The 231,638-nt window shown below is 43.5% G+C and overlaps 4 protein-coding genes across 4 annotated transcripts; 2 read left to right on the forward strand and 2 right to left on the reverse strand.

The window, feature by feature from the left end:
- Window positions 1-9,181: 9,181 nt before the first annotated feature.
- LOC124039800 (plexin domain-containing protein 2-like) lies at window positions 9,182-194,075 on the forward strand. Its single transcript, XM_046356188.1, has 14 exons — window positions 9,182-9,702; window positions 81,019-81,269; window positions 116,671-116,817; window positions 118,686-118,755; window positions 143,690-143,812; window positions 149,972-150,090; window positions 151,701-151,800; window positions 163,041-163,136; window positions 163,690-163,771; window positions 170,140-170,200; window positions 170,571-170,727; window positions 176,596-176,634; window positions 187,455-187,618; window positions 189,663-194,075. Exons 1-14 carry the CDS (start codon window positions 9,603-9,605, stop codon window positions 189,780-189,782), a joined length of 1,629 nt encoding a protein of 542 aa, XP_046212144.1. The 5' UTR covers window positions 9,182-9,602; the 3' UTR covers window positions 189,783-194,075.
- A 15,053-nt stretch (window positions 194,076-209,128) lies between these two features.
- Window positions 209,129-213,685, reverse strand: LOC124039801 (GTPase IMAP family member 6). Its single transcript, XM_046356189.1, has 3 exons — window positions 213,529-213,685; window positions 212,144-212,899; window positions 209,129-211,735 (listed from the first exon to the last, which is right to left on the reverse strand). The coding sequence occupies exons 1-3, from the start codon at window positions 213,557-213,559 to the stop codon at window positions 211,722-211,724; spliced, it is 801 nt and encodes a 266-aa protein (XP_046212145.1). The 5' UTR covers window positions 213,560-213,685; the 3' UTR covers window positions 209,129-211,721.
- Window positions 213,686-214,790: 1,105 nt separating this feature from the next.
- On the reverse strand, window positions 214,791-217,633 carry chmp4c (charged multivesicular body protein 4C). The gene is given in 6 exon segments (XM_046355094.1): window positions 214,791-215,910; window positions 216,011-216,118; window positions 216,121-216,133; window positions 216,325-216,433; window positions 216,682-216,859; window positions 217,205-217,633. Coding segments are annotated over 6 exon segments (705 nt in total). The 5' UTR covers window positions 217,443-217,633; the 3' UTR covers window positions 214,791-215,851.
- An 870-nt stretch (window positions 217,634-218,503) lies between these two features.
- zfand1 (zinc finger, AN1-type domain 1) lies at window positions 218,504-228,297 on the forward strand. The gene is made up of 8 exons (XM_046356190.1): window positions 218,504-218,608; window positions 219,194-219,236; window positions 219,423-219,462; window positions 219,659-219,786; window positions 224,140-224,231; window positions 224,515-224,636; window positions 227,422-227,577; window positions 228,025-228,297. The coding sequence occupies exons 1-8, from the start codon at window positions 218,554-218,556 to the stop codon at window positions 228,199-228,201; spliced, it is 813 nt and encodes a 270-aa protein (XP_046212146.1). The 5' UTR covers window positions 218,504-218,553; the 3' UTR covers window positions 228,202-228,297.
- The last annotated feature ends 3,341 nt before the right edge of the window (window positions 228,298-231,638 follow it).

A 231,638-nucleotide genomic window follows, 5' to 3' on the forward strand; every position in this document is an offset into this window, starting at 1 on the left:
TCTGTAATGCGTCTGTATCTCTGTAATGCGTCTGTATCTCTGTAATGCGTCTGTATCTCTGTAATGCGTCTGTATCTCTGTAATGCGTCTGTATCTCTGTAATGCGTCTGTATCTCTGTAATGCGACTGTATCTCTGTAATGTGTCTGTATCTCTGTAATGTGTCTGTCTGTATCTGTATCTCTGTAATGTGTCTGTATCTCTGTAATGTGTCTGTATCTCTGTAATGCGTCTGTATCTCTGTAATGTGTCTGTATCTCTGTAATGTGTCTGTATCTCTGTAATGCGTCTGTATCTCTGTAATGCGTCTGTATCTCTGTAATGTGTCTGTATCTCTGTAATGCGTCTGTATCTCTGTAATGCGTCTGTATCTCTGTAATGCGACTGTATCTCTGTAATGCGTCTGTATCTCTGTAATGCGTCTATCTCTGTAATGCGTCTGTATATACGTAATTGTATATGTATTTATGTTTAAAAAAATAGGGACTTCAATGGAAATAAGCCCCCGACTTTATTGTGAAGTCTTTGTACTCTATATATGTATTTTGTTTACTGACAAATAAAATCAATCAATCCAAAATGTGCAGAGGCCATTTGATGGATGGAAAGAGACATCTGTTACAAAACACTAACAAGTTTAATGACATTCGGAGATTGTCAAGCCAAGCATTCGCTACTGGGTAAGCCTACAAAGTAGGGAGGGGTGTGTTTTCTGTTTGTGGAGTTTGACATAGTCTATTTATTGTGGCGTTGAAAACGCAAACCATGATATTGAAGTGCCCGAAGTCGGTATGTTTTGTTTATTGGTGGCATGGTGCATTGGCACAGAAACCTGTTGGCGGACAATTCGTACAATTCATATATTTTACATAATTATTAATATGGCATAAAAATGTTGAAAGTCTGAATTCACCCTCATCATCTACAGCCGGCTCTGATCGTAGTGTAATGAAACGGATAGGGAGAGTGAGCTCGTCCGTGGTGGTCAGCGAACCCTCAACCTTCTGGCCTGTAGCCCTGCCGTTGCATCTACTGTGCCGCAAAGTCGATAGCAACGTTAATATACGCATGGTTTTTGTATTTGTATTTATTAAGGATCCCCATTAGCTGAGGTCCGGGCAAAATGAAGGCAGTTAAATACATTTAAAAATATGGCATGACATTACAGTGGTTGCTCAACTAAAAAATGTGTGATTATGCTGCGGGACTGAGAGGTCATTTTGGGGTTTAGTACGGTACCCTGCGTCACTACTTCATTGCTACAGACCAGCGCAAGGGGGAGTTAAGAACACTGATTATGCTTTTCGGTCCCAAGGCGCTACTGTGTCTCTAAAAATACACTTATTTTTTGTTACTACTCGTCAGTATTACTTACTAAAACTGTTGTTATACTAAGGTTTTCATTCTGAGAGAAACTTAGACCACAATCAGGGTGTACATCCATAACACTTTTCACAATACATTACGTGTGTTCCCTCAAGCCACGACTCTACTGCAACATATTTACAGTACAGAATCCATATGTACGTGTGCCTAGAGTGTGTGTTAGCATGTGTATAAATAAGGGCTCTACAGTTATTTATATTTGTGGTCGTAAACATTATTTTCACTTAATTCCATGAATGGGGAGGGTTTACAATTTATTTTACAGTACAAGGAGAGGTTTGTGAAAATATTTTTTTATTGTTGAGGAAGGGGGTGCATTGAGTTGTTTACGGGGAAGTTTTCAGACCCTTTCCCTTTTTCCACATTTTGTTACCACATTTTGTTACGTTCCAGCCTTATTCTAAAATGTATAAATTAAATTAAATATTAAAAACAGAAATGCCTTATTTAAATAAGTATTCAGACCTTTTGCTATGAGACTCGAAATGCAGCTCAGGTGCTTCCTGTTTCCATTGATCATCCTTGAGATGTTTTTACAACTTGATTGGAGTCATGATTGAACATGATTTGGAAAGGCACAAACCTGTCAATATAAGGTCCCACAGTTGACAGTGCATGTCAGAGCAAAAACCAAGCCATGAGGTTGAAGGAATTGTCCGTAGAGCTCTGAGACAGGATTGTGTTGAGGCACAGATCTGGGAAAGGGTACCAAAACAGTTCTGCAGCATTGATGGTCCCCAAGAACACAGTGGCCTCCATCATTCTTAAAATGGGAGAAGTTTGGAACCAAGACTATTGCTAGAGCAATCGAGGGAGAAGTGCCTTGGTCAGGGGTGACCAAGAACCCGATGGTCAGTCTGACAGAGCTCTGGAGTTCCTCTGTGGAGATGGACAACCATCTCTGCAGCACTCCACCAATCAGGCCTTTATGGTAGAGTGGCCAGACGGAAGCCACTCTTCACTAAAAGGCACATGACAGCCCGCTTGGACATTTCCAAAAGGCACCTAAAGGACTCTCAGACCATAAGAAACAAGATTCTCTGGTCTGATGAAACCAAGATTGAACTCTTTGGCCTGAATGCCAAGCGTCACGTCTGGAGGAAACCTGGCAACATCCCTATGGTGAAGCATGGTGGAGGCAACATCATGCTGTGGGAATGTTTTTCATCGGCAGGGACTGGGAGATTAGTCAGGATCGAGGGAAAGATGAACCGAGCAAAGTACATGGAGATCCTTGATGAAAACCTGCTCCAGAGTGCTCAGAACCTCAGACTGGGTCGAAGGGACTCAAGCATTTCGCTACACTCGCAATAACATCTGCTAAATATGTGTATGTGACCAATATATATATTTTTTTGAGGTTCACCTTCCAATCGAACAACGATCCTAAGCACACAGCCAAGACAATGCAGGAGTGACTTCGGGACAAGTATCTGAATGTCCTTGAGTAGTGGCCCAGCCAGAGCCTGGACTTGAACCCAATCAAACATCTCTGGAGAGATCTGAAAATAACTGATAAGTGATACTCCTATTCCAACCTGACAGAGCTTGAGAGGATCTGCAGAGAAGAATGGGAGAAACTCCTCAAATACAGGTGTGCCAAGACTGTAGTGTCATACCCAAAGAAGACTCGAGGCTGTAATCGCTGCCAAAGGTACTTCAACAAAGTACTGAGTAAAGGGTCTGAATACTGATATAAATTAGATATATCCGTTTTTTATTTTTAATATATTTACAAAAATGTAATTATGGGGCATTGTGTATCAGTGGAGGCTGGTGACTTGAAATATTGAGGAGGATGGGAGACGCGCGGAAACGCACGGAGACGTCAACGTGTGTTTCAGAAATCGTCTTAATTATTTTAACCTAAAGCATGTAATAAAGACATTTATAGTACAATATTATGAGGAATGGGAATGAGAGGGCTACTTACACTGTTTTGGGAAGGGATCACAGCAGTGATTGAATGAGGGTATGAGGCATGAGTTGAAATGTTCAGATGCTTGACTTCAGAGCAGGACAGGATTTGACTGGGAAGACAAAAGACAATAACACAACACACTACACAGTTAGACAACAGAGCTAAGAATGTGTTAGTCCAAGCAAGGAGTAAAATCATTGATGTGTAATGATGTGATTGAGTTTGTGTATGTGATTGACTCTACATACAGTAATGAGAGAAAATTGATAATGGTTCTCACAGTGCTTGGAGAGGAAACATTCAATGTGCCAGTGGATGAGCGGGAACATGAGACGTTTCTTCAGTTCATGTCAGGAGAGAGTTGACAACGGTAGTGGAGAGGACTGGTCATCACCTCTTGATCAGGGAACAGGAGGGAGACTTAGCTGGAAATACAAATAGCAGATACATTCCATTACAGCTGTGCCCTCGTAGGTTTGAACAACAAGTGTGCCCATGAAGTCAAACACAGTCTACGCATCTCACTCACTTGACACATCAAAGTAGCCCAAGAAACGTTCCTGAATAACGCCCTGATCATCCACATGCCTGACGATAACTAACAACTGCAAGCAGACCGGTGGCATCAAGCGGCCCAGAGTGGTGGGGCAATTTGTTCCCCCTGGGGCCAGGAGTTTTTTCCTTATCTGTTACCCTCACCAGGAAAACTCCAGAGTCACATGGTTTTTAGAAAACTGGAAAAATCTCCTGGCCTGGGGGAGGAGGGGGGTGAAAACCCTGTACAAACTGCAGCAACCTAATACTTGTTCTATGCATTATGTTTCGACTAGATTAGGAAGGGGACTTCCTCTACCCAGACACAGAGACAACAAATGATAAGCAATATAACTGACAGGGCTGAGCTTTCTTTATGAATGTTTGCATCATGCAGACCTATATAACTGTAGGCCTTTAAAAAAATGTTACTCACATCTGTCAGCACAATTGTGTTGATTAATTAATTCCAGTTAATCATTTTGGATTGAAAACGTGTAGGCAGCCTAGCCAGCCCAATTTGGAATATAAACCAACTTTGATTACGTTCACATGTTCTCCTGACACACAAATGGACTATAAATACATGACGTTACCAACTAGTTACCCTGACAATAGGCTGTATGCATCTGCTCTTAATAGTAGCCTACAGTTGATCAGACTGAAACATTGTCTTGTATTCATCCCATACAGCATGTCAAATCTCTCATTTTTAAGGTGTAGCTTAGGCTGCTGCAACATTTATGTAGTGAGGTTTTGCTTGTGTCTGTCCGGAGTCATCATGTGTTATCATCATTGGTGAATAATTACAGGAGGAAAGTGGAAATCCTACTTGAGCGTTCGCCCCCCAAAAAATGCGCTGCATCAACCTCTCTCTTTAATCTAACTTTTAATGGATGATGCGATGGAAGCTATCAAATCATTCGGAATTGATTTCGACATCCCAGAATAGACCGTAGAAAGTTCCATATGTTCAGCAAGTAAAGCATCGTAACGTGCAATTACCGCTTCAAGCTCCTTGTAGTTGCACTTGTTAGCGGAAGTTTCCCTCTCGTCATGTCCTCTAAAAGCCAATTCTTGCATGCCCAAAAATGCGGTGGTGTTGATAAACCGCTTGAAGACATCCCTGTTCCTTCTTACTCTCTCATTGTGTTTCGTAGTTTGAATAAGCAGACTTTCGTCATGATCGATGCAGCTTTTTCCCAGAAGCTTGAATCTGATGTGGGCATTTACATGCCCCCTGCTTTTGTTTTGCCGTTTAGCTGAACGATTGATGTTCTTCAGGTCACTGTACCCCCCAAGGCTCAGATTTGATCAAAAGCAGACAAGGCCAGAAATACGGGCGGCTTGATGAAAGGCTTCCTGTTAACCAGCTATAATTTTGATACCAATTGGTATTGAACACCCTCACCTTTTCATCCTTCTTCATGAAACTGATATCAGGCAGCGGTCGACCTTTGGTTTTAATTTGTTCCTTTTCCGTGTACGCCAGAGAATGAAAGTGTTCTTAACACAAACTCACTCATAATGCTCTGCGGCACAACCCTAATACAACGCACTAGGTCCGTTCTCTGATCCTAATCCTATGATTGGGTGGACAACATGTCAGTTCATACTGAAAAAGATTTGATTGGTTGAAGGGGGTACTCCGGAAGTGGTCATAATTACTATGTAGGTCTATGGAAGGTGGTGAGACCTACGAGCCTCCTAGGTTTGTATTGAAGTCAATGTACCCAGAGGAGGACAGAAGCTAGCTGTCCTTCGGCTACACCATGGTGCTACCCCAGAAAGTGCTGTTGAAAGTAGTATACCTTCATTGCAAAACAGTGTGTTTTAATAAATTATTTGGTGACATATTAATATATTTAGTATTGTTTTATTTAACAAGGATAACTTTTTCAATGTTTCATTATTTTTATTTTTTTATGACATTTCACTGAGGAGGATGGTCCTCCCCTTCCTCTTCTGAGGAGCCTCCAATATTGGGTGTAGATTGATGAGGAAAAAAACAATTGAATCAATTTTAGAATAAGCCTGTAACATAACAAAATGTGTAACAGTCAAGGGGTCTGAATACTTTCCGAATGCACTGTATGAATTTCAAAACTGTGAGAGAGAGGATCTGAAAGCAACCTGGTCAGGACCTCTGAGGCGACCTCATAGTCTGATGGTAAAAACATTGTCACACAGAAGTGAAAGAAATTCCCCTCAACAACATCCTCAAAACCGTTTCCTCAGATCCCCATTTCAAGTCCGGGCTGCACTCGAGCAATAGTTTGAGCCCTGCTCAAGGCAGAACAGAAAGCACTATGTATAACACATTACAAAACAAGTCAGACACAAGGAAAGAGCCCATACCAAGGTGTACCCATTGTCTCACAAAGCATGGCAAGGTACATTTCTCAAAGCCAAAGTGAGATTCATGCACCACTTCCCTCAGCTCCGGGACACTTAGCTGTCACAGACACTTACAGAACCTGGCACAGATCATGAGCTCCATTCACTTAATGCAGCGTTATGCCTTCCAGAGATAAATCCCATGAGCACTGCTACACTTGCTTTGTTGGCAGCCACTCAGTCTGTGTATACCTGGTGAGCAGCACAGTTAGATGTGGGAGTGACTGTTAGCCTATTCGTGGGTGCTTTTATATATATATATATAAAAATTGGATTTGACCAAAAAGTGGAAAAGATAATAATAATATATTGTTTCTAATGATGTCAACTTTATTTCTCAACTCCTAATATTTAGCTAATTACACTCACTGGAGTATCTGACACAGGCTTTGATTTAAAAAAATATATATAATAAAGATTTTGAAAAACAATATTAAAAAAATAATTAAAGAGAAACAATAAAACAACAGTAACAAGGCTATATACAGGGGATACCGGTACAGAGTCAATGAGCAGGTTAGTAGAGGTAATTGAGGTGATATGTACACTATCGTTCAAAAGTTTGGGGTCACTTAGAAATGTCCTTGTTTTTGAAGGTTTTTTTTTTGTCCATTAAAACAACATCAAATTGATCAGAAATACAGTGTAGACATTGTTAATGTTGGAAATTACTATTGTAGCTGGAAATGACAGATTTTTTATGGAATATCTACATAGGTGTACAGAGGCCATTATCAGCAACCATCACTTCTGTGTTCCAAAGGCAGGTTGTGTTAGCTAATCCAAGTTTATCATTTTAAAAGGCTACTTTATCATTAGAAATCCCTTTTGTAATTATGTTAACACACCTGAAACGGTTGTTCTGAGATTTATATTAGTTTAGTATCTGGAGCGTCAGCATTTGTGGGTTCGATTACAGGCTCAAAATGGCTAGAAACAGATAACTTTCTTCTGAAACTCGTCAGTCTATCCTTGTTCTGAGAAATGAAGGCTATTTCATGCGAGAAATGGCCAAGAAACTGAAGATCTCGTACAACGCTGTGTACTACTCCCTTCACAGAACAGCGCAAACTGGCTCTAACCAGAATAGAAAGAGGAGTGGGAGGCCCTGGTGCACAACTGAGCAAGAGGACAAGTACATTAGAGTGTCTAGTTTGAGAAACAGACGCCTCACAAGTCCTCAACTGGCAGCTTCATTAAATAGTACCCGCAAAACACAACTCTCAACGTCAACAGTGAAGAGGCGACTCCGGGATGCTGGCCTTCTAGGCAGAGTTCCTCTGTCCAGTGTCTGTTCTTTTGCCCATCTTAATAATTTATTTTTATTGGCCAGTCTGACATATGGCTTTTTCTTTGCAACTTTGTCTAGAAGTCCAGTTTCCAGCTGTGCTAACATAATTGCAAAAGGGTTTTCTAATGATCCTTGACACCAAGTAAATTGAAGCTCTCAACCTGCTCCATTTCATATCCGTCGATGAGAATGGGGGCATGCACGAACCTCTTTTTCCTGTGGTCCACGATCATCTCCGTTGTCTTGATCACGTTGAGGGAGATGTTGCTATCATGGCACCACGCAGCCAGGTTTCTGACCTCCTCCCTATTGGGGAGGAGGTCAAAATAATTAAAAACTACACACCAAATCTATTCATTTTAAAATGATTAGTTCTCCTTGCCATTATCATTCACCTGATGATAAGACAATACATTATAATGTATTATGGGGGTCCCTGGGTCATCATTTTGCCTGAGAGGGGGTCCCTCTGCAAGAAAAGGCTGAAGACCTCTGCTATACAACAAGAAAATATAAAATATTCCACTTTACAACTGTGGCCAAATGACTGATATGCAGAGCTTTGAAAGGGTGTGAGGGGGAATCATGACCTGCCTAAATGACCCCTTTATGACCAGAAAATGAGTTGTTCATCATCAAGCTTTTCCATAACTGCGGTAGCCTTAACTGCGGTAGCCTACAGTCGCACAGCCCTCTGAATTCCCTTGGGGGAAATGTCTTAATTGGAAATATTCTGTGGTCCAACTTGTTTTTCCTGAACAGCGGAGCCAAGTACACGGGGAGAAAAAGACGGTGAGTTCTAAGACATGGAGCGCTGTCATTTTAGACCAAACGGAGCCGGCAAAGGCACCAAACAGGACTTTCCAACCCTGCTGGCAGACACACGTTACTGTAATAATGGTTGCCAGTTATTTAAAAGGTGAAACGACAAAACTCCTCAGGAGGAATACAACCTTGTCCATTGATCACAGCACAACTCCTGCTGAGATTGAAACAAGTCCTGCTGAGACTAAGGGTTGTCTTAATATGAACACGTATTAAGTCTACATCGTATGGTGATCTGTATTGCTACCTTGAAATAGTAGCTAAGTGTTATTCAATTATTTTATTATGTTTTATTGGAAGATAATGATAACGCCTACAGTCCCTATTTTTCCTGACCTTCTTGTGGAAATTGGCCAGTCGTTCCCCAAAAGAGGGCGCCATTACCGTCCAATCAGGCGCTAAGAAGGTCCTACTTGTATCACCCATCAGCAGAGGGACGCATGGTTGGCTATATCTTGACTGTAATGACAAAATATTTTCACACAAGACTCGTGCAAATAATAAATGCATACTAGTATTTTTAGGAAAAGACAGAAATATTAGACAATTCAATATCAGACATTAGCATAGGTCATTAGGAGCGCGCAAAGTGAGCGCGCAAGCACAAGCAGTTTATGACCGATAAGTATAGCGTGTTTTCAACAGATTGTATGGTTGATTGTTTAAAAAAAAGTTTAATGAAAGAAACTGCCTTAGAGTGTGATATGTCCCTGTTGTGTGTCACAAAAAGGGCCATTACTATGCAGTTATTGGTGGATACCATATTCCAGAATAGAGAATACGCGCATCAACTGCGAGTCTGGCACGGCATTGTTGTGGGACTGGTGGTTTGCACTGACTGTCAAAAGCAAAACACTATATTGGTGGTGGTGAATTGGTGTGACGAGGGAGCGGGGGCAGCTCACCGTCCTCTCTGAGAACGCAACTCACATTACACCTCCTCTTTCCCGGGTAGGAATGAGACCTATGTTTGCGGAGCTGGGATGACCTCAATATTTTGAACCGTGTTGCTTGTTTTAGTGGTGGCTAGGGTCCTCTCTCACACACAAACAAAACACCACACATCATCTTTGCCGTTTGTAAACCAGCGAACAGCGCAGACAGGTTTTTCTCTGCAAAAGGCTGTCTTGCAGACTACACTCGAGAAGAGTTACGGAGTGGAGTCTACGTTTTGGACCCCCTACGACTTTGGTGTATAGAAAACACATTCTAAAAAGAGGAGCAGTGCAATCAGTCGTGAATCTCGGATATGTCGGGGGTGAAAATATTCAACCTTGTTGTTGGAGTTGTTTTAGTTTTGCAGTCTCTTGGAAATGCGTTTCAAGTGCCTGGAGGGGACCTGACAAACGGTAAGACCTCACACTACCTAATATTTGCACCATGAAGACCTCTCCATATTTGGAGAGACAATGATAAAATAAAACACTATGCATAATGTCCTGTCGAGAAACGTTTACATTGCTTTATTTATTATTGCCAAGTGCGTTGTGGTGTAATATGGTTCAATATGGTGCCATTTTTTTCACTATAGCTCTAATGGTGTACAACAATGAAACGAGGTTATTTGTAGACGCATTTACTCTATATTTTACTGTCTTTAAGATTGCCAGAAAATGTTTTGTATGGTAAAGACCAACTTATATGATAACCTAGACTATATAGTTTTGATTAATGCTGTGATATTGCGATTTACAAAAAAATCTAACCATCAGCATCCACGACCACCAGAAATGATGTCCATCTTTTTTTATCACGTTGTAAATGGGTTATAAAGATTTGTGTGGTTGATGAGATTCGTGGTGTGCGTCCGTGTGTGTGTGTGCTGCGCGCGTCCGCGTTTGAAGACTGCTGTTATTGAATGTGTGCAAGCTATTGTCCTCTGCTATTTTTATTTCAGTGATCGATCCAGCTGTTATATAGGCTATGTCAGAGACTTTAATCGTCTTACTATAAAAATGAGCACAGCACAGCCTATGTCCCAACGTGCTGTCATACTTATTTATATAATAGTATATTGTAAGAAGTGTTGAACGTGTTTTATTTCGTCTCGATTTTCATGATCACATTTGATGTTTTAAATGTATTAGATGTGATTCATGAAGGGCTCGATGAATATAGCCATCTAGGGTAGGATTTTTGAAAATCAAATAAAAACGTTTTGCATTGTGGTATCCTATAAAAATCCAACAACCTGCAGTCTTTGGCCCAACTATCATGTTCACAAAATCCTTCAATAAATGATTGTCTCCATGATAGGAAAGAGCAATAGGGTTTTGGCAGTGGTGCACCCCTCGAACCATCTGAGTTTAAGTGACTGGAGTGCACTTTAAGACTGGTCCCAGATAAGACCAGGCCCTGGCAGTGGTAGTGCTGTCTGGGGGGGACTGGCCTTTCCTCTTGTGCTTCTCCATTGTTCCTCAAACAAGGTGGGAGATCAATGGCATCAGATTTCCATTACACAAAGTAATCAGCCTTTTTATTATTTCTATTACAGCATATTGGATGACTGTCATTCGTATTCCATCCACCCAGTTCAATGTAAAAGCGATAGGTTTAGGCTACTACATGATATTCAAATTTTCCCTATACCCATCATGAGGTTGCTACAACCTAGCCAATGAATGAATGTTTGCAACGATAGTGCACACAGGTTGAGAGAAAAAATTGAGGTTACAGACAGTGACACATTCAATGCCGCCTTGCACACTCTTGCCATCTAGCTGATATAGGTTGTAATCATTAGTCCAACAGTTGCAAACAAGAGTTTCTATTGGACAAATTCAGGTATGTTCATTCCCGTTTTGTTCCATTTGCTTCCGTTTAAGAAATGTTTTTCAACAGAATCGGTGGAATTAATACACCCTTGATCACGTGTAAACACAGTTCACTTTCATAGCAACCACGTTCTATTCCTTCTTGCATCTATGCACTCTCCTCCTCTCACCTTGTCCCTTTGCTTCTGGACTTCAATGCACATCACATCAGCTGTATGTGACCAGGTGAAGAAACCTTTCCAAGCCAAAACATATCATAACCGCCACACATAGCCTACATCGTTGTCACCATATTAGCTAAAGTAACGTTATAGTCAACATAGCTAATATAACTAATACGTTAGTAAACCTGCTACAATCATGCAGTAACGTTACAGTTTACAGTGAGTAAGCAATTACACCAGTGGGCCCAGGTGGCAATAAATTAGTAAAACCAAAAGCTTACCATGACTTGGAAGAGTTCCAGTATTGTGTTGGATAGTCATATCCAGCTAGCTAACATAGCATCCCTCTGTTTGAGCAGGTTGTTTGAGTAGGCTAAACTAGCTAACTGCATTTGCTAGCTAAGTAAGTGATCCTGAAATTGAAAAAAAAATGACAATCTCTTTCGACCTCTATTTCTCTCTTGCTTCTCCTTCATTTTGGAGGAAATTAATTTGTTCAAAACTGCTCTTTCTCTCTCTTTCAGTTAACTACTCACCACATTTGCACTGCAGTGCTAGCAAGCTGTAGCTTATTATTTCAGTACTAGATTAATTTCGTCCTCTTGAAGTTGTTAATTACTGTGTAAGTCTATGGAAGGAGTTGAGAACCACGAGCCTCCTAGGCTTTGTATTTAATTCAATGTACCCAGAGGAGGACAGAAGCTAGCTGTCCTCCAGCTACAACATGGTGCTACCATACAGATTGCTGTTGAGGCTACTGTAGACCTTCATTGCAAAATAGTGTGTTTTAATCAATTATTTGGTGACGTGAGTATATTTTTTTTATCTAAAAAAGTATAACCTTTTGAATGTTTTACACATTTTATTTTCATGAAATTCACTGAGGAGGATGGTCCTCCACTTCTTCCTCTGAGGAGCCTCCACTGCAAGTCATTGAATTACCTACTCCTTAATATTTGTTGTCTAAAAAAAGATATATATATTGCTCAAAACATTTTATCCTTTAGCGTGTGGTCTCAAACCCAAACCCTAGGCAACACAGGGGAAAAGGGGCTGATTTCAATGATTGACTTGGCATAGAGGAACTATGTCAATACTTTATCCACTTGAATAAAATACAAAATAGCTAGCAAGACGGAGATCACAGGGGTCATTTTTAATGAGTGAACTTCGCAAGTGGCTAGTTTACACCAACTACCTTACCTAAAACCACTGCAAAGGTTTTGCCTGCACACTTGTTTTGAATCATGACGTTCTGCCTCGTGATTTGTTCGCAGAATTCTTTTTTTTCTCATTGACGAAGTTCCCGTATCCCAAAAGAGTCGCAGAGTTGCCTAGGGTTGGGGTTTCAAGACTATCTAGTGTGTGTACTTTACTATATTTATACTTGGGATATCATTTGACAGTAAAAGTTCAAACCTCACTGGAGGACGTCTGTTGTGGAGTGTAGAGAGATAAGATGTGCGGGTATTTAAGCTTTATGGGAGAGTTGCTCTTTCCTCTGAGTTTACCTAGAACAACCTGTACCAGTCTGTCAGTCTCCACTTCCAATGTTCAACAACCACACCACAATCAATAACCATAATTTAGAGTAACAAGTATTGTGATTCCTGAAGGAGATGCAAATCTTTAAATTGAGTGAGGAAACTTGATAATCCACACTCTCCAGCATGGGTTCTAGTGGACACGGTCATACTGTCCACCAGGGCCCTAGTGGGTGAGTCCACCTAGGGAAGACTACAATCTCCATAGGCCTCTAGTGGATGTATAGAAAAGGTGGACTGTAATCAGGGTTTGACTGGTGCAGAGTTCAAAGTGCCACCATGGCTCATTGATAAGATGCAGATGAAATGAGGTCAGGAGATGAAGCAGGAATCCATAGGGGAGTTTATTGCACAGACATATGAGCACATGGGGAAGGGTTGCAGGATAACGTTGTAGTTTAACTAGAGAAATTCAGGAGGGAGATAAACACATGTTAACACACAAGCATGACTGACAAGTGCAACAGGGATAAATAACAAATGGATCTTACTATACATGGACTGACAGGAAATGAAAAGGATCTTAATATGAACATTTATACATGTTCTTCAAGAATGGAAAGTACTCACTTGTCAGTCACACACCACATGGGAAGGAAAACATAAGCTGGCTGCCCCATGTATTCACCAGGAATAAGGAAGAATGGAGCGAAAAAACTGTTGCTAATTAAATAGTCAATGGTGCTAATGAACAATGGAGACAGGTGAAGGCAGTGGCAAGGGAGGTGCGGGAAAACCAGAGGTGTGTTGAATTTGCTTGAACGTTTGCCACTTTGTGGAACGGTTTGTACTAAACAACACGTTTCTCCGAAAATGTTACTGTACGTTCCCGAACAGATTCGGAGGTACTTTTGCTCCCATTTTGGTGAGTGTGGCGAGGTGTGGCTTGAAGCAATGAGTGATGTATTTCAAGGGCAGTAGCCATGCTGACAGCGTTCCCCAACCCACAACACAATCCCTCCCCCATTTTCAAACTGGTCGTGTAGTACGGCATCGTTTCCGTTCATTTCAACACAGCCCATGAGCCTTTGTAACAGGGAAGACTCCAATCTCCACAGGGCTCTAGTGGTTGAGTGCACACTCTCAAGTTCACTTATTCAGAAGCATGCAACTGCGGAACCTTATGCCAACACTGGTTCTGTTTACAGACATGCTCCTGTTTCCCAGAGACTATTAATTGCTGTCAGGGGAATTTCATCACACATCGGATAGTGGTTCGAGAAATGTATGGTTCCTGACAGTGACAGTAAACTAAAGCCGCCTCTGTGTGTCTGTGGGCATTTCTGGAGAGCTCTTCTGAATGTGTCTTTATTTGAGAGAGAAAAACTACTATTAGTATGTGATTGTTTGAAATGTACGTGCACACACACGCATGCACACGCACAGCTTTGTTTTCGTGAAATTTCGGTGTAAAAATGTTTGACCATTCAAAATCATATTTTCCCTAACCGCTAAAATGTAACCCTTAACCTAACCCTAACCCCAAAAACCCTAACCCTAAACCCAACCTTAACCCTAAACCTAACCCTAACCCTAACCCTAACCCTAACCCTAACCCTAACCTTTACCCAAAACACTAAACCTAACCCTTAAGCTTAAAATTGCATTTGAACAAATTCAGGACCTGAAAAAAGTTATTGCTTTCCTACCTTATCATGACATTCGGGTGAAATGTTAGGACATTGTGGTCCTAATAATGTAGGAAAACAAGTACTCACACACACACACACGCACACACACACACACACACACACACACACACACACACACGCACGCACACACGCACGCACGCACGCACGCACGCACGCATGCACGCACACACGCAAGCACGCACGCGCACACACAATAGATATTGTCAGGTACTTTGTCTTGGTACATGGAGCCAATCAATCTCCTTGGTCAGTCAGTGTTGCAGGTGGATCATCTGATATTAGATCCTTGTTAGAATAATCAGGAGCTCACGTTCTATCTAGAGAACTCAGGATCTGGGCCTTTCAGAGATAAGGCGTGGATTAAAGTGTCACCCTGAGGTTATAGAATCAAATAATTACCACGCCATCGATTCCAACCACTACCCGTTTTTCCTCGAATGCAGCAAAGTTTTCTAACCTCATCAACAGTTACTAGCAAACACATGGAAAGGGATCTATCTGTCAACCTCTAAAAGGCTGGGAGAAATTCACAACTTCAGAGATCTTTCCAGGTGCTTCTCTCTCTCCCTCTGTTCTATATAGGGCGTTATTTTTAGAGTAGCTATCCAGTGAGGTGCATCCCGTGTCAGAGCATTGACTGACCATATTTTACATTGTATGGCAGGGGATTTCAACTGGGGATCTGTAGCCCCCTAGGGGTCCGCTGAGTTACTGCAGGGAGTCCGCCAAAAATATCGCTAGCAACAACAGAATAAACTAATGTTGAATTACATACCTACGCTAGAAAAAAGATGTCAACTTTATTTTTCAGCTACACACCTTGGAGCCAATTACACTCACTGGAATATCTAACATAGGCTTTGAAAAAGCACGCGTGAATAGGCTACCAGTGCGGCATGTGCCTATGGCTGCTTGTAAGCATTCTACACTTGGACATACAGTGCCTTGCAAAAGTATTCATCCCCTTTGGCGTTTTTCCTATTTTGTTACATTACAACCTGTAATTTAAATGGATTATTATTTGGATTTCATGTAATGGACATACACACAATAGTCCAAATTGGTGAAGGTAATTGAAAAAAATGGCAAAGTGTGTGTGCGTATGTATTCACCCCCTTTGCTACGAAGCCCCTAAATAAGATCTGGTGCAACCAATTACCTTCAGAAGTCACATAATTAGTTAAATAAAGTCCACCTGTGTGCAATCTAAGTGTCACATGATCTTTCACATGATCTCAGTATATACACACCTGTTCTGAATGGCCCCAGAGTCTGCAACACCACTAAGCAAGGGGCACCACCAAGCAAGCGGCACCATGAATACCAAGGAGCTCTCCAAACAGGTCAGGGACAAAGATGTGGAGAAGTACCGATCAGGGTTGGGTTATAAAAAAATATCTGAAACTTTGAACATCTCACGGAGCACAATTAAAACCATTATAAAAAAAATGGAAAGAATATGGCATCACAACAAACCTGCCAAGAGAGGGCTGCCCACCAAAACTCACAGACCAGGCAAGGAGGGAATTAATCAGAGGCAACAAAGAGACCAAAGATAACCCTGAAGGAGCTACAAAGCTTCACAGTGGAGATTGGAGTATCTGTCCATAGGACCACTTTAAGCTGTACAATCCACAGAGCTGGGCTTTATGGAAGAGTGGCCAGAAAAAAAGCCATTGCTTAAAGAAAAAAATAAGGAAACGCGTTTGGTGTTTGCCAAAAGGCATGTGGGAGACTCTCCAAACATATGGAAGAAGGTACTCACATGAGACAAAAATGTAGCTTTTTGGCCATCAAGGAAAACGCTATGTCTGGCGCAAACCCAACACCTCTCATCACCCCGAGAACAACATCCCCACAGTGAAGCATGGTGGTGGCAGCATCATGCTGTGGTGATGTTTTCATCGACAGGGACTGGGAAACTGGTCAGGATTGAAGGAATGATGGATGGCACTAAGTACAGGGAGATTCTTGAGGGAAACCTGTTTCAGTCTATCAGAGATTTGAGACTGGGACTAAGGTTCACGATCCAGCAGTGACCCTAAGCATACTGCTAAAGCAACACTCGAGTGGTTTAAGGGGAAACATTTAAATGTCTTGGAATGGCCTAGTCAAAGCCCAGACCTCAATCCAGTTGAGAATCTGTGGTATGATTTAAGATTGCTGTACACCAGTGGACCCCATCCAACTTGAAGGAGCTGGAGCAGTTTTGCCTTGAAAAGTGGGCAAAAATGTCAGTATATATATAGGCCAAGCTTATAGAGACACATCCCAAGAAACTTGCAGCTGTAATTGCTGCAAAAGGTGGCTCTACAAAGTATTGACATTGGGGGGGGTGAATATTTATGCACGCTCAAGTTTTCTATTTTTTGTTTTATTTCTTGTGTGTTTCACAATAAAGCATATTTTGCATCTTGAAAGTGGTAGGCATGTTGTGTAAATCAAATGATACAACCCCCCCCAAAACATCTATTTTAATTCCAGGTCGTAAGGCAACAAAAATGCCAAGAGGATGAATACTTTCGCAAGCCACTGTAAATTTTTGCTAACACATGGCTAACCATCATTTAACCAGCTAACCTGTCATGCAGGTGAAAGAGGACCCAAAAGCGACTTGGCGAAAACAGAGTCTTTAATCCAGAAAAGTGAATACAAACAAAAAAAAACACAACTTTCACTCGAAATGACGAGGACCAACTGGAGACTCGATCTTGAACAGCAGGTGAACAGCAGGTTGCCTCGGGAAGGCACTCGAACCAGACAGACTCAGACACCTGCTCACCACGCAGCATCTGAGGAAAACACGACACGACAGGGCGATACACAATCACAGCACGGTGAATTCTAAACAAGGAACCGACAGGACAGGAACGGAACACAAAGGAAGAAATAGGGACTCTAATCAGGGGAAAGGATCGGGAACAGGTGTGGGAAGATTAAATGATTGATTAGGGGAATAGGAACAGCTGGGAGCAGGAACAAAACGATAGAGAGAAGAGAGAGTTCGAGAGAGTGAGAGAGGGAGGGGAGAGAGAGGATAGAAAGAGGGAAAGAACCTAATAAGACCAGCAGAGGGAAACGAATAGAATGGGAAGCACAGGGACAAGACAAGATAATAAATGACAAAACATGACAGTACCCCCACTCACCGAGCGCCTCCTGGCGCACTCGAGGAGGAATCCTGGCGGCAACGGAGGAAATCATCGATGAGTGAACGGTCCAGCACGTCCCAGACGGAACCCAACTCCTCTCCTCAGGACCGTAACCCTCCCAATCCACTAAGTATTGGTGACCCCGTCCCAGAACGCATGTCCATGATCTTATGTACCTTGTAAATAGGTGCGCTCTCGACAAGGACGGGAGGGGGGAGAAGACCCCATGGGTGCTTAAGAAAGGGCTTTGACACAGGAGACATGGAAGACAGGATGGACGCGACGAAGATGTCGCGGAAGAAGCAGTCGCACAGCGGCAGGATTGATCAACCTGGGAGACACGGAACGGACCAATGAACCGCGGGTCAATTCTACGAGAAGCTGTCGTAAGAGGAAGGTTGCGAGTGGAAAGCCACACTCTCTGGCCGCAACAATACCTTGGACTCTTTAATCCTGCGTTGAGGACTCTCAAGTCTGTGCCCTGTAACGATTGTGCAGACCTCACCCTCCTCCAGGTGCGCTCAAACGTTGGACAAACGCTGGAGCGGAGGGCTCTGGACTGGCAAGCTGGGATGAGAATAGAGGAGGCTGGTAACCCAGACTACTCTGAAATGGAGATAACCCGGTTCAGACGAAGGAAGCGAATTGTGAGCGTATTCTGCCCAGGGAGCTGTTCTGCCCAAGACGCTAGGGTTTCTGAAAGAAAGGCTGCGTCTATGCATCAATGTCTGATTGGCCCTCTCTGCTTGACCGTTAGACTGGGGATGAAACCCGGAAGAGAGACTGACGGACGCACCAAACAAACGACAGAACTCCCTCCAAAACTGTGACGTGAATTGCGGGCCTCTGTCTGAAACGGCGTTTCTAACGGGAGGCCATGAATTCTGAATACATTCTCATAATGATTTGTGCCGTCTCCTTAGCGGAAGGAAGTTTAGCGAGGGAATGAAATGTGCTTACTTAGAGAACCTATCGACAACCGTAAGAATCACAGTCTTCCCCGCAGACAAAGGCAGACCGGTAATGAAGTCTAGGGCGATGTGAGACCATGGTCGAGAAGGAATGGGGAAGGTCTGATAAGACCGGCAGGAGGAGAGTTACCCGACTTAGTCTGCGCGCAGTCCGAACAAGCAGCCACGAAACGGCGCGTCACGCTCCTGAGTCGGCCACCAAAACGCTGGCGAATAGACGCAAAGTGCCTCGAACACCGGGATGACCAGCTAACTTGGCAGAGTGAGCCCACTGAAGAACAGCCAGACGAGTGGAAACAGGAACGAAAAGGAGGTTACTAGGACAAGTGCGCGGCGACGCAGTGTGCGTGAGTGCAGCTTAACCTGTCTTTCAATTCCCCAGACTGTTAACCCGACAACACGCCCATAAGGAAGAATCCCCTCGGGATCAGTAGAAGCCACAGAAGAACTAAACAGACGGGATAAGGCATCAGGCTTGGTGTTCTTGCTACCCGGACGGTAAGAAATCACAAACTCGAAACGAGCAAAAACAACGCCCTCGAGCTTGACGGGCATTAAGTCGTTTGGCAGAACGGATGTACTCAAGGTTCTTATGGTCTGTCCAAACGACAAAGGACCGCCCCCTCATCCACTGTCGCCATTCGCCTAGGGCTCGGATGGCGAAGTTCAACCCACATCATAGTTGGCTCAGATGGCGACAGGCGATGAGAAAAATAAGCGCAAGGATGAACCTTAGAGACTGGAAGCGCTGGGATAGAATGGCTCCCACGCCTACCTCTGAAGCGTCAACCTCGACAATGAATTGTCTAGTGACGTCAGGAGTAACGAGGATAGGAGCGGACGTAAACGTTCTTTTAGAAGATCAAAAGCTCCCTGGGCGGAACCGGACCACTTAAAACACGTCTTGACAGAAGTAATCAGCTGTGAGAGGGGCAGCAACTTGTGTTTATTAGATAAACGCCGATAGAAATTAAGAAACCTAAAAAGCGCTGCAACTCGACACGTGACCTTGGAACGGGCCAATCACTGACAGCTTGGACCTTAGCGGAATCCATCTGAATGCCTTCATTGGAAATAAACTGGAACTGAAAAGTAACGGAGGAGACATGAAAAGAGCACTTCTCAGCCTTTACGTAGAGACAATTCTCTAAAAGGCGCTGTAGAACACGTTCGTGCTGAACATGAATCTCGAACGGAGAAAAAATCAGGATATCGTCAAGATAGACAAAAACAAAGATGTTCAGCATGTCTCTCAGAACATCATTAACTAATGCCTGAAAAACAGCTGGCGCATTGGCGAGACCAAACGGCAGAACCCGGTACTCAAAATGCCCTAACGGAGTGTTAAACGCCTTTTCCACTCGTCCCCCTCTCTGATGCGCACGAGATGGTAAGCGTTACGAAGGTCCAACTTTAAAGGGCTCCCTGCAGAATCTCGAAGGCTGATGACATAAATGTGTTTCGGATAAGGATTTTAACCGTTATGTCATTCAGCCTCGATAATCCACGCAGGGCAGATGTACCGTCCTTCTTCTTAACAAAAAGAACCCCGCCCCGGCCGGAGAGGAAGAAGGCACTATGGTACCGGCGTCAAGAGACACAGACAAATAATCCTCGAGAGCCTTACGTTCGGGAGCCGACAGAGAGTAAAGTCTACCCCGAGGAGGAGTGGTCCCCGGAAGGAGATCAATACTACAATCATACGACCGGTGAGGAGGAAGGGAGTTGGCTCGGGACCGACTGAAGACCGTGCGCAGATCATGATATTCCTCCGGCACTCCTGTCAAATCGCCAGGTTCCTCCTGAGAAGTAGGGACAGAAGAAACGGGAGGGATGGCAGACATTAAACACTTCACATGACAAGAAACGTTCCAGGATAGGATAGAATTACTAGACCAATTAATAGAAGGATTATGACATACTAGCCAGGGATGACCCAAAACAACAGGTGTAAACGGTGAACGAAAAATCAAAAAAGAAATAGTCTCACTGTGGTTACCAGATACTGTGAGGGTTAACGGTAGTGTCTCAAATCTGATACTGGGAAGATGACTACCATCTAAAGGCGAACATGGGCGTAGGCTTCTCTAACTCTCTGAAAGGAATGTCATGTTTCCGAACCCATGCTTCGTCCATGAAACAACCCTCAGCCCCAGAGTCTATCAAGGCACTACATGTAGCACCCGAACCGGTCCAGCGTAGATGGACCGACAAAGTAGTACAGGATTTAGATGGAGAGACTTGAGTAGTTGCGCTCACCTGTAGCCCTCCGCTTACAGATGAGCTCTGGCTTTACTGGACATGAATTAACAAAATGTCCAGCAACTCCGCAATAGAGGCACAGGCGGTTGGTGATCCTCCGTTCCCTCTCCTTAGTCGAGATGCGAATCCCTCCCAACTGCATGGGCTCAGTCTCTGAGCCAGAGGAGGGAGATGGTTGCGATGCGGAGCAGGGAAACACCGTTGATGCGAGCTCTCTTCCACGAGCCCAAAAGTGACGAAGATCTACCCGTCGTTCTATGCGGATGGCGAGAGCAATCAAAGAGTCCACATCTGAAGGAACCTCCCGGGAGAGAATCTCATCCTTAACCACTGCGTGGAGTCCCTCCAGAAAACGAGCGAGCAGCGCCGGCTCGTTCCACTCACTAGAGGCAGCAAAGGTGCGAAACTCAATAGAATAATCCGTTATGGACCGTTCACCTTGGCATAAGGAAGCCAGGGCCCTAGAAGCCTCCCTACCAAAAACTGAACGGTCAAAAACCCGAATCATCTCCTCTTTAAAGTTCTGGAACTTGTTAGAGCAATCAGCCCTTGCCTCCCAGATAGCTGTGCCCCATTCTCGAGCCCGGCCAGTAAGGAGTGAAATGACGTAAGCAACCCGAGCTCTCTCTCTAGAGTATGTGTTGGGTTGGAGAGAGAACACAATCTCACACTGCGTGAGAAAGGAGCGGCACTCAGTGGGCTGCCCGGAGTAGCAAGGTGGGTTATTAACCCTAGGTTCTGGAGGCTCGGCAGGCCAGGAAGTAACAGGTGGCACGAGACGTTGACTCTGGAACTGTCCAGAGAGGTCGGAAACCTGAGCGGCCAGGTTCTCCACGGCATGGCGAGCAGCAGACAATTCCTGCTCGTGTCTGCCGAGCATGGCTCCTTGGATCTCGACGGCAGTGTAACGAGCGTCTGAAGTCGCTGGGTCCATTCCTTGGTCGGTTCCTTCTGTCATGCAGGTGAAAGAGGACCCAAAAGCGACTTGGCGAAAACAGAGTCTTTAATCCAGAAAAGTGAATACAAACAAAAAAAAACACAACTTTCACTCGAAATGACGAGGACCAACTGGAGACTCGATCTTGAACAGCAGGTGAACAGCAGGTTGCCTCGGGAAGGCACTCGAACCAGACAGACTCAGACACCTGCTCACCACGCAGCATCTGAGGAAAACACGACACGACAGGGCGATACACAATCACAGCACGGTGAATTCTAAACAAGGAACCGACAGGACAGGAACGGAACACAAAGGAAGAAATAGGGACTCTAATCAGGGGAAAGGATCGGGAACAGGTGTGGGAAGATTAAATGATTGATTAGGGGGAATAGGAACAGCTGGGAGCAGGAACGGAACGATAGAGAGAAGAGAGAGCGAGAGAGTGAGAGAGGGAGGGGGAGAGAGAGGGATAGAAAGAGGGAAAGAACCTAATAAGACCAGCAGAGGGAAACGAATAGAATGGGAAGCACAGGGACAAGACAAGATAATAAATGACAAAACATGACATAACCAGCTGCTATTAGCGATAATGTGTTTGAAATAACCTTTCTAGCCAGTGCTGCGTTCACGTGCTTGTCGAAACCTGGACACTGCCGAATTGCTAACTGGTTGAACGTGGCACGTGTATAACTTCAACCAGTCGGAGATGTCATGGTTTCCTAGTTCCGACCAGCAATTGAACACGGCATAGGAGGCTATATTAGAGTTTACACTTTCAATTATAATGTGGGGAGGTCAAAATAATTCAAAACATTCTACCAAATCTATTCATTTTAGAATGTTGATAACTTCTCTTAAGGCTTTCCAATCTGAAGTTCACTGGTATCTGGGACCTTGTTGTGTACAAATCACGTGGAGACTTACTCACACACTCTGGTTCTGTCATTTCATTAGCCAGCATCCACAGCAGCAGAGGACAGGGAAGATAAACACATTTTATTGGCTACAGCCACATACGCACAGCCACACACACACATCACACACACGTGCACACACGCATGCACACACACACACACACACACACACACACACACACACACACACACACACACACACACACACACACACACACACACACACACACACACACACACACACACACACACACACACACACACACACACACACACTTCCTCTCATAGTTATCAGTGAGAGGAGCTGTGGCTTACATCTGGACGGCATTAGATGACCCCATGGGCTTAACACATTTCTTTGAAACATTCCCACTCATCCTCATAGCCATGTGATGTGATGCCTGTGGGGATGCCAGTGGCACGCTCACACTGATCAAAACAGAAGGTATGATTTTGGGGTTAATTCTCACTCTGGTTCCCTCTCAGAGAGAGATAGTGTAGGCCACTTCAGTGTGTGCTGCTCGCTAACTATGTGGTCTGATTTAAATGCCTGCGTTGAGGACTGTCAATGTGCTAAGATTGTGGTTGTTTGTGGAATGCCATGTGGAAGGGGAGTGCTCTGTTGTATGGGATTCAGGGACAGTGCTGTTCAGTGCTGCTTTGTGCTATGCAGAGTTGAATGGGTTCTCAGTTAGCGAGTGACTTAACCATGACAGGCAGTTATCCACGACACTAGTTCTGGGGCCCCTGCTTCTCATCCATCATAGTGCCACAGGCTGCCTCCGTTCTCACACACACACACACTGATACACACACTGACACACACTGACACAGACACACACAGATACAAGCCACACTTGTACACACTCAGACACAGAGTTGATGCAGTGGTTTCTTAGCAGCGCTACACATAACCTTCAAAAATCCAATACAGTTTTGACCTTCACGGCTAATACAGTCCATCAAACTTCTCTGGCAAGGTGTCTTCGGTGTCTTACTGGCAAAACTGGTCACAAAAGAGCTCTTTCTGTCCGCTCTGAAAGAAAATGATGTTGAGTCTGAAAGAGGAGAAGTGCGGGAAGTTTATAAGCTTTCTCGGAAGGAATTTCTCTCTCTTTCTCTCTCTGTCTCTCACTGCACATTCTCTATCTGGTCACAATGAACCAGGATGAGTGCCAAATGGCATCATATTCCCTATGCAGTGCACTACTTTTAACCAGGGCCAATAGGGCTGTTTGGGCAATTTGTGACTCAAGTCCAGTCTCTTTATTGGCTCTCTGAAGCTTCCATGAATGGACGGACGGGGGTGTGGTGGTTGGAGCCGAGGAATGGCTGTTGTGGGTCATTGTCTTTCTTTGCTCTATATATGGTGTCAAGCCCGTTATGCCACACAGGACCTCGAACGGTGCGGTCCCATACTGCAACAGGGCAACACCAGGCTCTCGCATTGGTCACACCTCGGACCCCTGTCATCTCGGGTCCACCCCTTCTCTCCGCGAAGAACCCCTCTGGATGTAGGGGGGTAGGGGACATAGGGTAGATCTTTAAGGGTGGAGCCAGAGAGAGAGAGGGGTGAGAGGTGCTCAATAGGTACAGAGACAAAGTAAAGAAGGCAGTGGTTAATGAAACCCAGTGCAGATAAGCTGCTATTTATGTACAGGAATTGTCTTTCGTGCCGTTTCCAGTCTCTTTCATGTCCGTCGCTGCCCTTTGTCTCACACAGTCATTTTCTTAGCCTTTTCTTAGAATTACAGTAATCACTCTCAGTGGGGCATGTTTTGTGCTTTAATCTTGTGTTTATTAGATAAATGTAAGCACTTAAGACTGGATTGGGTTGATTAGGCCCCCTATAAAATGTTGAGAAAGCAGGAATTGGTGGATTGAAGGATTGGTGTTGGCTATAAGTGACTTTTATTGAATAAACTGGATCTGAATGGGCTTAACTGAGTGCTCTCTCTGTTAATAGAACTGAATGGTTAGAATTCAATTCGCCATGCATGATAAACCTTTTGATAAACAGCCCAGCAGGAAAGGCTTATCATAGTCTATGACATCTGATCTCAGACCAGCCACCGAAACAGAGATGAATCCACAGGTAGAGCCTTATCTGTCGCCTGGCTGTCCCAGCAGCTGTACGATGCTTCCTTTGGCTCAGCTGGATAATCTTAACAAGAAAGATAAATGTGTTTCTGAGATGGAAGGATTTTCACCAGGCTTCATTCGCATGCAGGGCAGATGTGAGTGTGGGATGACAAAGGAGGAGAGGAGATTTGGGGAGAGTGCACTCCTTACCTCTCCCTATATTCTGCTTTCTTTCCTGAGCATGCAAGGGTACTAGTGTAGAGGGGTGATAGTGTGGAGTGAGTTAGGGATGGTAGTATGCAAGACCACATGGTAATAGGGCATGGGTTATAAAGGGAAGTATGTTGCACCTGTATAGTCTGTTCCGCATTACAAAGGCCATACTCAATCATGTACGGTTGCATATTGTCCTCAGCGATCAACAAAATCATGGGAAGTAGCTGAGCTCTCAAATACCTCACAGCTGCTGGAAATGGCCATTTCATAGAGGCAGTACGTGAACACATCAGTCGTCCTGTCGGAGGAAAGAATTTTTGGGAAAAACATATTTTGAACCTATATTAATGAAGCGTTAGGAGCAACGTTGGATACGTTTCCTTGGTCCTACAGTCATTACATTGTCCGAGTTCATAAAGGGGAGCGGGTAGTTCTTCAGACAGTGATACAGCGTTGCTTTGACCTTAGCTAAAGCAACATCTAAAAAGCAGCCAGCCAGTCACAGAGAGATTAAGGAGCATGGCTCTGAAACATGATACACTTCAGCAAGTATAACACATATCCCTGAGTTAAACAAAGAGTCAGCTCAGCAGACTACTGGTTCTTACAAGAGCAGAGAGAGAGCAGCTTGCTGCCTCAGAGGAACTGTCTGCCTGTGTAACGGTAATATCAGCCTGTGTTGTCTACTTTGTATACTCCGTATTAGTGGTCCCAGGTGGGTAGCGTCAGTTAGCACGCCGCCTCAATGAGGTAATGCATACAAAACGTATACTCACTCACGTATATTCATGGCTGTTAGTTGCTTTGGATAAAAGCGTTTGCCTGATGGCATACTATACAGTACCAGTCAAAAGTTTGGACACAAACTCATTCAAGGGTTTTTCTTTATTTTTACTATTTTATACATTGTAGAATAATAGTGAAGACATCACAACTATGAAACTACAACACATATGAAATCATGTAGTAACTAAACAAATTAGAGATGCTTCAAAGTAGCCACCCTTTGCCTTGATGACAGCTTTGCACACTCTTGGCATTCTCTCAACCAGAGGTAGTCACCTGGAATGCATTTCAATTAACAGGTGTTAATTGAAATTTCTTGGAAGTTCTTGAAATTTTCTTCAAGTGCAGTCGTAAAAACCATCAATCGCTATGATGAAACTGGCTCTTGAGGAACGCCATAAGTTCATTAGAGTTAACTGCACCTCAGATTGCAGTCCAAATAAATGCTTCACAGAGTTCAAGTAACAGACACGTCTCAACTTCAAGTGTTCAGAGGAGACTGCGTGAATCAGGCCTTCATGGTCGAATTGCTACAAAGAAACCACTACTGAAGGACACCAAGAAGGAGAAGAGACTTGCTTGGGCCAAGAAACAAGAGCAGTGAAAATCTGTCCTGTGGTCTGATGAGTCCAAATTTGAGATATTTGTTTCCAACCACCATGTCTTTGTGAAACGCAGAATAGGTTAACGAATCATCTCTGCATGTGTGGTTCCCACTGTGAAGCATGGAGGAGCATGGCTAAAACAGCATGGCTATCACAGCATTCTGTAGCGATACGCCTCCAATCTGATTTGCGTTCAGTGGGACTCTCATTTGTTTATCAGGACAATGACTCAACACATCTCCAGGCTGTGTAAGTGCTATTTGACCAAGAAGGAGAATGATGGAGTGCTGCATCAGATCACCTGGCCTCCACAATCACCTGACCTCAACCATTGAGATGGTTTGGGATGAGTTGGACCGCAGAGTGAAGGAAAACAGACAACAATTGCGCAGCATATGTGGCAACACCTTCAAGACGGTTGGAAAAGCATTCCAGGTGAAGCTGGTTGAGAGAATGCCAAGAGTGTGCAAAGCTGTCATCGAGGCAAAGGGTGGCTACTGAAGAATTAACAATCTAAAACATATTTTGACGTGTTTAACACTTTTTCTGGTTACTACATGATTCCATATGTGTTATCTCATAGTTGTGATGTCTTCACTATTATTCTACAATGTCGAAAATAGTTAGAATAAAGAAAAACCCTGGAATGAGTAGGTGTGTCCAAACTTTTGACTGGTACTGTCAATTTATCTTTTTATTAATGTCGTGGAACATAGATGTTTGTTTGTGACGGACCCCGTGGAGAGGGAAACCGAGAACGTCCTGTTAAGTGTGTGTCTGTGTATGTGTGTGTGTGTATCTGTCTGTTTGTCTGTCTTTTCTCTCTCACTTTGTGTATATGTGCGTTTCTGTATGTGCATATGTACACCACTCTCTCTCTCTCCTTCGATTTTGTGTGTGTTGAGTGTTGACAGTTGTACACCACTCTCTCTCTCTCCATCTATTTTGTGTGTGTTGAGTGTTGACAGTTGTACACCACTCTCTCTCTCCATCTATTTTGTGTGTGTTGAGTGTTGACAGTTGTACACCACTCTCTCTCTCCATCTCCCTCTCCCGTGCTCCGTTTTGTGTGTGTGTGTGTGTTGTGTTGACAGTTATATACCTCTCTGTCTCTGTCTCTGTATTTCTCTCTTTCTCTCTCTCTTAATTCAATTCAGTTCCATTCAAAGGGGCTTTATTGGCATGGGAAACATGTGTTTACATTTCGAAAGCAAGTGACTCTGTCTCTCTCTAACTCTCTCTCTCTCTTTGTGTGTTTGGTGTGTGTGTTGAGTGTTGATAGTCATGGGAGAGTGTGGAGTATTGAATAACCCCTCTGGGTGTTTCATGAAGGAGGGCCAGGGCCTTCAGGGGCCTTTCAGTGTGCCCAGGCATGCTGAACGGAACACAAAGGGCCAGGGAAGGACCATCTCACCACGGCATGTCAGCAGGCTTCATTTCCCCAGCCCAGCGGGAGCAGTGGCTCCCCTTTGTACCAGACCAAGCTGTGTCACTATCTGGGGATAACAACATGCTGCTATACATGTCTTTGTAGCATGTGTGTGTGTGTGTGCGTGCGTGCGTGCGTGCGTGTAAGAGACAGAGTATTTAGGAGTGTGTCTGGTGTTGTCATTCTTTCAAAGTTTTATTTTCCTCTCTCTCTCTTCTTTTCTCCAGCACTTAATAGTGATTTCTGTAAAGTTCAACAGAAACCTCTCTCCTGATCCACTGCCAACTGTATCCTGATCTGTTATTTGAGTTTTCATATCAAACTCGGAATGATAATCATCAGTTATTTTCATATCTCATTTATTTTATTTTCTTCCTTTGCTGTAATATGACATGAAACCTGCCAGGAATAATAATTCAGTGTAAAGGTAGAAAGGTTTCCAACAAAGTTCCAAGGGTATTCAGCTTGCCAGCTTCTCACTTAGAGTTGTTCTACTGTTGATGCTGCTCTGTACTCAGCAATATTAGTGGTAAAGATGTTTTGAACTGTCTGCAAGTCCAAGCAGAACTATGGGATTGCTCCGTTCTGAGAGCAACAACACCAGTCGTTGTTTCTGTGCCTGGAAAGAGGCTGTGTTGCTGGCCAAATGTCTCTCCCTCTCCCAAACAAACTCATCCTTACAACCAGCAAACATGCCATGTGGCAATAACAGTCAATGAAGTGTCTTGGGTTAAAAGAAAATCATTCACACTACCACAAGTACATTTTGGGGTCAGAAATGGGGAGGACAGATGCTGAAATCAAAGTCATGTTTTTGTGAACTACCACCTCTTGTCAGCAAATGGGTAAATATTGTCTCTCTCTATAACTTTTAAGACATTTTCCTTACGGATAACAAGGACGATTCCCACAGTCAGTTAGCTTTGAGATGATATTTCATTGTCATATGGGTGTTTACTGTATGGGTGTTATTTTGGTCGTCGTCACATTCTCCATTCACAGAGATGGGCTCCTCTTCGTGTAATTTGTGTTAAATTGATTTGATGGAGTACTGGATGCAGGAGAAAATAAATGAGCTCCGATTTTAGTGTCTGCCTGCCTCCGGGGGAGAACTGAGAAAGTGTGTCGCCTATCGTGCGTGTGGGAAAGCAAGAGGAAAACGTTTGTTTGGTCATTTGTTTGTGCATACTGTATACTGCGGGCTAAACGCCTAGAGGGATTACGAGCGCAGCTCTGCTTGTAGTGGCTCCAAAGTTAGGCTTGGAGTTTTCCCTAGTCACAGGGCTAGAAAAAAACTCCTGTGCCTAAAAGTGTGATAGTTTCACCGGTGATCTACTTAGTGGTTGCTGTTTTGGTGTAGGCCAGCAGATCAGGAGATACGAAGGGACTCTGAGGAGCTGCCTGGAAAGGGAGGATCCTGGTTCAAGGACTCTCCCATCAGCCAACAGTGTTTGTTTGAGCGAATGCTCGCTGCCTGGCGCTTCTGACCTGTCCTGATGTTTCCCAGCTGTTGGGACCCTGCCCCTGTCTAAATGGGTCCCAAATGGCACCCTAGTCCCTATACTACTTTGGACCATGGCCCATAGGGAATGGGATGCCATTTGGGACACGGGCTGTCGGCAGAGAACTCATCCCTCCCTCCCCACAATCCACAGGATGCGTGTTTCTCTTGGACTCTCACTCAAACCAAATATCTACTCTGGGATTCTTACTTAGCCTCATGATCATTAACCTAATGATTAGAAAGATTTACACAATGTAGAGGAGTGATCAACCTCTGGCGGACATTATGACACCATGGCAAAAAAAAGAAAGATTAAGCAAAAAAAACTTCCCTGGGAGTCTTCGTTAACACGATGACTGTGATTGTTTACCTGAGTCGCATTCGAAAAAGGAAAATGACCGTTTCTTATTATACAAGTTCAGAGCTGCATTGCACCTGCATGTGCCGATAGAAAGTATTGAGTCACCGTCAGTCTATTTCAAGCACCTCTTTGTCTCACTAATCACACACGCTCATAGGATAATTCTGCTGCAATTTCAGTAGCCTTCCTCTCTTCTCTTGGGTGTGCGAGAGAAAATATGCTTCTGCGTGGTGCCAATGAAATAGCCTATAGGCTATATGCATGGGCAGAGAAGCATACACAGTTGTCTTTCAGTGTTAATTAACTTCCTAAATATTATAGGCAATAGTTTAGGCTCCGACATCGACTGGAAATAAATATTGATAACACGTTTATTTTTTCTCTGCCTGAAATTGGTCCCGTTCCCAAAGTTGTGCAAGATTATTTCGAAACGGTTGTCTTCTCTGTTTTGAAGGCAATTTGCATTATCTTGCGCATTAAAAACACCTCTGTTGAAATATTCATAAACTCTAATAGCCTAATCCTTGATGATTTATGTTCAGTATCCTATCTTTCTTCTCTTTTCCTGGGCGTGCGAGATCAAGTGCGCCTGTATGTGTCGTGTCAATTAAATAGCCTGTAGACAAGGCTATATGGGCGGAGAAACACTGTGCAGTTGTCTTTAGACTCTGACATTGACTGGACGTGAATATATTTTACTCTGCTTGCAAAACGTCCTGCTCCTAAAAATTATACAAAAAGTAGCTCAAGTCAGATAAGTGTCCACTCTCCTCCTATTTCCTGGCCCAACTCCACTCTGTTTCAAACTGTCTACCCTATTGGCAGATGTAGGCCAATAATATCAATGGCCTAACATAATGGGTAAGAACAATTCTGGGACCGGGGCTGCAAAGTAAACTACACATCTAAAATAACATTGCGGGACTGCGGTTGGGTTCGGGACCAGTTCCGATGGGTGTCGGACAGCCTGGTGCAGGTCTACAATTTTGTTTATGGTGTCCTTTGACAGCTCTTTGGTCTTGGCCATAGTGGAGTTTGGAGTGTGACTGTTTGAGGTTGTGGACAGGTGTCTTTTAAAGTTCAAACAGGTGCCATTAATACAGGTAACGAGTAGAGGACAGAGGAGCCTCTTAAAGAAGAAGTTACAGGTCTGTGTGAGCCAGAAATCTTGCTTGTTTGTAGGTGACCAAATACTTATTTTCAACATAATTTGCAAATAAATTCATAAACAAATCCTACAATGTGATTTTCTGGATTTTTTCCCCCTCATTTTGTCTGTCATAGTTGAAGTGTACCTATGGTGAAAACTACAGGCCTCTCTCATCTTTTTAAGTGGAGAACTTGCACAATTGGTGGCTGACTAAATACTTTTTTGCCCAACTGTATACGACCCGGATAAACCATGCATAGGGAGGGCTGATTAAGATGTATGACAAGGATGGGAATCAACAACAGGAGTTTCTGGTAAAGGCTGTGTGGTTGCTGCCAAGTGCTCTCAGGCTCACGCCTCTTCTTACTGGCTGCCTGGGAGGCTTCCTGGAGCTCAACTCCGACACAGAGCCTTATTTTTAGGCTTTGTACTGTAAAGGTAGGTGTGTGCATGTGACTGGTAGTGACTGGCAGGAAGCTCTGCCCAGGTAACCGGAGACTTTCTCAGTGAGGCCTGTGTTAATCCTGTGGAATGCCCCGTGGCGTTTCTCAGAGTTAATTGTGTTCTGTGGAGAGATCATTTGTCCCCATTGGCACCCTACTTCCTTCTTAGTACTGTACTTTTGACCAGAGCCCATAAGGTGCCATTTGGGACGTAGATTGGGTGCCATTTGGGATGCAAATTTGTACAGTCTGAGTTGAACAAACAACTCCCCTCTTGAGCCATAGGTGTGGTAGAGTTTACACATGACTCAGAGGTCCACACTATTTCAATTGCACAGGAACACTAAATCAAAGTTTGTGGTGGAGTGAAGACATTTCATAATGAATTGGCTGGTCTGAATGAGAAACATTGGTTGTAAAAACATTGGTTGTTTTTCCTCGCAGCTAGCACCTTTATTTGCCTCGGGTTTTTGAAGTTTTCAGCAATTGCCTTGAGCATGTGCTGTTGAATATTGGAAGGAGAATGTTCAAAGGCCGCTTTTGTGGTTTCCCTTTGCTTACGTTTATTTAACCAGGTAAAAGGAGCTGAATAGTATGCCTGGGTCTGTAGAGCTGTTCAAGGTTAGTGTATTTTCTAAGCAAGATACAGTTGAAGTCGGAAGTTCACAATTCCTGACATTTAATCCTAGTAAAAATGTCTTGTTTTTAGGCCAGTTATTTTTAGGCCAGTTAGGATCACCACTTTATTTGAAGAATGTGAAATGTCAGAATAAGAGTAGAGAGAATGATTTGTTTCATTCATCACATTACCAGTGGGTCAGACGTTTACATACACTCAATTAGTATTTGGTAGCATTGCCTTTAAATTGTTTAACTTGGGGTCAAACGTTTCGGGTAGCATTCCACAAGATTCCCACAATAAGTTGGGTGAATTTTGGCTCATTCCTCCTGACAGAGCTGGTGTAATTGAGTCAGGTTTGTAGGCCTCCTTGCTCGCACACGCTTTTTCAGTTCTGCCCACACATTTTCTATAAGATTGAGGTCAGGGCTTTGTGATGGCCACTCCAATACCTTGACTTTGTTGTCCTTAAGCCATTTTTCCACAACTTTGGAAGTATGCTTAGGGTCATTGTCCATTTGGAAGACCCATTTGCGACCAAGCTTTAACTTTCTGAATGATGTCTTGAGATGTTGCTCCAATATATCCACATAATTTTCCTACCTCATGATGCCATCTATTTTGTGAACTGCACCAGTACCTCCTGCAGCAAAGCACCCCCACAAATCGATGCTGTCACCCATGTGCTTCACAGTTGGGATGGTGTCCTTCGGCTTGCAAGCTCCCCCTTTTTCTTCCATGACGATGGTCATTATGGCCAACAGTTCTATTTTTGTTTTATCAGACCAGAGGACATTTCTCCAAAATGTACGATCTTTGTCCCCATGTGCAGTTGCAAACCGCAGTCTGGCTTTTTTATGGTGATTTTGGAGCAGTGGCTTCTTCCTTGCTGAGCGGTCTTTCAGGTTATGTCGATATATGACTCGTTTTACTGTGGATATAGATACTTTTGTACCTGTTTCCTCCAGCATCTTCACAAGGTCTTTTGCTGTTGTTCTGGGATTGATTTGCACTTTTCGCACCAAAGTACACACCAAAGTACGTTCATCTCTAGGAGACAGAATGTGTTTCCTTCCTGAGCAGTATGATGGATGCATGGTCCCATGGTGTTATACTTGCGTACTATTGTTTGTACAGATGAACGTGGTACCTTCAGGCATTTGGAGATTGCTCCAATGATAAACCAGACTTGTGGAGGTCTACAATTTTGTCTCTGAGGTCTTGGCTGATTTATGTCAAGCAAAGAGGCACTGAGTTTCAACTTAGTGTATGTAAACTTCTGACCCACTGGAATTGTGATACAGTGAATTATAAGTTAAATAATCTGTCTGTAAACAATTGTTGGAAAAATGACTTGCACAAAGTAGATGTCCTAACCGACTTGCCAAACCTATAGTTTGTTAACAAGACATTTGTGGAGTGGTTGGAAAACAAGTTTTAATGACTCCAACCGAAGTGTATGTAAACTTCCGACTTCAACTGTAAATGAAGAGGAGGTCACAGGACTAACCCTGTGTGCTAGGTCTTCATATGCACAGTGCACAACATGGGGAATCGGGTCCCATTTGTGACACACACTATGTGTCAGTTGTAATGTCCCTCTGGTCTTGTGTATATTTCAAGTGGTTTTGATGAGTGGGAAGTTCTCAGGTGGTGGTGAGCCACACTAATCTCATCAACAATACTCCTAATTGACTCTGATTAACTGTCTTTTGTTCTACTTGGACCCCGGATGACACTAATTGCGATAGAGAGCAAATTAATCCTGGCAGATTAATTACGAATTCATTAGTCATGCCATTACACACCAGTAATTGATGCGCCCTCCTCCAATGAAGGGGCCACGACAGGTTGTAGACGTGACGTCACTCAACCATCAGTGCTGACTGGTCCGTGGGCGGTGAAGGGAAGGAAGCATGGCTGGTGGGCGGAGATATCGGGAGGACAGGCTCACTGTAAAGGCTGGAACGGAGTACATGGAAACGGCATCAAACACAAAGATGTGCTCTCCTTGTTCTTGATACCGTTTCCTTCGATCTGTAATCTTTTCCAGCCATTATTATTAGCCGTCGTCCCTCCCTCATCCACACCAGCCTCTATGATCTATGGGGACAGAGGATGACTCGTCTCTTAAAACATCCAATTCCTGCTGAGCCTAGGGGGGTGTCTGGATGGAGATATTGATGAAGTGTCAGCCTGACTCTCTCCCTCTTGGGTCCTTTCCCTTCTGACAGCACTGCCGGGCAAAGTAGACGAAGGTGCCAATGCAATGTGCATTATCACGGCTCTGGCGTTGTGAGCTGCTAACCAAACTCCGTCTCGGCGCCTTTTATTAATGCAATAAATTAAGGTTTGTGGGGGATTTAATCCAAGATCTGTCGGTCTCTCAATTTATCCTCTGTTTAAATCTTTTTGGCCCTAGCTTTGTTGGGCTGCCAGTAGGCCTATCAGAGGCGCCGGTCAAACATCAAGTGTCCAATCCAAAGAACTGTCTGCTCCTTGATGCATGCTGTACAAGTCTTTTCTATTGACTTTGTGCTGAATATATCGACCAACTGATGAGGAGAAACAACATACATTTCTTGTTTGGCATTCTTTTTTGCCTTTCCCAGTAAGGGAAGTGTATGTTTTCTAAGCAAATGAGTGATTCTTGGAGAACAACAAAATCCCCACTGTAGATGCTATTTCCATTTTTCTGGATGAGATGTCCGCATGCAGAGAAGTCATTTTCCTGGCAACATTTTCCTCTGCGAGTTGTTTTGGAGATGAGCCCAAACAGAGCCTGGAGAGAAATACAGATGCCGAGGGAACGACTGTTTTATTGTCTGCACATTATTTCTGGAAGTAATTAGGATTCAACAAACTAAATGGATGGATGAACACACAGAGCTTATTAAAAGGTCAGTCTCCCTCACTCGGATGGCATTGACTGACTCTCTGTGTGTGTGTGTGTTTCTGTGTGTGAGAGAGAGCGAAAGATAGCGAGAGAGAATATTGAGCAGTCACTCTACACAGAGACATCCACAGCTGCCAAATATTGACGATGTTTCTCCTAACAGGTAAACTGATGGCACAGATGAGTTATTAGGGGATAATTCTTGAGAGAGCGATAGAAAGAGATGGATAAAGATGAGGGGGAGAAGACAGATGGTGAATGAAAGAGAGAAGAGAGCGAGAGAGAAAGAGAGAGAGAGAGAGAGAGAGAGAGAGAGAGAGAGAGAGAGAGAGAGAGAGAGAGAGAGAGAGAGAGAGAAAGAGAGAGAAAGAGAGAGAGAGAGAGAGAGAGAGAGAGAGAGAGAGAGAGAGAGAGAGAGAGAGAGAGAGACAGAAAGTATTTTCCTACTAGCACTGACTGCTGATAACTACTTTGAGGGAAAATGTATGTGTGGTATGAGGTTGTCTTACCCAGCTATCTTAAGATGAATGTTCCAATTACAGTCGCTCTGCATAAGAGCATCTGCTAACTGACAAAAATGTATGTATTATTTATTTAGTAGTATTTTCCTATATGCACTGCTGCTAACTATACTGAACAAAAATATACAACGCAACATGCAGCAATTTCAAAGAGTTTAGTGAGTTACAGGAAATCAGTCAATTGAAATACATTAATTAGGCCCTAATTTATGGATTTCACATGACTGGGAATACAGATGAGCAACTGTTGGATCAGAAAACCAGTCAGTATCTGGTGTGACCACCATTTGTCTCATGCAGCGTGACACATCTCCTTCGCATGGAGTTGATCAGGCTGTTGGTCCTTGCGAAATGGGCTATGCATTATCATGCTGAATCATGAGGTGAAGGTGGCAGATGAATGGCACAACAATGGGCCCCAGCAATGGATCTTTTCATGGTATCTCTGTGCATTCAAATTGCCATCGATAAAATGCAACTCCCCCGCCACCAGTGGGCACTCTGTTCACAATGTTGACATCAGCAAACCGCTCGCACACACAACGTCATACACGTGGTCTGCGGTTGTGAGGCCAGTTGGATGTACTGCCAAATTCTCTAAAACAACGTTGGAGGTGGCTTATGGTAGAGAAATGAACATTACATTCTCTGCCAACAGCTCTGGTGGACATACCTGCAGTCAGCATGCCAATCGCACGCTCCCTCAACTTGAGACATCTGTAGCATTGTGTTGTGTGACAAAACTGCACATTTTAGCGTGGCCTTTTATTGTTCACAGCACAAGGTGTACCTGTGTAATGATCATGCTGTTTAATCAGCTTCTTGATATTCCACACCTGTCGGGGGAATGGATTATGTTGGTAAAGGAGAAATGTTCACTAACAGGGATGTAAACAAATGTGTGCACAAACTTTGAGAGAAATACGTTTCTTCTGCATGTGGATCACTTCTGGGATCTTTTATTTCAGCTCATGAAACATGGGACCAACATGTTGGTCCCATGTTGCGTTCATATTTTTGTTATTGAAGGTTGTCTCACCCAGCTATCTTAAGAAGAATGCTCTAATTGAAGTCGCTCTGGATAAGTGTCTGCTAAATAACTCAAATGTAAATTTACATAAAAGGAACCAATTGGGAGATAGTGCTGTGATAATGATTCTCTCCCCCAATCGGTTTTCCTGTCTGTCCTCGACTGTGTCCAAAATGGCACCCTACAGTGCATTCGGAAAGTATTCAGACCCTTTTCTCCACATTTTGTTACGTTACAGCCTTATTCTAAAATGTATTCAATTGTTTGTTTTATCATCAATCTACACACAATACTCCATAATGACAGAGCAAAAAAAGGTTTTTGGAAATGTTTCCAAATGTATAAAAAATGTACTGAAATATTACATTTACATAAGTATTCAGACCTTTTACTGAGTACTTTGTTGATGCACCTTTGGCAACGATTACAGCCTCAATTCTTTTTGGCTATGACACTACAAGCTTGGCACACCTGTATTTGAGAAGTGTATCCTATTCTTCCCTTCAGATCCTCTCAAGCTCTGTCAGGTTGGATGGGGAGCGTCGCTGCACAGCTATTTTCAGGTCTCTCCAGAGATGTTCGATCGGGTTCAAGTCCGGGCTCTGGGCTCTCCCAGTCCCTGCCGCTGAAAAACATCCCCACAGCATGATGCTGCCACCACCATGCTTCACTGTAGGGATGGTGCCAGGTTTCCTCCAAACATGACGCTTGGCATTGAGGCCAAAGAGTTCAATCCTGGTTTCATCAGACCAGAAAATATTTTCTCATGATCTGAGAGTCCTTTAGGGGCCTTTTGGCAAACTCGAAGCAGGCTGTCATGATTTTTACAGAGGAGTGGCGTCCTTCTGACCACTACCATAAAGGCCTAATTTTTTTCTGGAATGTTCTCCCGTCTCCACAGAGGAGCTCTGTCAGAGTGACCATCGGGTTCTAGGTCAACTCCCCGACCAAGGCCCTTTCTACCCTGATTGCTCTGGGAAGACTCTTCTCCCATTTTAAGAATGATGGAGGCCACTGTGTTCTTGGGAACCTTCAAAGCTGCAGAAATGTTTTGGTACCCTTCGGACAATTCCTTCGACCTCATGGCTTCACTTTTGCTCTGACATGCATTGTCAACTGTGGAACCTTCTATACACAGGGTGTGTGCCTTTCCAAATCATGTCCAATCAATTTCATTTACTACTCCAATCAAGTTGTAGAAAAATCTCACGGATGATCAATGGAAACAGGATGCACTTGAGCTCAATTTTTGAGTCTCATAGCAACGGGTCTGAATACAGTTGCAACTATTTCTAAACCTGTTTTGTTTTGTCATTATTGGGTATTGGGTAGATTGATGAGGAAAAACATTTTTTTAAATACATTTTAGAATAAGGCTGTAATGGATTTTTTGCTGTTGAAATAGTAAAGGGGTCTGAATACTTTCCGAAGGCGCTGTATATTCCCTATATGGTGCACTACTTTTGACCACTATGTCAGGAATAGGGTGCCATTTGGGATGGGGCCCTCAGTAATATATGACCTTGTGACACCTCTGATTCCATCTGTATGATCATAGATGAGGGGGCCATTGTGTCACTGTTAGAGTTCTGCTTTGCACATACAAAATGAACCATTCTGCAACAGTCACTTGATATCCTTATATCAGTATTTCCATATAGAGACAAGCGTCGTATTAGTGCACACATGTTTCTCAACGGAAAATGAAAACAAGCATTTCTTATTGGACACATTCAGGTAGTCCCTCATTTCGGCCCAACTGCTTCCATTTAGTTTGTAGTGAAAACGATCAAGTTCAACCATGGATATAAATCAACTTCCCTCAGCCCTCACATCTGCAGTGAAACCCATGGGGTGCCCAGCCAGCCTTAGAATCATTCCTCCACAGACCAGAGTGTACGCAGTTCCGTTCCTTGGCTCTCCACTCTGTCTGAATGTGATTAGTTAGCCCTAGTTCTGTTTCCCCAGTTTCCTGCCTTAACGTCCAGGTGTCACATGTGATTAGAAGGAAGCTCTTAATGATTGGCCAATCTTGCTGTTTTCTCTGGACCGACTGGGCCAATGCGATATGTGTGTGGTTGGTCGAGTGGATGGCTGGCTGGGGATATGAGTGTGGTTGGTTGGGTGGATGGCTGGCTGGCTGGCTGGCTGGGGATGTGTGTGTGGTTGGTTGGGTGGATGGATGGCTGGCTGGCTGGGCATTTGAGTGTGGTTGGTTGGGTGGATGGCTGGCTGGCTGGGGATGCGTGTGTGGTTTGGTGGATGGCTGGCTGGCTGGCTGGCTGGGGATACGTGTGTGGTTGGGTGGATGGCTGGCTGGCTGGGGGATGTGAGTGTGGTTGGTTGGGTGGATGGCTGGCTGGGGGATGTGAGTGTGGTTGGTTGGGTGGATGGATGGATGGATGGCTGGCTGGCTGGCTGGCTGGCTGGCTGGCTGGCTGGCTGGCTGGGGGATGTGAGTGTGGTTGGTTGGGTGGATGGCTGGCTGGTTGGCTGGCTGGGGATGTGAGTGCAGTTGGCTCAATCAATCAGTTTCTCACCTCATATCACAACTCTCCATTTAGCCTTCCAGACAACTGTGGAGTAAGAAAGACAGACCTTGAGACAACTAAATCACCCATTTTCAGTCAGAGTAGGGTTGCAAAATCCTGTTAACTTTCCCAAAATGCCCAGTTTGAAGATTCCCATAATCACAAGGGAATGAGCAGGAAATCTATCCATCAACCAGGATTTTAGGAAAACCTGGAGATTTTGGGAAAATTCCTGGAATTATTTAACCCTGTTGTGGAGTCCATCTATAGGAGAATGGATCAGTATTCGAGCATGCAGGTGTCATAGTGTGTACAGGTTTGTCACCGGAGCTGGCTAAGGGGCTTTTATTGGATATTATTCACTGTGTTAGACACAGTGTTGTGCGTGACTCGGCAAGTGTTCCGGAGATTTGCACGCCGTAAAACACTGCTCTACTGCTCTCCTTCAGTGTCTGGCAGAAACAGACTGGCCACAGGGCAGTTTGGGCAATATCCAGATGGGCTGGTCTATCTTTAGCCCAGTGGGCTTGTCTTCTTTGATGGTTTGCGCAGAATTGTAATTAGTTAGCTAAAATGGGCCGGTATGTTAGAAATGCCCTGGTAGATTTCTGTTCCCAATCTGTCCCTGGTTTCTGTGTGACAGTGTTAATTTGGCAGCTATTTTATGTTTAGTTTCAGTCTTAGTTTTAGTGTTAAAATACCTTTTAGTCTTAGTCACCTTTTTAAATCATTACATTTCATTCATTGTTGAAATGGAACAGTCATCTCGGTCATGTTGTCAACAAGGCATCAATCGTTCAGAAACGTACAACATCTCTTTTGCATAAAATACTCTGTTTGAATTTTCAAACTGGTTTTCATTGGGAAAGCAGATAAAGGCTTTTTATTAAAAGCAATTACTCTTGAATGTGAAAACACAGAATCCTACTCATTACTACACATGCTTAATCTACGTCACTTTTGAGTGGCAGGTAGTCTAGCGGTTAGAGCATTGGGCCAGTAACAGAAAGGTCATTGGTTTGAATATCTGAGCTGACAAGGTGAAAAATCTTTATTGATTCATTTTTTTCAAATACAATCAATGTTCACCCGGGGCATTAATGGAACGCCTCATTTCTACGTTCATAGGGGCCGGGTCAAATACTAACCAATATTGAAATGTATAAATTATCAGCCATCGGAGCTTGGACAAAAACATGACAGCAGAAGATTTACATAAACATTGCAGGCATAGAACACAATCTAACAATTAGTAGATTTAAAGGGGAAATCTGGGATTCTAGTCCTTTATGGATTTTAAGGTAAATCATTTGTGTTGTTCTCTAATGGTCATGAACATGTTGTATGTTTGGAGATGAAGTGACCAAAGAATGTTTTTTTTCCTGCTGTAACCACAAGGCTCGGGGTTTAGGGTCAGCCGAACCCATAAAGGGTCATCCTTCACAGTATTTCCTAGTAAGTGCACTAATTTTGACCAGGCTCTGGTTAAAACAAATTTAAGTGATATGTGTATATGTGTGTCACATGATTTGTTAAAACGTGTTCATGAATAGATTTTTTGTTTTACGTGTGATTTTTTTTTCAAGTTAGATAATATAAAGCTTTTTTTCAGTGCAGTTTATTTAACCGTCTTATTACATCTCAAATGGCACCCTATCCATATATAGTGCACTACTTTTGACCAGAGCCCTGTCAAAAGAAGTGCACTCTATAGGGAATAGGGTGATATTTGGGACGCCAGATGTATGTACACACACTTTGAGGTAATGCAAGGCTTTTTGTGTGCAGAGCCATAAAGCAACATGTGATAGCTGGAAGTAGATAGCAGGGAGAGTAGGGTCAGCCATTCCGTCTGTTACTGCCTCCCTGTTACAGTTATGACCTGATCTGGTGGTTTTAGATCATTGCAGGGTTGCTGTGACCCCTGTCTCTGGTGTTTGTTCCCAGCTAGCACATAACGTTCTGAGAACCATATGCTTCTTAGAGCTTGGTGAGAGCCATGTTTTTCTGTGGTTATTTTGCATAAAACCTTCCCAAAACTTTCTGGGAATGGTGCATGATAGTTTCTTAGCTTTGAAACAAAAAAAATATTGGTATTTCATTCCTTTAACAGAGGGTTTCCTAAAAGATCAAACATTGTTACATTTAACAGTTCTCCAACTGTTTTGACATTGGGAATGTTCTCAAATATTTTGAAGAACATTAAGAAATATTGTTCTTCTTTGGGAATTTCGGTCCTTCAGCATAATGTTTCCTCATGGTTCTGATTTTAAATTAATGTTCTCAAATTGTTCTGAGTACATTGAGAAACAACGTTCTTCTGTGTACTTCCATAGAACGTTCCACACAAGTTCCCATGTGGTTCTATTTAATGTCATATTTGTACCATTCTTGGAACATAAAAAAAATGATGTGACTTAACCTTTTCTCAGGGACCATCAAACAGGTGTGATCATTCTACAGTAGTCCCAATCAAACCGGTGTGATTAGAACGCTTATTTAGAACGGCCAGTTTCGAATGATGCAACAGTCAGCATTTGAGCTGGCCACACTCTTTTTTTCAGAAACATTTTGGACAAACACAGTCCTCACAAAGTTGTCCAGAATGTGAGCAGTTTATTTTTGGATGCAATGTTCAGACATTCACAGAAGTATCTGCAGCATAACACAATCATCCAAACCGGAAAAAAATGTAGGCTACATTTGTCCTAGCGCTAACTGAGGAAAGATTGACCCAACACAAGCGGTTATATCTTTATAACTCTCGGCTGACAAACTGCAATATGAATGAGCTAATAGCAATTACTATTTATAATTCATCACAATACGGGTGAGCTCACCGTTGATCGAAATAATTGAGTAAAACTTTCTAGAAATCGAAAGTAATCGACGATGGGTAGTTTCTGCGCACCCCCACAGAAACCAAAGATAAGAGAAGACAAGATGAGTTTGGTCTGTTTATAGTATGCATGTTGAAGGGGGTGTGTCATCTACCATCGTTCACATCCCACCATTCACTTCTGGAAGTTCTCAAAAAAATGAGCGAACCCTTACTCACCTCATTTTGTTATAACATCTTTAGTCCGACAGACGATTACGTGACCCCCAGAATGCATTGTCAACAAACATGGCTCCACACACAGCTGGAATTAGCTTAGCTCATCTTAATCAGTACAACCTTCAAACAAGTATTTTATACACATAATATATGCCCATTACAATCTATGCAAGAATCAGAATGCATGATTTGTCACTAGAACTTGAGAACGTGAGTAAAACAGTAAATATATCAATAATTACCACACAAAACATTTTCTGATAGTGATTTATTGATACAAGTGGCACGTGCCGGCAGTTAATCACGTAAACTCTCACTCCCACTCTGAGCCATTCAGTGTTGTTTATTTATGTATGTAGCTAGTGAGATAAGCTGTAGCATTAGCAATGTCTTTCAAATGGAGACAAATCACAAATGCGGAAATTCTGGAGATTTTTTAAAATTCTGACAAGTCTGAGATTCTGACCGTGAGGAGCTGCCCCCTAACCTTGTAGCCATTGAGAACCCTGAATCTGAGGACCACTTGTCCACTGACAAAGTCCCAGGTCCCTTTGAAGATGCTGGTGGTGATGGAGGTAGACTGACAGTGGATGAAAAACAGGAGTTCTGTGGTAGCTGGAAGGCCGCCAGCCATTTCACCCCTCCTGGCCTTGCTGTTTGCTTTGATGAGTCCCAGTCTGGAGTGCAAAGCCCCTTGCCTTTTCCCTCTGAGGCAGAGTGCTTCAAGATGTTTCTGAGAGAGGAGTTGGTGGGAGACATAGTAGAGGAGACCAATCGCTATGCCTTGGAGCTACAGGAGAAGAGAGAAACTCGCTAAATGGGTGACAACCACAATTAGTGAAATGTATACCTTGCTGGTGACAGTCCTTCTCATGGGGATAGTAAAGAAGAACTCCCTAAGAGAATACTGGAGCAGAGATCCTATGTTTGCAACTCCCTTCTTTGCCACCCTCTTTTCCCAAGACCATTTCCTAGTTCTGCTGCGATGCCTGCATTTCGTCAACAGTGCTTCTGCCATCCTACAAATGTACAAATGTTCTTACCAGCCTGACATCAGAATTTGGTCGGGTCTTTGTGCCATACAAGGACCTATGCATTGATGAGTCCCTGATGTTATGGAAAGGTAGGCTGGCGTTCCGTCAATATATTCCCTCCAAAAGGCACAGGTTTGGAGTGAAGTTCTTTATCATGTGTGACGTGAAGACATGATTTGTCCAGGATATTATAGTTTACACACTGACATCCAACATTATGAGGGGCTTGGGGTGTCCGGGTCCGTGGTGATGACCATGCTGGCTCCTCATCTCGGCAAGGGACACTCTTTGTATGTCGACAGTTGTTACAGCAGTCCCACACTCCTCCAGCATCTGCTCTCCAACAGCACAGGTGCCTGTGGCACAGTCAGGTCAAACAGGAAGGGGATGACGGCATTCAGATGCAGGAAGTTGCAGAGAGGGGAGGTGGAGTTGAAGGAGAACGGTCAACAGCTGGCAGTATAGTGGCATGACAAACGAGACATCCGTGTCCTCTCCGCTGTCCAAACAGCAACCATGTCGGCCACAGGGAAGGTGGACCACCTGACGGGAGAGAGAAACAAACCAGACAGAGAAACATTAAACCAGACTGCGTGCTTGACAATAACCTCAAAATGAGGGCGGTGGATAAGGCGGACATGATAAACAACTTTGTGGAATGCACTCAGAAAACGAAGTGGTATAACAAGATATTTTTTCCATCTGATCGACACTGATCCCCGTAATGGCCACATAGTTCACCGCCAACTAACAGGTTAAATGATTACTGACATTTTTTTTTTTTTGTAATTGGACATACAGTTCACACAAACTATTATAACGTAAAAAGGCACTTACTTTGAGAGAAACACAGCCTGGATTCGAACCAGGGTGTCTGTAGTGACGCCTCTAGCACCGAGACACTGTGCCTTAGACAGCTGAACCACTAGGGAGTCATAAAGCCAGGGGAGCTTCAAAATACAACACAAGCTACTACTTTTCTGACGCAATTAGCATTGTTTACAGGGCTAATGGGAGAATGTAGCTAGCTACATCAGCTCGATTGAATATAACACCATAAAGGTTATGAAATGAGTAACGTTACCTCGCGTGTCCGCCGTTATAAGGAATATGCACAAATATATTATGCTCCATACATAGTGTGCGACAGTTGAAACGACATAACACGACATACAGAAACTATTATAACGCAATATGGCACTTACTTTGATATAAACGCACACATTTCCAAAGTTATTATTGGTAACGAAAACAACAATTACTGCGATGCGGGCAACAGGCAGAAAATGTGAACACATGTGTGCAGAACCTGTTCTGATGGGAGATGCGCAAATGTCTGCAGGCTTGAACTGCACGAACAATTGGGAATTGCTTGGGGAATTTTGTCCGGGTCAGAAATGTCAAAAAATATATATTTTACTAAAGTAAAAAAGGACTACATTTATGTGAATGAATGAGGAGGTGGAACACACCTCAATTCAAACTGTTCTTGAAAATGATCCACAGCGATTAAATGTACTGTTGCGTAACAATCGCATTGTAAATGGAGAGAATATTCACCCTGGGGGTGACCATTAGAGATATTTGGAACTCACGCATGAAAAGATTAAGCGATGTTCTCAGAACATTCAGAGATGTCTGTTCTTGGCAATATTCTGGGAATGTTCAAAGAAATGTAATTGTACACATTAACATCAATAAGCTCTAAATTCCATTCTCAGAACATGAAGAAAATGTTCCATTAAAAAAAAACCACAACTTTAGTCACGGTCAGAGAACATTTATTTAAAAACATATGCATTCCGTTCTCTGCAACAACAAAACTCTCTATCATCTATCTTGTTGAGGGTGTTGGCCGCGCCCACTAATTAGCCACACCTGATCTTAATGTTTCCTTTGAAATGATGTCTGTTTGAATTGACTGCAATGAACAGCTTTGAATGTGTAAAAAAAAACATAGCATGCTAGCTCCATCCTGGTGGCACAGTGGACTAATTTAGTGGATAGAGAATAGAAGATCATAGGTTCTGATACCATGTTACAATAAAAATGCAATTAGTTTGCATGATTAATGCCTAAGGAATTTAATTTCCATGTGTCCTATCTGTGCTTGAATTTATTTTTATTTTTAATGAATGCAAAATAAGCTAGCAGTGTTATTAAAAGCAGGGGTGCATCTTTGGTTTCAAATGTGGAGGGTGCCATATATTGTTTTATCCAGTCCGATAAACACTCCAAAACAGCCTACCCGACCGCTCAGAGGTGTCCGCATGGTCCTAAAGCACATGGCACATTTTGTATCACATTCCAATTATAAAACTTGCCGGGACGAAAATGCAATTTCAGAATGTCCCCAGTGAAAGTTGCACCCCTGATTAAAATTCTTATTTAAGAATGTTATTTAAAAACCTACAAATAACCTATTATTTCCATTCTGGGAGTGTTAAAACCTTACAGAAAATAACCAGGTTTTCATAGAACCTCCCTGCAACCAATTTTTTTTGTCTTCCCCAGAACAGGCTAAATGTTTACACACACACACTGGATAAGTCTCCCTGGTCAAGCAGCCAAAGACCGCCTTTGTTGGAATCTCACCAATCTGTTGACAAACTGTGAGAGAATGCCACATCCCGCTGAGTCCAAAATTGCAGCCAGTTCGTCACTCTCCAAACAAAACTGAACACGGTCAATAAGAAAGCAGCAATGCCGTCCCGGGAACTTTACAGTTGGAGACGCTAGTTAACGAATGAACATTATGTGCTTTAGGAAAACAGTCGAGAACAGGTTAGATAGGAACATGTAAAAGTACCTTTGTTTATTCACTGCATTGATAAAACAGGAAAATCTAATATAATAAGCAGATGCTTTTATCCAATGCTACTTACAGCTATACATTTCCCCAGCAAGAATCAAAGCCACAGTCCTGGTGTTGCCAGTGCCATGCTCTACCAACTGAGCGACACAGGACCATACTCAATCATACTGACACATCACTGTGCTTCCCTCCACTGTGAAACAGCGGAAATGGGCCCTGTCCATATTTGCATTGTCGATCGAATAACACATAGATTTTCTCAAGTCCTGACTCGTTGACTCGGTTAATTAAACTGAAACGTAAAGCTCTGCTGTTTTCACCATTGCTAATTAATGTCCCAAACACAGAAATATATATTTCCAGTTTCACATTGTTAAATTAAACAAGACGTTGAGCATGCTTCGAACTGACATCAAGACTCAAGCGAGCAGAACAAGTATGAGACAGACAGACAGACAGACAGACAGACAGACAGACAGACAGACAGACAGACAGACAGACAGACAGACAGACAGACAGACAGACAGACAGACAGACAGACAGACAGACAGACAGACAGACAGACAGACAGACAGACAGACAGACAGACAGACAGACAGACAGACAGACAGACAGACAGACAGACAGACAGACAGACAGACAGACAGACAGAAGACAAGACAGACAGACAGACAGACAGACAGACAGACAGACAGACAGACAGACAGACAGACAGACAGACAGACAGACAGACAGACAGACAGACAGACAGACAGACAGACAGACAGACAGACAGACAGACAGACAGACAGACAGACAGACAGACAGACAGACAGACAGACAGACAGACAGACAGACAGACAGACAGACAGACAGACAGACAGACAGACAGACAGACAGACAGACAGACAGACAGACAGACAGACAGACAGACAGACAGACAGACAGACAGACAGACAGACAGACAGACAGACAGACAGACAGACAGACAGACAGACAGACAGACAGACAGACAGACAGACAGACAGACAGACAGACAGACAGACAGACAGACAGACAGACAGACAGACAGACAGACAGACAGACACAGACAGACAGACAGACAATCACTCCAGCAGCTTAACAAAAGGCCCACTATACCCTCTGTTAGGCAGCTGTGTGGGGCTGGACTGTGGGGCTGTAACTCTCAGGTGAGGCCATCCTGGGGATACAGGCTGGGACTTGCTAGCTACTTCAGCTCAGAGAGACAAATACAGCAGCAGCCACAAAGAGCACAGCTGTAGAGAGGGGCCAGTGGAGGCTGCTGAGGGGAGAACGGCTCATAATAATGCCCGGAACGGAGCAAATGGAATGGAATCAAACACCTGGAAACCATGTCTTTGATGTATTTGATAACGTTCCACTGATTCCACTCCAGCCATTACCACGAGCCTGTTCTCCCCAGTTAAGGTGCCACCAACCTCCTGTGGTATATGCATGATGTGCACAAGGGCAAGGGGGGACATGATACACGTCAGAGATGTGCTAACAGTCTTATCGGGCTTATCGAAACCTGAGTACTAAAGCCGCGTTGACATGTGTTTGTTTATTTTCTCCCCATTGTGAAGTTATGTCAACACAGCAGTTAAAATTAGCCAGCTCACCATGTGTTGTTAGTATTGATCCGTCTAATAAGAGTATTGATCCAATTCAAACCTATATTTGACCCCTGGAGAGGATGTGTTGGAGGCTTTCGCACACTACAAGACTGATGGCACCATTCGTCCTCCGCCGGAGCGCAGTCTACTGCGTTGATGGAATCTTTAATAGAAATAGATAGTCAGGCGAACAAATATTGCCGGGGAGGCTTTTGAATCTGCGAGGCTAGAATGCAAATGGGGTTGTAATTCTTCCTCTGCCAGAATATCCTCGCTCTCGCCTTCTCTTCTATGTTTCATTCCGCTCTCCAAGAAAAGGTAAGCGCTCTGATTAGAGAGGGATGTGGAAACTAGAAAGATGGATGTTCCTTGGCACCCACACAACAACCCCCCCCCCCCCCAGGCCTGATGGGAATAATGTGTGTGCCAGGCTCTCTTCCATCGGCTCCACTGCCCTGGCTCTGCCCGTTCTGGGCTCCATTGATCAAACTCACAGGCCTCTCGGACACAGCCGTGGCTGCCAGCCTCAACCAGCCAGGAGAGAAGAGGAGGGAAGGAAAGGTAGTGGTACCACTTACAGGAGCTACTAGAATAACCCTTCCCATCTCCTCTACTCTGGCCTTGCACAACTACAGCATGGCGGAAGGGAGACATTGAGAGGTAAATGCATACAGACAACACCAGAGGAAGACTGGAGTATATGAATAAAACGTCACAAAATTGAGAATATTATAGTAGCAACAGCAGTGCTGTTTGCAGACAAAATCCCTGACATTCTCCCCTTTCCAAAATTGTAAAACAGACTGCGAAACGGAACATTTTGGGGAAAAACAGTGACAATTAAACATAACCTCCCTCTTGTGGTGGTGTATAGCAAATAAGGCACAGAATCCAGCCCAATATATCACTGCAGACGCTCAATATAAATGGCCACCAGTAGGTTCTGATGAAAAAGGGAGAAAATCAATCGGAGGTGTGAGGGAAGCCACAGGGGAGATAAAACTTGGGACTGGGCTGTATGGCAGTATCTTGCAGCAAGCAAGAGAAAGATACCTGAAGCTTCAAACACCAGCCAGGAAGAGATGGAGAGAAGGAGAGAGCTACCTGAAGCCCCAGGGGATTTTACAGGCTTCTCCTCTAGCCTGCCTTCCTCTCGGTCTCTGGGGAGAAAGCAGATGAGCTTTTTCGTCATGAATCTTGTTTTGGAGGCAGCTCTGCAGGATTTTAAACCTAACCCTAACTTTAACCCTAACCTTAACCACACTGCTAACCTTATTGCCTAACCCTAAGCTTAAATGAAGACCAAAAGGCCTATTTTTGTTTCAATATAGGCAATTATTTGACTTTGGAGCTGGCCCATATAGAAAAAATCTTTCAGTTCTGCCTCAAGGACAAGACTCCTCCCAATAAACGTCAACCTGTAAAGAGAACAAGGAGAGATAGAGAGATAGAGAGAGACAGCCGTGGACGGCTTTACAGACCGCAAATATCAGTCGGAAACAGAGAAAAGCTGTAGAAATGGTCTTTGCTCCTTCTACACCTTCTGTAAGGCAGCCAGGACTGATATGTAGGCTGGGTCTCAAATGGCACCCTAATCGCTACATTTGTTATTAACCCTATATACTCTGCTGCTACAACTATTATTATTATTATTGTTATTATTATTTATCCTGCTGCCTAGTCAATTTGAACCCTGCCTACTTCTACATATCTACCTCTGCTACCACTGTATCGTTGCACATTATGTTATTGGTACTGACCTTGTATATAGCGTAAATCCACGTGTGTTTTACTCTCGTTTGTTTTTATTTATATATATCTTGACCTGGTATTGATTCCGTGCTCTTTGAAATCATATTCTGGAAGTCCTATTTTCTTACCTTTTGATATTGAATACTGCATTGTTGAGGAAGAGCGTGTGAGTAAGCCTTTCGCTGGGCTGTTTACACCTGTTGTATCCTGTGCAAGCGACAAATAAACTCTGCTTTGATAATCCCAATGTAGTGCACTAATTTTGAGCAGAGCCCATATAGGGAATATGGTGCCATTTGTGAACTGCACAATCCTTCTTTATAAAGAGACCAATAGGGGAAGGGTAGCCAATCAAAGGATAGTCCTTCTCTGTCAGTCTTTTGTGTCGATATAGCAACTCAGATGCTTCCTTAGATTGGTAGCTATTCCAAAGTAACTTCTCAAAGTAGCTGCCTTCAAAACAGAAGGACAAATGAAAAGTATGTTATGATTTATCAACTGATTATTGAATTAGCATACCATTATAGGCTGGCAAGGAACGCAACTACTGTCGGAGACTCAATCTTTCGATTTACAAAAATGGACACAAGTTGGGCAATAATTAAATGTTAGTTCACACAGATTTCCTATCAAGTCAAACAAATGTTATTTTTTCCTGCAAACATTTACATTTCAGTTCCTCCTGGTTATTGCCTTGAATTTTAGCCCATAAACAAGAAGGAAAATTAATAAGGGAAGCAGTTCAGGGTTCTTTGCGGCATGAGACAACGGCATAATACACCCACACTTGTGAGAAAGAGCCAACATAACAGTACTGAGTATTCAAACAGCACGTGTCATCCTCAAGAGCAAGAATAGACACATAGATGCATCCACAGACATTTCATTTGCGTCAAAGAGGAAATTGAGAATGTTTCATTTAATGTTACACATCCATCCTGCAGCAAACTCTGGTAATTGGTGTTTCTCTAAGAAGCGGAGGAACAGGTCTTTTTAAACCTGTTACCTGTCAACTCAAAGACACGTGAGAAATCAGAGCTGCTGGGAGGAAAGTGGAACAGAAGCCATAGAGTTGGATAAAAGGGTCATCTTTGCAACTTTGCTATAATGGCCTCTTCAAGGGTATTATATCTATTGTGCCCTCTATCCAACTCTATGGTCAGGAGCACACCTATTGACCAACAGTAGCGACTTTGTGACCGCATGGGCAGCACCATTGAGGGCTATGAGCATTTTCCGGGCTCTATTCAATCAGATCCGCTTTAGCCAACATCCGCATAGCGGTTGTTTTGGCCATGTCGGAGGAGCTCCTGGCACTATAGCTAAAGTGGACATTGCCATTGGCTGCACGGAGTCGTATTAACAGAAATCCCATGCAGCCTTGTTTACAAGTTAATCTACAACTTAATTAGGATGGTAGAAGTCCTCATTATTTAGTTTTCTATATACAGGAAGTATTAATATCCCTAGACTTTTTCCACATTTTGTTGTGTTACAGCCTGAATTTAAAACATATTACATTGAGATTTTGTGTCACTGATCCACGAACAGTACCCCACAATGTCAAAGTCAAATTTTGTTTTTAGAAATTTAGAAATTAATAAAAAATGTAAAGCTGAAATGTCTTGTTTCAATAATTATTCAACCCCTTTGTCATGGCAAGAGCCTAAATACATACAGGAGTAACAATGTGTTTAACAAGTCACAGAATAAGTTGCAGGGACTCACTATGTGTGTAATAGTGGTTAACATATATATATTTTAATGATTACCCCTTCTATTTACCCCACACATACAATTATCCGTAAGGTCCCTAAGTAGAGTAGTGCATTTCACACAGATTAAACCACAAAGACCAGGGAGTTTTTCCGATGACTCGTAAAGAAGGGCACCTATTGGTAGATGTGTAAAGATAAATGTAGCAGATACGGAACACCCCTTTGAGCATGGTAAAGTTATTAATTACACCCAGTCACTACAAAGATACAGGCGTCCTTCCTAACTCAGTTGTCAAAGAGGAAGGAAACTGCTCAGTGAATACACCACCAGACCAATAGTGATTGTAAAAACGTTTAATGGCTGTGATAGGAGATAACTGAGGACGGATCAGCAACAATGAAAAGAAGGACGTCGGTACAGAATCAAAAATATTCCAAAGCTTGCATCCTGTTTGCAAATAAGGCACAAAAGTAATTGACTTTTTTTCCCAAAGAAAATACTTTTTTTGTCCTGAAAACAAAGCATTATATTTGGGGCAAATCCAAGACAACACATCACTGAGTACCATTCTTCATATTTTCAAGCATGGTGGTGGCTGCATCATGTTATGGATATGCTCGTCATTGACAAGGACAATGGAGTTTTTCTTTAGGATAAAAAGAAACGGAATAGAGTTAAGCACAGGCATAATCCCAGAGGAAAACCTGGTTCAGTCTGCTTTCCACCAGACATTGGGAGACGAATTCACCTTTCAGCAGGACAATAACCTAAAACTCAAGACCAAATATACGCTGGAGTTGCTTACCAAGATGCCATTGAATGTTACTGAGTTGCAAAGTGACAGTTTTGACTTAAATTGGCTTGAAAATCTATGGCACAACATGAAAATGGCTGTCTAGCAATGATCAACAAACAACTTGACAGAACTTGAATAGTTTAAAAAAGAGTAATGGGCAAATATTGTACAATCCAGGTTAAAGCTCTCAGAGACTTACCAAGAAAGACGGCTGTAATCGCTGCAAAGATGATTCTAACATGTATTGACTCAGGGGGTTGAATACTTATCTAATCAAAATACTGCATATTAGTGTTTTATTTTTCATTAATTGTTAAAAAATGATCTCTTCCACTTTGACATTACAGAGTATTTTGTGTAGATCATTGAAAAAAAATACATTTTAATCTCAATTTGTACTGCAGGGTGTGAATACTTTTTGAAGGCACTGTAGCGTACAATTTCTCGTTCTGAACTCCCAACACGAGTGGGGCGAGTATGGCTTGATTGACGCAAAAGCAGCTGCTCACCGATTTGAAGGCTCCAACGCAGTTCCACCTCCGACCCACCAAAACATCCGGTAAGCGGGTATCTGTTATCGCCGGTTAGCGATTGATCTGATTGAATCTAGGCCTAAAGTAGTCAATCTCTTCATCTTCTACTTCAATAAATTATTATATTTGTTGTGCCCTCTATCCAACTCTATGGCCGGAAGAAAACCTCTGCACGGTAATAGCAGGTGAGGGCACATGACCAGACTTGGGTTGTATAGATTACATGGTCTATCACCTTTTAAAGGGAGTGTGGCTGTGAGTCTGTCTGTCACCGCGGTTTCCTGTGTCTTCTCCTAACAACTTTGTGGGCTCAGGAAGTGTGTCATGCTGAACTCATTGACACACCTGCAGTGTTCCCATTTTCTAGCCTGCTATATGAGTATCCCACCAAACATGTACAACTCCACTGTTAACCATTGGGATAAATACTATATGGTGTCTCAAATGTCACCACACAGTATATAGAGAACAGGGTGCCATTTAAATCGCAGCCTATATCTAAATACTGTCTCCACCATTCCTAATGTAAATCTATACTCATGGTCACCTAAGATCCTATAAGCACACAGTCCCTCCCTAGTGAATGACAGCTGCTGCCATCTCCCCAGAGCTGGTTGGGCATCAGTGGCTGCGTCTCAAATGGCATGAAAGTAGTGCATTATATAGGGAATAGGGTGCCATTTGAGACGCAGATAGTGTTTCCACAATGGACCACTCTTCATTTAATCGACTGTGTCATTCAGGCTATGACAGAAATGAGTGTCTCTCAGAGACTGTGTGTCTGGTGTGCTTATCAGTGTGTGTGTGTATTTTTTTTTGTTTCTGTGTGTGTGTGTGTGGGTGTGTGCTGTTGGGTGCCTGTGTGGGCCTGGGGTGTGTGTGTGTGTGTGTGTGTGTGTGTGTGTATTTTTTTTTGTTTCTGTGTGTGTCAGTGTGGGCGTGTGCTGTTGGGTGCCTGTGTGGGCCTGGGGTAACAGTTGCACACACACACACACACACACACACACACACACACACACACACAGCCTAATTTGTCATTAAAGCCTATTAGTGTGTTGTTATTATTAACTTGACTCCAATTATTCAGTTGAGTTGGCTCCAAGTTGAAATTCATTTTGGCTTTGAAATGTAATGTAATATTATTCAACGAAAAACACATTTACACCATTAATGAGAGAAAGGCTGCATGAATTAACACTTAACAAACAAGTCTGTGTCCTAAATGGCACCTTATTCCCGATATATAGTGCACTACTTTTGACAATGGACCATTGACGCCTGGTGAAAAGCAGTGCACTATACAGGGAATATGGTGCCATTTGGGATGCAGCGAAGGCTCCGCAGGGCTTGTGAAAGAACAACTTGGACAGAAAATGACTCACAAAAACATTTTTATCTGCGGGAGAGGAGGAGAGAAGCAGAAGAGAGAGCGAGAGAGACAGTGAGACATCCCAACAAAACTTCAGTGTGTTTAAAGCTCAGGGTGCGTGACAACCAAATAGTGTGGTGAGAGAGAGAGATACTTTTGACCTTGTCTTTCTTTAAATGCCACATTCTCATTTCATTAAAACCCCCCCCTCCCTTAAAAAACAAATATCCCCTGTACTGCATACCCGACGCTACAAAACACCACACATCACAACAACCAAAACCTCAGCCCCCCCCCAACACATCATATCTCCTGAAACATCTCCACACTTTTTATAATTTTATAGAACTCAAATTCCACCCTAAGGCGCGCAGAGACCATCCCATCCCATTGCAGTGTGAACAGACAGCAACACAGAGTTACACATGGAGTAAACAATAAACAAGTCAATAACACAGTAGAAAAAAAAGAATGTTTTGTGAGTCTATATACATTGTGTGCAAAAGGCATGAGGTAGGCAAATAATTACAATTTAGCAGATTAACACTGGAGTGATAAATGATCAGATGGTCATGTGCACGGAACACTGGTGTGCAAAATTGCAGAAAAGTAAATAAATAAAACAGTATGGGGATGAGATAGGTAAATTGGGTGGGCTGCAGCGATCGGTTAGCTGCTCCGATAGCAGATGTTTAAAGTTGGTGAGGGAGATAAAAGTTTCAAACTTCAACGGTTTTTGCAATTCGTTCCAGTCACAGGCAGCAGAGAACTGGAAGGAAAGGCGGCCAGATGAGGTGTTGGCTTTAGGGATGATCAGTGAGATACACCTGCTGGAGTGCGTGCTACGGGTGGGTGTTGCCATCGTGACCAGTGAACTGAGATAAAGCAGAGCTTTACCTAGCATGGACTTGTAGATGACCTGGAGCCAGTGGGTCTGGCGACGAATATGTAGCGAGGGCCAGCCGACTAGAGCATACAGGTCGCAGTGGTGGGTGGTATAAGGTGCTTTAATAACAAAGCGGATGGCACTGTGATAGACTGCATCCAGTTTGCTGAGTAGAGTATTGGAAACCATTTTGTAGATGACATCGTCGAAGTCGAGGATCGCTTTGTTGTGAAATAGAAAGCCGATTTGAGATTTGATTTTGGATTGGAGATGTTTGATATGAGTCTGGAAGGAGAGTTTACAGTCTAGCCAGACACCTAGGTACTTATAGATGTCCACATATTCTAGGTCGGAACCATTCAGGGTGGTGATGATAGTCGGGCGTGCGGGTGCAGGCAGCGAACAGTTGAAAAGCATGCATTTGGTTTTACTAGCGTTTAAGAGCAGTTGGAGGCCACGGAAGGAGTGTTGTATGGCATTCGTTTGGAGGTTAGATTGCATAGTGTCCAAGGAAGGGCCAGAAGTATACAGAATGCGTAGAGGTGGATCAGGGAATCGCCCGCAGCAAGAGCAACATCATTGATATATACAGAGAAAAGAGTCGGCCCGAGAATTGAACCCTGTGGCACCCCCATAGAGACTGCCAGAGGACCGGACAACATGCCCTCCGATTTGACACACTGAACTCTGTCTGCAAAGTAGTTGGAGAACCAGGCAAGGCAGTCATTAGAAAAACCGAGGCTACTGAGTCTGCCGATAAGAATATGGTTGAGTCGAAAGCCTTGGCCAGGTCGATGAAGACGGCTGCACAGTACTGTCTTTTATCGATGGCGGTTATGATATCGTTTAGTACCTATAGCATGGCTGAGGTGCACCCGTGCCCGGCTCGGAAACCAGATTGCACAGCGGAGAAGGTACGGTGGGATTCAAGATGGTCAGTGACCTGTTTGTTGACTTGGCTTTCGAAGACCTTAGATGGGCAGGATGGATATAGGTTTGTAACAGTTATGGTCCAGGGTGTCTCCCCCTTTGAAGAGGGGCATGATCGCGGCAGCTTTCCAGTCCTTGGGGATCTCAGGGGTTGCGACAATGGCAGCGGATAGAAGGTCCAGATTGTCAAGCCCAGCTGATTTGTACAGGTCCAGGTTTTGCAGCTCTTTCAGAACATCTGCTATCTGGATTTGGGTAAAGGAGAAGCTGGGGAGGCTTGTGGAAGTTGCTGCGGGGGGGTGGAGCTGTTGGTCGAGGTTGGAGTAGCCAGGAGGAAGGCATGACCAGACGTTGAGAAATGCTTGTTGAAGTTTTCGATTATCATGGATTTATAGGTGGTGACCGTGTTACCTAGCCTCAGTGCAGTGGGCAGCTAGGAGGAGGTGCTCTTGTTCTCCATGGACTTTACAGTGTCTCAGAACCTTTTGGAGTTGGAGCTACAGGGTGCAAATTTCTGCTTGAAAAAGCTGGCCTTTGCTTTCTGACTGACTGCGTGTATTGGTTCCTGACTTCCCTGAACAGTTGCATATCGCAGGGACTATTCGATGCTATTGCAGTCCGCCACAGAATGTTTTTGTGCTGGTCAAGGGCAGTCAGGTCTGGAGTGAATCAGGGGCTAGTTCTTAGTTCTGCATTTTTTGAACGGAGCATGCTTATCTAAGATGGTGAGGTAGTTACTTTTAAAGAATGACCAGGCATCCTCAACTGACGGGATGAGGTCAATATCCTTCCAGGATACCCGGGCCAGGTCGATTAGAAAGGCGTGCTCGCAGAAGTGTTTTAGGGAGCGTTTGACAGTGATTAGGGGTGGTTGTTTGACTGCAGACCCGTAGCGGATACAGGCAATGAGGCAGTGATCGCTGAGATCCTGATTGAAGACAGCGGAGGTGTATTTGGAGGGCCAGTTAGTCAGGATAACGTCTATGAGGGTGCCCTTGTTTACAGATTTAGGGTTGTACCTGGTGGGTTCCTTGATGATTTAGCTTAGATTGTAGGACTGCCGGGGTGTTAAGCATATCCCAGTTTAGGTCACCTAACAGAACAAACTCTGAAGCTAGATGGGGGGCGATCAATTCACAAATGGTGTCCATAGCACAGCTGGGAGCTGAGGGGGGTCGGTAGCAGGTGGCAACAGTGAGAGACTTATTTCTGGAGAGATTCATTTTTTAAATTAGAAGTTCGAACTGTTTGTGTATGGACCTGGAAAGTATGACATTACTTTGCAGGCTATATCTGCAATAGACTGCAACTCCTCCCACTTTGGCAGTTCTATCTTGACAGAAAATGTTAGAGTTGGGTATGGAAATCTCAGAATTTATGGTGACCTTCCTAAGCCAGGATTCAGACACAGCAAGGACATCAGGGTTGGCAGAGTCTGCTAAAGCAGTGAGTAAAACAAACTTAGGGAGGAGGCTTCTAATGTTGCCATGCATGAAACCAAGGCTTTTTCGATCACAGAAGTCAACAAATGAGGGTGCCATGCATGAAACCATTTACATTTAAGGCAGACGCTTTATCCAGAGCGACTTACAAATTGATTCACAGAATCCAGTGGAATCAACAAATGATCTAAATCTTAAAGGGTGCCTGGGGACATGTCTCCGGAGGGCTCTGTCCTGGCGTTGAGGGAGTTTGTTCGACCATTGGGGGCCACATCACCTGAGCGGGAGCTGGTGGTAGGGAGGCAGAGGCCAGGGTGGATGAACGCAGTGCCCTTGTTTGGGTGTAGAATGGAGGTACTGAGGTGCGTTCCCCTCACAGCTCCGTAGGCAAGCACCATGGTCTTGTAGGCTATCAAAACTGGTGGACAGAGGAGGAGTAGAATGACCGGATGGTCGTTGGGGAAAAAGAATAAAAGGAGCAGATTTCTGGGAGTGGTAGAATATATTCAGGGCATAATGCGCAGACAGGGGTATGGTGGGGTGCGGGTACAGCGGAGGTAAGCCCAGGCACTGGGTGATGATAAGAGAGGTTGTATCTCTGGACATGCTGGTTGTAATGGGTGAGGTCACCGCATGTGTGAGAGGTGGGACAAAGGAGGTATCAGAGGTATGAAGAGTGGAACTAAGTGGTCCATTGTAAACTAAAACAATGATAACTAACAACAGTATAAAGGCATATTGACATTTGAGAGAGAAATACAGTAAGGCATAAAGTAATCAATGGTGTTGATTGGGAGAGCTAGCTAAAACAACAGGTGAGACAACAGCAGCTAATCAGCTATTTTATTTTATTTTATTTTAACTTTATTTAACCAGGCAAGTCAGATAAGAACAAATTCTTATTTTCAATGACGGCCTAGGAACAGTGGGTAAACTGCTTGTTCAGGGGTAGAACGACAGATTTGTACCTTGTCGGCTCGGGGGTTTGAACTCACAAGCTTCTGGTTACTAGTCCAACGCTCTAACCACTAGGCTACCCTGCCACCCCAGCTAACACAACAACCGCAGGTAAAATGTCGATGACTAGGCAGAGAGGGTCAGATTAACTACACACAGAGCCTGAGTTCGCGGCTGGGGCCGACAGATAAAAAAATAAATAAACAGAATGGAGTACCGTGATTAATGGACAGTTCAGTAGGCATCAGCTATGTAGCCAAGTGATCATAGTGTCCAGGGGGCAGCAGTAGATAGAACAGGGGAGCCCCACTACGCTAGCGACACAGCATTTAAAGTTAGTAGCGTCTGCTCCGACGGAGGCCGGATGAAGGCACAGCGGATGGAGTATTCGTCGGCAGACCAGTCGTGGTGGTGCGGCGGGGCACCGTGTCGACAGAGAATCCAAGCCACATGGCGAAAGAGTTATTGTGGAATTTAGTTTGCTGGCCGGGAGATGTGCCTGGCTCATGGCTAACTGGTGCTAGCTTCGTGGCAGTGGCGTTAGCCACTATATCCAATCGATAGCAGCGGTGATCCGGTGCCAAGGTCCAGAGTTTACAGCAAGGATTCGGTGGAGTTTTGGGCTCTAGCCGTGTATGAGTGGGGTTCAGGTGAACAGCTGAGTAGGCCCGAGAGGCGGGCCTCAGGGAATAGCTTCGGTACTAGGTGCCACGATGAGTGAAAGCTAGCTGTGAGCTAGCTAGCTGCAAGCTGTGAGCTAGCTAGCTAGCTGCAAGCTAGCCGTGAAGATCAGAAGTAGTGGTCCAGGGATTACGGCGTTGTTGTGGAGACACAGTCCGATATTGGTAGACAAGCGATATTTGTAGACAGGCGAGTATTATCCAGGCTAAAAACAGGGCTGGTATCTGTGCAGAAGGTAAAAGCCGCTAGCAGTGGCTAACAATAACTAAATAGTTTGTAGTTAATTAGCTGGTTACCTTCTGGAGATTCTTGAATGTGTTCTAAAATTGAAAATAATAGCGATTCCGTATCACATTGGGTGAGGCAGGTTACCGGAATGTATAATCGAATAAAAAAATTGAGAAGAGATTGAAAATAAATTGAAATGTATATACAAAAAATACGAAAAAATACAAAAGTACACGAGAGGACAAAACAAACACGTCTTCACTGCTACGCCATCTTGGATATAATACTTCACTCGAGGTCCCCCAATATTCTCCTAGCCTCTGAGGATGAGAGAGCTGTATACTGTTGACAAAAAAGACACATTTGGACTTTCCCCACATCCCACCATTGACTTAGAGACTCATACTCCTCTCTTTGCTGCCCGGATCTTTCCCAAATAGTCTGGAAACCTGAGCAAAAAGTGGCATCTTGTAAGAGCTTTACATTAAACTTCCAATAGGATGCCTGCCGAGGCCCTGGTGGAATAGACAGTCGAGCCATGGCTATTTGGTGATCCGAAAAACCCACCGGCAAGAATGGTAGCGCCCAACAGCCTATTGCTCTGATTTTGGACATGTAAAAACAATCAAGTCAGGCTGCACTCACCTTAGCCCCAAAGACCTTCACCCATGTATACTGTCTTGTGTCAGGATGTCTCGTTCTCCAAACATCCACTAGGTCGAACTGATTTAATGATGTCCCTTAACATTTCCACTGAGCTTGAATGAGGCTCCTCCCCATTTCTGTCTTTCACAAAATCCATTGTACAGTTCAAGTCCCTGCCGACCACCAGCGTCTCCTCATGCGCTACCTCTGAGAGTTTCTGTCTAAGACACCCAAATAGAAGCCCCCTCTCTCTTTCCCTGTTAGGCACATACACATTTATAAAGACAAAGCCCATATTGTTCATTTCTGCTTCTACTACAAGCAATCTACCCCTACACACCTCTTTTGAGGAGCACATTTTTATAGACAGATCCGGTACAAAAAGGACTGCAACCCCTGCGTAAAAATTTGTCCCATGGCTCAACACACTTGCCCCTTTCCACCAGAGTCCCCAATTGACTTCATTCACAACATCACGATGAGTCTCCTGCAGAAACAACACCTGTACTTTTATTTTATTTTACATGTTCACCAAACATACTTCTCTTTCCTACATCTCTGGCGCCATTTATATTAAGTGAGCCTACCAGAACAGTCTCCATCAGAAGTGAGAGAAAAGCCAGCAAAGAAAGAGACCAATAACAAAGCTCAAAAAGCCCCCGTGTCAGAAAAAAACAATGAATCTAAACAGCGTCTGAAGGTAGACCTTTTTGCACGGTTGTGACCCACTTTCTCAACCTAAACCGTTTCCTGGGTGAGAGGACACTATGCCCCTCATTTTTCATAACGTGTTGTATTGATCTTACAAACTTTCCCAGATCACAAAAAAAGCCTCAAGATTATATTTTTCCCCTTAGTCTCATTCAGGAACCTTGACAGTTCCCTCACCGTGTACTTTGACCCCTCTGCTTGAGTGGCTGTCAGCTCTGGACCCATTGAGGAGGAGTCTGGGAAAAGGCCTCATCATCCTCTTCCTCAGACTCACCTTCCTCCTCCTCATCTCCATCCTGAACCTGCCCTTTCTCTCTAGTTGGGGCCTCCCCCCGAACACCAGGCAAAGGTTCCTTGGTGCCTTTGACCACACCAGCCTCTCCCCTCCCACCTCTTTTCTTCTCCCCCTTTTTTCTCTTCCGCTTGACACCCTCCTCCACCCCCCCCCACCCCCAGTCGCTTACAATTCCCTACTATACTGTCCTCATCAACTTGCATATCCTGACTAGACCATCCTCATTTACACCACCATCCATGACATGACTAGACCCAGCCTCATCTACACCACCATCTGTAGCATGACTAGGCCCAGCCTCAGCTACACCACCATCTGTAGCCTGACTAGGCCCAGCCTCATCTATACCACCATCCATAGCATGCCAAGGCCCATCCTTAGCTGCCCCACCATCTCTAGCCTGACTAGGCCTAGCCTCATCTACACTACCATCCATGGCAGCCTCTGCTGCCTACATCTCATGGCCCCCTGCATGACCCCCCCTTGACCTCACTAGAGCTTGTACCCTCACATTGTCTATGGCCTTTATGTGGGCATGAAAGCTCTTATGCCCCAAATCTCCACACTCAAAGCACCTTAGACATTGTTATTCAGAAACATGAATACTTGATTCCGGAATGAAACATGCTTAACGGCATCTGCCTGAAAACCTGCCGACAGTACAAAAACCACGCTTTCAAACTTACCAATCCGACTTAGTTCTTTCCGGATTTGATCAGCCGTAATAACGGAGGCAAATTAGCGATTACCACTCTAATCGAAGGACTCGACTGGAGAAATCAGCACCAACACATTCTTTACAAATATTCCGCTAGCTATCAACCTACCCACCAAATTCATTCTTTCTATGAACACAATCACAGCTTTGTTCATTCTAGATGCAGAATGTATAAATTCACCTCCTACCTGTTCGCCGACGGCGAGCAGAACCTCTTCCACCTTAATTCCATTCTCAGGAACACAATCCATGCCGTAACGACAGCGTCTCCTCCGCCCTAGGCTGCGAAGCCATCGTGCACACTACACCTTCCAAACCCCAGGAAACTAACACTCTGTTCACTTCCTCCCTAACTTAAAAATAAGAACAGCGGGCACCGCTAAATTAACAGTGTGTTTAACCCTCCACCAAATAATTTTTTTAAAGGAAACACCAAGAAAGAAATTCAAGATAACCTCCTCTCAACTACACACAGCCTCTCAACTACCAAACACTCCCAGCATGCACTAAGACACACAGCCTCTCAACTACCAAACACTCCCAGCATGCACTAAGAGAGAGAGGTGTAAGACAGGAAGGCAGGGACAACATCTTGCTGACAAACAGGAGAATGGCTACATTACAAGCTCCAGATAAGAATCACATAATCTCCACAGAATCTCTTTTAAGGCTGCCTGTAAACCCCAGCCTATCCTCTCCAACACGGCAGCGAGGTGAGTGTATTCCCCAATACACTCTCCTATGCTTACTAGTGCGGGCGAGACTATCGTATCATCAGCAGTGGTGTAAAGAACTTAAGTATAAATACTTTAAAGTAGTTCTTAACTTCTTGCGTCGAGCCATCCCGGATCCGGTATCGTGACTACAGCCTCAAGCTCATTACCATAATGCAATGTTAACTATTCATGATAGTCGCAAATGAAATGAAATTAATCTATTTGCTCTCAAGCTTAGCCTTTCGTTAACAACACTGTCATCTCAAATTTTCAAAATATGCTTCTCAACCATTGCAAAACAAGCATTTGTGTAACAGTATTGATTGCTAGCGTAGCATTTAGTGTTAGCATTCAGCAGGCAACATTTTCACAAAAACCAGAAAAGGATTCAAATAAAATAATTTACCTTTGAAGAACTTCAGATGTTTTCAATGAGGAGACTCTCAGTTCGATAGCAAATGTTCAGTTTTTACAAAAAATATTATTTGTGTTGACAAATCGGTCCGTTTTCTGCGTCACGTTTAGCTACGAAAAAAACCTGTATCTAGGATTGTGTAAATCTATCCGCAAGCTCATTAGCATAACACAACATTAACTATTCATGAAAAACGCAAATGAAATGAAATGAATCTATTTGCTCTCAAGCTTAGCCTTTTGTTAACAACACTGTCATCTCAGATTTTCAAAATATGCTTTTGAACCATAGCTAAACAAGCATTTGTGTAACAGTATTGATAGCCTAGCATAGGATTTATGCCTGGCTTTCAGCATGCAACATTTTCACAAAAAAACAGAAAAGGATTCAAATAAAATAATTTACCTTTGAAGAACTTCAGATGTTTTCAATGAGGAGACTCAGTTAGATAGTAAATGTTCCGTTTTTACAAAAAATATTATTTGTGTTGACAAATCGGTCCGTTTTCTTCATCACGTTTGGGTAAGGAAAAAAACGAAAATTAAGTCATTAAAACGCTAACTTTTTTCCAAATTAACTCCATAATATCGACAGAAACATGGCAAACCGATGTTTAAAATCAATCCACAAGGTGTTTTTCACATATCTATCGATGATAAAATCCTTCGTGGCAGTTGACTTTCTCTTCTGAAAAAAATGGAATGCGCATGAACCTACAGATTACGCAATAATATCGACACAGGACACCGGGCGGGACACCAGGTAAATGTAGTCTCTTATGGTCAATCTTCCAATGATATGCCTACAAACACGTCACAATGCTGCAGACACCTTGGAGAAACGACACAAAGGGCAGGCTCATTCCTGGTGCATTGACAGCCATATAAGGAGACATTGGAACACAGCGCCTTCAGAATCTGGGGCATTTCCTGTATGAAACTTCATCTTGGTTTCGCCTGTAGCATTAGTTCTGGGACAGTCACAGATAATATCTTTGCAGTTTTGGAAATGTCAGAGTTTTGTCTTTCCAAGGCTGTCAATTCCATGCATAGTCGAGCATCTTTTCGTGACAAAATATTGCGCTTAAAACAGGCACGTCTTTTTATCCAATAATGACATAGCGCCCCCATAGGTTGAAGAGGTAAGTAGTTTTTGGGGGTATCTGTACTTCACTATTTACATTACCGTTCAAAAGTTTGGAATCACATAGAAATGTCCATTTAGAATAACATCAAATTGATCAGAAATACAGTGTAGACATTGTTAACGTTGTAAATGACTATTGTAGCTGGAAACGGCAGATTTTCTAATGGAATATCTACATAGGCGTACAGAGGCCCATTATCAGCAACAGTCACCCCAGTGTTCCAATGGCACATTGTGTTAGCTAATCCAAGTTTATCATTTTAAAAGGCTAATTGATCATTAGAAAACTCTTTTGCAATTATGTCAGCACAGCTGAAAACTGTTGTTCTGATTTTAAAGAAGCAATATAACTGGCCTTCTTTAGACTAGTTGAGTATCTGGAGCATCAGCATTTGTGGGTTTGATTACAGGCTCAAAAGGGCTAGAAACAAAGCATTTTCTTCTGAAACTCGAAATTATTGTTCTGAGGAAAGGTTAATCCATGCGAGCAATTGCCAAGAAACTGAAGATCTCGTGCAATGCTGTGTACTACTCCCTTCACAGAACAGCGCAAACTGGCACTAACCAGAATATAAATAGTAGTGGGAGGCCCCTGTGCACAACTGAGCAAGAGGATAAGTACATTAGAGTGTCCAGTTTGAGTAACAGATGTCTCACAAGTCCTCAACTGGCAGCTTCACTAAATAGTACCCGCAAAACACCAGTCTCAATTTCAACAGTGAAGAGGCGACTCCGGGATGCTAGCCTTCTAGGCAGAGTATTAAAGAAAAAGCCATATCTCTGACTGGCCAATAACAAGAAAATAATAAGATGGGCAAAGATGGGCAAACACAGACACTGGACAGCGGAACTCTGCCTAGAAGGCCAGCATCCCGGAGTCGCCTCTTCACTGTTGACGTTGAGACTAGTGTTTTGCGGGTAACTACTTAATGAAGCTGCCAGTTGAGGACTTGTGAGGTGTCTGTTTCTCAAAATAAAAAATACAATTCATTCCATTCTGCACCCCCAAGAACCCCCCCAATGCACCAACAACAAGAGAATGAAAAGGAAAAGGCAGAAGAAAACAGCAAACAACAATGCAAAATAAAACAAATTAGAATAATACATTTAAAACAATGGACAGCAATGCCAACTGTATATGTTTGTGTGCATGTCTGGCACCATTACATGTATGTGTGTGTTCTTGTATGTGTTTATTTGAATGAGAGTGTGCGTATATGCTTGTGTACAAACACCTGCACAGCATCAGGCAAACCGTCATTTGTTGTATAAACACGGCCACTTAGTGTCATTCAAATGTACTTTTTTATTATGTTTTATGACTTTCTAAAAAAAAAAAAAAGGTTTTTACTTTTATCTTTGACCATCATTCTATCTCCCACACAGCAACTCCACTCCCACTTGTCTCCAATTCCACATACCAACCCTCAGCCCATCCCATTTATCTCTGCTGGCCACAACACATATCTTTCAACTATGCTATGATGTTTAACGTACAATTTCAATCTATCTTGGCAAGGCACTGTATATATATATCATCTAAACAATTGTGCATTTCATGTACTGTACCTATGTTTCAGACGTCAGGGTAAGGTCCAGATGCAGACAGTTTGAATAACAGACATTCATTTATAAAACAGGGGCAGGAAAGCGACAGGTCAAGGGCAGGCGGAGATCGATAGTCCAGGGCAGAGTCCGTAAGGTACAGAGTGGCAGGCAGGTTCAGGGTCAGGGCAGGCAGAGGTCAGTAATCCAGGGCAGTAGCAAGATACAGAACAGCATGCAGGCTCAGGGTCATGGCAGGCAGAATGATCAAAACCAGGATGACTAGAAAACAGGCCCTCAAGAAAATGAAAAACACGCTGGTATGCTTGACGAGATAAGACGAACTGGCAACAGGCAGAGAACACAGGTATAAATGCACAGGGGATAATGGGGGCGTGGAGATGAGCACAAAGACAGGTGAAACAGATCATGGTGTGATACTATCTTCTCTCCAAGAGCCTAAATTAAGACCTATTAGTGAACATTTTGCCAGTTCTCGGAACACATTTTTAGTTTTACTATGGTTCCGTGAATGTAAATTATAGGTTATTTTGAGGTTTTTGAATAACGTCCTTAAAAATGTCACTGCATATTTTAATAAGACTATTAATAAAAACACTAGCTTATTTTGGATGAACTTTTTTGAACTCCAAGCACAGATAGGACATTCATTTGCTTAGGCATTAATCACGCAAACATGAGTCCACCTGGTGGAAATGTTTTGCTGAAGTATTGAAATTCCCACAGGAGAACGTTGTTCATTAACGTTCTCTGAACTATTCGAGAACCAGTTGGAGAACGTTCCAAGAACTTGACCAAAAATGTAATTAAATGCAACCATGTTCAAACGTTTAGGAAACGTTCTGCTAAAGTAATGAAATACCAAGAAAAATAACGTTATTTTGTCAAGTTCCTTAAATGTGCTGAGAATGTTCCAAAGCCAAGCAACTATCCTGCACCATTCCCAGATTGTTGTGGGAAGGTGGTATGCAAAAGAATCAGAGGACAACACTTTCACCAAGCTCTAGAAACATAGGATTCTTAGAACATTATGTGCTAGCTGGGAGAGGTCTGTGACAGACAAGGTCATAATATCATGTCAATCACCCTGCAATCTGTTTTAGCGCCGGCATCTAGCGAGACGGACGTGGTGTCAGGGGAGCCGAGGCCCCCTTTATTACCTGCCTTTCAGCGGGATTGTGCTCTCATATCAGGCTCCATGTGTCGCCTGTCATGTCCAGGCAGGGGCCTGTCACTGTGAATCTGCCATAGGACACACACACACACACACACTGGGCCTGGGGAGAAGAGGTGGTGAGAGGGGTGTAAGGGGCTGTGTCATCGGCCCTGTGACATCAGCTCCACTGATTTAGCACCTGGTGGTACATACATTAAAATATAGCTAGTCATAACCCAGCTAGCACATTTGGTTCCTTGGAAGTTGTGGGAACGTATGTTTTTGGTTTCACATCGGTTGTGGGAACTTATCTCATCACCTCAAATGATCAAAATACTGTCTCAACTTAATGAAACAGATTATGAGGATTTCATTAATAGAATTGTGACCAGGCTTCTGTGTGAAAATTAAACAGATCACCCACGTGCACCAAGAGAGAAAAACCTATCAAAAGAATCAATTAGTATTGACTGGGAAAAGGGAAGAGACAACCCTGAATAAATGTTGTGGGATTTAAGAGGCAAAATCCTTGCTTGATCCAGGATATTCCCCTAGCTGTAAGCTTGGTATTAGCTGGCTTTCTGTGTCTGTCTGTCACTCTGAGTTAGCTACTGAGAGCTCCACGGCTTAGATGGAAGCTGTCTAATTAAGGCAGCTCAACCCAAGGTTTGTATATTCTATAATGCTGCTTTGTGATGGTGTTACAACCCATCAGGAATGAACGGCAGAGAATGCAAATATGGCTACATTTTGGGGGGGTTTGAGACTCTTTTTTACACATAACGATTGTAAATCTATATTTTCAGGAAAATGAACTGCCCTTCACTTGTATGGTGGATGGACCCTGCAGCTATTTAGCAGGCGTCTTGTATATCTCATTGACTTCTGAGGGTCTTTGGTAGGGACAGATAGAGGCTCTCTGATGCTGATGGATTAACAGCCAGACTGAAGACAGGCCCAAGGCCCTCACTGTGCCTCTTTACCCCCTCAGAGAGAGAGAAACCACTGGCAATACACACAGAGTCAATCAATCACCAGATACACAGACATGCGCTCACACATTTGCACACACACACGCACAAACACACACACAAACAAATATAGATAGACTTAGTTAAAGGGTCTCTGGCACAAGAAAGGTCCCCCTATACACACTGTTTGGCTGAAGACACTCCTCTTAAGAGATTGCCATTAAATTGACGGCAGTGTATTTAGACCAAAGCACCAACCTTGATCGATGTGATTGAAATGACCCTAATTTCCTTGAGAGAGAGAGAATGTTGTTAATGACCAAACAACAAACCAATGTTCATTTTCATTCCCAAAAAGTGGAGTTAACATTAAATCAAACTATTTTTTTATAGACATATTTTTTTTACCCCTTTGTCATGGTATCCAATTGGTAGTTACAGTCTTGTCCCATCGCTGCAACTCCCATACGGACTCAGGAGAGGCGAAGATCGAGAGCCGTGCGTCCTCCGAAACACAACCCAACCAAGCCGCACTGCTTCTTGACACAACGCCCACTTAACCCGGAAGCCAGCCGCACCAATGTGTCGCAGAAAACACCGTACACCTGGCGAACGTGTCAGCGTGCACTGCACCCGGCCCGCCACAGGAGTTGCTAGTTTGCGATGGGACAAGGACATCCCTGCCGGCCAAAACTTCCCCTAACACAGACGATGCTGGGCCAATTGTGCGCCGCCCCCTGGGTCTCCCGGTCGCGGCCGGGCTGCGACACAGCCTGGACTCAAACCAGGATCTCTAGTGGCACAGCTAGCAATGCAATGCAGTGTGTTAGACCACTGCGCCACTCGGGAGGCCTAAATCAAGCTCAATGGTCTCCTGACTCTGGATGGTAATCAAAAGGGTGAGCTAATGATCCTGTTCCAAATCCTGTACTGTAGATACGTGGGAACTGAGTCCATCTCTGGTTCTCAGGTAGACAGAATCTGTCCCTACCTGCTCTCTTACTGTAATGATCCTTGTCTTAGTTACCATAACTTCTCACAGTGATGGGAAAGTCTGAGAAGTAGAAGAAATATTGTACAGGTGCGCGCGCACACACACACACACACACACACACACACATTGGTTTCACTATCCAAGTGGGGACCAAAAAATGTATTCCCATTCAAAATCCTATTTTACCTAACCCTTAACCTGACCGTCACCATAACCCTAACCTTAACCCCAATTCCTCAGCACTTTATCAATAATTGTCTTCCTCCTGTTGAACTGTTATGGGCGACCCCTCTGAGCTCTCGGCCTTTCATGTTCTCCCTTCCTCTCCAGACTGGTCGAATGTACAATATAGGAACAGGGCAGAAAGTTGCAAAAGGCCCGTGCAACCCAAGGTTTAATACCGGCATAAACAGAAACCCTCTTAAACGTAACCCCTCACTTTAAACCTAACCCCTAAGCCTAAAATAGGATTTTTCATTTTGGGGACCTACGATTTTTCTTGTTTCACTATGCATATGAGGACTTTTGCTACCCAAAAAGATAGTATAGTTAGACCACACACACACACGAACGTAGACTTTTGTGAAAGCTTAGGGGATGAAGGGACTAGTATTGAAGTGAAGTGGCGTGTCTGAGTGGAGCTCAGGGCTTTTTGCACGTCCTAACCTAGTCCATTCACTGCCACCACAGCTCGGACTTTAAATATAGGTGTTAGCAGAGACGTACGAGGGAGCAATATATGAGCAGAGAAGAGTGGGAAAAGAGATTGAGGTTGCTCAGATGAGAGTGCTTTAATCATGTGAAACGTGTTAAATATTCCAAGACAATGTTTCTCATGCTTTTTCTGCAGTGAATAACAAACATACTCTTATACATACACTAGGAGCAAAACACACACACACATACACCCTCACACAGCACTCTGTCCTGTACGCTATCACTCAATCTAGCGAAATATGACCCACTCCATGGCTGGCAGACCAGAATGTGGAATTCCACATGTCCTCTGTCACTCACACCATACAGTAATATTAGGCAGTAATTCACTTTCCTTTGTGGTTCTCTTCCCTCTTTCTCTCTCTCTCTTTCCTTATCTTTCTCTCTCTCTTTCCCCCTCCATGTCTTCTCTGTGTGTGTTGTGTGTGTTTGTTTGTTACAGTAAGTACAGCGTGTTCTGTACAATGCATAAGCTGACCAGTCTTTGAGTAAAGAGAACCACTGACTATATCATGAAAGCCACAGTGGTAAGGGCAGACTCACTGGTGATTCGAGTTTGTGTTTGTGACCGTGTGTTTGGGGTTTGTGATCCTGTATTTGGGGTTTGTGACCCTGTGATTGAGGTTTGTAACCCTGTGATTGAGGTTTGTGACTGTATTTGTGACTAGGGGCCTTTGCTCTGGAAACTCCAAGTAATTACCAAGTTTCACATACTCTCCATAAAGGATTCTGGTGATAAACTGAATGGATTCGTCTTTAAAGTAAGGCCATCTTTCAATGACTGCATTATTGATCTGTTCCTACCCTTGTTGAATATGGATCTGTAAGGTGTATACACGAGTGAGAGAAATCTGCTTCAGATGTCACAAATTGAAAGAGATTTCATTTGGAGCTCGAGCTAAACCAGAATGTTACCCTTCACACACACACACACACACACACACACACACACACACACACACACACACACACACACACACACACACTCTGACAGACCTCGTCAATGGATCAGTTTCCCCGAGCACTGTGGAACAGAGTGTGAACGCAACATTAGTCTTGAGCTAATTAATCTCCCCCAGCTCTCGCGTGAATGTAATTAACGCTTTGGATGGGTGCAGATTGGTGTTATTATTTATGGCCCATTTTTCTCGCCTCTCCCTTCCGCTCGGCCTGTGGCATACACTTTCATTACGACAGACCCGACCATGTTACAAGGCTATTGGGAGTACTTTGTTCCACTTTAATATGTTTTATATGGTCTGCATAATCGAATGTCACTCTTGACACATGCTGCATGTTGGCCATGACAGTATTCTGTTCCTACCCTGTTTGAATATAAATCTGTCGTGCATGTTCCTGAGTGAACTAGGTTGCATTAGGTTAAGTCCCAAATGGCAACCTATTTCCTATGTTGTGCACTGCTTTTGACCAGGGTCCGGAAGGGGGCCTTGGATGACTTTGTGCTGTGGATTTCTGTGCTGTGGAGTTCTGCATTTTGCCGTGACCCCCCTGGATAATGTGATACAGTATTGGACACATTGTCCATTCCGGAAGTCTCTTTGCGTCCTATTTGCAGTCTCACCCCGTGGCTCAGCAGATGCTTGTAATGCGGAGACTTCATCTCGAAAGATGGGACTAATTGTTGACAAAAACAACCATGTCTGCAGCAATCGTGTGGGCATGACATAGTCAGACAGGATGACAGGATGTGCCAAGCGGTGACTGTCATAGAGATGATTTGCATGCAGGTTGAGAGTGTTTTATCCATTGTCTACCCTACTTGAACAGCACAGGGATCACTTCAGCCAGTGTGTGTGTGTGCCGTTGTGCTTTAATGTGCGTGTGGGTTTCATAGATTTCAAAAGAAGAACAGGTAGCCAGCCCACCACTCTACACTCTGGGTGTTTGGTGGAACCAACTGCTGTCTTGCAGGCGTTGGGTCACTTAGTTGGGTTGTTTTCTCTTAAAATAAAGATGGCTTTTTGATGCTGGGTGCTAGGTTATTGGTGGTGGGTTATTGGGATATGCCCCAGTGGGTCAGACCAGATGACTGGAAGCATAGTTTAGTAGGGGCATGGCTTTCAGATAGTTATTTTTAGCAACGCATTAGAGTAAATGTCATTCCTCTTCATCTTGTATCGTTATCACATGTTAAGGTTGAACATTGACATTTTTGAACATTCAATGACTCTTACATATTTGTATAAATTCCCTAAAAGCCTATGTAAATCCTGTTGTTGGGATACAAGAAGGCGGTATACCTTATTATAATATGTAATATATAATCTTAATATTATAGAGGAATGTGTAAAAAGAAATAAGGACAACTTGAATTTGCTGTACATAAACTTGCTGTATGGGATTACATTTACTCTCATGGGTGGCCAATAAGATCTATCTGAAAACCACACCCCCAGTAAGCCACGCCTCCTGAAAATAACCTAAGGATTACATTAAAAAAGACAGAGCTGCGAGGTCAACCCAGCATGAGAGTAGAAAATACCCAACTGATGGTTAAATTAACCCATGTTTGGGTAATCCCAACAACCCAACTTGTTATTCATGCAACCCAATTGGCAGTGTCAAAATAACCAAGCGTGTGTTCTGTCCAATATTTCCCCAGTGCTGGGTTACCAAATAACCCAAACAGGGTTGTTTTTAACCCAACATTTCTTAGAGTGTAAATGATGACTGTAGCGTGGTCACTAGGAATGCATCCCAAAAGGCACCCTAGTCCCTATATAGTCCACTACTATTTCCGATTCCTTATGGGCCCTGGTCAAACGTAGTTCACTAAATAGGGGATAAGGTATCATTTGGGACTTCGTGAGAATGCATCTCTTTTCAGTGTCCCAGCAGCACTGAACAGGTGCTGTTTGTCCTCGGAGGACTACTAATCTGTCCATGTCAGCTCTATGGGGTAAAAACAAGTCTATGTTTTAGGGTAGAAAAGAGTGAAGGGACATGTTGGAACAGGTAGAGAACACAGCACGCGTTCTTCTGTATAATTACGATGTCTGAAGGGAGTGTGCATGGCTCCCATGTCTGGTCCAACTGTGTTATTGTTAATGTTCCTCTTTTGTCTCCACACTTTTGTGGAACAGACAAATCATAGGTGTCTACAGCACAAAACAATTATCCTCTCAGAACTAAACTATGACTAAAATGAACTATAATCAACAGTTAAACGCTGCAATCACTTTCTGCACAAAAAGATGAGTTCTAACTGATTAAATGAATTGAGAGTTGATTGTGAAGAGTGTTATCAGAGAGAGTGCAGAGGACGTCTGTGAAGGAGCAGTGACAGTCCCGGTCCTTCATATTTGATGTGAGATCAGGCCTAGAGAGGGACAGCCATCTTCACCAAAACTCTAGTAACTCATCGGTCAGATCTTCCCTCTGCCTTGGCTTATCTGTCCACAGCCTCTGTTTCGATTGAACGTGGCTGCTAAATATCCTCCTGGAAGGTTTGTCTTTGAATGAGTCCCATATTGCACCCTATTCCCTATATAGGGCACGACATATTAAGGTAATAAGGTGCTATTTTGGACGCACACTATGTTTTCCCTCAGTTTTCTTCTCTCGTTGTTTCCCTCTCCCTGTGTATGTGCATCCATGCCCCTGCCCTTGCACTTGGGTGACCCTGTACGTCCTCACGTGAGAGGTTCTGCTCTGACTTGTGTGAGAGCATCAGGTCTCCTCTGTCTGTCTGCCAGCCCATCTGGCCAATGTCAAACATACCCCATGGGAATATCTGGGACAAGGAGAGTTCAAGTTCTCTTTTGACAGAGCCATTTTCGCAGTTTGCCTCTGTCATTGATTGACAGAAAATATGAGTCGTGTACATTTTTCCTTCCCCCTCACACCACCTCACTCTTTAAAAAAAAGAAAACCTCCAAATAGTTACCCAGTGCTTTTATCTTCTATATAATGATGTAGCTTTATCTAGTATTCGTTTGATTTCTACCCAGTAGAAGCAGAGTTTCTATACTACATGCTGCCCTGTTATTTCTGATGTGCTTTATGGATTTTCCCCCCCTGTAGTATAGTGTTGATCTTGTGAATCAATATTGTGGACGAGCGACAGTAGACCGACCAATGTTGAGAGTTAGACTTCAGAACCCAAACTCATAGAGGAATATTTCCAACCCTTCTGTCACTCCCTTCTCCCTCATCACGTATCCCCTCTCAGTTAGACAGAAAAGCTTGGTCCTTATCTTTTTTGGGTTATTTTCTCCATCTTTCTCTCTCGCCCTCGTTCCCCTCTCTCTCACTCCCTCATCGAGGGACAACCTCACTGTTTTTTGTCTTCTTCGAGAGATCAATTAAGATTAATAAATCAAGTAGGTTTTTGAAAACTCAAGCATGTGAACCAGCTCCACTCACCCGCTCACCCGTTGTGCTCAGAAATGTTAAAGAGGAACAAAGGGGGGGAGAGAAAGGTATGAATGTCGTTTGCAGTGCCATTTACTTTTTACATCATCATCTTTTCTGACATTTCTGGCTCAAGGCTGAAGTTATTTGCTGACCTTTCCAAGGCTCCCAGCTGTGTCTGTGGATGATGACAGAGTGCTCCTGCCAACACCACTCACTGAATGATCACTAATGAGGGGAACCCGCCGGCACGATTGCAGAAATAATTGTCATTTTACTCCCATTGAATGGGATTCATACTAATTGAAGCCTCCTTATTTCACATTGTGTACCTCCAATTACGTGGGTGTTCCCCTTCTGTGGTTTTATTCAGCCTCACGTCATAAAGGAGGCTACATACATGTCCAGGGTTTGTGTGCATACCCGAGGGCCCCAGTTGGTCCCAGGGAGATATCTTCATGTGCTTGGGGACGAGGTGTACTGGATGTACCTAAAAACTCAGTGAAGTTTCATTTTGACTTCATTTCACCAGGAAAATAGCTGTGGGGGATTCCAGGGGGAGACTCCCTTGGGTTTTCTTGACCTCAATGGGACATCCTGGTAACCTGGTCAAGCAGATTGACTGCTGTGTTCACAAGAACAGGCTAACTTCCTGGTGAAATAAAGTCAAAATGATACGTCACTGAGGTACATCCACTACATCCCCAGAAGGTTATTTATGACCTCAGTGTCTTATATGATCTCTATGGCTTTTGATCATTATTTATACATGTCAACTCCAGAACAACCACTTGACCCCCCAGTCTCTCGGCCCTGCCTCATTAAGGTGGCTATACAGTGGCTTGTGAAAGTATTCACCCCCCTTGGCATTTTTCCTATTTTGTGGCCTTACAACCTGGAATTAAAATGAATTTCTGGGAGGGGGGGGGTTGTATAATTTGACTTACACAACCTGCCGACCATTTTGAAGATGCAATTTGTTTTTTTGTGAAACAAACAAGAGATAAGACAAAAAAACGGAAAACTTGAACGTGCATAACTATTCAACCCCCAAAGCCAATACTTTGTAGAGCCACCTTTTGCAAAAATTACAGCTGCAAGTCTCTTGGGGTATGTCTCTTTAAGCTTGGCACATCTAGCCACTGGGATGTTTGCCCATTCTTCAAGGCAAAACTGCTCCAGCTCCTTCAAGTTGGATGGGTTCTGCTGGCGTACATCAATCTTTAAGTCATACCACAGATTCTCAATTGGATTGAGGTCTGGGCTTTGACTAGGCCATTCCAAGACATTTATATGTTTGCCCTTAAACCACTCAACTATTGCGTTAGCGGTATGCTTAGGGTCATGGTCCTGCTGGAACGTGAACCTCCGTCACAGTCTAAAATCTCTGAAAGACTAAAACAGATTTCCTTCAAGAATTTCCCTGTATTAAGCGCCATCCATCATTCCTTCAATTCTGACCAGCTTCCCCGTCTCTGCCGATGAAAACATCCCCACAGCATGATGCTGCCACCACCATGCTTCACTGTGAGGATGATGTTTTGGGGTCATGAGAGGTGTTGGGTTTGCGCCAGACATAGTATTTTCCTTGAAGGCCAAAAAGCTCAATTTTCGTCTCATCTGAACAGAGCACCTTCTTCCATATGTTTGGGGAGTCTCCCACATGCCTTTTGGCGAACACCAAACGTGGTTGCATATTTTTTCTTTAAGCAATGGCTTTTTTTCTGGCCACTCTTCCATAAAGGCCAGCTCTGTGGAGTGTACAGTTTAAATCTTTTTTTTTTTTTCCTTTATTTTACTAGGCAAGTCAGTTAAGAACAAATTCTTATTTTCAATGATGGCCTAGGAACAGTGGGTTAACTGCCTGCTCAAGGGCAGAACGACAGTTTTTTTCACCTTGTCAGGTTGGGGATTTGAACTTGCAACCTTTTGGTTACTGGTCCAATGCTCTAACCACTAGGCTACCCTGCCGCCCCAAAGTGGTCTTATGGATAGAGTATCTGTCCATTGGACCACTTAATTTTTTTATAACCACACCCTGATCTGTACTTCTCCACAACTTTGTCCCTGACCTGTTTGGAGAGCTCCTTGCTCTTCATGGTGCCGCTTGCTTGGTGGTGCCCCTTGCTTAGTGGTGTTGCAGACTCTGGGGCCTTTCAGAACAGGTGTATATATACTGAGAGCTTGTGACAGATCATGTGACACTTAGATTGCACACAGGTGGACTTTAACTAATTATGTGACTTCTGAAGGTAATTGGTTGCACCAGATCTTATTTAGGGGCTTCATAGCAAAGGGGGTGAATACATATGCATGCACCACTGCCGTTTTAATTTTTTTAATACTATTTTGAAACCAGTAATTTTTTTATTTCCCTTCACCAGTTTTTACTATTTTGTGTATGTCCCTTCCGTGAAATCCAAATAAAAATCTATTTAAATTACAGGTTGTAATGCAACAAAATAGGAAAAATGCCAATTGGGAAGAATACTTTTGCAAGGCACTGTATGTCCAGGGTTTCTGTGCATACCTGAGGGCCTCAGTTTATCTCTATGTGCTTGGCAAGGGCTTCTGCTACATTGATGGAGCTGCTTTCAAGGTGGAAAAGAGTGCTCTGACACCCTCAAAATGAGACAGTCAGAGCCAAAAAGAGTCCCTCCAACATGTACGCATGGGGACCAAACAATTGATTCCCATTCAAAATCCTATTTTCCCTAACCCCAAGTCCTAAACTTAGCCCTAACTCCTAACCCTAATTGTAACCCTACACTTAACCCCAAAGCCTATAATTTTCCTTGTGGGCAACACACACACACACACACACACACACACACACACACACACACACACACACACACACACACACACACACACACACACACACACACACGAAGAGAATGAAAAGAAGGGTTGCACCAAGATTTCATGATCTCCTAAATGTCCTTGAAAGCGTTAGGTGAAACCGAATTACAGTTCTCCTGGCGTTTGTGGATTAGTCGTGTTGACAGGCGTGAGTCGGGCGAACAGAGTCAGTCTTGAGAGTCACAGCAAAGGTTTGCAGGGCATTCAGGGGGAGTAAAAGAGGAACAGAGGGGGAAGAGTTTCTCTCACACAAAGCTGAAGGAACTCACACATCCATGTAGAAGCCTCGGCCTACTACGAACTTATTCGGGGTGTTCCTCAGGGGTCTGTACTTTCCCCTCTAAAATGACTAACACAGACCATTGAGTCTCTCCTTGACAATGAGAGAGTTCACTGGCCCTGAACCAGTTGGGAGAAGTATAAACCATTACAGAGAGAGTGATCAACAGACTTCAGTGCAGGTGTTTTTTATTCCCGGTGATTCAGAGAAAGATATTCCATGAAAAGCAAAGCACATGTTAAGGGTCTCTATTTTCCAGTCATGGTGTGTTCCGAATTATTCTCTTTTGCCAACTTTCCACCATATGTATTGAAGTTTCTAACAAAGATCCTTTGGAGGGTGAAAGACAATGTATGTGGTCCTGGAATGTTTTCTGAAGGTTCCCCTTGGATTGAAATATACAGTGTTTTTTGACAGGGCATCTTGCAGGCATACATTTACTCGGTGTGGGGGAATGTGTGCTTGGCTACACGGGCAGTGTTAGACACCTAAGAACAACAACATTGATATCTGAATAGTAATTAGCAGCATGCTACATACTCCAAACAGACATAGTTGCCTAGACTTCATAATGAGAAGATCTCACTGGGGGGTGGTGGTGAGAGGGGCCTCAACGATTCTGTTTGGGAGTCTGTCTGCGTCAGTCAACTGTGTTATGTTTTAGCCTTGTGATCAGCATCCAAATGTGTTTAATTAAAGAACTTCTGGAAATATTTGTCCAAACTTTATTGATAGACTTTTAGAATGACCTTTGGTTGAAAAGGATAAAGATTAGCTGTTGCAGAGAAAGTGTGGTCTCCTGATAGAGAGTATGGTTTCATAAGTGTGGTCTAGTGATTCACATTATTTAGCAGACACGCAATTTGGATTAAGTGCCTTGCTCAAGGTCACATGGACAGTTTGTCAGCTTGGTGATTCAAACCAGCAACCTTTTTGTTAATGCGCCCAACGCTCTTTAACCGCTAGGCTACCTGCCGCCACTGATGAAAGGCATTGTCTGTGATGTCAATATATACAGATTATTTAAGTCAGTAGTACATTAAGAGTACAGCACATTGGACTCTGTGAAGTGTCATCAGCATTAACTTTAGAATTATTGCAGTTCTTCCTGCAAGTGTGTGTGTGTGTGTGTGTGTGTGTGTGTGTGTGTGTGTGTGTGTGTGTGTGTGTGTGTGTGTGTGTGTGTGTGTGTGTGTGTGTGTGTGTGTGTGTGTGTGTGTGTGTGTGTGTGTGTGTGTGTGTGTGTGTGTGTGTGTGTGTGTGTGTGTGTGTGTGAGAGTTAGTTAGTTAGTCTCCCTGGTCTTATCCGTGCAGCAGCTGGTCTCTGAGCTGTTTACTTTGCGGATGCTCATTACAGAGTGAAACTGTCAGCCTCCACTTTGGGCGCATTAGCATGTTAAGCCTCTCCACTCCACTCTCACCTCCCTAGTCATGCTCTCATGGTGAACACTTCTGGTCTATCTGGGGCCCAGAGAGAGAGAGCGGAGGACGGAGGGGAGGGAGGATGAGGCGAGAGAGTGTGGGGGGGAGCCGTTTGTAGTTTGTTTTTACAACTAACCTCATTAGTATAGCTGGAATGACATTAACGGTCAGGCAGGCAGGCTTTCAACTAATGTCAGTTTGTGTATGAGTCTGGGGGAAAAATGTAAGTGGGAATGTGATTAAAAGGATAAACCTGTGCCAGGCAGGCTCTAGGACACACTGTCTGAAGTGATGATCTGCCTGGTGTCACGAGTGTGTGTTTTTGCATGCATTTGTGTGTGCGTTAGAGGTCTTTGCGGATCCACCTGTACCCGTATACCTGAGACCTGATCCGGATAATGTCACGGATGTGGGTTGGATCTGATATGATTGTCACGGGTCTCGAGTACAGTATGTGTCATTTTAACTGACTTGTCCCTAAGGGCTAGTGCATTTCTGTGCGCGACTCCTGCAGTAGAGAAAGAGAGAGAAAAATTGTATAATAATAGGCTACAACAACCAAGAGCCAACAGATAGGCAGGCTGCAACTTAATTTTCTGAATGGAGATGTTATTTGTAACTGTAAGATCAGAAAGTGCATGCACTGCAGCCTCAGTTAGTCTAGGTAGCTAACATTAGCTAGCTTAACTAGGTTCTTGTCCCGGTTTGATGCAGACAAGCAGTCCAAGACAGGTACTACGGAATCATATTTGATGATAAATGACCTAGCCATGGCAGCTATTAGACTATTAGGCTTGCTTGCTGTCTCTCCTCTCTCTCTCCCTGCCTCCTCCCTGCTCCCCATGTCACTCGCTCACAGTATGGTCCCTCCCCTCTGCTCCCCATGTCACTCGCTCACAGTATGGTCCTTCCCTCCTCCCTGCTCCACATGTCACTCGCTCACAGTATGGTCCCTCCCTCCTCCCTGCTCCCCATGTCACTCGCTCACAGTATGGTCCCTCGCTCCCCTCTGCTCCCCATGTCACTCGCTCACAGTATGGTCCTTCCCTCCTCCCTGCTCCCCATGTCACTCACTCACAGTATGGTCCCTCGCTCCCCTCTGCTCCCCATGTCACTCGCTCACAGTATGGTCCCTCCATCCTCCCTCCTCCCCATGTCACTTGCTCACAGTATGGTCCCTCCCTCCTCCCCATGTCACTTGCTCACAGTATGGTCCCTCCCTCCTCCCCATGTCACTTGCTCACAGTATGGTCCCTCCCTCCTCCCTATGTCACTTGCTCACAGAATGGTCCCTCCCTCCTCCCTCCTCCCCATGTCACTTGCTCACAGTATGGTCCCTCCCTCCTCCCTCCTCCCCATGTCACTTGCTCACAGTATGGTCCCTCCCTCCTCCCCATGTCACTTGCTCACAGTATGGTCCCTCCCTCCTCCCTCATCCCCATGTCACTTGCTCACAGTATGGTCCCTCCCTCCTCCCCATGTCACTTGCTCACAGTATGGTCCCTCCCTCCTCCCCATGTCACTTGCTCACAGTATGGTCCCTCCCTCCTCCCCATGTCACTTGCTCACAGTATGGTCCCTCCCTCCTCCCTATGTCACTTGCTCACAGTATGGTCCCTCCCTCCTCCCCATGTCACTTGCTCACAGTATGGTCCCTCCCTCCTCCCCATGTCACTTGCTCAAAGTATGGTCCCTCCCTCCTCACCATGTCACTTGCTCACAGTATGGTCCCTCCCTCCTCCCTCCTCCCCATGTCACTTGCTCACAGTATGGTCCCTCCCTCCTCCCCATGTCACTTGCTCACAGTATGGTCCCTCCCTCCTCCCCATGTCACTTGCTCACAGTATGGTCCCTCCCTCCTCCCTCCTCCCCATGTCACTTGCTCACAGTATGGTCCCTCCCTCCTCCCCATGTCACTTGCTCACAGTATGGTCCCTCCCTCCTCCCCATGTCACTTGCTCACAGTATGGTTCCTCCCTCCTCCCCATGTCACTTGCTCACAGTATGGTCCCTCCCTCCTCCCCATGTCACTTGCTCACAGTATGGTCCCTCCCTCCTCCCCATGTCACTTGCTCACAGTATGGTCCCTCCCTCCTCCCCATGTCACTTGCTCACAGTATGGTCCCTCCCTCCTCCCCATGTCACTTGCTCACAGTATGGTCCCTCCCTCCTCCCCATGTCACTTGCTCACAGTATGGTTCCTCCCCTGCCTGCTTGAGCAGAACCGCTCTCCCTCTTCTCACACTGTATCAGCTCCGGTTAATAAAGTAGCTAAAAAACATATTTTTCACGGCTTTCCTCCCTCAGGTTGGATCGGACTGGGTCTGGATCCAAACAGGTTTATACAGAACGGGTCTAGTTGTCCTCAGGTCCGTTCGGAATGGGTCTCTATATTATTTGTATTTATTTATTTATGCATTTTGGGTCTAGGTGGGAAAGCCCCAGGTCCATTTTAGGACGGGTCCAACTATTTGGGTGTGTGTGTGTGTGTGTGTGTGTGTGTGTGTGTGTGTGTGTGTGTGTGTGTGTGTGTGTGTGTGTGTGTGTGTGTGTGTGTGTGTGTGTGTGTGTGTGTGTGTGTGTGTGTGTGTGTGTGTGTGTCTGTGTCTGTGTCTGTGTCTGTGTCTGTGTCTGTGTCCTGTCCTCACTGTGACCTGATCAGAGTTTATCCTGGTCAGCTCACATGGCCAGGAAAAACTCTTGGCCCTAGGTAGGCTAGGTATGACTATGGGCCACTGGTATGTCTTAAATTTGCTGGGTCACTGCCTCAATGCTATTCTGCATGTGTTTCATCCAAAGTAGTATAATTTCTCCCTAAAGCAATGAAGAATAGTCCACTGAGACAGTGATTTATGAGAGTGGCAGAAGATTAATGACCAGACCAGAGTTTTGGCTCCACCACTGGACCACTGCCTTTTTGACCATAAAAATATTATTGTTCTATGTAATTATGCTGCTAGGATCCACTGATGTACAATATAGCCCGTTTCTCATGTCAGTTTAACTACTTAAAATGGTCAGTAGTTGAGAATGTCTTGGCTTACAAATTATATTGAGGAGAGAACAGAATTATTGAGCTAATAAAGGAGTTATATTGTGATCACCTTTTACATTTTTGAGGAAAGGAAAATATTGGTATGATAAAAAATGACTCATGACTTTTAAATGGATCTATTTCTAAATCATAACATGTTTACATTATTGCTTTATTTCTCTTAGAATAAAGTGTACCTATGTCACTGCAACTAAAAACAGCCTAGTCCTCCTATACTGTACCGCTTTTACTCATCTCCCCTCTTTATCTGTGCTCCCCAGGGGTCTCCTACTCCTACCTGCAGGGGCAGCCGCTGGCTGAGGAGGACGTGGCAGTGGATGTGAAGTTGTACAGTCACCGGTGGAGGAGGTGGCTGTCCCCAGAACAACCACATAACATGGACAATAACAGGGCCAGCCAGGACCAGGATCAGCAGGACCAAGACCAGAGTCAAGACCAGCCTGAGGGGAACTTCCCAGGCCTGCTCTCAGCAGAGGACAGCCAGGACACTGACAACAGCTCCCAGATAGAGGTACAGTTACACCAACAGTGTTTCCCCTACCATTACTCAGCAGGATACAAAGGAGGGATCCACGTCTTACCTCTGTTGCCCACTGTAAAAAAAAGAGGGGAAAAAAAGTGGTTTGATATTTGCAGTGGTGAAAAAAGTACTCAATTGTCATACTTGAGTAAAAGTACAGATACCTTAATAGAAAATAACTCAAGTAAAAGTGAAAGACACCCAGTGAAATATTACTTGAGTAAAAGTTTCAAAGTACTTGGTTTAAAACATACTTGGGTATCAAAAGTAAATGGAATTGCTAAAATTAGGTATCTAATGTAAAAGGATAAACCATTTCAAATTCCTTATATTAAGCAAACCAGGCAGATTTTTTTTTTATACACTCAGACATAATTTACAAATGAAGCATTTGTGTTTAGTGAGCCCGTCAGATCAGAGGCAGTAGGGAAACCAGGGATGTTCTCTTAAAGTGTGTGAATTGGACCATTTTCTAGTCCTGCTAAGCATTCAAAATGTAACGAATACTTTTGGGTGTCAGGGAAAATGTATAAAAAATTAAAGTACATTATTTTCTTTAGGAGTGTAGTGAAGAAAGAGTACAGATACCCCCAAAAAACTACTTAAGTAGTACTTTAAAGTATTTTAAATTAAGTACTTTACACCACTGGATATTTGTAGCACCAAACCTGTTTACCATGAACTAGTGCGTGTTGGTAATTTTTTTCTGGGTAAGACCTATTATTGGATTCCTGGATTCCTGTCATTGTTGTTGAGCTCCTCATACTTTCCTTTATTTGCTGAAGAGCGGAGGCTTACCAGAACTCTGTTACTTCAGGGGGCTTGGTGTTCCGCCAAGGAGAAACTATTTAGGGGAAACACTTGGACCCACAGAGTGAACACCCCAGATAACCCTCTGAGACAGGGAGGGAGAATGTCTGGATTTACCTGTGAGGTCTCTATTAGAATATGAACAGAGCCTAAACTGCATTAGTTCCTCGATCCTCTTTAATCTACAACTACAGTAGTCCAACAAATATTCCTGGGCAACTCTCTGAGGAGAAAAAGCAGACAACACGAGAACAGAGTGATTAGATGATAATGAAAAACAGGACGAGGGGACCTTTTGGCGGGATGAATACTTAATATCAAATTAAAGCTCAGCACACCCCTAGGTAGTCATTTATCATAACCTGCTGTGTGTGGACTGAGGGTGAGTCACCTTAAAGTACCCCAGAAAGAGACCAGAATAACAGGTTATTAAAACCTCTCTGGGATATGTGGGACGGTAGCGTCTCACTTGGCCAAAAGCCAAAGAAAATGCAGAGCGCCAAATTCAACTAAATTCCTATAAAAATCAAACTTTCATGAAATCACACATGTAAGATACTAAATTAAAGTTACACGTGTTGTGAATCCAGCCAACATGTCAGATTTCAAAAGGCTTTTAAGGGGAAGCAAACGATGCTATTATCTGAGGATAGCACCTCCATAAACAAAAGAGAGGAAACATTTCAACCCTGCAGGCGCAACACAAAATGCAGAAATAAAAATATAAATCATGACTTTCCTTTGACGAGCTTCTTCTGTTGGCATTCCAATATGTTCCAGAACATCACAAATGGTCCTTTTGTTCGATTAATTCCGTCCATATATATTTAAAATGTCCATTTATTTGGAGCGTTTGATCCAGAAAAACACCGGTTCCAACTTGCGCAACATGACTACAAAATATCTCAAAAGTTACCTGTAAACTTTGCCAAAACATTTCAAACTACATTTGTAATACAAAAAAGTAAATAATCGATAAAATTGAAGCCGGGATGATCTGTGTTCAATACAGGAAGAAAACAAACTGAAGCATGCTTTCTGCTCTATCAAACAGTACACATGAAGTGACCCTCGTTCAAGATGGCCGTACTTCTTCATTACACAAAGTAATAACCTCAACCAATTTCTAAAGACTGGTGACATCCAGTGGAAGCGGTAGGAACTGGAAGTCCCTTAGAAATCTGTATTCCCAATGAAAACCCACTGAAAAGAGGGTGACCTCAAAAAAACAATCTGAATGGTTTGTCCTCGGGGTTTCGCCTGCTACATAACTTCTGTTACACTCACAGACATGATTCAAACAGTTTTAGAAACCTCAGAGTGTTTTCTATCCAAATCTACTAACAATATGCATATCTTATGTTCTGGGAATGAGTAGCAGGCAGTTGAATTTGGGCATGCTACATAATTATGTTTTTTCATATCTTTTTAAGTACATAATGCAGAAATGTGCTGTTTTCTCAGAGACACTGGTATGATGCTAGACATAATGATTATGAGGTTGAAAAGTGGTTGTATTCCCCCTTAACTTTGACCTCCTTCTCGACAGTCACAAGGCAATAGACCAGCCAGAGATTAATTTCTGGCTCTTGGTCTGTGTGTCACTGTGTCCCTTTGTAAATGAAAGGCAAGGACCCAGGTCCCTTGTTATTGTGCCTACTAGCCGAGCTCACAGTTGCAGCCTAGCGCTCAGGCATTTAGTCATAACGATGGAGGCGGTGAGTCTGGTCCAGACTGATCATTAAGTCTCTTTGTGACTTCAATCATCTCAGGTCTGCAGCCCGAGTGGCGCTCTGTGTGATAACAGAAGACATTTTGATCTTCACCCAAACACACACACACACACTCACGCACACATACAAACACATGTGTGCTAACACACACATGCACAAACATACACACCATGTGCGCCCACACACACACCACCAGGCGCGTAACTTGCGGAGGGGACAGGGGGTCATTACCCCCTCAATATTAGAAACAGGTCAAGTTTACTCTGAAGAGCCAGGCAACTACTGTCTTTATGTGCCTTTTCACCACAGTGCTACTCAGTTCCTCATAATGATTGGATACCACTGCCGCTAAATACGCTTTTGTTTGTGCCTGGTCCCCACTCCCCAGAGGCAACCGGCCCATGGGCTGTAAGATGAACGGAGCAATGCGCAATTTCTTCTTTTCGCATGCACTATGCGCTCTCTCTTCCTCTTTGTGGTGTTTGCTGAGGAGAGGTAGCTATATTCACAGCACCCCAATGTGTAAATGTTTGGAATATTTTAAACGAGTGAAATGTCATGAACATTTCATAATTGTATTGCTATGTTGTTATGTAACTAGCGTACTACTGGTGATGAGATATTGTGTAAAAATAGTTTTATACCAAGTGATGCAATGCTAGTTTGGCTAGGCTAACGTTAGCCTACCTAGCACCAATGCTAGCACCGTATCTAGATATTTCCCTTTTCAACTACAGTTTCAGATGAGCAGCACTCATTGAGTCAGTGTTCACCCTAGTGAAAAAGTAGCTAGTGCCCTTAATGGAGGTGCACAACAACACCAAAGAGTAGAAAAGTGCAGGACAAAATATTTTTGGGCCGTTACAGAGGACTGTAAGTAAAGGAATGAATGGCTACATAGCTAGCTAACTACACTGTAAATTTCATAATAGACTGGTACTATGTAATCAGACAGCTAGCTATAACTGTACATATTGCCAGGTAAGAAAATAATGTAGCTAATAAAAGCACCATTGAATTCATAAGCTAACCCCATCATTGTTAAGGTCAGCCATTTTTGTCATATGATAATGGCAGGGTTGAAAGACAGATAATGGAGAGAGTGAGAGAGCACACCACCCATGTTGAGGCAGGGAGAGGACGAACAGGTCATCAAGTGAGAATTTAAGTTAAAAAGCACTATCAGTTCAACTGATCATCTTTGCAGACTGTAGCTAGCCCAAGTACTATAACAAAACAGTTGTTGCCTACATTCTGATTTAATTTGGGTGTCATGGCAAGGGTTAGAGACAGTCAGTGGAAAGAGCGAGAGAGAGAGAACACTGCCCATGTTGAGGAAGATAGAGGACGAACAGGTCATCAGGTGAGAATTTGGAATGTAGTAGTGAGGAAACAATGGTGAAGTCGGAAGTTTACATACACCTTAGCCAAATACATTTCAACCTAGTTTTTCACAATTCCTGACATTTAATCCTAGTAAAAAATTCCCTGTTTTAGGTCAGTTAGGATCACCACTGTATTTTAAGAATGTGAAATGTCAGAATAATAATAGGGAGAATGATTTATTTCAGCTTTTATTTCTTTCATCACATTCAAATTGGGTCAGAAGTTTACACACACTCAATTAGTATTTGGTAGCATTGCCTTTAAATTGTTTAACTTGGGTCAAACATTTTGGGTAGTCTTCCACAAGCTTCCCACAATTTTGTCCCATTCCTCCTGACAGAGCTGGTGTAACTGAGTCAGGTTTGTAGGCCTCCTTGCTCATACACGCTTTTTCAGTTCTGCCCACAAATTTTCTATAGGATTGAGGTCAGGGCTTTGTGGTGGTCACTCCAATACCTTGACTTTGCTGTCCAGAAGCCATTTTGCCACAACTTTGCAAGTTTGCTTAGGGTCAATGTCCATTTGAAAGACCCATTTGCGACCAAGATTTAACTTCCTGACTGATGTCTTGAGATGTTTCATCAATATATGCACGTAATTTTCCTATCTCATGATGCCACCTATTTTGTGAAGTGCACCAGTCCCTCCTGCAGCAAAGCACCCCCACAACATGATGCTGCCACCCCCATGCTTCATGGTTGGGATGGTGTTCTTCTGCTTGCAAGCCTCCCCCTTTTTCCTCCAAACATAACGATGGTCATTATGGCCAAACAGTTCTATTTTTCTTTCATCAGACCAGAGGACGTTTCTCCAACAAGTACAATCTTTATCCCCATGTGCAGCTGCAAACCGTAGTCTGGCTTTTTTATGACGGTTTTGGAGCAGTGGCTTCTTCCTTGCTGAGCGTCCTTTCAGGCTATATCGATACTACTCGTTTTACTGTGGATATAGATACTTTTACACCTGTTTCCTCCAGCATCTTCACAAAATGATTTGCTGTTGTTCTGAGATTGATTTGCACTTTTTGTACCAAAGTACGTTCATCTCTAGGAGACAGAACGCGTCTCCTTCCTGAGCGACATGACGGCTGTGTGGTTCCATGGTGTTTTTACTTGCGTGCTATTGTTTGTAAAGATGAACGTGGTACCTTCAGGCTTTTGAAAATTGCTCACAAGGATGAAACAGACTTGTAGAGGGCTACAATATTTTTTCTGAGGTCTTGGCTGATTTATTTTATTATTATTATTATTATTTTTATTTTTTACCCGTTTTCTCCCCAATTTCGTGGTATCCAAACTTTTGACCCACTGGAATTGTGATACAGTGAATTGTAAGTGAAATAATCTGTCTGTAAACAATTGTTGGAAAAATAACTTGTGTCATGTACAAAGTAGATGTTGTAACTGACTATAGTTTGATGGAACCTCTTTGGGCTGCAATCCCATTAACGGGATGATATGACAACAGCCAGTGAAAGTGCAGGGCGCCAAATTAAAAACAACAGAAATATCATAATTAATATTCCTCAACATACATGTGTATTTTATACCGTTTTAAAGATAATCTTGTTGTTAATCCCACCACAGTGTCTGATTTCAAATATGCTTTTCAGCGAAAGCACCACAAACGATTATGTTAGGTCACCACCAAGCCACAGAAAAAACACAGACATTTTTCCAGCCAAAGATAGGAGTCACAAAAAGCACAAATAGAGATAAAATTCATCACTAACCTTTGATGATCTTCATCAGATGACACTCATCGGACTTCATGTTACACAATACATGTATGTTTTGTTTGATAAAGTTCATATTTATATTTAAAAAATCTGAGTTTACATTGGCGCGTTACATTCACTAGTTCCAATAACATCCAGTGATTTTGCATAGACACATCGATTCAACAGAAATACTTATCATAAATGTAGATGATAATACAGGTTATACACATGGAATTATAGATATACCTCTCTGTAATGCAACAGCTGTGTCAGATTTCCCAAAAACTTTACGGAAAAAGCAAACCATGCAATAATCTGAGACGGCGCTCAGAACAATAGTCAAATTAGCCGCCATGTTGGAGTCAACAGAAACCAGAAATTACATGATAAATATTCCCTTACCTTTGATTATTTTAATCAGAAAGCACTCCCAGGAATCCCAGGTCCACAATAAATGCTTGATTTGTTCGATAATGTCCGTTATTTATGTCCGAATTAGCTACTTTTGTTAGCGTGTTTGGTACACCTATCCAAACACGGGTGCTGGTCGACCATATCTTCGAACAAAAACTTCAAAAAGTTATATTACAGGTCGAAGAAACATTACAAACTAAGTACAGAATCAATCATTAGGATGTTGTTATCATAAATCTTCAATAAAGTTTCCAACCGGAGAATTCCTTTGTGTCTTGAGGAATGGAACGCAGTGTCGTGTCTTTGGCTATGCCGGATTAAGTGATATGACATGCTATTCTATAAAATAATTTATCCGTCATTAATATTACCTGATTGGGCTAATCATGTAAATGTAATTAACTAGTGAGTCAGGCACCACAAAATAATATTTATAGAGGTGTTATCTTCCAAATAAACTCTTAAAGACCTAGTAATATTTTACATCAATAGCAGTCAACATTAGTCATCATCTTAATTCAGTCTCATCTGAAAGTTGTAAATTCTTGGTTATCTGCACGAACCCTGGCTAACAAGTTGAACCAGCAATACAAAATTGGGTTTAATTATTTATTTACTAAATACCTAACTAATCACACAGAATTACACATACACATAATTAAATCATAACTTGATTACAAATGACGTCATAAAGGAAAACGTCCCTAGCGGGCGGAACAGATATGACAGCTTGTTACACAAAAGAAAAGGGGCTGGGTGAAAGTGAAAGAGCGGGAAGACTGAGAAACAAAGGGTGAACCTGTGCTACCGTAAATACAGTATCTTATGCATTCTAAATTACCGCCCATTTGGAAAAGGAAAATGCAATAAATATTTACTCTGAGCTGCGCTTCGGTAGGTTGGTGGTAGATGGAAGGCCGTGTTGCCCAACTGAGTCCTTTGTCCCTTTAAGAATGTCTCTGCTGGTAAATTGAATACGTTGTCGTAACGTCGTTGTGTGGTAGTACGGGATACTCTGTCTGTTCCTTCCTAACCTTCGTTTGCAGCGGCTGTTGCCAACTCACTTCTGTAGTGAATAAGAGTTCAAAGTTCATACCATTCGCAACCAAAGCTCACGCTGATGTTGGCTTCGTTCTGTAGTTATTATCTGAACCATTCTGACATCGGATCGTCGTCCTCGGAACTGATAGTTACATTGTCGTCAAGGGCTTATATAGGAAGGGAGAGGAGAGTGTGTTTGAAAACTTTTATAGCCCATGTCCCTTCACAGGGGCGGGCCACTGATTTGAGCAGAGCCCTATCTTATGAAAACCCACATCTCACATTTTAGAAGCTAAAATCACATTTCATCCCATCACGAATGATTTCATATTCAAACATTTAAATTGAACAACAATTCCATGTGAATCCGATAACTCTGATGTGTAGACTTTCCACTATAGAGTTTATGTAATCTGATCATTGATGAGAACATCTCAGATGACAACCGAACTGACATCATATTCATTAAGTACCAACGCATATTTTCCATTGGTCGGATTACCAGAATATAGTTAAATTCCCCCCAACTTCTGATGTTCCCAGAATCTCTATGTTAACCAAGGGTTTTGAAAATGTAAGATCAGTAGGGTAGAGAGAGGAAAAGGGGGGAAAGAGGTATTTATGACTGTCATAAACCTACCCTCCAGGCCAACGTCATGACAGCAGGAAGATATCATGTGGTATGCGCGTGACCGGGAAATGGCTGACTGCCAGTAGTCTGACTCATTCCCCTCTTATTCAGTCCCACAACACAGTAGAAGCCTCATTCAAATTTCTATAGATGGTTGACATCTAGTGGAATCTTCATTCATAGCCCAATGGGATTTCAATAGGGAATGGGTTGAAAATATACCAACCTCAGATTTCTCACTTCCTGTTTGGATTTCTTCCGCCATATGAGTTCTGTTATACTCACATACATCATTCAAACAGTTTTAGAATCTTCAGAGTGTTTTCTATCCAATACTAATAATCATGTGCATAAATTAGAAACTGAGACTGAGGAGCAGGCTGTTTACTATGGGCACCTTTCATCCAAGCTACTCAATAGTGCCCCTGCAGCCATAAGACGTTAATTAACAAGAGATTTGTGGAGTGGTTGAAAAACAAGTTTTAATGACTTTGACCTAAGTGTTTGTAAGCTTCCAACTTCAACTGAAAGTGTGGTCCTAAAACATGCCTTGTAAATGTATTATTGTTTAAGTTTAAATAGAATGACCCTTCGATTTTGGCAATAGAAAGTAAGACCATGTTTATAGTTATCATTTGCGTAACATAGTTTATTTGACCCCCCCTCCTCCTTAAAAAATGTGTCAGCCAGACAGTCACTCACAAAGTATACCACCAATCGCTGTCCATGGTGCTGAAATTGCAACATGTGTATGCGGCTGCATCTCTTGAATCGATTAAAGGATTTCTATGGACCCAGGGCATAGCTTTTCTTCAGCTTATGGATAAATGTTTACTGGTAGGCCTATTTGGTCATAATTTTCTCCGGTTAAGCCTAACATTTCACAAAGCTATACACGGTGTCTCATTGCTGGCATTTTTAGACTACTGGCTGGTAGCAATAATGTAATTCGTTTTTCAGTAATTACAGTTGGAAATTCAAATATTGCAGAATGTCAAATACATTTTCGATACAACAGAATACTAGCCAGCTACCAATAGATGTTTTAGAATATACAGCTGTCCTCGTTGCCCTGTATTCATTCCCTGTATTCACTCATCACAATATTGGTTTTGAACGTTATTTTTGGACTGATGCATTCTACTCAATAAATCATCAATGAGTGCTGATGAAGATTTAATCAAAAGTGCATTACAGTGGCTTGGAAATACAATGACATTCAAAATTAAGCAAGTAATTATTAGGAAAACCTTTTGTCATCATTTTGATGTCACCAGATTGACTTTTAGATGCAGTATAAAGTTAGCTAGCTAGCTAAGATTGAGTGGAGGCCAATGGATTTTAGCTAGCTAATGTTAGCAATGCTAGCTATCGTAGACAAACTAATGACAACATTGCCTTCTGTCTAAAGTCAATTTGACCACATGATAATGCTGGCAAAGTTATTTGCTACTAAATATTTGCCTACTTTAGCAATGTCATCATATTTCCAGGCACTATAGTGTAATTTAGATGAAACAGTAGTTAGCCTAGTTCCAGAATGACTGGGCTTATCACCCCATTAGGGCACCACTACGGCACTGTTGGTAGCGGGCTGCTTGAGACCATTCATAACAATGACATGACCGAGTGACGGAGGTGCAGTACCCCCCTCCCAAGGTGCGGACTCCGAACGCACAACCTAAACCTATAGGGGAGGGTCTGGGTGGGAATCTGTCCGGGGTGGCGGCTCTGGCGCTGGACGTGGACCCCACTCCACAATTATCTTAGTCCCCCTCCTTAGCGTCCCTTGAGTGGCGACCCTCGCCGCTAACCTTGGCCTATGAACCCTAACAACGAGCCCCACTGGACTGAGGGGCAGCTCCGGACTGAGGGGCAGCTCGGGACTGAGGTAGCTCAGGACTGAGAGGAAGCTCAGGACTGAGAGGAAGCTCAGGCAGGTTGATGAATCTAGCAGATCCTGGCTGGCTGGTGGTTATGGCAGATCCTGGCTGACTGGTGGTTCCGGCAGATCCTGGCTGACTGGTGGTTCCGGCAGATCCTGGCTGACTGGCGGTTCCGGCAGATCCTGGCTGACTGGCGGTTCCGGCAGATCCTGGCTGACTGGCAGATCCTGGCTGACTGGCGGTTCTGGCAGATCCTGGCTGACTGGCGGCACTGGCGGCTCCTGGCTGACTGGCGGCTCCTTGCAGACTGGCGGCACTGGTGGCGCTGGGCAGACTGGTGGCACTGGCGGCGCTGGGCAGACTGGCGGCACTGGCGGCGCTGGGCAGACTGGCGGCACTCGCGGAGCTGGGCAGACTGGCGGCACTGGCGGCGCTGGGCAGACGGGTGGCTCAGGCGGCACTGGAGAGGAAGGCTCTGGCAGTGCTGGACAGAGACGCTTTGGCACCTCTGGACTGAGGGGCTCTGGCGCCTCTGGACTGAGGGGCTCTGGCGCCTCTGGACTGAGGGGCTCTGGCGCCTCTGGACTGAGGGGCTCTGGCGCCTCTGGACTGAGGGGCTCTGGCGCCTCTGGACTGAGGGGCTCTGGCGCCTCTGGACTGAGGGGCGGAATCTCTGGTAGCGCCGGACAGGCGGGAGCACCTGTGTTGATGGGACGGAGAGACAGCCTGGTGCGGGGTGCCGGCACTGGTGGTACCGGGTTGGGGACACACACCTCAGGGCGAATGCCTTGCATACTACGCCAAATCAACTGCTCTCTCTCTTCACACTCCCCCAATTCTATTAACACCTCCTCGAATGTCTCCTCATCTCCCATCCGTTCACTCTCCTCCATTCTGTCCAATAACTCCTCGACCCTCTCAGACTCCGATAGCTCCGATAACATCCATGGCTCCTTACGGTAAACAGGGGGAGTTGGCTCAGGTCTGGCTCCTGACTCTGCCACACTCTCCCTGTGCCACCCCCAAAGACATTTTTGGGGGTGCCTTTCGGGCTTCCAGCCGCTCTGCTGTGCTAGCTCCTCATAATGCCGCCTCTCTGCTTTCGCTGCCTCCAGCTCGGCTTTGGGGCGGCAATATTCCCCTGGCTCTGCCCAGGGCCCTTTCCCGTCAAGGATCTCCTCACAAGTCCATTCTTCCAAATAGTGCAGCCTCTCCCACTGCTGCTGCTGCTGCTGTTGCTCCTGCTTCTCCTGCTGCTGCTTTTGCTGCTGCTGCTGTTGCTCCTGCTGCACCTGTCGCTTCTCCTGCTGCTGCTGTTGCTGCTGCCTCTGTTTACCACACCGCTTGGTCCTTGGTTGGTGGGTGATTCTCTAACGGTTTTCTTGACTTGTAGGAGAGGCGGACCAAAATGCAGTGTGGTTTCTATTCATGGTTCTTTAATAAAGCACTTCACATGAACAAACTAACAAAACAATAAACGTGAAAACCCAAAACAGCCGTATCTGGTGCAAACACAGAGACAGGAACAATCACCCACAAAACCCAACACCAAACAGGCTACCTAAATATGGTTCCCAATCAGAGACAATGACTAACACCTGCCTCTGATTGAGAACAATATCAGGCCAGACATAGAAATAGACAAACAAGACATCCAACATAGAATAACAAACATAGACTGCCAACCCCAACTCACGCCCTGACCATACTAAATAATGACAAAACAAAGGAAATAAAGGTCAGAACGTGACACCTTATACTTTCAATCAGTTAAATGTTTTATTTTTCAAGACCTGGGGCACTTTTTCAGTCACATTCCTGAAGTGACATGCCTGAAGAAAAAAACACTAGTACATATGGGGTAAAAAAAATGAATGAATTACTTTTTGGAGGCTTAAAATGATTTATTACATAAAAAATAATAGACATCGATGACAGGCGCATGGGCCCCCAAAGCTCCTGGGGGCCTCCCCACCTTACGCGGTCTTCGGGGGTGTCTGGTACACCAGTGGTTGTCCTGTTAATCATAAGATGCTAAATACATCATGGGGGGTGATTTCTGTATTTTGAAAGTTACAAAATACAGCAATCTTGAAAACCTGATTGCTGACAAGCAAAACATTTTGGGACTAAAGGTCATCTCAGTTAAACCACAATTTCTTTCAGGTGTGGTACAAAGTGTGGGGATGAACTAACATTAAACCCATTGGGTGCAATGCAATCAGGATTTGATATTGATTGTGTGACCAATTCCTCGTTCATTGTGACGAATAGCAAACCGCTGAACCAGTCAGTACATGTTGTCCTTAATCATGGCTTGGGAGTTGGGAAAGCTTGGCAGCCATGTGTTTGTTGTGGTGTTGTGTTGAGGGGTGATATTGCTGGAGCATTGTGAATGTGGTGCGGGATGTTTGTCCCAATGATGCCATGTTAAATTCCACATGGCTTTATCAAAGACTAGGGCACCTCCATCAGTACTAAGCAGCAGCATGTCAACAGACAGACACAAGTCTCAGTATTACTCTGTGCTTAATTTGTGAATTGGGAGGTGCCGGAACAAAAAGTGAGTGTGAGAGGGGGGGGGGGAAATCTGGGGAGCTCTGATAATAAAGCATTGCATGCATATCATCACATTTGTGTCGTGGCATAGAGCAGAAGAGTCACTTACAGAAGTTGCCCAAATGGGGCCTTTTTATAAACCCATTTCATAGAATTCTATGTCATTTTCCATGACTTAAGACATTGGCATAATCTTTTTTGATGCCTCGTTCAAAACAACTGGGAACTCTGGGGGAAAAAATGAGCTCCGACTGTTTTGAATCCAACTCGGAATCCCAAGTGGGGAACTCTTGCCTCTTTCGAGAGCTCCGACTTTTGAACCTGAAGATCACTGACGTCATGATTCGACCTTGTTCTTTCCCCCAGAGTTCCCAGTTGTCTTGAAAGCACCATAATACCGCACAAATCATTGAAATGACAGGCTACTTTGACACCAGACAAACTGAGAATCTGAGATCAAATGAAAACGACCTTGTCTTGAATCCCATCAATAGTCTAGGGCCCTAGGTGTGGGGAGACACATATATACTACAATATGAGGAGTAAATTATAGTCCTCAAATTGACAACGATGCATAGCTCACTAGCTGGTGATGGCCTATGTGCCTGTGCCAAAAGCCTGTCTCACTATTGTTTTATTTTGTTCATCAATATTTGGAAGTTGATCAAATATTTCGTTAACCGACAGCTGGCAGATTAGAGTCTTTTCAGCAGGAGCCATTTGCTTTCCACCCTGTGTTTTCCCGCGATTGTAGGCTGTTTAAAATATTGTGGAAGGCCAGTTTTTGTCTGCGTGCTGTTTGCTCACTGACATATTTTCCGCGTTCCCGACTGTAGGCTATGGGGCAGCAGCGTAGCCTAGTGGTTAGAGCATTGGACTAGTAAACGGAAGGTTGCGAGTTCAAACCCCTGAGCTGTCGTTCTGCCCCTGAACAGGCAGTTAACCCACTGTTCCCAGGCCGTCATTGAAATTAAGAATATGTTCTTAACTGACTTGCCTGGTTAAATAAAGGTAAAATAAAAAACAATGCCTAGTTATTGGGCTACACTCCACAGCTAGGCTATTTTAAAAACAAGCTATTTATCCTTTGTGGCAAAAATGTTTGGCGTTCTCATGGTGTATTAGGCTCTCCTGAATGATTTCCTTACTTTCTGAACAGAGAGCAGTTATTCTATAACTTTGGTAAGTGTATTTCAATTCATTAGGCGTGCGGCAGCATCTCCAGAACCCTATGATTCTATAAGGAAATACATGACGACGTGCAATGCTAGAGATATGAGAGTTGCAGGCTCATGTCTATCAGAGGGAGAGTGATAATAAAAAGTGAATCTCATTCTGTAGTAGATAGGGGGGGGGCAGGAGAATTAACGAAGAGGCAACTCGAATGAACTTAGATCACATTCAAATTTTTACAGTGCAAAAAGTTAACATTATTTTTCATTCCAAGAGAGGTATCGGATCTGGCCAAATACGTTCAGCAACCAAACAGTCCAAACGGATCTGGCTCCAATTAAACACTGAATGTAATACAATTTACTGGATGTTGGATTATGTCTTAGTGCTACAAGAGGGTTCTGGAGATGCTGCCGCACGCCTAATGAATTGAAATACACTTACCAAAGTTATAGAATAACTGCCCCTTTACTTTATTTCAACATATAAACTTCTTCCACTACCAAGATTACCCTTTCTAGTTCTATACTGTCAGAGTTTCCCCTAGATTCATTTAGCAACTGCCACTCCAAAAAATACGATTACAAATATAGAATAATAATTATATGGATGGTTAAACGTTTTCAGTGACAGAATCGCACTCTAAACTCTAAATTCCCTCAGGCAGACCAGTGCTGGGCAGAAGGAAGGAGGAAAGGTATCAGCAGCCTCTTATTAGTCTGGGGAGGTGAATATAAAAAGACTAGCCTTTGTCCTGAAGACATTGATGCATATTGGAAGGGGGAGGTGGGGCAAAGGGATGACGGTGGTGCAGGCAGCTTGACAAGGGAAATGACGGGGCATCGGTGCTAATAGCCACCGCCGACACACACAACGCAATAGCAATTTAGAGGCGCCCCTCTTGGCCTCGGAGACACAATTCTACACATTTTGCCATAGGGCAGAGAGAATGTTACCATTTTAAAAGGAATTCCCTGCAAATCTATATACAGTGGGGAGAACAAGTATTTGATACACTGCCGATTTTGCAGGTTTTCCTACTTACAAAGCATGTAGAGGTCTGTAATTGTTTTAATCATAGGTACACTTCAACTGTGAGAGACGGAATCTAAAACAAAAATCCAGAAAATCACATGGTATGATTTTTAAGTAATTAACTTTATTGCATGACATAAGTATTTGATCACCTACCAACCAGTAAGAATTCCGGCTCTCACAGACCTGTTTTTCTTTAAGAAGCACTCCTTTTCTCCACTCATTACCTGTATTAACTGCACCTGTTTGAACTCTGTATAAAAGACATCTGTCCACACACTCAATCAAACAGACTCCAACCTCTCCACAATGGCCAAGACCAGAGAGCTGTGTAAGGACATCAGGGATATTATTGTAGACCTGCACAAGGCTAGGATGGGCTACAGGATAATAGGCAAGCAGCTTGGTGAGAAGGCAACAACTGTTGGCGCAATTATTAGAATATGGAAGAAGTTCAAGATGACGGTCAATCACCCCCTCGGTCTGGGGCTCCATGCAAGATCTCACCTCATGGGGCATCAATGATCATAAGGGAGGTGAGGGATCAGCCCAGAACTACACGGCAGGACCTGATCAATGACCTGAAGAGAGCTGGGACCACAGTCTCAAAGAAAACCATTAGTAACACACTACGCCGTCATGGATTAAAATCCTGCAGCGCACGCAAGGTCCCCCTGCTCAAGCAAGCGCATGTCCAGGCCCGTCTGACGTTTGCCAATGACCATCTGGATGATCCAGAGGAGGAATGGGAGAAGGTAGTGTGTTCTGATGAGACAAAAGTAGAGCTTTTTAGTCTAAACTCCACTCGCTGTGTTTGGAGGAAGAAGAAGGATGAGTACAACCCCAAGAACACCATCCTAACCGCGAAGCATGGAGGTGGAAACATCATTCTTTGGGGATGCTTTTCTGCAAAGGGGACAGGACGACTGCACCGTATTGAGGGGAGGATGGATGGGGCCATGTATCACAAGATCTTGTCCAACAACCTCCTTCCCTCAGTAAGAGCATTGAAGATGGGTCGTGGCTGGGTCTTCCAGCATGACAACGACCCGAAACACACAGCCAGGGCAACTAAGGAGTGGCTCCGTAAGAAGCATCTCAAGGTCCTAGAGTGGCCTAGCCAGACCTGAACCCAATAGAAAATCTTTGGAGAGAGCTGAAAGTGCGTATTGCCCAGCGACAGCCCCGAAACCGGAAGGATCTGGAGAAGGTCTGTATGGAGGAGTAGGACAAAATCCCTGCTGTAGTGTGTGCAAACCTGGTCTAGAACTACAGGAAACGTATGATCTCTGTAATTGCAAAGAAAGGTTTCTGTACCAAATATTAAGTTCTGCTTTTCTGATGTATCAAATACTTCTGTCATGCAATAAAATGCAAATTATTTACTTATTAATTACTTAAAATCATACAATGTGATTTTCTGGATTATTGTTTTAGATTCCATCTCTCACAGTTGAAGTGTACCTATGATAAAAATGACAGACCTCAACATGCTTTGTAAGTAGGAAAACCTGCAAAATCGGAGGGGTATCAAATACTTGTTCTCCCCACTGGATATATACATTGCCTTGCGAAAGTATTCGGCCCCCTTGAACTTTGCGACCTTTTGCCACATTTCAGGCTTCAAACATAAAGATGTAAAACTGTATTTTTTTGTGAAGAATCAACAACAAGTGGGACACAATCATGAAGTGGAACGACATTTATTGGATATTTCAAACTTTTTTAACAAATCAAAAACTGAAAAATTGGGCGTGCAAAATTATTCAGCCCCCTTAAGTTAATACTTTGTAGAGCCACCTTTTGCTGCGATTACAGCTGTAAGTCGCTTGGGGTATGTCTCTATCAGTTTTGCACATCGAGAGACTGACATTTTTTCCCATTCCTCCTTGCAAAACAGCTCGATTCTCAGTGAGGTTGGATGGAGAGCATTTGTGAACAGCAGTTTTCAGTTCTTTCCACAGATTCTCGATTGGATTCAGGTCTGGACTTTGACTTGGCCATTCTAACACCTGGATATGTTTATTTTTGAACCATTCCATTGTAGATTTTGCTTTATGTTTTGGATCATTGTCTTGTTGGAAGACAAATCTCCGTCCCAGTCTCAGGTCTTTTGCAGACTCCATCAGGTTTTCTTCCAGAATGGTCCTGTATTTGGCTCCATCCATCTTCCCATCAATTTTAACCATCTTCCCTGTCCCTGCTGAAGAAAAGCAGGCCCAAACCATGATGCTGCCACCACCATGTTTGACAGTGGGGACGATGTGTTCAGGGTGATGAGCTGTGTTGCTTTTACGCCAAACATAACGTTTTGCATTGTTGCCAAAAAGTTCAATTTTGGTTTCATCTGACCAGAGCACCTTCTTCCACATGTTTGGTGTGTCTCCCAGGTGGCTTGTGGCAAACTTTAAACGACACTTTTTATGGATATCTTTAAGAAATGGCTTTTTTCTTGCCACTCTTCCATAAAGGCCAGATTTGTGCAATATACGACTGATTGTTGTCCTATGGACAGAGTGTCCCACCTCAGCTGTAGATCTCTGCAGTTCATCCAGAGTGATCATGGGCCTCTTGGCTGCATCTCTGATCAGTCTTCTCCTTGTATGAGCTGAAAGTTTAGAGGGACGGCCAGGTCTTGGTAGATTTGCAGTGGTCTGATACGCCTTCCATTTCAATATTATCACTTGCACAGTGCTCCTTGGGATGTTTAAAGCTTGGGAAATATTTTTGTATCCAAATCCGGCTTTAAACTTCTTCACAACAGTATCTCGGACCTGCCTGGTGTGTTCCTTGTTCTTCATGATGCTCTCTGCGCTTTTAACGGACCTCTGAGACTATCACAGTGCAGGTGCATTTATACGGAGACTTGATTACACACAGGTGGATTGTATTTATCATCATTAGTCATTTAGGTCAACATTGGATCATTCAGAGATCCTCACTGAACTTCTGGAGAGAGTTTGCTGCACTGAAAGTAAAGGGGCTGAATAATTTTTGCACGCCCAATTTTTCAGTTTTTGATTTGTTAAAAAGTTTGAAATATCCAATAAATGTCGTTCCACTTCATGATTGTGTCCCACTTGTTGTTGATTCTTCACAAAAAAATACAGTTTTATATCTTTATGTTTGAAGCCTGAAATGTGGCAAAAGGTCGCAAAGTTCAAGGGGGCCGAATACTTTCGCAAGGCACTGTATTTTAGCTTTAGAGATAATTTCCAGCAATTATTCTACACATTTTGCCATGGGGCTGAGAGAAAATGTGCAGTTTTAAAGCTAATTTCCTGAAATTCTACACATTTTTCCATGGCTTATGTCGTGTTCTTATGCCGTCTGAGTGACTCAAATATTATAACAAAATCCCTGGTTGCCCCACGCTATGGCATTTTAGGGTCTCCCTGACTGTGTGGTTTTTTATTTAGGTGATTGTTAGTTTTTAAAGATATTTTTATGTCTGGTTTTAGTCATTTTAAGTTTAAACTGAAAACGTTTCACCATCCCTACAATTGTTTTTATGATCTGGAGAGGCGGCAACGACACAGGCCAAACACTGACAGTATAGAACTAGAATTAGAAAGCATCATTTTTGGGATGAAGACAGGAGTGCTTGCTTTGGCTGTCCAAAGTATTTTATGAAAGTGGAAAAAGTTTATACGTTTAAATAAACTAAAGGAGTCGGGGCACTAAAGACATAATCCAACATCGAGTAAGTGGTATTATATTTATACTGAGACTAGTCCGTGTGTCTGTTTGTTGACATGCTGCTGCTTAGTACTGATGAGATGATCCAGTCTTTGATAAAGCCATGTGGAATTTAACATGGTGTCATCACGACATTCATCCCGCACCACATTCACCTCATTAACAACTCTACAGCAATATCAACAGTCAACACAACACCACAACAAAATAACTGAGAATGTATTTCAGGATAATTTGTGAACTACTTATTGCATTTAATTATTTATTTATAAATCTTTTTTGAATTTTCAAGTATAACTTATTTCAATGGAATGCTGTCTTGCATACAGTCGGTTTCTTACACTAAGAAATGTGTCACTGAAATTAAGTGTTAAGTTTATCTCTAGCATTCTTCTTTGTTTGTGCACCCAAACTTCCTGATGAGCAAGGTTGAGGGTCAATCCAATTTAAATTCAGTCAATTCCAAAAACAAATTGCATTCCAATTGCAATTATCCTCAATGCTTCTCTGAGAAATGTGGAATTGGAATTTCAGTTTACTTCCTGAATTGACTGAATTGAAAAATGGAATTGATTGACTTCAACCCTGCTGAGCAGTTCATGCTGTAGGCGTGACAACATCTATGCATTCGTTTTTGTTCAACGGAGAAGAATATATTAACGAGAGTAAGCTTTCTTGGTTTTTGTTGATGCTTATATTCAAATGCAGTGGGGTTTAAGAAAAATCAATCTTACAAGAGAGGTTTGAATGTATAAAGATGCTACCAAATTGGTTTCAACCAAATGTAAACTGTCATTGATTTTTAGACGATGCAAAATAGTTAGCCTATTATTCAAATGTTTCTAGGATTATTTTCATGGATGTCAACAGCCATGTTGCCTAGTCTGAATTGACTGTAAATAAATCAAGGATTGTAAATCTGCTCACTGAAGTGTTCATGTTTTTACCAAGGTTTTACCTAGACTCTTTTATGTTGGCTGCTGGGGGAATTGCTGCTAATTGATGTGCTTCTACACCTGCATTGTTTGCTGTTTGGGGTTTTAGGCTGGGTTTCTGTACAGCACTTTGAGATATCAGCTGATGTAAGAAGGGCTATATAAATAACTTTGATTTGATGTCTGTCCAGCCAGGGTCATATTAATTCATGCACATCATAGCAACAAATTCTTTGAGGGGGAAAACGAGCATTTCTTTTTGGAGGAATTCATTTAGGGGGCCCTCCCCAGTTTTGCTTGCTTTCTGAACACGACCCTGGTCTGTGCTGTCTGTCTGATTGCTCAGGAGTATCCCAGGGGAGCGAAGCATTATTACATTCTTCATTTCTGTTTAGTTGGGAGTAGAGAGAGCGGGAAAATAATTGACTCAGCTCTGAACATTTCAATTGTTTCATTTGATTTCCATCAAATATTCAGTTGCAGAACAATGCTTTAGTAGGACCCTTTCACAGTACCTTTATTAAAAGATTACCTGGGAGAGCTGCTTTTCTAAATGTATATATATCTTACTTCACTATATGACATTACCAGGAAATAGCTTCAATCGTGCGGATTTGTGCCAGTACAACCAGATAGTTGACTGCAGTGCTCGGCACTGTTATTGCTCTCCAAACTGAACTTTTGATCTCAGCCGGTGCCGTCTGCCTTGATCTTAGCCTGCCTCTCTCACTGTCCCACCTGGAGGGTGTCTATCTGCCAGGGCTGAGGCTGAGATTAACATCATACTTCCCTCTACTGTGGTTTCTAGCCTAGCAGTGATAGCACATTTTTGCTATCAGCCTCCAATACAGCTCTCGTCTCAAGCACTGGAAGCCTATATCTTGAGAGGAGGCAGGTTGCCAATATCTTTTTAGTTGTATTGTTTGGGACAGTCTCATGAAGTTCAGACAGGAGCAAGTCTATGTGTCAGCCTAAAAGCTGCAAGCTGAGAAGGCTCCTAACCACATGTTTATCTGGTGCACAGAGAGACCTGCAACCACAGAACACTAGAGCTCTTCAATAACAACACACCTCTGTATGTGTGTGGGTGTAGACCCAAGGTTAGGTAAATTTGATGGGGGTAGGGGCCACAAAAAATGTAAACTCATCAGGGGCCGTAGTGGCTCGTGGGTCTGTGTACCTACATCCATACCCACACATGCAGTTAGAGCCGGCTCTAGCCTTTTGGGGGCCCTAAGCAATACCATTATTTTTTATTGTGGCCCTCCTTTTGACAAAGAAGAGACCATTTCAGTTTTCGATTTAATTTCCTGCAATTCTACACATTTTGCCATGGGGCATAGAGAAAATATTGTAGTTTTAAAGCATGTTTGCTGCAATTCTACACATTTTGCCATGGGGCATAAAGAAAATATTGTAGTTTTAAAGCATGTTTGCTGCAATTCTACACATTTTGCCATGCATGGGGTGGAGAGAAGATTTAGCAATTGTATAACTCATTTCATGAAATTCTACTAATTTTGTCATAGGGTGGAGACAAATATTTGCAGTTTTTAAATATGAAATCTGATTATCAATTTGGGCTGTCGGTAATTCAACCATGATTACTACAGGTTTAGATAGCTGGTCACTAGAATAACTTACTAATCCAAATTTGACTGACATGGCCGCCAGTTGCCCATGCCTGATGTAGACCATAGACCATAGACCATAGAGGCTGCTTTCAAGAGAACACCTCCTTGTCACATTCTCTTGAGCTATAAAGCTATAAAACAGTACAATTGTCCTCCCATCTAGGGGTTGTGCCAGGCGGCAATGCAATTCAAATTGCAAATCTCACTCCAAGCTTTCTTCAACAGTTGGCATTTTACAGGCTCATAAGTCTGCCTTCGGTGGCAACAGCTTGAGTTCATTGTTAAAACAAGAAAACAAAAGTTTCAAAACGCAAGCGTGACTTTTCTATCCATGTGTTTCACGAATTCATGTTTACTGTTGTGCTATTTTGTTACTCCTGTTTGCGTCGCACCTGGATGACGTGTTCAAAGCACCAATACTGGGTTGTTAGGGAGCAGGTGCAGCACACCTCAGCTCCATGCAATGCAATGCTGTCGGATTTCACCACACGCTCCACTAATGCTGCTCCAATGGGCAGGGGATGATGCAGAGTGATAAATAATGTGAGCGACACACACGAGTATTGCTTTCTTTGTAAAGCGCTGAAGTGTGCGTGTTAGTGTGTGTAGGTTTTTTGTGCGTATGTTCGTGCCAGTGTGCATACCTACGTGTGTGTGTGAATGTGTGTGTGCATGGTAGGAGGGATAGAGGGACACATAGAGTAGGGAGAGAGCCATTAAAAGGTATGAGATGACAGATGTTTGTTTTTCTACTGTATTGTTTGTATTCAGTAACACTGGTGTGATTGACGCTCCAGTGTGACAGTATGCCTATTTACCCAATTAAACCAGCAAACTCTCTCTCTTTCTCTCTCTGTAGTCTGAGCTAAGTGATTAAACCCACAGGTAAATGTCGGGCCTGGAAATAGTTTTCTAACCTCTTATGTTTGTTTACAGGAAGTGCTAGGAACAATCTCATTGCACCACAATACATCTGTTTGGCAGAATCTCTTAAGAGATGACAGAGACATTTTGAAATGAAAAACATTGGCATAAAGATACTCAGGCGTCACCATAACGCAATGTTGATGCAGTAGCTTGAATAAATGACTCATACATGAAATTGAAAAGTGAAATTGGAAATGGTTGGGTTCACGGAATGCCACTCATACAGCAAACTGTATGTGGGTTTATTATTTGTCTGTTTAATGGCATTCACGGGGGGAAACTAGTATGACAACAGCCAGCTGGCCCCCTCTCACCTCCAAGGAGTTCCTCCCCGCCTTCCTGCTCTTCCTCCTCTCCAAAGACGGGCGGAAATAGCCAACACATCCTGTGCTGATTAGTAGGAAACATATCAAGGGTCTAGCGGTTCTCGTTTTTCTTTGTTTTATAACCCCCAAGACTAATCTGCTGAGTAAGCCTGACTGGCTGCTACAGCGTGCTTGTTTTCTTAACAAGCTTTGTCTGCACCCGCGGCTCCCAAATGCGAGGAGAAAAACAAACGCCTTTGGTAATGTGTGTTTTAAGGTCGACCAATTAATACAAAGCAATATCCCATCTGCTGTGCCTAGCTTCAATTAAGAGGTTTATTATGTATTAATCCCACCAGGGCTACGTATACCCAGAACACGCTCTATTCTATTCTACACTCTGTTATACAGTATCTGACATTTTTGTCAAAAATGAGTGGTTTTTATCTGCAATCCAATCACAAACCTAAGCAATTATGGACGGACCAATCAGAACACGTTTTTGCCATCTCCCTCTAAGTATCATCTAGACTAGTCTAGCCAGCAAAAGTGTCACGCAAGCAAAAAAACACTGTCAGAAATCTTCAAGTAAGGGACGTTGTCACATCGTTGATCTGTGATGACAGTAATTTGTCTGATGACCATAATACATTTATTTATGTATTTGATGATGTGTTCGGACTCTATCCTGGTAAATAAAAAAATCTAAAAATGATTTATGTATTCAGATATTTAATTCAAATTTGCGCAGATATAACCTTACAGTCCCAATGTCATGACTCTAGTATTACAGCATGGGACGTGTTGAGGCCCACACATCTTCCACATTACTGTCCCCCAAGGGGAATAATATGATGTGTTTATTCTTACTATAAGTTGTTATGTTTGTTTAATCTATGTAGTGTTTGTCTCACAGCTTTTTGACTAGCCCAACACGCACGCGCACACACAAACAGGTACACACACACACACACACACACAGAATCAAAAACACAAGCACACACACGTGAGAGAGAACATGCACGCACACATGTACACAAATTAATGTGTGCACTCACACACACCGCAATGTTCAGATTATCAGAGGAAGCACAAAGCACAGTGTGTCCTACTCATCAGTCTGATAGAGGTCAGTTGAAAGCCTCCTCTCCCTCCCCAAGCAAGTAAACAATTGAGCAACTTCCAAAGTTGCTGAATATTATCAGTTTTCAACCCACAATAACAAAGTGGAGATTCAGCACATTTGCAGACTAAGACGTTATCTTTGTTTGGCATGATGCCTGCTGACTTGTCATTTGGGGAGAGCGGTATCTTTGTAAATAACATTTCACCTGTCTTTAGTACAAAGAATCTACTTAATGTAAGTCCCAAATGGCACCCTATTCCCTAGATATTGCACTACTGTTGAGCAGGGCCCATAGGGAATATGGAACTATTTGGGACTTATCCCATCTGTTTCCCAACTTGGCTTTGTTGAATTGGCCTTACTAAAATGCCATGCAAGCTTTTTAGTTATTAGATAGAACTATTGTTTTGTAACTGAATGTTTTTTTCTATTACATTTACATTTACATTTAAGTCATTTAGCAGACGCTCTTATCCAGAGCGACTTACAAATTGGTGCATTCACTTTATGACATCGAGTGGAACAGTCACTTTACAATAGTGCATCTAAATCTTAAAGGGGGGGGGGGGGGTGAGAAGGATTACTTATCCTATCCTAGGTATTCCTTAAAGAGGTGGGGTTTCAGGTGTCTCCGGAAGGTGGTGATTGACTCCGCTGTCCTGGCGTCGTGAGGGAGTTTGTTCCACCATTGGGGGGGCCAGAGCAGCGAACAGTTTTGACTGGGCTGAGCGGGAACTGTACTTCCTCAGTGGTAGGGAGGCGAGCAGGCCAGAGGTGGATGAACGCAGTGCCCTTGTTTGGGTGTAGGGCCTGATCAGAGCCTGGAGGTACTGAGGTGCCGTTCCCCTCACAGCTCCGTAGGCAAGCACCATGGTCTTGTAGCGGATGCGAGCTTCAAGTGGAAGCCAGTGGAGAGAGCGGAGGAGCGGGGTGACGTGAGAGAACTTGGGAAGGTTGAACACCAGATGGGCTGCGGCGTTCTGGATGAGTTGTAGGGGTTTAATGGCACAGGCAGGGAGCCCAGCCAACAGTGAGTTGCAGTAATCCAGACGGGAGATGACAAGTGCCTGGATTAGGACCTGCGCCGCTTCCTGTGTGAGGCAGGGTCGTACTCTGCGGATGTTGTAGAGCATGAACCTACAGGAACGGGCCACCGCCTTGATGTTAGTTGAGAACGACAGGGTGTTGTCCAGGATCACGCCAAGGTTCTTAGCGCTCTGGGAGGAGGACACAATGGAGTTGTCAACCGTGATGGCAAGATCATGGAACGGGCAGTCCTTCCCCAGGAGGAAGAGCAGCTCCGTCTTGCCGAGGTTCAGCTTGAGGTAGTGATCCGTCATCCACACTGATATGTCTGCCAGACATGCAGAGATGTGATTCGCCACCTGGTCATCAGAAGGGGGAAAGGAGAAGATTAATTGTGTGTCGTCTGCATAGCAATGATAGGAGAGACCATGTGAGGTTATGACAGAGCCAAGTGACTTGGTGTATAGCGAGAATAGGAGAGGGCCTAGAACAGAGCCCTGGGGGACACCAGTGGTGAGAGCGCGTGGTGAGGAGACAGATTCTCGCCACGCCACCTGGTAGGAGTGACCTGTCAGGTAGGACGCAATCCAAGCGTGGGCCGCGCCGGAGATGCCCAACTCGGAGAGGGTGGAGAGGAGGATCTGATGGTTCACAGTATCGAAGGCAGCCGATAGGTCTAGAAGGATGAGAGCAGAGGAGAGAGAGTTAGCTTTAGCAGTGCGGAGTGCCTCCGTGATACAGAGAAGAGCAGTCTCAGTTGAATGACTAGTCTTGAAACCTGACTGATTTGGATCAAGAAGGTCATTCAGAGAGAGATAGCGGGAGAGCTGGCCAAGGACGGCACGTTCAAGAGTTTTGGAGAGAAAAGAAAGAAGGGATACTGGTCTGTAGTTGTTGACATCGGAGGGATCGAGTGTAGGTTTTTTCAGAAGGGTGCAACTCTCGCTCTCTTGAAGACGGAAGGGACGTAGCCAGCGGTCAGGGATGAGTTGATGAGCGAGGTGAGGTAAGGGAGAAGGTCTCCGGAAATGGTCTGGAGAAGAGAAGAGGGGATAGGGTCAAGCGGGCAGGTTGTTGGGCGGCCAGCCGTCACAAGACGCAAGATTTCATCTGGAGAGAGAGGGGAGAAAGAGGTCGGAGCACAGGGTAGGGCAGTGTGAGCAGAACCAGCGGTGTCGTTTGACTTAGCAAACGAGGATCGGATGTCGTCGACCTTCTTTTCAAAATGGTTGACGAAGTCATCTGCAGAGAGGGAGGAGGGGGGAGGAGGATTCAGGAGGGAGGAGAAGGTGGCAAAGAGCTTCCTAGGGTTAGAGGCAGATGCTTGGAATTTAGAGTGGTATAAAGTGGCTTTAGCAGCAGAGACAGAGGAGGAAAATGTAGAGAGGAGGGAGTGAAAGGATGCCAGGTCCGCAGGGAGGCGGCGAGTTTTCCTCCATTTCCGCTCGGCTGTCCGGAGCCCTGTTCTGTGAGCTCGCAATGAGTCATCGAGCCACGGAGCGGGAGGGGAGGACCGAGCCGGCCTGGAGGATAGGGGACATAGAGAGTCAAAGGATGCAGAAAGGGAGGAGAGGAGGGTTGAGGAGGCAGAATCAGGAGATAGGTTGGAGAAGGTTTGAGCAGAGGGAAGAGATGATAGGATGGAAGAGGAGAGAGTAGCGGGGGAGAGAGAGCGAAGGTTGGGACGGCGCGATACCATCCGAGTAGGGGCAGTGTTGGATGAGAGCGAGAGGGAAAAGGATACAAGGTAGTGGTCGGAGACTTGGAGGGGAGTTGCAATGAGGTTAGTGGAAGAACAGCATCTAGTAAAGATGAGGTCGAGCGTATTGCCTGCCTTGTGAGTAGGGGGGGAAGGTGAGAGGGTGAGGTCAAAAGAGGAGAGGAGTGGAAAGAAGGAGGCAGAGAGGAAGGAGTCAAAGGTAGACGTGGGGAGGTTAAAGTCTCCCAGAACTGTGAGAGGTGAGCCGTCCTCAGGAAAGGAGCTTATCAAGGCATCAAGCTCATTGATGAACTCTCCGAGGGAACCTGGAGGGCGATAAATGATAAGGATGTTAAGCTTGAAAGGGCTGGTAACTGTGACAGCATGGCATTCAAAGGAGGCGATAGACAGATGGGTAAGGGGAGAAAGAGAGAATGACCACTTGGGAGAGATGAGGATCGCGGTGCCACCACCCCGTTGACCAGAAGCTCTCGGGGTGTGCGAGAACACGTGGGCGGACGAAGAGAGAGCAGTAGGAGTAGCAGTGTTGTCTGTGGTGATCCATGTTTCCGTCAGTGCCAAGAAGTCGAGGGACTGGAGGGAGGCATAGGCTGAGATGAACTCTGCCTTGTTGGCCGCAGATCGGCAGTTCCAGAGGCTACCGGAGACCTGGAACTCCACGTGGGTCGTGCGCGCTGGGATCACCAGATTAGGGTGGCCGCGGCCACGCGGTGTGGAGCGTTTGTATGGTCTGTGCAGAGAGGAGAGAACAGGGATAGACAGACACATAGTTGACAGGATACAGAAGAGGCTACGCTAATGCAAAGGAGATTGGAATGACAAGTGGACTACACGTCTCGAATGTTCAGAAAGTTAAGCTTACGTAGCAAGAATCTTATTGACTAAAATGACTATATACTGTATATATAGTCCTTTCGGAAAGTACTCAGACCACTTCACTTTTTCCACATTTTGTTCTGTTCCACCTTATTCTAAAATTAATTAAATCGTTTTTTCCCCTCATCAATTCTTTATTTATTTCACCTTTATTTAAAACCTCTTGAAGCTAGGGGGCACTAATTTTATGTTTGGAAAAATAACGTTTCCAAAGTAAACAGCCTATTTCTCAGGACCAGATCCTAGAATATGCATATAATTGACAGCGTAGGATAGAAAACACTCTAAAGTTTCCAAAACTGTAAAAACATTGTCTGTGAGTATAACAGAACTGATTTTGCAGGCGAAACCCCTGTGTTTCTATGCATCCCTATTGCCCATTGAAAGGGATATCAACCAGATTCCCTTTTCTATGGCTTCCCTAAGGTCAACAGCCTTTAGACATAGTTTCAGGCTTTTATTTTGAAAAATGAGCGTGAACGACCACATTGCGTAAGTGGACAGGTGGGTGGCTATGAAACAGGTGTGGGAAGACTAAATGATTGATTAGGGGAATAGGAACAGCTGGGAAAACTCAGGGTGATTTGTGCGCAAAAGAGAGAGGCGGCCATTGTTACTCCCGGTCCTAGTGAAAAGCCAACTGTCCCGGTTGATATATTATCGAATAGATATTTGAAAAACACCTTGAGGATTGATTATAAAAAACATTTGACATTTTTCTGCGTACATTATGGATATAATTTGGAATTTGTGTCTGGGTTGTCGTGACCGCTCTTTCCGGTGGATTCCTGGGCATAACGCACCAAACTACCGGAGGTATTTGGATATAAAAAATATCTTTATGGAACAAAAGGAAAATTTGTTGTCTAACTGGGAGTCTCGTGAGTGAAAACATCCGAAGATCATCAAAGGTAAACGATTAATTTGATTGCTTTTCTGATTTTCGTGTCCAAGTTACCTGATGCTAGGTGTGCTTATTGTTTTGTTATGCTATCGATAAACTTACACAAACTCTTGTATTGTTATCGCTGTAAAGCATAATTTCAAAATCTGAGACGACAGGGTGATTAACAAAAGGCTAAGCTGTGTTTCGCTATATTTCACTTGTGATTTCATGAATATGAATATTTTCTAGTAATATTATTTGACTGGTGCGCTATGCTATTCAGCGTTGCTGATGACAAATATACCGGATCCGGGATGGGTGGTTCTAAGGCAGGTAAGCTAGTTGAGAACAAGTTCTCATTTACAACTGCGACCTGGCCAAGATAAAGCAAAGCAGTTTGACACATACAACAACACAGAGTTACAGATGGAATAAACTGTCACGCCCTGACCTTAGAGAGCTTTTTATGTCTCTATTTTGGTTTGGTCTGGGTGTGATTTGGGGTGGGCATTCTATGTACTTTTTTCTATGTTTTGTATTTCTTTGTTTTGGCCAGGTATGGTTCTCAATCGGGGACAGCTGACTATCGTTGTCTCTGATTGGGAACCATACTTAGGTAGCTTTTTACAACCTGTGTTTTGTGGGTGTTTTGTGGGTAGTTGTTTTCTGTTTAGTATACTGCACCTGACAGGACTGTTTCGGGTGAATGAGGACCCAAAAGCGACTTGGCGAAAACAGAGTCTTTAATCCAGTAAAGTAAAAAAAATACAATCAAATAAAACAATTTCCACTCGTAATGACGAGAACCGACTGAGACTTGATCTTGAACTGCAGGTTGCCTCGGGAAGGCACTTGAACTTAGCAGACTCAGACACCTCGTTTATTCACTTTGTTATTTTGTTCTAGTGTTCAGTTTAATAAAATCATGAACACTTACCACGCTGCGCTTTGGTCCGATTCTTCCTCATCAGACGACACACCATAAACAAACATACAGTAGAAGAAAAGCTACACACAATACCCCAAAATGGCAAAGCAAAATTTAGAAAATTCTGTGAACATTTGAAAAAACAATATCACATTTACATACTGTAAGTATTCAGTCCCTTACTCAGTACTTTGTTGAAGCACCTTTGGCAGCGATTACAGCTGTCACGCCCTGACCTTAGTTATCTTTGTTTTCTTTATTATTTTGGTTACGTCAGGGTGTGACAAGGGGTGGTTTGTTGTGTTTTTGTCCTGTCTAGGGCTTTTGTATGTCTATGTATTAGTTGCCTGTGTCTCCACTTATTCTATATAGCTTCACGTTCGTTTTGTTGTTTTTGTAAGTTTGTTGAAGTGTTCGTTTCATTACAATAGAAGATGTATTCACATCACGCTGCGCCTTGGTCTCATCGCTATAAACAAATGTGACAACAGCCTTGATTCTTCTTGGGTATGTTGGAAGATGAACCTTCCCCCAGTCTGAGGTCCTGAGTGCTCTGGAGCAGGTTTTCAACAAGGATCTCTCTGTACTTTGCTCCATTCATCTTTCCCTCAATCCTTACTAGCCTCCCAGTCCCTGTCGCTGAAAAACATCCCCACAGCATAATGCTGCCACCACCATGCTTCCCCGTAGGGATGATGCCAGGTTTTATCCAGACGTGACGTTTGGCATTCAGGCCAATGAGTTCAATCTTGGTTTCATCAGACCAGAGAATCTTGTTTCTCATAGTCTGAGAGTCTTCAAGTGTCTCTTGGCAAACTCCAAGTGAGCTGTCGTGCCTTTTACTGAGGAGTGGCTTCTGTCTGGCCACTCTACCATAAGCCCTGATTGGCGGTGTGCTGCAGAGATGGTTGACCTTCTGGAAGGTTCTCCCATCTCCAAATAGGAATTCAGTAGCTCTGTCAGAGTAACCATTGGGTTCTTGGTCACCTCCCTGACCAAGGCCCTTCACCTCCGATTTCTCTGTTTAGCCGGGCGGCCAGCTCCAGGAAGAGTCTTGGTGGTTCCAAACCTCTTCCAGTTAAAAATGATGGAGGCCACAGTGTTCTTGGGGACCTTCAATGTTGCAGAAATGTTTTGGTACCCTTCCCAAGATCTGTGCCTCGACACAATGTCTCCGAGCTCTACGGACAATTCCTTCGACCTCAGGGCTAGTTTTTTGCTCTAACATGAAATAAAATTGTATTAGTCACATGCGCCGAATAAAACAGGTGTAGACCTTGCAGTGAAATGCTTGCTTACGAGCCCCTAACCAACAATGCAGTTTCAAATAAATATGAATTAGAATAAGAAATAAAAGTAACAAATAATTAAAGAGCAGCAATAATATACAGGGAGGTCCCGGTATATAGTCAATGTATGGGGGCACCGGTTAGTTGAGGTAATATGTACATGTAGATAGAGATATTAAAGTGACTATGCATAGATAACAACAACAGAGAGTAGCAGCTATGTAAAAGAGAAGGGGGGCAACGCAAATAGTCTGGGTGGCGGTTTGAGTAGATGTTTAGGAGTCTTATGGCTTGGGTGTAGAAGCTGTTTAGAAGCTTCTTGGACCTAGACTTGCCGTGCGGTAGCAGAGAAAACAGTCCATGACTAGGGTGGCTGAAGTCTTTGACAATTTTTCGGGCCTTCCCCTGACACCGCCTGGTATAGAGGTCCTGGATGGCAGGAAGCTTGGCCCCAGCAATGTACTGGGCCGTATGCACTATCCTCTGTAGTGCCTTGCGGTTGATGTGAGCCATGACCAGCCTTTCAAAGCACTTCATGGCTACAGACGTGAGTGCTACGGGTCGTTAGTCATTTAGGCAGGTTACCTTAATGTTCTTGGGCACAGGGACTATGGTGGTCTGCTTGAAACATGTTGGTATTAGACTCGGACAGGGAGAGGTTGAAAATGTCAGTGAAGACACTTGCAAGTTGGTCAGCGCATGCACACAGTACACATCCTGGTGATCCATCTGCTCCTGCGGCCTTGTGAATGTTGACCTGTTTAAAGGTCTTACATTGACTGCGGGGAGCGTGATGTGAGTCTTCAGGAACAGGTGGTTGTCTCATGCATGTTTCAGTGTTATTTACCTCAAAGCGAGCATAGAAGTAGTTTAGCTTGTCTGGTAGCCTCACGTCACTGCGCAGCTCTCGGCTGTGCTTCCCTTTGTAGTCTGTAATGGTTTGCAAGCCCTGCCACATCCGACGAGCATCAGAGACAGGGTAGTACGATTCAATCTTAGTCCTGTATTGACGCTTTACCTGTTTGATGGTTCATTGGAGGGCATAGCGGGATTTCTTATAAGCTTCCGGGTTAGAGTCCCGCTCCTTGAAGGCGGCAGCTCTAGCCTTTAGCTCAGTGTGGATGTTGCCTGTAATCCATGGCTTCTGGTTGGGGTATGTACGTGCGGTCACTGTGGGGACGGCGTCATCGGTAGACTTATTGATGAAGCCAATGACTGCTGTGGTGTACACCTCAATGCAATCATAGGAATCCCGGAACAGATTCCAGTCTATGCCAGCAAAACAGTCCTGTAGCTTAACATCTGCTGCATCTGACCACGTTTTTATTCATCGAGTCACTGGTGCTTCCTGCTTTAATTTTAGCTTGTAAGCAGGAATCAGGAGGTTAGATTTATGGTCAGATTTGTCAAATGGAGAGCTTTGTATGCGTCTCTGTGTGCGGAGTAAAGGTGGTCCAGAGTTTTTCCCCCTCTGGTTGCACATTTAACATGCTGATAGAAATGTGGTAATATGGATTTAGGTTTCCCTGCATTAAAGTCTCTGGGCACTACGAGCTCCACCTATGGGTGAGCGTTTTCCGGTTTGCTTATGGTGGAATACAGCTACTTCAATCAGTCTTGGTGCCAGCATCAGTCTGTGGTGGTATATACAGTGGGGAGAACAAGTATTTGATACACTGAACCCAATAGAAAATCTTTGGAGGGAGCTGAAAGTCCGTATTGCCCAGCGACAGCCTCGAAACCTGAACGATCTGGAGGAGGTCTGTATGGAGGAGAAATCCCTGCTGCAGTGTGTGCAAACCTGGTCAAGAACTACAGGAAACGTATGATCTCTGTAATTGCAAACAAAGGTTTCTGTACCAAATATTAAGTTCTGCTTTTCTGATGTATCAAATACTTATGTTATGCAATAAAATACAAATTAATTACTTAAAAATCATACAATGTGATTTTCTGGATTTTTTGTTTTAGATTCCGTCTCTCACAGTTTAAGTGTACCTATGATAAAAATGACAGACCTCTACATGCTTTGTAAGTAGGAAAACCTGCAAAATCAGAGGGGTATCAAATACTTGTTCTCCCCACTGTAGACAGCTATGAAAAATACAGATGAAAACTCTCTAGGTAGATCGTGTGATCTACAGCTTATCATGAGATACTCTCCCTCAGATGAGCAAAACCTCGAGACTTCCTTAGATATCGTGCACCAGCTGTTATTTATAAAAATACATAGTCTGGCGCCCCTTGTCTTACTAGACATATCTGTTCTATCTTACCAATACAGGATATAGCCAGCCAGCTGTATGTTGATCATTTCGTCATTCAGCCACGACTCCATGAAGCATAAGATATTCCAGTTTTGAATGTCCCGTTGGTAGTTTAATCTTCCGCGTAGGTCATCGAGTTTATTTTCCAAAGATTGCACATTTGCTAGCAGAATGGAAGGAAGTGGGGGTTTATTCGATCGCCTATGAATTCCTCAGAAGGCAGCCCGTCCTTTGGCCCCTTATTCTCTGCCTTCTCTTCACGCAAATGACAGGGATCTGGGCCTGTTCCCGGGAAAGCGGTATATCATTTACGTCGGGCTCGTCAGACTCGCTAAAGGGAAAAAATGATTCTGCCAGTTTGTGGTGCGTAATCACAGTTCTGATGTCCAGAAGTTATTTTCGGTCATAAGAAACGGCAGCAGCAACATTATGTACAAAATAAGTTACAAACAATGCAAAAAAAAAAAAAAAATGTTCGAAATAGGTAAAACATCAGCCTTGTTCCCCAGCGCCATGCACTTTCAACTGTGGGTCTTTATATAGACAGGTATGTGCCTTTCCATATCATGTCCAATCAATTGAAGTTACCACGGGTGGATTCTAATAAAGTTGTAGAAACTGGATGATCAATGGAAACAGGATGTACCTGAGCTCAATTTTGAGTCTCATACTTAATTTTTATACATTTTCTTCATATTATATTATACATGTCTTGAATCAGGTTTAACACTCCTATTTGTATTAGTGCGTTACAAGATGCCCAGATCAGAGAGAAGATGTCCCATTAAAAAAACATTCTACCAGCTGTTAGTTGTTGTCCCAAATGGCACCCAGTCCCATATATAATGCACTACTTTTAACCAGAGCCCTATGGGCCCTCGTCAAATGTATTGCCCTATGTAGATAATAGGTGCCATTTGGGACGCAGGCAGAGATAGGGGTGCAGCTCAGGGCGTTCGGCTTACTCCATACAGGAAACAGTAAAAGGAGTCGTGTGGCATCCACATTGCTCGTAAAAGCCCTCATGAATGTGTCTGCTAAAAAACATGACCGGGCCCTTTTGCACTCCATTAGCCTATAAGCCAGGCTTTTACGAGCGCAGGATGTCATGCTTTCTGGCTTTCTTAATTTGATTAGCAGCCATTATGACCACTTCAGATGCTGACTGGGCCCAAATGGAACACATGAAGAAGAATGATGAAGCATGCATAAGCCTACAGTACTGATAAGATTGTGCCTGATGGCTGACGTTTTACATGCTCCTAACCAACTGTGCTATTTGTTAGTTTTTTTGTGTTGTTTGTAAATTATTCTTAAACCTATTTTGTACATAATGTTGCTGCTACCATCGCTTATGACCAAAAATAACTTCATTTGTGTGAAGAAAAGACAGAGGACAAGAAGAGGGCACAACAAAACCTTTTCCCCCTCAGGAGACTGAAAAGATTTGGATTGGGTCCCCAGATCCTCAAAAAGTTCTACAGCTACACCATCGAGAGCATCCTGACAGGTTGCATCACCGCCTGGCATGCCAACTGCTCGGCATCTGACCGTAGGCGACACAGAGGATAGTGCGTACGGCCCAGTACATCACTGGGGCCAAGCTTCCTGCCATCCAGGACCAAATAATAGGCGTGTCAGAGGAAAGCCCATAAAATTGTCAGAGATTCCAGTCACTCAAGTCATAGGCTGTTTTTTAAACTGTATTTTATTTTTATTTCACCTTTATTTAATCAGGTAGGCCAGTTGAGAACAAGTTCTCATTTACAACTGCGACTTGGCCAAGGTATAGCAAAGCAGTGCGACAAAAACAACAGCTTTGAGCATCGCTGAGGTGCACCCCTGACTAGCTCGGAAACCAGATTGCATCGTGGAGAAGGTACGGTGGGACTCGAAATGTTCGGTGATCTGTTTGTTAACTTGGCTTTCGAAGAATTTAGAAAGTCAGGGCAGGATGGATATATGTCTGTAACAGTTTGGGTCTAGAGTGTCTCCCCCTGCAAGGGGAACTGCTACTTCAAGGTCTCAGAGCAAGTGACGTCACCGATTGAAACGCCATATAGCGCGTACCACCACTAACTAAGCTAGCCATTTCACATCCGTTACATATATATGAAGAAAAATATATACACATGAGACAAGACAAATAGACGTCCTACTGCTACGCCATCTTGGATATGCCAACGCTCTCTATGCGACCGCACGGCAAGTGGTACCGGCGCTCCAAGTCTAGGACCAAAAGCTCCTTAACCCCCAATCCATAAAACTGCTGAACATTTATTTTTTACTTTAATTTATTTGGTACATAAACTCTTCTTGTAACGGCGTTCTTCATTTGTAGAAAGAGAGTCGGACCGAAATGCAGCGTGGTGGTTACTCATGTCTTTAATAAACGAGGAGCGCTACATGAAATAACTTAATACAAAAGCTTAACAACAAACGGAACGTGAAAACCTAAATACAGCGTATCTGGTGAAACTACACAGAGACAGGAACACTCACCCACGAAATACAAAGTGAAACCCAGGCTACCTAAATACGGTTCCCCATCAGAGACAACAAGAATCACCTGACTCTGATTGAGAACCGCCTCAGGCAGCCAAGCCTATACTAGACACACCCCTAATCAACCACAATCCAAATGCCTACAAAAACCCCAATACGACAATACAATAACCCCATGTTACACCCTGGCCTGAACAAATAATTAAAGAAAACACAAAATACCAAGACCAAGGCGTGACACTTCTTGAACTGCACTGTTGGTTAAGGGCTTGTAAGTAAGCATTTCACGGTGAGGTCTACACTTGTTGTCTTTGTGTGTGTACTCAAATCATATGTCAAAACACACGTACACTGTTTTCTTAACACCTGTCATCAACATTTTTCAAGTATATTATACAATGGATATCAAAACAGTTCTACAGGTTTAACTCAATTACTATGAATGGTAGTCATATATTTAACTGTAACTGCTATCATTTCAGACTAGTCTTCCATGCTTTCGCAGTTCATTTTGAAGCCAGGGGATTATTTATCTTGAGAGACAGAGAGATGTTTCTGTCTGGCTAGAAAACGTCCCACGTAAAGCTGACTCAATGTACATGAAGGAGCAGAGGCTCTATTTTAGTAAGTCATTCGCAGCACAGGGTTTCATCCACTCTCATTCAATACTTTCACTCCCTGCCTAACAACGTTTTGATGGCCTTTCATAAATCTTAAGCTACGAACCACAGCTCTCGTCTTAGTATATTAATATCGACAAATGGTCACTTATTGAATCAATGCTTTTATTTCATTCCAATATAGGATCATCTATAGGCTGTCTGTAACGGGACACTCCAAATAAAGTGGAACTAACCAGTGTTTTGTTTTGTGTCCAATAGGAGGACACAGATCACAACTACTACACATCAAAGACCTACGGCCCCACGGACCCCATGAGCAAGGACTTGTGGGTAAACGTTGACCAGATGGACAAGGAGAAGGTGAAGATCCATGGCATTTTGTCCAACACTCACAGGCAAGCTGCGGTAAGACAACCTTCCTCTCAGATTCTGATTATGTGGAAAAATGGAGATACCTGGAATGACTTGGGATGATTTGATATGAAATAGACTCATAATGACTTTCAACTGGACAGACTCTGCAGCAGTAGGGTGAAGTTTCTGTAGACAATGATCTTGGGTCAGTGATCTTGAGCCAACTAATGGTTAAGGTTAGGATTGGGGAAGGGGAAGCTGATCCTAGATCTGCAACTAGGGAAAAATTAACTCCCTCTGCTTTGGGCTTTGTATCAGGTCCTTGTACAGTCAGGAGACCAAGAACCGGGTGGCATGAAGGAGAGAGGAGGGAAGGAGGGAGGATGGGGGTAAACAATGAAACAATGTCCCGTCCACAATGAGTAAAGACACAAAATGGAGTGGTGCATTGTGTATTCTCCCCTTCAGTCACTGGATGATGGATTAAGCCATACAAACTGGGGCAAGGCTTCCCTTTTAATTGGAGAGTGTTTTGGAGAGTGCAGCTTTTCTTATTCTTCCATAGTGAATGAACCGAGCAAGTGGTATTGGGAAGTTTTCTCAGCGTATGTCCCAAATGGCACCCTATTCCCTACATAGTGCACTACTTTTGACCTCTGGGCCCTGGTCAAAAGTAATGCACTACATAGGGAAAAGGGCGTCATTTGCGACGTACGCTTAGACTGTGTCCAGAGAATCAATAAGTTGGATGCTGGACATGAATACCCAGAGTGAATGGTCATTGAAGCAGGAGAGAAGAGGAGAGGGAGAGAAACAGACCACACTGAGCGCGACATCACATCAGACACAAGTCATTTGACCTGGGGATAGTAGTGCCAGCCAGCCCAGCCGGCCGTACCAAACCTCATTCAGCCAAACTGACAGAGACCTTCGCTGAGCAGGGGATACGCAGAGGATGCATCCCTTTGCACACTATTTCCTATGTAGCGCTCTTTGACCAGAGTAGCGCACTATATAGGATAGGATGCCGTTTGGGACACCACCCCCAGAGATTACCATAAGGAGACTTGTGGGCCAGCAATGTGACTTCCGTGTTCGACAACGTGTCTTAGAAGGAGGAGAATGAAGTCTCACTGTTAGCAGTGTTGATTTCTGGCACCGCGTTGTGCCAGCCCCAGTGTGTTGGAATACCCACAGAACATAATCAGCCAATGGAATCGTAAAACAAGCGAATTCATCCAAATAAAGTGTAGGAGCTAAGCTGTTGAACGCCTGTGTTTAGTCATGGTAATTGACTGTGGTTGGCCGCAGCATTAGTCCCCCTGGCCTAATCCTGGATTATGTTGCCATGTTTACCATGGAGTTATCCACCCTCTTCCCTATATACAGTCCTATGGGCCCTGGACAAAAGTAGTGAATCAATAGAAATATATGAATATAATATAAATATACTGTCGTCAGCTCATTAAGTTTTTTAAAACTTGTTATCGAACTCATTTTTCAGTAATTGGTCGGGAACATTTTGGTACTAATCTTGTTTTGCACATAAATGAGTGTGCACATTGTGTTTCACTCTGTGAGCTCATCGAAAAATGCATGTTCTTTTATGTTCAAGCTCTAGGAAGGGTGTGTAAAAAAATTTTTTTAAATGTATGAACTCAGAAATGTTTTGTTTTCATAACCACAGCATTGTATTTTATCCTGGGAGATGTATACTTGCTTAGAAACAAATCATAACGTGGCTTGTGGTAAAATGAATAGTCAGCTACCCCAAGAACTGAGAAAGGTTGAGCAGAAGAATGTTCTTTCTCTGTCTGAGACTGAAGTTTTATCCCAATGTCTTTTTCAGTCTTATCTTATGTCTTTTTGGAGCTCTCTTTCTGACCCGGGTCTTGTGTTTTTTTTCCCCCTTCGTGCAGAGAGTCAATCTATCCTTCGATTTCCCCTTTTATGGACATTTTCTGCGTGATCTCACCGTGGCAACTGGTGGTAAGTGAACAACCTCTTCCTGAGTTAATGTTGTCGTGATTGAGGGAGATCGAATGAATGCTATAGCAAAAGTGAAATGGTGTATGTCGGTGCATGTTTATTTATTTATTTTAAATGTTATTTCACCTTTATTTAACCAGGTAGGCTAGTTGAGAACAAGTTCTCATTTGCAACTGCGACCTGGCCACGATAAAGCATAGCAATTCGATACATACAACAACACAGAGCTACGCATGGAATAAACAAAACATAGTCAATAATAGCCAGTGGGTTTGGCGATGAGTATGAAGGAGTGATATAATAACCCATTGATATACATGTGCTTGACTTTTATTTGGTAGCAGTCTGAATTATCATTGCAATTCTACATGGCATATTATAAACTGGGTGGCTCGAGCCCTGAATGATGATTGCTTGAAAGCCGTGGTATATCAGACCTTGGTAACCAGTTTATAATAGCAATAAGGCACCTCGGGGTTTGTGGTATATAACCAATATACCACGGCTAAGGTCTGTGTCCACTCCACATTGCGTTTTGCTTAAGAACAGCCCTTAGCTGTGTTATATTGGCCATATACCGCACCCCCCCCCTGGCCTCATTGCTTAATTATACAGCCATTGCTTTATTGCTCCAGGGTTTAGAAGAGTTTGTAATAAGGTTAGAGAAATCATTGCTGGTGTACAGAAGCATTTAGTGTGTGTGTGTGTGCGTGGGTGCATGCATGTGTGTACATGTTCTCTTTCGCGTGTGTGTGCTTGTGTTTTTGATTGTACCTGTGTGTGTGTGTGTGTGTGTGTGTGTGTGTGTGTGTGTGTGTGTGTGTGTGTGTGTGTGTGTGTGTGTGTGTGTGTGTGTGTGTGTGTGTGTGTGTGTGTGTGTGTGTGTGTGTGTGTGTGTGTGTGTGTGTGTGTGTGTGTGTGTGTGTGTGTGTGTGTGTGTGTGTGTGTGTGTGTGTGTGTGTGTGTGTGTGTGTGTGATTGATATCTGAATGCTGAGAAGTGTAAAGGGTCAAACAGAAGGTTATTTATCTCGTCTCGTCACAGTCTGTCGACTGCCAGGCCAGCCAAACAAATTGAGCTTTGAAAACTCTCATCTGGCACAGACCGCAGTACAAAACCACTAACAGCCCTCAGCACAAGTCTTCCAGGCAGCCAGTTAGAATGGTACAAAACCACTTACAACACTCAGCACCAGTGGCCAGTCTGCTAGACCTGGAGAAAACCACCACCGCTCCCAGTACCCAACACTCAGCAATACCACCCAGTCCTGGAATATGTCCCAAGTGGCTCCCTATTCCCTACATTATGCACTACTTTAGACCAGGGCTCTGGTCAAACGTAGTGCACTGTATAGGAAATAGGGTGCCATTTGGGATGCTGATTGTGTTGGAGAGAGAACCAGACCAGAATATGGATTTGAAAAAGGACCTGCACTGCCAAGTGCTGGAATAATAATCCATTGATATCCATGTGAAAAAGGAGTGATATAATAATCCATTAATATACATGTGAAATAGGAGTGATATAATAATCCATTAATATACATGTGAAATAGGAGTGATATAATAATCCATTAATATACATGTGAAATAGGAGTGATATAATAATCCATTAATATACATGTGAAATAGGAGTGATATAATAACCCATTGATATACAGTACATGTGAAATAGGAGTGATATAATAATCCATTAATATACATGTGAAATAGGAGTGATATAATAATCCATTAATATACATGTGAAATAGGAGTGATATAATAACCCATTGATATACAGTACATGTGAAATAGGAGTGATATAATAATCCATTAATATACATGTGAAATAGGAGTGATATAATAACCCATTGATATACAGTACATGTGAAATAGGAGTGATATAATAATCCATTAATATACATGAGAAATAGGAGTGATATAATAACCCATTAATATACATGTGAAATAGGAGTGATATAATAACCCATTGATATACAGTACATGTGAAATAGGAGTGATATAATAATCCATTAATATACATGTGAAATAGGAGTGATATAATAACCCATTAATATACATGTGAAATAGGAGTGATATAATAACCCATTAATATACATGTGAAATAGGAGTGATATAATAACCCATTGATATACAGTACATGTGAAATAGGAGTGATATAATAACCCATTAATATACATGTGAAATAGGAGTGATATAATAACCCATTAATATACATGTGAAATAGGAGTGATATAATAACCCATTAATATACATGTGAAATAGGAGTGATATAATAACCCATTGATATACAGTACATGTGAAATAGGAGTGATATAATAACCCATTAATATACATGTGAAATAGGAGTGATATAATAACCCATTGATATACAGTACATGTGAAATAGGAGTGATATAATAACCCATTGATATACAGTACATGTGAAATAGGAGTGATATAATAACCCATTAATATACATGTGAAATAGGAGTGATATAATAATCCATTAATATACATGTGAAATAGGAGTGATATAATAACCCATTAATATACATGTGAAATAGGAGTGATATAATAACCCATTAATATACATGTGAAATAGGAGTGATATAATAACCCATTGATATACAGTACATGTGAAATAGGAGTGATATAATAACCCATTAATATACAGTACATGTGAAATAGGAGTGATATAATAACCCATTGATATACAGTACATGTGAAATAGGAGTGATATAATAACCCATTAATATACATGTGAAATAGGAGTGATATAATAATCCATTAATATACATGTGAAATAGGAGTGATATAATAACCCATTAATATACATGTGAAATAGGAGTGATATAATAACCCATTAATATACATGTGAAATAGGAGTGATATAATAACCCATTGATATACAGTACATGTGAAATAGGAGTGATATAATAATCCATTAATATACATGTGAAATAGGAGTGATATAATAACCCATTAATATACATGTGAAATAGGAGTGATATAATAATCCATTGATATACAGTACATGTGAAATAGGAGTGATATAATAACCCATTAATATACAGTACATGTGAAATAGGAGTGATATAATAACCCATTGATATACAGTACATGTGAAATAGGAGTGATATAATAACCCATTAATATACATGTGAAATAGGAGTGATATAATAACCCATTAATATACATGTGAAATAGGAGTGATATAATAACCCATTAATATACATGTGAAATAGGAGTGATATAATAACCCATTAATATACATGTGAAATAGGAGTGATATAATAACCCATTAATATACATGTGAAATAGGAGTGATATAATAATCCATTAATATACATGTGAAATAGGAGTGATATAATAACCCATTGATATACAGTACATGTGAAATAGGAGTGATATAATAATCCATTAATATACATGTGAAATAGGAGTGATATAATAACCCATTAATATACATGTGAAATAGGAGTGATATAATAACCCATTGATATACAGTACATGTGAAATAGGAGTGATATAATAATCCATTAATATACATGTGAAATAGGAGTGATATAATAACCCATTAATATACATGTGAAATAGGAGTGATATAATAACCCATTAATATACATGTGAAATAGGAGTGATATAATAACCCATTGATATACAGTACATGTGAAATAGGAGTGATATAATAACCCATTGATATACAGTACATGTGAAATAGGAGTGATATAATAACCCATTAATATACATGTGAAATAGGAGTGATATAATAATCCATTAATATACATGTGAAATAGGAGTGATATAATAACCCATTAATATACATGTGAAATAGGAGTGATATAATAACCCATTAATATACATGTGAAATAGGAGTGATATAATAACCCATTGATATACAGTACATGTGAAATAGGAGTGATATAATAACCCATTAATATACAGTACATGTGAAATAGGAGTGATATAATAACCCATTGATATACAGTACATGTGAAATAGGAGTGATATAATAACCCATTAATATACATGTGAAATAGGAGTGATATAATAATCCATTAATATACATGTGAAATAGGAGTGATATAATAACCCATTAATATACATGTGAAATAGGAGTGATATAATAACCCATTAATATACATGTGAAATAGGAGTGATATAATAACCCATTGATATACAGTACATGTGAAATAGGAGTGATATAATAATCCATTAATATACATGTGAAATAGGAGTGATATAATAACCCATTAATATACATGTGAAATAGGAGTGATATAATAATCCATTGATATACAGTACATGTGAAATAGGAGTGATATAATAACCCATTAATATACAGTACATGTGAAATAGGAGTGATATAATAACCCATTGATATACAGTACATGTGAAATAGGAGTGATATAATAACCCATTGATATACAGTACATGTGAAATAGGAGTGATATAATAACCCATTAATATACATGTGAAATAGGAGTGATATAATAACCCATTAATATACATGTGAAATAGGAGTGATATAATAACCCATTAATATACATGTAAAATAGGAGTGATATAATAACCCATTAATATACATGTGAAATAGGAGTGATATAATAACCCATTAATATACATGTGAAATAGGAGTGATATAATAACCCATTGATATACAGTACATGTGAAATAGGAGTGATATAATAATCCATTAATATACATGTGAAATAGGAGTGATATAATAACCCATTAATATACATGTGAAATAGGAGTGATATAATAAATCAAATCAAATCAAAATCAAATCAAATTTTATTTGTCACATACACATGGTTAGCAGATGTTAATGCGAGTGTAGCGAAATGCTTGTGCTTCTAGTTCCGACAATGCAGTGATAACCAACAAGTAATCTAACTAACAATTCCAAAACTACTGTCTTATACACAGTGTAAGGGGATAAGGAACATGTACATAAGGATATATGAATGAGTGATGGTACAGAGCAGCATACAGTAGATGGTATCGAGTACAGTATATACATATGAGATGAGTGTGTAGACAAAGTAAACAAAGTGGCATAGTTAAAGTGGCTAGTGATACATGTGTTACATAAGGATGCAGTCGATGTTGTAGAGTACAGTATATACATATGCATATGAGATGAATAATGTAGGGTAAGTAACATTATATAAGGTAGCATTGTTTAAAGTGGCTAGTGATATATTTACATCATTTCCATCAATTCCCATTATTAAAATGGCTGGAGTTGGGTCAGTGTCAATGACAGTGTGTTGGCAGCAGCCACTCAATGTTAGTGGTGGCTATTTAACAGTCTGATGGCCTTGAGATAGAAGCTGTTTTTCAGTCTCTCGGTCCCAGCTTTGATGCACCTGTACTGACCTCGCCTTCTGGATGATAGCGGGGTGAACAGGCAGTGGTTCGGGTGGTTGATGTCCTTGATGATCTTTATGGCCTTCCTGTAACAACGGGTGGTGTAGGTGTCCTGGAGGGCAGGTAGTTTGCCCCCGGTGATGCGTTGTGCAGTCCTCACTACCCTCTGGAGAGCCTTACGGTTGAGGGCGGAGCAGTTGCCGTACCAGGCGGTGATACAGCCCGTCAGGATGCTCTCGATTGTGCATCTGTAGAAGTTTGTGAGTGCTTTTGGTGACAAGCCGAATTTCTTCAGCCTCCTGAGGTTGAATAGGCGCTGCTGCGCCTTCTTCACGACGCTGTCAGTGTGAGTGGACCAATTCAGTTTGTCTGTGATGTGTATGCCGAGGAACTTAAAACTAGCTACCCTCTCCACTACTGTTCCATCGATGTGGATAGGGGGTGTTCCCTCTGCTGTTTCCTGAAGTCCACAATCATCTCCTTAGTTTTGTTGACGTTGAGTGTGAGGTTATTTTCCTGACACCACACTCCAAGGGCCCTCACCTCCTCCCTGTAGGCCGTCTCGTCGTTGTTGGTAATCAAGCCTACCACTGTTGTGTCGTCCGCAAACTTGATGATTGAGTTGGAGGCGTGCGTGGCCACGCAGTCGTGGGTGAACAGGGAGTACAGGAGAGGGCTCAGAACGCACCCTTGTGGGGCCCCGTGTTGAGGATCAGCGGGGAGGAGATGTTGTTGCCTACCCTCACCACCTGGGGGCGGCCCGTCAGGAAGTCCAGTACCCAGTTGCACAGGGCGGGGTCGAGACCCAGGGTCTCGAGCTTGATGACGAGCTTGGAGGGTACTATGGTGTTGAATGCCGAGCTGTAGTCGATGAACAGCATTCTCACATAGGTATTCCTCTTGTCCAGGTGGGTTAGGGCAGTGTGCAGTGTGGTTGAGATTGCATCGTCTGTGGACCTATTTGGGCGGTAAGCAAATTGGAGTGGGTCTAGGGTGTCAGGTAGGGTGGAGGTGATATGGTCCTTGACTAGTCTCTCAAAGCACTTCATGATGACGGAAGTGAGTGCTACGGGGCGGTAGTCGTTTAGCTCAGTTACCTTAGCTTTCTTGGGAACAGGAACAATGGTGGCCCTCTTGAAGCATGTGGGAACAGCAGACTGGTATAGGGATTGATTGAATATGTCCGTAAACACACCGGCCAGCTGGTCTGCGCATGCTCGGAGGGCGCGGCTGGGGATGCCATCTGGGCCTGCAGCCTTGCGAGGGTTAACACGTTTAAATGTCTTACTCACCTCGGCTGCAGTGAAGGAGAGACTGCATGTTTCCGTTGCAGGCCGTGTCAGTGGCACTGTATTGTCCTCAAAGCGGGCAAAAAAGTTATTTAGTCTGCCTGGGAGCAAGACATCCTGGTCCGTGACTGGGCTGGATTTCATCTTGTAGTCCGTGATTGACTGTAGACCCTGCCACATGCCTCTTGTGTCTGAGCCATTGAATTGAGATTCCACTTTGTCTCTGTACTGACGCTTAGCTTGTTTGATAGCCTTACGGAGGGAATAGCTGCACTGTTTGTATTCAGTCATGTTGCCAGACACCTTGCCCTGATTAAAAGCAGTGGTTCGCGCTTTCAGTTTCACGCGAATGCTGCCATCGATCCACGGTTTCTGGTTAGGGAATGTTTTTATCGTTGCTATGGGAACGACATCTTCGACGCACGTTCTAATGAACTCGCACACCGAATCAGCGTATTCGTCAATATTCCCATCTGACGCAATACGAAACATGTCCCAGTCCACGTGATGGAAGCAGTCTTGGAGTGTGGAGTCAGCTTGGTCTGACCAGCGTTGGACAGACCTCAGCGTGGGAGCCTCTTGTTTTAATTTCTGTCTGTAGGCAGGGATCAGCAAAATGGAGTCGTGGTCAGCTTTTCCGAAAGGGGGCGGGGCAGGGCCTTATATGCGTCGCGGAAGTTAGAGTAACAATGATCCAAGGTTTTACCACCCCTGGTTGCGCAATCGATATGCTGATAAAATTTAGGGAGTCTTGTTTTCAGATTGGCTTTGTTAAAATCCCCAGCTACAATGAATGCAGCCTCCGGATAAATGTTTTCCAGTTTGCAAAGAGTTAAATAAAGTTCGTTCAGAGCCATCGATGTGTCTGCTTGGGGGGAATATATACGGCTGTGATTATAATCGAAGAGAATTCTCTTGGAAGATAATGCGGTCTACATTTGATTGTGAGGAATTCTAAATCAGGTGAACAGAAGGATTTGAGTTCCTGTATGTTTTCTTCATCACACCATGTCCCGTTAGTCATGAGGCATACGCCCCTCCACTCTTCTTACCAGAGAGATGTTTGTTTCTGTCGGCGCGATGCGTGGAGAAACCCGTTGGCTGCACCGCCCTGGATAGCGTTTTCCCAGTAAGCCATGTCTCCGTAAAGCAGAGAACGTTGCAGTCTCTGATGTCCCTCTGGAATGCCACCCTTGCTCGGATTTAATCAACCTTGTTGTCGAGAGACTGGACATTGGCAAGAAGAATACTGGGAAGTGGTGCGCGATGTGCCCTTTTCCGGAGTCTGACCAGAACACCGCCGCGTTTCCCTCTTTTTCGGAGTCGTTTCCTTGGGTCGCTGCATGCGATCCATTCCGTTGTCCTGTTTGTAAGGCAGAACACAGGATCCGCGTCGCGGAAAACATATTCTTGGTCGTACTGATGCTGAGTTGACGCTGATCTTATATTCAGTAGTTCTTCTCGACTGTATGTAATGAAACCTAAGATGACCTGGGGTACTAATGTAAGAAATAACACGTAAAAAAACAAAAAACTGCATAGTTTCCTAGGAACGCGAAGCGAGGCGGCCATCTCAGTCGGCGCCGGAAGTCTGATATACAGTACATGTGAAATAGGAGTGATATAATAATCCATTAATATACATGTGAAATAGGAGTGATATAATAACCCATTAATATACATGTGAAATAGGAGTGATATAATAACCCATTAATATACATGTGAAATAGGAGTGATATAATAACCCATTGATATACAGTACATGTGAAATAGGAGTGATATAATAACCCATTAATATACATGTGAAATAGGAGTGATATAATAACCCATTAATATACATGTGAAATAGGAGTGATATAATAACCCATTAATATACATGTGAAATAGGAGTGATATAATAACCCATTGATATACAGTACATGTGAAATAGGAGTGATATAATAGCCCATTAATATACATGTGAAATAGGAGTGATATAATAATCCATTAATATACATGTGAAATAGGAGTGATATAATAACCCATTAATATACATGTGAAATAGGAGTGATATAATAACCCATTAATATACATGTGAAATAGGAGTGATATAATAACCCATTGATATACAGTACATGTGAAATAGGAGTGATATAATAACCCATTAATATACAGTACATGTGAAATAGGAGTGATATAATAACCCATTGATATACAGTACATGTGAAATAGGAGTGATATAATAACCCATTAATATACATGTGAAATAGGAGTGATATAATAATCCATTAATATACATGTGAAATAGGAGTGATATAATAACCCATTAATATACATGTGAAATAGGAGTGATATAATAACCCATTAATATACATGTGAAATAGGAGTGATATAATAACCCATTGATATACAGTACATGTGAAATAGGAGTGATATAATAATCCATTAATATACATGTGAAATAGGAGTGATATAATAACCCATTAATATACATGTGAAATAGGAGTGATATAATAACCCATTGATATACAGTACATGTGAAATAGGAGTGATATAATAACCCATTAATATACATGTGAAATAGGAGTGATATAATAACCCATTGATATACAGTACATGTGAAATAGGAGTGATATAATAGCCCATTAATATACATGTGAAATAGGAGTGATATAATAACCCATTAATATACATGTGAAATAGGAGTGATATAATAACCCATTAATATACATGTGAAATAGGAGTGATATAATAACCCATTGATATACAGTACATGTGAAATAGGAGTGATATAATAACCCATTAATATACAGTACATGTGAAATAGGAGTGATATAATAACCCATTGATATACAGTACATGTGAAATAGGAGTGATATAATAACCCATTAATATACATGTGAAATAGGAGTGATATAATAATCCATTAATATACATGTGAAATAGGAGTGATATAATAACCCATTAATATACATGTGAAATAGGAGTGATATAATAACCCATTAATATACATGTGAAATAGGAGTGATATAATAACCCATTGATATACAGTACATGTGAAATAGGAGTGATATAATAATCCATTAATATACATGTGAAATAGGAGTGATATAATAACCCATTAATATACATGTGAAATAGGAGTGATATAATAACCCATTGATATACAGTACATGTGAAATAGGAGTGATATAATAACCCATTAATATACAGTACATGTGAAATAGGAGTGATATAATAACCCATTGATATACAGTACATGTGAAATAGGAGTGATATAATAACCCATTAATATACATGTGAAATAGGAGTGATATAATAACCCATTAATATACATGTGAAATGGGAGTGATATAATAACCCATTAATATACATGTGAAATAGGAGTGATATAATAACCCATTAATATACATGTGAAATAGGAGTGATATAATAACCCATTAATATACATGTGAAATAGGAGTGATATAATAACCCATTGATATACAGTACATGTGAAATAGGAGTGATATAATAATCCATTAATATACATGTGAAATAGGAGTGATTTAATAACCCATTAATATACATGTGAAATAGGAGTGATATAATAACCCATTGATATACAGTACATGTGAAATAGGAGTGATATAATAACCCATTAATATACAGTACATGTGAAATAGGAGTGATATAATAACCCATTGATATACAGTACATGTGAAATAGGAGTGAATAATAACCCATTAATATACATGTGAAATAGGAGTGATATAATAACCCATTGATATACAGTACATGTGAAATAGGAGTGATATAATAACCCATTAATATACATGTGAAATAGGAGTGATATAATAACCCATTAATATACATGTGAAATAGGAGTGATATAATAACCCATTAATATACATGTGAAATAGGAGTGATATAATAACCCATTAATATACATGTGAAATAGGAGTGATATAATAATCCATTAATATACATGTGAAATAGGAGTGATATAATAACCCATTAATATACATGTGAAATAGGAGTGATATGACAGTATGAATATCAAGAAGAAAATAATACAATTATGACAACGCTTCCTGCTTTCTGTATCTGTGGGTGTGGGGTGTGTTTGTTTGTGTAATGGACCAGAGCAAGTCAGACACGTTACAAAAGAGGCGAGTGTGTTAGTAAATGTTCCAACAGCACTAGGGAGGTGAAGGAGGGGGAAGGGGAGGTGAAGGAAGGAGGAGGAGAAGAAAGGAGGGGAAGGGAGGAGGAGGAGGAGGAGTTTTTTCCACCGAGACTGAGGGTGAAACCACAACGTCTTCAGTGGCTATTATCACATCAAGGAGTCATGCTTAAACCGTACCCAACTATTCCAGCAATGTATGCTGACATTAGACTGTAATCATAATGGAAGAAAATAAATCACAATCACCATTATCATCATGCGAATATATATTTTTCCTGATTTCTTAAAGACTATTACTGGACAAGGTGAATGTTCTTCCCTAGCTATAGTATATCCCACTACCTCAGAGCTATCCTGTAAAGCATGGAGCTTCCAGAACAGTGTTGCAGTCATGAGAGAAGAATAGTGGTGTGTCCCAAATGGAACCCTGTTCCCAACATAGTGCACTACTTTTGACCAGAGCCCATAGGATTCTGGTCAAAAGTAGTGCACCATATAGGGAATAGGTTGCCATTTGGTATGCTGGAAAATGCTGTTAGCAGCTAGCAGCCACCCCACAGTAGATAACGAGTCCCTGCATTTCTCCAGAGAGACACGGAGTGATGGAGAAGAGGGGAGTAGGAACGGCTATCAGCTCACCGCAGGCTCCAGGACTCTGCCTGGAGCCTGTAAATCCCTGTTCACACACCTCCATTTCAGTGTCTTACCCCTCCCTTCATCCCTCTATCATCCTCTTTACCTCCCTCCCTCCCCCCTTCCTCTCCTCCCCCTCCCAACTCATGTATCCATTTAGCTGGCCGTTCCACGCCTCCAGCTCTACCCTGCTCCAACCTTCCGTTCCTCCATTGGAGTTGTGTTACCCTCCTGTGAGCTCGAGAGACAGTTTGGGATGGTGTGGGTCTAAGGCTGGACACATATGGCCCTGCATGTAACCAGGAAGGGGATGGGACAGGAACAGTATTAAGCCATATTAGGACAGCCACAGTCTGAGCAGTAGTCCTATTATGGACACCGCACATCAACTGAGTGTACAAAACATTATGAACACCTCCATGACAGACCATCCAGGTGAAAGCTATGATCCCTTATTGATGTCACTTGTTAAATCCACTTTCAGTCAGTGTAGATGAAGGGGAGGAGACGGGTTAAAGAGTCCTTGTGAAGCCTTGAGACAATTGAGACATGGATTGTGCATGTGTGCCATTCAGAGGATGAATGGGCAAGACAAGATATTTAAGGGCCTTTGAATGGGGTATGGTAGTAGGTGCCCGGGCACAACGGTTTGGGGCAGGGGCTGCAGGGTTTCCTGTGTGTATCAAGAATGATCCACCACCCAAAGGACATCCAGCAAACTAGACCTAACTGTGGTGAAGCATTGGAGTACACATGAGCCAGCATCCCTGTGGAACGCTTTCGACACTTCGTAGAATCCATGCCCCGACGAGTTGAGAGCTTTTCTGTGGGGAAATTAGGAAGGCGTTCTGAATGCTTTGCACACTCAGTGTGTAGAGTTGAGTTGAGACGTGTCTCAGCCACACTGAGGATAGGGGTCAACACAGAGGTCAGGCACGTTTACAGACAAGTCACATAGCACATGATCAAACGAAGTGGTGTCCTGACGTGGTGTTTCTTCAACACTTAGAGATGGATCACCTAATAACAGAAGTCACACAAGAAGTGTTGTTGTGACGTGAAGTGTTGTTAGTGCTGCTGGAGCCAAATGTAGAGAAGTGTCTAGAGGGTAGGAGGTTGTAGCGCTAGAGACCGGTCTTATCGGTCCCAAGCGGCACCCTATTCCCTACCTGGTCAGAAGTAGTGCACTATACAATAGAGTGCCATTTGGGACACAGGGTGGGGATCTGTGATCTGATCCCTCTGTAACCCCAGCTGTCATAGACAGTCAGGGTAGAAACCCAGCAGTATGATGTCTTTACTGGCCCAGAACTGGCCCCCTGTCAAAACCCTGAAACACACACACACACACACACACACACACACACACACACACACACACACACACACACACACACACACACACACACACACACACACACACACACGTCACCCTCAGCTCCAGATTCCACCATACACACATGCATTGGGTTCAGCGGCTCTGTTTTTCTCCAGGCACGCTATGGTTGTAGGCTTTGGATGCATCCCAAATAGCATCCTATTCCCTTTTTAGTGATGGGCCCTGGTCAAAAATAATGCACTATAAAGGGAATAGTTTGCCATTTGGGACACATACTTTGTTTTAAGGGAGGATAACCACCGGGCTGACGTCTGTGCACTCCTAGAACAAGAGGTAGGGTTCTTCAGTTGGTGGTTCCCCATAGTAATGGTTCTACCAATAACCCTTATATCATCTAAATCAAATCAAATCCAATTTTATTTGTCACATGCGCCGAATACAACAGGTATAGTGTAACGGCTTTCTTCCTGGGAAGGAGAGGCGGACCAAAACGCTGCGTGGTTAGGGTTAAACATCTTTAATAAAGACGAAAACACTACAAATGTACAAAACAATAAATGTGAAACAGTCCTGTGTGGTGAAACAAACACAGACACGGAAATAACCACCCACAAATCCCAACACAAAACAGGCTACCTAAATATGGTTCCCAATCAGAGACAATGACTAACACCTGCCACTGATTGAGAACCATATCAGGCCAAACATAGAAATCGACAAACCAGACACACAACATAGAATGCCCACCCATCTCACGTCCTGACCAACACTAAAACAAGGAAAACACACAAGAACTATGGTCAGAGCGTGACATATAGTAGACCTTACCGTGAAATGCTTACTTACAAGCCCTTGACCAACAATGCAGTTCAAGAAATAGTTAAGAAAATATTTACTTAAAAAACTAAAGAAAAAAAAGACCAAAAAAAATCTATAAGTAAGACAAAAAAATGACATAACAATAACAAGGCTACATACAGGGGGTACCGGTATTAGTAAAGTGACTAAGCATAGATAATAAACAGCGAGTAGCAGCAGTGTAAAAACAATCCAAAGGTTCTTCCTTAAACCCTCTATGAATGGTTCTACTGAGAACCCTTTTACCTTTGAAAGGTTCCTCCTAGAATCCTCTATGAACGCTTCCACCAACCTTATTATTAGCCTTTCAAATGAAACTCTGACAATACATGACATACACTACCTACCGTTCTAGAGTTTTAGAACACCTACTCATTCAAGGGTTTTTCTTTATCTTCACTACTATTCTACAACGTAGAAAATAGTCCAAACAAAGAAAAAACTTTGAAGGAGTAGGTGTATATGATAAGGCCTTTCTTTGAGAGCTTAGTTATACCCTCGGTCAGTGTTGTTAGGAAACTCCTGGTTTACATTCCACATCAGGCCTGCAAGTCACATTATGCTTGGCTTGCAAAGTGATGTGTGATGCATAATCGGAATCCAGCCAGTGTGAGGATATTCAACGATTGGAACTTTTAATCACCTGGAACGTGCGTTGAGAACGACTGCCAAGGTGGGGAAGATTCATTAATGAGACTGCCTTAATCATCTAAAGAGGAACAACCATTGCAGTAACAGGTGCAATAAATCCAAGGAACAGATTGGATTATGTTAGAAACATGTATGTTATTTATATTTGAGTAGCATACGATTAATTAATCAATCAATGTACATGCAAAAACACAGATATTAAATAGATGCAATTGTGAAAATGAACCTACTATAGAGCATTCTGGGAAATATGACAATGATGGGTGTGGTTTTGATTGTGTCATTTTGACTCTGTGTAGAGTAAAACTATCACACTTGACTTTGGTTATTAATACCAACAGACAACACTGGGGTTCTTGTACACCACTGAGTATTAAGTTAATATAACTCCTGAATCAACACTAAAAATTAAAATCAAGACAGAAATCATGGCAAAGATATCAACTTATATCAGCCAGAAGAGGACTGGCCACCCCTCATAGCCTGGTTCCTCTCTAGGTTTATTCCTAGGTTTTGGCCTTTCTAGGGATTTCTTTCCTAGCCACCGTGCTTCTACACCTGCATTGCTTGCTGTTTGGGGTTTTAGGCTGGGTTTCTGTACAGCACTTTGAGATATCAGCTGATGTACGAAGGGCTATATAAATCAATTTGATTTGATTTGAACTGTGTTAGTACTGTTATTTGAAATGATTAAGGGAATACCAGATACTGTACATGCACAAATGTTCCCATATAGGTACAGTTTAAGACATTCCCACGCCTATATTTTACTTTACTTTACTCAAACTCTGAGGTAAACACTAATGCTCAGGCACTATTTCAAATAAATAAAAAATTACAATTAAAAAATGTATTTAGATTCAGAAGGGTTCTATGTAGAACCCGTCTTGCCTTCCAAAGAATCTTCGAGGAACCCTACTTCCTAATACTGTTCTTAGGATGTTAAAGGTTCTAGGTAGAACCATTTTCCTTACAAATAACTTTTGTCTTCCAAAAAGTGTTCTTCAGATGAAAACAGTTAGAAACCTATCCCTCTGCAAGGAACCATTTTAGAACCATTTTTCCTAAGTGTGGAATGCAGTGGAATAATATATAATAATATAATATATGCCATTTAGCAGACGCTTTTATCCAAAGCGACTTACAGTCATGTGTGCATACATTCTACGTATGGGTGGTCCCGGGGATCGAACCCACTACCCTGGCGTTACAAGCGCCATGCCCTACCAACTGAGGAATAACAAGCCAGCCAATAAACACACACACACACACACACACGCAACCTATATCTTCTAGCCACCTATATGGGAACATTTGTGCATGTACAGGCACTTTCACACTGACAGGCAAACAGATCAAGTAGAGAGAGGAGACAGACACGGGGAGGAAGCCGAGAGACACAAGGTGGTCACTCAGTATGGAGACAGCAGTTTGTCCAGTTGTTTCTCCTCTCTTCCTATGCTAATAAAGGCTTTCTCTATGTGTGTGCCTCTAGTGTCTGATAAGCCTCAGTCATTATGATTACACAGACAAAATGAGGGCAGCCTCTCCCTTAATTGAAGAGATGTTTTTCTCGGCCTCTGTTTGTGAGATAAGGTAATGGCCAGACACGCAGCAGACGCTCAAGGCGAATACGGAGAGGTGTGTGTGTGTGTGTGTGTGTGTGTGTGTGTGTGTGTGTGTGTGTGTGTGTGTGTGTGTGTGTGTGTGTGTGTGTGTGTGTGTGTGTGTGTGTGTGTGTGTGTGTGTGTGTGTGTGTGTGTGTGTGTGTGTGTGTGTGTGTGTGTGTGTGTGTGTGTGTGTGTGTGTGTGTGTGTGTGTGTGTGTGTGTCTGTGCGCGCACGCAGGCGTGTCTTCCTCCTATGCTGGCTGCTCCTATGAAGTCTCTCCAGAACTTAACAAAGGCTCAGTATGGAAAAACAATTGGGTTGTTTGGACAGAATGTTTAATAAAGTAGAGTGCTTGGTCAAGACGTTCTGGTAATGCCCATTCGTGTTTTTTTCCTCTACATACAGAACAGTACTCCCTGATACCAGAACACGTAAACAGAGGTGGAACTAGAAATGGAACAAAATCTCTTATCCCTCTCACTATCTGTCTCCGTCTCTGTTTCTCTCTCCCTCTCTTGCTCACCAGCTCCATCCCCCACACACTCACCCCTTTTCCTCTCTCTCTCTCTCTCTCTCTACCTCTCTACCTCTCTACCTCTCTACCTCTCTCTCCTCTCTACCTCTCTACCTCTCTCTCTCTCTACCTCTCTCTCTCTCTACCTCTCTCTCTCTCTACCTCTCTCTCTCTCTACCTCTCTCTCTCTACCTCTCTCTCTACCTCTCTCTCTACCTCTCTAGCTCTCTCTAGCTCTCTCTACCTCTACCTCTCTCTCTACCTCTCTCTCTAGCTCTCTCTCTACCTCTCTAGCTCTCTCTCTACCTCTACCTCTCTCTCTACCTCTCTCTCTAGCTCTCTCTCTAGCTCTCTAGCTCTCTCTACCTCTCTACCTCTCTCTACCTCTCTCTACCTCTCTCCCTCTCTCTACCTCTCTACCTCTCTCTCCCTCTCTCTACCTCTCTCTCCCTCTCTCTACATCTCTCTCTCGCTCTCAACACACTGTGGAGTATGAGGAGAAAGGCTTTTCCTAAAAATCTATTGCAAACACAAAAACATTAAACCGACAGCCTGGGGAAAATACGACAGTCTCGCATCGCAATACACTTAAGAGCAGACACCCAGAGAGAGAGAGCCATTCAATAGAGCAGGCAGTCAAATTCATTATGGCCGTCACTTTAAGGACGGTTGGGGAACTGGACAGTGGGAGTAGAGGAGTAAGAACAGCAGGGAATGAGAGAAAGAGAAAAAGGGGTGAGTGTGTGGGGGATGGAGCTGGTGAGCAAGAGAGGGGGAGAGAGAGAGAGAGGAAAAGGGGTGAGTGTGTGGGGGATGGAGCTGGTGAGAGAAGAGAGAGAGAGAGAGAGAGAGAGAGAGAGAGAGGAGAGAGAGAGAGAGAGAGAGAGAGAGAGAGAGAGAGGAGAGAGAGAGAGAGAGAGAGAGAGAGAGAGAGAGAGAGAGAGAGAGAGAGAGAGAGAGAGAGAGAGAGAGAGAGAGAGAGAGAGAGAGAGAGAGAGAGAGAGAGAGAGAGAGAGAGAGAGAGAGAGAGAGAGAGAGAGAGAGAGAGAGAGAGAGAGAGAGAGAGAGAGAGAGAGAGAGAGAGAGAGAGAGAGAGAGAGGTTTGGTCTTTCTTTATTGAAACATTCTTAATTCATTTAAAACTCACCCCCCACTCCTAAAATAAATAACAAACAAAAAATAAAATAAATAAATAAATAAAAATACACAAAAACCCTCTCCTACAACCGTATATCCAAAACATCTTCCCCAGCAATACAGACAGCCCCCCCAACACACCATATCTCCTCAAACATCTCCACACATTTGATCATTTTATAGAACTCAAACTCAACCCTAAGGCGCGCAGACACCATCCCATGAAACAGTAGTAAAGGGTCTGTTATCCCCCACCTTTGACCCTGTTCCTCCTTGTTAGCCAAATAGCTAACTTTGCCTGAGCAAACAGAAAATTCAACAAAACACATTTTTCTTTCTCCTTACTCGAATACCTGTATCCCATTATAAACATCCCAACAGCAAAAACCACCCCCAACCTGTCACACAGACATTCCAACAGAGACATTAATGGCATTAACCTGGTGCACACAGAAAACACATGAATTACAGTTTCTTTCATTTGACAGAAAGGACACCCCTGCCCAATTCCCGGATCAACCCGTGCCAACCAGCTGTTAGTGGCCAGGGCTCCATGAAGAACCCTCCACTGGAGGTCCCCTGACCTCTTTGGTACTGGGGGTTTGTAGAGCCCCCTCCATCTAAAACCCACCATACTCTCCGCCCCACATACCCCCTGCCACTGATGTGCCTTCACTCCTGTTAGGCTTCTAATGCTCCTCACCTTAACGCAGAGGTTGTAGAGGGCTTTACCTCCCACCCCCTCAAACTCCCCAGGCTCGGAGTGTTAAAATCTAACAAGTCCTCCAGACCCCCTTGCCAGTCTCCAGTCTCTGCCGTCACCTGCAGTGGCGGGAACATTGGTGGCCCCTCTCCCTTTGGCCTCTCAAACACCCCCCTTACCGGCTCAGACAGTGCCTCCTGGACCTCCTCCAGGAATCTCTCCAGCAGCCTAAGAGACGTTATTCCTGTTTGTTGCGCCAAGACCTCCGGGGTTTTCCACCCCTCCTCTCCCAGCAGTCTCAGGTCACCCAGCCTTTGTAAACCCCCTGCCATCAGTTGCCTCTGCAGGGTGGCCGACTGAACCGATCTCAAAGGGATGGCTGGGTTGTGGAAGATGGGCTCCTCCCACACCCACTGCCCAGGCTCCACACCCCCTTCTCGTGTGGGCCTTAGCAGCTGCCAGGCCCTCAGCACCGCAGAGTAAAACTCTGAGAGACCTGCTGTACTCAGCCTCTCCAGCTTCATGAGGAACAGCTGCCGGTCCAACCCTAATCCGCCAGCTCTCCTCAGCAGCGCGCATGCTGGTTCCCTCCAGCCAACATCAGTGTGGTACAGCAGTCTCTGCACCGCCTTTAGTCGGAAAGCAGCCATCCTGCTCTCCAGTTCCACCAGGCCCTGTCCTCCTTCGTGGACGGTCATGTACAAAACTGCTGCCTTCAGCCAGTGATGTCCCGACCAAAAAAAGTCCACCAGCTTGCGTTGCAGGTCTGCAAGCAGACCAGCGGGGGGGTTGAGGACAGCCAGTTTATGCCACAAGGAAGATGCCACCAGGTTGTTGATTATCAGCACCCTCCCTCTATATGACACTTGGGACAGGAGCCACCTCCACCTGGCCAGTCTTGACACCACTGCCTGTGTCAGCCCCTCCCAGTTCTTGCTGACCCACCTCTCCGAGCCCAGGTACACCCCCAACACTTTAAGCCCTTCACAACCCCACTGCAAACCCCTGGAAGCAGAGGAGGAGCCCTATCCCCCATGCCCCACATAACAGAGCTTTGCTCTTTCCCCAGTTTACCTTAGCTGATGAAGCTCCCTCATACACCTTCAGACTGGTCTCTAGTTCCTGCATATCTTGCCCATCCCTGACCATCACAGAAACATCATCTGCATATGCTGAGACTGCAATTCCTGTCACCACATCCATGCCTGTCCAGCACACTCCCCGCAGTCTCCTGCGTAGCAGTCCTAAAAAAGGCTCAATGGCTAGTGTGTACAGCTGCCCAGATAGAGGGCATCCTTGTCTAATGCCCCGTCTCACCCAGACTGGCCTACTGAGCCCCCTCCCACCTTAACCATACATGACGCCCCAGCATACAACAGCTTCACACAGGTCACAAAACTCTTCCCAAACCCAAACACAGACATCACATTAAACAGATACTCATGATCCACTCTATCAAAAGCCTTCTCTTGATCTAAAGAGACCAGTCCAAAGTTCACATTAGAACCTCTCGACAAGTCCAACATGTCCCTAATCAAGAACAAGTTGTCCGTGATTGAGCGTCCCGGTACACAATATGTCTGGTCCTTGTGTATTATAGAGTCCAGATGGGACTTCAGTCTGTTAGAGAGGACCTTGGCAAAAATCGTGTAGTCCGCACAGAGTAATGCCACAGGCCTCCAGTTCTTAAGTTCACACAAGTCCCCTTTTTTGGGCAAGAGAGTCAGAGCCGCCCGACGGCAGCTCATCGGCAACTCTCCTACCCCGACGCATTCTTGCAACACGCAAAAGAAATCCTGTCCAATTGTTCCCCAGAATTTTTTGTAAAATTCCACTGGAAGTCCATCAACCCCGGGTGCACGACCGGGGACATCTGGGTTACTGCCTCTGCCAGTTCATGTGACAACAGAGGAATGTCCATTTCATCCCTCTGTGCCCGAGAGAGCTTAGGGAGTCCTGCGAACAAGACCTGAGCACACATAGGATCACACATTTCTGCCCTATACAATTCAGTATAAAACTCCACAGTCCGCTCCCGCATCTCCCCCACCACAGAGGTCACCCGCCCATCAGACAGCCGTAGACAATGCATACCCTTGGCTTCACTGCTCTGTCTTTCCAAACCAAAGAAGAAGGAGCTGGGAGCATCCATCTCCTTGAGCATGGAGAACCTAGCTCTTACAAGTGCTCCCTTTGCTTTAACCTGGAAAAAACTGCCCAGGTCCCTACGTAATTCGGCTAAGTTAGCCTGGAGGCCTACATTGCCTTGCCCCACCATCTCTACCTCCATCTCACTAATACACCGCTCTAGTTCCCCCAATACTCTCCTAGCCTCTGAGGATGAGAGAGCTGTGTACTGTTGACAGAAAAGCCGAATTTGCACTTTCCCCACATCCCACCACTGACTCAGAGACTCATACTCCTCTCTTCGCTGCCCCCATCTTTCCCAAAAAGTCTGGAAACCTGAGCAAAAAGTGGCATCTTGTAAGAGCTTTACATTGAACTTCCAATAAGATGCCTGCCGGGCCCTGGTGAAATAGACAGCCGAGCCATGGTTATGTGGTGATCCGAAAACCCCACTGGGAGAATGGTAGCACCCAGAAGCCTATTGCTCTGATTCCTGGACATGTAAAAACGATCAAGTCGAGCTGCACTCACCCTAGCCCCAAAAACCTTCACCCACGTATACTGTCTTGTGTTTGGATGTTTAGTTCTCCAAACATCCACTAGGTCAAACTGATTAAAGATGTCCCTTAACACTCCCACTGACACTGAATGAGGCTCTTCCCCATTTCTGTCTTTTGTAAAATCCATTGTACAGTTCCAGTCACCTCCGATCACCAGCGTCTCCTCAGGCGCTACTTGTGAGAGTTCCTGTCTAAGACTCCCAAATAGAACCCCTCTTTCTCTCCCTGTGTTAGGCGATTACACATTTATAAAGACAAAACACATGTTGTTAATTTCTGCTTTAACAACAAGCAACCTACCCCTACACACCTCCTTTGAGGAGCAAATTTTTACAGCCAGACCCGGTGCAAAAAGGACTGCCACCCCTGCACTAAGATTTGTCCCATGGCTCAACACACTTGCCCCTTTCCACCAGAGCCCCCAATCAACTTCATTCACCACATCACTATGCGTCTCCTGCAGAAACAACACCTGTACTTGTTTATGTTTTACATATTCACTCAACACACTCCTCTTTCCCGCATCTCTGGCGCCATTTATATTGAGCGAGCCTACCCGAAGAGTCTCCATAAGAAGTGGGAGAAAAGCCAGCAGAGAAATAGACCAATAGCAAAGCTCAAAAAGCCCCAGTGTCAGTAAGAAATTAAACATTTAAACAGTGTCTGAAGGTAAACCTTTACGCACTGTTGTGACCCACTTCCTCAACCTAAACCGTTTCTTGGGTGAGAGGACACCATGCCCCTCATTTCTCATAGCATGTTGTACTGATCTTACAAACTTTCTAGGATCAGGAAAAAAAGCCTCAAGATTAACTTTTTTCCCCTTAGTCTCATTCAGGAACCTTGTCAGTTCTCTCAATGTGTACTTAGACCCCTCTGGTTGACTGGCTGTCAGCTCCGGGCCAATTGAAGAGGAGTCTGAAAAAAATACCTCCTCATCCTCTTCCTCAGACTCACTTTCCTCCTCTTCTCTATCTCCCACCCTGACCACCTGCCCTTTCCCTCTGGTTAGGGCCTCACCCACAGCAACAGGCAACATTTCCATGGTGCCTTTGTCCACACCCTTTTTCTTTTTCCTCTTGACACCCTCTCCCCCCCTAGTCTCTTACACTTCCCCACTATACTCTCCTCATCCACTAGAATAAACTGACTAGACGCAATATCATCTGCACCACCCTCCATAGCATGACTAGGGCCAGCCTCAGCTACAACACCCTCCATAGCATGACTAGGGCCAGCCTCAGCTACAACACCCTCCATAGCATGACTAGGGCCAGCCTCAGCTACAACACCCTCCATAGCATGACTAGGCCCAGCCTCAGCTACCCCACCATCTCTAGCCTGACTAGACCCAGCCTCTGCTTCTCCACCATCTCTAGACTGACTAGGCCCAGCCTCATCTACACCACCATCTCTAGACTGACTAGGCCCAGCCTCTGCTGTCTGCATCTCCTTACCCCCTGCATTTTGACCTCGATTTCCCCCCCTTGCGCTCGTACCCTCCCCTTGTCTATGGCCTTTATGTGGGCACGCAAAGCTCTTGTGCCCCAAATCCCCACATTCAAAACACCGTAGACTATTTGTGCTGGCAAAACCTGCATAGAGCCCCTCCCCATGCCTCACTTTAAAATGCACATTTAGCTGTTGCTCATTATTGTTCAGAAACATAAACACTTGCCTCCTGAATGAAACAACGTGCTTAACGGCATCTGCCTGAAAACCTGCTGACAGTACACGGAAACCGCTAGCAAACTTACCAAAACGACTCAGCTCTTTCCTAATTTGATCATCCGTAATAAACGGAGGCAAATTTGCCACTACAACTCTTGTTGAAGGGGTAGAGAGAGGTGAAATTGACACCAACACATCCCTTACAAATATTCCGCTAGCAATTAGCCTACCGACCAAATTAGCCCTTTTCATGAACACAACCACAGCCTTGTTCATTCTAGAAGCAGAATGTATAAACTCAGCTCCTACCTGTTCACCGACCGCGAGCAGAACCTCCTCCACCTTAACTCCGTTCTCAGGAACACACCTGAATCCATGCTGCATCGACAGCGTCTCCTGCGCGCTAGGCTGAGAAGCCATTGCGCACACTAGACCTTGCAACCCCCCGGAACGTTACTCTGTCCTCTTCCACCCTAACTTTGAAATAAAAAGCTTTGGATACCGCTAAAAACAAATATTGCATTAACCCTCCACCATAGAAAATAACATGTAAAGAAAATAATAGAATCAAGAAAGTTAGTTAGGATAGAGCTTTCCACACCAAACACTCAAACTCCAAAAAACACCCAGCATGCACAGAGAGAGAGAGAGAGAGAGAGAGAGAGAGAGAGAGAGAGAGAGAGAGAGAGAGAGAGAGAGAGAGAGAGAGAGAGAGAGAGAGAGAGAGAGAGAGAGAGAGAGAGAGAGAGAGAGAGAGAGAGAGAGAGAGAGAGAGAGAGAGAGAGAGAGAGAGAGAGAGAGAGAGAGAGAGAGAGAGAGAGAGAGAGAGAGAGAGAGAGAGAGAGAGAGAGAGAGAGAGAGAGAGAGAGAGAGAGAGAGAGAGAGAGAGAGAGAGAGAGAGAGAGAGAGAGAGAGAGAGAGAGAGAGAGAGGCCCCAAACCTCCACCCTCTTATCTCTTGTTACAGTTTTTCTCAATTGCTAAAACACTAAAACCCATTGGCTGAACAAAGTTCTCAGTTGCCTGGACTCATTTAGCTAATTATGCAGTCTGTTGACAATACCTTACTGTAGTCACTCAACTCCCCCTCCTCCTTCTATCCTCCCATTCTCCTGTATCTCCACAGCTCTGTGCTCTGCTGACTGCACTGGGTGGGGGCACACATATGCGTACAAACACACACACACATCTGGATGGGGGCTGCACTTGACTGTGCGGCCCTTAAGGACAGGATTGATTTCTCACTGGGAGGGGCCGTGTTCTTGGCCTCTGTCGTAATGTGTTGTTTTCTTTCCAGCCCGTCTGCTGTTGGTGAAGACATATGGTGACACGAACTGGCAGTGAAATGGCTGCAGCTATGAGTGACCTTTTGAAGAACACTGTTTAGGTCCCCCCCTTCCAATTTATTTTTCTCGCTTTTTCTTGCTGAACAAATGTTTCAGCCAGATGCGTTCATCCGAAGCAACGTATGGGTGGTCACAGGAATCAAACACACCGTGCTCTACCAACTGAGCAACAAAGGACAACTTTTTTTCGATTGATGTCCTCTCTGATAGAGCTGTATTTAGACGATGCGAGTAAACACACACACACACAGGCAAACACACACACACCCACACACACACAGGCACACACACACACACACACTGTGGAAAAGCTGAGTGAGAAAGCAGCAGGCGTACCTTTTCGCCAGCCTTCTAACTGTCTCTAATGGCTGAAGAAGAAACAGTCCTCTGTGACTAACCTGTCATACAAACACCACCTTGTTGTGCGACTGAACTGAGTGGAAGCCCTTAACAAAGTCCTTATTGTCACTGACTGTGTGTGCGTGCGTGCGTGTGTGCGTGCGTGCCTGCGTGTCCGGTTTGAGACTGTCAGGCAGAGAGGGAAGCTTCGCCAGGGAACATGACTGAGAAACTCCATTATATGATGAGTGGAATTTACTCCGCCAAATCAGCATTTCCTCTGTGAAGCCCTTCAGGTTTTATTGTATGTAATATAATTAGCTAATTAATCAGCAGGACCAAGCAGCTGATGCAGGTGGGGGGGTTAGGAGGCCAGTGGCTGGGGGGGGTCAGCGGGGATATGATGGACCATTTTTGTAAACGTGTGGAAAGATGAACAGACATGCATCCTGACTTGCTGAAGTTCAGTGGTTTATTGGACTGCACCTGGCCCGAAAGGGGGCAGCACCTGTCTGACCTTGATATGTGAGAGCGAGAGAGACCTTGAACGAGTGGGATATAATAGTAGGCCCTCAGTCGTTTACATGCTGACTTGTTGCGTGGTGGCGACTGTCGTAGAAAATGAGTACTATCTGCTCTGTGTTTCTTCCTCAGGGTTCATCTACACGGGCGATGTGGTCCACAGGATGCTGACGGCCACCCAGTACATCGCCCCCCTCATGGCCAACTTTGATCCCAGTGTCTCCAGGAACTCAACCGTCATCTACTTTGACAATGGTACGTGCCGTTCAGTCCCTAGTTTTTCTGTGCTCTGTCCTTAAGATATTAGCAACTCCAGCTACACGATCCCACGTCTGACAGAAGTGCGTAACTTGCCAGATGCAAAAGCTGAGACCCATGGCTCTCAAAGGCATGCTGGAGCACATGACGAACTGCGCCAGACGCACAGACTATTGGTGGGGAAAGGTCAAATCTTATGGTTGGAATCTAGGCCTCCATAGCAAATCTCCCTAAATCATTGTCTGCCTCCCAAATGGCACCCTATATCCTGTTTCGGGGATAGGGTGTCATTTAGGACGCAGCTAGTGACTGACCAGCTGAATGACCTTTTCCAGTGGACCTTTTCCATCATGGGTGTGGCAGTGTGGCAGCTGATCGATACCCAGCCTAGATGCTCTTTTACCAGTCCATCCATCAGGCAGTGGCCTGCCAAGGCTGCATGTAGACGGGAACCTCAGCCTCGCCTCTCTACCTCATACACATCCAATTAAAACCTGATTCGTCTACTTTAAATGTAGCCCCCCATGGGGACCCACTGACAGCCTCTCTTTCGCACTTTAAGAAGTATTCAACGTTGTACGAAGTTGTGTCTATGTGTTTTCAACATTTTCGAGCCCTATGCAGTCATCGTCCCCCTGCCGACTAGTACACTATTCCCAGTGTGTCGAGAGAGATTTCTTTTGCCTAACTTTCTGCAGCATATAAGCCATTTTAGGGAAAAACAAGGCCAGCTTGTGCAGTGCACTCATTCTCACCCAGTGTGTATTTTTAGAAGAGGGAGCCCCAGATAGCACGGCTGCTTTCTCCCTGAACTCAATGCATTTTAAGTAGGCTCCGGACTTCTATTAGGCTTACCTTTTATCGCGCTGACTGGTGGAACTCACACGGCCAACAAGGAGTAGCCACACTACTCTCTTTTCCCCCCTCCAATCTACCTATACCTCTGTCTACCTCTACACGTCTTCAATTTACCCTCAATTGCCCCCTCTCTCCCTCCCTCCTTCCCCAGCCAAAACAGAATCCAAGCAGAGTAGCGTTGCGTTCCCAGCCCCCCCGTACAATGTTCTAGCCAGGACCCATTCTCAGTCAGATAGAGAGAGTATTCAGAACAGACAGGGTTACTGTGACAACCGCTGGCTGCATCCCAAATGGCACCCTGTTCCCTATACAGTGCACCACCTTTGACCAGGGCAAATGGGGCACCCCAATTTCCATTATAGGGAATAGGGTGCCATTTGGGACGCGGCCACTGACATGCCCTGCCTCGATTCCTGTCCTCTCTACATCAAGCATGCGGCCCCATGCTCCGGCCAGGTCATGGAGAATCCTGTAGCATCAGCCTCATGCATAAGCCTTCTGGAGGCCAGGTGTGGATATTATGGGGTTTCCTGTAGCACTACAGCTGCAGTACCATTTAGCTGTCAGCAGAGAAACAAAATCCCCACTTTACTTTGGACGGGAGAGAGGTTCAGGCTGTGTGATGGAAAAATGGATTACTTATGTTAACAAACCTTTATTGCTCTGGCTCCTGGCCAAATGACTGTCTGGCTGCATGGGAGAGCAAAGGCATCACTTTCACATCCAAAAGCTCTCCAAAGTCCACACTAAATCAAAACAGCATGGGGAGGAACGTGAGGTTTGCACCCAGGGTAGGGATGTGCGTGGTTATTTGAATATCTGAACGGGATGTTAGTATTCAAATACATTTTTGGAGAGAAAACAGGCCTGTTTTAACCAGATTGCTTTTTCTAAATTAAGTGACAATATCCATGTAACATTGTTATATACAAGGATATACCATGACATTTCAAATGATTCACTGAATAAAATAACAAACTTTTCAGTGTTGTTTCTGACATGCACGTGCGCCCCACCAAACGACCGGTAGCCTTCACCTGTCTTGTTGTATATGTTGTCCAATCAAAGAGGCTCAATGTGCAGCAAATGGCGTGAGAGTTCACTAACGTAATGCAACGATGGAACAGAAAACGAACAAAAAAGCTCTAAAAGTCAGCGTGAAGGCTACAATGAGCAACCAACAGGTAGGCTGCGCAGCATGTGGCTTCAATCAGCCTCGCTACTCCAGTCAAGACAGGCACTGTTATGTGGGATGATGAATAACGTTGTGGCTGCTACAAGTTAGCTAGTCTTGGCTGTAGCCGAGTTGCCTTGGCGTCTCTCTCTCTCTCTCGCTCTCTCTCCCTCCCTCTGCCCGCTACACACACCGCCCCATATAACCTCTGCAGGCACAGCTGCAGCAATAGAGCGCCAGCCTCTACCACGAGCAGCAGTGCTCAGGTTCAAAATGTGTGTTTGAAGAAAAACACCAATGTATTTCGAAAATACTGATATCCGACAACAACGAAAAAGAAGGACACTATTTGAATATTGAAATGATTTCAACCCCCCCCCCCTCACACACACACACACCCATCCAGTGCAAAGTACTTCATGTGAGCTTCCTCCTTATTCTTCAAAAATAATTAAATGTGTCCTGTATGTTGCAAGGAGTTTTGTTAACTGGAATATAAACTCATCAAAAAAAGAAACGTCCCTTTTTCAGGACCCTGTCTTTCAAATATAAGTCGTATGAATCCAAATAACTTCACAGATCTTCATTGTAAAGGGTTTAAACATCGTTTCCCGTGCTTGTTCAATGAAACATAAACAATTAATGAACGTGCACCTGTGGAACGGTTGTTAAGACACTAACAGCTTACACACGGTAGGCAATTAGGGTCACAGTTATGAAAACGTAGGACACTAAAGAGGCCTTTCTACTGACTCTGAAAATCACCAAAATAAAGATGCCCAGGGTCCCTGCTCATCTGTGTGAACGTGCCTTAGGCATGCTACAGATGTGGACAGGACAATAAATTGTAATGTCCGTACTGTGAGACGCCTAAGACAGCACTACAGGGAGACAGGATGGACAGCTGATCGTCCTCGCAATGGCAGACCATGTGTAACAACACCTGCACAGGATCGGTACATCCGAACATCACACCTGCGGGACAGGTACAGGATGGCAACAACAACTGCCCGAGGTACACCAGGAATGCACAATCCCTACATCAGTGCTCAGACTGTCCGCAATAGGCTGAGAGAGGCTTGTAGGCCTGTTGTAAGGCAGCTCCTCACCATACTTCACCGCCAACAACATCTTCTATGGGCACAAACCCACCGTCGCTGGACCAGACAGGACTGGCAAAAAGTTTTCTTCACTGATGAGACGCAGTTTTGTCTCACCAGGGGTGATGGTCGGATTCACGTTTATCGTCGAAGGAATGAGCGTTACACCGAGGCCTATAGTCTGTAGCGGGATCGATTTGGAGGTGGAAGGTCCATCATGGTCTGGGGTGGTGTGTCACAGAATCATCTGACTGAGCTTGTTGTCATTGCAGGCAATCTCAACGCTGTGTGTTACAGGGAAGACTTCCCCCTCCCTCATGTGTTACCCTTCCTGCAGGCTCATCCTAACATGACCCTCCAGCCACCATATTGCTCATTCTGTGCGTGATTTCCTGCAAGACAGGAATGTCAGTGTTCTGCCATGGCCAGCGAAGAGCCCGGATCTCAATCCCATTTAGCACATCTGGGACCTGTTGGATTGGAGGGTGAGGGCTAGGGCCGTTCCCCCCCAGAAATGTCCAGGAACTTGTAGGTGCCTTGGTGGAAGAGTGGGGTAACATCTCACCGCAAGAACTGGCAATTCTGGTGCAGACCACATTTACATTTACATTTAAGTCATTTAGCAGACGCTCTTATCCAGAGCGACTTACAAATTGGTGCATTCACCTTATGACATCCAGTGGAACAGTCACTTTACAATAGTGCATCTAAATCTTAAAGGGGGGGGGGTGAGAGGGATTACTTATCCTATCCTAGGTATTCCTTAAAGAGGTGGGGTTTCAGGTGTCTCTGGAAGGTGGTGATTGACTCCGCTGTCCTGGCGTCGTGAGGGAGTTTGTTCCACCATTGGGGGGGCCAGAGCAGCGAACAGTTTTGACTGGGCTGAGCGGGAACTGTACTTCCTCAGTGGTAGGGAGGCGAGCAGGCCAGACGTGGATGAACGCAGTGCCCTTGTTTGGGTGTAGTGCCTGATCAGAGCCTGGAGGTACTGAGGTGCCGTTCCCCTCACAGCTCCGTAGGCAAGCACCATGGTCTTGTAGCGGAAGCGAGCTTCAACTGGAAGCCAGTGGAGAGAACGGAGGAGCGGGGTGACGTGAGAGAACTTGGGAAGGTTGAACACCAGACGGGCTGCGGCGTTCTGGATGAGTTGAAGGGGTTTAATGGCACAGGCAGGGAGCCCAGCCAACAGCGAGTTGCAGTAATCCAGACGGGAGATGACAAGTGCCTGGATTAGGACCTGCGCCGCTTCCTGTGTGAGGCAGGGTCGTACTCTGCGGATGTTGTAGAGCATGAACCTACAGGAACGGGCCACCGCCTTGATGTTGGTTGAGAACGACAGGGTGTTGTCCAGGATCACGCCAAGGTTCTTAGCGCTCTGGGAGGAGGACACAATGGAGTTGTCAACCGTGATGGCGAGATCATGGAACGGGCAGTCCTTCCCCGGGTTGAAGAGCAGCTCCGTCTTGCTGAGGTTCAGCTTGAGGTGATGATCCGTCATCCACACTGATATGTCTGCCAGACATGCAGAGATGCGATTCGCCACCTGGTCATCAGAAGGGGGAAAGGAGAAGATTAATTGTGTGTCGTCTGCATAGCAATGATAGGAGAGACCATGTGAGGTTATGACAGAGCCAAGTGACTTGGTGTATAGCGAGAATAGGAGAGGGCCTAGAACAGAGCCCTGGGGGACACCAGTGGTGAGAGCGCGTGGTGAGGAGACAGATTCTCGCCACGCCACCTGGTAGGAGCGACCTGTGAGGTAGGACGCAATCCAAGCGTGGGCCGCGCCGGAGATGCCCAACTCGGAGAGGGTGGAGAGGAGGATCTGATGGTTCACAGTATCGAAGGCAGCCGATAGATCTAGAAGGATGAGAGCAGAGGAGAGAGAGTTAGCTTTAGCAGTGCGGAGCGCCTCCGTGATACAGAGGAGAGCAGTCTCAGTTGAATGACTAGTCTTGAAACCTGACTGATTTGGATCAAGAAGGTCATTCAGAGAGAGATAGCGGGAGAGCTGGCCAAGGACGGCACGTTCAAGAGTTTTGGAGAGAAAAGAAAGAAGGGATACTGGTCTGTAATTGTTGACATCGGAGGGATCGAGTGTAGGTGCATCTCCTCCTTGAGGAGGAGATGCACTGCAGTACTTAATGCAGCTGGTGGCCACACCAGATACTGACTGTTACTTTTGATTTTGATCCCCCTTTGTTCAGGGGCACATTATTCCATTTCTGTTAGTCTCATGTCTGTGGAACTTGTTCAGTTTATGTCTCAGTTGTTGAATCTTGTTATGTTCATACAAATATTTACACATGTTACGTTTACTGAAAATAAGTGCAGTTGACAGTGAGAGGATGTTTCTTTTTTTGCTGAATTTACTAGGCGTACATGTATCTTTTATAATCTGAGAAGGTGAGACTGTGGTATCAGAGAAGACACGTCACAACTCATTTTGGCTACCCTGGGTGCCTCCGGCAATGTTTGAAACTTAAAGAACCTTGCCTCCTCTGGGTTTTGCTCTCCAAATTCTTATCTAATAGAAATCTATGTAGGTCTATGTAGTTCTCTGTTGTCATGTGTAGTTATATATCAGGGGTGGGTAATAATTCTGTCTCAAAGGGCCACATTGGGATTTCAAAATTCAGGGGGCTGCATAGACTTCTTTGGGGACCGATTTTGTTATAGGTCCATTATAATTTCTACAAACTTTCTATCCCTAGGATTCCCACACCTGTTATGTATGGTTCTGTATGGTCCTGTGTGGTTATACTGTATGTGGTTCTATTTTATTTTGTATGGTCATGTGTGGTTCTAAGTGGTTTTGTGTGGAACTGTGTGTTTATATGTAGTGCTGTGTGGCCCTGTGTGGTTATACAGTGTGTTGTTCTGTGCGGTACTGTGTTGTTCTAAGTAAGTTATATCTAGTTCTAAGTGGTTCTTTGTGGTTTTGCATGGTCCTGTGTGGTTATGAGGTCCTGTTTGGTTGTCTAAGGTTCTGACAGTCTCCCTCTCTCCCTTCCTCTCATCCAGGCACTGCTCTGGTAGTCCAGTGGGACCATGTCCACCTGCAGGACAGCTACAACCTGGGCAGCTTCACCTTCCAGGCCACACTGCACAGCGACGGCAGGATCGTCTTCGCCTACAAAGAGGTCTCTCTCTCTCTCTCATTCTCTTTATCTACATATACCCCTCTCTCTCTCTCTCTCTCTCTCTCTCTCTCTCTCTCTCTCTCTGTGTTGCTCCCTATCTAGGCTATATGTCCCTCCCCTCTGCCTCTTTCTCTCTCTTTCTCTATTTCTGCTACTCTTAGTTCCTCTCTCACTGTCTCTCTTTATTTATCTCGCTGCTCCTCCCTCCAGCTATCTCCCATAGATGGGTGGATTTCTTAGCGACAAAACCCGATCTGTGCGCAACCCTTGAGGAAAACAGAAGGGATTCGTTTAGAATCAAAGGATTGTTGACAACATGCACACTTTATTTCCTCTCCAAACGTTCATTGAGAACATAAATACATTTGCACAATGAGTATTTGTTGTCTCTCTCAAATATGTCGTTACCGTTGTTGGCTAGCTAGGTAGCGATAATTAGCTTAACAAGACATGGTATCAAGAACAAGATAAAAACCAGCTGAAACGAGCCACCTACGATTCCCCCCACATGGCAGCTTCTTGTCATTGTTGCTAGCTATCTGAGCTTTCAGAATGGTAACAGCACACGGCCTCTGCAATGCTCGCGCATCATTTCCGTGACGTTGCCAGCTGACCCAGCTATAGGGGTGTAGGAGTGACATCACGTCACACCTAGCTCGTGAGGGGCAGGGAATTCTTCACACTCACAGCTCTCTCCTTCTCCATCTCTTTCTCTCTCTCTCTCTCTCTCTCTCTCTCTCTCTCTCTCTCTCTCTCTCTCTCTCTCTCTCTCTCTCTCTCTCTCTCTCTCTCTCTCTCTCTCTCTCTCTCTCTCTCTCTCTCTCTCTCTCTCTCTCTCTCTCTCTCTCTCTCTCTCTCTCTCTCTCTCTCTCTCTCTCTCTCTCTGTTTCCTCTCTCTCTCTCTCTCTCTCTCTCTCTCTCTCTCTCTGTTTCCGTTTCTCTATCTCACTTTCTCTCTCTCTCGCTCTCTCATTCCTCACCCCCTCTTCCCTGTGGCGACGGAGCACTTATTACATTCTCTCCGTGATTGAGTTGATAAATAAAGCTCTGTGCTCTCCAACCTCTGTTCTCAATCAGGGCATGACGCGACATCTCTCTTTCTCTCTCTCTCTCTCTCTCTTTCTCTCCGTTCCAATCAGGGAGTACTTTTCTCTAAACACTCACCTCATCCACCTTCATGTAAAGACGTAAAGGGGACTGCTGTGTTCACTTCACTTTCACCACACAATAAAAGTGTGTCTCTCCAAGGATCTCTACATTCTCAAGTTTGAGCCCGCCAGACTTGTTTTGTGGAATTATTAATTGGATTTTTTGGGAGATGAGTTGATTGTACGCTCTTTGTTCTTGCCAGTAAGTGAAGTCCCATTGTCTGTAGGCTTGCGTCACAAAATGGCACCCTATTCCCTACATAGTGCCGGCCCTGGTCAAAAGAAGTGCACTATAAACGGTATAGGGTGTCATTTGGGACACATTTACCCCAGCCTTCTATCAGCATCAGAAACTGTTAGGCCTCTGCCTGGTTTGGTCTGTTTGCAGGCAGCTCAGTTAGATAGACAGGTGTGGCGGCTGGTGATTGATGCCCCTCCACTGGTCTCTCCTCTCTCTTCCAGATCCCCATCGAGGTGGCCCAGATCAGCTCTGTCAATCACCCGGTGAAGGTGGGCCTCTCCGATGCCTTTGTGGTGGTCCACAGGATCCAACAGATTCCCAGTGAGTCACCATGATGCAGAGAGTGCTGTGTTACTGCACGCACACACACGACTCCCTGCGTCGCTACATACACATAAACCATCATAAACCACATCCCACACACACACACACGACTCCCTGCGTCGCTACATACACATAAACCATCATAAACCACATCCCACACACACACACACACACACACACACACACACACACACACACACACACACACACACACACACACACACACACACACACACACACACACACACACACACACACACACACACACACACACACGACTCCCTGCATCGGTACATACACATAAACCATCATAAACCACATCCCACACACACACACACACACGACTCCCTGCATCGCTACATACACATAAACCACATCACACACACACACGACTCCCTGCATCGCTACATACACATAAACCACATCACACACACACACACACGACTCCCTGCATCGCTACATACACATAAACCACATCACACACACACACACACGACTCCCTGCATCGCTACATACACATAAACCACATCACACACATACCACATTACACCTTTTACTCCACACACACATCACGTACACACATACCACATTACACCTTTTACTCCACACACACATCACGTACACACATACCACATTACACCTTTTACTCCACACACACATCACGTACACACATACCACATTACACCTTTTACTCCACACACACATCACGTACACACATACCACATTACACCTTTTACCACTCACACATCACGTACACACATACCACATTACACCTTTTACCACTCACACATCACGTACACACATACCACATTACACCTTTTACCACTCACACATCACGTACACACATACCACATTACACCTTTTACTCCACACACACATCACGTACACACATACCACATTACACCTTTTACCACTCACACATCACGTACACACATACCACATTACACCTTTTACCACTCACACATCACGTACACACATACCACATTACACCTTTTACCACTCACACACATCAAACATCACTTCAGTTTTTGAATGTGTATATACCATCACATACCACCTCATACTGCATGACACCAAAGGATGGGCAGTGGATACATACAGTAAGCCAATCACATGACCTGTACAACTTTTTTCCCCCCTCTCAGAACTCCTCCCTTGTGGGGCTGAAATACGGTGAAGTTGCCCGTAGACCAAGGGTGGGCAACTACGGCCCGCGGGCCGCATTCGGGAATTTTAAAGGATATATTATTTTGGGTTAAAAAAAAAACACTCCAGGCCACAGCCATCATTATATTGGACCGATATATATTGGACCTAAAATAACTGCCCCATTTCTGGCCCGCAAATTGATTTTGATGAACAAATAAGTTATTTTCAAAGTCTGTGCTGCCTTTTTGTTGTATTCGAAATCCCCAAATTCCCCCCTGTCCTATGTGCTGATCTCGGTTCAGTTCTGCATTTCTCCCACTGGGGGAAGGGAAGTTGGTCCTAGATCTGAACCTCACGCCAAAGCGGGCATGAGTTCAACCTTTTTGTTGTGGCCTCTCAGACGGCAGAATGGGAATGATTACATGGGCGCGGTCCAGAATTATCTCTTTGCATGACGCTCCTTCCAATTTAGGGCCATTAAAGTTCAAAGACAGTTGAGCAAAGAGGAGAAAGTCAACCTTTTCATCCACTGCTAGACCCTCTCTGGGGCTTTCATTTCATTTTCAAGTCTGCAAAAATCATTCATTTAATTGCTTGTTGATGATATGTTCATAGGACTTTGGCTTTTGAAGAATGTACAGTATTTGTTTCACGTAGCGTTTTATAGCTTGTTATTTATAACATTTCGACGTTGTCTGGAATTATTCAATCGTGGGTAATAAGTACCTCTGCTCAGAAAACTTTAAAGACTCCCCGTTGGAACCCCAATGCCTACATAGTGCATTACTTTTTATTTTACCAAAGCCTTATGGGCACTACATAGGGAATAGGGGGAACAAAGCCACTGTGGTCAGTAATAAAGGGTTTAGGTGTTATAATGGGGAGTTCAAACCTACTGCTCAGCTGTTCTGTGAATGTTGTGCTAGTGTGGTTGTTGATTATTTCTACTTTTCTGAAAACTGTGTGTTCAGCTGTGCTCTTGTGATTGTAGCCACAGTAGCTCTCCCACAACACTCTTGTTGGTACAATAGAGCCCTCAAACTCAACTCTGGACCTCAAAGCCAGTTCCACTGTGTTTTTTCATTATTCCCCTCTAATCAGGAACTCATTTAGACCTGGGACACCAGGTGGGTACAATTAATTATCAGGTAGAACAGAAAATCAGCAGGCTCCGGACCTCGTAGGGTAAGAGTTAAATAACCCTGCTATAGAGGGTTATCGGGCTTCCAAAGGACTTGTGTTAAATACTACCCTCTTTGATGCAGTCTTTCTAATGTTTAGCTCAGCTGGATGAAAACAGTCTGCTCAGCTGCCTCCCAAATGGCACCCTATCCCCTATGGGACCTTGTCAAAGGTAATGCAGTATATAGGGAATAGGGTGACATTTGCGATGTGGGGGGGGGGCTGAAGAGTATTTATCTCCGCTCAGCTGAGGAGTATATTTTTCTCTGCTCATACAAGAGTAATAAAGGCCTAGTTAACCCCTAGTTAATTAACCCTCAGCACCCTCAGCACCCCTACTTCAAACTTAATCCTTAATTTACCCAATGAATGCCTAAACTTAAATTTAACCCTATCCCTAACTTTAACCCTGACGTTAACCATTCAGAATTAACGCCTACACTTTTTTGGACTGACAACGAAGATACGGCACCAGATGGTGTCATTTAAGCTTCAAGCCATGGCATAATTCTGTTGCTGCAGTTCTGCCATTTTATTTGGAGATTCGGTTGCAAAGTTCTGTCTGTTCTAGCCTGAAAGACTGTAAAATGCTGAGCCAGCTTCCTCACAAACTTTTACTGGGTTCACTTCTTTATTTATTTTGGTTTAATGGACAATACAGCCCAAACAGTAGTACTGTACTCCCTCTTGAAGTAAACTATTGGTTTCCTGTATGAGAGGCCTCTCCTTTGGAAGTGTAATATCTTGAAAACATACATTTGATCATATATTTCATATACCTCGTGAATGGTGGCGAATGTGATCTCTCTAGAGAGGAGAGAAATAGGCAGGTTGGTGGATGATTTTTGGGCAGAGAGCAGACACCCATGTCTGTCTGTCTGTCTGGAGAGAAAGGTCAGGATTAGCGTCTTGGGTCTTCAGCCGGTCAAAAGGGCAGGACAATCTCTCTCTCTCTCAATGTGTCTCAGCCGCTACTGTTTAGTAGGCAAAGCATGTAGCAAATGCACCCATTTCAGGATATACAGTACCAATGTTAGCTACTGGTTCGTCAACATGTTATGTCGTGCAGGGCTCTGAAAAGGCTGGATGTGCTTGTTTATAACTGATGATTCTTAATTAAAAGCGAATTGTAGGAAGGTTTATGCCTCATGATTTTTGATCACTATAACTCTCCTTGATGTGGCAGAGCTTGCGAACTATCACGGATTACAAAGGGAAACCTAGCTGCCCAATTACACGAGCCTTCCAGATGAGCTAAATGCCTTCTATGCTCACTTCGAGCCAAGCAACACTGAACCATGTGTAAGAGCACCAGCTGTTCCAGATGACTGTGTGATCACGCTCTCTGTAGCCAATGTGAGTAAGACTTTTTAAACAGGTTAACATTCACAAGGGGGTCCTATGCCAGATGAATTACCAGGATGCGTGCTCAGAGTCTGCGCTGACCAGCTGGCAAGTGTCTTCACTGAATTTTCAACCTCTCCCTGACCCAATCTGTAATACATAAATATTTTGAGCAGACCACCACACTCCCTGTGCCCAATGACTATCGCCCTGTAGCACTCACATCTGTAGCCATGAAATACTTTCAAAGGCTGGTCATGACTCACACTTATCACCATCATCCCAGACACCCTGGGCCCACTCCAATTTGCATACTGCCCCAACAGATCTACAGATGACGCAATCTCTATTGCACTCCACACTGCCATTTCCCACTTGGACAAAGGGAACACCAACGTGAGAATGCTGTTCACTGACTACAGCTCAGCGTGGTAGGTGGTAGGCCTGATCACCGACGACGATAATACATTCTATAGGGAGGAGGTTAGAGACCTGGCAGTGTGGTGCCAGGACAACAACCTCTCTCTTAACATCAGCAAAACAAAAGAGCTGATCGTGAACTACAGGAAATGGGGGGCCGAGCACACCCCCTTCAACATTGACGGGGTTGTAGTGGCGACGGTCGACAGTTTCCAGTTCCTCGGTCTCCACATCTCTAAGGACCTATCAGGGTCCAAAACACGAGCACAGTCATGAAGAGGGCACGACAACACCTTTTCCCCCTCAGGAGGTTGAAAAGATTTCACATGGGCCCTCAGTTCTTTAAAAAAGTTATACAGCTGCACCATTGAGAGCATCTTGTCACCCCTTTGTATAGAAACTGCTCGGCACCCGACCGCAAGGTTCTACAGAGGGTAGTGCGTATAGCCCAGTACATCACTGGTGCCGAGCTCCCTGTCATCCAGGACCTCTATACCAGGCGGTTTCAGAGGAAGGTCCTAAGAAAATAATATAATAATAATATAATATATGCCATTTAGCAGACGCTTTTATCCAAAGCGACTTACAGTCATGTGTGCATACATTCTACGTATGGGTGGTCCCGGGGATCGAACCCACTACCCTGGCGTTACAAGCGCCATGCTCTACCAACTCCAGCCACCCAAGTCACAGACTTTTCTCTCTGCTACCGCACGGCAAGTGTTACCAATGCACTAAATCTGGAACCAACAGGACCCTGAACAGCTTCTACCTCCAAGCCATGAGACTTCTAAAGAGTTAATTAAATAGTTAATCAAATAGCTACATTTACATTTACATTTAAGTCATTTAGCAGACCCGGACTATCTGCATTGATCCTTTTTGCGCTCACTTTCATGACTGATCACTTACTCTTCTGCTCTTGTTGACAATCTGTCACTTTATTCCTAGTTATATGTACATATCTACCTCAATGACCTCGTACCCCTGCATATTGACTCAGTATTGGTAGCTCTTGTATATAGCCTAGTTATCGTTACTCGTTTAAAAAAAAATCTATTGTAACTTTTATTATTACGTGTTTTATTTCTCTATTTTCTTTCTCTCTGCATTGTTGGCAAGGGCCCGTAACTAAGCATTTAACTGTTAGTCCACACCAGTTGCTTGTGATGAATATAAATGTTTTGATTTGGTTCATTGTGGATATGAGACATCAGTAAAAGCCCTAACAATCTTGAGAACACACACACACACACCCTGATCTGGTCCCCCTGGACAGCAGGTAGAATGGATCCTTCTGCAGTATTGATTGCACTGGCCCAGGGTTCCACCCAGCTCGGAAACCCAGACTGTGTCAGATGGCTGGACTACTTTTGATCTGATTTCCTGCTGTGTAATCCCAATCCCTACAGCTGCATGGAACTCGTTTTTCATTCTCCTGGAAGAAAATAATGTCTTTTGAAATGTAGATCAACCTTTTAAGGACCGGTTGTTCTTTTAGGCACATCTGCTGATACTTGTAGGGAATAGGGTGCCATTTGGGAAGAGCCCAGGCAGCTGAAGGGCTGAGTGTTCAGTGTACAGGAGTGAACTCATGTCGAGTCAATAAGTGTCTCTGCTGCCAATTACCGGCCTGAGCACACACAGCAAGCACTGCCGAGAGGCTTCCTCTAACCCACCTCTTTAGCCACGTTCACGCTTCATTTGTGAAATGAAACATTTGACCATGCTAGCTAGCTATTTCCAGGCCACGGCGTCTGGCAGCAGCAGAGGGAGGATTTGCCGACATCCAATGGACAGGCGAGATAATTACCAGGTCAGGTGCTAGAGGCCTGGAGGCCCGCTGGTCTTCCTGTGTTAAAACCTTTAAACCCGGGCTTTTATTTAGCCACCCCCCGGGCTGGGCAGCCAGATGCACGGACAGCCAGACTCCCAGTCACCTCAATGCATTATTCTGATGATGTTTTCAAAGCCAGAAGCGCCTCAGTCCTTTTTAATACCTGCCTGAGTTTATTCTTATGCCAATTCACCATGGTCAATGTACAATAGCAGGCCCAGGATTAGCTCACCTCACTATTATGCGGGCAGAGGAGGTCATCTTGACATCCTTGTGTGTATTCATCATATCCATTCATATTGTGATATTGCTGAATTTCCATGTCCAACGTCCAATGAACAGTGATTGCAAAGATGTTGGGAGGAGATCGTGGAAATAATTTGCTCGACGCAAGAGAGCTTGCCGTGTGGTGGTAAGGATTCCGAATGAACGAGTTGATGTGAAAGCTGCATGAGTGTTATATCTTGATGGCAGGAAACACACTTGTATGGAATTGCAGCTTTTTATACCCCACCGGGAATAGGAGTAGAACAGGGATCTAACCTCACAGTCAGGGTCCTATGTGATATTCTGTTTCTGCCCAGTGATTATCATTGTTAATATCACAGGGCTGTTGGAACAGTGTGAGTAATGAAAGTCTGCCTGTGCGTATTCATTCTATTTCTCCTTCCAGCAGAGTCGGACTCCACTGTGACACAGGTACAAGGGCTACTGGCAAACAAAGCACGGTTTAGAATTTGGATTCCCTTCTTCCTTCATTGACTTTTAACACATTGCACAAGGTTCTCACATCACATTTCCGATGATTCTCATCCAACTTTCAGGGGTGAATGAATAAGAAACCATTTCCTTGGCTGGACCCATCTTAGGTGCGTACCAGACCAGTAGCCTATTTTCCATTGTATTTTGGGGAGGTATTGGGCCAGCGCATAATTTTGCATGCGTGTGCTTTTAATTAGATGATGGCCTAATAGACCCTTGTGTGCATAATTGATGACACACTTCTACAAAGCTCCTTTTGTTTGATGGTATTGGAGCAGGACAATTAAATCCTCATTACCGCTTTTGATGCTCAGGCTGAGACTGTAATTGCTGTGAGTTAAAGCTTCCTACCTCCCAGACTCGCTGTTTCCCAATAGTGCAGATCTAAGATCAGCTTCCCCTCCCCTAATCCTAACCTTCCCTAGTAGAGGGAAAATTCTAAACTGACCCGAGATCCAACTACCTCTCACGGTCTCGTCAGAATTAGACATTCATCCATGTTTCTCAAACGTCAAATGTAAAAGTTGTGGCAAACGTAACATTTTAAAGTGTTTAAGGTCAAGGTAAGGGTTAAGGTTTGGGATAGGCTTAAAACAGACATCTCTTGCTGGAATCGAACATGCAATATTTGGAGTCAGAGGCATATGCTTACGCCCCAGCAAAACCAAAACCTACTTGAAGGTAACAGCGCTTACTGTTTTCCCTAGTGGCCGTTTTCATGGTTGGATGTCGAATACTCACTTGTATCACGGGTGTCCTGGCTGCCAAGATCAGCGTCTCAGAGCAACTTCACCCTGCACCCCCAGACTCATCCACCTCCAGAGGAAACCAGAGGCAGGCGACCGGGTCTGGATAGCCTGTCCACAGAGCAGCACCACCCTACACCCCCAGACTCATCCACCTCCAGAGGAAACCAGAGGCAGGCGACCGGGTCTGGATAGCCTGTCCACAGAGCAGCACCACCAGGCAGGCAGAGAGAGAGCGAGAGACCTCCCCCCTACTCTGGCCCCTCAATGCTAACATTGGACTTGATCATCCTAATGCCTGGGGCTAGAGAAAGCCAGCCATAGGGGAGGGTAGAAGGTGGGTGGGTTGGTTGGGTTTCAGGGTCAAGTCAGCTAATAATGTACAGTATGCCTTGGTCAGATGTTTTTGGTGCCAAAACCAAGCATGTTTTGAATGTGTTTTTCACACATTCTAATGTCTCTATAGTACTGTTTTCTCACCTGTATTAGAAGAATGAATACTCATAGGCTGCGTCTCAGGTGGCACTCTATCTTCTATATACAGTTGAAGTCGGAAGTTTACATACACCTTAGCCAACTACATTTAAACTCCGTTTTTCACAATTCCTGACATTTAATCCTACTAAAAATAGCCTTCCATCAGCTTCCCACAATAAGTTGGGTGAATTTTGGCCCATTCCTCCTGACAGAGCTGGTGACACTGAGTCAGGTTTGTAGGCCTCCTTGCTCACACATGCTTTTTCAGTTATGCCCACAAATTTGCTATAGGCTTGAGGTCAGGGCTTTGTGATGGCCACTCCAATACCTTGACGTTGTTGTCCTTTTAGCCATTTTGCCACAGCTTTGGTCATTGTCCATTTGGAAGTCCCATTTGCGACCAAGCTTTAACTTCTTGACAGATGTCTTGAGCTGTTGCTTCAATATATCCACATCATTTTCCTTCCTCATGTTTCCTTCTATTTGGTGAAGTGCACCAGTCCCTCCTGCAGCAAATCACCCCCACAACATGATGCCTCCGTGCTTACCGGTTGGGATGGTGTTCTTCGGCTTGCAAGCCTCCCCCTTTTTCCTCCAAACATAACGATGGTCAATATGGCCAAACTGTTCTATTTTTCTTTCATCAGACCAGAGGACATTTCTCCAAAAAGCATGATCTTTGTCCCCATGTGCAGTTGCAACCCGTAGTCTGGCTTTTTTATGGCGGTTTTGGAGCAGAGGCTTCTTCCTTGCTGAGCGGCCTTTCAGGTTATGTCGATATAGGACTCGTTTTACTGTGGATATAGATACTTGTGTACCTGTTTCCTCCAGCATCTTCACAAGGTTCTTTGCTGTTGTTCTGGGTCTGATTTGCCCTTTTCGCACCAAAGTACGTTCATCTCTAGGAGACAGAACGTGTCTCCTTCCTGAGCGGTATGACTGCTGCGTGGTCCCATGGTGTTTATACTTGCGTACTATTGTATGTACAGTTGATCCAATTGATTCAAATTATGTATTTTTAGCCTATCAGAAGCTTCTAAAGCCATGACATCTTTTTTCTGGAATTTTCTGACCCACTGGAATTGTGATAGAGTGAATTATAAGTGAAATAATCTGTCTGTAAACAATTGTTGGAAAAAATGACTGGAAAAGTACGTGTCCTCACCAACTTGCCAAAATTAACAAGAAATTTGTTGAGTTGTTGAAAAACGAGTTTAAATGACTCCAACCTAAGTGTATGTAAACTTCCGACTTCAACTGTAGTGCAGTGCTTTTGACCGGGGGGGGGGGGGGGGGTTGCGCGAAATGATAACTATCAGGTAGTGCTGAGCGATTAGTGCTTTTTGAAGTTGGTTCAGTTTCGGTTTGATTATTTAAAAAATAATCATGTTTTGGAATGGATTATTGTCATTAATTACCACATTTTCTGTACTAATCTTTTTCATTTTTAACATTTTATTTATCCCTTTTTCTCCCCAATTTCATGGTACACAATTGGTAGTTACAGTCTTGTCCCATCGCTGTAACTCCCATACGGACTCAGGAGAGGTGAAGGTCGAGAGCCGTGCGTCCTCTTAATCACAAACCAACCAAGCCACACTGCTTCTTGACACAACGCCCACTTGAAGCCAGCCCCAGCAATGTGTTGGTGGAAACACCGTACACCTGGCGACCGTGTCAGCGTGCACTGCTCCCGGCCCGCCACGGGACTCACTCGTCTGCGATGGGACAAGGACATCCCTGCAGGCCTAACCCTCCCCTAACCCAGACGATGCTGGGCCAATTGTGTGCCGCCCCATGGGTCTCCCGGTCGCGGCCGGCTGCGACACAGCCTGGACTCAAACCCAGTGCCTTAGACCACCGCTCCACTCGGGAGGCTTTCTGCGCTAAACTATGTAGAATATTGACCTGTTGAAAACTATAACTCCCTACTACATTGCACAGTTCGAGCTTGATCTGATTTAACGCTTACAGAAATTCAAATGATTGAACCGATGTCAGTCAATTAGTTGTTTAAAAACAGAAAAGTAACAGAAAAGTTGGTTATTCGCTCAGCACGATGATTAGGCTAATAGTGGGGTCCTTGTGGAAAAACAGGGCTGGTGTGGGGGCCTCGAGGAATCGGCCCTGAAATGCCAGAGACGATTTCTGGTCCCAGTCTGCCGCTGCGGTATCTGGATCCACAGTTGTACACAACAGAATAATGGCTTTGCTCTTAGATGAAAACTCATCCAAGCAGGCAAAATGTGTTCATTCGATATTGGTCAATTATGTATGAGTGTATACAATAAGTGTATATAATGAATGGGGCTCGCTAGCAGTCAAACTCATTGCTGTATATGTTCCACGGCCATGCTGTGCTGTTTATTGAATTTCAATTTCCTATCTCATTGCTCAAGCAAGTGTGTGCATTATAGAAAATGTATTGTGTCGACCAATGTCATACGGGCTACGTTAAATAATTACTCTCACTGATGTACATAAACGTCCCATTGTATTCCAGGTTTGTCAGTCACATTAACTTGAACTAAGCATTTAAACACACCAGGAAAATGACTGGAATGAAGGAATTAACTAGCAGAGCTTTTACATTTATGAGATCACAGTGGCAGAGCTATGCCTTTTCATTTGAATTTAATTAGGATCTACAGTATAATATATCATTTTATAATCCTTTCTGTCTGTGCATAGTTTAGTGCAGCGCCAGGGGGAGAGAGGGGGGGGACTGCATGGACTGCAAAACTAAGTGGGCCATTTTACACTAAGATTGAAAAAGCAACTTATTATTGGGGGATGACTGAGAGTCAATGGTGGATCAAATCAAACTCTCCATTTTACCTAGCCTGGTCCTGGTGACTGCTGCAGCAGATTATCTTAGTCACTGGAGGAGCATCCCAAATGGCACCCTATTCCTTACATAGTGCACTATGTTTGACCAGGTCCCCATTGCCCAGAGCCCTATGGGCCCTAGTCAAATGTAGTGCAATATATAGGGAATAGGGTGTCATTTGGGACATTGCCTGTAGGAACTGGGGGCTTTCAACAGGGATATCACCTCTAGTGGGACATTTCTGCCCACCCCTTTGCCAAGTAGCAGGCTTTCTGATAAAGAGAGAGTGAAAGAGAGCAAACTAAAGGAATGCTCTTCTCTCTTCCCATATGGCCTGATTCTGCCTCTCTGTCCTCTTATTCTCTCTCGCTCTCCTCCTCGGGAACCACTTGTCCTAGTTTTAGCTCTCCGAGGAAGATTTGTGACCGTTTTCTCTCTCACTCTTTCCTTCCCTCCCTCTCTTTCCCTTTCTCTCACTCACTCCATTCAGATGTTCGTAGGAGAACGATCTATGAGTATCATCGCGTGGAGCTGACGAAGACCAAAGTCACCAACTCCACAGCAGTGGAAATGATGCCTTTACCGAGTAAGATGGATTCCTTTGATAGACGTGGCTCATGATATGAAATATGATAATGACAACACAAGTAGGCCCCCATGAACTAGCCTAGGTTCTAGATAAAGTAATAGGTGAAACATAGACCTAGTAGATGTCGAGCTCATAGACTTTCCTTCAGGCTGTATCCCATCATTTCAGGGACACCTGTGAATCAAAACTCCTATCTTTTAGAAACATTTATTTTGCATTTAGCAAACTACAACATTCTAGCTATGGATTTCTATGTTGGTGTTTTGACAATTGGTATGAATGTATCAAGCGTCTCAGAGTTGGTGTTCTAATTTACGATCAGTTTAGCCTTTAATATCTAAATTAATAAGATTGCATGGACATGGGAGACCTGATCCTAGATCAGCACTTCTATTCTGAGATGCTTAATTTAATATATTGTTTTGCATTATCAACTACAACAATCTAGCAATCTATATATAGATTTCTATATTGTGTTTTGACTGACTCAGTAGACTCAGTCAGTGACGTGTGTGTGTTGTGACGTGTGTGTATACTGTTCCCTCCATAGCATGTCTCCAGTTCACCAGCTGTGGCAGCTGCATCTCCTCCCAGATCAACTTCAACTGTAGCTGGTGCCACCGCCTTCGCAGGTCAGACACCCCTCTATACCCCTCACTGTATGTCTTTGCCTGCATCCTAAATGCCACCCTACAACCTATGTGCTCTGATCAAACGTAGTGCACTATATAGGGAATAGGTGCCATTTGGGACGGAGACCATCTTTTCCATCCAACACTCTACCTTTCTGCTCTCCCCTCCATCTCCATCGCTCGCTCAGTCTCCCTATCTTTCTTCTCCCTCCTTTAAATGTTGCTATTAGTTCCAGTCACTCAGCACCTCTCTTAGCGAGCTATTGAGTGTGAGGTGTATGTATAGACATGTGCCTATCACATGGAGACAGACCCTCCCCTATTCCCTCTGCTCAGTGGTGTGTGTCCCAAATGGCACCCTATTCCCTGTACAGTGCACCCAGTTTAAACAGAGCCCTGGACCCTTGTTAAAAGTTGTGCCCTGTATACTGTAAATAGGGAATAGGGTGCAATTTGGGAGGGTGCCAGTGAGTTCCCGGTGATGTTCAGTCGTTTTTCCTTATTGATGGCGCCCAAAGGAAAGACAGAGAAGAAAATAACAACGGAGCGAGAGAACATGAGATCCGACCCATTACTCTTGTTTTTTTTTGAGAAATCGAGAATTCCCCTCTCTCGCACCGACTCTCTCTCTCTCTCTCTCTCTCTCTCTCTCTCTCTCTCTCTCTCTCTCTCTCTCTCTCTCTCTCTCTCTCTCTCTCTCTCTCTCTCTCTCTCTCTCTCTCTCTCTCTCTCTCTCTCCTCTCTTCTCTTTCTCTCCTTTCCCCTTGACCATTTGTCTTTCTGTCTTTCTGTCTTTCACACCCTGGCACAAAAAGGTAAATATTTGAGACGGCGCAGAATGTTATTGCACAGATGGGATATTACCTGCCTGTTGTGAGATGTGAATGATGGCGGGTTTGGACAGCGCTGTTGGAGTGTTGTTGGAGCATTGGTCTCAGCGTTGGATCGCAGCGTTTGGGTTCAGAAGACAGGGAGGCATAAATGAACCGTGAAGCAGAGAATGTGTTCCAGGCATGTTGTTATCCATTTTGAGGTTTGTAAAAGTCCAAGTTAAGAAGCCATCAGTATTCAAGTGCACTGAAAGCTTTTGGGCCTCAGTTCTTGGAAAATGTCTGTTGGATTTAGCGGAGATGATTTGACTACTCCCCTCCTCCTATGTCTCTACACGTTGTCCACGTCCCAAATGGCAGCCTACTATTCCCCTGTGGACGCTGGTCAAAAGTAGTGTACTATATTGGAAAAAGGGTACCACTAGGGAAGAAGTCGTTTAGTGGCCTGTGCATCCATAATGAAACGACCCCATAGTTATTTCAGATGAATCTTTTATTCCCGAGAGTGACCATGCGCAATTTAGGAGACGTGCAGTACACACACCGGGGCCACTGGGCTTTGTGAGGTCACTAAAGGTCAGGGTTTAGCCTTCTCCTTCTCTGTCTCCTCTCTGTCTCCTCTCTCCATCCAACTTAGAAAATAATAATACAATCACGTGTGCATAAATTTGATGTATTGGTGGCTCTGGGAATCAACCCCATAATCCTGGCATTGCAAGCACAATGCTCTACCAATTTAGCCATACAGGATCACAGCTGACAATGTATCTATATTCTGTGCCCTCCAGAAGAAGACTAATTCTACCGCCTGTGCATCGAACTAAACTCCCTTTACGTGCATCACTCCAGCAGTTTATTAGAGCTGCGATGACACACTATACACCTGAATTATAATGATCTAATTACGCTGCATTTTAATGAGATTTAAACGCGTGCGGGCTGCATCACACCGTTAGGGCTCGCTCCAGTCCTTTGTGTCCTTCAACAACAAACTTCCCTTGAAAAGTCAAATTAATGCACAGTTTAAACCAGCTAATTGAAATGCATTGCAGCATTGTTGGGCAGTAGGTTAATGAAAGGAAGATGCCTGTGATTTAAGAGCGTGGCCGTAATGAACTCTCTCTCTTTCTCTCTCTCTCTCTACCTCTCTCTACCTCTCTCTACCTCTCTCTCTCTCTCTCTCTTTCTCTCTCTCTTTACCGCCCCCTCTCTACACTCCACCTCTCTCTCTCTCTCTCTCTCTCTCTCTCTCTCTCTCTCTCTCTCTCTCTCTCTCTCTCTCTCTCTCTCTCTCTCTCTCTCTCTCTCTCTCTCTCCCTACCTCTACCTCTCTCTACCTCTCTCTACCTCTCTCTCTCTCTCTTTCTCTCTCTCTTTACCGCCCCCTCTCTACACCCCACCTCTCTCTCTCTCTTTCTCTCCCTCTCTCTCTCGCTGTCTCACACTCTTTACCTCTCTCTCTACACCCCACCTCTCTCTACCTCTCTCTCTCTTTACCCCTCGCCCTCTCTCTCTGTGATGTGTAAGAACCTGCTGGTTGGGTACCTGCTCTCCCATGTGTTTCAGGCTAAATCAGCTCATTGGGTCCCTCTGATGTATGTAATCTGGGTGCTGGGCTGGGTTGGACAATTAAAAGCGGGTTGGAGCTAATAAAGCATGCAAGGCATCCCTATGGACCAGCGACTTGCCGTGGTTACCAATACTGCCGAGCGCTCATTTGGTGAGAAAGAGACGATTTGTTTACTCAAAAACACAGCTGTGTGTGTGTGCATCATGAATGTACTATCAAAATGACTGCCGCCACATAACATTTCAAAGAGATCTTGCGCTTGAATAAGATGCGGTCACTCTGCGTACTTCATTCAAAATCAAATCAAATCAAATTTATGTTAATGTTAATGCGAGTGTAGCGAAATGCTTGTGCTTCTAGTTCCGGCAATGCAGTAATAACCAACAAGTAATCTAGCTAACAATTCCAAAACTACTACCTTATAGACACAAGTGTAAGGGGATAAAGAATATGTACATAAGATATATGAATGAGTGATGGTACAGAGCGGCATAGGCAAGATACAGTAGATGGTATTGAGTGCAGTATATACATATGAGATGAGTATGTAAACAAAGTGGCATAGTTAAAGTGGCTAGTGATTCATGTATTACATAAGGATGCAGTAGATGATATAGAGTACAGTATATACGTATACATATGAGATGAATAATGTAGGGTATGTAAACATTATATTAGGTAGCATTGTTTAAAGTGACTAGTGATATATTTTACATCATTTCCCATCAATTCCCATTATTAAAGTGGCTGGAGTTGAGTCAGTGTGTTGGCAGCAGCCACTCAATGTTAGTGGTGGCTGTTTAACAGTCTGATGGCCTTGAGATAGAAGCTGTTTTTCAGTCTCTCGGTCCCAGCTTTGATGCACCTGTACTGAGTGTGAGTGTGAGGTTATTGTCCTGACACCACACTCTGAGGGCCCTTACCTCCTCCCTGTAGGCCGTCCCGTCATTGTTGGTAATCAAGCCTAGCACTGTTGTGTCGTCCGCAAACTTGATGATTGAGTTGGAGGAAATCTTCCCCTCTCTCGCACCCGACTCTCTCGCTCCGCTCTCTCTCTCTCTCTCTCTCTCTCTCTCTCTCTCTCTCTCTCTCTCTCTCTCTCTCTCTCCATTGTTGGTAATCAAGCCTAGCACTGTTGTGTCGTCCGCAAACTTGATGATTGAGTTGGAGGAAATCGAGAATTCCCCTCTCTCGCACCGACTCTCTCGCTCTCGCTCTCTCTCTCTCTCTCTCTCTCTCTCTCTCTCTCTCTCTCTCTCTCTCTCTCTCTCTCTCTCTCTCTCTCTCTCTCTTCTCTCTTCTCTTTCTCTCCTTTCCCCTTGACCATTTGTCTTTCTGTCTTTCTGTCTTTCACACCCTGGCACAAAAAGGTAAATATTTGAGACGGCGCAGAATGTTATTGCACAGATGGGATATTACCTGCCTGTTGTGAGATGTGAATGATGGCGGGTTTGGACAGCGCTGTTGGAGTGTTGTTGGAGCATTGGTCTCAGCGTTGGATCGCAGCCACGCAGTCGTGGGTGAACAGGGAGTACAGGAGAGGGCTCAGAACGCACCCTTGTGGGGCCCCAGTGTTGAGGATCAGCGGGGTGGAGATGTTGTTGCCTACCCTCACCACCTGGGGGTGGCCCATCAGGAAGTCCAGTACCCAGTTGCAATCACATTGCATGTGTGTGGAGATAGATTGAGTGTCGTGCCATGACTGTAATGATGGTTTCAACATTCCTACACACTGATAAGCTTAACGTTCGCTATGTAGACCCAGTGAGCTTTAGTAACCCTCAAACCTCTGGTAGTAAATCCATATAATGTCAAGAAATATGGCCCATTGGTATGAGATAGACTAAATATCTTTGAATGCACCCGCAATGTAACCGAGACCAATGAGTCTTTTAAACCCAATAACGAAATGCATCCTCTCTGCCATGAAAGAGGGGGGAGAAAACGACAAGACCGTACAGAAACCTTTTCCCATGTGTATTCATTTATATTCAAATGAGGCAGCTCAACCCATTTATAATTAGCAGTGAGGTGGCTGAGGGGGGATGTTGGAAGGAAGGTTTGGAATGCATCCCAAATGGCACCCTATTCCCTATATAGTGTGCTACTTTTGACCCGGGCCCATAGGGGAATAGGGTGCCATTTGGGATGTTGGATGGCATTGAGGTAAAAACCTAAAGGAGAAAGGATCCGAAGGGACCGGTCAGACCTGTGTTGCAGTAATATCCTTGGCCTGTCTCGGTCTCCCTCTCTCGCTCCGCTTCTCCCGCGAAAACGGAGGGGAAAAGAGGTGAAGGAATCTGTCTCGGGCTGATTGGACAGATTTCCGGCAGAATTTTTCCGGCAACAATACGGTGAAATCCGGGCAGTGTGGGCTGATTAGACAGCAGAGGGAGATGGGAATGGACTCCTCTTCTTCGTCCACACGGAGAGCGTTACCACAGTCACCAGGACTGATGGGAGTTATAGGACCTGATGGGAATAAGGACGGAGAAGGGAGGTTAATGCGGCCTGTCTGTACGGTAGTGGTGGCTAGTAGGCGGAGATATCCGAAGACATGCTCATTGCTGGACTGGAATAAATGTAACGGTATAAAACACATGGAAACCATACCGTCCCATATTGCATTCCAGCTACTATGATTAGCCCGTCATTCCGATATCCCCACCCACCAGCCACCACTGCTCCATGTAGAGAAGTAGAGGGGTGGATTGTTCGTGGGTCTTGCTGCACTGTTAGCGGGTTAGGTGTTTGTGAGGTGCATGACATTGGTTGAGCATTTGTTTACCACCTGCGCCATTGGGGATATGATTGCACAGCTTTCTGTCTTGGACTTCAGTGGACTGTTTGAGCCAGACAGACAAAATCAAAAAATATACTAGAGAGAGAAAGATGGAGAACAAACCATCCCTCTGTGTGAAAGCAAGAAAACATGTTCCTCAAAATTCAGTGAATGTAACATTGAAATGTAAGCAAGGGCTTACAGAAGAAAGAGGAGAGAAGAAAAGAGAGAGGGATAAGGAGGTGGGGAGGAGAGTATGAAGGTTCACCTGGGGGTCAGTATCTTCACTCATTATGATCTGTGAACAAGAATAAGAATGAGCAGTTGCCCTCGCTGATGAAAGGAGGGATCCAGCAGACGTTTGGGGTGCAGACAGAAACCCCACTACTAGAGGAGCAAGAGACAAAAATCCTGAACTAGCCTCCCCAGCCAGCTGCAGCAGATCAAACTTGACAGGTTCCTCTTGGAGAAGAGGGACAGAAGAAATGGGACGGAACACAGGACATGAAGACGCAATGAACTGTCGGAAGTTAGGATACTGGGAACCACACTCTAAAATGGGAAAATACCACTGTTAATCCTGCGAGTCGGTGCTCCCGTCTCTGAACATGCAGACCCTCAGGTGGCTCAAAGAGGACTACACTTCCTGAACGGAGATAAAGGGACAGAAAGCGACCAGTAGCCTCCTGCTAGACTGTTCCTGAGGGGAACAAAATGCTGAACTCCGCAATAGAGACAGGCGGCCTACCGACTGCCCACAGAGTTTATGTGTCGCCTCTGGCTGGGAGGCATTACCCATTCCCCCTCACCCCTCTCTCCCTCTTCCCGTTTCCCCTCACCCCCTACATCAACCCCTGTACTCTGAACTTCCTCTTCACAATCCCCCCCCCCCCCATATTCAAATAATCATGGCCTTTTCCCCCTTTGAATTTATTTTGGACACCCAGACTGAGATTATTATAGTGCATTATTATATACATTATAGTGGATTATTTGAAACATGTTTGGTTTCATGTAACATCTGCAGGTCTACTGAGCTGGATGGCACCACGTATACATGTTGCTATAATTGACGTTTTCGAGATGTATTCATTCCATCTTTGATTGTGGTTTAGCCCTCTTAGTGATGCATGTCTTGTGTTCATGTTCCTAAGCTCTTCCTGACAATCGTCTCCTCTGGTTTCAGGTGTTCCAGTGGGTTCGACCGCCATCGGCAGGACTGGGTGGATAACAGCTGTCCTGATGAGGTGAATATCGTCGTGGCTGATGGAAAGGAGTGAGTGGGGATATGGTGGAATGTGTGCGTGCATGTGTATCTGCTGTAAGGTGTTTTTTGTGTGTGACTGCCAGGATGATGGATGCCCTGGTCTGCTATGTGCAGGGGGAAAGGAGATGACCCAGTTTACTCCTTTCACATCTTCTGCTCTTACACACACACACACACACACACACACACACACACACACACACACACACACACACACACACACACACACACACACACACACACACACACACACACACACACACACACACACACACACACACACACACACACACACACACAACATATTCTTACATGCATGACGAAGAGGGCCCTTGTATTCTGTCTTGCAGACCAAGGACAAAAGCTGTGATATCATCAACACCACACAACTCTATCCGTTCACCACCACGTTAGTTGCCAAGACAACAGGCCGGAGCAGAGGAGAGACCACCACAGCCGGAGCCTCTTTGTCTACGTCCCTCTCCCCGACCAGCGTCCCCACTGAAGGTAAGACAACTAACGCACGCACCAAAGCAGACAACTCCAACTTGTGTCTGAATACTGGTATGACATGACCAGACATTTTTTCTTTCTGGTCCAGTCAAAATGTTCAGGAAAAACTGGGTTGTGTTCAGTTAGTTTTCTTCAGTTTTGTGCTATCTGAACTTGTCCAATGAGAAACACTTGTTTTCATTTTCATTTGCAAAATGTTTTATTACAGTGTATCTTAATGAACACAACCCTGGCCCTACCTTCGAACTGAAGAGTAGGCTAATACACAGAAGTCTTGATGGATGTGCTGTTGTGACGTTAAGTAAAACAAAGTACACAGTACCTTTCCTGTGTAGGTACAGGTACTTCATTACAAATGATGTACTGTATTTTTGATCTACAATATGTTCTGCTTTTTTTGTAATTTCTTTGGTAATATAACTATCCGGATAGTTTTCCTTGAGCACCAAATGCACTCCAGATGGCAACAAAGGATGCAAGGCATGCCAGCTGTGTTTTACACAACTAAACAATGTGGATTGAATTAGGACAACATCTCTAAAATCTTAGAGATGCATCCACACAGAAACATATTAGTGTTCAGTCCTTTTGGCTGGTTATTCATCTTTAATGACAAGTATTTTATAATCATTTTTATACTGGCTTTTTATTGATTTATTTGTTGCTGATAAATATCTTCAATCATCAGGCAAGTGCTGCCTGCAACCCCAGCAAGCAGGGACAGATGGCTGGAATAGATGGCCACTCTAAAACAGGGTTTCTCAGCCTCTGTCCCAGGGGCCAAGCATGTCCATCCTGAGTTCATGATTAGTCACACTGCAGTAGTCATCTCAAAGATATCAGACACAAATCCCTCCTGGAGAAAAAATAACCCTGGGTCCTTCTGCTGATGTCAGGAGAAATTCTGAAACTCTGAAGGTGTTCTTTTGAGGTCGTTTACCTTCCTTTCCCTCCCTCCCTCCCCCAGAGATACTGGAGCTACTTAAAGACTGATTATCAAATGGCACCCTATTCCCTATGTAGTGCACTACTTTGACCAGGGCCCATAGGGCTCTGGTCAAAAGTTGTGCACTATGTAGGGAATAGGGTTCCATTTGAGATGCTCCCAAAGACTGAATTGACTACAGATATGTTCCTTTCCCTGTTAATAGCTTTCAAGCCTGGTATGTATTGAAACAAACAGCTAATTCATCCTTATCAGTTTGACATATTACCCACACACACAGTACTGACTTGAATAGGCATCTAGAATTCACCTTTGCCATTCATCATCCCAATGAAAAGTCATATGTTCAACTTAATGTCCCTGTCACTATGTGTACAATCACATTATGCACTTTAATCATGACTAAACGCCTATGCAGAGTTAGTTTTCTACCCAGTAACTGGCACATCCCGGGGTTGATACTTGACCAACGTGTAAGGATGGGTTGGGATGCCTGGGAGATACACAAAGCCTACACTGTGCTAATGGACAACTAATAATCTCAAATATCCACTCTTGTTAACACCCAAGAGAAAGAGCTGTAGCCAGCTAACTGTGGAATCCATTGCAATATGTAACAGCGTGTATTTCTGTCAAATCAAATCAAATTGTATTAGTCACATGCGCCGAATACATGTAATAAGGTAATAATTACACGTAGGTTGAGTTATTAAAGTGACTATGCATAGATGACAACAACAGAGAGTAGCAGCGGTGTAAAAGAGGGGGGAGGGGGCAATGCAAATAGTCTGGGAAGCCATTTGATGTTCAGGAGTCTTATGACTTGGGGGTAGAAGCCTCTTGGACCTAGACTTGGTGCTCCGGTACCACTGCCGTGCGGTAGCAGGGAGAACTGTCTATGATAGGGGTGGCTGGAGTCCTTGACAGTTTTTAGGGCCTTCCTCTGACACCGCCTGGTATAGAGGTCCTGGATGTCAGGAAGCTTGGCCCCAGCGATGTACTGGACCGTACGCACTACCCTTTGTAGTGCCTTGCTGTCGGAGGCCGAGCAGTTGCCATACCAGGCAGTGATGCAACAAGTCAGGATGCTCTCAATGGTGCAGCTGTATAACCTTTTGAGGATCTGAGGACCCATGTCAAATCTTTTCTGTCTCTCTCCTGAGGGGGAATAGGTTTTGTTGTGCCCTCTTCACAATTGTCTTGGCGTGCTTGGACAATGTTAGTTTGTTGGTGATGTGGACACCAAGGAACTTGAAGCTCTTAACCTGCCCCACTACAGCCCAGTCGATGAGAATGGAGGCATGCTCGGTCCTCCTTTTCCTGTAGTCCACAATCATCTCCTTAGTCTTGATCACTTTGAGGGAGAGGTTGTTGTCCTTGCACCACATGGCCAAGTCTCTGACCTCCTCCCTATATGCTGTCTTGTCGTTGTTGGTGATCAGGCCGACCACTGTTGTGTCATCGGCAAACTTGGAGTCATGCCTGGCCGTGCAGTCATGAGTGAACAGGGAGTACAGGAGGGGACTGAGCACTCACCCCTGAAGGGCCCCTGTGTTGAGGATCAGCGTGGCAGATGTGTTGTTACCTAGCCTTACCACCTGGGGACGGCCCGTCAGGAAGGCCAGGATCCAGTTTCAGAGGGAGGTGTTTAGTCCCAGGGTCCTTAGCTTATTGATGAGCTTTTCAGGGCACTATGGTGTTGAACACTGAGCTGTTGGGAAAGGGTAGTGTGGAGGGTCGTGTGGAGTGCAATAGAGATTGCATCATCTGTGGATCGGTTAGGGTGGTATGCAAATTGGAGTAGTTCTAGGGTGTCTGGGATGATGGTGATAAGTGTGAGCCATGACCAGCCTTTCAAAGCACTTCATGGCTACAGACCTGAGTGCTACGGGTCAGTAGTCATTCAGGCAGGTTACCTTAATGTTCTTGGGCACAGGGACTATGGTGGTTTGCTTAAAACATGTTGGTTTTACAGACTCGGACAGGGAGACACTGCAAATGTCAGTGAAGACACTTGCCAGTGCATGCTCGCAGTACACATCCTGGTAATCCGTCTGGCCCTGCGGCCTTGTGAATGTTGACCTGTTTAAAGGTCTTACTCACATCGACTGCGGAGAGCGCTTTGCCTGTTTGATGGTTTGTCGGAGGGCATAGCAGGATTTCTTATAAGCTTCCGGGTTAGAATTCCGCTCCTTGAAAGTGGCAGGTCTAGCCTTTAGCTCAGTGCGGATGTTGCCTGTAATCCATGGCTTCTGACAGAATACAACTCATGCCAGCATCAGTCTGTGTTGGTGTGTATACAGCTATGAAAAATACAGATGAAAACTCTCTAGGTAGATAGTGTGATCTACAGCTTATCATGAGATACTCTACTTCAGGCAAGCAAAACTTCCTTAGATATCGTGCACCAGCTGTTATTTACAAAAATACATAGTCTGCCGCCCCTTGTCTTACCAGACGAAGCTGTTCTATCCTGCCAATACAGCGTATAACCAGCTAGCTGTATGTTGATAGTGTCGTCCTTCAGTCAGGACTCCGTGAAGTATAAGATATTTCAGTTTTGAATGTCCCGTTGGTAGTTTAATCTTCCGTGTAGATCATTGATTTGATTTTCCAAAGATTGCACGTTCACTAGAAGAATGGAAGGAAGTGGGGGTTTATTCAATCGCCTACGAATTCTCAGAAGGCAGCCCGCCCTCCAGAACCTTTTTCTCCGCCTTCTCTTCACGCAAATGACAGGGATCTGGGCCTGTTCCCGGGAAAGTAGTGTGTCATTAACATTGCACTCTGCTAGTTCATGGTGAGTAATCGCAGTTCTGATGTCCAGAATATATTTTCGGTCATAAGAGACGGTTACAGCAACATTATCTGCAAAATAAGTTTTAAAATAAGTTACAAACAAAAAACAAATTGGTTAGGAACACGTAAAACGTCATCCTTCATGTCCGACGCCATCTTTATTCATCTTATTAATGTGTGCAGACGACGGATGATGTTTTATAGGAATGCATCACTGTATGAATCTGCAATCACAATGAGGGAGGTTAGCTAGATTGATAAAATGAGGGAAGTGAAGTGGAATTGTGAAGTGGAATGGAATGGGCAGAATAACTGAGTACGCCCTCAGACATTAATAATAGTTCATATGGTAAGGTGCTCTTTGGTTTCCCAGGCTTGTAGAATTGATGGAAAAAGTCTAAAACTTTAGGATAAAGGCAGACTACATTTTTTGTTTTTGCAGAGTGGTGTTTAACGGTGTCTTAGGCAGTGGTTGGAATGGTGAGATAACGTATGATTTCTGGTTCCTGTTCTGTAGAACTGGTGCCCGGTGGTTCTGGGTTAAATGGGTCTGGATCCAGCTCCAGTATGTGGTGATCTCTAAAGCGGATGCCTATGGTTTTGGCTCTGAGTACTACCCACTACACAAATATCAATGGCATCCAGCTCCACTTTTCTGACTTCTAAATGACAAATTGTACGATTTACTTTTTCATTCATCTAATCTCTTGTCTTACATTCAGTGTTTCAGTCCTTGGCCTTTTCTCTTTTATACTCTCAATTCTCTTCTTGGTGGAGATTGCACGGAAATGCCAATTTCTCTCAGCCAATGTTAAACGGGCAATCTGGGGTCAGAAAACAGCAAAGCTCATGAGGCATTAATAAATTATATTCTTCAAAAGTCAAAACATTTATGTAGCTATACCAGTTTGCCCCTTTAAGACCTTCACTCAGTGAGGTGGGTGAGGTGATGGTATGACCACAGATGACTTGAACGCTGGAGAAAGGTGGAAAGGAGTGTGAGAGAGATCCAGCTGAGAGGCAAAACAAACTCCAGCGACGTGTGGGTGTGTTAGCATGAAAAAAAGTTGGGGGTTCTGTGTGACATACAGAGACCCTCACATTTCCTGACATGCACAGAGGATCAGTTTCCCCCCTCCGACCCAGTTCTCTCAGCTTGGCGGTTCAGAGGCACGTGCTACTAGGGGAGGGAGGGAGGGAGTGAGGGAGAGCTTTGTTACTAGGAGGTGTGAGAACCCATCACTTCCCTCTCCTGTTCCCAATCCCCCCCTTTCTCCTTCTTCTCCCCTTCCCTCCCTCTCTTACTGCTATCACTGGCACGGGATTGGTCATTGACTTTGATTCCCTGCCTTGCCCTCATACACCTTATCGCATAGGCCGTAACATTTCTTAGACTAGGAAATGGTTGCAGGCATTAAATTATCTTTGATCTTGGAAATGTAAATGAAAAAAAGCCTTTGAAATAGATTTACTCAGTTGAGACCCCTTTCCAAGGCTCTTTCTAGTTTTGATATGGTGGAATAGCACGCATAGCGTTTCACAGGCTCATGTATATGGCACATTAGCATAATGTGGATCCTATGAGGTGTGTAAATTCATATCACCCCTCTCTCAGAGAATGTGGGTCACAGTGAATTTACATGTTTCATAGTTGCTTAACCCCAGACTGCATCTTAGCTGTTGAATTATGCATGGGAGAAGCATTTTATCCAAAACATTCATTTTCATTGCAAATTAAGTGTAGAAAATTCACTTTTAACCCAAGATTATCCGGTGATTATAATCATAATGGTAATTATAAGATTAGAATGCTAAAAAAAAGTACATTTGCTGTAAACCTGTGTAATAATCGTCCGTGATGATTATTTCAGAACATTTGATTGACATTCTTCACCAGTGTTAAGATCAATAGTTGTTGTTGGCAGGCAGGCAGGCAGGCAGCTCTCTGCTGTATAATAGACATAGGGACTCTATATGTAAATCTACAGCTGTAAGGATAACATAAATCACAGACAAACATTTTTCTGACCCTCTGACCTCCTTCATTTCTCTGTTTCTGTCTCTCCCTCTATCTCTCTCTCTCTGTGTCTATTTCTCTCTCTCTCTCTTTTCCACAGATGACACCAAGATTGCTCTGCATCTCAAAGACAATGGAGGTAAGCCTCTCTTTTCCTTCCTAGATCCTTGGACTGTTGACAGTTGTGTTTCTCTGTACTGCTGCATGTTGGGTAGAGTATATGGGGGTCTGTTTACAAGGCTGCGGTCTGTGTATTTATGGCTGACAGATTGCTTGCCCCAGAAAGCAGATCGCTTTTTGATTTCTGGGGAGGACAGGCCAAGGGAAGGAGCGGCTCATTGAAGCACCTCATCCAGAGGCTGATTGAAATGGCTCTGTACCAAGCTTCTGGATGGGACTGATCAATCATGGTGTCTAAAATCTCAATTTAATACATTTTAAATTCATGGTACAACACAACAAAATGTGGAAAAAGTCAATGGGTGTGAATACTTTCTGGAGGCACTGTAGTTGTGTCCCAAATGGCATCCTATTCCCTATAGTGGACTGCATTTGACCAGGGCCCATAGTAAGTTTGCCATTTGGGACACAGAGGTATTCATACCGCTTGACGTTTTCTACATTTTGTGGTGTTACAGCCTGAATTTAAAATGGAATAAATTGAGATTTTGTGTCACTGCCCTACACACAATACCCCATAATGTCAAAGTGGAAATTAAAAATGTTATGTTGTTAAAAATTATGTCTTCAGTCAATAAGTATTCAACCCCTTTGTTATGGCTAGCATAAATAAGTGTAGGAGTAAAATGTTGCTTAACTAGTCACATAATAAGTTGCATGGACCCATTCTGTATGTAATAATAGTGTTTTACATGATTTTTGAATGACTACCTCTCTGTATCCCAAACATACAATTATCTGTAAGGTCCCTCTGTCGAGCAGTGAATTTCAAACACAGATTCTACCACAAAGACCAGGGAGGTTTTCCAATGCCTCGCAAAGAAGGGCACCTATTGGTAGATGGGTTTTTAAAAAAAGTGAATATCCTTTTGGGCATGGTGAAGTTATTAATTACACTTTGGATGGTGTATCAACACACCCAGTCACTACAAAGATACAGGCGCATCTGTAGAGGAAGGAAACCACTCAGGGATTTCACCATGAGGCCAATGGTGACTTTAAAACAGTTACAGGGTTTAATGGCTGTGATAGGAGAAAACTGAGTAGTATTGTAGTTTCTCTACAATACTAACCTAATTGACATAGGGAAAAGAAGGAAGCCTGTACATAATACAAATATTCAAAAAAAATTGCAATAAGGCACTAAAGTAAAACTGCTAAAGAATTGGCAAAGAAATCAACTTTATGTCCGGAATACAAAGTATTATGTTTGGGGCAAATCCAAAACAATCACTGAGTGCCACTCTTCATATTTTCAAGCATGGTGGTGACTGCATCATGTTATGGGTATGCGAGTTTTAGAGAAAACAGCTAAGCACAGGCAAAATCCTACTAGAAAACCTGTTTTTGTCTGCTTTCCAACAGACACTGGGAGACAAATTCACTTTCAGCATGACAATAACCAAAAAACTCAAGGCCAAATATACACTGGAGTTGCTTACCAAGACGACGTTGAATGTTCCCGAGTGGCCTAGTTACAGTTTTGACTTAGATCGACTTGAAAATCTACGGAAAGATTTGAAAATGGCTGTCTAGCCAGGATCAACAACCAACTTTACAGAGCTTGAAGAAATATTGTACAATCCAGGTGTGCAAAGCTCTTAGAGACTTACTCAGAAAGATTCACAGCTGTAATCGCTGTAATCGCTGCCAAAGGTGATTCTAACATGTATTGACTCAGGGGGATATATTAGTGTTTTATTTTTCAACAGAATCGGTCTTCTTTTCGATATACAGATGTTTGATTTAGTTTATTTGGAATTTTCCAAATGGATCATTTTCTTAATGGACAATTCCACATTGAATACTGCATGGTGATGGATTACGGCCACACCATCTGTTTGGTGAGTAGGGATGAAATTATTCCAAGACTGCAGCTCGTTGTTGGAACACATATTTCCCTACTTCAATCAACCAGTCCATTTTGAATTTGTGATAATACTGTCCTCATTTGGCAAGGAATGTAGCTTATGTATCCCATCAGTTAGATACATTTTTATACGCATGTATTTCTGTAGGCCTAATGGGAGTTTATGCGCGCACTCGGGATGCTTGTGTCGAGGGAGCGGTGTTGTTAGACAATGTCCTGTTTTTAATGTTTTGACAATTTAGATGTTCTCAATATTTGGCTTGGAATCATTGTAATCATTTCGAGGTCATATTTCATAATGCATTTGATGTTTTTAAAATATTCTAAACTGAAATCCAAAACAATGATAGTTTCTTAAAAACCGAACCGAATCAGAACCGACCTCAAAAAGCACTAAATGCTCAGCAATAGACACAGCCTATGTGGGTGCTAGGGAGGCAGGAAAGGAAGGATGAGGGGAAGGTGTTCAAAAACATGGACACGTAGGATAGAGCTTCATAGTTGCCTTAATGTCGAATTAACTCTATCTCAGAGTGTTGGTGTAACAGGACAGAAAACGGAGGTTCATTGTGAATGTCAGCAAGTTCCTGAGACCACTGCTCTCAAAACTGGTGCGTTAACCACAATTCAAACATCATTAATTTGCCCTTGTTGCCTCCACTTTGAAAAATGTATTGTTTTAATGGGGATCCTCCACAAATGAACTGAATGTCAGCAGGAATTTGAGGGGGGTTCCAGTGAGGGGGATTTCAATAGAGGCAGAGGTGGTCAACAATCTCCCTCACATTTCCATTTAAACTTATACAGGTAGCTATGACCGGTATTTGGCCCCCTCTGCACTCTGCTACCTACACACATCAACACAGATCTATTTTTTAAAAATTTAAAAAGTTCTCTGTTTTTTAGCTTTACCCACATTGGATTTAGTTTGTGTGTGTGTGCGTCTTTGAGTGTGAGAGAGTGACATTTGAATTCCAAAATGAGTCCCGACTCTATCACTTCCAGAGTGAAGCACTCAAATATTTAATTTCCTGCTGGAGAGGAATTGGAAATCTCTTATCGTCCTTTCATTGCCCAAACATTGCCTATCTCACTTGCTGACTTGTGGCACAGCCTCTTCCCAGAAACCTGGGGTATCAGCCAGACGAGAGGACATCTCCGCATTCACAGGGTACGTCTCAAATAACACACTTTTTCTTGTGTAGTGCACTACTTTTTTTACCAGAGCTCATAGGACTCTGGTCAAAAGTAGTGCACTATGTAGGGAATAGGGTGCTATTTGGGATGCATTCACTGTGTGGGAAGCGTGCTGGAAAGGGATTTGGGCTTAAGGTGAATGCCAAAAGGGAGGGAACGAGCCAATGTGATCATCTTGAGAACGTACTGAATCCACAAACAGCCAAAGGCTGCTGCAGCGCCAAACCACACTATGTTGTCTTGAGGTGAACAGTGTGCATGTGAGAGATTACAACCACAAACCAGTCTCACGTACACAGTATCCAAGCCATGCGACTGCAACATGGAGAGGGTGTCTAAAGTAATGATAACTGTGGCCACCAATGGAGGATGCAGAGGGAAGGACAGCACAAAATATAGGCTGGAACGGACGGAATGCAATGGCATCCAACACATGGAAACCGCATAATTCCGCTCCAGCCACTACCACATGGCCGTCCTCCCCAATTAAGGTGCCACCAACCTCCTGTGGTGGCCGCAGGTTTAGCACACATCTTCACTCTTAGGCAAAAGAAGGTGCTATCTAGAACCAAAAAGGTAGAACCCTTTTGGTTTCAGGTAGAACCCTTTTTAGCTCCATGTAGAACCCTTTCCACAGAGCGATCTACATGAAACCCAAAAGGGTTCTACCTGGAACCAAAAAGGGTATTACCTGGAACAGTGGCGGTTGGTGCCGTTCCCTATACCCATCATGAGGTTGCTACATCCTATGAATCAAAGTTTACAGGTTGAGATAAATTTGTGTAGTCAAGGTGACAGACGTTGATATATTCAATACCTCCTTACAAACTCTCGCCTGCATCTAGCTGATCTAGGGTGAAATCATTAGTTTCTATTGGACAAATTCAGGTATGTTTATCCCCGTTTTGTTCCATTTGCTTCTCTCTAAGAAAAGTTTTTCAACAGAATCGGCAGAATGAATACACCCCTGATCTCACACACAAACACAGTTCACTTTCATAGCATCCACATACAAACAGTATGATCCCTTTGATCGTTGTATAATTCCTTCTCGCATCTACGCTCGCTCCTCTGACCGTTGTGGACTTCAGTGCACAACACATCATCTGTCTGTGACCAGGCACAAAAAAAACTTTCTAAGCCAAACCTTAATATGATTACTGCTAACCTCTACACACAGCCTACATCGTTGTCACCATATTAGCATACGTCATAGTCTAGTCAACATAGCTACTTCAACTAATGTGTTAGTAAACCTACTACAATCATCATGCAGTACAGTGTACATTCAGCAAGCAGTTTAGCAGTTACACTGGCAAGCCCCAGTGGCAATACATTTATAAAACCAAAAGCTTACTTTGACTTGGAAGAGTTCCAGTGTTGGATAGCCATAGCCAGCTAGCTAACATAGCATCCCTCTGTTTGGGCTGGGTGTTTGAATAGGCTAAACTAAACTGCATCTGGCTTAAAGGCCTTTGACACAACCTCTATCTTCCCCCAATGTCATCTACACTCACTATCTGTTCAATAAAATCTGAAAATACCAACAACAACAAATACATTCAAGCAATGCTAGCTGTGTATTTAGTATTTCATATTTAGTGCATCTCATCCACTCTACATTGTACCCATCATCTCTCTGCATCGTGTCCTAGCTTTGGGCTTGTTTTAGTGTAATTTCTATCAGATCCATCAGTGTGTGTGTCCTTTAACCTTGGGAAACATGGAGCATGGCAGAAAACGCTAAGGCGATTAGCCGCGGCTAAGTGATAAGATACGGGACAATAGGGATGTACCGTACTGTCTCACTGCAGAGGCAACTCTAAGAGGACAGGACACTCCTTATCCTCCATTTAAAATCAGGATGAGAAATAGGCTCTTTCTCCCTTTGAATCTAGCAGAATGATTCAGGCTGCGTCACCAACGGCACCCTATTCCCTATGTAGCGCACTACTTTTGACTTGAGCCGTATGGGAAAGGGTGCCATTTGGGACACAACCTCAGTATATGCGCTTATTAGCCTTGCTAGACACATTAGCCAGGTGAGAGGATGGCTGTGGCCCTGTGACACTGTATTGTCAGTAATATGGTGCTAAAAGGGATAGCGTGGTCTGGGTCCACACGGTCATTCAATTCATCTTCTATCTCCAAGCGCTAATGTGTTTTTATTGCTGTCTGAAGGCTCAGTAAGCAGGTTAATGTAGTAAGAGCGTTTATGAGGAGGACACAGCGTGATGGATCATACTGAGATGGTTCAATGTTGGACTCCATCTATGTCAGCCATGACCCCCCACAGTCCCATTCATGTGGCTGTGTCATGACGTAACTTTGCTTCATTAGACTGAATAAACAATGAACTAAGACCGTGCACATGTCCACCTTTCAAGGAAATGCAAGCAGTAGCAGAGGAATATTCACCCATTTTTCATGATTGAGACACTGAGACTACTAGTGGAGGCTGGTGCGAGGAGGACGGCTCATATAATGGTTGGAATGGACTAAATTGAATGGTATCATTCCATTTATTCCTTTCCAGACATTACTGATGTACAGTTGAAGTCGGAAGTTTACATACACTTAGGTTGGAGTCATTAAAACTTGTTTTTCAACCACTCCACAAATTTCTTGTCAAGTCAAGAATACTTTTTAACCCTGCTTAAAATATACTTGAATGTGTTATTTCTATAAAATTACAGTATGCTGCTGTATTCCGATTTCAATAAGGCCTAGATTCAATCAGTTCAAGTGTTAACCGGCGATAGCCGACGACCGCATAACTAATGTTTTGGCGGTGACAGAAGTGGAACTTCATTGGAGCTGTCAAATCATTGTGATTGTTGTCACGAAGCTACACCCTTCCCGCTGGCGTTAGAAGGAAGGCTAAATAGAAATAATGACGCTTAAATTGAAAATCGTTCGACAAAATAATGAGGATTTCTATCAGCCGAATCGAGGTGTAGATTACTTCTCACGTTTCCAGTATTCAAACTTGTGAACAAGGCTGCATGGGATTTCTCTTAATGCGACTCCGTGCTGCCAATGACAATGTTCACTTTAGGTATTTACACCGGGAGCCGCTTGTGAATTGAACAGCTCGAACGCAGCTCCACCTCCGACACGTCAAAACATCAGCTATGTGGATGGCGGCTGTAGACAACATGCAATATTACTTGCTAATTGGCAGCATACTGTAGTACCGGCAGTTTATCAGAATATTGCACGGGTAGCTTATTGGAGGCATGACTTTCAGCAAGCTCTTTTTTTGTTATCCCAGTTAATGTGTTCTGTTCATAAACAGTGCGTTTCTACACGGTCAGTACTCAAGTCTTGTTGAAGGCTGACATAAGTGCATGTGATATTAAAGCGCCATACAGTATTTATTTTATAGCTAGTCACAATGGCATTGAAATATTCACTTCCCTGCCTGCCATCAGGCCAGGAAGTGTGACAGATTAGCTAGAATAAGTTACTGTGAAATTGACAACAACTGACTTGCAGCCAGTTGATAGTAAGTTATAGAAAATGTAACATTAACTTTCTGTGAACCAGTTGCTCTGAAGCTACTGGTGCAGTTCTTCATTGTCACAAGGTCATACAAAGACTGCAGAACTGACAGTGTCAAAACAGGCGCTCAACCTTAAATCAACATAACATTTCACAGACGGATGCCACAATACAACATATTTTACACCATAAATGTTAATGAGCCCAAGCCAGGACATCAACTCCACCTATATTTCAAAGTGCAGTAATGATTGTACCTTATATTGAATATATTGTGTAGAAACATATGCTAGATTATCCGCACATGTACTCTAAAAGGTACCGAGCAGTACAATGTGAATTCAAATGTGTACTTCTGAAGGTGCCTTATGTGTACCTTTTGAATATGTTTGTAAATCAGGGAACATTGTATTGTAACCACACTCTTATTTTTGAGAGTGTTTGGATATATGTTCTTGGTAACAAATTAGTACCTGGTGGCACTGCTGAGAGATGAATGCACTCCATGGCAGTTCAAATCCTGAGAGCATTGTATGTTAAAAAGCCGTGTAAAAGTGTATCATAACGACACATTTTTGTTTTCATATTTCACGTGACATTTGTTCCAAAAACAAGTTCCCCTCTCACTCTGAGCGCTGGGTGCACAACGGATCTGCTAACCTGCTAACACTTCAGACTAACAGCCGAGGCACTGCTGTGGTGTAGCTGCCTCCAACAGTGTAAGGATTGGCAGTTTGACTCTGTACTCTTCTCCCAAACACAGACAAATTGCCTTCCAGGGAAGAAGAAGAGAAAGGAAAGGGGCATTCCAGCTCTAGTTTCACTTTTGGTGGTGGTGTTGTTTTTCGGGCCCCAGTTTTGGTTTTATGAAGTAGTTGAGAGGGAATTTGATTTTTTTTTTTGCCAAGTGGATCATCTCTGCTAAGGAGAAGGGTATGTCCCCCTATGAGGGACTGATGAAGGATTTGCCCAATTCATTGTAACACAGTGGATAAGACATTTTGTGCAGAGAGGTCATGTTATAGTTGGGTCCAAATCTTCAAGTTCAAATCCCCGAGGTGACAAGGTACAAACCTGTCGTTCTGCCCCTGAACAGGCGGTTAACCCACTGTTCCTAGGCCGTCATTGAAAATAAGAATTGACTTGCCTAGTTAAATAAAGGTTCAAATAAGCACAATAAAAGTACCAATCCCAAGCATAGCTACGTTATGGGGGGGACCAGGTACCAGCTTCCCACTATCCAAGGGACCAGGAACCATCGGTCTGAGGAGAGAAACATGAAAAGGTGAGATCCGGTAGTTAGTGGGAAGCAGTAACCTATAAGTCACCTGGTTGACATTAAATGGCCCCACAAACTCGTGCTGCAGAGATGGTTGTATTTCTGAAGGTTTTCCCATCTCCACAGAAGAACTCTGAAGTTCTGTCAGAGTGACCATCGAGTTCTAAGTCACCTTCCTGACCAAAATCCTTCTCCCCCGATTGCTCAGTTTGGCCGGGTGGCCAGCTCTAGGAAGAGTCTTGGTGGTTCCCAACATTCCATTTAAGAATGATAGAGGCCACTGAGTTCTTGGAGACCTTCAATGCTGCAGACATTTTTTGGTACCCGCACAATCCTGTTTTTGGTACCCACAAAGTCCTGTCTCGGCGCTCTACTGAAAAGTCCTTCGACCTCATGGCTGGGTTTTTGCTCTGACATGCACTGTCAACTGTGGGACCTTATGTAGACAGGTGTGTGTCGTTCCGAATCATGTCCAATCAATTGAATTTACCACAGGTGGACTCCAATCAAGTTGTTGAAACATCTCAAGGATGATCAATGGAAATAGGATGCACCTGAGCTCAATTTCAAGTCTCATTGCAAAGGGTCTGAATACTTATATAATTAATGTATTTCTGTTTTCATTAGGGGGTATTGTGTGTAGATTGACGAGGAGATGTTTTTATTGAATCCATTTTAGAATAAGGCAATAACCTACCAAAATGTGAAAAAAAGTCTAAATACTTTCCGAATGCAATGTATACATTTATATTTAGTTCATTTAGCAGATGGTCATATCACACTATAGTGCCATCAGACTTCTGGTACCAATGCAGGGTCAAATGGGCCACAAAATTGGGAACCGCTATAATTTTTAAAAATATAAAAGTATTTTGAAAATACGAGTTACAGCTCTCAAAAGTATGTTGTTACATAGTATATTGGAGCTTAGTTCAGCCCAGTGTAATACAAATGACAAAATACATACAGTATTTCAAATACATTGAATGGGATGTTAATTGCTTAATTAACTCAGGAACCACACCTGTGTGGAAGCATCTGCTTTCAATATACTTTGTATCCCTCATTTATTCACTTGTTTCCATTATTTTGGCAGTTACCTGTGTAAATCCACTATGACGGGCCATGTTTTAGCAAACAGGTTTGATTAGCACTCTGGACCTCCCTGTTTTCCTGTGTGATGATGGAGATCAATAAGGCATTGAGCCAGGAGAGGAGGGAGTTGCCTGGGGCACTGGTGGGTGGCTGGTCACTAATTAAACCAAGAAAGAGAATAGAAAAGTAAACAAATAAATATACAAGCACAATAAATAAATAGACCCAGAAAGGAATGCTGCCATAAATCTGTAGGAGCTGAGAGAAAAAAAAGCTGTAAGGGTCATCACTTCATTAGCTCACTCCTGCTATGATCAATGGGCCAGCCTCCAGTGGGGCTCACATACAATCACATGCTCGCACGCGCACGCACACACACACACAGACACAAACACACACATCAGTGGGAATCAAACATGATGAGAATATAGAACAGGGTGTTCCAATGTTATCTTATTATCAGGCTTCCAGCTTTGATTGACAGAGGGCAGGTTTCAATTGACTAGTAGTAGTAGAAGTAGTATTGGTAGTTCAAACTTAAAAGATGCAATATGTAACTTTTTGGGCGACCCGTCCAAATTCACATAGAAATATGAGTTATAGAGCTGCCATTCTCATTGAAAGCCAGTCTAAGAAGCGGGAGATCTATTCTATGTGCGCTATTTCTATGCCTTCTGTTCTTAAGTTTTATTTTTGCATCTTTAACTTTCGGTTTTGTACACCAGCTTCAAACAGCTGAAAATACAATATTTTTGTTTATTGAAAATACATTTCACAGCGGTACAAGGATTCTCTACACTGTATATTGATGGTTTTGTCAGATAAACTGAAATTAGGCGAACTATTAGAATTTTAGGGAAGAGGTAATGGCGGTGCGATTTCTGCATATTGCACCTTTAAGAAAATAATCACAACATTATTATGTTAATGTGATCTTCAGAGTTGGAGGTGTCAGTTAGTGTTTCGTAACTGGCAACCCAGTTTGGACAGGTTTGACTCTGTCTCGTCCCACAGACTTGAAGATGACACATTCACATTCATTTATGGCTCTCCGTAGGACAGTCAATCATTATGGAGTCTCCTCTCCACACACCCACCTTATCAAACTGGACTGTCATTACTGAAGAGTGTCTTATAACTCTCAATATCTCCGTCCATTTTCTCCCATTCAATAACACCATATGCTAACCTTGGTTTGGGATTATCTGCACCTTTCGCCGCACCTGCTACAACAACTCTAAATCAGTGTACACAACCAATAAACTTAGATTTTATATCTCATGCCTCTGCTGAAGCACGCTGCTCATGAATAGCTAAACAGGCTAAGCCACAACGATGCTAATCTCCTCCTTCAATACACACGCACGCACACACACACACACACACACACACACACATATACACCGTATCTGCTGCTGAAGGCTGAGCTAGATCCGGAACCTTCCGTGAATGGTTGGAGGAGAATTGTTACCAGAGTTGTTATGATTAGGCTGTAAATGCTGAACGAGGCATTTACAGTATACAATAATAATTTCAGCATCGTAACATTTGTTCAAATGAACTTTTAATCACAAGCGTCAGGCCTGTTTATGAAGAGCGAGGCCCTACAGTAACAAGAAACAGTGACGAGCAGCATCCATGAGTGATGAGTGTCCCCTACTGTTGAATAGGAAAAATGCAGTGAAAGTGTGTGCTCAATCTCTAAGCACCTGGTAGACGGATTGTGCCAATTGTTTGTGCATGGGTGCGTGTGCGGGTGGCTGTGTCTTGAGTGTTTGGGTCTGTGTGTTCAAGAGAGAAGATTCTAAAGGGTGTTTTGGCTGTGTTTCTCCAGCGATGCCAAAGGAGAGTTCTGCAGAGCGGAAGGGCACACACCCCCTGCACACTGGACTGATCCTGGGAATCCTCATGGTCGTGCTCATCATGGCTGCCACAGTCCTGGTCACCGTCTACATCTACCACCACCCCACCTCGGCCGCAAGCCTATTCTTCATCGAGGTGAGTCTTAGCACCATCACTACTCTATGAGAGGCTACTAGCAGCTCGATGCACATTTGCGATTCCCTGCAGGAGACCGGGGTTCAATCCCTGTGAAGGGAGCACCCGTCTCACGATGTCTCCTCTTCACCTATGTCCCACGGCTTCTCATCTGTGTGTCCATAAAGCATAAAACATATCAAAGAAGAGTGACTCTCCCATCCACTCTTCCCCCCAAAATAAAAAGTTAATGTACAAAGACGGGTATTGCTTTGACTTCTCAAAAGTCCAAAGTATCCACTAGATTTAAAAGTCCCTTTGGTCTGGAGTGTCTATATGTTGGTCAGATATGTGACCTGAAGTACTGAAGAACAGCAGGCCGAGACCCATGCTAGCCTGAGGGTAGTCTGTCTCTCTCTCTCTCACTCTGCCTGTCAGGTTTGAATATGATGTGTGCTTTCCTAATCTACCCCAGCAGATACTTAATTCCCAGGTCAGTCTATCTGTCAGCCAACAACCAGACGCCCGTATGTGTCCCAAATTGCACTACCTTTGACCAAGGTCCATAGGGCTCTTTTAAAAGATAGTGCACTTTATGGAGGATAGTGTGCCCCTTGGGATGCAGCCCCGCCAAAAACACACTGTAAAGGATAGCACACTTCATAGTTTTACACTTGATCCGTTTCTCCAACTCATAAAAATGCATGATTGCTTTCACAGGGTGCAGGCTTGGTTCTTTGTTGATAAATGCCTACGACTGCTTCGACAATGAAATGGTTTCGGTTTCATTTGTACGGATTGGAAAATGTAATGAGACGGATTGATGTTTAAACATCTAGGGAAAATAAAGGACAAACGCATAATCTTCAAGGTCAATAGCGCACCATGAGCCAATCCCTCGAACAAGGAACAATTTCCCTGAGAGAATTCAAATGTTTCTCTCGATGAGCTTTCATCACTCACCGAGTGGTTTAGTACATGGTGTATATTAAACGGGCGTGTTTCTATTAATCTCATACAATACATCGGCTTCAGTCATGCATGCCTAAGATACCTTAGATATTATTCTCGCCGTCTGTGATACAATGTACTTTGCTTATTACTAACGCGAACTATCATAATTCAAATGAGAAGGGCACTCTAGCTACTGACAGCTCAGCTGACACAGGACGTAGCACAGTGGCCTAACCCTGGGCACAGGTCAGTGGCATTGCTAACCTTTGGTCTTTGACCCTAGTCTGAAACCTCAATGACCCTCATGACCTCTAACATATTTATATACGGTCCTCTAATGCCGGGTGTACACTACACGACTGTCAAAATCCTTACATCGCTGAGCCTCTCACATTAAACGGGTGTCTTTCGTGTAGTTTTGGTTGTCTTGCCAACGTAGTGGTGCGCACACTAAAACGATCTGGTGGGGTGTCACACACGACGAGATTCTTGGTCGTGAGGATTCTCCGTACCACCACATTGTCTTGCAAAACAATGATATGATGACGTGATAAGATTGTTAATGTAGCTAGAACAAGCTGTGGCTCAAAGCAGCCTCATAAGTTTTCAGTCAGACATTCACGCTTGCCATACAGAGTTGACATTAATTGTGATCTTCAGAGCAGTAACGATTTGACACTTTGGCTTTGGTTAAAGGCAAGTACAAATGTATACTGGTAGTCATCGCTCCTGCTCGAGAGTTATATTCTGGGTGATGCGAAACAATGTCATCATCTCACTGGCTTCATCTTTGGCGAGCTCTCATTGGCTATTGCTGATCATTGTTCTCAAAACTTGTTGTTGCACATCTCACACTACAAGAGCTTTGCAGATTTTGTGCCGATAAAATTAAACATGTTTGAAAATGTCTGGGACAGCGAAAAGACGTGATCGGTAGCCTCAGACTCTGTCTCTGACCCGCTTACATTAAGCAAGCGTCGGTGACAGCTGCACGCCCCGCGAGTGGGCAACAACATGGGGATTTTGTCTCCGATCTCAAAAAAATGTCATTAGGGCTAAAATCTTGTACTGTACACCCGGCTTAACCTGTGACCCCTTTCCCCTTCTCCAGAGACGTCCCAGCAGGTGGCCGGCCATGAAGTTCCGCCGAGGGTCCGGTCACCCAGCCTATGCGGAGGTGGAGCCCGTGGGCCAGGAGAAAGAAGGCTTCATCGAGTCTGAGCAGTGCTAAAGGGCATCCCCCCCACCACACACACACACACACCCCGCCGTGCCGCTCTCCCCCCTCCCGTATTGCCCCCCCTTGCGCCTGCTCCACAGGCACTGACACACCAGTATTGCCCCAGAAACAGACCTTCCGAATCTGCCATACCCATGGCGACTGATTGACGCTGGTCTCTTGTTTTGTTGATTAAAACACTCACTGTCAAGATTGTAAACTTAAATTAGAAAATTGTGGAGGTGTTAATTTGAAAAACCCCACACTCTTGCTGGTTGTTGAAGAGTGGGCCTTGTGTTTGGTGGACTACCATGGTGGACTACCACCTTCAACCATAGCTTGTCCAACAAAGAGCTGATCTGAGAGCTTAGGGAGGGTCACTGCCAGAGGGACTGTGCTGTAGGTAAACCTTGAAAACTGATCTCAAGTCAGCTCTTCATCCAAGTTCTCAAAGTCTCACACTCGTGCTGGTTGAAGTGACTGACTGACTGACTGACTTGTTGGGGACAGAGGAAAAGTAGCCACGTTTGTACCTGGTGCTGACATGCGTCCTTTGTCCTGATCTTGTCCACATTTTGATCGTGCCAACATTTTAAGACAAGTGTAGATGATTAAAAGACACATTGTGATCTGATTGTGATCAGATCTTCCTGACCACCTCCGGAGGTAGTCAGGCACGCATTGTGTCTGGATATCAATTAAGTGTAAACAGATGTGGATGGTCAAAACCATTTAAATCATCATAATACCGGCCTTTAAAATAATTGACAGTTATGAAAATTGACTTAGGGGCTTCAGTAACTGTCTTAAAACAAATCATCCATATTATTTTAAAGAATATCTGTCAAATAATTTGCATACAGGGAGGCATGAGCTAATCTGGTCACAATGCAGGCACAGTGGACGGATAAGAGACACATTTTAATACTATGTGTGGAGGCGAAAAAACCTTGATCAGATAGTGACTGGATCATATTGATCAGATCACGAAACTCACATGTTAGCACAAGGTGTAAACTAGGCTATTGAATGGGTTGTACAGAGTAACTGTGATGCATTGGGGGAGTAGGTGGAATTATACAATATATTTTTCAGAAACAATACTGAGTATGTGAACAGAGATCTCGACTTTAAATGTTGGTGAGGTTATATAAACTTTACATCCTTTTGGGATTTTGCAAATGTACTTTTTTCATATTTTGTTTCTGTTGCTTTTTTAAAACTTGGGTTTTCTCATAATCAGTGTGGGGGGGTTTGTCTTGCTTCCCACTACCACAATAAGGCTTCTTTACCATAGCTTACTCCATAGTGTGGTTCAATAGTGTGATATGCTCTTGCTACTGCCACTCATCCCACCAAGGAGTAGCAGTCTGCAAGTCTGGAAATGTTCAGTTCTGTCTCTTTTGTTCAGCTCTGGCATCTCTTTGTTTTTTTCATTTTGTCAAAGATTGTGTGGTTTTTGCTTACTGACAAAACCTCTGTTTTCCACGATGGGGTGATGGACACACTCTTCTCTTGTCATTGGTTTGATTCCTCCCTTATTAACATATGCTGTTCTTCTTTTACAGTGATTTCAGTACTGCCGTGCCATTGTTTCCTTGACTGGAGTCTGCTCAAACATTTTTTTGCACAAAAGGTTTTTCCATGCACATATATCTTTAGTTCATTTGACTTGTGCTACTAATGCAAAATTGCAAGACAGGCGCTTGTGACTGTGTGCGGTTGTGTGTATGCATGGTCTATATGTGAGTGAGTGAGTGAGTGAGTGAGTGAGTGAGTGAGTGAGTGAGTGAGTGAGTGAGTGAGTGAGTGAGTGAGTGAGTGAGTGAGTGAGTGAGTGAGTGAGTGAGTGAGTGTTTGTGTGCGTGTTGTGTTTGTGTGATTAGATATCCACCTGCTTGAAGGTGGGTCAGTTTGAGCTGGTTCTGTGTAATTGATGCTGATTGGTTGACCTGAGGTACATTAACAAGATGTTATGAGACGCGTTGGCGATACATTAAAAAACGTACCTGGCATGAGTTTGCCTGGGTTTTGAATTGTGGTATACAGTGTGGTTTTCAATAGCAGTTTGACCTGCTGCTGTTTCAACCTGAAGAAGAATCTAAATTGTACAGGACTGGAGGATTCGTGTTATATGGAGTGAGATATCTGCCGAAACGTTAAACGAACGTAATGTCAAAAATACTTTTTTTGGGGAGATCTCTAACCTCCTTAATGTTCCAAGTCAATATGAATGGATGACTAGTACATGCCATTTAACCCTAGCATAGCAATGTATATACATGGGCCTACACCTTTGTAGATTGACTCTCAAAACATTTGCAGATTCGGGTTATTACTGAAAAAGCATACATATGATATATTATATTACTATTTTGTTTTTCATTTTGAGTGGCCTTCTCAAAAAAAAATGTTTTTTTTTTTTTTTCAAATGTGAATTAATGTATCAATCATTGCATAACTGCTGTTGCTGGTCGATATACCGGACAAGGCTTTCATACATTGATCAAATCAAACAAAATGATGATTTTTGTTTCTTCATACTTATGATTTGTATACTGTACCAAGACCGACCGAACAAATACAATGAAATGTATTTCACCATCGATTGTAGATTGAGCTGGGAAATATGCCTTGGGTTACAATGGTACATACACACGGTACTATTTAGAATGACAAATAAATAGATTATACAACATATATATATATATCTCAAATGTGCAATATAACATTCATCCAACTTCATTATGCATTTTGTTATTTTCAAAAATGTGATAACGATTGGGAATTATTTAGGGTTACATCATTGATGATGAATTCATCCCCCATTGCACTGAGACCAAAGACCCATCCCAATGTTTATTTTGTCAACATACTACGACGTTCTCTACCAAGGAGACCTCTTCTGCTCTGTGTCCCATGTTCACAATCTCTCACTTCATTCCCCACCAAGTCCAAATCAATCTCGCCCCTTGACGTTGAATCAAACCACTATTTTCACATTGCACTCACCACTTTGAGCACACAGCCACAGGCCTACATTCAACTCAAAACACACGCAGAGGCATAGACACACACACACGCGCGCACATGCTCCTATAGGATGAATGATTCATCAGCTACGCCAGAACTCAACACAACCCCACTCATAACAAGTCCATCTACAGAGGTGGAGTTACTGAGCACAGTAACCATCTACTGAACATTACGCTTATTTTCCAAAACAGTGTCAAAGAGTCGATGGGCTGGGGGGGGGTGAGGGGGAGGCACACGTGACTACCCTCACAGATTTTCCATGCCTACAGCCAAATACCGTAGTCCCAAATGCTTCCTTATTCCCTACAAAGTGCACTAGACAGGGAATATGGTGCCATTTGGGACGCAGACACTGCTTTGAGATTTGCTCAGTCTTCCCTTGTGGAGAAATGCTGTGTTGTTTGAGCTCTCTGGGACATCTGCTTGTTCTGCTGCCACCTAAAACTGCAAATGTTTTTATAACCACTCAACGATGTGTCCCAAATGGCATTCTATCCCCTATTTAGTGCACTACTTTGGACCAGGGCCCATGGGGCTCTGGTGAAAAGCAGTGTACTATAAGGGAATAGGTTGCCATTTGGGACGCAGCCCGAAGTGGACTGAGGATAGAGCTGATAGAGGGGTTTGAGTTTTGTAAACAAACTTGGAGGAAGAAGTTGGGGGCATTCAGTAGGCCTAAGTGTTCAGTCTGCGTTAGACAGTGATTGCAACACTTTCAAACTAGTTGTTTGGGAGAAGAAAGCATATTCAAGTTACTCCAGTAATCACTGAATGGCCTGATTGCTTTCAACCAACATTCTCTTAACATGCTTTTTTAGAATAAGAAAAGCAACATTTGCTGCGTTTAGACAGGCAGACCAATTCTGATCTTTTTTCCACTAATTGGTCTTTTGACCAATCACATCAGATCTCTGTCAAAAGACCAATTAGTGGAAGAAAATATTAGGATTGGGCTGCCTGTCTAAACGCAGCCGTTGTGCTGTTGTTGAGATTAGAATACTGCAAAGTGCTGTTGCTTTTTCTACAGACGAATGACTTAAAACCAACAATGTAACTCATACAGGTACAAGTCTTGTTCCACGGTGATTGCCTGAACTCAAAATGGAGGACGGAGGAAGCTGTGACCCTATGTTTTGTTTTCCGATCTCATTACAAAACTCTTTAGGACATGACAACGAGAGACTCAAAAATCACACAGTACCCTAGCTGTCTGTAATTTCTGTAACTACTGTCATTTTGATTACATTTGAAATAAACAATGTTGTTTAAGTCTTGTTTTCCACTTTTCTGTTCACCTCACCTCCGACTTAGTAGTTACTGTTGTGACATTGGGGAATTGTACACTACAAGTATAAGTCATCATTAATACCTAAGTAGCAACACAAAAGAGACCATGCTGTGCTGCCCCTCTCGGTCAGTCTCTTATCCTCCCCTCGGTGAGTTCTGTGTTTCCCTTCCCTCCAGCAGAGTCCCTCGTGGTTTCCTTTGAAGGCTGTTGGTCCATCCTGCTGTGTGAGCAGTGGTGTTAAGTACTTAAGTACTACTTAAGTCGTTTTGGGGGGTATCTGTACTTTACAATATCTATTTTTGACAACTTTTACTTTTCTTCGTTCCTAAAGAAAAGAATGTACTTTTTTTGCGCCATACACTTTCCCTGACACCCAAAAGTACTCGTTAAATTTTGAATCCTTTACAGGACAGGAAAATGGTCCAATTTAAGCACTTATCAAGACAGCATATGGTCATTCCTTCTGCCTCTGATCTGGCGGACTCACTGAAGAAAAATGCTTTGTTTGTGTTATGCAGGTGAATGAGGACCCAAAAGCGACTTGGCGAAAACAGAGTTTTTAATCCAGTAAGAAACTTTACAAAACAAAAAGCATAATACTACTCATAAAGACGAGAACAGACTGGAGACTTGATCGAGAACTGCAGGTTGCCTCGGGAAGGCACTTGAACCTAGCAGACTCAGACACCTGCTCACCACGCAGCATCTGAGGGAAACACGACACGACAGGGCAAAACATAGACACAGCACGGTGAATTATAGATGAGGATCCGACGGGGCAGGAACGGAAAACAAGGAGAGAAATAGGGACTCTAATCAGGGAAAAGGATCGGGAACAGGTGTGGGAAGACTAAATGATTGATTAGGGGAATAGGAACAGCTGGGAGCAGGAACGGAACGATAGAGAGAAGAGAGAGCGAGAGAGTGAGAGAGGGAGGGGGAGAGAGAGGGATAGAAAGAGGGAAAGAACCTAATAAGACCAGCAGAGGGAAACGAATAGAAGGGGAAGCACAGGGACAAGACATGATAATTAATGACAAAACATGACAGTACCCCCCACTCACCGAGCGCCTCCTGGCGCACTCGAGGAGGAACCCTGGCGGCAACGGAGGAAATCATCAATAAGCGAACGGTCCAGCACGTCCCGAGACGGAACCCAACTCCTCTCCTCAGGACCGTAACCCTCTCAATCCACTAAGTATTGGTGACCCCGTCCCCGAGAACGCATGTCCATGATCTTACGTACCTTGTAAATAGGTGCGCTCTCGACAAGGACGGGAGGGGGGAGGGAAGACGAACGGGGGTGCGAAGAAAGGGCTTGACACAGGAGACATGGAAGACAGGATGGACGCGACGAAGATGTCGCGGAAGAAGCAGTCGCACAGCGACAGGATTGACGACCTGGGAGACACGGAACGGACCAATGAACCGCGGAGTCAACTTACGAGAAGCTGTCGTAAGAGGAAGGTTGCGAGTGGAAAGCCACACTCTCTGGCCGCAACAATACCTTGGACTCTTAATCCTGCGTTTATTGGCGGCTCTCACAGTCTGTGCCCTGTAGCGGCAAAGTGCAGACCTCACCCTCCTCCAGGTGCGCTCACAACGTTGGACAAACGCTTGAGCGGAGGGAACGCTGGACTCGGCAAGCTGGGATGAGAACAGAGGAGGCTGGTAACCCAGACTACTCTGAAACGGAGATAACCCGGTAGCAGACGAAGGAAGCGAGTTGTGAGCGTATTCTGCCCAGGGGAGCTGTTCTGCCCAAGACGCAGGGTTTCTGAAAGAAAGGTTGCGTAGTATGCGACCAATCGTCTGATTGGCCCTCTCTGCTTGACCGTTAGACTGGGGATGAAACCCGGAAGAGAGACTGACGGACGCACCAATCAAACGACAGAACTCCCTCCAAAACTGTGACGTGAATTGCGGGCCTCTGTCTGAAACGGCGTCTAACGGGAGGCCATGAATTCTGAACACATTCTCGATAATGATTTGTGCCGTCTCCTTAGCGGAAGGAAGTTTAGCGAGGGGAATGAAATGTGCCGCCTTAGAGAACCTATCGACAACCGTAAGAATCACAGTCTTCCCCGCAGACAAAGGCAGACCGGTAATGAAGTCTAGGGCGATGTGAGACCATGGTCGAGAAGGAATGGGGAGCGGTCTGAGACGACCGGCAGGAGGAGAGTTACCCGACTTAGTCTGCGCGCAGTCCGAACAAGCAGCCACGAAACGGCGCGTGTCACGCTCCTGAGTCGGCCACCAAAAGCGCTGGCGAATAGACGCAAGAGTGCCTCGAACACCGGGATGACCAGCTAACTTGGCAGAGTGAGCCCACTGAAGAACAGCCAGACGAGTGGAAACAGGAACGAAAAGGAGGTTACTAGGACAAGCGCGCGGCGACGCAGTGTGCGTGAGTGCTTGCTTAACCTGTCTTTCAATTCCCCAGACTGTCAACCCGACAACACGCCCATAAGGAAGAATCCCCTCGGGATCAGTAGAAGCCACAGAAGAACTAAACAGACGGGATAAGGCATCAGGCTTGGTGTTCTTGCTACCCGGACGGTAAGAAATCACAAACTCGAAACGAGCGAAAAACAACGCCCAACGAGCTTGACGGGCATTAAGTCGTTTGGCAGAACGGATGTACTCAAGGTTCTTATGGTCTGTCCAAACGACAAAAGGAACGGTCGCCCCCTCCAACCACTGTCGCCATTCGCCTAGGGCTAAGCGGATGGCGAGCAGTTCACGGTTACCCACATCATAGTTGCGCTCAGATGGCGACAGGCGATGAGAAAAATAAGCGCAAGGATGAACCTTATCGTCAGACTGGAAGCGCTGGGATAGAATGGCTCCCACGCCTACCTCTGAAGCGTCAACCTCGACAATGAATTGTCTAGTGACGTCAGGAGTAACGAGGATAGGAGCGGACGTAAAACGTTCTTTTAGAAGATCAAAAGCTCCCTGGGTGGAACCGGACCACTTAAAACACGTCTTGACAGAAGTAAGAGCTGTGAGAGGGGCAGCAACTTGACCGAAATTACGAATGAAACGCCGATAGAAATTAGCGAAACCTAAAAACGCTGCAACTCGACACGTGACCTTGGAACGGGCCAATCACTGACAGCTTGGACCTTAGCGGAATCCATCTGAATGCCTTCAGCGGAAATAACGGAACCGAGAAAAGTAACGGAGGAGACATGAAAAGAGCACTTCTCAGCCTTTACGTAGAGACAATTCTCTAAAAGGCGCTGTAGAACACGTCGAACGTGCTGAACATGAATCTCGAGTGACGGTGAAAAAATCAGGATATCGTCAAGATAGACAAAAACAAAGATGTTCAGCATGTCTCTCAGAACATCATTAACTAATGCCTGAAAAACAGCTGGCGCATTGGCGAGACCAAACGGCAGAACCCGGTACTCAAAATGCCCTAACGGAGTGTTAAACGCCGTTTTCCACTCGTCCCCCTCTCTGATGCGCACGAGATGGTAAGCGTTACGAAGGTCCAACTTAGTAAAGCACCTGGCTCCCTGCAGAATCTCGAAGGCTGATGACATAAGGGGAAGCGGATAACGATTCTTAACCGTTATGTCATTCAGCCCTCGATAATCCACGCAGGGGCGCAGAGTACCGTCCTTCTTCTTAACAAAAAGAACCCCGCCCCGGCCGGAGAGGAAGAAGGCACTATGGTACCGGCGTCAAGAGACACAGATAAATAATCCTCGAGAGCCTTACGTTCGGGAGCCGACAGAGAGTATAGTCTACCCCGAGGAGGAGTGGTCCCCGGAAGGAGATCAATACTACAATCATACGACCGGTGAGGAGGAAGAGAGTTGGCTCGGGACCGACTGAAGACCGTGCGCAGATCATGATATTCCTCCGGCACTCCTGTCAAATCGCCAGGTTCCTCCTGAGAAGTGGGGACAGAAGAAATGGGAGGGATGGCAGACATTAAGCACTTCACATGACAAGATACGTTCCAGGATAGGATAGAATTACAAGACCAATTAATAGAAGGATTATGACATACTAGCCAGGGATGACCCAAAACAACTGGTGTAAAAGGTGAACGAAAAATCAAAAAAGAAATAGTCTCACTGTGGTTACCAGATACTGTGAGAGTTAAAGGTAGTGTCTCAAATCTGATACTGGGAAGATGACTACCATCTAAGGCAAACATGGGCGTAGGCTTGTCTAACTGTCTGAAAGGAATGTTATGTTTCCGAACCCATGCTTCGTCCATGAAACAACCCTCAGCCCCAGAGTCAATCAAGGCACTGCATGTAGCACCCGAACCGGTCCAGCGTAGATGGACCGACATAGTAGTACAGGATCTAGATGAAGAGACCTGAGTAGTAGCGCTCACCAGTAGCCCTCCGCTTACTGATGGGCTCTGGCCTCTTACTGGACATGAATTAACAAAATGTCCATCAAATCCGCAATAGAGGCACAGGCGGTTGGTGATCCTCCGTTCCCTCTCCTTAGTCGAGATGCGAATCCCTCCCAGCTGCATGGGCTCAGTCTCAGAGCCAGAGGAGGGAGATGGTTGCGATGCGGAGCAGGGAAACACCGTTGATGCGAGCTCTCTTCCACGAGCCTGGTGACGAAGATCTACCCGTCGTTCTATGCGGATGGCGAGAGCAATCAAAGAGTCCACACTGGAAGGAACCTCCCGAGAGAGAATCTCATCTTTGACCACTGTGTGGAGTCCCTCCAGAAAACGAGCGAGCAGCGCCGGCTCGTTCCAGTCACTAGAGGCAGCAAGAGTACGAAACTCTATAGAGTAATCCGTTATGGATCGATCACCTTGGCATAAGGAAGCCAGGGCCCTAGAAGCCTCCCCACCAAAAACTGAACGGTCAAAAACCCGAATCATCTCCTCTTTAAAGTTCTGGTAATTGTTAGAACAATCAGCCCTTGCCTCCCAGATAGCTGTGCCCCACTCTCGGGCCCGGCCAGTAAGGAGTGAAATGACGTAAGCAACCCGAGCTCTCTCACTAGAGTATGTGTTGGGTTGGAGAGAGAACACAATATCACACTGGGTGAGAAAGGAGCGGCACTCCGTGGGCTGCCCGGAGTAGCAAGGTGGGTTATTAACCCTAGGTTCCGGAGGCTCGGCAGGCCAGGAAGTAACAGGTGGCACGAGACGAAGACTCTGGAACTGTCCAGAGAGGTCGGAAACCTGGGCGGCCAGGTTCTCCACGGCATGGCGAGCAGCAGACAATTCCTGCTCGTGTCTGCCGAGCATGGCTCCTTGGATCTTGACGGCAGTGTTACGAGCCTCTGTAGTCGCTGGGTCCATTCCTTGGTCGGATCCTTCTGTTATGCAGGTGAATGAGGACCCAAAAGCGACTTGGCGAAAACAGAGTTTTTAATCCAGTAAGAAACTTTACAAAACAAAAAGCATAATACTACTCGTAAAGACGAGAACAGACTGGAGACTTGATCGAGAACTGCAGGTTGCCTCGGGAAGGCACTTGAACCTAGCAGACTCAGACACCTGCTCACCACGCAGCATCTGAGGGAAACACGACACGACAGGGCAAAACATAGACACAGCACGGTGAATTATAGATGAGGATCCGACGGGGCAGGAACGGAAAACAAGGAGAGAAATAGGGACTCTAATCAGGGAAAAGGATCGGGAACAGGTGTGGGAAGACTAAATGATTGATTAGGGGAATAGGAACAGCTGGGAGCAGGAACGGAACGATAGAGAGAAGAGAGAGCGAGAGAGTGAGAGAGGGAGGGGGAGAGAGAGGGATAGAAAGAGGGAAAGAACCTAATAAGACCAGCAGAGGGAAACGAATAGAAGGGGAAGCACAGGGACAAGACATGATAATTAATGACAAAACATGACAGTTTGTAAATGATGTCTGAGTGTTGGAGTGTGCTCCTGCTTATCGATACATTAAAAATGAAAGACAATTGTGCCGTCTGGTTTGCTTAATAAGTCATTTGAAATTATTTATACTTTTTACTTTTGACACTTAAGTATATTTTAGCAATTGCATTTACTTTTGATACTTAAGTATATATCGAATCAAATACTTTTGACTTTTACTCAAGTAGTATTTTACTGGGTGACTTTCACTTGTACTTGAGTCTTTTTCTATTAAGGTATCTTTTACTTTTACTCAGGTATGAGAATTGGGTACTTTTTCCACCACTGTGTGTGTATGTGTGAGTGCTGCTGATGAGGAGGAAACAGCAAGAAGAGTGTTTTCCTCAGTGGAGAGCTGGCGTAGCCAGTATTTTTCAAGACTTGATCAAAAAAAAGAGGAAAGGATGTTTGGGTAAAGTAGGGTCGTCTGCTGGGTTTAACCTCTACATCAATGTGTTTCTCAAAGCAATTCAGCCAAAGCAGTGGCCACAATCTCTCCTGAAATTGAGTTTTCGATGAAGGTTAAGAGGAAATATTGTGGTGGTATCTCACTCAAATGCCAAGCGTGGTATAAATCATTGAGTTTCAAAAACCCCTCTAGCAGCTGCAAAACTCCTATCCAACCCAAAATCACTGTTGAATCTTGTAATCCCTGCTGTTGTGGATAAATAAATGAATAGCGCACACAGAGTGAGGCGTGAGACAGACACAGGATACTTGTATTAAACCTTAGTATTCTGTACCCCCAAGCCATTAGACCCCATAACAGATATGTTTCATTTAAATATGACACCAAGAACTTCAGTTGGTATAATCCAAAATCCATTTAAAGTTTTCCATCTCTTGAGAGGCTGTTTAGTGGCTGTGCTCAGTTCTGTGTGCATATACATACAGATGATTGCAATTAGACAGAATCCGGGGGATAATGTCTTTTTGAAGCTGATACACAACTGCAAATTCCCCTCAAACAACACGTGAAGGCAGCAGAACTGTCTACAGTCTTTACACAACAGAAGCCTGTCGGGTTATTTTTAAAAAAATGTACCTCCAACGCAGGCAGATTTCATTCAAGTTTTAGATGAGCTCGGAAAGCTCCGCGTCTGACAGCTGGGCTTCACACGGCGCAGCAGCATGAGTGTCTGCCTGGATGTGTCTCACCGAGGCTGGGATTCGGACTTTGTAAACAAGTGTGTGTGTGTGTGTGTGTGTGTGTGTGTGTGTGTGTGTGTGTGTGTGTGTGTGTGTGTGTGTGTGTGTGTGTGTGTGTGTGTGTGTGTGTGTGTGTGTGTGTGTGTGTGTGTGTGTGTGTGTGTGTGTGTGTGTGTGTGAGAGAGTAAACAGGTGTGTTTGGGGATGAATTGAAAGCAGGTTTCATGGAGCAGATGTTGAGATTTGAGGGGCTCTTTGACTGGCTGGGGAAGTCACTGCTGCTAGACTTGTTTAAGTGAAACGTTTGTGTGTTTTTTAAGAATCAGCACTACAGCGAAGGACCAGTGGAGTGTGTTAGGGGGGATCCAAAGCAAGGACCAGGAGCTTTCTGTGCATGGGGGTGGGTCAGAGATTGGACCACACACACACCAACATGTGGGTGCATACACACACACACACACACACACAATTGTCATCTCCATTCTTCCTGATAAACCGTGATGTGGTGAATAAATAACAGCCAGATGGAAGCCTTTTAAACCATCCTTGTAGAAAACAGAATAGAATAGCCATTGTAAAGAAAAAGTCACCAATCCAGAAAAAGCCCCCTTTAAGGAATACTCATCATATATCCGGACTGTCACCAGAGCCTGCTACGCCAAACACTACCGCTGGGGGAAAACACTAAAACAAGAGTAACACTGCAAAAAGGTACAGAGACATGCAGAAGAAAGCTCCAGGGACTCCATCTGAAGCACCAACAACATTTATACATTACTTTATACCCCACCTCAGGTGGGCCACTTGAGGTGAGGATAGGGGTGAAGAGGGCATGTAGGGAATGGAGAGGTGCACGGCCGACTGTCAAGAGGATTCCTCTATACTGTCAGTGGTTTGTAGTGGTGTCAGAGGGCAGTCCAACAATGTACTATAATTTATTATAAACTGGGTGTTTCGAGCTCTGAATTCTTATTGGCTGACAGCCGTGGTATATCAGACCGTATACCAAGAGTATGACAAAACATATTGGTATTACTCTAATTGCGTTGGTAACTTGTTTATAATATCAATAAGGCATCTCGGGGGGTTTGTGGTAGATGGCCAATATACCACAACTAAGGGCTGTATCCAGGCACTCGTCGTGCATAAGAACAGTATGTATAAACAAGCACTCGTCGTGCATTTTGGCCATATACCACACCTCCACGGGGCTTATTGCGTAATCATACATATATTATAGTATTGTTATAGTATATTAAACAACATGTCCATGAGCATAATAATATGGTAAAACCCTGGCAAACACCCATCTAATATTAATACCATAGCATTATTTTTGTAGGTTTTGTCAACTGAATGCTGGGTTTTATAAGTACAAACATGATGTCTTATTGCCATCTAGTGGTGGAACTTTTTCATAGAGTACAGGTCCATTTGGAATAGGATGCAATTGAGTTCACATGATAGTCTTCCATGTTGAGAAAAAAAAAACACTATAGACCAGCCTAAATTGCAAGCTGGTCGGATGCTGGTCAAGCTGGTCTTACCAGACCAGACTTCATTGTGTTCAATGTGTTTTCACTGGTGAACAGCCTTTGTTGTTTTCATTGGTAGTCCAGCCGTCATTGGGTTTTTACTGGCGATCAGGCCTTCGTTGTGTTTTCGCTGGTGACGGTGTTTTCCTCAAGTACATTTAGTGGAAAAAGTAGCAAGCCAGTGAGTCTGGGCTGGGTGGGCCTGGGGGTGATTGCCCCCCGCATATTTTCTTTTGCAAAACAAGCTATTTTGGTGGCCTCTGGTACATTCTAATGCCTTGATTCCATCCAAAATACACTGATTATTGAATACTTTAACGATTGTACTTCCCAGATTGGTGAGTTTAGTTTTGGAATTGATTAGAACGAAATGACTTTGCGATAAAAAGTAATTGTTAGTTGTTTTGGATATTGTCTAAGTCTATATGTTCAGGACAGTTTTGAAACCTTTCTTCTCTTGAGATTCAAGTCATATTCCGAGTTTAACTGCAAGATATGAATTACCACAATTATTTTTCTTCTTCAAATTATGTATTTTATTGGCTCTGCTGTTGTGGACACTTAGGGTAAGGAAACCAATGTGTCATTATGTAATTTGGGTCAACTATCCATTTAATAGTTTGGGCCTGTCAATCAATCACTGTGGATGGGATTGTTAGGGGAGGGGGGCAAGATGTTTGCAGTGGCAATTTTAACATGTAAATCTTGGTGGGGCAAACTCCTTTTTAATGCATGCCAGCAAAGCCACTACACAACACAACACTAAACAAAACATGAATTGCACTATAACGGAGCCAAACGGTGCCCACAAAGAGGTGTCACTACAGTCCCTGGTTCGAATCCATACAGAATCACATCCGGCCGTGATTAGGAGTCCCATAGGGCGACACACAATTGGCCCATCGTCGTCAGGGTTTGGCCTTGGTAGGCTGTCATTATAAATAAGAATTTGTTCTTCACTGACTTGCCTAGTTAACTAAAGGTTAAATAAAAAATATATTTTTAAAAGGTTTCATTTCAGCACCATGGAGTGAATCCTTACAACCGCTACACCTCAGCGGAGCCTCATCTGGCAGCGAAAAAGTTTATTCAGCCTCATTTGCTGCCTTTTGAAAAACCATAGCTGATATGGTTGACTTGCTTAAATAAATATGGTTTCTACTGACTCGTGGATTTGTGTAACTCAGTAAAACGTGCATAGAGAGAGAGAGAGAGAGAGAGAGAGAGAGAGAGAGAGAGAGAGAGAGAGAGAGAGAGAGAGAGAGAGAGAGAGAGACGCAACTTACCATTTTAAGTATTTTAGTAGACCTATGTGGTCAGAGAGTAAGAAAAATATACTGAACAAAAATATAAACGCAACATGTAAAGTGTTGGTCCCATTTTTCATGAACTGAAATAAAAGATCCCAAATATTTCCATATGCACAAAAAGCTTATTTCTCTCGAATGTTGTGCACAAATTTGTTTACATCCCTGTTAGTGAGCATTTCTCCTTTACCAAGATAATTAATCCACCTGACAGGTGTGGCGTATCAAGAAACTGATTAAACAGCATGAACATTACACAGGTGGACCTTGTGCTGGGGACAATAAAAGGCCACTCTAAAGTGTGCACTTTTGTCACACAACACAATGCCACCGATTTCTCAAGTTGTGAGGGAGCATGCAATTGGCATGCTGACTGCAGGAATGTCCACCAAAGCTTAATGTTAATTTCTCTACCATAAGCCGCCTCCAATGTCGTTTTTGAGAATTTGGTAGTATGTCCAACCGGCCTCACAACTGCAGACCACGTGTAACCACACCAACCCAGTTTCCCAGTTCTGAGTTCTGAAGTCATGCTGGATTGAAAGCATGGCCAATGTATCCAACCTTTTCTGGCCCATGGTGTTGCGTGTGAATGTTTATCCTTTTAAGCTTGGAAAAGAGACCCTTTTAGACAGATGCTTTAAATCCTTAAACCCAGACTTGGACCACACATCCTCTCCAACGAATAGCAGGCAGGGAAGCAAAATACTGATTCCTTCCAAACCACTCATTGTTGCATTTGCAATTTCTTACTTGTTGTGTATTGTTTATGTCCAATGGCTGATGAGCACTGAAATGTTTTATCTATGCTTTCTCTTCATATGACAAGGTTTGCAAAGGATTTGCCGGTAGATGGTCAATGTGATTCATGATGATGACTGCTTGTCTAGCTAGCTAGCTAAGATTTTGAAAGTATGATGTTGACAAGATCAGTCCAATCACAGCCACGGTAGATATAGCATGATTTGACATAATCGTATCTGTGGCGAATGACCTTGAGCCTTCTTGGACGGGCGCTTCTAATGTAAATCTATGGCAGCACCCAAGAGCGCTTGAACTGCCTAGTTCTCCCTGAAGATTCTGCGATGACGTAGTATCCCCATGAGTGATAGAAGACAGAGACAATTACAGCGTAACTAGAGACAATTTTCAAAGCCTACACTCTGTGCTTTCGCTGGCTGCCCCTCCACCACAGAAAGTACTGAGCTAGACTGAAACACCTGCATTTTGGAGCTGCCTTATAGTAGAGAGAATTCTTTATTTCAGCTTTTATTTATTTCATCACATTCCCAGTGGCTCATAAGCCATTTTGCCACAATTTTGGAAGTATGCTTGGGGTCATTATCCATTTGGAAGACCATTTGTGACCAAGCTTTAACTTCCTGACTGATGTCTTGAGATGTTGCTTCAATATATTCACATAATTTTCCTACCTCATGATGCCATCTATTTTGTGAAGTGCACCAGTCCCTCCTGCAGCAATGCACCTCCACAACATGATGCTGCCACCCCCGTGCTTCAAGGTTGGGATGGTGTTCTTCGGCTTACAAGCCTCCACCTTTTCCCTCCAAACATAACGATGGTCATTATGGCCAAACAGTTCTATTTTTGTTTTGTCAGACCAGAGGACATTTCTCCAAAAAGCACAATCTTTGTCCCCATGTGCAGTTGCAAACTGTAGTCTGGATTTTTTATGGCAGTTTTGGAGGAGTGGCTTCTTCCTTGCTGAGCGGTCTTTCAGGTTATGTCGACATAGGACTCGTTTTACTGTGGATATAGATACTTTTGTACCTGTTTCCTCCAGCATCCCCACAAGGCTGCGTGGTACCATGGTGTTTATACTTGTGTACTATTGTTTGTACAGATGAATGTGGTACCTTCAGCCGTTTGGAAATTGCTCCCAAGGATGAACCAGACTTGTGAAGGTCTACAATTATTTTTCTAATGTCTTGGCTGATTTTGATTTTCCCATGATGTCAAGCAAAGAGTTTGAAGGTAGGCCTTCAAATACATCCACAGGTACACCTCCAATTGACTCAAATGATGTCAATTACCCTATCAGAAGCTTCTAAAGCCATGCCATCATTTTCTGGAATTTTCCAAGCTGTTTAAAGGCACAGTCAACTTAGTGTACATAAACTTCTGACCCACTGGAATTGTGATAGAGTGAATTATAAGTGAAATAATCTGTCTGTAAATAATTGTTGGAAAATTTACTTGTGTCATGCACAAAGTAGATGTCCTAACCGACTTGACAAAACTATAGTTTGTTACCAAGACATTTGTTGAGTGGTTGAAAAACGAGTTTTAATGACTCCAACCTAAGTGTATGTAAACTTCCGACTTTAACTGCTCGTACAGTCACTGTGGGGACGACGTTGTCGATGCACTTATTGATGAAGCTGATGACTGTGTTGTACTGCTCAATGCCATTGGATGTATCCCGGAACATATTCCAGTCTGTGCTAGCAAAACAGTCCTGTAGTGTAGCATGCACGTCATCTGACCACTTCCGTGTTGAGCAAGTCACTGGCACTTCCTTCTTACGTTTTTGCTTGTAAGCAGGAATCAGGAGGATATAATTATGGTCAGATTTGCCAAATGGAGGGTGGGGGAGACCTTTGTATGCATCTCCGTGTGTGGAGTAAAGGTGGTATAAGATTTGTTTTCCTCTGGTTACACATGTGACAGGCTGGTAAAAATTTGGTAAAACTGATTTAAGTTTGCCTGCATTAAAGTCCCTGGCCACTAGGAGCGCCACTTCTAGGTAAGCACTTTCTTCTTTGCTTATGGCCTTATAGAGTTGGTTGAGAGCAGTCTTAATGCCAGCTTTCTTCTGTGGTGGTATGTAGACAGCTACGAATAATATAGATGAGAACTCTCTTGGTAGAGAGTGAAGAGAAAAGATCATTTGGCCTTATTAAACTTCACAAAACCAATGTTAGGCTATTTTCTGGCAAATGGTGCCATTATTATGTGCCAGATGTTAAGACTAGCCTACAAACCGTTATGAATGGCCTATTTGCGATATTGACTTGTCATTTCAATAGGCGTAGGCTAGGCCTACTGACTCAAATCTGGGTTTATGATTTCAATTCAACTGTGCCATGATTTGGTTAGCTAGATGCAGGTAGCATATAGCCCATTTGACCTATATGTAGTTTTAGCCTACAGTAGCCTAGGCAAGATGTAAATCAATAATTTAGCTGCTTTCTTAGTTTAAATTGATAGACTAATTCATTCAACATAAACAGCGAGGTGATTTCGAGGTAAGAAGTGCTTCCGTTGCCCAATAACCTGCTGGAATAGGCTACTGATGATGGTGTCGTAATTTCAATCCCTGAATCAAATATGAATAATAAATTATGGATATGACCTGAATGCTTGTCAACCAACAGCCAGTGTTTTTTATTTGTTTTTACCTGTAGCCAAATCTTGTGTCATGCACAAAGTAGATGAAGAAATACAATTTGATTTGATCTGACTGACCGTTACCTTCAATCCAATAGCTGATCAGCAATTGCGATAGAACTGTGACCACGGTCACAATTATTGATTAAACCAAACAAGGCCATTAATAATTGCATAATAACACAAGGCTTACAACAACAATCAACTAAAGTTATAGGCTTTATGTTCATTTGTTTGCCAGCTGATGGTAGGCTACACAAGTGGCACAAATTGATTTGACTCCCGTGATATTGTCATTTCAACATAGGCTATTTATTGTGTCAAATTGTAGGCTACAGTAGCCTACCTACAACTGGTTAAATTAATAAGGTGATGGCCAACATATGAAAATGTATCATTCTCCACATTTAATGTCAGTTTCTTTGTGGACTTCTCCCCGTAACAGAAGCACGCAAATGTCCTCTCCCCGCAATGATCGAGATCCAAGGACGACAGCGCGTTAGATAAGTCGTTTTCCTGTGCTTTGTCACAGTTATTTATTGATGCGCATCAGTTCCAGCGCTTTAATAGTATCTCTAATGAATCATTATTGACTTCAATAACAGCTCAATCGCTGACACACACCCCATTGACTGATACACCAAGGACTCCACTTAAAAGGGACAATTTATACATGGAAAAAGATCCTTAGTAAAATGTTGAATCCAAACCAGGCTTTGAACTTGGTAGTCCACACATTGACCAGGATATAGCCAACTTGAAACAACACTCGATCAGCCGTCATCAGTAAGTGTCGGTCTCAATTTGTCTTTCTGTGATTCCTCAAATCTCCTTGCATCTGTGGGATTCTGTATTTTACATTATAGCCATTACCATATATTAATGATTAAATATTATCTGATGTTGGCTGTGTGAAGTATCTGCATTTGTGCACTTGAGCATCATGAGATTAAACAACTGCTTGCTACATCTACTTGCCTGTTTGTGTGTGTGACAAGAACTGAGTAACATGGTGTGGCCTGCATGTTGCAAAACTGTAGATAACAGCCCAGCAGATGCTTTGTCCTTGTGTTTGTATGTAACAATATTGAGCACATGGTGTGACTTGCTGTATCTTACAAAGTTGTGGTTAAGCAGGCATAGGGAGGGGTGGTCATTACGAGGTTTAACTGAGATGGAAAAATACTGAACAACACAATAGCAGGAACTGAGCAACTGTTATAACTAGGCTGCGATACCAGAATAGTAAGAATCTATACATCGAGGGAGGACTCCAAGAAGCTCCAAGAGGCGGGGACCTGCCTGAGCGCCTGCGATAGGCTGAGCAAGTCTAAACCACGCCCAGCCTCTACTGTGATAGTTCCAACCCGTCTGTTGGCCTATGTCCATCACAGTATAAGAACAACTATTTACATACATCCAGTCAGTTCCCTGTACTGCCCTGCGTGGTATTACAGTGAGCCCGTATATACGAAAGTTGCACTTGCCATTTATTACTTAGCTAATAAAAAATACATAGTATAGAATCGGTGACTCATTGTTATATTGATCCTGATACCAGATTAGAATTTACGCAACTCTAACACTTCTTAACCATATTGGAGGAGAAGGTCCATGGTCCCTCCCCTCTGAGTTTCTTTTCCAATGGGTTTTGAGCAGGAGGTGAGAGCATACAAGGAACTGAGGAAAGCTCAATTGATATTTTGCCTTCAGGTGTGTAAGGACTTGACAAAAACACTGGAGGTCACAGGTTCACATACATTCCAGCAAAACATACACTTTATTTGGATACTTTAGGAAAGATAGAATTGTCTACTACAGCAGTAGACAAAATATAGAAATCATAGTTCTCTCACACAAACAAAACAGCATCAATTATAAAGGGAAAGAAAAGACCACTCTAGTTGCACCGACTAGAGGTGACACCTACCTCATGTCCCTCTGATAAATCATTCAACCAGCGGTAACTCGAAACAGAACTTTAAAGATATTTCTGTGCTGATACTTTGCTCGACTCAGAACCCTTACAGCACATGTGCATTCCCGTAAGTGGAGCTAACAGAATAATATGTAACATCAATGCGTATCATCAGTATGGAGATGTTTGTGAAAGGGTTTGTATATATTATCAACATGGAAAGAAATACGTATTACGCCCACCACTGGATGTGAGTTAGTGCTAGTCCCTACCAGTAGCTAGTATTGGTTGTCAGAATATGAAGAAATTAATTTGTAAGTCGCTCTGGATAAGAGCGTCTGCTAAATGACTTAAATGTAAATGTAAATGTAAAAGACCTACAGTATATAATAATATACAATTATAATGTGATGATGATATGATAAGAGACATACTTGTACTCACAGTGTTAAGCCTATCGTAATTCTACATCGTGTTTCATTTCTAACCAATCGGAATAATTAAGCGACCCTATTTAGAGTGTTGCGGAAGCATATAACTGCCAAAATTATGTATAAAAATGAAACGCAATGTGTCATTAAATTTATCATTACACAATTACATTTTAAATTACATTTCAGTAGCTATACGCTTGCATAGAAGGTTGGGTTTGATACATGTGGATTTTGTATATTTATGTAACATTTCACACCCATGAACAAAACCCAGACATAGATATTTGGATTCTCTACTAGTAGAGTAAAACAGTACCTGCACTTCAAGTGCTTGATAAAACATAGTCTAAAATGCCAATTTAGGTTTGGTCACAACTGGGTAACTTTTCCACACACAATTTCCCCGAACAACATTTTCGCAGACAATTATTAAACATTTTCAAATCTAGTAGTGCAATTGTAGAGAATACCGGTGCAGGGCTCTACACTAACATGTTTTACAATGAGCACATGTGCTGCTAAATAGAAAAATGTAGGAGTTTTAAGAGTGTTCCATGCTCAACCAATTACAATTTAACCTTAAATATGAGTCACTTAGTCGAGACAAATGTTCAGCTGCCTCTTTATAATAGGAGGGCCTTCACCGTTGTAATGTCTGTCTGTGAGAGATGATATTTTCCGACGTGTCTCTTCGCTAGCAGTTGAGCAAACTCTTAACGTTAAAAAAAAAACCTAGAGAGTGAACAAAACGATGTACACTGCCAAGAAACACGAGGACAAAGTCCCACTTTAGTAGACTTCCGGGTAAATTCGACCAACTTCTATGCCAGTGCGCTTCTTAAAAATGTATCGTTCAGCACTTCCCTCGGTGCGCACAGCCCACCCAGGCACTGTTGCTGCTCGAGGTGGGATAGCTATATGGATTTCATAGTTCCTTGTTTTGTTTCATAAAAGGTAGCTAATCACACAAACAAATACTTTGAAAATGTCTACAGCAGGTATTTTCTGGGGCAATAATTTGATAGTCGCACATGTGCTCATACTTGATCAACACATCTATTTTTAGATGCATATGAGAGTAAAATGGTTGCTCTGTAGAGCTCTGCTGTCTAGTATGTACTGTAAATACTTGATTAAGAAGTATCATAGGGACTTCCCTGTCTCTTTCCCAGCCTCAGAGAGACTTGTCTCGTACTGTAGTTTTCCCATTATCCTCCCTTTATGGAGCAAAGGGTAGGCCCTCCGTCTACCCTAGCTCTAACCGCTAGGCAGGTAGCCTATACTAGGCCCTCGCTCTAACCACTAGGCAGGTAGAAGGTAGCCTAGTGGTTCGTGGCAAGATCGAATCCCCGAGTTGACAAGTTCAAAATCTGTCGCTCTGCCCCTGAACAAGGCAGTTAACCCACTGTTCCTAGGCCGTCATTGAAAATAAGAATTTGTTCTTAACTGACATGTCTAGCTAAATTAGGGTAAAATTTTAAAAAATACCAGTACACATTGGCCATCTGAAGTCATTTAGCGTTTCTTTCATCATCCTGTATGAATGTCTGGGATTTTTTTCTTGGTCATATTTCTTTTTAAAATTTCATGTGCAAACCAAATCAGTAAAAATCTAACCCCCAAATAGATACATTTCATCAGAGCTGTCATAGGTGGGAGGGAACAGTCTCAAACTAGCATAATGTTGGCCTACATCTAGTTACAGATAATATCGCTCACACTGATATAAATTAAAAAATATATATCTTAAAACTCTAAAATAATCTGGGTCTGTATTCAGAAATTGTCTCAGAGTACGAGTGCTGATCTAGGATTAGGTCGCCCTTCACCGGTCTCATTCATTATGATCTTAAAAGGCAAACTGATTCTAGATCAACACTGAGACAATGTGTGAATACAGGCCTTGAGGTTAAGGGTGATGTATGGATGTAGATCCGGCAGCTCTTAAAATCGGTACTGTGGTGGCTCACCATCGCTCCTTTAGTCAGTCAGTCAATCCACCGAATCTGAAAATGGACACACAACAGATGTAATATAATTGGAAGAAACGTCATTGTCAAGTCTATGTGAAAATATCTAGGTTAGTTAATAGCAGTATTGATATTACTGGAGAGGAATATTGCCCTGTCCTGGACAATCCTAATGAATTGAGAGAATAGTTAAAAAATGAAGGAAGAAATGTTAAAAAGGGTTGAGGGGAGAGGTAGTGAGACTAATTCCACACTACATGACCACTACATGAGTAATTCAAATACAGTTACCGTAAGTGGAATAATACAACTGTAATGCAAGTTCACATGTTTTGGAGTGAAGAGCAAAGATTATACATTTCACCCGGTCTGAGGTTCAGCCTATGAGACTGCTGTTTCCTGGTACCAGACTATGTCTGAGTTGTCAGTAAAGCTGTCACTCACTGTGGGGCGGGTCCACGTCCAGTTTGGCCAATCCTACAGCAGAGTTCACTTTGGGCCTTGCCCCAAGCTCCCGGTTCTGGTTCTGGTTTTGGTCCAGAGGTTTCTTCTCCTCCACCTCCTCTGGGTTATAGATGCCCTCCTCCGCCACCACCTTCTCTATCTTCTCCATGAGCCGCCTCAGTTGGGGGTGCTCCCCAAATATGCAGTTATTGATGACAAAGTATCTCCTCTTGCACTTTTCCAACACCCACTGCAGATCCTTCCCCTCCCGCTTGATGTGTCTCTCGATGGACATGTTCCTCAGTACCTCAGCCCAAGTGAACACTAGGATAGTATGCCTCCACACGCTCTCCCCAAACAGGGCCAGGTGCTCCTCGATGCGGCCCCGGTCCACCTCAGTAAACATGCCCACGGGGATGACAAGCAGGAAGGCGTGGGGGCCAGGGGGACCACACATAGTGGCGCCCCGTACCATCTCCTGCTGGTAAAGGAGAGGCGTTGTCTGGGCTGAGAACCAGCCCGGCGTGTCTATCACTGTCACCTGGCGCCCCTCCACCTCAGTCTGACGCTTGACACAGAACTCGGCTGCCCGTTCTAGGCGGAACTCCTCGCGGCCCAGGATGGTGTTGCCTGTGAGGCTCTTCCCAGGCCACCTCCAGCCCAACAGCACCAGCCGCAGCTCAGATAAACGGTTGGCTTCCCGGGCTGCGGCCGCCAGCCTCTTCTCCTCCTCCTCTGGGTCAGGCACATCCTCTCCTGAGGGTACACATATCACAAGTCATTAGCAAGGACTTTTTTTTTTAGCTAATACTGTTTCAGCAGTTTATTTAACGCACACATAAGGAGTATTTTTCTCCGCTAATGCTAAAACAGGAGTAATTAAGATTAGTTCACTCATTTTGTGGAATTAATTACTTTATCAGGGGGTGCAGCAGCATCTTCGGCACCCCTACTTCCCGCAGCCATGGATTATTTCTTATTTAGTTAGTTAGCGGTGCATAATACTTATCAACTTCAAACCCTTATTGAAAATGATATAAAGCCAGTTTAGAACCAAATCATATAGCCTACCCTACGCATGAGCATTGTCTATGAGGAGGGCGGACAGCTAGTAATCACTTTGACTTTCATTCGTTAGTCCGTGCCAACAAAAAAAACCAGCCAGTTCATCTCCTGTGTGGTTATTTATGGTTGAAACCGGAGTCGTTCTGTGTCATCAGCCAAATTAGTAAACTATAAAGTTAAAAGTGTCACATTCGGGTCAGAGTTCAACTGGCTAACCTAGCTGTTAGCATTCCGTAAACTATCGATAACCGGCTTTTAATCGGTTTTGTTCGATTAGTTGTATGATTGACTTGAGACACCGTTTATATTTTGAGACCCACCTGTTGATTGAAATTGTTTCTCTGATTCCATGCCGATGCTTCGTTATTCTATAATTGTATTCCGCAATTAATCCGCTGGAGAAGGATTTCCTGCTTGGTTGACATACGGCGCGGGACTATACATTTTAAGCAGGACGTGTGTGCGTGAAACTTGTGTTATGGTGCCCCCTTGGAACCTCCTGCGGACAGTGCAGCCTTCCTCGATTAGTTTTTTGTACAGTGGAGGTTTGTGGCTTGTGCGGGCCCTGACAGGTATTTGACCAACTATTGCATGACCAAATTACTCCCATTGGACAGTGGTCACATTACTGGAGCAAGTTGCAGTAAAAAAATAAAACTTCCTTAAAATTACAACAAAAAACGGAGTAATTTTATTTTGTTAAAATCTTCAACATCCTTCATATTTACAAAAAATATATTTCTGTAAAACTCCAACTCTAAAAGTAACATTCATAGCATAGTGCTTCACTCATTCTTTAATTCACTAACACTTGATTTTCAAACCCAGCACCTTTTACAAAGTGAAGTAGTCTACTGATAAAGGACATACAGTACAGTGCCTATTGAAAGTCAACACGTTTTGCTGCCTTCAAATGAAATACAACATTTGATAAAAGTAGATGTTCACAACCTACTCCACAAGTATAGAAATGTAAAACATTTGTTGATTGTGTATGTCTTCACACAAGTGTAGAATCTTATGTATAATGATTCACAGCTGAAATTTACCTGAGGACAACATTTATCCATTGTTTTTGTCAAAATTACTCAAGCTCAGTAAATTTGGTTGGGAGTCATTGATGGAGAGCAATACTCAAACCTTGACTGATTTTCTAGCAGATTTAACTCAGGTCTAAGACTGGACCATTCAGGAACACTTAACGCCTATAGGAAGGCCATTACAGTCAGTCTTTGGCATCAACATTTGTGAAATTTTCCTGCTGAAAAATAAAACTATCCCAGGGTTAGGTACTCAGAAGCCCGTGGCAGGGTTTCTTCTAACTTGTATCTCCTTTCATATTTCTTTTGATCTTGCCAAACTTCCCAGGCTGCCGGTAACAAGCATTCCCATAACATAATGAGTCTACCACAGTACTGAAACAATTAAGACAGTTCACTTTTGAAAATGTGGAGTTGGTTGTGTAGATTGTTAGGAAACAAAATATCCAGTTGATTCCCCTTTTAGATTTAAAGGGATAGTTCACCCAAATGACACATTGGTTTCCTTACCCTGTAAGGCTAAGCAGTCTATGGAACAGGTATGAGAGCAATCCTTGCATTTGCTTTATTTCCTTGGCACTGTTACCAAATGTGAACATTTTAGCATTTGTGGCACAAAAACTATTCAAGTCATAGTACCAATATTAGCTTGCTTTTTTTTAACATACCATGAACAAATCATACAAAAGCATCTACAATTGATTGTGAATCTGTCACTTATACACTGAACAATAATATAAAATGCAGCATGTAAAGTGTTGCTACCATGTTTCACGAGCTGAAATAAAAAGATCACAGAAATGTTCCAGATGCACAAAAAAAAACTAAAATTGTGCACAAATTTGTTCACATCCCTGTTAGTGAGCATTTTTCCTTTGCAAAGCTAATCCATGCACCTGACAGGTGTGGCATATCAAGAAGCTGATTAAACAGCATGCTCATTACACTGGTTCACCTTGCGCTGGGGACAGTAAAAAGCCACTAAAATGTGCAGTTGTCACAACACAATGCAACAGACATCTCAAGTTGAGGGAGTGTGCAATTGGCATGCTGACTGCAGGAAAGCCCCACCAGAGCTGTTGCCAGAGAATTTAATGTTCATTTCTCTACCCTAAGCCACTTAACATAATTTTAAAAGAATTTGGCAGTAGGTCCAACTGGCCTCACAACGACAAGTAACCACACCATGACTTAAATGGGATTTGTGCAACAAATGCGAAAATGTTATTGGTTTCCTTACTCAGTAAGCGGTCTATGGACAAAGTACGACAGCAATCCATGCTTTGGTTTAGTTTCCCTGGCACCGTTTTAAAATAGGCAAACTATCCCTTTCATTTTAAGGCAGCTAAATTTAAAGAGAGGTGTGTAGACTTTCACTAGCAACTGTATCCTTCATTGACAGAAAATTGTGTAATGTAGCAGTAATAAAAAAATCACCTAGTCAGAGCACACATTCCAATACTTCACTTCCATAATTGTACAACACACATAAAACAATCCAACAAAATAGAGATCATTGGCTTTTCCCTAAGAAACTGATTAGAATATAAAGATAAAAACATTAAAATTAACATTTGTACATTTAGAATCTGGTGCGTGTTAGTTACACTGCCCAGGCTGCCAGCATCTGCATGTCATCATCCTCTGCCCTCTTCTTGGACGCTGTAAAACAGGAGTTCAAAACTGTTACCCAGAGTCAGTTTAACACAGACTGTATTATAAAAACTAGCATACACTTCAACTACCTTTGTCCTGTACTTACGAGTGCGCCGGCTGGGTCGAGTTGAGGGAAGCTTGGTGGGCAGCTTGGCGGTGGGCACACTGGGCACTCTGCCCATGTTCGTCATGCTCTCCTCCAGCTCCAGCTCCCAGCTAACAGCTCATCCTGCAGGATAATCCGAATGGGAGCCATTGAGATGCATGCAGTATTGTACATGTTTGGCAATCAGGAAGTCAAAACCTAAGTAGCCTATCAAGTAGCTAAATAAATGAATCCTCCACTGGTCACAGTGAATAGGCTAAGAGGATGAATTAAGATATATTTCTTTGAGAAATGGTGAGCAGTGAATGGGTTACCTCATCAAATGCATCTCCGAAAGGTCGGGAGATAGCATCACAGATCTCCTGGGCCACTTCCTGCGACTCAGTGATGTCCTGCATCAGAGAGTCAATTTTATCCAGATCCCTGGGAGGAAGAGAGAATATTTAGGAACAGTATAATAGGTCTAGTTAGACATGATCCTCTTTTTTGCCTGATATAACATTCAACTCCGGTTTAAATAGAATTAGGAGCATATAACTGGCAATAAAGTAAATATTGAGAAAGGACCGTGTTTGATAGCTACCAAGGACCAAAGTTGTGCACTATAGGGAATAGGGTGCCATTTGCGGCACATACCCGGTGTTTAATGGTTATTATCCTTGTTAACTCACATGTTCTGGTGGACCCCCTTGATGGCCTTGGCAGCGTAGCCCATGGTCTTCAGGACCTCAGTGTTGGTGTTGGCATTCTCCAATGCCTCCCTTTGGAACTCGATGGTGGAGAGGGTCCCGTCAATCTGGGTGAGCTGCTGCTCAAAGCGCTTCTTCCTCTTCAGTGCCTGGAGGGCCGCTGGTGGTACAAAAAAATATGGTTACGATGGTGATTAAATAGCACATGGAAGTACCGTTTGCATCTTTGGTAGTTAAGAAAAAAAAAACATGGCAGAAGGGGTACATAAGGACACAAATTAGTATGAACTAGATAGGAGTCATTAAAGAAAAGTAACTGATAGAAGATTGGGCTGCAAGCAGCAGTGACACAACTGTGGTCTGTTTCTAGGAGTTCCCTGTATTGACAATGAACAAAATACTTCACCAGAAAAGACGGGATCCTATCGATACAGATTATTTAGGTTCAGGTGATTCAACAAGGACCAACCAAATCATGCAGACGTGACAATTTCACAATACATACCACGTTTATTCTTGAGGCCATTCTTCTTTGCTATCATAATTTCTTGTTCAATTTTATTTTCCAAGAAGTCCTGTTTTTTCGCCAGCATCGCCTCTGTTTCTCGAAGTTTGTGAATGGCCTCCTGCGGGGTAGGTCCTGTCCGAGACCGATGGCCATGTTTCGACTTCGAAGAGCTTGGATAGTGGCTAGAAGAGCTCGAACTTGAGCTTCCCTTGAACAATTTAGAAATTTTGCTCATTTTGTCCTTTTTTTGTATTCAGTTAAAGTTACTTTTCAAATGTCGTTCGTTAGATCAACTTCTCTGGAGAAAGTCGCGCCAGGTGCAGGTTGCAATTCAAGTACGACGGCTTCAATTCAAAAACAGCTAGCCAGTCCCACACACCTGAATGACGATTCTTGAAATGTGACACCTGTGGCTGGTCGTGGAAAATAACAATTGGCTTTTATAATGAATGACACAATTGCCTAGGTCCTAGCTATTTTAAAAAACGTGAATTTTACAGAGATAAATAACTAGGCCCCTATGAGAAAATATTGCATATAAAGGATAGGCTTGAATTTTACAGAAATAAATAACTAGGCCCCTATGAGAAAATATTGCATATAAAGGATAGGCTTAAGGAAATGTATCTAATTATTTAATGTCAAGATAATCAACACAATAATCATTTAAAAAACAAAACATTTACAGTGGAATAATTCCCCTACAATGTAGGTCTTTTTTACAATGTATCACTCATAAATGTATCATTACTAGTTAGTACAACGTATCAATTTACCATGGACAGAGATTGGTTTATGTTTAGTCACGTGAGTCCGTTGCAGGGTCAAAGCAAAGATTTTTATAAGTAACATAAGATAGACCACAGCCCGTTGTTTCCAATGGGAGCATAGTCATGGTCGGCAGAACAAGCAAGGAGTTGGACAGAACCAAACACGAACTAGCGAGAGCCGATTGGCGCGTTCTAGCATATATTTGCACATCTCCGTTAGAGAACGCCTACTCTGTGAAGTGCGCGTGTGCAATAACTCAATTCGCCCTTGCACTCCAAAACAACAACAAACACTTTGACAAAGGATGAATTCTACAAAACGGTGCCACTCTGTTCGTAACATATTCATAGTTTTGAAAACAGAAAACTGCATTGAGATCAAATGTTTAATCGATGAGAAAATTAGCAGAACTTCGGCAAAAATCCATCTCGCTCCATCTTCTCCCACTGCCGACCACCACCATATTTGGTAGTGAGTGGTATTATTGCTCCACATTTTTACATCCGGTGAAATATCTGTCTCATTGTTACATCTGTGGCCAAAGTTGAAAAGTTGACTTTGACGCAAGAAGAATCATGGCTGAACTAGACATTGGGAAACATTGTAACATAAAGTCCTGCCATCAGACAGGTTTTCATTAAAACATTTTTTTACTAGAATTATGTGATCGAAAGAATGAACTATGTTGCTTCACGTTAAATGTTGTGTATTTGTAGCTACCGTTTGCTTTGCCAACTTGCTAATTGGTTAGCTAGCTACATGTCTATGCTAATCACTGTAAGGCTGGCTAACTTGTTAGCTGTTGACAACATTTAGCTGCTAGCTAGCTAGTTAATAACACTTAGTCAATTTGTAAGTGTAGCCAATTCAATTGAGCTCTTATTTCTCTCTAGAAGTAGCTAGAAACACAAAAGCTTTGGAATCCATAATGAGTCAGCAAGGGCAGCTATAACTAGCAGTAGCTAGCCAGTTAGCAGTGGCTTGCCAATCTTTTCTTCTGGTTCTTATAACGTTACAGCGAAATAAGCAGACCAGACCCAGCTGCTAATGCATTGGTGCATACTGAAACAATTTTTTTAGTATTAAACTGTCTGGGTGGGACATCTTCAATTATACACCATCGTTTTGCTACCACTGCTGCTAAGCCTTTGATTTTGGCATGCTGTTGAAGTTGTCAGTGCATTTTACTACTGTCTATCCCAATTTCTCCTCCAGATTTTCTGCCATTCATTTGTGATGCCTGCAGGGGTGTTTTCTGGTAAGATCAGATTTTTGTTGTTGTTTAACCTTTTATTTATCCAGGCGATAAATATGACGGCCTGACTTGTGTATATGCGTTTAACTAAATTCACTCACCATGGCTCTTGGGTTTGAATGTGATATAAAAAATAAAAACATGTTTTTGTGATTGACTACTAGACAAGTCTTTTCACTTTCCTTCCAGCCTTGAACACAGAAGTCGAGATTTGCACGCTTGTCCTGTGGTAAGAAACTCTGCCTGCGTCCCAAACGGCATCCTAATTCCTACTTTAGACCAGAGCCTGCTATTTTGACCCAAAAGTAATGCCCTGTATAGGGAATAGGGGGCCAAATGGGGTGCATATTCAGCGTTGAGATTTAATGGCAAACTAGTTTTCTCATGATTTTGAATCCAGTCATGATTGAAAATGTTTTTCTCAGGTGGACGTTAAAAAAGAAGTCCAGATATCTGGTGGCTGTACGAGACACCCATGCACATTTGAAGACTGCAAAGGGAAAGAACTGTTGCCAGTCATTTGTCCACACTGTCAGAAACATTTCTGTTTGGCGTAAGTGTCATGTTTCTTCCCTTTGTCTGCCCTGGTCTCTCCAACAAGAACAGGGACAATATTTAAAAAGTTTCTCAGAAGGAGTGCTGATCTACGATCAGTTTTGCCTTTTCACAATGGATGGACAGGGGTGATGCTAAATCAGCACTCTTATTCTGAGACACTTTGTGAATATGGGTCCAGAGGTACTGAAACTAGTGTTAGGTGATGTGTTGGTTGAGGAGTAGAGCATGGGTTCTCAAACTTTTTGGGTCCGGGGACATCTTTTGTGACAGCAAATGTATCAGGGACCACCTCGAATGAGATAATACAACTTTTTGTATGTTATTGCTATGACTTTGCCAGTGCATTGCTGGACAAACTGTGTCTCAAGCCCTGAAAGACAGTTTTAAAGGGTCACCTCTTGGCATTGGAGTGAAAATGTTGCAGTTTTCAAGCAAATGTCCTGCAATTGGTAAAAACCTGATGGGTGGGCCTGGAGAAATGTAACCACTCAAATTCATAGAACGAGCTATAGCTACAAGGACCGACTGTCCATTATACCTCAATTTAAGTTTTAACAATGTTTTGAGGCTATACAGTGTTCTTTTTAAAATATTTAGTGGAACAAGCTTATATTTTGGGTTCTGATGGGGTACAACAGTTGAACTAAGCTCATGGGGCATTTATAAGCTATATTATTTTCAAATCAATGGGTATATCATGATATTCCATACAAAAAAATTGATGTAGCTCAAGGCGTCCGCATGCTTCCCATTTATTTATTTTTCATTGAACCTTTATTTAACAAGGCAAGTCAGTTAAGAACAAATTCTTATTTACAATGACGGCCTGGCAAAAGGCCTCCTGTGGGGACGGAGCCTGGGATGACATTTTTAAATTATAAATATAGGACAAAACACACATCACGACAATACATAAAGGGAGACCTAAGACGACAACATAGCAAGGCACCAACACATGACAACAACATGGTAGCAGCACAAAACAGCACAAAACAAAACATTATTGCGCACAGACAACAGCACAAACGGCAAGAAGGTAGAGACAGCAATACATCCCATCCAAAACAGTCCGGAACAGTTTGTGCACACACTACGTTATCAAAGTATGTGGACACATGCTCGTAGAACATCTCATTCCAAAATCATGCGCATTAATATTGGAGTTGGTCCCCCTTTGCTGCTATAACAGCCTCGACTCTTCTGGGAAGGCTTTCCACTAGATGTTGGAACATTACTGCGGGGACTTGCTTCCATTCAGCCGCAAGGGCATTAGTGAGGTCAGGCACTGATGTTGGGTGATTAGGCCTGGCTTGCAGTTGCCGTTCCAATTCATCACAAAGATGTTCGATGGGGTTGAGGTCAGGGCTCTGTACAGGCCAGTCATGTTCTTTCACACCGATCTTGACAAACCATTTCTGTATGGCCCTTGCTTTGTGCATGGGGGCATTGTCATGTTGAAACAGGAAAGGGCCTTCCCCAAACTGTGAAGCCATGAAGTTGGAAGCACAGAATCCTATAAAGTCAGCAAAAAAAGAAACATCTCTTTTTCAGGACTCTGCCTTTTCAAAGATAATTCGTAAAAATCCAAATGACTTCAAAGATGGTCATTGTAAAAGGTTTAAACACTGTTTCCCATAAACAATTAATGAACATGCACTGTGGAACGGTCGTTAAGGCAGTAACAGCTTACAGATGGTAGACAATTAAGGTCACAGTTATGAAAACGTAGGACACTAAAGAGGCCTTTCTACTGACTCTGAAAAACACCAAAAGAAAGATCCCTGCTCATCTGCGTGAACTGCCTTTGGCATGCTGCAAGGAGGCATGAGGACTGTAGATGTGGCCAGGGCAATAAATTGCAATGTCCGTACTGTGAGACGCCTACGACAGCTCTACAGGAAGACAGGATGGACAGCTGATCGTCCTCGCGGTGGCAGACCATGTAACAACACCTGCACACGATCGATACATCTGAACATCACACCTGTGGGACAGGTACAGGATGGCAGCAACAACTGCCCAAGTTACACCAGGAACGTGCAATCCTTTCGTAAGTGCTCACACTGTCCGCAATAGGCTGAGAGAGGCTGGACTGAAGGCTTGTAGGTCTGTTGTAAGACCTCACTGGCAACAACGTTGCCTATGGGCACAAACCCACCATCACTGGACCAGACATGACTGGAAAAAAGTGCTCTTCACTGACAAGCCACGGCATGTGACACCCCTGAGCATTTCACAGAGACCTGTACTCTGGAGCGGGACCGATTTGGAGGTGGAGGGTCCGTCATGGTCTGGGGAGGTGTGTCACAGCATCATCGGACTGAGCTTGTTGTCATTGCAGGCAATCTCAACACAGTGTGTTACAGGGAAGACATCCTCTGTGTGGTTAGAGCGTTGGGCCAGTAACCAAAAGGTTGCTAGATCGAGCTGACAAGGTATAAATCTGTCGTTCTGCCCCTGAACAAGGCAGTTAACCCACTGTTCCTAGGCCTTCATTGTAAATAAGAATTTGTTCTTAACTGACTTGCCTAGTTAAATAAAGATTAAATTAAAAAATAGCCAAATCCACTCATTTGTATATACCGTGTATATTATGATGATATTTTGTGTCCTTCGCCTGTTCGTGTGCACAAAATAATGTATTGAGGCAAGCTCAAGTCCTAGCCCCTTTGTAGGTGATTGGTCAACAATATGGATTCTTCAATGAAGTGTTGTCATTCAACGAGACATGCACATTTTTCAATTGAGAAATACTGCACCAAACATTTGGCAAAAATGTCTGTTAATGACAGATTTCTTGAGTGATCATACAGTGCATTTAGAAAGTATTCATACCCCTTTACTTATTCCACATTTTATTGTTACAGCCTGAATTCAAAATGGATTAAATTGCTTTTTCTTTTTCACCCATCTACACACAAAACCCCATAATGACAATGTGAAAACATGTTTTTAGATATTTTTGTATATTTATTGAATATGGAATATAGAAATATTTATATACATAAGTATTCACACCCCTGAGTCAATACATTGAATCCCCTTTCGCAGTGATTACAGCTGATAGTCTTTCTGGTAAGTCTTTAAGAGCTTTACACACCTGGATTTGACAAAATTGCTCATTATTCTTTAAAAAATTATTCAAGCTCTGCGAAGTTGGTTGTTGATCATGTCTCGATTGCCATTTTCAAGTCTTACCATAGATTTTCAAGTTCATTTAAATCAAACCTGTAACTAGGCCAGTCGGGAACATTCAATGTCATCTTGGTAAGTATCTCCATTGTATATTTGGCCTTGTGTTTTTGGTTATTGTCCTGCTGAAAGGTACATTTCTTCTCCCAATGTCTGTTGGAAAGCAGACTGAACCAGGATTTCCTCTAGGATTTTGCCTGTGCTTAGCTCTATTCATTTTGTTTTTATCCTTAAACTTCCTAGTCCTTGATGGTGACAAGCATACCCATAACAAGATGCAGCCACCGCCATGCTTAGAGATATGAAGAATGGTACTCAGTGATGTGTTAGGGCATATATATTTTTTTTTGCAGTTTTACTTTAGTTTTACTTTCTTGCAAACAGGATGCATGTTTTGGAATATTTTATTCTGTAAAGCTGTCCCTTTTTTCACTGTCATTTAGGTTAGTAGTGTGGAGTGAACTGAGGATGGATCCACAACCTCATATTCTCCCATCAATGACTTAAATGTAAATGTAAATGTAATTAAACTCCGTAACTGTTTTAGTCATCATTAGCGTCATGGTGAAATCCCTGAGCAGTTTCCTTCCTCTCCGGAAACTGAGTTCTTTGTAGTGGCTGGGGGTATTGTTACACAACAAAAATGTGGAAAAAGTCCATGGGTGAATACTTTCTAAAGGCACTGCAGATTCATTCTATTTTGAGGAAGTGTATACTGGCTACAGGGTCTCAACGTGGACTTACCCGAACGGATGCATGCTGACGCACATTTTAAAATTACAGTGCATTTATGTAGTTGATTTTTTAAAACATTTTCTGGGAATACAAGAAGTATTATAATTTGACAAATGGATCATTGGTGGAGCGCTGTGGGATACCAATATCCCAGTGAGCCTCCCAAGACCATGTTTCCCAGGATTAATTACATACATTTTAGACAAATAATATTACATTGTATTATATTACACCCTCTAAACTTATTTCATGGATCCCTTGGCCAAAATTGGTTTAATCTGTTGTTCGAAATATTCCTTTAAAAAAATGTAATGTAAGAAAATATATCTCTTTGAGAGCTAGCCATGGACCGCCTGCGGTGGAAAGAAAGAAGATGGGTGTGTTAAGCTCCTCTCATACCCCCATTTTCTTTATTCTCCAGCCATCGTCACCAAGATGACCACAAGTGTGATAAACTGGAAATGCCCAAGCCTCGCATGGCTGCCACACAAGCGCTCGTGCAGAAGATTGTAGGTTAGTCACAGTCGCAACTTTTCATCACAAACCCCCAAAAATGCTTTTACTGGGTCCATTGGAGTTATATCCCAAATGGTACCCTCTTACCTATTTCCACAGGGCTGTGGTCAAAAGTAGTGAACTATATAGGGAATAGGGTGCCATTTGGGAGTCTTTTTTCAAAATAAATTGTATGACATCCATGGCCATACAGGATATGCTTATCCCTGCTATTCTTTAGCCTGTCCACATGAGGGCAGTGTTCACCAAAATGTTGGGTTCTACCCTCTTGACTGAACAGAGTCCAAGAAGGCTTTGCCTCCGAGGAAAGGTCGCAAGGGAGTAAAGAGTGCTGCAACAGCAGCCAAGGTGACTTTGATGAAACTAAAGCTTCATGCTGAGGGAGACAAGGGACTGCCACAGGTACTACCAGAGTGATGGAGAGCGAGATGCAGAGTGATTGCTTCCAACCTATTCCCTAGTGGGCTACTTTCAACCAGGGCCCACTGGGCTCTGTTCGAAAGTAGTGCACTATTTAGGGAATAGGGTGTAATTTGAGATTCAGACAGAGTGTGGTGTGTAGACTTGAACTGTGATGGTATTATTAAAGTGGGGCTGTGATATATATATATATAATGCCACATACTATGTTGGGTCAAGAAGTAATAACCTAATTTCTGCTGGGTTTTTTAAACTAGGCAAGTCAGTTAAGAACAAATATATACTACCGGTCAAAAGTTTTAGAACAGTTTGAACACACCTACTCATTCAAGGGTTTATCTTTATTTTTACTGTTTTCTACATTGTTGAATAATAGTGAAGACATCAACTATGAAATGACACATGGAATCATGTAGTAACCAAAAAAGTGTTAAATAAATCAAATATACTTGAGATTTTTCAAATAGCCACCCTTTGCCTTGATGACAGCTTTGCACACTCTTTGCATTCTCAACCAGCTTCATGAGGTAGTAACCTGTAATGCATTTCAATTAACAGGTGTGCCTTAAGTAAATTTGTGGAATTTCTTTCCTTAATGCTTTTGAGCCAATCAGTTGTGTTGTGACAAGGTCGGGGGTATACAGAAGATAGCCCCATTTGGTAAAAGACCAAGTCCATATTATGGAAAGAGCAGCTCAAATAAGCAAAGAGAAACGATAGCCCATTACCTTAAGACATTAAGGTCAGTCAATACGGAAAATTTCAAGAACCTTGAAAGTTTCTTCAAGTGCAGTCGCAAAAACCATCAAGTGCTATGATGAAACAGGCTCTCATGAGGACAACCACAGAAAGGAAGACCCAGAGTTACCTCTGCTGCAGAGGATAAGTTCATTAATTACCAGCCTCAGAAAATGCAGCCCAAGTAAATGCTTCAGAGTTCAAGTAACAGAAACATCTCAACATCAACTGTTCAGAGGAGACTGTGAATCAGGCCTTCATGGTCGATTGCTGCAAAGAAACCACTACTGAAGGACACCAAAAGAAGAAGAGACTTGCTTGCGCCAAGAAACACGAGCAATGGACATTAGACCGGTGGAAATTTGTCCTTTGTTCTGGAGTCCAAATTTGAGATTTTTGGCTCTAACCGTCATGTCTTTGTGAGATGTGGTGTGGGTGAATGGATGATCTCCACATGTGTATTTCCCACCGTAAAGCACGGAGTTGGTGTGGGGGTGCTTTGCTGGTGACACTGTGATTTATTTAGAATTTGAGGCACACTAACCAGCATGGCTACCGCAGCATTCTGCAGCGATATGCCACTCCAACTGGTTTGGGCTTAGTGGGACTTTCATTTGTTTTTCAACAGGACAATAACCCAACACACCTCCAGGCTGTGTAAGGGCTATTTTACCAAGAAGGAGAGTGATGGAGTGCTGCATCAGATGACCTGGCCTGCATAATACTCCGACCTCAACCAAAATTGAGATGGTTTGGGATGAGTCGGACCGCAGAGTGAAGGAAAAGCAGTCAACAAGTGCTCAGCATATGTGGGAACTCCGTAAAGATTGTTGGAAAAGCATTCCAGGTGAAGCTGGTTTGGAGAATGCCAAGAGAATGCAAAGCTGTCAAGGCAAAGGGTGGCTATTTGAAGAATCTCATAAACACCTTTTTGGTTACTGCATAGTTTTGATATCTTTACTATTATTCTACAATGTAGAAAACAGTCAAAATAAAGCAAAAGCCTTGAAGGAGTAGGTGTTCTAGAACTTTTGACCGGTAGTGTATATACTGTATATTTGTTTGCAATTGTTTAAACCAATCTAAAACAATGCATAAGTCTCTGGGATGCTTTAGCCTAGCGATAGAATGCCAGAGGAAGAGTTATCTCTGATGGGAATATCTTTGGTTTGGCTCTATGATATTCAGAAGCTGAGTTATGGCCTTTTAAAGTTGAGGAGTCAAAGAAATTACACCCTCTAATTGATTTGACTCCTCATCTTTTGAAGGTCGTACCTCTGCTGAATATCATAGAGACAAACCAAAGATATTCCCAGCAGTCGACTCTCCCGCTGGTATTTTACCGCTTGTATCTAAAGCATGGCAGATTTATGCATATTTTTTTTTAACAATCACATATAATAAACAAATATTCCCCCCTCGAGTAAAGGAAGGTTTACACCCGAGGAAGAGTCAGCTCTGATGGGAATATCTTTGGTTTGTCTCTGATATTCAGAAGCTGAGCTATGACCTTTTTGAAGTTGAGGAGTGTGCCTTAAGTTTCAAAGAAACTTGCTTGGAAGTAATCTTGTACAATGTGACTCTGTCGCTATCAATCGATCTATTCACATTCTGTAGAAGAGAAATATATGAATAATTAAGTTGAAAATATTGGCCTATAAAACATATTTGGTTAGCGGGGAAATCAGGTTTAGAATGCATTTTCCTTATCTATTATTATTATTATTATTATTATGATTAAATAGCCTATCCAAAAGATGCCATGAGTCTTGTTAAACTACGTGGAATTGAGGGAAATGGACTTCCAAAATGTTTCTTAGGGCCCCCATTAAACATTCAAGCTGGTTTAATATAGGGAATGTCAATAAACAATAAAAAGGGAAAATGGGGGGGGGGGCATGGTGAAAAGGTTAGGAACCCTGTTGTAAACAGCATCTACTTGTCATCATTCTATAAAGAGTCCGTGTCTTTCATGTGCTTTTTCATTTGATTTGATATACAAGTCTACATCTCTAACTTTGCTTTCCAGACAGAGAGGACCTATTTCAATGTCTTCCTTCCCAGAGAGGGCAAAGACTCCAGCCTGCCTATGTTTTTCTGTTCCAAGTGGAGTGTGGGGAAAGTAGTGGACTACGCCGCCTCACTGGCCAGCCTCAAGAACAACAACAACGTACTAACGGCTAAGGTAACAGAAAACAGCCTCGAGCAGCAGGTTCCAATCAACCTATTGTACCGCTATCATCAAACACATTTTTAGAAACCTCTCTTTTTGAAACATCTTAGAACAATGTATTAACAGAAAGGTAACCGAATACTATCACGAGCTGTCTCCAAGCAGAAGAACCTATTCTACCATTGTCATTATGCAAATATTAGAGACGAAACATATCAACACGGACGTTGGCAGTGCGCAATGGCTATCCATCCTATCGCCACTGACCACAGAACATCGGCCGCCATTTTCTGTTTGTTTCCATTCTATTCTACATGTTGAATTGCCACCATTTGTCGACACCCAGCAGGTGATCGACTGCGCATGGCAAACTTTCCTGTTGGTCTGTCATGTCTCTAAGATACCTCTTACTAAAAAACGACTTTGTCCTCCTCCCGTGGCGTTGTTGTTGACGTGTAGAAGCTGCGGCTGTGCCACCCCCAGACGGGCGAAGCTCTCAAGATGGACGACACCCTTCTCTCCATGCTGGCTCACCCAGACTCGCCCCTCTACAACGGGGGCGACGTGATCCTTGAGTACCTGGACAACGACTGCTCAGGCCTGGAGGACACCTCTGCCTACATCCCACAGTCCTGACTCGCACACGACACTGATGGTCTAAATCATTTTGGGTCGTTGGAATACTATGAACATGTTTTTTTATTTAGGATATTAAAGTTTTGATTTACGGCAGTTTGACGTGTGCTCCATTTGCTTAGAAAATACAATGTACGAATGTGTATTTTGTTGAAGTACATGGGGTGGTATTGTAGTCATGATCTGGAAAAGGACTTCCAATGTGGGTTCTCTAGTACCTATTTGATAGTAAAACATTCCCCTTATTATTGTGATCCTCTGGGCCACTTAGGCAATTTGGAATTCACTATTGACAGTAATGAAAGCTAGCCACGTGCATTTCAATTGGAGTGAGCAAGCAATGTTACGCATTGCCGGGGATAGTGATCTGATGGGGATAGTGATCTGACGGGGATAGTGATCTGATGGGGATAGTGATCTGATGGGGATAGTGATCTGACTGGGATAGTGATCTGACGGGGATAGTGATCTGATGGGGATAGTGATCTGACGGGGATAGTGACCTGACGGGGATAGTGATCTGATGGGGATAGGGATCTGTGCAATTATAAATTGGGAGTTGGAACCAAAGTACCCAACAGTAATTTGCCATTGATTAATGGTATACTCATTGAAAAACAAGCAGAATCGAATCAACCCAGGTGGGACTTGAACCCACAATCACCAGGCTGATTGATGCCTTTTCCACTGGGCCACTGATGTAAAGGTGAGAAAAATGTATTTGGTCAGAACGTGTTGTTTTTACAGGCGAGATCAACTCCCTGCTGCTCTGTTCTCTGCCTCAGCCAAGTGGAACATCGATGTGTAATCGTTGTTCAACACAGGCACCTTCTCTGTACCTGTTCAAACTGATGTCATTTCCAACATTATTTTCATCATTCAAATAAGAAAATTACACTACCCAAGGTTATTCATGGTAAACGCTGCAAATATTGTCTCAATCGGAAATTACCTTTAAATGTCCGCGGCGCTTTTAAGCGGATCTACCGCTGATCGGATTGAATCCCGGCCTTAGCAGCATGACTTTCAAGCAAGTAGCAGTTTCTTATGCTTTCAATCCCATCAGACCATATACTGATAGTGTTTCCATACTTTATAATATCCTGTTGAATCTGATACACCAGCACCCCCACGAAACAAACACCATCAGTTAGCAGCAAATGATTGGTCATTGGAACCAGCTGTAAGGAAAGCTGCCGTTCTAGACTGGGGAAACCAGAGAAGATCAATGGTGGACCTCTGCCCACTCTTTGTGTAGGCCACAATTTATGGTCAGTCTCAATAACAAAAACACCATGGCATAAACGGAAATGATTTAGACCTTGAGTCTTAGTCCACCGGCACTTAATCATCCTGCAAGCAAGGTTTCCTCAGTCAACTAAGAAATTCCTATAGTGAAGGGTGTCCATGCTAAGACAGCCTGCCTAACACCGTAATAGTGAAATTCAACACCAGTAGAAAGTAATTCAGCACCGGTAGAAAGCAGATTTTTCTGTATGTGAGCAGAACATACAGTGCCTTGCGAAAGTATTCGGCCCCCTTGAACTTTGTGACCTTTTGCCACATTTCAGGCTTCAAACATAAAGATATAAAACTGTATTTTTTTGTGAAGAATCAACAACAAGTGAGACACAATCATGAGGTGGAACGACATTTATTGGATATTTCAAACTTTTTTAACAAATCAAAAACGGAAAAATTGGGCATGCAAAATTATTCAACCCCCTTAAGTTAATACTTTGTAGCACCACCTTTTGCTGCGATTACAGCTGTAAGTCGCTTGGGGTATGTCTATCAGTTTTGCACATCGAGAGACTGAAATTTTCCCCATTCCTCCTTGCAAAACAGCTCGAGCTCAGTGAGGTTGGATGGAGAGCATTTGTGAACAGCAGTTTTCAGTTCTTTCCACAGATTCTCGATTGGATTCAGGTCTGGACTTTGACTTGGCCATTCTAACACCTGGATATCTTTATTTTTGAACCATTCCATTGTAGATTTTGCTTTATGTTTTGGATCATTGTCTTGTTGGAAGACAAATCTCCGTCCCAGTCTCAGGTCTTTTGCAGACTCCATCAGGTTTTCTTCCAGAATGGTCCTGTATTTGGCTCCATCCATCTTCCCATCAATTTTAAACATCTTCCCTGTCCCTGCTGGAGAAAAGCAGGCCCAAACCATGATGCTGCCACCACCATGTTTGACAGTGGGGATGTTGTGTTCAGGGAGATGAGCTGTGTTGCTTTTACGCCAAACATAACGTTTTGCATTGTTGCCAAAAAGTTCAATTGTGGTTTCATCTGACCAGAGCACCTTCTTCCACATGTTTGGTGTGGCTCCCAGGTGGCTTGTGGCAAACTTTAAACAACACTTTTTATGGATATCTTTCAGAAATGGCTTTCTTCTTGCCACTCTTCCATAAAGGCCAGATTTGTGCAATATACGACTGATTGTTATCCTATGGACAGAGTCTCCCACCTCAGCTGTAGATCTCTGCAGTACATCCAGAGTGATCATGGGCCTCTTGGCTGCATCTCTGATCAGTCTTCTCTTTGTATGAGCTGAAAGTTTAGAGGGACGGCCAGGTCTTGGTAGATTTATATTATCGCTTGCACAGTGCTCCTTGGGATGTTTAAAGCTTGGGAAATATTTTTGTATCCAAATCCGGCTTTAAACTTCTTCACAACAGTATCTCGGACCTGCCTGGTGTGTTCCTTGTTCTTCATGATGCTCTCTGCGCTTTTAACGGACCTCTGAGACTATCACAGTGCAGGTGCATTTATACGGAGACTTGATTACACACAGGTGGATTGTATTTATCATCATTAGTCATTTAGGTCAACATTGGATCATTCAGAGATCCTCACTGAACTTCTGGAGAGAGTTTGCTGCACTGAAAGTAAAGGGGCTGAATAATTTTGCGCGCCCAATTTTTCAGTTTTTGATTTGTTAAAAAAGTTTGAAATATCCAATAAATGTCATTCCACTACATGATTGTGTCCCACTTGTTGTTGATTCTTCACAAAAAAATACAGTTTTATATCTTCATGTTTGAAGCCTGAAATATGGCAAAAGGTCGCAAAGTTCAAGGGGGCCGAATACTTTCGCAAGGCACTGTACGTCTTATAGTCAATGTATGATCTATCTTGAAATAATTATAAATGTTGGAATTACGTGGAATTGCATTTTAGCTGATTTATTTTAAGCGCATTCCTAATGTGCAGTACTGTGGATATGTGAGGATTTGTCCGAGTCCAAAGGTCAATACAATCTATACCTTAGATGATTTCTCGGAGTGGACGTTCTGATCAGGGATCTCGAAAATTATAATCTGAGTGTTATCCTGGATTTGTATCTCTCTCCTCTTTCTCACCACACACACACAAATGTAGATGGAGGGAGCCAATAGTATGTTCATGGTCATTTCAGTCAAGATGACACTG

Source organism: Oncorhynchus gorbuscha, linkage group LG07 (genome assembly GCF_021184085.1).
Source record: "Oncorhynchus gorbuscha isolate QuinsamMale2020 ecotype Even-year linkage group LG07, OgorEven_v1.0, whole genome shotgun sequence".
Classification (NCBI taxonomy): Eukaryota; Metazoa; Chordata; class Actinopteri; order Salmoniformes; family Salmonidae; genus Oncorhynchus; species Oncorhynchus gorbuscha.

Coding starts and splice junctions, on each gene's coding strand:
- LOC124039800 (XM_046356188.1), top strand. CDS start 9,603: ATGTCGGGGGTGAAAATATTCAACCTTGTTGTTGGAGTTGTTTTAGTT. Junction 170,728..176,595: donor GACCAGCGTCCCCACTGAAG/GTAAGACAACTA, acceptor TCTTTTCCACAG/ATGACACCAAGATTGCTCTG. Junction 187,619..189,662: donor CAAGCCTATTCTTCATCGAG/GTGAGTCTTAGC, acceptor CCCCTTCTCCAG/AGACGTCCCAGCAGGTGGCC.
- LOC124039801 (XM_046356189.1), bottom strand. CDS start 213,559: ATGGAATCAGAGAAACAATTTCAATCAACAG. Junction 212,900..213,528: donor GAAACAATTTCAATCAACAG/GTGGGTCTCAAA, acceptor GTGTACCCTCAG/GAGAGGATGTGCCTGACCCA.
- zfand1 (XM_046356190.1), top strand. CDS start 218,554: ATGGCTGAACTAGACATTGGGAAACATTGTAACATAAAGTCCTGCCAT. Junction 219,237..219,422: donor GCCTGCAGGGGTGTTTTCTG/GTAAGATCAGAT, acceptor CTTTCCTTCCAG/CCTTGAACACAGAAGTCGAG. Junction 224,232..224,514: donor GCTCGTGCAGAAGATTGTAG/GTTAGTCACAGT, acceptor TTGACTGAACAG/AGTCCAAGAAGGCTTTGCCT.